This window comes from Eulemur rufifrons, chromosome 26 (assembly GCF_041146395.1).
Source record: "Eulemur rufifrons isolate Redbay chromosome 26, OSU_ERuf_1, whole genome shotgun sequence".
In the NCBI taxonomy this organism is placed as follows: domain Eukaryota; kingdom Metazoa; phylum Chordata; class Mammalia; order Primates; family Lemuridae; genus Eulemur; species Eulemur rufifrons.
The window spans coordinates 6,593,838-6,837,630 of NC_091008.1; the positions used below are offsets into that span (position 1 = coordinate 6,593,838).

Genomic DNA, 243,793 nt, shown 5'->3' on the forward strand with positions numbered 1-243,793 from the left:
CCTGTGAATGTGACCATTTTTAGTTTTAAGTTCTTAATAAAAAACTTTGTCTTTCTCCAGGGCTCTTGCCTGGAAGGGCCTCAGTTAAACCTCAGGCTTAACTTGTGTGCACATCACATTCAGAAGCAGATCATGGCACCAGAGGGTGCCACATGTCGACTCACGGCATGTACGGAAGGCTTGGTTTTCCTCCACCCCTGGGTCTTGGTCTTAGAATTCAGTACCTTATGGATATTTCAAAGGACAAATTTACCAAACAGATGGCAGAGGCTTCACAAACTTTTAACCAGGGACCACAAAAAAAAAAAAGGTTGAGTTTACATGAATCTGAAGAGAAAATACTTGCCACAATTTGAAAGGATGACCACATACACACACACACAAAAGCTGCCACTCGGAAACTGCCAAAAGTAACACACACAAAACTTGTAATATCACCATGATTTTGGAGGGAAATAGAACTAATACAGTATGTCCCATTTATATCCCCAAGCATCCGACCACCCCATCTCATCCCTACGGATGAAAGCTCACCTTTTTCAACCTACTTTACTTCCCATCCTAAGTGCCACCGGTGGCAGAGATTGGCGATGTGCTAACCCATTATTTATACTTTTCCTGTTCCTAGATAGAAAGCTAAATAAACTACATTTCCTAGATTTCGGCTGTTTTTGTCTTTTTTTTTTTTTTTTGTCACTTCTGTACAGAGGTGGTTAAGACAAGTGTGTCTTCTAGATGCCTTCTCTTCTCTTTAACTGCAAATGAATGAGACCAAGCAAAGTCCTGGCCACACAGCAGAGCCGTAGAGCCACAATAAAGGAGCAGCTTAGGTCCCCGAGTGACTGCATGGAGTCCAGTCTCTGTGCCTATGACCTGTATTGAATTTTAACAAAAGCAAAAAGTAGATTTTTATGGTGTTACGCTCCTTGGGTTTGGCGGTTGTTTGTTATAGCCTCTGTCCTATCCTGATTAATAAACTAGTCCTCCTCCCCCTTCTGCTCAATTTTCTCCTCTCTTCCCCACGCATCAAAATTCTAGCCAACACCAAACTGAAGTGCAGATAGGAAGTCGACTTTGAGTAAGATGCCAGGAAAATATTACCCAGGAAATGAAAAAAATAGACCCTCAGTAGTTTCATTTGTTACTTAAATACCTAAAGTATTTCACAGAACCTAAAGCAATATCTGTTGTTAAGTGAAATCATAGTCAAGTAATCTATCACCCTTTAGGTTCTAAAAAAAAAATATTTTATCATGTGAGAGGAGTCTACCATGGCCAAGCCAGTAGGGGCTTTACAACGCGTCTCAGCTGGAGTTATACGTTGTATCTTCCTTATTCATGACTCATCCAATGCCCATTCTAAAACCATTTGTTTCTTTGCTACTGTAACTCACTTATCATAGAGAAGTTCATACAGCAGGAGAATGATCTTGGAGTTCCACAGAGAGGCCAGCAGTATGAAACAGAGATGAGATCACCTTATGCTGAACTTACATAACTACGATTTCAGAATCCCGGAAGTGTTAAATCATGTCAAGCTACTAACTTTGGTCTTGCCTGAAATTTCTGTTGCTCTACAGGATAACAAACTATTCCGCAAACCAGAGATATGTGGGGAAAGAAGTAGCCAGATGAAATTAGCTTTATCTTATAGAAATCACAGAGTTTCCTACATTTAAGCTGGATGAATAGTGTGCTATAATTCTTTGAGGATGGAAAAACACAGGGAACACATTAGAAATTTAAACTCCACTGTTTGACACTCTGGAATCTTCAACTGTTGTTTTCAGCTGGAAAAATATAAAATAATAAACTTAGATGTTCTAAGTGTGGCCTTTGGAACTTTCTGTGTTGATGCTATCGTGAGCATGCATATTAAAAGTGAAATGGAAGATGAATAGTTTACAGGGTAAAGAAATATTTTTTCCATCTTCACAATCTATGGTTTCACCATCCCCCCAAGGCCTTAAAATGAAGTCTACTCGGTGGTCTTAACTTGAACCCCTGGAGAACGTATTCTGCGTCTCCAACACAGAACACCTGATTCTGCAGAATTTGACACTTCTCTGCAGCCTCTACACAGAAGAAACGGAGGACTTGACATACATGGAAATTAAATTATCTTCCAGCCCTGGAGACATGCTGTCCTCCCACATCAGGGTCACGTGAAGGTCAAACGAAGGATCTCACATTTCAACCAAGTCTGCCCTAGCTGTGAGTCGGCAGAAAGTACATCCTTTTGGGTTCTTGACATTCTGTTACGTTTCATGCGATCCATCAAAAGTAAAAAATAAACACACCAAGTAAATCAAATTAAAGAAAAAATAGTTTTGCGTTATCAAATTAGGTGATTACCTTAAAAGCCAGAAGTTGTCCTTAAAGTGCGATTTTCTCATGAATTCACAAATGCATCAATAAATTCTGAGACAGCCATGAGCATTCAGCCTGTGCCCACAAAAACCGACCCTTACTGTTCCACGTAACCCTCACAGAAACTTGGGGATCATTTACTTGGTTTTGGTGACTAGCAATTCGCTACCCCAAGTAATGTCTAAATGGCAAAGGTGCAGTTGAAAACAGAAAGAGACTTAGGAGTCACCATGAAGATGTCAATGAAAATATAGACGCACTTTAAAATGAGATAAAAATTCTTTAAATCAAAATTAATCACTGGTATCCATGGATGCCCATTCAATGGATCATTCCATTAGATTTACTTAAATGTTACATATTTTCAAAGAAAACTCTCATCACTAAAAGTAGACCATCTTACCTGTTCCCTTCAGTTCAATTTCTTCTCAGCTCACCTGTTCAGCCATCTATTGGCCAAAACATGGTAAATCTCAGCCAAATCAGGAAAGTTAAAAACATATATAATCATTAGCATAACAGAACATTTTTAGCTCCTTCAGGACGTTTTACGTTTCCCATACTCAGGCAAAGTTTGAAGCGTTTAATGAGTTTGTGTAATTATGTCTGGAAATGAGGATGATTTGTTTCAAAGCCTTTGAAGACACTCACAACTCTTGTGCGGATGATGTGAAAATCTTCTGAATGCCTAGAGATTGCCTACTCTACTCATCTTCATTCTTTGGGCTGCTCATCCAGGTTCTAGTTTTCATGCACGAGAAACAAGCTTTGCTTCCTCCCTGGCATTTACAGCAATATTAATCCGCAGACACACAGCCTCCATTGAAGATCCCAAACTGACTTATTAAACTCTACTATCTCATGGACAGCAGCAGGTAAATAAGATTTGGCCTGTTCTTCAGAACTCGGATATCTTTTCCCTAATGTGTATGGAGGGTTAAAACAATATAATCTTCACCAAGTTCTTTGATCAACTACATTCACCTTTTTTTTTTTTTTTTTTTTTTTTTTTTTGAGACAGAGTCTCCCTCTGTTGCCCAAGCTAGAGTGCCATGGCATCTGCCTAGCTCACAGCAACCTCAAATTCCTGAGCTCAAGGGATCCTCCTGCCTCAGCCTCCCGAGTAGCTGGGACTACAGGCATGCGCCACCATGCCCGGCTAATTTTTTCTATATATTTTTAGCTGTCCATATCATTTCTTTCTATTTTTAGTAAAGATGGGGTCTCGCTCTTGCTCAGGCTGGTCTCGAACTCCTGACCTCGAGTGATCCTCCCCCCTCGGCCTCCCAGAGTGCTAGGATTACAGGAGTGAGCCACCGCGCCCAGCCTACACTCACTTTTTAAACATCAAACTTCTTGCCATAAGAATCCCCAGTAGGTACACATGGCTATGCATCTCTTTTCACTTTCAGGATCCAACAGGAAAAAAAGACTGCTAAGTAAAAGAAATACAAAGACATGACAAAATGCTCCACAAACAAAAGCAATGTAAAAACAATGCGTGATCCATCTAACCTATCACCTAAGACTGCCTAATTCCCATCGAATAATTTGTTTTTTCATTTGACTCAAACGAAAAGGAAATATTTTCAACCAGTATATATAAAATATGTAAGTTAATTAATATAACACGTATGCATATATATAATAAAATGATTAAAATTTAAAATCGTCAAATTACTTAAAGGAGTGAAGCTCAGGTTTCCATATCTGTGGCTCAACAGCACGTCAGCATTAGATAAAAGGTAACTTCTCCCACCTTGTTCCAAAAAGCATTTTCCTATGACATTTTCCAGAAAAGATCAGGAGCCTAATCTAGCTCACTTTAGGGTCTGAAAATTATTACCGGTATGATCTCTCAGACTTTAGAACCCTGTGTTTGCTCAAATGTGTCCAAGGATAAACCCACCCTTTCTGGTTAAAATTCCAAATCTTCCTCTCAGGCAACAAAAGCGTCCTGACCAGGCATAAGTGGCTACCTCAAAAGTGAACAGAGGAGCAGTAGACGCCTTGGTGGACTCAGCGTTCCTAGAGAGCCATGCTGCTCGGAGCACCCAAGCCCCTGGTCTCAGCCTGTGTCATGTGAGGACAAAGTTAGGCTGACGTTCTGCCCTCCAACTGACACCACTAATCTTGTCCCAGCACAAAACCACAGAAAGTTCCTGTTACCCAAAGATAAACATATATTCTGCAACCAAATAGTACATCTTCCTCACCCATTTATTTTAATTCAAAAGAAATAACCAGTGATATGTGCTGATTATAACAGATAATCAGAGGGAGAGAAATAGTCACCGTCCTCCAATATGGTAGCCCTCATCAGTAATCCTCCCAAACCGTTTTATACATTTGTAGATGTAATGTCTTAGTCTGTCTGGGCTGTTGTAGCTAAATACCACAGACTAATAGCTCACAAACAACAGAAATTTATTTCGCACGGTTCTAGAGGCTGGGAAGTCCTAGATCAAGATTCTAGCACGTTGAGTTCTGCTTAGGGCTCCTTTCCTGATTCATAGATCTTACCTTCTTGCTGTGTTCTCACGTGGTAAAAGGAAAAAGGCAGTTCTCTGGGGCCCCTTTTATAAAAGGGCACTAATAAAAAGGGTCCTAATAAAAAGGACACTATAATAAAGGGTATTAATCCCACTCCTGAGAGTGTCACCTTCATGACCTAAACACTTCCCCTAAGATCCCATCTCCTACTACCATTACCTTGAGGGTTAGGATTTCAACAAATGAATCGGGGCAGAGTCGGCGGGGAGACAAACATTCATACCATAGCAGATAAAAATAATGATCAAAATTTATGCAGCACCTACTGTGCGCCGGGATTTCTACCAAGTGCTTTTATAAATTCTAAATCATTTAATCCTTATAATAATGATCATTTGTTTTCCATGAAACTTGCTTTCTCACTGAACAACACATCTTGGAAATTTTTCTATGAGAATGCTAAGGGTGGCATACATTTCCGTGACCCTGTAAAATATAAAATATATTAGCTAAACGGTGACTTATGTTTTATATGTCGCTAAGTTTTCAGAGAACATTGGAAATGGGAGTACAGAGTAGAATTGTACAGTAGCGCTTTGATATTCTTCTCGTTCAAAATCTATTGCAAATGCTAAATAAGAGCGGTATGGACCACACAATTGTTCTCCAAAAAGATTACCGAGTATTAGGAAGAAATAACAGCTATCAATTTACCACACCCCCCCACCCCCGGTTCAACTTGCAGAAAAGCGAAGGGGATAGTTAATGAGAATTGGTGGAAATGGATGGAAAAATGAAAGAAACATTAAAACACTGCAACCTAATTTGCATATATATATTTAAAACTATATAAATAAGTTTACTGTGTATAATGGAGTAGAAATTGAAGAGTTTCACAGGGCCTGCTTTCTAGCTAAGAAGCCAGGTCTGAAAATAGTCAAATAACAGCCAGAAGACAAAAGACTTGGGAGATTTTAGAGGATATTTTAATCTTCATAGCTTCCTGGTGCCAAAAAAAAAAAAAAGGAAAAAACGTCTGAATAATAGCTTCAGCATAACACAACCATGACCCTCAGATATCGGACTTCATATTTTCATTTAATATTTTATACGCTTTTACAAGTTTCCAAAGGAGAGCAAGGACATTTTTTTTCCTCCAGATTAATTTTTTTGGCAAACTAGAATGTGCCCAGAGGAATTCGCAAACCATATTCATCCACACACGCGAAGAGAGAAAGCTGAGGTTATTGACTAACAAGTTGATAACTGTAACCCAGCCAGCAGCTGGTTTTTATGGAATTGTTTCGGTGTGTATTGAAATGACAGAAGCAATATGTCTGTGGTTTCTCTATATGGATTGCGTCTAGTAGAGTATAGGATAACAGAAAATAACGCTATCTTACTGCAAAGAAAAACTCTCTCATGCTTATTTTGTATGTTCAGTGAAATGCACTGGCTTAAGTAGGTGTCATCTGACGGTAGACACACCACCTGGATGTCCCTTGAAGCGATGACAGACCTTTTGGCTCATGGGTCAACTGCAGGACAGTTTTTGGAAAAGCATGATAGAAAACTAGAAGGCTTCTATTCCAAAACTCCTTCTTTTCAAGAGATTCTTGAGAGCCAGAGATTCTCAGCGTTACATTGCCAGGGCACACTCTAAAGGAGGGGGTTATTCAATGTGCACTCACCAAGTTGACATCAAGAGTGTAGCGGTCCCAGAGCTGGGCGTCCTTTACTAAGAGAGAGGCTATTTCTTTCACCCAAGATGTTGCTCCCCCTATTCTCTCTGTTTTTCTGTCAAATTCAGTCAACCATGGCATGTAAGAGAGAATAAATCTATTCCTTTGCTTATAAAGCAAGGGTTTATTTCTACAATGTAACACTCCATCAAACACCACCCAAGTGGTCTGTTGCATATCCCTCAATATTCATGAGGGATATTGGTCCGTAGTTCCCTATTTTTGTTGTGTCCTTTCTTAGTTTGATATCAAGGAGATTCAAAGATCTCATTGGAAGCTAGCTTTACAACTGAGGTGGTTATTTTCTTCTGAATTTCAAAACTGTTGCGTTAATTTTTTAATTTGGCTTGTGGTGGGAACAATGACATCGCTGGCAATATCTGAGAATGTACTGGAAAGAGCAAGGCACCATAATTAAGCTTCGAGGCCAGCTCTGATAAAAGTCCACCTTCTCCCCAAGCTTTCATCTATGTCACCACCAACACGTGGTCCCGAGTTTATCAGGTAAACGTACATAACTGCGATCCCTACAGAACCTCGTCAATGCCTCCATTCAGCTAGATCTGAGAACCCACCCTGGAGTTTGGATTTCCACTGTCTCTCATTTAATCCCAAAAATCACCTGAAAGAAGTTTATATTCTGAAATAGCCATTAAACAACTTTTGTTTAGTTTGGTCACTTCATTCCGAGGTCTTATGCTTGATTTCACTAAAAACTAGGTCTCAGCCTGAGGCTCAGGGCACTCAGCCATCTTAAGAGTCACTGGGTTATGGTAAGTATTATGTATAACTCCAAAAGCTGAAGTCCTTCTGACGCCCCATTTTCTGGCAACTTAGCCTTTTGGTGAGAGTCAAGTCTGCTTGATGGATGGTCTTGAATGGGATTTCTGTGATCTCTGGCCTTTGTGTGATAGAAATCATTTTTTTTTTGGGAAAAAAAAAAGTGTCTCGTATAATCCATCATGCAACAATCTTTCAATTTATCCGCTGTGCCTCCAGGCTCCCCGCACCAACATAAATGTGCTTCAGATCGTGTTAGGCCCAGTTCAGATGAAAATTCTGCATTTGGCAATCAATCCACCCACGGCTGCCTGGAACGAGGCCTCCTTGAGTTCATGCACATATTGAAAATCGAGGCCCAGAGATGGGGTGAACTGTTCGTTGAGCACAGATCATGTGTGTGGACACAGCAGATGTGGAAATGCGGCTACAGCCACGTCCACGGTGCAGGGAGGAAGGACTGCAGAGCCCTCACTATGGCCCAACCGCGCTGAGATCCACAGTCCAGCTGGTCACCTCCACCCCAGCCGATGAGTGCTACAAACACCATTCGTGGTGTCAAAGGAGGAGTTTTGTTGGTTTGTGGTTTTGTTTCAGGTGGCTACATCCCTCACCAGACATGTTCTCCCAATGTCTACGCAGGTGAGAGCCAGCGGGAGAAAGATCTCGGTAAGTTAGAGAAACAGAAAACCACCGATTGCCCCTTGGAACTGCTGTTTGTCACAGTGGAGTTTCATGTTTGTTTCCGCTGTGGTTTCGCAACCTTGAAGAAGCCAACTGCGGGTGTGTGAGTCGCTTGATTACTTAAAATGCAGGTTCTGAACTCACTGACTCCCTCTCCATTCCGAATGGCATAGAGTGAGCAATCTGTTTGCAATAATCATAGGCATAAAATTTCTCCGCCTCCCCCCCACCCCAGCTACGTGGATGCTGATACCAGAACTGCTGTGTTTACTTTGCACCTGAATTCCACTGTGCTGAGTATTTGCAAGATTCATATTCCAAGAGCGGATTCCAAATGGCATTCTGGCAGATGACAAAGAAAATAAACGTAGCTCATTTTTATATGAATTTATAAGCAGCCTTGTCCCAAGCCCCTTGGGCATCCTAGCAGAATTAGGAAAGGAGAAAAATAACTACAAAAACATCCAAGAGAAACACATCCCAATAAAACCAAGGTCGGGAGCTCAAAATGCATAGTGCTATAATTAATACTGCAAACTGCAACAGAAAAACAAAGCTTTAAATCACTCAGAGCCCTTGAGGCTGAAGATGTAATTAACCAATTAACAACTGTGAAGCATTTTAGAGCGATAAAGCTTCCTATCGATGGGAGGGTTACGAGTCTGGAATAAAGATTCCAGGAGATGCCCTTCCCAGCCAGCAGGAATAATTCCAGTTTTGCAAGCTGCTCCCAGTGACTGAGGCAGGACCCGGAGCAGAAGTCCTTTTGTTTGATTTATTTTGCACATGTTTCCAAATAAATTAACATAAATCAATATAGCTCTTCTACCAAGGAAGCTGAAAAATTTCATCCTAAATAGAAAGAAATTATTGATTTTAAATGGGGAAATTCAAGGCGTAGAAATCATGATATCAAATAAAGAGAAGGAATAAATTGCTTTAAAAATCTATTAAGGAGTTAATTAGTCAATTACCTATATAGTATTATTGATTTGCCTTAGAGTAGGGGGCAGGGAGAGCTTTTTCTTAGAAATAATGAAATGGGGCCGGGCGCGGTGGCTCACGCCTGTAATCCTAGCACTCTGGGAGGCCGAGGCGGGCGGATCGTTTGAGCTCAGGAGTTCGAGACCAGCCTGAGCAAGAGCGAGACCCCATCTCTACTAAAAATAGAAAGAAATTATATGGACAGCTAAAAATATATATAGAAAAAATTAGCCGGGCATGGTGGTGCATGCCTGTAGTCCCAGCTACTCGGGAGGCTGAGGCAGGAGGATCGCTTGAGCTCAGGAGTTTGAGGTTGCTGTGAGCTAGGCTGATGCCACGGCACTCACTCTAGCCTGGGCAACAGAGTGAGACTCTGTGTCAAAGAAAAAAAAAAAGAAATAATGAAATGGTATAAATCGTCTTCATCTCAGATTGTGTCTACATGTAGTCTTTGATTCAAACCCAATTGATGATGTTCATTGCTGGATTTAAATATTTAGCTCCTCTTTATATAAAGTGAAAGAAAACAAGGAAACTCCAGCAAATGAATTGCTTACTATTTTTGATGCGTGGTTACATAACACAAACAACCGACTCAGTCTGCTCAGGTTTTAGGGTCTTGCACATGACATGGACAGCAGCTTAGAAATCACCCTAGATTCAAAGTGGCCCCAAGAACTGCCCTCCGTACGGTACCTAAGGGACGTCCCTGAGACCAGCCTCAGAGCGATGCCAAGATGACATTACGGTCAAGTTGTTGGGATCTCAGTCCAGGCACCACTGACAACGCATCCCAGCCATGTGGAAGCCATACAGCCACAGTTTAACAAGCTTTAGCTTTCTTTCAAGGACTGAAATTTGAATGTGAAAGTGTGAGAGCCATAAAACTCAAAATATGGCATCAGCAAATTCATTCAAGATCGTGACCCACAAGATTGGGATCTCTGCCAACACGGAGAAATATTTTCAGGCTTTTTTTTTTTCATATATAAATTCAAACATAGCTGTTAGATAAGTGTAAAGAAATTACATAGTACGATATTAGTTCTCAAACGTATTTAAGCAGAAGAGCAATCAATGTGCACAGGTGTGTGCTTTTTAACGAAATCTTAGACAGAATGGAAACCTGACTGGTGAGTTTGTTATTAAATAGAGTAAATGTATCTTTCGTTAAATATAAGAACTTATTCATTGGAAATATAACGCCCTAGCTTATGGCACAACTTTTTTATAATTGTGGGAAATTGAAAATCAGCCATATGCAAAAATTTGGATGATAGTCAATTATGAAAATGATCGTACATCTACGTGATAGAAATACCTTTGGAGTGATGGTTCTCAAGGCCACTTAGAGATGCTTAAAATAGTTAAGTTTTTTTTTTTTTAGCAAAATGGACATGCACGCTAATGTGTGATAATACAATCATCCTATGACTTTGTCTCTACAATTTTTCTGATTCATGTATTACTGATAGAATGAGAAGCACAGTCTCTTTTTCTGGTGAGATATATTTACTGGTAGATGAAAATGAATTATATTCGGACAATCTATAAACTCAATAGTTCAAGGTATTTTAAATTCTGACTTACAGGAACACATTTCTTCTTAGTAGGGATTAAATACCACTTGCTTATTTTTCCAGAGCGTATAAAAGGAAAGGAAACCAATGTTTTTGAAGACTCTAAATGTGACAAGTATTTTGTTTATTTTGTTTTTACAGCATGTGTTTATACTTGACTCCTTTTTCTTGTTCTTTGGGATACGACAAGAGGACGATGTGCAAAGCCACCTCCCCAAGGTGCCGCTGAAGGATGACCCACTGAGCCTTTCAAATCCAGCCCTAGCCACTGGCAAAAGCACCCCGCCCCCATCTGTTGTTTATGGGCGACTCAGAGTGGCTCAGAAATCACACCTGCTACACTTCGGAATTGGATTCACACATGGAAGTGAGAAGGATGCCTAGTTCCTTTGCAGACGGAAAACTGAAACCCACAATGATCTTGACAAATTGAAATAACCACAAATACTGGGCAGGAAGAGTCAAGAAAGAAAAACAAACACCTAACACAAAATCAGGACGGGGAAGAGGGGGTTTGCCGCAGAGGCTGAAAGGTGCCGTTTGTGAATCGTGGACCGAACGTGAGTCAGCAGCAAACCCACTGCTATTATTTTAAAAACCGGCTGCTATTATTATTTTAAAAACCACACTGCTATTATTTTAAAGACAGAATAATGCGCCGACAAGAGCACAGCATGCAAAGAACGTGAAGCAGCTGTCCCACCGGGCATCGGTCAAGCACTTATTAGAGTACTTTACTCAGTTGAGGTCCAGCAACTAAAGAAGAATCCGAAAAAAAAAAACTTGGAAAGGGTGAAAGAAAAGCAACAGGAAAAAAAAAAAAAAAAAACGAAAAGTTCAAATCAAAGGGTCTATAAAGAATTGGAAATCACACAGGAGGGCCTGCAAAAGAGGGACTTTCCTGACTGTTCAGATAATTACACATTTTTTCCCATAAACTTTGCACTTACGGAGGAGATTTTGCAATCTCCTCTTGGGCCCCTTGCAATCTTTTAACGACAATGCATGAAAACGCTCTTCGGGTTGGCAGCGATAGGAAGAAAAAGAAATATTAGACGCTGACTCCGTTTCAGTTTCTTAATTTAAAAAACCTTGTATAACCATCTGCAGGACGTGTATTACTAGTACCTCACATTGAAAATAAATTTCGACTGTCAAAATCTTTTTTTTCCTCAGATCTCCTTATTTTACTTAGTGGAGGTGGCTCTTGGTCAATCTTGGGTGACTGGATGTATCTTTGACTTCTCCGTCTCTCTTACCGGCCACACCCAATTAATCATGAAGCTCCGTTGATTCTACCTACCAGGATATGCAGTTGGGACTCCACGGAGAGATTCTGAGTACACTTGCTCCTCTCCATCCCTCCTCTTGTCATCTTCCTGCAAGATCTCATCATCTCTTCCTTCCAGTCCTGTGGATTCCTAACTGCACATCCTAACGTGAGCCTTTCTCTGCTCAAGCTCATTCTCCCTACACATATTCCATTCGATCCCTCCTTTGCTGGAAGACTTCAGCTGGCTCTATGCTTCCTCAGGAAAAAAATCAAAGCTTTGTAACGTGACGCGCAATACCCTTCACATCCCCACACTAGCTGCTGGCCTGGAGCACTAATGGACTCCAAACACACCAGCTAAAAAACATAACGATTTCACCTGCTGGCCATTGCCAAGGGGAGCCCAGACATGCTAAGTTTCTACTAAAATGACAAGAAATCAATATTCTCTGAAGAACATAGCAGTATCTCCAATATGCATGATGCATTATTCATAATTATCCATTCAGGTTCATTTTGGAGCATTGCAATGCTACAGTTAGTGAATCCGGATCACGCTGTCCACCTTTGCTTTGCTGTTCAGATCGGAGTATAATACTTGCGGCAGAGCCCTGGACTTGTGGGCAGGAAGGAGCAACCTGTGCCCCCAGCGCCTTGGGCAGGAGGTAGTAAGTGCTCCATCTGCCAAGTCCACTCAACTCTGCTGACACCCAGGTTTCGCCTGGAAGACGACAGAGAAACAGGTCGAGGCAGGGACTCTGAAGGGGACAAGAAATAAGACAACGGAAGAAACTGTTGGCTTTTATTCTCTTAACTTCCCGACCAGGCTGAGAGGCAGGTTTTGGAGCCTGGAGAAGAATTTCAAACCAAGAAGCTGAAGGAATTGTGTCAATCAACAGTGAAACCCTGGGGACACGCGGTCGGGCCGGAGGGGCCAGGAAACATCTGCCGCACAGAGTGAGGGACAGGCCACCGTCTGCCTCCCGGACACTTGATCCCATGGATGCCCACGCTCGGGTGCCACGGACAGAGCCTGGCTGTGGGAGGACCTTACAGGGAACAGGCAGAGGTGGCGGGGACGAGAATGACACTGGGTCCTTAACGAGGACGCTGAAACTGCAAATGTCTCCCTAAATGCCTAGAGCAGGCTTTAGGAGGGGCCTGAGTTTCTACAGGAGCAGAGCTGGCATCAGAACAGAGGAATTGTGTCCATGAAGGCTAAAGTAACCTCATCTATACTCCAAAGTTGGGGACACCCAGGGCTTTCAGGTGCCACTTAGAAGGAGCTATAAACTTAGAAAAGTGCATCATGTAAGCACAAGTGGTTAAATACCTCTATCGGATGCACACGCCTCTCTTTTCTTCCTGCAAACACCTTCACTGTCGGTGACTGCGGTCAAACAGCCAGTCTGTGACATGACCCTTAGCTCACCTTTCATTTTTCACAGCTCAGCAGAATCACCTTCCCTCGGGGGACCCCACACATCCGAGTGTCCCTTCAGGGCTCTCCCCTTACACGACCTGTCCAGTCACCTAAGAAAACGACGTTTGCCCTTCCTCCTCCACGCTTTGCTTTACTTTGAAGTGACAACGAGAAAAGAAGTTATTGAAATGAACATTTATTGAGTGCAGAGGCTGTATCATGCCTTACAGCTTGTGTGATATAAATTATCCTCTGCCTGCACGGAGGTTAAAATCTTGTAAGAGAAACAGGATATTACACAAGTAACTAGCAAATAAGATACAATGTGACAAGCAGGTTGAAGAGATACTTAGTGTAAGAGCATTTTCAGAAAGACAAAATGAGTAACCACAGGAACGTTCAGCACTTAAGGGGCACTTAATTAATGTCAAATGCTATTGTTCGTGCTTTGTTTGTCACCTCATTTAATCCTCGCAATAATCCACTGAGATAGTTACGATTATTTCCTTTTTTTTTTTTTTTTTTTAGATGAACACACAGAGATTAACTAACACGTCCAAGGTCACCAACTAGGAATTGTCAGGAGACCAGAACAAAAAGAACTCGCTGCACCAAAGAAAACCCATAAACTTTGAAGTCAAATTAGACCCCATAGAGGCTCGATGCGATTCATCTCTAAAAACATAATAACTGAGAATTTTTAAAAGTCTGCTTTGATTTTCACTTTTCACAGAAATAAACATAAAATTTCTCAAATGCAAACTGAGATTGAATACAGCGTCTTATGCAATTTTATTTTTCCACGCTTTCATCATGCCTTCTGCCAGCGCTATTGTTTTGACTTCCTTTCTTTATAATCAGAAGTATTTCAGACAATGGGTAAAGCAGACTTTCATGGGCCAGCCTGGAAATCTAATAATCAGATTTCTGAAATCCAACTTGCCAATGAGCATTTGAAACACCATCTCTTGTAAACCGAGAGCACGTACGCAGATACGGTGTGTTCGTTAGTATGTGCCGGGTACTGGAGGCTTACGCAGAGACTGCCTGCTAGGAGCTTCTGATATCATTTCTAGTACAGATCCTGCCCTCTAAGAGTTTCTAGTACAGGAGGGGAAATAAGTCAAGTTAATATGTAATTATAGTTTAAAATAAATAAATGCCATTCAAGACAAACAGAAAACTTGCGATACCAATTGAAAGACATTCTGTGTTGGATGTCAGGTTGCATTGTAGACCTTTGGCAGCAAATTAATGACACATGTCTACGCATATCGGGCATCACTGTTCAAATATCCCGCTGTTAAGTAATTGACATTGATTGTATTTAAGCAACGAGAAAGAGGAAGTAGTCCTCGATAAAACAAAAACAAAAAACAGCAGCAAAGTGATGAGACCACACGCACAGAAGAAATTATGGCACGAGGCTTCAGCTGAAGGAAGGGTTCTTGCCAACTTCAGAAAAAGCAGTTGTAGAATAAGGATCCGGTTCCTCCTTACCTCCGATTCCCTCCCCTGTATATATGCACACACACGCGCGCACACACACACACACACACACCGCTTACACAGACTTAATGCTGCCTTACCGTAAGGAATTCCCACAGCCACCCGACCCGATCGGTCATCAGCCTTTTCACAAGGAGGCCACACCCTCCACCAACAACGAGACAACTCACTCAAGGCTCAGATCATCATTAGCATTTTTCAGCAATAAAGCGTTTTTTAATTAAGGTAGGTACGTCGTTTTTGTAGATATGCCATTTCACACTTAATCTACAGGACAGTGTAAACATAACTTTTGTATGCACCGGGAAGCCAAAAAATTCGTGCGGCTTGCTGTATTGCAAAATTTGCTCTGTCGAGGTGGTCCGGAACTGAACCCTCAGTAGCTCTGAGGTATGCTCACGCACTCGGTTTCTCTTCAGAAAAATAAAAATTGAGGGGGAGGAGAAGACCGAAATCAAACCCCACCCTCCTCCTAAGCCTCTCCCTGTCATGTTAGTCCTTGATGGGATGTCCCTGCCCCTTACTGGACTTTTGCATTATCATTCAGCTTCATCTGCAGAAAAACTGTAAGCTCATGCAAGGCCAGGACACTATGGTGCCTCGCTGTGGCCCACTCCTGGAAGATGTCATCACTGTTAGTCTGTTACATCTCAAAGCAATGTCTTCATTTTTTTTTTTTTTTTTTTTGAGACAGAGTCTCACTCTGTTGCCCGGGCTAGAGTGCCGTGGCGTCAGCCTCGCTCACAGCAACCTCAAAGTCCTGGGCTCAAGCGATCCTCCTGCCTCAGCCTCCCGAGTAGCTAGGACTACAGGCATGTGCCACCATGCCCGGCTAATTTTTTCTATATATAGTTTTAGTTGTCCAGCTAATTTCTTTCTATTTTTAGTAGAGACGGGGTCTCACTCTTGCTCAGGCTGGTCTCAAACTCCTGACCTCGAGCGATCCTCCCGCCTCAGCCTCCCAGAGTGCTAGGATTACAGGCGTGAGCCACCGCGCCCGGCCTAGCAATGTCTTCTTTATCTATCTAGTATTTCCATGTTGTCCTGGCTGCTGGCCTGGGTCTAGCATGGCTCACCCCCCTCAGATTTTCTAACTGGGTTTTATAGTCTTGTCTCACCTTCCCTGGCCTGTCTTTACACATCTTCTAAGTGAATGTTAGAATAGTTGGATTTAGAAAGAAGAGATTGCGGTAGAAGAAAATGCAGCTTTGAGTAGAGGATTGAGTATTTCAAACGCTAAGTGGATAAATACATTTAAAACCTTTGTGTAAACTTGTTTTCCATTGTATTTATTTACTATTACAAATCCTTTGCTGGAGGAATCTTAAACGCAAACATATTTGAAACAACGGGCTTTTTGAACATGTGTGCAGACATTATCCAAAGCTATGCAATAAGCTGTAGCCCCAGAATCGGCCAATTTCTCTAAGTTTGGCAGGTTTCAAAACTGATTTTTATGAACAGGCCCGGTGGAATCGCAAATTCTGTTGTATTGGACAGGTTTATCACTCAAGTCCCACGCAAATCAACCTCCCCTGACACAAGGGTGGAAAGAAACCCATTTTGACGACCACAGGAAAGTCAAATGAAATTTAGGCAGAACAGTTCCTCTCTACAGTCCTATCTGCATCCGGAAGCACCGCCTGCCATATGCCAGACTGAATGTTGGCCGTGGTTTCCATTAGCCACATTCTACTAGGCTGTGGCCAAATCAAGAGTTATTACTTTTTAACTTGCTGGGTCCTTAATGTACCACAGTTTATAGCAGGGACATATTCAGCTGACCACTATTCCAGCAATGGAGGCACCAAACATAACATTGTAAGTGTCGGAGAGGGATAGTGTGAAATCTCAGCATTGTTTTAATTCTAATTACGCTTATGAGTTATGGGCAGTTTCGAAATCAGTAAGAGCTTTATTTGCAGCATGTAGAGCTTGCTTAGGACAAAAGCAATATCTGATGAAAACTGAATTTGTAAAGCGCAACCTCATAAGCTGATGCTATGGTAAACCACAGACCAAAGAAATTCTGTGAAATTAAGTCTCCTTATGTCTTTCAGGGCTGAGCATAAGGGATTCTCAGCTGGGACATCGTGAGGGAGGGACAGGCTGGCTGGTGATACCATCCCATGGTGTCCGTTGTTAAGGGGGCCATTGCTTCCTCAATTAGGGTTAGTCAAAGATCTGATCAATGGATCAGAGTGATTATAAACTGCACTGATCATAAAAGACAAATAAAGATTATTTCTAAAAAGATGAGGAACTTTCTTTAGACCCTTAACAAACCAGTAGAATTAAGCTGTTGGAAGCCCTGTGTCCCTGTTAAACTCTACCATTGCTTCCAACATAAACTCGGGTTTTCCCGACACCCCTGGTGGAAGTGGACCTACCATCTCTTCCCATTAGGGCCACACTCACCGTAGTCTGCGGAGTGAAGTCTGTTTCCGCTCAAGTCTGTTTCTGCTCAAGTCCCAGCTCCCTAAGGACAAAGAACGAGACCTGTTACCTTTCAACGCCCCAGCACAGTGCCTGGCAATTCCCAGGAGATGCTGGAACTGGGCTGACGCGTCCCCTGTGGGTCTCTCCTGGTGACAGCCCGCCAGGTGGCAGCAGTGCAGCCCTCAGCAGGGGCAGAGGGTTCTAGCATCATTGATAAAGTCACCGCTGCCTCCCCCTTTCCCCTTCCTCCTCGCCTGAGCCACCAACCCCCACATCAACTCGCACAGCGCGCATGCTGACAATGTGTGAGTCTCTCCGATCTGCAGCTCTCTGCGTACTTTTCTGAAAAATGGAAGTGGGGATTTGGAAATTTAATAATCCCCATCCCCCCTTCCCACTAACACACGCATTCTGAAACCCATGGCATCATTGCTATTAACATCCTAGACCACACACGTGATGGGGGAGGCATGTTCTCGGGTGGGGGAGGATTGGGGAGGAGCCCCCCTTCCTCCCCATCTGGGGAGGCTTCAGCTGGAAAGAAACCCTCAGCCTTTCTTGTTACTGAGAGAAGGATCAATGGGTCTGATTGGAGGATGCCACTGAGCACGTTCACCTCGGCCTGTTCCTCTTTCTCTCTCCTTCTGGAGCTCACAACCCCAGGGTCCTGCCCCGTGCCACGTGGCAAACACCTGACCCTTGAGGCTAGTGTGCAGTTATTACATGGTGGCCTGAGCCAGATGAGCGAGTGTACCTAACGGTGGTGACGCGTTAAGAAAGTGATCGCGGTTGCAACTCTAAGTGGCCTTCTCCAGACCAGATTTTGCTTCATAATAAAGGTGGCATTTTGATCTCCTTCTATCTGATTTCTTATAATCTATCCTTATAAAGGAGAAGAGGATGTTTTATTCGAAGTCCCGCAAAACCCCAACAAATGGCATTCAAAACAGCCTCACATTTTAAAACTCAATGAAAAAAGTAAATTTACTTCCGTTTTTTTTTTTCTGCCTAAGTATTTTCTGCAGTTTTACTGCCAACGTTTTAATACTCACTTAAGAAAATAAATTTACTTTCGGTTTTTTTTTGTGCCTAAGTATTTTCTGCAGTTTTACTGCCAACGTTTTAATACTCACTTAAGAAAATAAATTTACTTTCGATTTTTTTTTGTGCCTTAGTATTTTCTGCAGTTTTACCGCCAACATTTAAACTAATAGCCTTTAAGATTTCTTACTTCCAATCTATAACCGCTTCATCAAATGCTGACATTAAATAATATTAAAAAATAAGTCCCCACAGATTATTCTTTTCCACTGCAAATAATTGGCATCAAAATCCATGGACATAGCAACTCCAGTCGTCACAACAAAATAACCGTGTGGGCCTGACGTCCCACCAGCCCCCCAGGGAAATTTTCACCCTTTCCAAAAGTGGTCTTTACAGTCACCATCGTGTTAACCGCTGGAAACCAAGCACAGTCATTCACCCCACTGAATAAAATGCTCTAAAGCATTTCTTTCTATTTTTAGTAGAGACGGGGTCTCGCTCTTTCTCAGGCTGGTCTCGAACTCCTGAGCTCAAACGATCCACCAGTGTTCTTTCTTTTCACTTTAGTTCTCTTTGTTTTTATTTTTTATTTACATTTGGGATATCGTGTGCATAGAATTGGATTAACCACAATCTATTATTCGTGACATATTCTCATCATAGGTGTATTCATGGCTCGCCTTTATCTAGTTAGCTGTTTTATTAATACTTGTAATTTTAGTAAGGGAATAGTTATCCACAATCTCCCGACTCACAACTAACAAAGATGCCCATCCTCAAGAATATAGTCGAGGCCGGGCGCGGTGGCTCACGCCTGTAATCCTAGCACTCTGGGAGGCCGAGGTGGGCGGATCGTTTGAGCTCAGGAGTTCGAGACCAGCCTGAGCAAGAGCGAGACCCCATCTCTACTAAAAATAGAAAGAAATTATATGGACAGCTAAAAAATATATGTAGAAAAAATTAGCCGGGCATGGTGGTGCATGCCTGTAGTCCCAGCTACTCGGGAGGCTGAGACAGGAGGATCGCTTGAGCTCAGGAGTTTGAGGTTGCTGTGAGCTAGGCTGATGCCATGGCACTCACTCTAGCCTGGGCAACAGAGTGAGACTCTGTCTCAAAAAAAAAAAAAAAAAAAAAGAATATAGTCGAGGATTATATTCTGGTGGGAGTAGAGAAATTAAACAATAAACGTGTTTTTAAGTAAATATAGTACGATGCTATGACAGGAAGTGCCAAAGCTGGGGAGACAGGCTGCAGTATTAAAGAAGGTCGTTGGATTGGGCTTCGTCTAGAAAGTGTGATTTAGGCAAAGACGTGAAGGAGACGAAAGCATTATCCACGCAGATGTTTAGGAGAAGAATATTCCAGTTAAAGCAATACTTGAAGCAAAGATCTCAAAGTGAGAGAGTCCCTGGCATCTGTGAGGGACAGCAAGGAGCACACTGTGACTACAGGAGACTGAAGGGCGAACAGTAGGGCCACGGAGCCAGAGAGGTCCTGGCCTTGTGTCCCTTGTACTGACTCCAGCTTTTGCCGTGAGTAGGGTGGGGAGCTGTCTCAAGATCTCAGGCAGAAGAGCACCATGACAGGACTCGGGTTTTAGGAGGCTCACTCTGGCTGATTTGTTGACAATAGAGTCTAAGAGAACAGGAATAGGAGGAGACCTGAGCAGAGATTCTAGTAACTCGGCACAGGCGGTCAGAAATGGGAAGATCCTGGGTATATGTTTAAATCAGAGCTCACAGGATTTTCTGAAAGATTGGTTAGGGGACGCAAAAGAACAAAAGTCACTAAAGAGGTTTTTCCAGGTGTCGTGCGTGACTGGAAGGATGGAGTCGCCTGAACTGAGGTCAGTGCAACAGAACTGGGGACAGGTTAGGAAGATCCGGAGTTTAGTGTTGGACATGCCGAGTCTGAGAGGTAGTCAACATCCACATGGGGATATTTCCGGAGATTTGAATGTGAAGTCTTCACAGCACGTGGTCCCAGAGGTGTGAGGAATGAACCTGTAGGTGTTATGGCTGTGAGCGTAGGCAAAGGATAGAAAAAAAGAAGAAAGAACGTACCATTCTAAAATTAAGAAATCAGGAAGAAGAGGATCCAGCCAAGAAGACTGAGAAGAAGCAACCAGCAAAATAGAAGGAAACCAAAGAATATGGTACCCTGGAAACCCAGCGAAGGAAGTTTATTAAGGAATAAAGAGCGATCAGATGTATCAGACGATACTCACAGGTCAAGTAAGATGAGGATGGAGAACTGACCATCGGATTTAAGATCACGGAGGTCATCGGCGACCTTAAGAAGAGCACTTTTTATTGGACTCATGAGGGGAAAAGCTTGATCGGACTGGATTAAAGGAGAAAGGAAGAATAAGTACAGATGAGAACTGAAGATAAAGGTTTCTGATCCAAAGAGGAGCCAGGAAATGGGGTGATAGGGGATATTTTTTTAAGATACAAGAAAAAATTATAGATGTATATGTTCATAAGACTAACTCAACAGAGAGGGAAAACCTGATGATAAGGAAGGGAGAAGGGAATATGGCTAGAAAAATGTCCTTGCCAAGGCCGGAGGGAAAGGAGCTGAAGGGTGAAGAATACAGGCTGTTGATGGGTCTGGGGTCTCACGAAGGCAGAAGGGAGGAAGGTCCATGAGTTGAGGACTTGGGGCACAAGGCATAGAATGGTAATATGCACAGCCTGTGTGAGTTCCTCTCAATTTTCCAGCTCTACTCATATAAGTATAAATACTCCATTCCAAATTTAGTGTTTAGCAATTGATTGCTCAAGGCAGAGATTATGCAAGATTTTCCATTCTACTCTTTACTCTAATTACCCAAAGCGACATTAGCTCTCAGGAAAAGAGTAAAACTCAAAATCCATATCAGTTTAGACATCTTCAGAAGACTGTCGCATTGAAGTCGGATAATGATAAGGGGCTATTTACAAAATACATTTAAGAATTTTCTGAGCGTTTTCCTTCCCTCTCTTATTTACATTTTCCATCGCCGTGACATTTGCAAATTTCACATCTGAGCATAGTTCTATGAATGTGCAACTCAAAATTACAGTTTTAAAAAAGAACAAACTAATTAGGTAGAAATTCGAGATCTTTGGCATAGCTAAAAGAGAAGCAAGTTCCACTTATTAATTATAAAAAACAAATGTGTTCATAACGACAGAGTTTACAGCAGGGAAGCACATTTCTGCTCAGGAAAATAAGAGAAGTGTTTGCAAACACAAATTTAAACACCTTCAGTGCCCATGAAATAGAGGATTAGCTGGAGACTTGCTGATCCAATGAAATATTATGTGGTCTTAAAAGAAGGATATCTGTATTCTTTCACTTGAAAAGATTTCCAGTATTTCCTTGGTGAAAAAAAGCATGTTACCGTAACATGTATATTATATTAGTATCAATATGAAATCAGAGAAAAAGATGACACTCTTAGAAGAATATTCAACAAAATATAAATAGTCTCCTCATAGTAGCGGGAATTATAGTGATTATCTTATGTCCTGCATTTTTCTATATTGTTTAAATTATCTCCAATATCATCTTTATAATCACGAAAAATATAATAAAGCCATTATTTGGAATGATGAAAGAGGCAACAATCAAGAACATCACAAATCTATCACACAGTTATGTAACATAATGAATACTTCCAACTCTTCTCACAGCACACAGACTTAGAATGATAAATGCCAATCTAACTCTATCACTGTCTTGCTTCTGTGCCTTCAAGCAAATACGAGAGTAATTTGTATGACTGTTTTCTCATTGCAAAAAAAGATAATAAAGAATGATTACACTAGGGTGTGGTGGACTAATTAATCAGCGTACGAAAACAACTTTGGAAAAGTGATGTCGGTAATTTTGAAGATTGTGTTTCAATTTACAGATAAAAGTCTGTTCTTTTCCAAGAAAAAAAAATTCAGAACTCCAGAGACTGGCAGCTCCAAAAGCCAGATTCTACCCTCAGCTGTGTGTAGGCAATTAGTTGCGTGTGCATAATTGAGGGCAGAATTTGGCCCATAAAATTGGGGATAATCTGGAAATTCTTAAAATCTGGAAAAACTTAAAATCTGTTTGATAAAATAAATGATGAAGTGACCCAATTCAAACGGGCTTTGATGTGTAAGAAAATAGTGTTTTCACTTACATGAGAAAGTCTTAAAAAAAAAAAAAAAATGTTTAGCCCAATCCAGAACAGACGATTCTTAAAGATAAGAGAGAAGAGAGTTTCAGCGTTGATCTTTCCCCGGGGTCAGAAAGACCACGTCTGTAAGAAGTGAGTTTGTGTTTCTTTACTATTAATGAAACACACACACACACACACAGAACAGAGAGAGAGAAAGAGGGGAGAGAAAAGGTCTGTATGTTAATACACTTAAGCTTTCCAGAGAATTCATACCTGAGTCTTTCACAGGCATCTGCTACATTTTCAGTATCTAAAAATCCCTCTATCCCACCCACCCAACTCACTAGGTAGAGTGAGCTCTCTGCAAATAGATCCTTGCCAAAGTGACCTACCTATTGTAAAATCAGCCCAGACAAAGTGAATTCTCTTTTCAGCTTTTGTTTCTACTTCAATTTTCTTTGCACATGTCGTCTAAAGAGGACCACCAAAGTTTTGCTTCCAATAATTTCTGCAACCACTTTCAATTTTTCATTTTAAAAAGGAAATTGGAAAAAAAAGTTAATTCAGATCCATACCTAGATCTTTATCATATTCTGAACGTTTTCTTTCGATGTCGCGCTTTAAATCTTGACATTATCCTTTTTGTCCTTGCCATGTCACTGGGCAAGGGGTCTTAGCAAAGAAATAACAAAAACCACACAACTCCTTTCCCCCATTTCTGCCTCAAAAAAAAAAAAAAAAAAAAACCTAGCTGTGCAATGTGCATAAGCTTCATTCTTCTGGCTGCGTGTGCTGAACTATTTATCAACCCACGAAGTATGATCTGTTTCTCCTTTATGGTCCTTTCAACACACAAAAAAAATATTGGCATTGCGTCTCTCTGCCCCTCAAGAGACTCATCTGGGTTCTGACCACACGACCCACGGGATTAAACCACTTGTACAGAAGTGGAGTCCTTTGCATTTGGATCTCGACACTTCGAAAACAACCTTAAGCTATCCTCCTGAAAACATTAAAAGGAGCATTTTTGTGTGCTGCTCGGGCATCTTTACAAGTGCTTGTGAAAGAATAAAAGTGGCCGGTTTGCATTTTATATGTTCATTATTTCTAAATAGCCTTGCCTATCGCCCTAGATATGGCCATAAAATCAGAAGAGAAAAGCTAAGTTTTTCTTTTTTTTTTTTCTTTCTTTTTTTTTTTTTTTTTTTTTTTGAGACAGAGCCTCACTCTGTTGCCCGGGCTAGAGTGAGTGCCCTGGCGTCAGCCTAGCTCACAGCAACCTCAAACTCCTGGGCTCAAGCGATCCTCCTGCCTCAGCCTCCCGAGTAGCTGGGACTACAGGCATGCGCCACTATGCCCGGCTGTCCATATATTTTCTTTCTATTTTTAGTAGAGCTGGGGTCTCACTCTTGCTCAGGCTGGTCTCGAACTCTTGACCTTGAGCCATCCTCCCGCCTCGGCCTCCCAGAGTGCTAGGATTACAGGCGTGAGCCACTGCGTCTGGCCGAAGCTAAGTTTTTTCTGCATGGCCTTTCCTTCTTGGGTCTGTGCACCAAAGGCAAGGTATCTCACCATTAAATATTAATATGATCTCCTTGTTTAAATAATCAAAATCAATGTAATCGATCCGATTAGGCAGCTCGGGGCTGCCCGTCTCCCCTCACCCAGTAAAGCATAAAACCTGCACTTCAACTTGTATTTTTCAACAGCCAGGTCCAAACACTATTTGTTTCAAACTTCTCGATTTAGAAGTCCCTCCTAATCCCCCTCGGACCTCTTTGAAGTCAGCTCCTAGTTCCACAGCGTACTAGTGTGCTGGGGTTGCCGTAACAAAACACCACAGGCTTAAACAGCACATTTATGTTCTCAGAGTTCTAGCAGCTACAAGGCCAAGGCCAAGGTGCTGGCAAGGAGGTTTCTCCCGAGTCCTCCCCCCCTGAGCTGGTCTTTTGCTGCCTCTGCACACGGTTGTCTCCTCTGCACAAGTCCCTGAGAGAGGGGTCGCTCCTTATTCGTGGGGGGTTGTGTTCCAAGGCCCCCGGGGGATGCTTGGAACCGTGGACAGTCCCCAATCCTACAGGTACTACGTGTTTTCCTACACACACGTACCAATAATAAAGTTTGATTTGTAAATTAGGCACAGTACTCTTGCACTTTGGGGCCATTATCAGATAAAACAAAGGTTACCTTGACACAAGCACTGCCATGCGGTGACAGTGGCCCTGAAAGCCAGGATGGCTCTCTCCTAAGCATCACAACCAACAGGTGCAGAGCGGAGCATGTACAGGGGGATACAGGGGACACAGGGACGATTCACATCCGCACAGGACGGAGGTGGGTGGCTCGAGACTTCATCACATTAGTCAGGGGAGCACCCAATCCAAAACTTATAAGTTGTTTATTTCTGAGATTTCCCATTTAACATTTTTGGGCTGCAGTTGACCAAGCAACCAAAACCACAGACAAGGAAACTGTGGACAAGGAAAGGCTACTGTATCTCTCTTTTCGTAGGAGGAAATCCGCCATATTGCATTAGGGCCCCACCCCAATGGGCTCGTTTTAAATTAATCATCTTCTTAAGACCTCATCTCCAAAAACAGTTACATTCTAAGATCCTGGGGGTTGAGACTTCAACATGTGGATTTGGGAGGGAACAAAATTCAGCCCATAATACAGAGTCTAACTTCCTTCCATTCATGTCACACATTCTCCACCCCGGGAGTTACGGCCAGGCGAACTTCCAGGTAGGTAGGCACATCTTGGGGACTTTTACGTTTTAAAAGCATGCAAGAGCTTGTATGTTATGAATTAATAGTATTTTTGAAATATTATTTTTCCATCGACATATAGATTTCTTGTCTTTAAAAGAACAGAAATCAGTAGTTGATGAATTAAAGAATCGTGGACTAACTCATGAAATAATGAGTCGAGTTAATGAATTTGTCCCTGGCGTAGTGACTTTCAAATTGCAACAGCCCACCGTGCGGTGGTTGTGCTGTGATTTTGTAAGTAGATGTGCTTCACACACTTTTATAAATGTAAACGCTTATTTACTATGAATACATAGCTAATAATTTCTAACCCCATGTAAATTTTGTCTGGGGTCAAAAAAAAATTTTTAATTCTTTACAATATTAGATGTGACGGATTCAGTGATTCGTGGATTAAACCATGAGAAGTTCCCTGAGGAATTCTGAGAGTTCCAGCCGGCCCTCAGATGGAGGTAGTAACTCCCTGAGGTTCTGTTGTCACCTCTCCTCTCGGTCACTTGGCACACATCCTCCTGATGACTCACCCATTCCCACAGTTTTACTCTCACCTTTCCACAGATGACCCCCAAATCCGTATGTCTTCCCAGCACCCAAACCTACATTTCCAGCTTCCTGCTAGATTTCTCTGCAGTTTTGTAGGCACCTCACATGGAAACCATCTTCTCCTAAAAATCAGATCACCGTGTGACGGAGTGACTGGGGTTCCGAGCCACACTAGCCCACGCTTGCTGGGCAGAGACTGCACAAGTTACTCTGGCTCTCGGAGTCTTCCATCGGTCACTCGATCAATTAAAACCCGCCTCCCTCCTGGGATCACCATGCAGATTAAATGAGGAGATAAATTAAAAGTCACCTGCTCAATAGACTAGTGTGCTACAAAACTAAGAAAATGATGGAAGGAAAGACAGAGGGGAAAAAACAGGCAAGAGGAAAAGGGAAAGAAAAGAAAGGACAGAAAAATGAATGATTAAAAAGGAAGAACAGAAAAGACGGAAAGTAAAAATATTAGATAGCGACATAAACCTATAGATCTATTCTTTAACGTGATGAAGTTAACCTGTTTTATCTTTTTAATATCCATTATAACTATGAGGACGGAAACTCTTCCACCATTCTTTCTTGCGTAGACTATCAACAGGCTAAGATTTATTCCCACCCTATTTGATCTACTTTTTCCATTAAAGCTCCTAAGGGCATCCTAATCTCCAGCCACGAAAGACGTATCGTTCTCAAACCCACTCTGCAGCAGAAGAAGTGGGCATCACCCCCCATCTGTGGCTCCTCCTTCCTTCCTTCCACCTGCCCAGATTCTACCTGCTGTTCTGATCAGAGAATGAGCCTTCATCCCAGCTCAGCTGAACTGACCGAGAAGAGACACAGTGATCGGTCAGATACACATTTAGTCAAACCACGTGTAGACGTTATCGGTCAGCAAGATGGGGCTGGAGAAGGCAGCTTGATACCACCAGAATTGGGCTTTTTTATTTTTTTTTTTTTACTCTCTTCCTCCCCATCCACAGATCCGGACTGTTCCTCCAAAGGATAGTTCATTCTGCAGAGCAGAAACACTTAGCCAGAATCCCTCCACGCTCCTCAGCCTCCTGGAGCTGGGACCCCAGAGATGTGGACCTTCCGATGTGGCCCTGGAAGGCAGGTCCTGGGTCTCCAGCCCGGAACCACGGTCATTGACTCTATGCAGAAACCTAGACAAAAACATGCACTTCCTCAAGTCCAGCGGACCCCAAAGAGCAAAGGAGGGAGGTGAACTTAGACCAAGCAAATGCCAAGACCATCTTCCCAACTTCACCAATCCATCAAGTCAGTCTTCTTGAGGGCATGGACAGAGATAAGCAAGCAGAAGAAAGGGTGAGAGCTTCACTTTTCAACACTTATGGAAGGATCGAAATTTCTATGTCTTGAGTTCAGGCAGGAACATTAGAAGAGGAGCAATGTGGTCCTGACTGTGTTCTACTTCCCAGTGACTAACTTCAAATCATTAAAACAGGGTTGAAAGCCAAATTGTTCTTTTGTGGAAATGCTGATTAAGCTAAATGTAAAAAAAAAAAAAAAAGTATAAAAAATACGAATACTGAAAGGAAAGAATAGGATAATGGAAGAAAAAAAATTTTAAATTGACTTAAATTTTTAAGGTGGAAGTAGGAAAGGAAAAAAGTATGGAAAATTTGTTTTTTTTTTTTAATTATTAAGGCTCATGTGGCCAAAAAAAACTAAATATAAGAGTTTGTATAACATATGTTTAAACATATATGCATTCCTTTTTCTCTTTGGTGGGTAACATCAGAAGGCAAATTCATATATTTTCATTGCATTGTTTGAATTTCCTGAAAAGAAAAGAGAAACTGCTGGACATGAACTCAAAGAATTTGGCCTTTTCCCAACGTACGGTGAGCGTGGGATTATAAAATGCAGTTTGCTTTCATTGCTGACAGTGCTACAGTGTGGTGGTATAATTGTGGCTGAGAAATAACTGGAACAAGTATCTGAAAACAGGTACCGTACTTGAGTTTTTCCTGTAAGAGAAAAAAGATATATATGTGTATACACACACAATAGTCCCTCAGCATCCACGGGAGATTGGTCCCCTTGGTGCCAAAATCTGTGGATGCTCAGGTCCCTTATATAAAATGTCACAGTATTTGCATATAACCTGTGCACAGCCTCCTGTATACTTTATTTATTTATTTATTTATTTTTGAGACAGAGTCTTGCTCTGTCACCTGGGCTAGAGTGCCGTGGCGTCAGCCTCGCTCACAGCAACCTCAAACTCCTGGGCTCAAGCGATCCTCCTGCCTCAGCCTCCCGAGTAGCTGGGACTACAGGCATGTGCCACCATGCCCGGCTAATTTTTTCTATATATATATTTTTTAGCTGTCCATATAATTTCTTTCTATTTTTAATAGAGATGGGGTCTCGCTCCTGCTCAGGCTGGTCTCAAACTCCTGACCTTGAGCGATCCACCTGCCTCGGCCTCCCAGAGTGCTGGGATTACAGGCGTGAGCCACCGTGCCCGGCCCTCCTGTATACTTTAAATCATCTCTTACATTGTATTAGGTATGTATAATACAATGTAAATAGTTATTATACTAGATTAGATTTTATTTGTATTATTTACTGTATTTTTAATTTTTATCATTTTTGAATATTTTTGATCCACAGTTGGTTAAATCTGTAGATGCAGAACCTGTGGATTCAGATGGCTGACTATATTCTCAGGGCTGACGTTTCTCATGCTCATTCTTCAGTCTAAAGATAAGGTTTTTTTTCTTAGAAAGTATAAAAACATTCCACTGAGTCATTTTTGACTTATCTGAATGCTTTTTAAAAAAAAAATGTTTTGTACGTTAGAAATAGATTTGATGTGTATTTTTTTATGTGAATGAGTCCAAACTCTGCTTTTGAAAGAAAAAGTTTGAATTTGACATGCATTAAAAGCTCCTGTGATATAGTAGAGAAAAAATACACCTAAAATTATAAATAGCCAAGTTGAAAAAGCTTCAAACTTATGTTCAAATTACCTCAAATACTGAATTTTCCTCTAAAACTACAGTAAAACTCGAGGGAAACAGAATACTCCAAATTCTGAAAGTAATGAACAAGCAAGAGACCTCACATTAAATCAGGAGAGAATATGAATAAGTTGAGATTCATTTATCCATTATTCAAAAAATATTTATTTGCTGTCTACCATGTGTCAGGCGTAGTTTTAAGTATTTTTCATAGTAATCAACAATAAAAGATTAAAATTCTAGCTCTGACGGAGCTTTCCATTTTAGGGGGGAGACAGATCATAAACAAGATAAGTAAACTACATCGTGTATTAATGATGTGCTAAGAATAAAATAAAAGGCAAAGAAGGGAATACAAAATATTGCAGGGAACGAGCATGAGACAGATTGAAAAGTCGGAAGCAAACTGGTTCTTTCCTACAGTTATTTTGAGAAGCACTGCACTAAAATACTGATTTCTTAACTCAGAGTCGTTCCACAAACAACCACATATCACCACGAGCACCTACTATGTGCCAGGAGCACCTACTATGGTTAGGTGCCATCCACAAATAGTTTATCTCCTCCTGGGCTTGCAATAGAGTAAGACAATAAATAGGCAAACAAGCTCTGGGTGTGAGAAAGCCCATTGTTTTCCATTAAAATTCACTGGCTCTCGGTTGTGGGGACTGAAACAAAATCTATTAATTAAAAGAAAAAAAAGGAAAAAAAATCTTAGATCCTGTGGCCATTTACTACTGCTAGCATAGACTCCCTTGTGGGAATAGCAGCTGGGAACCTGTGTTACCCCTAGCGACTATATTTCTTTCGAATAGAGACCCAAGTCTGTCTGTCTGTAGGAGCAAAGATCTGGATGGGTAAGATCAGAGCATTTTTTCTCACGTGCTGCCTTCAAAACAATTTTGCCCTATTGGGTATATCTAAAGTGTGGTGAAGGAGACATTCGATCTGTTAAGCCCAAATCGTGAATCTTACCCTTTCATTTTAGACTGCAGAAAAAAATTATTCATAAATTTTCATCAACTTTGTGACTTGTAAGTTTTCAATTTTTTTTTAAATTTTCGTTTTGAGTTTAGAATCCTTAGATGAAGCATCACAGCCAATGATCAGAGTAAACAAGGTCTTTGAGAGGTATACTTTTTTAAAACAAACAGTTTGGGAGTCTATAAGTACTTTAGCCTTGACTTTACCTAAGGTCTATGAAAACGGTTAGCCTGGGATGGTGGTATTTATTTTGATTTATTATCATTATTAATATTTTTAAATCAGTGGTTTGTACACATGGAAATGATAAAAGGTTGAAATAAAAGACGTAGGAAGCGATTGTGAGATGTTTTGAGAGATTTTGAAATGTCTGTCCAGGGATCTCTGTTTGGTGGATGAGACTAAATTTATCTAGCAAGAAAAATCAATGCTAATTCGGACCATCTAGAAAATACCAGACTTGTTTAAAGAGGGCTTTAAGTTGAAATGTGCTAGGAAGGGGAAAACAAAAAAGTACAACTGGTTAAACTGAATGGGTTGGGCAGAAGATAGAAAAGGGTCTCCCGATATTCCTCAGGGTAAAGTAGCAAGAAGAACCATTGCGAATAATACTTTGGGCTCAGCCATCTCTATCACTGGGAGTAGAGGATAAAACCAACGCATGTGACATGTTAATAAGCAACTCTCAAGATGATACTGATGAGGTCTAGTCATCTGAGGGATGTTTCATTCCTTTAGAAGAAGAACGTCTGATCAACTTGCAACTTGAATTGAAATTTTCATCTCTAGAAAAGTCGATGGAGCAATAAGAACAAACTCCTACCCACGGGGCCCGGTTGTTTGCAAAGGGAAATCACAGCTATAAACATGTCACTCCCAGCTCCAAAATGCTCAAAGACCAAAAGCAGTTGGCCGAATAATGACTAGTAACAAAGACCCTCTGCAGTTTGGCTCAATTTCCCCTTCCAGGCTTAGCTCCCGCTATTTACTTACAAAAAAAATGGAATGGGGGAAGGTAAAGTTTAGCATTTCTCCAAGGCCGTCCCATGGGCCCAGTGCTGTATCATGTTTTTGCAGTTATCCTCCCAACGCTTGCATCATGGGATGTTTGCAAGAGTTGACTCAGGTAGCAAATATCGAGTGCTTTGCCCAAGTATTTAAATTCACAGAATTAATGCACTTAGAAGAGTGCCTAACACATGTAAGTCCTCCATAAATATAAGCAATTATTATTATTGGTTTAGGAGAACACAGGGAAAGTGAAAAATGAACATCTCTCTTTTAGGATGAGGAAACCGACGATCATGAATATCAAATTGTTCTCCCTGACCCTAGAGAAAAACTCACACTTGCTGTTTTTAAGAGACTAAAGTGGTGTTTGGCACAAATGATGCTCCACAAACATGAATTCCTTCCCCCTGGTGCTCACTCCATTGTCTCCCATCCTTCTCTGGAATAAACTCAAAATCGCTCAGCAGCACCCCACAATCTGAGCTGAAACTTCTTATATGCACTTAGGTCTTTGTACCAAGATTGTAAGTAAAATAAAGTTGCCTTCAACGTGTAGTTTGGGAGAAACCATTTTCTCTCCCTCAGTCTTTCCCTCCAGGACCATAAAATAGAGCTTCTGCTCCTGCTTAAGTGTTGGTTAGAAACATCTATCTTTCTATCTGGGTCTCATTTGTTTCTTTCCGCAGGAGGACCAGTGACTTATCTGTCCGCCATGTTGAAACATCTGATAGTCACTGGTCCATATTTCTCCCATGGCTAACACGGGAAGTCCCTGCACACAGGTGGCTTCCTCCCTCCTGTGCCTTCAGTCTTGGGCTTTTGGGCTCCATGCTGTGACAATCTGCTGGTTGGAAGCCTTGGCATAGCTGTTCTAGAAGCCTCACTGCTTGAGTGGATCCAGATATAACTCTGGAGGGAAAAACGTTAGGAAATCCAAACAGACCACATTCAAGTTGCATTTCCCAACCTGACTTTCCTTTCAACAGAGCTGACATTGCAACTTTCCGACTCCGGTGCCTAGTTCTCCATCAGCTCCCACTCTGAGGGCAAAGAACGGGATCGGTTCCCTCCAGCTCAATGCATGGAGGCTGTTTGTCTCTTTGCAACAGGGCGGGGACTATCTTTAGGCAGACCAGTTTTTTTTTGCAGTCTTTGTTCCTTCCACGTGTGGAAGACTCTTCCTAAGACTAACCACCCGGCAACATGACATTATTGTCCTGTCACTGAACACAAGTTTATCCAGTCCCTCTTAGGTTTCTCCAAAAGAATTTGTTAGCTTGCTTTCTCTGAAGCAACAAATTGCAGTCTGAGGCTGCCTCGCACACCACATCAATCGCGAGTGCTGGCCTCGCCATTGCTCAGTGGTTGACCCAGTTGGGTAGTTGTAGCTGTCCAGGCATTTGGGTTTGGGGTGTTAAAACAACTGAAGTGGTCTGACTACTTTGACTTAAAATGCCTGCCTTAAACCATAATGAAGACGAAAACATCCAATTTAACTGGGAAACAAACAGAGTTATGGAATCTTTTAGATGTGTCCACATGTGTGCTCAACAAGCACAGTGTCTCCCAGGTTCTTGTTTTCTCTTCTCCTTCTCACCCCATCTCTCCCTCTCTTTCTCTTCTTCTCTCCCCATCTCTCCCTCTGTCTCCCTCGCCCTCTCTCTCCTGTGTTTCTCTACCTCACTGTTTGACTCTTCCTTTTTGTTTTTACCTCCCCCCTTGTCTCTGTCTCCCTCTTAGAGCTATCAAATATTCACAGTGGTGAAATATGCATTTTTTATTAGCAGCACGTTTTTTTTTTTTTTTCCTCATTGCACCCATTTAGAAATACTAAGAAGAAATGGATATACGTGTTTCCTCCAGGATTGAGATGTCAGTGAACTAGTTCCTACTGCAAAGGAAGAAAGAATGTGATCTTGGCTGAAGGAGTTGAGATACAAGAAACACCCCCGAGAACACAGCAGTTCCCAGTGTGTTACTAACAGAGGGCAGGCCCCCCTGAGTCCCTTCCCGCCATCTAAATCTTTAGAATGACAACTTGGAAGTTGTCCCGTTTATTTACAACCCAATTCTATCTTCTTGGCGGCCATCCTTATCTGTCACCTCTGTTCACCTCGGAGTGCTCTTGGCTTGGGGTTTGGGCCAAGTCCCTCCGAGAGTGGTAAATCACTCACTGTGTGAAAATCCAAGCCCCAAGAATGGTCACTGAAGTAAGATAAAAGCTGAACAATTAGGAAGTAGCAGGAGACACACAGAGGAAGTTTACCACCTTCTGGGCTGTACATTAGTCTCCAATATCATGGCGCCATGCTTGAAGACCGAAAAATTAAAGTTTCAAGTGCCCTTTTATCCCCCCCTTAAATCTGCTCATGTCAATGGCCCATCAGGGAGGAAGACACAGCCTTGTCAATGACACAGCAACAAGTGTTAGATAAACACCAAGCACACAGCACCAAAGCTGAGCTTGTTGGCCATTATTCAAGATCCCAAAATCCTCATTTTGGGGACAACTCTCAGGGACTCAGCCTTTGAGATTTTGGCTCATCAAAGCCTGTTTCTCTCAGTTCTACTGAAAATAACCATACTCGAGACACAACAGAGCCCTGTTTGAAAAAGAATGAGGAGACATAAAATTCTCTTACATGTGTATAAAGGAAAAGACAAAAAAGTCTTAATTAAAACACTGTGATATTTGGGAAACACTTTCTATTACACAATAGATTGCTCAGGACATCAAATGTTTTTTATGAAACATGGAACAATTTAATCATAAGATCATTAATGCATTGCAAATTGATTTTGTTTCAGTTCCTTTTGAATTCTGTTAAAATAAACTGACTATTGTCCTGCTGTCAAGACTCACTCCGGGACGCCATATGGTTTGAATATTTTATTCTGGATTTTACTTAGACCTGAAAAACTAAATAGAGCATGAGAGATGGGAAAATTTTGTGTAATTTATTCGATTTGGACATTTCATTTTAATGCTCATTGATATTGACCTATCAAATACAGCAATCCACGTACAATGTCGAGAGACTATCATAGTATGGAAAATTGAACATCTTAAAGTACTCTGTTTAAGTGCTCAAGAAGGATAGTTGGCCCCCAAATTTATTCCCAATCTGTAAGGATTTGATATCTGTGAATATTAAAATAATTTTGGTTCATGTTTTCATCCCTAATAACTTTATTAGAAACAGTTTTGCTGATTATAATGAGGTCATATAATTATCATCACAGTTTAACCCTGCATAAAAATATTCTTTTTGTTTAGCACTTACATATGAAATATCATATGGCGATGATATGTTAAGTAAAAAACTACCCTGGGACCTACACTCCTTATGCTTTCTGCTGGACCGACCACTGGAAGTAATTTTCTTCCTGAGAAATATATCGGGGAAGGAAAACACATTGGCTGCCTAGAAATTATATTTCATTGTTATTTTAACTTACATTTTCTTCATCGCTGAATTTTCCAAAGTCGACTAGTCATTTGACTTTCCTCTTTTCTGAATTGTGTCTTCATAATCCTTTGCCCGTGGTTACAGGGCTGAGAAGGAGTTTATGTGATCAGTTACCATGAATAAATTAAACATCCTAGATGTATCTGTTAAATTTTAATATGCATATTCTTAAGCTAAATGTGATCAAATGTCTCTTATAACTTTGTGTAGCATCACCTGTGCTCTGTACACCCGAGGAGATAACAAAGATTGTTGTTCTGTCCAAAAAAAGGGCACTCACATTCCCTTTTGTCCTTCAAAGACCACAGTTGGCTTTTCTGAGTCCTCTGAAAACATAGATTTGTGAACTCACAAGACTAGAGTTAAAAAAAAAAAAAAAAAGGCTACTTTAGATATGCAATATTCCTTCCGCATCTTCTAATTATAGCTTCTGTACTCATATTCCGAAAGCAAGAGAAACCATTTGTTTGTTTAGTATAATATGTAAGTTTCATCATTTGCATTTAATACAACAAAGTAAGCAAGTAACCAACCACAGTACCCATTTTTTACTAAGTTATCTTTTTCCTTTGTAGGATTTCAATATATATTCTGGACAATAATGCATTGTTCTCTGCCATAAACATTTCTCATTTTTGTTTATTACCTCTTTTGCTGTATAGAAATTTTTTATTTACAGTTGAATGTGTCAACTTGCTCTTTTATGATTTATTTTGTTTTTTATGTGCCTTGTTTAAGATAACTCCTTTACCCCAATGCAATGAAAATATTGTTTATTTTCTTAAGAAAGTCATAAGGTCTTTAATAAAATGTAACTAAGGGCATATTATAGTATATTATAATACATATGATATTATATATTATATAAATGTAGTCACAAAATTGTTCATAATGTTCTTTTGGACTTGAGGGATGAAAAAGATGATTATCTGTAGTTTGACCCCATTTTCCTCATAATATTTGTTTTTGCCTTCCCTTTCACTTGATCAGTTTTCCAGATGTTTATCTAACTTATCAGTGCTTTCTTTTCTTTGAACCAATTGTTAGTCTTGTTAATCTTCATAACCGCTTCCTATTTCTCTAATATCTACTCTTATCTTTTATTATTTCCTTCTTTCTACTTTTATCAGGTTCAGACTGGGATTTTTTTTGTTTTGTTTTACTAGGTTCTATAGAAAAAAAAAACTTGGCTTATTACTTTCAATCTTCTCATTTTATTTTATATACATAAATTCACTTAAATACTACTAAACTATACTGCTTTATGAACTTCCCTAAGAAATGCTTTAAGTACTTCACAAGTATCAATTTGTAGTGCTTTTCTTTTTTTTTTTTTTTTGGTAATTTCCTTGATTTCTTCTTTAATCATTGATTATTTAGAAGTTTGTTTTTATTTTCTAAGCGTATTGAAATTTTTGGTCTTGTTTTCGTATTTGTTTCAATGTATTGCATTGCACTCAGCCAATCAACTTTTTTTTTTTTTTTTTTTTTGTTGAGACAGAGTCTCACTTTGTTGCCCAGGCTAGAGTGAGTGCCGTGGCGTCAGCTTAGCTCACAGCAACCTCAAACTCCTCGGCTCAAGCGATCCTCCTGCCTCAGCCTCCCGAGTAGCTGGGACTACAGGCATGCGCCACTATGCCCGGCTAATTTTTTCTATATAGATTTTTAGTTGTCCATATATAATGTCTTTCTATTTTTAGTAGAGACGGGGTCTCGCTCAGGCTGGTCTCGAACTCCTGACCTTGAGCAATCCACCCGCCTCGGCCTCCCAGAGTGCTAGGATTACAGGCGTGAGCCACCGCGCCCGGCCTAATCAACTTTTTAAAATGGGTCATGTGTGCCTGAAAAGAGTAGATTTACTATTTGTTGTCTTATTATATGTGTGTGTAGTCCGTGTGTGTGTGTGTGTGTGTGTGTGTATATCCTGGAGTTACATAACCACATACCTACGGCATATATATATATCATCAAGCTTGTTATTTGGGCTCCTACATGACATTTACAACTGTTCAGTTTTATGAAATGCAATTTTCAAAAATCAATAGTTAAAACTCAGATTTTTTTTTTTTTTTTTTTTTTTTTTTTTGAGACAGAGTCTCACTCTGTTGCCCAGGCTAGAGTGAGTGCCGTGGCGTCAGCCTAGCTCAGCCTAACCTTGAGCAATCCGCCCACCTCAGCCTCCCAGAGTGCTAGGATTACAGGCGTGAGCCACCTCGCCCGGCCAACTCAGATTTTTTAAATACCAAAATTGTTTGGTTTGTAAGAAAAATATAATGAGCCCACAATTGGTAAAAGTATGGTCTTCAGTGCTAGGGAGAATATAGGAAATTTCACACAAGTCCCTGCCCTGGCCAAACTTATAAAAACAGTTGTCTTCTCAGCCTCTCGTCACAACCTCAGGAAAGCGAATACCAGCAATAATAATGGCTAGATTTTACTGAGCTCTTATTATGTGCCCAGTTCTGTCCTTAGCATTTTACTGTTTTAACTCATTTAACGCTCAAAATAAACTGAAGAGGTAAATACTATTTTATAAGTGAGAAAGCTGAGCAGTTTGCACTGGAAAGTGCTGGAAAGTGGCAGCTCCCTAAACTCAAAATGCAGAAATACCAGCCTTTTGTTCTCCACTACAGATCCTTAACCAAAATTCTGAGACCACAGGGCATCTCCCTGTCCCATGATTACCACCCTAGTATGCGTTTTGATTTATAATGATCTCACCGTAGCTGTGGTCTTTACTATCTACCTCATTCCACTAAAAACACAGACTTTCTTTGGCCCTAAATCTGCACCATGTTCACAGGCTCCTCGTAGAAATTAAAAACAGCCACAATCGGATTCACTTTTAAGCCTTTTAAAAATTTGATATGCCAGTCGATTCCAACGCATTTGAAATAATCCCTTTCTCGAAACACGCAAGAACTCATAACTTTTAAATGAAGGGCATATACGATCTTCTAGGATTCTATTAGGAAACCAAAGTCCCAGGAGGCTGGAAAGGTTCCACGGTTCACAAAGTCTCGTGGAAGAGTCCGAGGGGGGTTCTATTTCCACCAGTTTTCTAGTTAATCTCCTTGTTTGATCTTCCATAAAGAGCAGATGGAGATCTGACCCCCCAGTGATATTAAAAGTTAGCTTAAATAATGTTTATCAAGTACTATAGGAATATTAATTCTTGAAAAACAGGTTAAAATAAATAACAAGGGTTTGTTTTTTTTTTTGGTTTTTTTTCATGGACGTAATTCGATTCCTTCTTCGGCCACACGGAGTTTCAGTTTGGGGATATGTAGAAATTCAGTGAAACAGAGTTGTACATAAAGTCATTTATGATCAAATTGTATCTCATTAAATTTGATGATATTCTTAGTTTAAATTTGATGGCTCCCACACGCTTCCTTGAGTTTGATTTTGAAACAATGACTTTCAAACTGTGCTATGGGGACCCTTAGACACGCCATGCGGGGACCCTGGGGGTCCCCTGAGCACACAGCTCAGGGTCCCAGATGCGGGAGCTGCAGCCCCGCCCCTTCCTCTCTGCATCCAGGGCAGCTTACATGCATCCGTGATCCACGCTGGGCTGAGGGATAAGACTGCACTAAAGAAACGGTTCTAAATCCTGTTTTAGACCATCCCATCAGCTAGACTGTCTGCTTATCTGCGTGCACACCTTTTATCATAAGCCTATATATAGCACAAGCAATAGTCTGCAATCTGTTGTCAAACGTAAAAGCCTTGCTTCTCCGCAAGAAAACCATTTCTCAGACAATGCAGAATAAAGATCATACAGTGCTCCATTTATTTATTTGATGACCTACATAGAGTTCATTGCCTCGAGAGCTGGACTGGAAACATCCTCTACGAATACCCCAGAGTGCCCTAAAGAATTGGTGTAATTCATCCCGAGCTTTTAGTTATTTTTTCTGACATCTTCAATTTACTTGGCTTCAGTCCTGACACTTAATACTTCGTTCTATTTCTGGCTGAGATAAATAATGTATAAACACTCATCGACACACACAAGTTGTTTTAAATCCACGTTTGAGCTGTGAAGCAGTTCAACGAAAGTAGGATTTCGTGGCACCCTGCCTTTAAATGCTTTTTTTTTGTGCCATGTATTAAATCACGAAGCATTCAGCATTAATCTAAGATACGTGTTCAGGATCCAATCTGCTTCTAGCAACGATGCCAAGGTCAGAATTGCACAAGAGCTACGCGCATGAGCTCTGGAGTTTGAACTTTTGCTCCTTCACCTACTAGCTGTGAGACCCGGGGTAAACCACTTAACTTCTCTGTGCCTTGGAGACAACAGTGATACCTACTTCACAGGGCTTTGTGAGGCTCAAATGCAAAAATATGTGTAAAAACATGGAAAAGCATACGTCATCCCTGCCAACAGTAAGGACTCAATCAGCGTCAAGCTATGGTACATGACTGATGTCATGAACTGTTTCATATCAGACTTCTAATTGCCATAGCTTCTGTTTGCTGAAAATGAGCCACGATTTGACCTGAAAGAGAACCGAATCTGTGCTACCATGAGCTGTAACTTATAGACACAAATGGACTAGAATATCCAATCAACATCATACTTTTTAATTTAAAAAATGTCAATCAATGAGCATTACAGCTTTGATTTTTTCCAACTCCTATTTTTCTTAATCTTCGGTTTTCGAAATCTCATCGAGTTATTTTTTCTCTGTGTTCTGGGACTCGGCCTCCTCGTTTAGCAGACACTCATCTTTAAATATTAGCAACATTGCAACCTCTCCTGCGCCATCGGTTTTGCTTTGTTTCCTTCTATAGATCATCTCTTATATTCAGGAATAAAAGATTTAAAAAGAAGGAAACCTAGAAGACGTTATTGGTTCTGCTGAGTCAGACTTTGTTTCGCAGAGCGTGGGCATGTTTGGATCAGGCGCCTTGAAGGCATTTGTCAACGCTTCCTCCAGCCCTGGGACTGCCAATTCCCTGCTGTGTCATTACCATCCATCATCCCCGTTTCTAAAAGTGAACACATTTCGAGGAATTATGCCACCTAAGAAACGTTACTCTTTCCTCCGGGGAGCGCCAATAAAGGACCCATGAGCTAGACAGGACAGCTGACAAGAAAGAAGAGTCTAATATTTCCTGTTAAGTAATACTCAGAACGAAGAACATATAAATGCCATCTGGGGTTGAACTACTCCGGAAGGAAACAGTATTTACACAGAGTGACAAGTGAGATCATTTGGGTTGACATAGGCCACTTGCTGTTTTTAAAATAATTTTAGGGACAGTGTAGCCACCCACATAAAAGGCAGCAAGGCCAGAACACTTGGCAAGTTGTCTGAGCTGCTGTCTACCTGCATTGCTGTCGTTAGTGGCTTTGATGACCGGCCAGCCCATATTGCATCTCATTTAACTTCACCTTCAAATAAGGTTTTCTGGGCCCCGCCCTTAGCGATTTGGAATATGTACATACTTAAAAGTGTCAAGAATCACTCCTGTCCTCAGTAAGCATCGCCTGCCTGGTCTCTGGCAAAGATTCACAGTTCGGTGTGCTCCTGTGACCCAACTCAATTCGCTTTTCCCAAGTCCTGTCACACAGAGGTATATTCACTGTTTTTCTCCTATAGCCTTTCATTTTGTTAGCAGGGACGTTGATATCGATGCGTCTGCCATCGTACGAGACCTCGCTTCTTGAAAATCTCCTAAGTTTTCTTTCAAGTAGCATTTTAAAATAGTAATGCTGAACACTTACAGTTATACGTACCGTTCTAGCATAATTATTAATAATGTCCCTTCTTATCTTCGAATGCATCAGAGTTTGAGTGATCAATTAATTAGATGGTCACAATATTTATGCAGCTTTTACTAGATGTGCTATGCAACGTACGTATATTAGTAATGTACATTTAATCTTCACAAGTATCTCAATAAGGTAGGTGTTACTGTTATCTCATTTTACAGATGAAGAAATCAAGGCACAGGGTGGTTAAGTAAATTGCCTGAGACAAAATGAAAAATAAGCAGAGAGGTTGGAAGTTGAACCCAAGCAGTCTGGTTTCATATAACTACAGTCTCTTTTTTTTTTTTTTTTGTTTGAGACAGAGTCTTACTCTGTTGCTCGGGCTAGAGTGCCATGGCGTCAGCCTCACTCACAGCAACCTCAAACTCCTGGGCTCAAGCGATCCTCCTGTCTCAGCCTCCCGAGTAGCTGGGACTACAGACATGTGCCACCATGCCCGGCTAATTTTTTCTATATATATTTTTAGTTGGCCAGATAGTTTCTTTCTATTTTTAGTAGAGACGGGGTCTCGCTCTTGCTCAGGCTGGTCTCAAACTCCTGACCTCGAGCGATCCTCCCGCCTCGGCCTCCCAGAGTGCTGGGATTACAGGCGTGAGCCACCGCACTCGGCCTCATATAACTACAGTCTTAATCTCTATACTGTTTTGTACTCCCTAAAGTCTGATATTTGTTTTCCTTTTCTCCTTTTGTTATATATTTTTAAAAGACCCTGTGGGTATGAAGACAATCTTTGGGCATTCCCTTATACCCCAACTTAGGCTCCCCAAATGCCCTGATGCCCAGGGATGTTCTGACCCAAACCTTCCAGGATTGCCCATCTGAGTAAAGACTTTGGTGGATGAGGCCAGGCGCGGTGGCTCACGCCTGTAATCCTAGCACTCTGGGAGGCCGAGGTGGGCGGATTGTTTGAGCTCAGGAGTTCGAGACCAGCCTGAGCAAGAGCGAGACCCCATCTCTACTAAAAATAGAAAGAAATTATATGGACAGCTAAAAATATATATAAAAAAAAATTAGCCGGGCATGGTGGCGCATGCCTGTAGTCCCAGCTACTCGGGAGGCTGAGACAGGAGGATCGCTTGAGCTCAGGAGTTTGAGGTTGCTGTGAGCGAGGCTGACGCCACGGCACTCACTCTAGCCTGGGCAACAGAGTGAGACTCTGTCTCAAAAAAAAAAAAAAAGACTTTGGTGGATGAAACAAAGGGAGAAGGAAGACGGCAGCCCCAAACACTATCGTTAGACACCATCGCAGGAAACCAAGGGTATATTCTCCCTGAGACCACGCTGCAGAAAGTGGGTGGTCGAAATGAGAGATTGAGCTGCTATTTGCAATTTGGAGATAACTGAATTGCAAAGAGAAAGATAGATTTTCATGCTCGGGTAAAGATTATGATGTTAGAGCTAGGAGAGAATTCACTGCAAGACGACACTTTATAAATGGGACTTTCAAAAACAAAAGGAGAGCACGCTAGCTCGGCTCCCAGTCCCAGCCCTGGAAGCCAAGGCCGTATTTCTCAGCCCGGGCCAAGAAACACCCAAACGTGTCACAGTCTGAGGTCTTTAGTCACTTAAACCTGTGCGGAAAGACAGATTCACACCCAGGGACTTGTGTTAAGACGACTCTTTCGTTTCTTTAAACTCGGTCCAGCCAAGGATGAACGCTATTCTGTTTCACTGAAATTCTTATCTCAGCTGCTCCGGCTCCTATCTCCAAACTGCTCTGGAGGCTTTTGTGTGGATATTCGAAAGTCAAAAGAAGGCATGATGTCCTCTGTTTTTCACCAGGTCCTATCTTCCCGAATCCTAACAATACTGTTAAGCTTCAAAGTGTTCCCAGCTGCTATCAGGAAACTATTTTAGACATTATTTATTCAAGTGTATTACAGCTTTTCAGTTGCATCTTAAAACAATTTCATTTTGTGCATCTTTGAATAAATTTTTTGTCTGACTTTTTTTCTTCCTTGCCAGATTCACTACAATTATTACTAATACTGTCCAAGTATCTGGCACTGTGTTTGGAATTCAAACTTGGTCCTAAGCTTCAGACTGCAAATAACCAACCCTTTCGATATAGTGATGAGGTGTGTCGAGGGGTCCTTAGGACCAGCCGCAGGAATGGTGGTTTGCTAGAAGGGCCCATAGAACTTGGCATAGAAGTCCTAGTCGTGGCTATGATTTATTGCAGTAAAAAGATACAAAGCACAGTTAGAAAAGGTAAAGGGAATATGGAGAAAAGTCCAGAGGAAACCCGGAGGGAGCTCCCAGCATCCTCTGATGTCCTCTTCCAGCGGAATCACACACACCATGTTTAATTCCCCCAGCAAGAGTTGTGCCAAGTGTGAAATGTCTACCAAAGAAGCCTGCCTGAGACTCAGCACCAAGGTTTTTATTTGGGGCTAGTCACATAGGCACCCTCTGCCTGGCACATACACGAATTCTAGACTCCCAGAGAAAAAGCAGGAGTTCAGCATAAGCCGTACTGTTCGTGCAAGCATTTTTGGCACAATGAGCCACTCTTACGAGGAAATGAGGGGAATTCTCCCAAAATTCAAGCCTCCGTATGCCCGTCCAGGGATCATGCCTTATAAGGAGATCTTTCTAAGGACAGAAGTCAGGATTGCTATGTTAACTCTTTGCTGCACATGTCGCCTAGTTTGATCTTCTGTAGACAAAAATAACTTAAAGAAGTCCAATTCTTCTCTATTCTAATAAAAATGAGTTACGGTCGAGACAAACCTTGGTTATCTTGTCCAATATTCTTCCCAGTAAATTACACAGCAGTCCAGAAAAGCATCTCATATCTGAGTGACTAACACTGATTTAAATAAAACGAAGTGATCATAAAATAATCAAGGGTGCAATTCTAGCTTTTGGTCCTCTATAAACTGGACATAATAATAATACCCTCTAACTTAGCGCCTTTCATTCTAACTTTCAGCAATGATGGAAAAGTCTCAGGATCTGTGCTGTCCAATACAGTAGCCGCCGGTAACATGTGACCGTTGAGCACTTGAAGTGTGGCTAGAGTGACGAAGAACCAACTACTTAATTTTGTTTAGTTTTAATTAATTTTAATTGCCATAGCCACATGTGGCTAGTAGCTATGTGTTAGAACACAGCCCCAGATAATTTAAGACTTAATTCATTAAAGCAAAGTGTATTGAGATGCGTAGGCCCGTGGAACACAAGGGCTACTTTCTGACTTGCTGAGAACCAAACTAACACCACAATACGGTCCCACAAATGTCCTCACTTCTTGCAGTCTCAATCCAAACTTACAACTTTCACCCAGAATAAAGAATACTCCATCACCACCAAGTAGATCGGTTTTGGCTTTTTTGTTTCTTTTTGTCTTTTTAGGAGTCATTTTTTAAAATGGGCCAGGCGCGGTGGCTCACGCCTGTAACCCCAGCACTCTGGGAGGCCGAGGCGGGAGGATCGCTCAAGGTCAGGAGTTCGAGACCAGCCTGAGCAAGAGCGAGACCCCGTCTCTACTAAAAATAGAAAGAAATTATATGGACAACTAAAACTATATATAGAAAAAATTAGCCGGGCATGGTGGTGCATGCCTGTAGTCCCAGCTACTTGGGAGGCTGAGGCAGGAGGATCACTTGAGCCCAGGAGTTTGAGGTTGCTGTGAGCTGGGCTGACGCCACGGCACTCACTCTAGCCTGGGCAACTGAGTGAGACTCTGTCTCAAAAAATAAAATAAAAATGACCTAGCATTTGGAGGTTGGCAGTGGTTCATCCGGACAAATGGTACCGATAGACAGCCATTGGGAAAAGGGACAGCCTCCCGTGTTGAAGACCAGGCAAAGACTGGCACAAAAATCAGTGACTCTTAATATGTAAATGTTAGCTCACATATCTTTAGGGTTACTGGCAATTACGCTCGAAAAGAGAGAAGGGAGAAAAAGCAAGAGCAATAATTTTGACCCAAAAAAAGTATCTGAAGAAGCAGATAATAAATTTCAACTTGCTCCCCGCCCCTCCTTCACCTTCCACCTTGATCAGAAGCTTCCTGAAACCCTCACCAGAGGCAGGCGCTGGCACCTTGCTTCTTGTACAGCCTGCAGAACCATGAGCCAAACAAACCTCTTTTGTTTACAAATTACTCAGCCTCAGATATGCCTTTTACAGCAATGCCAAATGCACTAAAACAACTTTACAATATTATATCCCAAAATCCAGTAGAGAATACTTTTGTTTCTATGCAAAACATAATAAAAAAATGATAGCATATCACAGAATTTTCTCCATCTTTAGTTTTCCTCCCCTGCCTGGGGTGACATCAGTGGGGGTCGTGTGGGACCACAAATGGGATTTGTGGTCGCTTTTAGTGGAGGTGGCCGTGGTAGTGGTGCTCTTCCTGTGTGCTATTTCAGAGACTCAGCACGAGACTGAGAAGTGTGACTTTTGAGCAAGACTCTGACAACTCTTCTTCATGAATATCCAAGAGAAACTTAATCATCAATGAACACGAAGAAAAAGTCTTTCATTCATACTTAGGTTATATGGGGCCAAAAACTATGCTTCAGGTCCTCGAGAATCATTTCTTCCTGGATGCCACGTGGCATCCGCCCCTCTCCCCAAACCCTCAGACTGTGCATGTCACACTCTCCTGTACCCCTTGTGTGACTTATATTTAAAACAAACCAATTACCATGTCATTTGAGAGATCTCCCCTGGCACCTCTCCTACCATAGTTCACCAAGCGTTTCTCACAGTTATTAACTATTTACTTATCTGTCTCTCTAGTAATTACAAAAGACCCTTGAAGACGGCTAAAAACCATGCGTCTTCGTTTTGTATTCCTACCTACCATAGCGTGTGAATCAACGTTCTTTGGATACCTTCATGGGAGAAAGAATGAATCTCCTTACAGGACGATGGGCTTCTCTGAGCAGGAAAAAAATCCTGTCTATTTCATTTTTGTGGTTTTCTCTCTGTCCATTTCCAATGTTTTCTACATAGTGGGGGCTCACTGACAGTCAAGGGCAAAAAAATTCAAAAGTGGCTTTAACACTCATTTGATCCACGAAACAATACAGAAATGGACATATTAATAATAGACGTATTAATACCCTAGAGTCCCTTCCATTTCTGAGATTCAATGGTGACGTGGTACCGCTGAGGTGTAATTTACAGGGGAAAAGGAATCCTGAGACCCAAAGATATCTTGCTTTGCTCACATCATTTCAGGAGCAGAGACTAGGCTGAGCCTGGGTCTTGTCACTCCCTTTCTAGTGCTCTCTTCACAGACCATAATAGCTTGTATCTTACTTCTTTCTCTTCTTACAGTCTTTTCTATGCAGTCTTAAGTCCTTAATAGAACAAGTCTCCTCCATAGACTTAACAGTGGTGAAACTATTTCTGTTTTCTGTTTTTAGGACTCAGCTCTTCTCCAATTAAAGCACAGGCAGTCACCTCGGAAAATAACACCTACAAACATATAGGAAGAAATGATTTGGTCCAGATGGTAACATCTGGCAGTTGCCAACAGATTCACGTGGCCAAAGCTTTGGGCCAAATCAGTTCCATCACACCTTTGCTTGGAGATGGGCTGAAAACAAAAAGACGGTCCACTCCCAAGACCGTCATAGTTTCTTTGATGCAGATTCTCGCCCGCTAGGGACATGGTAGTGGGACCAGAGATCAAGAGAACTGGTCTTTATTACTCTCTGATCGCTCCCTCTGACACCACTTGCTGAAAGAAAAGGAGGCGAATGATTTCCAACTTGGGTTCAGTTCTCCCGAGAAGCTTGCGGTTTCGTGAATCTGAAAACGGTACAGTCATTCCCAAGACGACCCGGTCCAACGGCGTCCATGGGCTCCCCCGCTCCCAAAGCAACGCTCCGAAAGCCATTCCTTCCAGCAGAGCTAGCTCAACCAGCAGCCAAGAGTCAACCTTGATAAATACCATTTTAATAAGTGCTAGAAAATCAGGAAATTGCAGGCTCTTGGCTTTATTGTACCGAGCTCCCTACAGAGAGTTGAAGAAGAGCCAGTCATGTGTCACCCTCTCCATCACCGTCCCACAGAAAGTCAGTGTTGACTCCAGTGATTTCCCCGTCAGATACTACTGTATAGCACATGCGTCCACCTCTTGGAGAACAAGATGAAATTAATTTAAAAACAAAGAGCAGAGTCTGTAGCAACACTGGCGGAGGACAAGGTTTCTAAGCTGACCCAAGAGGACTCCAAATCTACCATGAGGGAAACATCTGACAGAGAGGAATGTGAGCTGGCAATTTGTTTGATTGTAATTTCAATGAGCAATTGGAACCATACTTCCATGGGATTAGGCTTCCCTCATTCACCAGGAGGAGGTTCCTGCTAACAAATACGGACCATGTTAGCATCTCCTGCACTTCTACTTTCGGGCTGCTCTCCCGTAAGGACAGTGCTGGCTGCCGTGAGATGGAAGAAACCTCCTCAATGTGCTAGAGGAGGTGGAGTTGTTTTTTAATGCATTTCAGGACCAACACGGCTGCAATGGTGGCAGCGATCAGACATATGCCTTGCAGATGCAATATTAATTAGAGGGATAAGTCAGTCCAAAGGGTTTCCTCTCCTGAGAGATAATAAGACTCTCTTGATGGAAAACAAAAGAAGGCCCATCATTTGCCCATTATAGTGTAAGAGCACCGGGTGGAGAGAAGATACTTGATTTTCCCCAAGAGCTACGTACATTTATTTTGTCATGCGCAGAACGGTATCAGGAAAATGGTCATGTTCGCTAAGGAAAAGCAATGCGCTTCGACCCAACGGGTCCTCCACCGTGTGCGTCTCCAAAGAACACCAGAACCATGTGCACCCAAGTATCCCCAAGGCGACAATCCAAACAGTGATAATTAATGTGTTTGAAGATTATTGAGCCCACGACCGGTATATGGAGAATGCAGCTGACAATTTAGCACATCTAAGGGCTGGAAGAAGGAATTATTTTGTCTATGTTTTGCTCACTCATGTTTATCAGGACTGAGCAAAGTCTACACTGCAGGCTGCCTTGGCCTCTTTCCTGGTGCTCCAACCATCCGCAGAAAGACCCGAATATTAACTCCCCCGACTCGGCACTTCATAGAAAAACCAGTCCTCGAGACAGAGAAAGGATTCTCTGCTCCGATGAAGTTATTTCACTGTAGAAATAAGTGAATTCTTTGGGAGGGTTTGCGAGACAAACACACAGCCGGTGGGGGCAAGAGAGCGCATCTGAGGGATAATCCCTTACAAAAGCCAAAGACTGTTCTAGAGAGTGGGATGAAATACTCCTTCCCTGGGTAGCTCCAAGTTCTGTAGGGAAACACCTCATGCTGCCCTGCCTCGCCCACCTTTTGTGTAAGTTCCCAGAGGGCAGGAGCCCTGCCCTTTAGGCCAGAGTCTCTTATCTTGCATAGGACTGATGCTATGAACAGAGTCAAACAAAACACTCTTCATATAAACTCTGCATTAATACGATTAAAAGAAAGCATGTAAATTCAGAATCCGGGAGTCTTTTCAATGCAATAGTCAATGACTTGCTACTACCAAAGAAAACGCAGCTGGGTTTTTAGATATTACATTAGGACCAACTCCAGACCCACCAAGCCCGGTTTGCCTGCGTGTGTATTTCTTCTGTTGCCTCAATGCTTAGCCTGATGGCTTGAAATTATCACTTTATTTCCAAAGAGGCTAAATTGGCTTGAGTGTGGACACTGAAAAGATTCCCTTTAATGATTCCAAGAGCTGTCTTCCTGCATAACATGTTGTCTGGCCATAGTAGAAACAACAAATAATTTATCACGTATCTCTACGTGTACAGAGGGAAAAGTCACGCAGGGCACCAAAAATCCTATCTATTTCTGGCTCTCTGAACTTATTTTGTTTAGAAACTCTTCTCCAGATAGGAATGAGCTGTTCTTCCATGTCCTTCCTTGATTCCAGAAGGCAGAGCGTCAGCCTTGGTAAGAGGCAGCTCATATCATTAATATAAATGGCTTAAGGGAGAATTTCTTTCCTGCATGAACAGCCATTGCAGCTCTACGAGGCCAACACATTGGATGAATGAAAACGTGTTTAGCCTGGACAATTGAAACCGGGAGAGAAGAGTTGTCTTACAAAATGCCTGTCTTTTCAACGTACCAAAAGTCTAACTGAAGAAATGGAAATCACCAGAAACAGGCAGAATATGTGATTTCGAAGTACAGGCCGTGGGATCTGTGGCATCCAACTATCATCAGGAAACCAGGTCGAAACGCAACTTTTGGGGCCTCCCCTAGACCTATTGAATTAGAAACTCTAGGGCTGGAACAAAGCAACTACGCTTTCCAAAGCCCTCTGGGTGATTCTGAAACTTGCTATGCAGTTTGAGAACTACTGCTGTAAGACCAAGGATAATGCAGAGAACAAGTGACCGGCGAAGAAAGACGCCTGCCAGAGGAAGATTTCAGAAAATGGCAATAGCAACAAAATAGAACAGCGTGGTTGAGGTAGTGGACTAACCAATAAAGTAGTATTTTTAAATTGTGATCCTTAAATACATACCCAACTTGATTTATGATATATAAAACAATCCTCTTATCGCATTCAGCACTTTTTTAACTACTTTGATATCGAATAAGGTCTACAGTTTTAGAATTAAGAGGAAACGTGACATTTTACTTATTTGGGGACCGTATCTAATTAAATTTCAAGTGTTCCCAACAAAATAACGATCAAGAATCTAAAGGACGGCTTTGGGGAAATTCAACAAAGATTTTTTTTCTTCACAAGAGTCTAGGATTTAGTCATCAAAATCCTTCTCCACAAGTGAATAGTTCTAAATTAGAAGAAAGGATTTCAGTTGGGTAAGTAGAGTTGTTCAGCAATCTGCTGGTCAACACAAATAAGATGCATGATCTTTTCTAGAGATTTTTAAATCAATCGTTATATTCTGGGATGGTTTTTAAACAATCCAATGAAACAGCAAAGATACACATTACTTTCAAGTGTACCTTCTGATCTCATGCTATGGGTTCATAAATACGATGTTTACGTGTATTTCCCAGCGCTATATACTTTGATAAATAGATCCTGTCCTTCTGAAGTGAATCCAAAAAAGCACAAGGGGTTTGCTGAGGGATTAATCATTTAAGAGAAAATATGCTAGAAATATATATATTTCTAAATAATTTCAATGTCTTGAGCACTTGAATTATATTTAACTCCTACTCCTTTTCTTCCTAGCTGTGTATCTTGAGACGAGTCCCCTGATCTTTTTTGAGACCATTCTTACTTTTAATCTACACGTAATCATATCTTTCTTGGAAGGTTCTGAGCAGAGATGAGATAATGCATGGAAAAGTCTTGGTAAAATTTAGTTTGTGTACTATACGCTTAAAAGGTATGGCTTTAAAAAAACCTACACCATTCATATGATTTGAGGGGTGTTCTTTTAGAACTATTTAACATAAGTATCTTTGAACTATACATTACCAAAATATTATAACATTCCCTGAGAAATCTTTAACTTTTTATCAGTAAATTAAAATATTCACCTTCTGTTTAACACAGTAGCTAACTTAGTTTCTTCTGAACTATCTTAATAAACATTTTTGACAGTAAAAATTTTATGGCATCAAAATTGTCATTCATTAAGCATAGCCCCAAATGACTCTGGTGAGCATGATTTTGGCTTGCATGAACACAGGGAGCAATTGCAAAGCGAAATCCTTGGCCTTCTATGCTCACTTAGCAATTTATAGCCCAGAATAGAGATGCTCAAAGAGCTGTTTCGCAACATCTCTGCCCTTCCAGTATGTCAAAGGGCCAGGATGATGTAGCCGCTGGGAAAAGCAGACATTTGGAGAGCTGTAAACAGAACAGCAGCCTAAATGCTCAGATGACCTGGAACTATAGACGTATCATGACGTGCAGTTTTGCCAAACAAGAGCAAAGGTCTTAGGACACCAATACAGCTGAGCAATGAGCTGATCTGATGAACTTTTGCATGCTTCCTGGTCAGAATGCAGTGAAATACAAGAAGACCTGAGAGATTCATTGAGGTCCTATTAAACCTTTAACCACTCTTTAGCCCCCAGAGAATCTAGTTATCTGAAAAATGTGACAGATAATGGGGTTCATTCAATGTTTTAATGCTAATCCAACTTCCAAGAGGAACACTCTCTCCTGCCCCATCTTGCTGGTGACCATATTTGATGAAATGTCTTATTTAAGGGTGATGTGCTAAAGGAGGGTCGTTCTCCTCAAATAACCTAATATTTCTATGAAATCCTGGCTTTGTATTCCGTGCTGTTGAATTTTACAGGGAAGAATAATTCTTACTTTGGGAGAAAATCCAAAATAAAGAGACCAGGGAAATAGGACTTGCTTCATCCTGCAGGGACAAGAAAGCAGCTTCCCGTGTGCTGAGAGTGGACTTTCTTAAGTAGTTACACATGGTTTGCATCTGTGACTCTCTGGAGCACCCTATATCTTCAGCATTGCATTGCATTGCTTAGTGAATTATCCCTTAGTTTTAATTATTTAAGAAAAACAGCCCTCCAAAATGGCACCTTTTTTTTTTCCACTTTAACTTTGTATTTTAAAATAACTTTAGACTCACATAGAAACTGCAAAACAGTATAGCGTTTCTGTGCAAATTTCACCCAACTTTCAATGTTAACATCTCAGAAAACTTTAGCGCAATCACCAAAACTATGAAATTGACCACAGTGCAATATTATGAACGAAACGGGCTTTGTTAAAATTTTACCAACTTTTGCATGCATTTATTTTTTGGTGTGTAGTTCTAGGAGTTCTGTTACCTGCATAGATTTGTGTAGCTGCCACCATAGTCAGAATCTAGCTCCACGGTACCTTCTCCCACATGTTCGGACTAATAAATAAACGGAATCATACGGTATGTGATCTCTGATATGGGCTTTTCTTCACTCAGCATTAAGCCCTTAAGGTTCACCCAAGTTGCTGCGTATCAACAGCTTGGTCTTTTTTAGGGCTGAGTAGTAAGTAGTCCATGGTATGGATAGACCAGTGTCTACTTAAGCATTCACATTTGCATTGGCACCTTTTGAGTCATGAGCCCTGCACCCTTCACCAAGGTAAGTCACTGCGTAGCTATTTCATATAACAGGGACCTCCTGAAAAGAACCCTAATAAATTCACCCCATTCCTTCCATTCAACAAACATTCATTGTGCATATCTTAGGCTAGATGCTGGATTCTTCTTAGTTCTCCCACTAATTCTGTTTATTAAATGTTCCCTCTATGCACTGGCATTTCTTAGACTATTAATTGGAAATTTTCAAAGACATTCAATTATTATGCATCAATAAAAAAATGATAAACCAAAAAAAATAAAATAAAATAAAATACTATTTACTTATACATAAGTGCCTTAAGTGGAAATAACCCAGGATGAAGAGTAGGAAGTCTGAGTTCTAGTCACAGTTCTGCCACCAAATTGTTGGGGGTGATCTTACACAAGTCCCTTAACCTGTGTGGTCCCGAGGAAAGTAAACAGTTGAATTAGAAAACCACAATGATATTACAGCTTCCCATAAAGCAGGGCACTGCGCGATGTATTCTGAGATTCTGTCTCCAGTGACAATCATGCTCCTGACAATCCCTACGCGAGATTTTGATCTCAGCATTTGCTGACCGAGAGGGGGGATGGAGCACTTGGGGAGGACCCCATTGTGATACACTCAGAAATATTTTCATCGTCAACTATGACCACCACTTCCTCTGTGTTCAGTGTCAACTCAGCGTCTCCCCTTGAAGGTGAGCTGTTCTGTGGTCTAACTGTCAGCTAGCTGCTCACGATCTGGTTGAACCTCCGATGGCTGGATCCAGCTGTTGGCCGCGAAGCCAGTTGGAAAACATCTGGATCCTGGACACAGACTTTGGGGCCTTCTGCTCCGGAGGGAGGTGTCGAATGTTATGTGGCTCAAGCACTAAAGTCCTTTTCCAGCATGGCCAGGTTTCTGCTGTAACTGTGATGCTATAAACCGGATCGTAGCTGCCTTGGTGCCGTGCACCCCCGTGTAAAAGTCTGGAAGGGTCAGCGTGGTCAGGGGGGAGCAAACCTTGAGGCCCCCCCCTCCCCAAATGTGGGGCTCCCTCTGCCCGCCCCAGGCTGCACACGGCTGCTTGCAGCCTGCCCGACCTGCCCCGAACCGGTTCTGACATATACCTAAGTCAGCTGCTCTTGGATTTGTGGGTCCAGAGGGAAGTGGAGAAGGGGACAAAAGACGAGAGAGAGGAAGATGGAGGTTTTCATGTCCTGTGTCCTCAGGGGTTGTCGTCGTCTGGATCAGTGCGAGAGCTCTTTCAGGACACGGTACAGGCTCCCCGTGTTTGGGGGGGATGAGAGAAATGGTCCTCAGGGTGCCCAACTGAAATGCCAGCGGCGTTACTGGAATAAGGTCTGTCACTTGGCCGAGTCCCTAAAGAGCAGAATCAGCCAGTCCCCTCCCCTCTTCATTCACAATCCCCCCCAGGCCCTAATCCCCGGGGCCCTGAAGCCCTCAGCCTCCCCTTCACCAGCCCCCTCCCCTGCCCCCATCTCCTTGTCACTCACGGGGGTCTGTGTGTCTGTCTCGCCCTGTGTCCTATGTACTTCTGCCTCTGGCTCTATGTGTGTGTCAGACACACGGTCTCTTTCTGTCTCTCTGTCTCTGTCTGACTTTTCTTCCAACGTCTCTTGCTCTGTGACTCTGTGTGTTTCTCCTTCTGTGACTCTATTCCTCCCTCCCTGCCACTTCCCTAACCCGTGCCTGATCAAGTCAAAAATAAAACCGATAAACTGTTTCTAAAAACACATTGATCATGGATGTTATTACCAATTCTGCTCTCAGAAGCTACAGCATCAGCACAGACGTGTATTGAAAAGGCAGATTCGACGGAGTCACTTTCTCTTAGGTGTCACCCATGAAAGAAGGGACCAGGACAGACCTGGGAATTCTCTTCTCGGGCTTCAGGATTTGCAGCTGGAGGGGCTCAGCTGACAGCTGCCCGCGACCTCCCATTAGGGCCTTGGGCCCCTGGGACCCCTGAGGTGACACTCAGCCCTGGGAAGGATGTCGCGAGGCAGGGTTGTGGCCCACTCACCTCCCAGAGCCCTCAGTGGCCCCGGGGGCTGGGGCTTATCTCTGTTCTGGAAGCCTTCCTAAGAGAGCCAAACAGTTTTCACGTGAATGGCACAAACTTTGTGATCAGAACACCTAGACTGGTGATCATCGCGTTGCCTCTGCGTGGGACCGAGGTGGTCGCGTAACTTGTCCTGTTGCTTCTCTTTACGTCTGAAATGCAAATGGCGCCCACTTGCCTCGTGAGATTTTCCAGGTTGTTGGTACAGTGAAATGAGATCATGTGTAGCACAAGGGTTTCTGTTTCTTGTTTCTGTTTGCTTTGCTTTGGCTTCTCTGTTTACTAATTCTGAGGTGCAGCGGTTCCCAACCGGGACAACTTCTTCTCCCAAGGGGAGGCTTGGTGATGTCTGGAGACAATTTGGGTTGTCACAACCGGAGGGCTGTTACTGGAACCCACTGGGTAGAGTCGAAGGCTGTTGCTAAACATCCTACAACGCGCGGGACAGCCCACCACAACAAAGCACCGCTCAGGCCGGAATAATGTCAATAGCGCAGAGGTTGGGAAACCCCGGGTTAGCACAATCGACCTTGTAGACGCGTCTTATTTATCTTAACATTGTATCGTCACTTTATTCTCATTACTTTATTGTTCTTAACATACCCCTCTCTATAAATGTATTTTTTTTTAATTTGGATTACTTCATTGCAGTGTTTTTGTTTTTTTTTTTTTACAAATTGTAAAATATTGGAAAAAAATTTAAATGTCTATAACGATGACATAGTTCAGTGGGATCCAGTTCTTTAATAATTAGAATATCATGTAGTTTCCAGAATGATCTTATATAAGTATGAATGTTATTTAAGGATGTGCATGTCCTATAATACATAAACATTACTAAACATAAAAAGAAAATCTTTAGGCTGGGCACGGTGGCTCACGCCTGTAATCCTAGCACTCTGAGAGACCAAGGCGGGTGGATTGTTTGAGCTCAGGAGTTTGAGACCTGAGCCTGAGCAAGAGCGAGACCCCGGCTCTACTAAAAATAGAAAGAAATTATATGGACAACTAAAAATATATAGAAAAAATTACCCAGGCATGGTGGCACATGCCTGTAGTCCCAGCTACTCGGGAGGCTGAGGCAGGAGGATCACTTGAGCCCAGAAGTTTGAGGTTGCTGTGAGCGAGGCTGATGCCACGGCACTCTAGCCCGGACAACAGAGTGAGACTCTGCCTCAAAAAAAAAAAAAAAAAAAAAAAAAAATCTTTAGTCTATGTGTAAGAATGCTGAAAAATGTATAATTTCTTGAGATATGAACAACAACTTTTATAGTTTGGAAAGGAAAATTAATATTAGTATATTTTTGTTTGGTTTAAATAAACTCATCATTGGAGTTGTGATAAATTTTACTTCTAGACTACATGAAAATTTTTAATCATGAGAACATTACTCTTGCTCTTAGAAAATAATAAATGTATTTTATATATTTTATTTCCTTGGCATATCCAGGAGGATCCTTGGCCACCAGGCCCCAATAGCCATTCCTTTGACAACCCCCTAGACAATAAATATAACATACTACATCATGCTATACAAAGGTTTGCAAGCCCAAATCCCTCTTCATGAGCAAAAATTACAGGTCCAGTTGACAATGTAACTAAGTTTGCTCGTTTGACTGTGAAAAATGATTATCTAATATGGACAACACACTGTGCCAAGCTCTGGGGAGTCAGGTTTAGAATAGATCCAGGCATGATCTCTGCAACTAGGGATTTACAGTCAAACAGGGAAGACAGAGACAAACAAATAAATGTATAATTAGATATTATAGTAAGTGCAATGAATGAAAAGAAATAGATTCTGAGAGTGAAAATAGCGGAAAGGACCCTATTTAACAGGCAAGAAAGAGGTGACAGATGTCACAGAAGCCTTCTCCGATTGACAGCTGAGTCGTGACCTGGGAGAGGGCTAGGGATCTTTCCAGAAGAAACAGCAGCATGTGGCAAGGTCCTGAGGTTGGAACAAGCTTGAGCCACTTCAATAGTTGAGATCTTGGAATATCTTTGTCTCCTTGTCTTGAATTATCCAAATTCTTTGGCTATGGCTACGCTTCTCATTCTTTATAGACAGTCTCACCAATCGACATGGTTTTGTTCATCGTTTTTTTTTTTTTTCCTCTTTTTGGGAGAAATAGCTAATCAAGGCAAGTATACTAATGAATGTGATACAATCACGAATAAAAAACTAAAGTAAGGGAAGTTAGAGGCTATAAAATCGTCTACCTAGAAGAGATACCCAACTCCCTAACTTTACACTTAAGAAACAAAGAAATTAAGTGACTCGCGTGGGCATCGATTTGTAGAGATAATCGAGTGAAGACGAGATCATGTTCAGTTAGGGTCCACCTTATGACCGATGGCCTCATAAGAAGAGACAGAGCGAGAGACACAGGGAAAACACCCGTGATGACGGAGCCAGAGGATGGAGTGACATGACCATCAGCCAAAGCAACACCGGGAAGCTCAGAGAACGGGATGGAACAGATTCTCTTGGAAGGCTTAGATCTTCCGACACCTTCATTTGGTACTTCCAGCCTCCAGAACTGGGAGAGAATAAATTTGTGTTATTTTAAACATCGAGCTCGAGTTAATTTGCTACAGTAGCCCTGGGAAACTAACACAGACTCCTTTCCTTTCTTCCCGCCTTTTTCAAGTCTCATCCATTCTTTTAACCCTTTTCTTCCCATGCTCCACCCAACTCCCATCCTACGTCCTCAGCCTCTGCTTTGCGTGGCCATTTGGTGGGACTTGCCTGTAGCATCGTGGTGCTCAACCCAGGGTGATTTTACCCCCCAAACGGGACATTTACCAGTGTGTGGTTGGGTGACATGCTCTAGCACACACTTCCATGATGCCTATGGAATGCGGGAAGTGTGTTTGACTGGGCAAGGATGAGAAATGATTCCCTAAGTAGCATGGAAATAGTTGTTCCATTTTGTTCTATTTCAGAGTGATGAAGTTCTTTAAGAATCACTCTAGTGTAGAAAATATAAAATTATGTTTCCCTTTACGCCAGTGGTATACGGTCCCTTCTCATGCAAAATTCCATTTTCATGTCAACACGCATTTAGACTCTTTAATCTGGAACTAAGTTTGCAAATTTCTGGCACAAAGCAGTTTCCTTTTTAGTGCCCTGCCGTCTCCGTGATACCTGCTTGATTTTATTACACTCACGGTTCAGACATGTGTTTCTGTTCTTGTTTCCTGTCTCTACTCGCTCTACCCCTTCCCATTACTAGTTCTACTAAATTTGGCAAACTCGATCTGCCAAAATTCTAAAACGTTTTAAGGAAACCATAACTAACAGAAAACACGTAGGTGACTTTTTTTCCCCCCTCCAAGTATTCCATAGGCTGAAACTGAGTCTAAACAAATCTACTTTTACTTGAGTATTTGGATAAATACCTTCTCATTCCAATGAGTCCCCTAACCTACCTTAACACCTTGTCATTGTCATCTTTCAAGTCAGAAGCACTTGCTATGCAGAACGTATTTCGCCAAAGTTTCTGGGTCAATTGGAATCTTTGTCTCTTTGTAGCAATTTTTGTTTGACCTGACTGAGAAAGTTTAAAGCTAAGAGTGGGCATTACAGGTGGTCACGTGAGTCCTGCCTTAGATGGAAGACGACATTGGTTAGCAAGTGTGACTGGTGAACTGGGAGAAAGTAAAAATGATGGTGACGTATGTTCTGTTTTGTCACTGGTGTATTGCGTACATTTGGGGAATCCGATTCATCCCTCAGTGGAATGATCATCGTCTCATGCTTAAAATTGAGAAGATACAAATGCCAACAGGTCCGTAGCCCACCGTTTATTATACCTGGACCTCATCGTACCTCCTGTGCAGGTGGGATGGTTCACCTTCAGCTCAGCTCTTAAAGCTGAAGCACAGAAGGGTTAGTTTGGGACAAAGATCTCTCCGCACCTGGAGTAAAACACACCCAGACTCAGCAGTCACAATGGAATACGGTTGGAATTTGGAAGAACGGGAATATCCTACCTCACCTGACCGTAAAGTTGAAAACACTGGTTTCCAAGCTGTCCAATTGTCCCTTCCAATGTCAAGTCGTCACATCGTCAAATGCCAAAGTGAGTTTTCTAGGAACAAGGGGAGATCTGTTTCATTTTGGAGACAAGAATTAAATAGTCTGGGTGGGGACTTCAGAGCAACTTTTTTTTTTGTTTTGAATGAATATGACATAGTTTGAAGCCAAAATGCCACCCTCAAGACTAGTAACACTATCGCAGTCATCACTGTAGTGGTTTCCCTGCCGCAGGGAGACACCAGGACTCCAAATCCGTGCAGGTGGACTCAGTGTCGAAACAATACATAGCAAAGAAAGGAAACTGCAGCTCAGGCATGTGAGAGCGACAAAACATACACAGCCCAGGAAATTCTGCTCACTCTGTGAATTTAAGCAACAGGTTGTCAATCCTCCAAATACGTATTGATGACCATATGTCATCAAATCAAAGACACTGACAACTGTGACAAATCATTTTTTTAAATGTAACTAAGGAAAAAAAGAAAAACACTCTCAATCAAATATAAGATCATTTAAGTAAAAAAAAAAAAAAAGAAAAGAAAAATTGGTGCTGACTGAATTACAGCAGAATGTTTTCTGGCTACATTGTGTGTGAGGCATTTCAATTTCAGTTGTGTTAAAATGTGAAATATGGGCATTTTAAAATGCAAGAAATCTAGTAGGTCTATCTTTTTCTTTTGAGTTTTATTGCATAAAAATGTGCTAAGAAACTTTTTTATTTCTCCTCTACCCAGCCCTTCTTGTGAGGCTTGGAATACTCTGAACCTTGAAAAACGAAAGGGAGAATTAAGTGATGTTGTTCATCAAGGTGGAAGAGACAGAAACTCTCTTGGCATCATTCTGAATGGAGTTTGTTTTGAAATTCAGGTTGGTCTCAATGAGCTATTTGCTCCTGGTATTAAATCAATGATCAGACCATTTTGAAAGATTATGTTTGCTAGAGTGGAGCCTATTGCTTGGTATGGTACGATCTGGCCAACTATTTAACATTTTAACTTCTAAGATTTACCATGTAAACTAGTCAAGAGGAAGAGAAAGTATGAGAAAACTAGTAGGTGGATTTGCTCTAGCTGACAGGTGATCAGATCACTCACAGAGATAGATTATTACGAACAATCATAAAAATAAGGCATTCATAACGGCCAATTGTAAGCTGCCAGAGAAATCCGTGGGTGTAAGAACTGACTCCACAGATGCCTTTGGATGCTCCACCCATCCTTCTCCGATATGATTTCACAATCCCCACTCCCACCACGATGCCGATGTCGAGACTATCGTGTTCTTTAAGGCATATTATGCTGCTATAACAAACAGATTCCACATTCCAGTGGTTTAACAACATAGAAGTCTGTTTCCTGCTCATGAAGCAGTCTACAGCACATGTCCCTGGCTGCAGTCTCCCCTGGACCTCTCTCCGCCAGGAACTCATGGTCCCAGGCCACATGTACAGGTCCTCGGAGCCTCGTCCACTAATCTGGAAGCTGGGGAAGTGGGATGGAGAATCATATGCAAGAGCTCTGTTGGACCAAACTTAGTTACATGGCCATATCTAACTGCAAAGAGAGCTGGGAAAGGAAGTGTAATTGTGTGCCTGGGAGGAAAAAATTAGATAAAGTTGTTTCTGCCACAATGATTGGTGCTCCCACTAATAATTGTCAACTTGGACCCTGTGCCAACAGCACTTCCCACAGTAGAATGACCATATTCCCTTTTAAGGAAGGTCTTAGGGGATGACTACTATCTACACTTCCTTTGAGGTTATTGGATTCTTTCTAATGGAGATGGGATCTCTCTTTCGTGAGTGGATTCAGGTACGAAACTTGACTGAAGGCAAGAAACAAGCAGGAGATCGTGACTTTTTACTGGGTGGCTGTCCTCAGCCTACTCCATCTCTTTACTTTGGAAAGGATATTGGCATGCACCTGACCATCGGACCCCTAAATCTTCACTGAAGTGGCAGGTTCCTGTAACTTAAATCCACCCTTTGAAATACAGGTGTCTTCTTAAAGCCTCTGACATACTATCTACCTCTTGCTCATCCTGTGAAATTAGCATCATATCCTCAATGTAATAAAGCAATGTGCTATCCAGAACTCTGTGGAATATTTTATGATAGTTCTTTGCAGGAAAAACTGTAAATGAATATGTTAATTTCACATAAATGCAAATTATTGGGATCCTGTTTATCCAATCAAAATAGCAAAGAAGGCATGTGCCAAACCAGTGGCCATACACCATATTTTTTTTTTTTTTTTTTTTTGAGACAGAGTCTCACTCTGTTGCCCAGGCTAGAGTGAGTGCCGTGGCGTCAGCCTAGCTCACAGCAACCTCAAACTCCTGAGCTCAAGCGATCCTCCTGTCTCAGCCTCCCGAGTAGCTGGGACTACAGGCATGCACCACCAGGCCCGGCTAATTTTTTCTATATATATATTTTTTTAGCTGTCCATATAATTTCTTTCTATTTTTAGTAGAGATGGGGTCTCGCTCTTGTTCAGGCTGGTCTCGAACTCCTGAGCTCAAACGATCCGCCCACCTCGGCCTCCCAGAGTGCTAGGATTATAGGCGTGAGCCACCGCGCCCAGCCCATACACCATGTTCTTGATGCCTCGTTAATCTTCTCTAGAAACGTGTTATTCCACATTGGGTGAAGCAGCTCCAATCTGGGCTACAACTTGGATGAGTCTACAAGGTCTATAGGGAGAAACAGGAAATGACATTTTTACGCTAATGGAAAAAGGGAGAAATTAAAGATACAGAATGAAGACGGTCAAGTGGTCAAGTGAGATTCATTCATTCATCCAGGACATGGCGATAAGTGCGGTGGAGAAAAATAAAGAAGGTGAGTATCACAGAGATGGTCGAGGGAGTGGACTGCTATTTTATCTAAGCTTGTCTATAAAGAAACTCACAACTAAGAGGACATTCGAGCAGAAACCTGAAGGACATGGGAATAAATCTGTGGGTATTGTAGAGAGAGTGTAGATGACGGCACAACTGAGGCTTAGCATATTTCAGGAAGGAGGCCAGCGTGATTAGAGCGGATGGAGTTGGGAACATGGGAGGAGATGGGGTAAAGGGAGAGGAGGGAACCTGGGGACAGAGGGAGGGAAACAAGGGCAGGGACTTGAAAGCCACTGGAAGGTCTAAGGATATTTTCCTGGATGCGGAGAAAGCCTTTTAAAGATTGCTATCGGAGAAATATTGTGATCTGACTTACATTTTAACAGGATGCCTGGGCCGGGCGCGGTGGCTCACGCCTGTAATCCCAGCACTCTGGGAGGCCGAGGTGGGAGGATCGCTCGAGGTCAGGAGTTCGAGACCAGCCTGAGCAAGAGCGAGACCCCATCTCTACTAAAAATAGAAAAATTATATGGACAACTAAAAATATCTAGAAAAAATTAGCTGGGCTTAGTGGCACATGCCTGTAGTCCCAGCTACTCGGGAGGCTGAAGCAGGAGGATCGCTTGAGCTCAGGAGTCTGAGGTTGCTGTGAGCCAGGCTGATGTCACGGCACTCTAGCCTGGGCAACAGAGTGAGACTCTGTCTCAACAACAACAAAAAAAAAAAAAAAAAAAGAAAAAGAAAGAAAGAAAGAAAAAGAAAACAGGATCCCTGCTGTGTTAAAAAATACATCAATCCATGAGTGGATTAATAAAATGTGGTCCATGTACACCATGGAGTTCTACTCAGCCATAAGAAACAATGGTGATCTAGAACCTCTTGTATTTTCCTGGATAGAGCTGGAACCCATTCTACTAAGTGAAGTATCCCAAGAATGGAAAAGTAAGCACCACAGGTACTCACCATCAAATTGGTTTCATTGATCAACACCTAAGTGCACATATAGGAATAACACTTATCAGGTGTCTGGCAGATGGGGGGGGAGGGCATGGGTGCATACATACATGATGAGTGCGATGCGCACCGTCTGGGGGATGGACACGCTTGAAGCTCTGACTCGGCGGGGGGGTAGGGGGGCCAAGGGCAATATACGTAACTTAAACATTTGTACCCCCATAATATGCTGAAATAAAAAAAAAAAATACACCATGGGAGAGCTGCAGTGAAGGCAGGGAGACTAAAGAGGAGGCCGTGGCAAAAACACAAAGGAACGTGGTCTAAACCTCCACTTGTAGAAAGAGGGTCTCATGTTGTACTGATTGGGGAGGCAGGGAGGAAGCTCAGCAAACGGACACAGCCATGTGCCAAGGGAAAGATATGAAGAAAATCTCACCTGATAGTCTCTCTTGTATCAGGCCCTGAAAATTTTATAACCTACCATATTTTCTTTTTGTCTTGACTACCAAGAAGTGTAGAGCCAAATTTAATACTTAGTGAAATCGTGCATAAGCGTATTCATTAGTTCACTTACTCAATGACCAACTATTTAAATGATTAAATTCAATGACCAACTATTTCATGGCCAATATATGCTAAACACTGTGCAGTAAGAATAGTCTCAGTCTTGAAGATCTCAATCAAGACAAGTGTAAAAAAGAAATCTTTGACCTTTTCTTGCAGCATATATGATCTATAAGAGTTCTTTCCTTCATTATTGAAACTCTATCACCAATGGACATTGAATGATAAATTAAAATTTGGGAAGAATGCTATGTATTATTTTGACACAAAGAAACATTAACCAACACAGAGTTTTTTGGAGTCAAAATTACTCTATTTCAGAAATGACTAATTACTAAATTGTGCTTCTTTTTTTTTGGATCCATGAATTGTGACTTGGGTTTTCTTTTGAATTATATTTGTGTGGTGAAGATAACTAATGTAGGCATTCTCAAAGTATAGACAATCATTGTTTTAATAGAAAAAGCGAGTATAATTTGTAGCAACGTTGCTTAGATAAAAACCATCTTGCTTACATAGTCTAACAAATTATACCATGAAACTAAACTGCAATGAGAGCTGAAATATTTGAAGTCTCTACTTTGACCTCACCACTACCTTCAGTTTAGCTAATTCAGGAACTTTAATGGTTATCTATAAACACTCTTCTTATTTATGATACGGTAAAATAATCAATGTTGTACCAATAAAACAGACAACTCAACCAAGTATAATTAGATTAAGAAGGAAAATAAACAGAGTCATGTTCATTTTTTAAGATCTTTTAAAAATCTGGAAATTGTTGTGGAAAGTCCAGTTCTTGGAATTTTAAAGGCCAAATGGTATCAGGAAACTAGTCATTCAGTAAGAATGATAACTTCAGGTCTCAACTGTTACCAGGCAGTGACTACCCAGAGGGAGGGGGGGAAAAAAAGGGTGAAATTTCCCCATTTGGGAACTTGATAAGTCTAGCAAAAACATAAGAAACAAAATTAAATTGGCTGGATGTCAGCACTGAAAATATCTAATTATTAAATATCTTTGTATCTTACTTAGAGCCATTCTCCCAGCATTTGGGAATGTGTCGGTAGTTATCATATTTATTTTCAACCTTTACAGAAAGAAATTTGAGGATATGTGAAGAGCAGTCCTAAAACTGTAATCATTAGTAGTTCAGGACCACAACCAGAAAATATATAATTTGGCCTTTTAAAACACTTTAGAATCATTTGGCTATTTGCATTATATGTTTTTCAGTTATACTTGACTACAGAATTATCATCTTAATTTTTTTTTTTTTTTTTTCCTGAGACAGAGTCTCGCTCTGTTGCCCAGGCTGGAGTGCCGTGGCGTCAGCCTAGCTCACAGCAACCTCAAACTCCTGGGCTCAAGCAATCCTCCTGCCTCAGCCTCCCGAGTAGCTGGGACTACAGGCATGCGCCACTATGCACGGCTAATTTTTTCTATATATGTATTTTTAGCTGTCCATATAATTTCTTTCTATTTTTAATAGAGATGGGGTCTCGCTCTTGCTCAGGCTGGTCTCGAACTCCTGATCTCGAGCGATCCTCCCGCCTCGGCCTCCCAGAGTGCTAGGATTACAGGCATGAGCCACCGCTCCCGGCCTCCCTCTGATTTCTTAATGTTGGGCTGGCTTTGGGCTACTATTTGATCCCCTTCTCTTCTCTGGCTACACCTCTCCTTTGGTGATCTGATCCAGTTTCGTAACTACAAAAGCCATCTCTACACCAGTGACTCCTACATGTAAATTTCTAATCCCAATTTTGCTCTGAAAATCCAGATTCATACATATAACCTAGTACTTGACATTTGGCTATCCAAAAGACATTCTCACAATTAACTTTGTTCATTATTAAACTTCAGCTATTCCCTCACAATGCCTGCTAATCCATTTCACACCCAACAGTCCCTCAGAAAATCCTGTTATTTCTGCCTTCAAAATACATTCAGAATCTGACCAGTGTTTATCACTCTATTGCCACAACCCTAGCCCGGGTCTCCATCACCCAGCTGCTAGACTCGTCGATAACCTCTCAAATAATTTCCCTGTTTCTAACCTTGACCTCTGACACATCTTTTCTAGACACAGTGATCCTCTTCAAATGTAGGTCAGATCTCGTCACTTCTCAGCATCATTCAACGATTCTACATTTCACTAACCCATAAAAGCCAATACCTTACAATGGCGCAGATATGACTTAAGGCTATTTTATTCTCCGTGAATGGTGTGACGCAGACGCCCTACGGACACTGCACAATCTAGCCCCGTTTCTCTATTAGTCTTCAGACCTTCCATCCTTCCAGTCTCCCTCTTCCTCCGTTCTACTGGCCTCCTTGCTATTTCTCCAGCACTATTGGCAAGCTCCTGACTTAGGGCCTTCGCATGGCTTGATTTCTCTGCCTGGAAAGCAGTTCTTATAGATAACCACATTGATTAAGTCTTTGCTCAAATGTCAGCTTCTCAATGAGTATCACTCTAATAACCTGATCTAAAATTGCAACCTACCCTCCACTAATTTGCACTACTGATTACCCTTCACATTCTCCTCTTTACATATTTCCATACTGTGAGTCTCGTTTATTGACCTGAACTCCGGACTCATGCATCTCCCGCTGATACGCCAGCTCCACCAGGGTGGAAAGGTTTGGCAATTCTGTTCGCTGTTATAGTCTAAAAGACTCAGCACAGTGTATGACATATGATAAATAAATGCCATATGTTCATATTTTAATAATTTAAAATAAGCTATTTGAAAGCGTATCTTTTATGAAGTTATGAAACCTAAGTTACCACCGTGTTTCAGAAAATCAACGCAAACTCCTCTCAAATAAACTTAACCTATATTAGGTATCTAAGTTTGATGCCATTTTTTCAGGGAAGAGTTTACTATTACAACTCTAAAAACTAAAAGGCACCCAGACTGATTATATGCACCCAAAGCAACGGGGAGCAGAATGAATGCTGACGTTGCTCCCAAGATCAGAAAGCGATGAATGAGGAGAGATCGTACCTACATTGCTCTCCTGCTCATCACTATAGGAATGCGAGAGTCATAAATGGAAAAATGGAATAAGATCGTGGAAACTGACCTACTTACTTATAGCTTAAATAGTTGCGTACTTCAATCCACCCTGGCCCTTTTAGAGTATTACTTAGTAAACTTATCTGTCCATAATTCCTTGATTTTACTCAGGGCATAATAATTTATTCCATATACATAATCACTGTGATGTATTCCAACTCATTGTCTTTGACATTTACTTCTAGACTGGAACATGCTCTCATCTCATGAGCTTTTGGGCAATCTAGGGCAAATCATAGACCACCTTCCAAGTCAGATTATATTTCTACACAGAATATGCTAAATATGATGATGAGGGTTCATTCTCCATTTGTTGTGGATTCATTCACTTGAGTGCTTACAACCTTCAAAGTGTTATCCCAGGAGGCAATCAATTGTTAACTCAAATTATTTTATGGATACTAAATAATACAGTAAATGCAAAAAATAATGGTGTTATTATATAATACCAGTACCCGAATCTCAGAAAACACTGTTCAAAACATTAAAATCAATCATGTGTGTGTGCGTGTGTGTGTGTGTGTGTGTGTATACATGGTGGGGGAGAGAGTATTAGTTCAATTCTTGGTGTTCCTCAAAATAATTAAATGGTTCACACAAAAAAATCACTAAACAAACACTTTAGGTACATTTTCTAAATCTACATATCAGTTATATTAATGCTCATCTTTTCCAGTAATAAAAGAAATACATACTCATTATGGAAAAACTACAGATTTTTGAGATGGATATCCAAATTTCATATAGTACACCAAAGTCACATGTCCGCAGTACGTTAAAAGAAATTTTTAAAGAAAAGGAAGGAAGGAAGAAAAAGAGAAGACTCTGAACTTGAAATCAAGAAAATGCTGGTATCAATCCACTTTCAGGATCTGGTCAGTGAGTTGTCTAAATAATGTTCCACTAGTCCACATACCATTTATTGTATTTGCAATTAAGCTCAGAACTATATATAATGAGAAAGGCTGTGTTAAACATAAAAGCAATGTAACTTCCTTCAGTTTATCAAAACAATCTTCAAGTCTTAAGGTTTGAAATAGAATTCTCAATACTGAATTCTTTTTGTAATCTACTATGAAGAAAAAAAGAAATTTATAATAAGCCACTGTGAAATAATTAGAAATACACACACTGGTCTCTACCCTCAGCTCTTTATCATTTCTTGAGTGACAACGGTGCTTGGCGAATCTTCTAATCCAGTGTTTGGTCTCTGACCCCAGTTTCTTTTTTTTTTTTTTTTTTTTTTTGAGACAGAGTCTCACTTTGTTGCCCAGGCTAGAGTGAGTGCCGTGGCGTCAGCCTCGCTCACAGCAACCTCAAACTCCTGGGCTCAAGCGATCCTACTGCCTCAGCCTCCCAAGTAGCTGGGACTACAGGCATGCGCCACTATGCCCGGCTAATTTTTTTTTTTTTATATAGATTTTTAGTTGTCCATATAATGTCTTTCTATTTTTAGTAGAGACGGGGTCTCGCTCAGGCTGGTCTCGAACTCCTGACCTTGAGCGATCCACCCGCCTCGGCCTCCCAGAGTTGACCCCAGTTTCTGACACAGAGATTCCACGTCCCTTGGAATTTCCTGGGTGACAGGAGCCTTTCTTTGCTCCAATGAGGTGACTCTTGGTGGCCCGCTGGATGGCGGGTGGTCACCAGAGAAAGGCCAAGCCAGGATTATGAGCTTGGAGCTTTCAGCCCTACCCACTCCCCCTTTCTCTAGAGAGGGGAGAGGAGCAGCAAATGGAATTAATAATCAATCATGTCTACATGATGAAGCCCCCGTAATAAAATTCCTGAACTACAGAGTGTGAGGAGCTCCTGGGTGGGTGAGCACATCTGTGAGCCAGGAGGGAGGACTCACCCCAATTCCACGGGGACCCTTCCCTCTAGACACCTCTTCACCTGGCTGTTTATCTCCACCATTGAATATCAATATATCCTTCATTAATAAACCAGTGAATAAAGTGTTTTCCCGAGTCGCGAAAGTTCTATCCATCACACCCGAGGAGGGGGCGTGGGAACCCCAATATAGAGCCAGGTGGTCGGAAGCACACGTGGTAACCAGTGCTTGCGCCTGGCATCTCAAGTGGGGAGCGGTTTTGGGGAACTGAGCCCTCAACCTGTGTGGGATCGAATGCTAACTCCAGTACGACAGTGTCCAAACGGAATCAGAGGACACCCAGCTGTTGTCTGTTGGAAATTCTGCCAGAGAATTGCTTGATGAGTGGGTAAAAAAAAAAAAAAAAAACCCACACATCTGGTGTCAGAGTGTAGAGTGGCCATGTGAGCGTACAGAGGAGAAAAACCAGTTTAATTGTTCCGATATCCTTATACCCCATGGCTGAAAAACCAATCTGTGTCCTTTTTGTATTAAGGAAAGGGGAGAAAAGACCACAAGTGAGTTTTAGGATTTTATATGCTATTTTGGTCTGGTTGCAGAACACTTACAAAACCGGGTTTAATTTTATTTCTTTAATAAATTCTTTCTCTCAAAACACACAATTAAAATTAATAAGAAAGGCAATATAACCTTAAATGAGAGCTTATATACCACATTCCTTACAACAGCTGCTTTTATTTCATTTTAAATTAGCCGAGCTTTATGTAGAGTCTTTGTAGCTGACCTTATAGAACTGCAATCCTAGGAGCCCCAAAGCACATGTTTCTGATTTTGTGTATCTGAAATAACATTTCTTATAATATTCAAAAAAAAATGAGGCTGCATTGTGCCTGAGAGGAAAAAAAATCCATGCATCCTTTAAAATATCATTGAAATAAATATGAATGTTATTCATTGAGGGCACAGAAAACTATGGACTTTATCTTACTCTTGCCTAATCTACCATTCTACTTTCTAGAGAGCCCTAGTCAGAAAAATAAAAATAGAGCCCACAACTTTGACATCTAAAATGGACAATGTAAGCATGGTTTAAAAAAAAAAAAAAAAGCCACCCTCTTAAATTATATTCCCAGTGAAATTTTATGTTTATGAGTAATAACTTTCTTCTATGGAGCTCACAACATCTTACATACACTAATTGTTGAATCTTTTCAACATCCTTAAGAAATAGCATATAAAATAGCATATAAAATCCTAAAACTCCAGCTGGTCAAGACATAGATGAAAACAAAGTCATACTCCATTATTTAGCATGAAAAAGGAAATCTAATGAATTGTTGCACGAAAATTGTTAATCAGCTATTCTTTTTTAAATTAAAGATGTTTTTTAATTTATTTTTTAATTTCAGAATATTATGGGGGTACAAATGCTTTCGTTACATATATTGCCTCTGCCTGAGTCATAGTACAAGCGTGTTCATCCCCCAGACAGTTCACACCACACCCATTAGGTGTGAATTTACCCATCCCCTCCTCCCTCTCCCACCTGCCCAACTTAATTAACTATTCTGTTGAGAATCAAACAAGAGGAAATTGGTTTAAAAAAAAACACTTGAAAGATAAAAAAAAAATAGAGGAAATTGGTTTAAAATGTTCTTAAATTACAATAGAGGAACTACAAGATAGCAATAGGAAAGACGTTCACACGGTCAGAGTCAAAACGAGGCAGGATTAGGCTGCTAGCCTGCAGCCTGCATGACAACAGTCTAACATAAGATGACCAGCAAGGTTTGGGGTCGTGGAGGGGCACAAAACACCATATGACCTTCTGTATCACCTCTTCCCACTTAAGGACATTCAGGCACTTTTATATCTGAATTATTCTTCCAGCACAATCTCAAATCTCAGAGCAGCATTTTCCCTGCGAAAATGTGTTTATTCTGGGCAGGAACCAGAGCTCTATGATAGGGTACAATAGCATCTTGTGGATCATTATTCTTCTTTCGGAAGAGAATAAAGATAAATTTCAGGTGTCACTTTTACACGGTTTAAACCAGGAGGAAAGTAATAACGTCCCTTTCAATCTCTTCCAAACTCAATGAATTCCATTGAGCGAAAATTCCATTGAGTGAAAATTCCATCCAGTGAAAATTCCATAAAGGCAGTTTCTGGATCAATATAAGAAAAAGAGGACTATCATGAACAGTCTTCTCAAAAGGACGCTGTCTAAGTGATTACTGGCCAAATAGGTGATCCAACTAAGTTGGCCCTATGGTGTTTTAGGAACCTACAAATTTAAATTTTAACATATTTATTGTCTCTCCTACACACTAAGTGAGCAACTATGGCTCGGAATGCTGGAGGATTTACTCATCTTTTTCATTACTCTCTCTATGGTTTCCCAAAATAGGGTGTGATTTGCAAAAATGGTTTAGGGTACTACGCATTGACATTCATTGATTTAATACCGTTTAGTTATATAATTTTTCACAGCTGCAAATTGAAATTTTTTATTTATTTTAGAGACATTGGTGGAACGAATGGGATTTACAGCCTGGAGGAAAAAGTGTTGTGATCTAATACCAATCTGCCTCTCAACATTCCAAAACGTATCAAAGCGGCGGTCTGTGGACATTTTCAAAGTTTCTGAGTTTCAAGCCTAATAATCTCACATTTGGTGGAGACCATTAATGACAAACATACTGTGATTTATGGAGAATGTAATCTTAATATTGAACACTGAGAATGTGGTCTTTATTTGATTATATTCGAACTCATTCAATTTCTCGCCTTGCCCAAGACCTCCCTTCTGAAAAGGAATACAAGATAATAGGAAAGTTAAGATAAATAGACCAGAAATGAAATCAACATGTTTGAGTTTATGTATTTAAAAATATTTCTGATCAAAGATAATATCAGGTGACTCAATAACCTATGAGGGATGATAACATAGAATCACTCTATCTCTTATTTCGCTCTGGTTATCTTTCCAGGACCAAAGCATCCAAGTTTAACTGCTGAACAGTTTCCAGAGATCAAGACAAAGCCAAACTCTTTGCCACGGTCTATAGACACATCACGTTCTGGCTTCCACCTACCCCCCAGCCCTTCACCTCCCACTGTTTCCACTCTCCTCTAACAAACGCAACCTGAGTTTCAGCCTCCCAGTGGTTCCCTAAACCTGTTGTTCCTTAATCCTGATCCTCCACACCTGTGTCCTTAATGAAGCTTTGCTTCAGCCTGGAAAGTTCTCTGAAATTTCCTTCTCACCGAGTGAATTCTTACTTATTCAAAATATGTCTCCTCCACAAACAAGAGTGGATTAATACAATATGGTATATGTCTACCATGGAGTATTATGCACCCATAAAAAAAAATGTGAACAACAACCTTTTGTAACAGCCTGGATGGAACTGGAGACCATCCTCCTAAGTGAAGTATCACAAGAATGGAAAAACGAATACCATATGTACTCACTATTAAATTAGAACTAAATGATAAACTCTCATGTGTATGCATAGTAAGAAAATTCAACGGAAATCAAGCAGGTGGCAGGGGAGGGGATGGGTAAAGTCACACATAACGGGTACAATGCATATTATCAGGGTGATGGACACACTTATAACTTTGACTCCAACTGTACAAAAGTAATTCATGTAACCAAAACATTTGTATTCCTGTAATATTCTGAAATAAAAATAAATCAATCAATACTGTCAACCATTCTATATCTAGCAAAACTGTCCTTCAAAAGTGGAATAGAAAAAAAAAAAAGTGGGATAGAAATTAAGGCATTCCCAGATGAATAAAAGCTGAGACAGTTTATTAGTACTAGAGCTGCCTGGCAAGAAATTTTAAAGGGGGTCCTGCAGTTTAAATAAAAGGGCACTAGAAAATAAATACAACAAAAACAAAAATAAGTAAATTAGACTTAATTAAACTAAAAATGTTTCTGCACAGCAAAAGAAATAATCAATATACAATCTACAAAATAGGAGAAAATATTCACAAACTGTACATCTGACAAAGGACTAATATCCAGAATCTACAAGGAACTCAAACAACTCAGCAAGAAAAAAAACAACCAAATAACCCCATTAAAAAGTGAGCAAAAGACAGGAATAGACATTTTTCAAAATAAGATATACAAATGGCCAGCAAACATATGAAAAAATGCTCAACATCACTCATCTTCAGGGAATCGCAAATTAAAACCACAATGAGATACCACCTTATGCTTGTGAGAATCACCATATTAAAAAGTCAAAAAAAAAAACAATAGATGCTGGTGTGGAGGCAGTGAAAAGGTAACGCTTATACACTGTTGGTGGCAATGTGTGTTTGTACGACCTCTATGGAAAACGGTGTGGAGATTCCTCGAAGAACTCAAAGTAGACCTACCGTTTGATCCAGCAATCACTGCTGGGTATGTACCCAAAGGAAAAGGAGTCATTATATCCAAAAGACACATGTACTTGTATGTTTGTAACAGTACAATTCATAACTGCAAAGATATGCAATCAACCTAAGTTCCCATCCACTGATAAGTGAATAAAGAAAATGTGATATATACACACATATATATTTACACATACACACACACACAATATATACATACACACACACCATCGAATACTACTCAGCCATAAAGAAGAATAAAATAATGTCTTTTGCAGCAACTTGGATGGAACTGGAAGCCTTTATCCTAGGTGAAGTATCTCGGGAATGGAAAAACAAATTCCGCATGTACTCACTAATAAGTGGGAGCTGAATGATGGGTAAACATGGTCATACAGAGTGGTGTAACGGACTTGGGAGACTCAGAAGGGAGGAGGGTTGGAGGGGAGCGAGGAAATAAAAACTATCCGTCAGGTACACTGTACGCTATTGTGATGGGTGATGGGTTTACTAAAAGCCCTGACTTCACCACTATACAATTCATCCATGTAACAAAAAAACTACTCGTAACCCCTCAATCTATTGAAATAAAAAATAAATAAAAATTCCAAAAGGACACTAGATAGTAATCAGAAGCAGGATGAAGAAATAAAAATCTCCGTAGAATACATGGGAAATTATTTTTCAAAGAGTTAGTATTATGCAACGACAGAGTAGAACTGTACTTTTTTTGTTTTCTACATGATTTAAGAGATTAATACATCATAAAATTATTAGTCTAAAAGCTAGCATTATTATAGCTTTGGTTTATAACGCCACATTTTGTTTTCTACATAATTTAGGAGACTAACGTATTAAAAAATTATTAGTTTATGTTTCTGGGCACATAATGTACTAAGATGTAATTCTGTGACATCAAGAACCACAGGGATAGGGGATAGAGCTTCAAATGAGCAGTGCTGGTGTAAATTCAAGTTACAGTGTTACAGCTTTAGGATGTCAAATGTAATTGCCATGGTAACCACAAAGAAAACAGTCACAAAAGGCTGTATATGCAAAAGGAAATGGGAAGGAATTAAAACATTCCGCTACAAAAAAAATCAACTGAACACAAAAGGAGACAGTAAAATGGGGTCTCAAAGAGAAATTTATACACCCCTGTTCCTAGTAAATTAGTCACGATAGCTAAAACGTGGAAGCAACCCAAGTGTCCATCAAGCGATGAATGGCTAAACAAAATGTGGTACAGAGATACAATGAAACATTATTTACCCTTAAAAAGGAAGGAAATTCTGACACATGCTACAACATGTATGATCCTGGAGGACATTGTGCTAAGTGAAATAAGCCAGTCACAAAAAGACAAATGCTGCCTGGTTCTAGTCACACAAGGTACCTAAACTAGTCGAAATCGTAGAGGGAAAATAGAACGATAGTTGCCAAGGTCTGGGAGAAGGGGAATGAGGAGTTATTGCTTAATGAGTGTAGAATTTTAGTTTTGCAAGATGAACAGAGTTTTAGAGATGGACGGTGGGGAGGGGTGTACAACAATACGAACATATTTACTATTGCTGAACTGCACCCTTAAAAATGGTTACGATGGTAAATCCTGTGTGTATTTTACCACAATAAAAAACTGAAGGAAAAAAAGACTTTCCCTCAAGGATTTTTGAACATCAACAATTCTTTTAAGAGGCATTCTATGATTAATTAGCCTCTGAATTTAAGCAGAAATAAAACTCAAACCACAACAAAGCACGTAGCATGTTAGTTTTCATATGACGATACAGTAAAAGAAACTCTAAAGAGGGATTTAAAATCATTTCACATTACATTACATTGGAGGTTAAAAGTCATATTTTTATAGTATGCAAAATATAAATTAGCAATCTCATTACGTTTATTCCCTGTAGACAAAACAGGGGCAGGGGAAAATAAAAACGCAAGCACATGTAAATGATTTTTTGTTTATGGTGTTTGGGAAAGTTCAGTTTGTTTCAAATCTGAGCCCAATCAAGAAAAATATTTAAATAAGAATACTCTATGAACCACAGCAAAGACTCCAACTTTATACGTCTATTTTTTCTCTCAATTTCCCCTGTTTTCATATGCCCACTTTACAAAAGAGAGAAACTAAAAGTGAGGACACAGACAGAAAATTGTTTTTATATTTCTTCAGCATACGTTTCGCCATTAAATATTCCCATCGTTCAACCGAGCAATTTCTAACACAGACTCAAACTAAGCTCATTTGTAAAACAAAACACGTGTGGACAATGATTAAAATACAGAAGGGAAGGGGAGTTTCTCAGGCCTGCTTTGTTTTTCTTATGTATATTTTCCGTCCCATTTCCACTCAAATCATTTGACAGAAAATGACCCCCACTCAGAGCAAACAATTTTCTCTGGAGTGAGAAAAATTAACGAGTAAACACTACCATACTATCTCTGAGAAATGTTATCCATTGGGGTTATCTTCTTCCTGTAAACTGTGTAAGTTTATCAGAACAGCATACAGTGACTCAGTGCATGCTCTCTGGGGAAAACAAGGAATGATTTTTCCCAACGAAGACAAGAGTGATCATGAAAATCAAATGTGAAGTCGCCAAACCCATGGCAGTGCCTTTTCTAGGGAAACATTTTGTTATTTAAGCTAAAACATTATCTAATGAATTGGCAGGGCCATCCTTTAGCACGTAACAGAATTTAGTCCTGGATATAACTGTGGATAATAAAATATGTGAGTTGCAAATGAGTTCCACCCCCTACCGTAGACCTAGCAGTGTTAGTCATGCACCCAAATCCCATACACTGAGTGCCTACCATATCGCTTCTTCTGCCGTTAAGGAGTTCAGGATCGAGAGAGCCGGACAGGAAATCCAACAGAAGCAGCACAAACCAGAACGTCCTTTGAAAGTTCTAGACCCCGGGTTCGACTGGGAGCTCGTGGGAGGGGCACTTAACCAGGCTTGGAATAGGGCAAGCAGGTGCAAGAAAGCTATTCCCAGCTGAGGCTGCTTGAAGGCTACGTGGAATTTTAGAAGAAAGAGGCAAGAAAGCTTTCAGTCTAAGAGAACAAGCATGGGCACATTTGAGAGCTATTAGATGGTAAAATAAGACTTATGGATCAGGCGTTGGGGCTGAGGCAGAGAAAAGCTGGATAAAGGGAAATAAATCCATCTCCTTTTCCACGTCTGTGTAACTTTGTTGGCACTTACCACGTGCCCTGCCAAATATTAGGTAGCCCCCTAAAAGGAGAATACAGATAGGAAAAAACTATATGGTCACTCTCCTTAAAAATGTTCCAGTTTAGTTAGAGTGGGGGCTTGGGGGAGGGTGTGCAGATAGACTTTCTAAAACCAAGTGCGGTGACATGTGACATGGCAGAAGTCTTGTAGCAAATAGTTGGACCACAAGGGAACATGGGACCAGTTCCATCTGGGGAGAAAGTTAAGAGCTGATACAGTTGTTGGCTCCAGGTGCCAACTTCCTTCTCTCCCACAGCATTTAGACATCACGGCGTTCTTCCCTGCTGAGCCCAGATTTCCTTCTCGAACGATGGTCCAGGCACACACAGCTGATCAGAGTTGGTACGTGAGATCAATCCTGGGTACTAGGCACCCTGGAAAGCTTAGTCTTTGAAGGAACAGGAAGATAGAGTGGAGTGGAGTTAGAGATCAGAAAGCCAATGGGGGGATCCCTGAGGTTGGCTGACACTGGTTCTCTCCCTCCTAACTGGAGGTGGGGGGAAGGGCAGGGAGAGCTGCAGGTGGGAGGGCTAATTTCACTGGCTTGTGCCAGCCCCTGCACAATCTGTCCCCTACAAGACAGCTGGTGACGGCTCCCTGACCCACACGCGTGAGCATCTTTGCTCCTACAGTGAAGACCAGAACTAGGGAGAGGGACCGGGAGAGGGAGAGGGAGGAGAGGGGGATATTTGATTCCACAAACCAGAAAAGAGGCCCCAGGAAAAGCTCCTAAGTAGGGCTGAAGGAGAAAGCAAGTTACGGAGTTCTCGTTAGGAATGGCAACTCCGGGGGCCGGTGGGACCCTACTACGGGGAAGGAAGCCAGGCTTTGCTTGCTCCTCAGTGCAAAACAGCCTCGGCATTGCACTGGAAAGGGAATGGAATGTTCATCAATTATATTAAAAGTAGATGGACTTATTAAAAATGCAGCGGTGTTTGCCAGAAGCAGATGGAAAACAGAAATTCAAAACAAGGTGAGGTCATTTGCAAAACCCCAGCCCTGAGGCGAACTCCCAGCAGCTCACAGCTCTCCTGTGCCGAGTGGTGCTGATGAGAGGCGGCTGGGAAGGACGAGGGGGCAGAAAACCCCAAGACGTGGTTATACATCCCCTTCCTTCTGTCATTCTCCAGCATAGAGAAAGACGTCTCTTTCCCTTCCCATTTAATAGCCATTGGTATCAATTTAGAGTCTGTGAATTGCTGGTTTCATCCCTGTGGAAATCAGATTTCCCTCCTATACCTGTTGTATAGACGTGCTCACTCATCTTAAACACTGCAATTGATTGCAGCTAAAAACCAGCCAAACTCTAGTAATTTCTGAGCCTGAACTTGGATGACCACTTTTTTCTATAATATCCGAATGTTAATTCTAAAGCTTCAGATAACCTTAGAAATATCTAGTCCACCACTCTCAATGTCCCAGTTGGGGAAAGTCCAAATCCAGAAAAATCGGGTTATTTGCCTTAGTTTACATAGCAGTTTTGTAGCTAGAAGCCAGAACTCCTGGCGTCTGTTACAGTATAAGATTGAAGAAAATGAACACTTTGCCTTTGAATAATTGTTTCAAGAATAAGGCTTAGGCTGCTGGCTAATGGGTATTCTAACAGTACTTAGTTATACTGCTTTAATAAGATCTATTAAGTGGTGATGTAACAAAAATAACAGGGATGATAAAGCATACCCAGATATTAATCATGATTCACACGATTTTGCAAAGCTTTAAAAAATTCTCTTAGAACCGTTGCCATAAGGAAAATTTACGTATTATAAAGCAAACAGTGGAGGGGGGAGGAGGGGGGAGCAAAGGCTTTTTCCCACCTATTTCTGGGGAAATCAGAAAAAGCTGGTGTGATTGGGAAACCGTGCAAAGGAAAGATTGAATTAAAAGCAAATCAGCCCTTGTTACTTTAATCATCGATACGATGGAAATTTTTTTGACAATCCCTGTCAATTTACACATTAAGTCACTGTTCAATTATCCAAATTTGAAACAGAAAGTACTGTTTTCTTCTACAGCGGGATTAAAAATTAAGACATTACTAATTACGGGAATGTTGACTGTAATCAGTTATTCTTCTAGCTTCTTTTCTTCTTTTCTTTTTAATGAGGTCTTCAAATTAGGGCACACAGCATGGTTTCCAGAAAGACAGATGTGGGTGTCTCTAGAAGCAGATAGAGAGATGCTTTCCCCCACGAGAAAGAAGTACTGTGCTTTTGAAAGTTAGAAAAAATAACTAAATGTTTTTAGATTTTTTTTTTTTTTTTTTTTTTTTTTTTTTTTTTTTGAGACAGAGTCTCACTCTGTTGCCCGGGCTAGAGTGAGTGCCGTGGCGTCAGCCTAGCTCACAGCAACCTCAAACTCCTGGGCTCAAGCGATCCTCCTGTCTCAGCCTCCCGAGTAGCTGGGACTACAGGCATGTGCCACCATGCCCAGCTAATTTTTTGTATACATATATTTTAGTTGTCCATATAATTTCTTTCTATTTTTAGTAGAGATGGGGTCTCACTCTTGCTCAGGCTGGTCTCGAACTCCTGACCTCGAGCGATCCACCCGCCTCGGCCTCCCAGAGTGCTAGGATTACAGGCGTGAGCCACCGCGCCCGGCCTGTTTTTAGATTTTTAGATTCGAGAATCCTCGCTGGTTTTATAGACAAAGTGGGTTTATGAAGATACATAAACTTGATGGATGTATATAGGATTGCTAGAGGCAATGCATTAGAAATTTAATACGGGGGTTCTAGACAATCGAGCATTAGAGATTGTTTTAAGAAGTTCGGTTCTTCTAGTGACATTGTGACTTCTGTTCTTCAGGGCCAATCTCAGCATTGCTCAGTATCTCAGCTCATCCTGTTAGAAGATGGAAATTTCCTATGCACCTCTCAGATTTTTTGGAGAGTAATGATCGAACAGTTTGAAAAACAACTTTTGTGAAAAATGTATGAAATGCTTCACTTTACTTTCTAACTCCCAGTTTCCATAGTTTTCAGAGCCTTGAGGTCAAGGTTATTGAAGTGAATAGTTTAGTGGACGGGGCAGGAAAAAATAGAGAGAGGGAACATTGAGCGCGTCTGAATGTAACACGGCCCTCTCTCCTCTTCTTCTTTTTTATGCTCTCACAGAGAGAACTCACCTTGGAATATCAATACAACATGTGGTGCAGAATGTAGGCTTTTGGGTCAGACAGTATAGAATTGAAACTCTAGCTCTTTCTTTCAATGACTATTCATGGGAATGGATGAGTTGCTTTCCATCTTTGAGCCTCAGTTTTGTTTATGAAACATGTCACAAAATGTTGAGTACAATTTTTTCTGTTATCTTTGAGTTGCTGAGGCCCGAGGCTGATAATAAAAGGCCATTTTGTCCCCACTTCCAAAAAAAGAGTACCAATAAACCAACAGGTATTGAGGTCAGAGACCTTCCCAAAGGTGGGGGGACAGGCCGGAATACCCCTAAGTATCACCCCAACTTCCCCATCAGAAAGTTATGGAACCTGCTCGACTGTCATTAGTGAACATAACGGGTAGAAATAGAAGATTCAACATAACACAGTTGAGAACAACTTCAGATCTGCCAAAACTCTGATTACATATGGAAAATAATACCTACCTGACATAGTCCTCGAATGTAAGTCATAAATTGTATCTCATTATACTCCTGCTTAAAACTCTAAAGTCGGCCTCACGCCTGTAATCCCAGCACTCTGGGAGGCAGAGGCGGGAGGATCGCTCGAGGTCAGGAGTTCGAGACCAGCCTGAGCAAGAGTGAGACCCCGTCTCTACTAAAAAACAGAAAGAAATTAGCTGGACAACTAAAAATATATATAAAAAATTAGCCCCGGGCATGGTGGCGCATGCCTGTAGTCCCAGCTACTCGGGAGGCTGAGGTAGGAGGATCGCTTGAGCCCAGGAGTTTGAGGTTGTTGTGAGCGAGGCTGACGCCATGCATGGCACTCTAGCTGTGGTGACAGAGCGAGACTCTACCAAAAAAAAAAAAAAGAAACGAACCCTAAAGTGGAGTTTTCTGTTGGACTCAGAATCTAAATCCAGCCTCCCTATCCCCTGCTCACTGCCTAGTTTTCCAGACTCATCCCGTCCCATCTATTTCCTCGCAAAGTCTGCTACACGCACCACGACTTTTTTTTTTTTTTATGATTCTTTCAAACACCATAAGCTTATTTCTTTTCCGGGGCCTCTACACATTCCTGGGGCACATCTTTCTCCATTGCAGGATAAATTACTTTCCTCTTTCTGGATTTCCCAGATTAAATGTCACCACTTGGAAAGGCTTTCTCTGACCATCAAATCTAGAACACGTCCTGCATGTATTCTCAGACGTTTGTTCATTTCTTCTGTAACATTAACTGTAATCTGCAGTTATTTTATGTGTTTTTATTTTTACCTTTTTTTGTGTGTCTTTCCATGAGAGAAGAAGCCACGTCTATGTTGTTTAACATTACATTCCAAGTATCTAGACTGTGCTAGACATTAAAGATGTGCTCAAGAAATGTCATTATTTTCTTGGCTTCATTTTTATGAATATGACTTCCAAATCATATTTCTGAATCTCCTTTTCTCTGATATACACCATAGCTCCATGTCTTCAACCATTTACTTAATAGTTATCCCTGGATATCCCATATTCAGTTAAAAATAAGTTGAAACAAAACCACACTGATGTCCAGTGTTGCCCCCCTTACGGAGCATAAGCACTTCCAGAAGAGCTGTTGTAAAAAAGCTTTATTTTTTTTCTGTGTGTTAAACGTTGTTCTGTGTACAGAGGAAGTGTATTAATTAGTTATCTATTGTCACAATAAGGTAACATAACAAAAACCACAAAACCTCAGCCACATACGATATTAAATATTTATTGCTCATACATTTAGGGATAGTAAGCTAGAAAGGTCTTCTGATCTTTTGTTTGTTTGTTTGTTTGTTTTTGAGACAGAGTCTCACTCCGTAGCCTGGGCTAGCGTGCCGTGGCGTCAGCCTCGCTCACAGCAACCTCAGACTCCTGGGCTCAAGCGATCCTCCTGCCTCAGCCTCCCGAGTAGCTGGGACTACAGGCATGTGCCACCATGCCCGGCTAATTTTTTCTATATATTTTTAGGTGTCCAGATAATTTCTTCCTATTTTTAGTAGAGATGGGATCTTGCTCTTGCTCAGGCTGGTCTGGAACTCCTGACCTCAAGCGATCCTCCCGCCTCGGCCTCCCAGAGTTCTGGGATGACAGGCGTGAGGCATCGTGCCCGGCCAGCTCTTCTGATCTTGACGAGGTTTGCTCAGGCATCTGCAGATGGGCTGTCACCCGATCCAGGCTGTCCTGGTTGTGGCTACTGCAGACACTCCACTTCGTCATGTTCTTGTCATGGCAATGACAGAAGAGGGCAGCCCCAGGGCAATAGCCTTTGCTCGCATCCAGCATACGTGTTGGCCAAAACGACTCCTTGAACCCAGAGGCAAGGAGTCTGGCAGGAGGCAAAAGACCCTGCAAAATTGTGTTTGGATGCAGGCAGGGGTGAAGAATTGGGAGGACTAATGTTTCAAAGTACTAGAGGAGGAAAGAAAAAAAGACTCCAGGCCGGGCGCAGTGGCTCTCACCTGTAATCCCAGCACTCTGGGAGGCCGAGGTGGATGGATCGCTCGAGGTCATGAGTTCGAGACCAGCCTGAGCAAGAGCGAGACCTCGTCTTTACTAAAAATAGAAAGAAATTAGCTGGACAACTACAAATCTGTATAGAAAAAATTAGCCGGGCATGGTGGCGCATGCCTGTAGTCCCAGCTACTCGGGAGGCTGAGGCAGGAGGATCGCTTGAGCCCAGGAGTCTGAGGTTGCTGTGAGCTAGGCTGATGCCACGACACTCTAGCCTGGGTAACACACAGCGAGACTCTGTCTCAAAAAAAAAAAAACGACTCCAATTTTACCCTTTAGAAAGTCATGTTCTAACTGAGAGACAGACACAAAGATAAAGTTTTCCCCAAGTGGTAAATAATGGAGATGAGTGTGGAGAACTCTGGGATCAGGGAAAGGGTGACTGGCTGAGGGACAGAGAAAGTCTCAGAGCAGAGACAACCACATGTGACTATTGAAGGATCAACAGGGACTTATCAGACCTGACAAGTGGTGGAACAAAGGCATAGGAGTAGTGTGGAGGTAAGGAAAAGCGTGGAGTGTTCCGAGAACAGTCACTGGTGTAATCATATCGAGACATAAAAAGTGATGAAATGCATTAAAAAGGCAGGAGAGATTGGAGCCACAACTGGACATGTAGATTAGACTTGCAGGATAGGATGGTCATCTCAATTTTTAAAGCAAAAGTGTTACCAGATTCCAAGCTAAATCTGCAGACAGCATTCACTAAGCGCTCTCCCCGCTACCGTCTCCCGGTTAGTGGTACCCTGGTGTGATTCAGGCAGCCATGTGCCCAGCTCCCGGGGGATGATGCGTGGTTGAGCTTAGCCAATCACAAAGCTCCGATTCACATGCTTGGCTTTCCCAGATCCCCTTGCAGTAGGGGTGCACATGTGACCCGGGTCTGACCAATAAGATGTAAGGATACGTCTTTCTGAGGATTCTGGTGAGGATTTCGCTTCATGCACAAGAGGGCAAAGCTTCTCAAGGGGAAAAATCATTGCCTTTTTATGCCCAACTCCCTCTAGACACATCTGTGTGACCTGGGGCCATTGTGGACACGTTGTAAACTGGCAGTGATAAGCCCAAGTAGAAGGACCAGCACAGTGGGGGCTGCAGAGAAGACACTGGAGAAGAGAGACGACCTCCTTGGTGATGTCACTGGGCTGCGGTGTCATCCCCCGACTGCTGACGTTTAGAACTCTTCAAATGTAAGAGAATCAAGTGTCTTCAATGCTTGAGCCACTACTGGGTGAGGTTTTTATGTTACTTGCATATACATATCTATCTGTATTTTTTTTTTTTTGCAATGAATCAAAAGAGGCTTTGTGGATCTGTTATTTACCTGATGAAAGTTCACTACTTATGAATAATGGGACATTGTGCTCTCCACTTTGTTCCCCCATATCTTCTGTCCCTTCTACTCCATCCTTCTCTGTTTGTCACAAGGCTGACCTTCGTGGACCCCCTCGGTGGGTTGTCCTGACCTCAGGCCTGCAGTTCATTTCAGCCAATGGACGTCGCCAGCAAGAGGGCAGAGAGCGGGAAAAGAGTGAGGTGGGTATTTATTCCTGCCTCTCCCTTCCTTGTGCGTCATCGTCATCGTAGTTAGAATTTTCTTCATCCTTCTGTTGAAAGTTCCTATCAGGTAGCCCCAGCTCTCTCGGAGTTCTACGACAGCTTCTTCCTTAACCCCTCCAGGGAGACAGCTCCCCACTCTTGCTGGCCCCAGGGTACCGGCGTTTGTAGGTTTCTCTTAGGTCTGCCCACAGCTTTGGAAATAGCTCCTTTATTATTAACTCTCCTCGGGTATCCCAATTGTGCATCTGTACATAGGGTATAGGTTGTTTTTTTTTTGGTTTTTTTTTTTTTGGTTTTTTTTTTTTGAGACAGAATCTCGCTCTGTTGCCTGGGCTAGAGTGAGTGCCGTGGTGTCAGCCTAGCTCACAGCAACCTCAAACTCCTGGGCTCAAGCAATCCTCCTGTCTCAGCCTCCCGAGTAGCTAGGACTACAGGCATGCACCACCATGCCCGGCTAATTTTTTCCATATATATTTTTAGTTGGCCAGATCATTTCTTTCTATTTTTAGTAGAGATGAGGTCTCACTCTTGCTCAGGCTGGTCTCGAACTCCTGACCTCAAGCGATCCACCCGCCTTGGCCTCCCAGAGTGCTAGGATTACAGGCGTGAGCCACCGCGCCCGGCCTGTTTTTTTTTTTTTTTTTTTGAGACAGAGTCTCACTCTGTTGCCCTGGCTAGAGTGGCTACACCACCAACAATGTCTAAAAACTCCAATTCTTCCTCATCCCTAATGACACTTGTTACTATCTGTATATTTTTTTTAATTTTAGCCATCTTGGTGGGCGTGAAGTTATATTTCATTTTGAATTTGATTTGCATTTCCCTAATGATCAATGAGGTCAAGCATCTCTTCCTGTATTTATTGGCCATTGGTATATGATCTTTGGAGAAATCCTTTGCTCACTGTGTAAGAACCGGTTTCCCTCAGCCCCAGGAACAGATAGGCAGAGTCACCAAGGCTGCAACAGACAAAGGAGTTTATTCTCTAGCCTGGGCTAGGGTCCAAGGCTCAGAGCACCAAAGCAGTGGTCTCTCCAGGAGCCAGGACCCCGCCCTGGGTGGGCACTAAGCTTTTATACTCATCAGTAGGTTACATGTACCGGGCACACCATCCTCCACCCCCCTTTTAGTTCATTTGCTCTTTCAAAAGTGGCTGATAGTGTTGGCTCCTGATTGGCTGGTTTCCACGCCGGGGCTTTGGCTCATGATTGGCCAGTTTCTGAGGCTTTGGCTCCTGATTGGCCGGTTTCCAAGCCGGGGCTTTCAGTTGTTAGCAGCGCCGTTCCGGGGAGGGGGAGGGTCTGCGTCGGGGAAACCGAAACTTAGGCCTATCCTAGGAGGTCCAGTCTGTCATGGAGTCACTCCTGTTTTCCTTCCTGCTCTACAACTGCTCAACTGAGTTGTCTTTTTATCATTGAGTTGTAAGAGTTTTTTTATACACAGTCATGCATTGCTTAATGACAGCGATACAGTCTGAGAAACGCATCACTAGGCAATTTTGTCACTGTGTGAACATCATAGAGTTACTTACACAAGCCTAGATGATGAAGCCTACTGCGCGCCTAGCCTATATATTATAGCCTCTTATTCCTAGGCTACAGACCCGTACAGCATTTCACTGTAATGGATACTGTAGCCAATTGTACCACAAGAGTAAGTATTTGTGTATGTAAACAGATCTATACATAGAAAAGGTACAGTAAAAATATGGTGTTTCAATCTTATAAGACCACTGTCGTATCTGTGGTCCCTCGTTGACCAAAATGTTACGTGGCACGTGACCTCATTCTAAAGTTTCTTATTATTAACAGATAGATGAGTTGCAAATGTTTTTCTCCCGTTCTGTGAGTTGTCTTTTCACTTTTTTAATGGTTTTCTTTGAAGCACAAAGTTTTTAATTTTTATGATGTACATTTAATTTTTCCTTGTCTCTTATGCTTTTAGTGTCACGTCTAAAAAAGCCATTGCCTGAGCCAACATGATAAAGATTGAATCCTATTATTTCCTTCTAAGAGTTGTATACTTTTAGCTCTTTCATTTGCATCTATAACGCACTTCCAGTTCATTTTTGTATATCCCGTGAGGCAGGGGGCCAATTTCAGTTTCTGTATGTGGATATTCGTATACATACACATATATAGTTGTCCCAGCATTATTTGTTGGAAAGACTATTCTTCCTCCCATTTAATTGTGTTGGCACCCTTGTAGAAAATTATTGTACCCTACATACGAGGGTTTATTTCTAGACTTTCAATTCTATCTCCTATTTTTGTATGTCCATCCTTATATCATAAATATTTTTCGAGTCTTGAAAATGAGTGGCTATTGGGCCAGCCAGACCAGGGTTCAGGGAGATGGCAGTGCGGACAGGGGACATGCCAGACAGAGGTAACAGCATGAGAGAGGCGTGGAGCATCAGGGTGACCACGTCGGAGAAGAACAGGACCAGCTGGGGAGCCCAGTGGGTGGTGAAGAGAGAGGGAATGTCTAGAACGAAGGAGTCTGACCTTTACCCTCCAGAAATGGGGAGCTTGTGGGGACTCTTACACGTGATCAGATTCAGCTCCGGAAAGGTCTCTCCAGCAGGAGTGTGAGGAATGAACCGGAAGACCATAAGGAAGGCAGAGAGACTGGCCCAGAAATGTCCTTTTGTCCCAGCAGGTAGTTGAAGAACCTGAAGTTAAGGCAGCAGCAATGGGGCCAGAGAAGAGGGAGGGACGCACTTGAAAGATATTTAAAAGGGAAAATCGGTAATGTTTCTTCGCCAGTTGGATGAGCTAGACTGAGAGGAAGGGGAAAATGACACGTGACTCCCAGGTTTCTGCTGAAGAGTGATTGCTACTCACCAGGCTGGAGAACACCGGAGGCAGACTGGGTTTGCATGAAACATAATCATTTCCGTTTGGGACACTCTGACTAGTCCTAAGGACTTTCTATGTGTAAAGCACTACATGAGATGATTCACATATAGTATTTCATTTCCTTTACAGGCATCATACCACTGGCCCTATAAGGTTTTATTGAATCTATTTTACAGAATAGAAAACTAAGTCTGGGGGAAGATACAAAATTTGTCTATTGCATACAAGTATAATAGTTTAAATAGAGCAGAAATTGACACCCAGATCTACAGCTTTTAAAGATCTATACCTATGTAGGGTAACGTTCATGACTGTATTTCATGCTAGAAGCTTATTGTGGATGAAATAAACCATGTGTAAACTCAAAACAAGACATCTAACCCATTCTTTACATTCCTCTCAGTTGTAATTACTTTTAATTTTCATCCGAGTCACATTTGTAAAGATCCACAGAAATGCATAGGTTGGAATAAGGCGAAGATTGGAAGAGAGTTGTATTTAAAATCTGCCTTGATGTAAAGACAAATTTGAATTCAACTGATATTTACTAAACGTCTACCATAGTGAGACACTTTAGAGAACACATTTAAATAGATTTCCTGCCTTAACCACTACCACAACCCTCTCAAGTATATCATTTCTTGCTTTGCAAAGAAGTAACCTACCTTTGGAAACTTTCTTGATTTTTAACTCATTTCTTTCTATTTGATTTGGTTTCTAAATATCATGCCTTTGCATAGAGGTATCCATTCCACAATCATTTATTTGAGTGACCACAACTCTTTCTATGGGTGATAATAAAGGAAAGAAACAAGGCAATTGAGACTTCTGATTTTATAACAATTATCTTGAGGCTTCATGTGTCCAAATTCTGAAAAGATTTCACTTTTAAGTTTTTCGGTACTTCTTGCATTATGAAACAGATGTGAGATTTAAAGAAATACATCAGTAAGTCTGGTATAATTTAAATTGCCTTACAATTATTTTATCAAACCTCTGATTTCAGGAACAGAAAGAATGTACTCAAAAACATGATGCCATCGTCACTCAATAATATATTCTGAATTTGCTAATTAAAATAATTATGTTTGGGCTTCACTTGGATAAGTTTCAGATCTTCTTTAATATCCACAATGCTGGTATAAATTCTAATAAACACATTGCCATGATGTTTAACTTTCTGAAATGCAGTTCTTTAAAAAATAATCTTTACAGGCCGGGTGCGGTGGCTCACGCCTGTAATCCCAGCACTCTGGGAGGCCGAGGCGGGAGGATCGCTCAAGGTCAGGAGTTCGAGAACAGCCTGAGCAAGAGCGAGACCCCCATCTCTACTAAAAATAGAAAGAAATTATATGGACAACTAAAAATATATGTAGAAAAAATTAGCTGGGCATGGTGGCGCATGCCTGTAGTCCCAGCTACTCAGGAGGCTGAGGCAGGAGGATCGCTTGAGCCCAGGAGTTGGAGGTTGCTGTGCGCGAGGCTGACACCACGGCACTCTAGCCTGGGCAACAGAGCGAGACTCTGTCTCAAAAAAAAAAAAAAAAAGTAATCTTTACCTTTAATATTGACATTTATTTCATTTATCTTTAATGCACATAAGAAACAAGCATGGGGGAAATATATGCTTTTATACTACGTGTTATAAATATGTATCGTGTAAACACATTATACCTAATTGCCATACAAGGAATGATGCCCTGTGTGTATTTATTTAACATAACATCTCTGAACGTTATCCTTTACCCTATGATTATAATGTAAATCTGTGCACACTGCAGAATTTGGAAATTGATAGTTGGATTAGCACTTAAAGTAGAAAAATAAAATCAGTGTCGTACAAAGGACCACCTTGGGTGATAAGGCTTTTTTGCTGCTTATATATACAATCTGTTTCTTGCCATTTCTCTTGCCAAATCATGCTTTCTATTGGGCTATGTCAACATGATCTTTATTCCATGTTGTAATATCCTATATACGTTCCCAAATCGGCCAGAAGACCACACCACACTCTTCCGCCGCATCTGAGCTCACATCAATATGTTTCAGATGATTGTCTCTGAGTACTGCGGGCCTACAGTCTGCTTTTCAGCCCAGCAATTTTATAGCAATATTGTAAAACCGTGATTTTCAATCTCATAGAATCATGCTTGGCGCAGAGAGTGGCTCTTACGCGGACCTATTTCATTTCACCTTTTAGGAATGATGTAACTATCGTGTGTCTCTTTCTCGAAATGTACCACTGCCGAGTCGTATTTCCGACCTCATCTTTCACAGACCACACAACGTGGAGACCTTGCCATTTGTCTTTTTTGCGCTTAGCTCACGTGGTGAGCACCTGAAACCCATTCTTAAAACTTACCGCCCACTCTCCCGCCTGCTCTGACTCTGACTTTTAAATCAGGCTTGTTAATTTCTGGGGAGATTGGGCTGACAAGCGAGATGGGAGGTGCCGTGCAGGGCCGTGATCACAGAGGTGCCACGCCAGGTCAGCGCGGGGTTTTCACGATGCCGTTATTTAATCATCTCTGGGTATGATCAGAATTAAGTGGAACATAAGCAGAAGATTTTTGCAAAGCCTGTAACATTTTGGTCTTGTGCATTTCTCCATTTTACAGTATCATGAATAAGCATATGGTCTCTGGATTGAGGTAGGTCTAGGTTAGAGTCCCATTCTGCTACTTCTAAGCTCTGCAACTTGGGGAGCTTACACATAATGCTTATAATATTTTTTTTTTTTTGAGACAGAATCTCACTCTGTTGCCCAGGCTAGAGTGCCATGGCATCAGCCTCGCTCACAGCAACCTCAAACTCCTGCCTCAGCCTCCCGAGTAGCTGGGACTACAGGCATGCGCCACCATACCCGGCTAATTTTTTCTACATATATTTTTAGCTGCCCATATAATTTCTTTCTATTTTTAGTAGAGACGGGGTCTCGCTCTTGCTCAGCTGGTCTTGAACGTCTGACCTCGAGCGATCCTCCCGCCTCGGCCTCCCAGAGTGCTAGGACGACAGGCATGAGCCACTGCGCCCGGCCTGTTTTATCTTTTAAAATTAAGGGCTGCTTTGCCACCCAATACTTTATCCCCCAAACCGTCAAGATGATACCAACTGTGTACCTGAGACTCTTTGATAAGAGCCTGATAAAGTTGTCATATTGTCATGATTGATGTCTTTCCCATGGCTTCATTAATGGTTGCAATTCATCACTGTGCAAGCAACATGCACACACACACACACACACACACGCACACACACACCACACACACACCACACACACACACATCCCTACCTAACCTCAATATTGGATAGGAAGACAGCAAGGGAATTAAAAGGGTTTTCTGACCTTTCCACAGTGCGTTGACAATCTCCTTTATTGGTCCTAATGTCTCAGACATTTTGGTACCAAAAATTCCAGTGACGGTATCTGGGATATTAGCTCTATCCCACAGCTTCTGCTAGGGAAAAAAAAAAAAAAAAAAGTTTATTTTTCCTTGGGAAAGAAAGACTAAGTATTCTAGGAAGGTTATAGATGTATTAGGTAAGTTACAGTTATTTTTGTAAGGGTCTACTCCTCTTGACTTGAAAATGTTAATTCCTTTATAAAAAAATTATTTATCATAACAGAAAAGAATTTGGGGGCGTCGAGTTTAGAAGGAATCGAGTGTGACATCTGATATTTGTTGTCATTACTCTATTTCTAACTACTGTGTCTATGGCATTTATAGGGCTCTATATTGTGATAAGGGAAGTATTTATTCCTTCCAGGATATGACTAGGAAAATTTACAATGTATAAGTGTTTGAAATTGAATCATGTATGCAAGATAACTAGAGTCCCTAAGAAATTGAAGCCAGCCTAGTAGTGTCCGGGTTCAGGGACTGAGGGCTTAAAAGTTTTATTAAAAAGTATGAGACCCTCTGCCTCTGCACATTTGGCTAATAAAATAGATTTATCCATATGGGTTGAATATATGTTATTTTCTAGGTTAGAAAAGTTAAATGTCTAAAATCTTTGACATATGAAATTATTTTTACGAATATATTTTAATGACATTCTATATTATGTTATCTTATTTCTCTAAATAAGAAAAGTCTTTTATCAAAGATGATATAAATCAGGGTAATGGAATTTAGCAGAAGTGTTTCAAAAATAAGATTTGGAAGCTTTGAGATCAAAATTTTTTTTTTTTTTTTTGAGACAGGGTCTTGCTCTGTTGTCCAGGCTGGAGTGCAGTGGTACAATCATAGCTCACCACAACTTCAAACTCCTGGACTCAAGGGATCCTCCTGTCTCAGCCTCCCAAGTAGCTAGAGCTACAGGTTCATGTCACTATGTCTGGCTAATTTTTTTATTTTTTTGTAGAGATGGGGTCTCACTTTGTTGTCCAGGCTGGTTTTGAACTCCTGACCTCAAGTGATCCTCCTGCCCCAGCCTCCCAGAGTGCTGGGATTATAGGCATGAGCCACCATGCCTGGTAAGATCTCAAATTTTGAGAATCTAAATTAAACACATTTATTTTACAGAGATATTTTTCACAACATCCTATTTTCCTTCAGTAAGTATAGTATTAGAAATCTGATTTTTCTCTCTTCTAAGGTTATAGTCATTCTTCAATGACATATTTATATAATGACTCACTATATTATAATTGTAAATGATAATGTGCATATACCTGATTCTCAGTTTCCAACCGAATTGTCTCAGAGTTGGTGGCCGAAAGTTTAGTTATTATAAGTCAAACCTTGATATCCTCAAAACACTGGATCATAAATTTAGCTCTTGCTCATAGAAATCCATTTCAAACTACAAAAGTACAAAAGTTAGTTGTGCACACATACACATACCAAGAAAACATTTGTAATTAAGTATACAAAGCCAAACCTAATATATTAACCACCTCAGAATAAAAAAAAAAAAAAAGATCTAGTGCCAGAAATGAAAGTGGTTACATTTTTAAAAATTGAAGATATGGGCAAAATAGATGATATGTATTTATTATACTGTAAATTACCAAAATTGACACAGGAAGAGTCAAATTACTATGGCAGAAATTTTTAAAGTTGTTTGAGAATCATTTCCAGGAAGTTGCTCAGCGTAACTGTCTTCATGGAAGTTTTGCTCACCAGACTCCCGTTATTAGTACCTGTCCTTGAGATTGTGTAATGCTTTCAGTAGCAATTGTTAAAGACAAGGAGTAAATAAGAGGCAATCTACTTACTACGTCAGTCCCCAACAGGAGCCACTGTCCCATGGTCCCAGGAAATAATAGATTTAAAAGTGATTCCATTTTACTCTCTGTTCTCTTTTGTCTTTTACTCTCTGTTCTCTTGTGTCTTTGAAAAACACGCATTGCGTTTATAATCTGGAAAATAATATGTGCAGAAATACTCAGCGTAAAACCGAGCAAGCAAGCAAACAACAACAAAACCAAACAAAAACGTCACAAGTGTCCTGCGTGGGGTGTGACTGGTAGAGTCTTTAATATATGAAACCAACCAAGTTTGTACTGAAGACTTCTACTCCCATAAATATTTCCTTCCAGACATGGACATTCTTAAATTTTCCAAGAACCTTCCAACTGCGTTCAAATTGAGACCATCTGTTCACCAAATTTAAACTGCTGACCAGTGTACCAAAATTTCCAATGGTGAGATCTCATGCCTTAGCCTGAAACCAGCTCGGGCTGAGTTAATCAGCTCACCACTAACCTCGACCAGCTTGTCGGTGTTCTCTCAGCTGGGTGCAGCCTTCGCCAAGGTCAAAGCCATTTAGTCATCGCAAATGCAAAATCCGGTCGATATGCTAAAAATCTTCTTTATTATGAAAAGAAATGTCATCAGAGCAAGATGTTCATCATTCAGGCCAGTGGGAATAGGAATTTTCTAAAACTGTGAGAGTCCCTTCTAATGAAATTGCTCTAAGTCAAAAAAAAAATTGCTGTAAGTCAACATCTACTCATAATAAAACTTGTTTGACCATAGAGACACAAATTTTCTGAATATGGACACAAACTATAAATTGTATATACATATATACACATATATGCACACAAACACACAAAGAAATATATATGTGAATATATGTATGTATACACATCTCTCTCTATATATGTGTGGGTGTGTATAAAATTTGAAATACAATAGTTACTTGTCAGCTAGAGTCACTCTTACTCCAAAATATCTCATTTCACGGATTATGGAAAGTAGAAAAGTCCTCCCAAAGATTCCTGCAAGTTCTTAGAGACTAGTGTCCTTCCAGCTTGAACCCTCCTGCCTCTTCTGAATTATTTCAACTCAGATATCATCCCATAATCTCCTACTTGTGTGGTCCCCGTCCTATACTAACTTAGGGGGAGGCCTCAGACCTTTTCATTAATTTCCATCAAAATAAAATTTAAAAAATAAGATGCAAAACCACCACCAGAAACAAAACAAAACTAAAAAGCCACCTTCACGTAAGACGGCTGTGCGCGTGGCTGACTGTACATCTCAGAACTGCAAAGAACTTGAAACAGAACATGAGCTGTTTCTGCATTTTAGCAGAATCTGCTATTTTAAGCAGAATTTCCAACACTGAGATCTAGTTTCCTGCCCCACTATAGTGTGATGGTTCTTATTCTCTTTTTCCTCCTTCCCTCACTCTGTCCCTTGCTCCTTTGATATCCTGACATTCCCTCCTCTTTTCTTGCTTCTCCCCCATAATCAGAAGACTGGACACTACATGTGAGTTTAGCTCCTATTCTCAGGATCCCTTTTCTAGCTCAAGCAGCTAATCAAACTCTGCTCTCAAAGGCAATTTCCTTCCTAAGAGGAATTCTGGGGCCAGCTGTCTGAGTATCCTTGAACATTTCTTACATTTAATACATTTTTATCCCTGCTACATTATATTTAGCCAAGTCAGTGAAAAGGTAATTTTTTGAATTGTTCTTTCATTTCAGAAAAGAGTTTGCAATCAACCTTTCAACATCATCTACTGTTAATAAATGACTCCTTTATAAGACCTCTAAGTTGACTCAAATCTAAAACCACTAGACATACGAAAAATTATCTAAAAATTTTGCAATCTCACGGAAACTCATAATTATGCTCGTGAAATTTAAACCTTATTCTTTAAACACGCAACTGTTGTATTCAGCAAATGATTTACACTCTTGATTTTGGAGTGGAGCATCTGAATAACGAACTTACACTCGCTATGTTCCGTAAGGAACGTAGGAAGGAAAGTTTGGCTTTGCCCTTCTTCAAAAAAAAATCCCTCACGCGATTAATACGTGTTAATGCAGATGGTTGAAGAATGTCGGTTTATAGTTTGAAGAAGAAAATGAAAATAAATTCCAGTTGAAAAAATCACTTCTTGGGAAGCAGGCTACTACTGCCCCCTGGAGGAAGTTCCTTTTGCTTCCTCCAAGAAAGCCAGTGTGCTTGTCACATGAATGAAGCCAGGTGATGCGCTCCTTATCAGAGCCATACAAGAGGAAGACTTTTCAACTCTCTGCACGTGAGCCCATAAGCTATTCCAGATGTCTCCAGGTTCCCTTCCCCCAGAAATACATACTTCATAGACTTTCTTGAGAGATACAAGAGAAGATGCACCAAGATATAACCATGCTAATGTTTCTACGTGTACATTCAAAAAAGTATTTTGGAAAGTGTGGGTTATATACTAAGATATGGAAAGAATAAAATGTGAGCTTTTAACGAGAAAATAAATCCCAAGTTTTTAAGAAAAAAAAAATGTATTTGACTTCAAGTTATAGTTCATTTTGCTCCTTTCCTTAAATATACTCTCACAGATTAATATGAAAGCTGTATGTGCTGATATAATCACGCTAATTATTTCATCATTGAATATAAGATAATAAATTTTAATTATATGGAAATAGCCAAAATAGTTTTCTTAGAAAGTCTGGGACAGTGTTGATGAACCTAAATACTGTAGTGAAGTCAATATCTAATTACTGCGCATACATTACGTATCTATTTATTGAAACTTTTTATGGAGTAGTAATATGATGTTCACCAATTAAAATGAAAAAAAAATAACCATTGCCATAGAATGTCTAGTTTCTGTTTAATACTTACCAATCTGGCATTTCTTTATGCTATAGATAAATTGTTACCCATTAAATGAAAGAATTTAATCCTAAAAATAGAAGGTTCAGGAAGTATCTGTTAAAATTACAAACCTGTCTGCTCATCTGGCCCAGGTAATATTACAAGTCCGCCAGGTGATATAGGAGAGTTAGTGTCAATTAGAGGAAGATGACTAATCATTTATAAATAAGATGTCTTATTTATAATATTTATAATAACAGATTATTTATAATAACAGATTATTTATTTATTATAACAGATTAACTAAATAAAATACACTCGCTCTGTCACCCTGGCTAGAGTGCCATGGCGTCAGCCTCGCTCACAGCAACCTCCAACTCCTGGGCTCAAGCGATCCTCCTGCCTCAGCCTCCCGAGTAGCTGGGACTACAGGCATGCGCCACCATGCCCGGCTAATTTTTCTATATATATTTTTAGCTGTCCAGATCATTTCTTTCTATTTTTAGTAGAGACGGGGGTCTCGCTCTTGCTCAGGCTGGTCTCGAACTCCTGACCTCGAGCGATCCTCCCGCCTCGGCCTCCCAGAGTGCTGGGATGACAGGTGTGAGCCACCGCGCTCGGCCCTTCCTCCTTTTCTTATCTGGGTTTGACTTCTCTCTCCCCCCCACTGTAAACCCCTCCTGTTATTAATATTTCAACACTTCCTCTGTCTCCTCTTTCGTGCTCCTCCATGCTTTAGGTGCCATGACTGAGGGGAAAGCAGATCTAACTCAGTCCTTGGAATGTTCCAGACCAGGTAAGAAGACTTACATTGAGGGAGCGTGGAAGCCGCACTGCTTATGCTGTGCCTTTGTTTACCCACAGCCGTGGCGGCCCCCTGCCAAGATGACTATGAACTTGGCCGTCTTCGGCAGGACTCAGAGCGGGAAGAGTTCTGCTGGGAAGCGCTGACTTCCTCTCACAGCAGCTTCGCTGCAGGTTCTGGGACCGAAGGCTGTAGCCTGGGCCGCAGCTGTCACCCCCAGGGCTTCATGAACCGAAGGGACCAGGAGGTCACCCTGCAGGTGCAGGTGTTGGACCCTCCAGCTCATCCGCACGGCAGACTGAGCGAGCAGAGTGGGAAAGGGGAGGTTAGGGACGCCCCGGTGCGTCACTTTGGGCAGGAGGGTCTCCACCTGGTGCTGCTGGGGCAGAGGGTGGCCGTGCCCTTCTGTGGCCAGGAGGCCACTGACCCAGGGCGGACGATCCATGTAACGCACACATGGAGTCACACTGACGTCATCATTCCCATGTCTCAGCACAGCATCCTACTAGTCAAGAATCATGCAAACCTGGTTAAAAGAGCACTTTAAACCACAAAGTGTCGGTCACATACGAATAGTTAGTAAAAATCACTTGATTTTTTTTCCCCAAGAGTCATTTTTGACAGTTTCCTTTACAGGAATTCAATCAGTCATTTCGCAACTGGGTGAAACAGGAAAATCGAGATACGAAACTTCAGAGGTGCACGAAGCCTCAAACTCCTGAGAGCTGAAAACCTGAAGAAGTTTGTAGAATGTGCTCCTGGGCTCCCTGCATCAGAGTCACCTGGGCTGTTTGTTTATGACGCACATTCACCCAAGACCTCCTGCAACAGCATCTCGAGAGTGGAGCCTGAGTATCTGCATTTCCAGAACTTTCCATGTATTTCTTCAACACAGGTTGCAGAATCACTGAACTCAAATACCGACCCGCATCCGCTCAACGTCACAGGGACGAGCTTGCAGCTCACGGATTCGGTCATTGAACACTCTCTTGAGCATCTGCAGAGTGTCTAGTGATTGATAAAGAGACATAAACCTGCCTTCAGAAAGCTTACGGTCTAGAAGAGACGAATAACCCAGAATGAGACCAGGCCCTCAGTGACAAAGTGGTACAGTGTGTGACGACGGGGGCTTTGTAAGACTCACAGCCTGGTAAACATTCAAGGGAGGGCTACGCGTTATTTGCAGGGAAAAAAGGCAGGGATTTGAGATGCTTTGCTTGTCTCATCCTCTGCGGCTTAAGTGACTGCTCCGTTCCCGCCATGACAGGACCGCAGGGACCTCAGGTTGAACATAAATAACAAATGCCACCTTTCCCTGATGGTCTGTCCCTAATTTGTTCATTCATTGGAAGTCACTAAGTCGTGGGCTTATTCGGCCAGTCTGGAGAGGAGCAGGTGAAGGGGACAGGGCCCGGATGGGGCCACGGCCGGGAGCTGGAGGGGGTAGTGTGCGTATCTGGGGATGGGGTGGCGGGTGTATGCACCACCCCACATGGACCATTACTAACAATTCCTGCAAAGTGCTCAATGAGCTGCCCCATTCTATTCAATGTCTTGATTCTCTGGTCTTGAGTCCACCCAAATTTAACTGCTGGACTCTACTAGTATCACTAGCTACTGAGCTCACAGAAGCCCTGTCTACTAGAGGCTTCGCAGGTAAAGTATAGGAAGAATAGAGAACAGACATTTTCCATTCAAGAAGAATTTGTAATAAATGCTACTTCTTTTTTGGTCCAGTCTCAGACCGTGCTGATGCAAGCCCTGTAGCATTCAGAAAGATAGTAGTCGACTTTGCTTTAATGAAGGATTTTTTTTTTTCCCCTTTAACTGGTAAGGACATAATAAGATTGTTCTGAATGACAGACACACGTTTTGTTTTTCAGTAATTGTGCACGTTTCTGAGAATGGAAAAAACAAAAAAAAAACCATATGTGTAATCACAAGAAACTAGTGGAAAAAATTAGGGTGACAAGAACATAAAAAATAATACTCATCATCCAACTCCTGGAAAACCAAGGGCATGCCGCACAAAAGTAGAGAAGAGGAGATGTTTGCAATTAATAAACCATACGGGCCGGGCGCGGTAGCTCACGCCTGTAATCCCAGCACTCTGGGAGGCCGAGGCGGAAGGATCGCTCGAGGTCAGGGGTTCGAGACCAGCCTGAGCAAGAGTGAGACCCCCCCATCTCTACTAAAAATAGAAAGAAATGATCTGGCCAACTAAAAATATATATAGGAAAAAAAAAATTAGCCGGGCATGATGGAGCATGCCTGTAGTCCCAGCTACTCGGGAGGCTGAGGCAGGAGGATGGCTTGAGCCCAGGAGTTGGAGGTTGCTGTGAGCTAGGCTGACGCCACGGCACTCACTCTAGCCCGGGCAACAGAGCAAGACTCTGTCTCAAAAAAATAAATAAATAAATAAATAAACCATACGGAATCTAAGAAAAGCCGTAAACCTCTCCCAGACAATTAAAGCCTGCATTTCAAACAAGGTTTCTGGTAGAAATCAAGGAGTGGGAAACCTGTGTCCATGATGTCAGTATAATTTTTAGATAGTTTTTTAAAAAAATTATTTAAAGCTGTTATGAAATAAACGTTTAGCTTAAGCTAGAGACGGATGCAATCAGTAAGTTCAGCAAGCGCAGAAACAACTATTTCTCGAAAGCTGCTCTGACTCCCTCCAAATGTCCAGTGTTGTTCTCTGTGATAGACCCAGGCTGAGCCGAGAAAGATATTTTAAATGACATACATTTTGCAAATAGACTTTTCTAGTTTTAGGATTAGAGCAATGTTATAATCGCCCCCCCCCTTTTTTCCCCAAATACAAGTGAATTCGATTCATACGTGTTTCTGGTCTTCCCAGTGTCTGGCATACAGCTTCTCCTCTTAACAGCTGCTGTCCCTAAATCCGTGTCCAATTCAGGAGCCGAAGGCAGAGAGGAGATGGGCTAGGGAAAAGCTCAGATCTAGAATTTTTTTTTTTCCAGAATAAATAACTTCTGTCTCCCAAGAAAACTCAACAGCCAAGATTGAGTCATCCTCGGGGTGGCCCGGGACCCCCGGGAGGCACCGCAGACCTAACTCTGGGGTCCTTGGTGGATGGTCACCCAAGCGCAGGCTTAGCTGTTTACGACCTTCTTCCTGGAGGTGCCTGGGACGCTGGTGGCCGCCATCTGTCTGTGCTCGCAGATTGGGAGCAGCTGCAGAAGGTATGAATATTCAACAGGACGAGCAGCTGTTAGGAAGAAACAAGAAGCTGTTGGGATCCTGGTTTCAGGCACACCCTGGATTTCTTCTCTTTCCTCGAGGATGCAAAATGGAGAATGGAGTGTCTGCCTTCTCTCTTTTTCTTTCCCCCCTTTTCAGAGGCACTGATGGAAGGAGTCTATAAGGCAAGTCCCACAGAAATGGCCTCTTCTTTCCTGGGCCTCCCCGTTGCCTCTTTAAATCTCTCTTCCAGTTTGTGCTCCAGTATTTTTTGCAGAGGGGTTGCAGGCCGCCAGCTGTGACGATTGAAACATTTCCCCCAAACGATCCCTTTTTCTTTGTGTTAGACCTTTAGTAATTAACAGCAAAATGATAGGCTATCCATGAGTCAGCTCCCCAAAGCTGAGAAATAAAAGGACAAATTCATCGAAATGTTAGCTAGAATGTCATTCTTTTTTTTTTTTTTTTTTGAGACAGAGTCTCACTCTCTTGCCCGGGCTAGAGTGCCGTGGAGTCAGTCTAGCTCACAGCAACCTCAGACTCCTGGGCTCAAGCGATCCTCCTGCCTCAGCCTCCCGAGTAGCTGGGACTACAGGCATGTGCCACCATGCCCGGCTAATTTTTTTGTATATATATATTTTAGTTGGCCAGATAATTTCTTTCTATTTTTAGTAGAGACGGGGTCTCACTCTTGCTCAGGCTGGTCTCGAACTCCTGACCTCGAGCGATCCTCCCGCCTCGGCCTCCCAGAGTGCTGGGATTACAGGCATGAGCCACCGCACCCGGTCTTAGAATGTCATTTGAATGTTAAAAAAAAAAAATCCACAAATAATGGATCAGACAAGATATAATAAAGTCACCGCCAGGAAAGAGCTGGCACGCAGCCAAGATGCACTAGGAATTGAACCCAGGAAGCGACTAAAGTCCGTATTCTGTGCAGTACTGCGGTGCTACACGTTGTTACCGTGTGTAAGCAGGTTTCACGCGTGTATTTCTGTTTCATGATCAGCAACTCGACTTTTGATGTTGATGACGAGTGTGTGTCTACAAAAGCCTCAGAAAGACCGATGCAGGGCCTGAAAATAGGAAACAAAAATCCTGGGCTCAGTTGTTAGAACTTAATTTAAAAACAAGCCTAACTGCTTTCTAGGTAAATGACTATTAACGGTACTAAGACTTTCTTGGTTTCAGCTCCTGACTTGTAAAATGGGGACAATGTCACGTCTGTTAAAGAGTTCTGAGCTTTAGCACCGATGAATGCGACACGGCTGGCCATGTGCCTTCTCGCCGTAGGGTCGCAGAAAACGATAACGTGTTACTATTATTGTTGCCGTTGCTATTATTGTTAAAATCACCGCCCGGCTTGGGACGAGGGCTCATTCGAATGAGCCCTGAGATGGGGGTGGCACGTGATGGAGGTTAAGAGCGTGGGTTCTGCCGTATTCAAATTCCTACTTAGTATTCAAATTCCTACTTAGTATTCAAATTACTACCTGGTATTCAAATTCCTACCTAGTATTCAAATCACTACCTAGTATTCAAATTACTACCTAGTATTCAAATTCCTACTTAGTATTCAAATTCCTACCTAGTATTCAAATTCCTACTTAGTATTCAAATTCCTATCTAGTATTCAAATTCCTACCTGGTATTCAAATTCCTACCTAGTATTCAAATTCCTACTTAGTATTCAAATTACTATCTGGTATTCAAATTCCTACTTAGTATTCAAATTCCTACTTAGTATTCAAATTCCTACCTAGTATTCAAATTCCTACTTAGTATTCAAATTCCTACCTAGTATTCAAATTCCTACTTAGTATTCAAATTCCTACCTAGTATTCAAATCCCTACTTAGTATTCAAATTCCTACCTAGTATTCAAATCCCTACTTAGTATTCAAATTACTACCTAGTATTCAAATTCCTACCTAGTATTCAAATTCCCACCTAGCTGCTTACTTGCTTGGTGGTCGTGTGCGAGTCACTTCGCCAGGTTCCACTGGTAAATCGGGAATGACACCAGCGTGCGCTTCTCTGAGTCCCTTTGCGGATTTGTGCTGCGTTACCAGGCAACGGTTTAACCCCGACACTGGCACGTGGCGAGCGCACAATCCATGTTAGCTCTGGCCATTGTTATTTTTCCGTTAGTATTTGTCTTATCCAAAAATTAGGACACATTATTTGCAGAAATAACCTTCTTTAGGTTTATCTCGATAGGCTTCAGGAGACAATGAGACTGCCATCAAATTTGCATGGCCCTTGTTTCTAACCATAAGAAGTAACTTCTTTATCAATTTAGGAAAAAAAAGATCTGTTAAAAAAAAAACTCTCTAGGTTAGTAAGGTTAAACGGAGAAGGCTCAGGTCAGTGGAAGGAAGATGGTCCAGGGAGGCCCAGGCCTGCCAGTGATCAGCGACGTCCGTGGCTTTGGCCAAGGCCTTGGACATCACAAGGCCTCAATACCCTCCTCCGTAAAACAAGGCAGTTTGGACAGACGATCTCTAAGGCCGAATATTCTCTGACTCTGATCTAACGAGGTCTTATCACTCCACTTTGGCTCTCTGAGAAGGAAACTGTGGAGTTTTGAAGTGGGATGAGAGTCAGGGAATAGCATAAAATATAAAAAATAGCTCTTCTTGTCCTCCTGTTCCACGATAATTTTTTTCTCAGTTGATGTAATCGTTGGCTTTTTTTTTTTTTTAAGCTTTCCCCTAAAAGGTCCAGATGCTATGATTTCATCAACCACAAACAAATGGGGCAGGGCTGGGGAGGTCCTGGGAAAATGCACATAATTCCTGGAAAACAAAGTTTATATCCCTAACTAGTTGTCCCCAAAGGGCTACACGGACTCAGACCGATTAGCACTCTGAAACCAAACGAGTCATGATGGATTGAAAAATGTCCATCTCGATTAGTGCTATATTCAAATTATTAACGCCAGATAACTTACATTAACTTATCTTGCGCTTGGATTTTTATGTGAAGTATCAATCAACCGTGATTAGTCTTTCTCTGTGTCCCCAGAGAACATGTTTGGCCACTAACATGGTGACTATACACCCAGTGATACTAAGTTCAAATAGTCAACTAGTTTCTGGCCAAAAATCACTCTAAAGATTATAACTAAATCAACTGCTCTCTTCTGTTTTTGGGCAGCCATTCAAAAGTGCAATTTCTCTCACAGTTTAGGATGTGTGCATCCCTTTATAAATAATTATAAACATGTAAAAACTTCCCGGTGGCTGAACACATGGGCTTGGAAGTGGGGTGGAACTTACGAATCGATGGTCCTCGCGTGCTTTGACTCACTTTCTCCGAATGGGAGTAGGATTTAAAGTACAGGAAATGTCTGGTGGGAACAAAAAGGGGATGTGTTAATGTTACAATACAGAAAACCAAGAACAAAAGCAACATTGTGAAAGTTAGATTGTTTACTTCAATCAGCACTAACCTAGCAAGAGAAGAATTCTATGTTATGATGTCTAACACAAGAAAGGACTGTTGGCCGGGCGCGGTGGCTCACGCTTGTCATCCTAGCACTCTGGGAGGCCGAGGTGGGTGGATCGTTTGAGCTCAGGAGTTCGAGACCAGCCTGAGCAAGAGCGAGACCCCGTCTCTACTAAAAATAGAAAGAAATGATCTGGACAGCTAAAAATATATATAGAAAAAATTAGCCAGGCGTGGTGGTTGCATGCCTGTAGTCCCAGCTACTCGGGAGGCTGAGGCAGAAGGATTGCTTGAGCCCAGGAGTTTGAGGTTGCTGTGAGCGAGGCTGACGCCACAGCACTCTAGCCCAGGCAAGAGAGTGAGACTCTGTCTCAAAAAAAAAAAAAAAAAAAGGATTGTTTATGCCGAATAGTTTATTTAGCATGCACATTTGTAACAGTACAGTGATACTATATTCCCAAAATATTTAATAACAAATACAGTGCAGGCTTCAGCCAATAAATATGGGGGGATAGGTTGGAGATGGCATTTGAAGGGTTAAGGGCAGAGCTATTTACTAACTTGTACATGAACACTTCAATATCTGACAGTCAGCATGAGCACACAACGGTGCACCGGGTGAATATCACGTCTGGCTCTAAATCTGATAAACTTCCCAAGATGAGAGTGATCAAGGATCAATGGCTTATGTGTATAGAAATAAAACCCCAATGCTATGCACTTCCCAATCATGCTTGCGTATGTTAATTCCCTTGTTCATTACTACGTGTTTTTCAAGAGTCAGCCCAAGGCATCTTCACATACAGGAAGGGGGTCCCTCCCCTTGACCCCCACTTTCCACCCCCACCTCCCAAAGGGCTAAATGTTCACCTCTGTAGCACCAACATGATTTCTATGGTAACGCTTATAACAAATTGGAAGTATTTTTTTCCCTCTCTGTCCCCCTTCTTCAGCTCTGAGTTTAGTCAATACGCAAGAATCTCCACTAGCTATAAACAGAAAACATTATCTGTCTTGTTCTACACTTTGTTCCTACCATGTAGAACATGCCAAGAACAAAGTAGATGTTCAATAAATATTTGCAGAAGGTATAAATAATCTGGACTGCTTTTTAAAAAAAAAAAATTTTTTTTTTTGTAAAGACAGAGTCTCCCTTGTTGCCCAGTCTGGTCTCAAACTCCTGGCCACAAGCAATGCTCCTCCCGCAACCTCTCAAAGTGCTGAGATTACAGGCGTTAAGTGCTTCTTACAATTCAGATTCCCAGGCTCCAGCCCTAAAGGTTCGGATGCATTTTTAGCAAGTTTTCCAGGTGATTCTGATGCCAATGATCCAGGAAACTTTTTATTCTCAGAGCCTGGATCTAATGTATCTAAGACTTTATTAATTTTTTCAGTTAGTTTGCTCTGGCTGCCATGACAAAGTGCCACAAATTGGGTGGTTTAGACAACAGATACTTACTGTCTCAGTTCTGGAGGCTAGATGTCTGAAATTGAGGTGTTGGCAGGGTTGGTTCCTTCTGAGGGCTACAAGGGAAGGATCTTTTCCAGGTCTCTTTCCTTGGCTTGTAGATGACCATCTTCATACTCACATGGCGTTCTCCCTGTATTCGTGTCTTTGTGCAAGTTTTCCTGTTTTATTAATATAAGGATACCAATCATATTGGATTAGGGACTCACTCTAATGACCTCATCTTAACTAATTATATCTGCAACAACTCTATTTCCAAATAAGATCACATTCTGATGAACTGGGGATTAGGTCTTCAACATATGAATTTGGGGGAGGTCTACTAATTTTACTATGTCACCATTAACTAAAATGGGAGGTTGACATCGCATGAATAATTAGATTTAGGCAAGAGTTATGTTCTTGAAAAGTTGGGTTAATTAAAATTTTGCAAACAAATCTGTGTTTTAAAGGCACATAAAATATACTCATTAAAGTGCTCCTTTGAAAATTCTTTTGTAAAGTTTAGAATCTTTCTGTTAAAATAATTATCCCCCTAACGTACTGATCTTGAAAGTTTAATGCAGATTTTCATGAAACAAGGTATTAATATATAGAAGCAGAAATATGCAATTATTGTATGGTGTAGACAGGCAAATTTTGAACAGATATGAGGAGAAATTTTGGGTCTATTCCTGGAGAGAGTCCCCCTGAATACAAAACAGAACATGCAGACTTCAGGCACAACCAACCGAAGAGCAAAAGAGAAGCTTCACGGGAAATTACAATACTGTGTCACAGAGATTAATTAAACTTCAAAACTAAACCCTCAAAACAAATGATAAAACTCTAAGCCTTGTATCTGAGACGGTGATAAATTTTAAAGTAATTCGACTGCTATTTATTGAGAGTTTACAATGTGCTAGAAGCTTTGATTGATAAGGAAAGGCACGGAGCTTGCCTTCAAAGAGCCCTCCGTCAAGCTGTAAAGACAGATCCGTAAATAACTGACTCCGATGGAAGCCAGACCGTATCAGGAGTTGTCACTGTAACCATGATCGTGACATGTTTCTGAGTTTAAATATTGTGTCCCACAGTTCTCATGAATACTTTCATGTTGGATTTACATATCCTGATTCTTTCCTTGTTTCCTTCCTTCCTTTTTCCCTTTCTTCCCTCCTTCTCTCTCTTTCTTCCTCATTTCCTTCTTTCTTTTCAATCATTCAGTATTACAAATACTAATCCTGTATTTGTTAAACGCATTGAAAACAGTTTCCCAGACTGTCTTTCAAATTTCTCAAGATTTCTTTAAAGCCAGAGTTTACACTAACGCGTGGGCAATTCAGCCTCTCTCTACAGGTCAATTTCCCCACGTTATAATGGAGACAATAGTAGCATCGTTATAATGGAGACAATAGTAGCATCTCCACAAAGCATCGTGTTACTTCGAAAAAGAGAAAGAGTTGTGGGGGTATAGCTCAGGGGGAGAGCATTTGACTGCAAAAGAGAGAAAGACTGTAAAGCAATTAGCGTAATGTCTGGGGATGAATGATAGTTCTTTCTTCTGATTATTAGAAGTCCTGGATGTTTCTTGTTATATTTATTTCTAGGCATTTTTATAGTTTTCTTGCTACGATAAAGGGGTAGCAGCTTTGGAACTATTTCAGTAATGGGAGTGTTTGGAATGGAGGGAATGTAATTTCACTGTCGCGTCACGATTTCCTATAACTTTGAAAATCTTAAAAGAGTGAAATGGTTATTTCTAGATGCCTTTTGCGTTGCGTGAACAGTCCGCCACATGCTGTTGCTTCTGCTTTGGATCAGCTTATTTTCACTAATCAAACAAGAATTTATTGCATAACCAACTTCCACATATTACTAAACAAGGGGACGTTTATCCACCACACGAGAGGAAGTCATCTGATAAATTGCGTTTGATTCTAGGCATGTAAAGTGAGGAAGAGGAGAACCACAGTAACATCTTGTAGTTGTTCCAAATCGCCAAATGTATCTTGATCTTAGCTTTTTTTCCATGGCATGTCATCTGATTAATCAATAGATTGTAACCAGATTATGTAATTTTAAATCCTTAGTAGATGCTTTTAGCGGTGATGATAACACAACATTCCTACGAATAAAAGATGGGACAATTCCCTTGGCCCACCAGGGTCCTCTGACTTAAAGAAATTCAAGGGTTCTAAGAGAGTCAGATTGTTTCCATTAAAGAGACAAGAATAAATCATTAGTGAATGTCGTAAGTATATCATATGGAGCATTGATAATATGCAGTTTTGAGGTCATGTATACATCATCAATTATCATAGTAAAATAAAGTAGAGAAACTAAGACGTTTCTTGGAAATCCCACCTTCTCCCTCCATTTGCTTACGATACTTGGTCCCATCGTCACTTCCTATTCTGTATATCAGCTTTCAGAAACACAATGCCACCAGGATCTGTTGGCTGTCTCTATTGAACCATAATAAGTCCTTTGCTCTTTTTTGTGGAGCAGAGTTCAAGGCCAATAGCCATTTAACTTCTTGTCTCTTTCAGGAACTTCTGGGACATGCTTGGAAGAATCACACCGCCATTGTTTTTACCCACGCAGAGAAAATAGAAGAGGCCGGATTCAATGAAGATAAATATGTACGTGAGGCCCCGGATACACCGTTAACCCTCTTAAATTCTATTCAGCACAAATATGTTTTCCAGTATAAAAAAGGAAAATCACTTCATGAACAAAGAAGGAAAATCTCAGAAAGAATCGTGGAATTTATAAAAGAGGATTGTTACCAAGTTCTTACCTTCAAATCAAATTTAGGTAAAAGGAAAAGAGCATTTGATAGGGGAGGCAGAAACCTGGTTTCAAAAGGTGCCTTTGTGAGCACGGACGTGTACAGTAAGAATTCTCAAATGCCACTGGTGAGCGTGTGCGTTGGTATAACCACTTCGGAAAACTGGAAGACAAAAAGAACAGCAAGGACTCAAGATTTCTAATAGAAATCGCGTAACATAGCCATTGCACTCCTGGGAGAGTATGTCCAACATAAATGTGTACATTTGTGCACTGAGGCATGTATGTGCAAGAATGTTCATAGTGGTACTATTCAAAATAGCTAAAAACTGGACACTGTCCAAACGTCCATTAATAGTAGAAAGCTCTGGTATGTTCACAAAGTAGGACAGTATATAATGATGAGAATGAGCAGACTCAACTACATTTAACAGCACCAATGAATCACCTAAACATAATGCTAAAAAATAAGCCAGACATAAAAGATTACATGCTCTGTGATCCCATATGTATAAAGTCCAAAACCAGCCAAACTAATATAATATAACCTAAACTACTCAGATTGATGATAGAAGTGCAGTAAGTCAGGAAAGTGGTGACCCATGAGGAGGCCACAGTGACTCAAAAGGACTCACTTGGAGTCTTGGCTTCTGAGATTCTGTTTTTCAGTGTCTTGATTTTGAGGCTGGGTTCACAGGGTGTGTTCATTTTGTGATACATCCAACAACAAACGCTTGTGATTTATGAACTCCTTAGTATATACGTTATATTTACATAAAAGTTTAAAATGAATAATATCATCCAGTTTTTAAGCACCAAAGGAGGCAAGAAAATCTTCATCTTTCTCTGCTGCACCCCTTTCCGTAAAAGGATTTGTTCTCTCAAATTTGGATTCAGTCAAAAGGCTGCACTTGAGGACCGAGAAGGCCACGGGGTCCCCACCCCTGTTCCAGTCTTTTTGAAAGCTCTGTTTTTCTATCTATACTGTGCATTTTTTCCCTAGAATTTGCTTAGATTTTCTTTTGTATTAATTTTAAGACATTATCACAATTCTTTGACATAATGCTGATGCTTTTAAGTGGCAAATCTGTTTCCCAGATTCTCATTTAAACTTTGTTAAAAATAAGTTCTCTTTTCGCGAACATCTGAAGTATGTGTTTTCAACGTATTGCTGTTGCAGAAGACAATGGTGTCCTTCTCCATGAAAACCGAAGGTTACAGAAAAAAAGATTTCTTTAAAAAAGTCATTCTCTTTTGTTAAATGTATTGAATGTGACTTTGAGTTTGCATTTTTCATTAATCTTTTCCAGAGATAGATCCAGTTGTGGTGTTGATTTTGGATGAGTTCGGCACTGGTCTTTCCAAATGCCCCAGGTGTGAAAATTTGAATGGGTTTTAAATGAACACGTATCAGCCAACTATGCATTCATAGGGCTGAAAACTCAAGTGCGTGTGTCTATCGAGAGGCTTTCTCTACTGGGATGTATAATATTCTAATGAGGCAATTTACAAAAACAAATGTCAAACTTTGTCAGGACAGCCTTGGTATAAAAGCTCATCACATGAATGCCATTGAGGAAATGAACAGATACCAACAACTGCTATTTCAACAATTCTGTAGGCATTACGCAGCCATGGGAAAGACAAGAATAGATAACCCTTCATTAAAAAGGATTATTCTTTCTTCTTGCAATTACCGAGTCCCAGGCTTATTTCTGCTCTTGTTGCTAAGGACAATAGCCTGCCAGATAGGAAATGATGTTGATGAAGACATAAAATAGCACTTACACATATTTTTTTACTTAAAAATCTAGAGAACTGGGAATACTGTGTGTTAGGAGGTGGGGTGGAAGTTAGAAAGGGAAAAAAAAACAAGTAAGGGAATACATAAGGGCGAAAAAATACAATATACAATAATTAATCCACACTCTGAAATTCCAGCTGGCTCACTCTCAAAACCAATAATTATTTCATTGTTCTGGGTCCTTCCTCCAAATATTTTTTTGGGGTTATGCTCCTATGAATTATCTCTGCCAAGATTTATGCAGAGGAAAAACCATAACTATAAAAAGTACAATAAACAAGAATGTGTAAGTCACTCTTTCTTACTCCAACAAGTTGTACCTGAAGTTTCAGTTTTGTGCAGAGATGTATTAGCCAAGAGCAACTATCCTACTTTTCATCATTGTTCAAGTTTTGGGGTTATCATCCAAATAGTACCACAATGGGGTATAACTATAAAGAGTTGTTTTTGTTTTCAATTATCTACCTATCTATCTGTCTGGAATTTAGTGACTGCTCTCATATGCTGGCTTTTGGGATGGACTGTCATTATAGGTTCAGGGCCCCCAACAAGAGTGCACTACTCAAAGAATCAAGGCATTGTGACTCTTTAAAAAGGCCACCAGCAGCAGAGTAGGAGCCTGGTTTTGCCAAGTGAGTTCTTCCTATGAACTCCCACAGCAAACAAATAAAAATAAAATAAAATTTTTAAAAAATGGATAAATTGATAAATCCTCTTCATAACCACTACAAAGGAGTGTTTAATAACCACCTCTCTCCCCTTAGAATCTCTTAAATATTCTACTAAAGGAGCCTCCCTAATCTTAGATGAACACTAGAGTTTAGGGTTTTTTTGTTTTTTTTTTTTTTGCAGTTGTCACTATCTTTCCCTACAGTTTAAATAAAAGTTAAACTTTTCATTCATACAAAAGAAACCATATGACCATTTAACTAATGTGGAAGAAAATATCTAATGAAGAGCACTGGATTAGTAAAAGCTGAAAGAAGGTCTAGGTTTCAGCTTAGTGCAAGCATTTATTTAACTTTTCTGTTGATTCTTTGGGGTAAAATGATTGATGTTCTTAAGTAGTTAAGAAGTAAATATAACATGTGAAAACTTTGTAAGTTATAAAGCATTAGCTATCTTAATAATTCTGTAATAAAATCAATGACAGTAGACAGATGTTATTATATTCCCCTTACTTTGGTTAAAGAAAGCATGGTTATTCCTTAACTAAAATTTTGGAGGGTAAAACTTTCTCCACAAGATAACAGCTTGCAGTATTATTGTCAGTTGTGTTACACTAACTTGCCTCCCCTAGTTCTTTTTCTTTTTCTTTTTTGAGACATGATCTGGCTCTGTCACCCTGGCTAGAGTGCAGTGGCATCATCATAGCTCACAGCAACCTCAAACTCCTGGGCTCAAGCGATCCTCCTGCCTCAGCCTCCCGAGTAGCTGGGACTATAGACGCACAAACCCTGCCCAGCTAAATTTTTTATTTTTTGTAGAGACAGGGTCTTGCTCTTGCTCAGGCTGGTCTTAAACTCCTGGCCTCAAGCGATCCTCCTTCCCTGGCCTCTCAAAGTGTTAGGATTACAAACGTGAGCCAATGTGCCCGGTCCCCTAGCTCTTTTATCTTGCATCTTGGTGATACGGTTGTAATTTTTGCATTGCACTTAGAACCAGAACTTGTGTCTCCATTTATGTAGCTAAAGCACACGGATAATGTATACTTGTGACACTTTTATATTTTAAAAGGTACAACGTAGCATTTCCCTGAAAAGCATAGGAGGTGTATTCATGTCCCTTCAACGCACCAGTTATAAGCAACAGTGAGCTGCTCCCTCACCCACTAAGAATTTGAAAATATGATTGCTTGTATTAAGCCAAGCAAATCAACATACAACAGTTAGAAACGCATTGTGTTCCTAGTCTAAGAGAATTACAAAACTATTTGAAACATTATGAATATCGAACTAGTGACAAGAGCAGCAAATGAACGGGGTGGGCAGCATCTAAAAGTCTAAAAAACGGATTTCAGTGGGAGCGGAGGGAGGGGAAGGACAGTTTGAGTAATGAACATCGCCAGTGAGGGAAACAGTGCTGAGAGACCGAGTCCTCATTTGATGTACAAGTAATCTTCTGAACAGGAATTCAACTTCTAAAGAAATGTGGTATCACAAATGGGGCCAGAAACACTGGTTTCCGGAAACATCCTCTATCATAAACTGGTATGAACATAGTGTACATCTGGGCTAGACTATTTCAATATTTAGTTGGGGAAAATGACTGTGACTATTTCAAAAGACTTTGTCACCAAGTCTTTATTCCCAAAAGAATAACGTATTTTGAGGACAAGGTAACTTTTGAAAGTGACACTGGGTTATCCACACGTTAATGTTCTGTTCATATTCAGTTTTTCAGAATGAAGATATAACATCTATAATCAGGTTCTAGATCCTGGCCCACCAGAGCTCTGTGGATTTAAATAAATGAACTTTAATTACACCTTTTATAACATGCAATATTGTTTTACAGTTGTTGTTAGGGCTTACGGGAGGCTGGAGACGGATGCATTGCTAGTATGTTCTGTTACGCACGCGTGTTTTCAGCGTCTACACTCCTGCTTCCGCGGATCCCTTCCCCTTTTGGTCGTCCAGATCCTTCGTAACCATCTCAAAGTTGTGACCCTGTGGTTCGTAATTTCTAAGTTAATTCTCACTGTTCCTATAATACTTGTAAAATGAGGGAGAAGAGATGTCTGACATGTTAATATATGTGTTAAGTTTGGGGCTATAATTTAACATAGTAACAGTATGATGGTACACGAAAAAGCAAGATGTATCAATTTTAAATGCTCCCTAAAGATAATAACCTATAAATTATCTTTCATGATGTACGCAAAGGATCTTTATAAAATAGCTGGAAGGAAAAAAATAGAATGCTGTTTGCATGATCAATTTATTGGAAACTACAGTGACACCACTTTACAGCGTGTTTATTAAATTCAAGACACAGTTGGAAATTTCACTTTTTTTAAAAAGTCACTTTAAGCATGATTAGTCAGGGTTACTTTGGTAGCAAAGCAAAAATGTTCAAATGTTGTATGACCTAGCTTTTATGTCCGGCTCTTAGAATTAGTAGTTGATCATTTTCAATATTATTACAATATGGCTAGTTAATAGCTCTGACAAAAATCGCCACTTGTCATGTCTGAAGAGAGTACATTTATAATTGAGGTTCACAATGTATTAATCCAAGTGCTTGAAATTTCATGCATCATGTGCCCACAGATAAGATACTAAACACTAATCGAGTTCAATTACCTAAATGTATAAAGAAAAAACCTGCTAACCAATATCCCTGCTAAGAAACGAATTATCACAACACATAAGCAACTTCCTCTCTCCATTATAAATGCTCATAAACCACGGGTAAAAATGCAGTGTTTCCCCAGTCAATTGAAAACAGGATATAGCAGGTAAAAGACCAGGTAACTCTAGAAGAGAAATAACACAAAAACGAGCCAGTCATATTTCAGGTACAGGTGACAAATATAATCCTTTTTATTGTTATTAAAGTCTTCTCCACTGTACGTCCGTAACAAAAGCGTTTTGTTTTACTTGATCCCGCTGTTGGCCATGGTCTGAGCCCGACACACGCCCTTCCCTTTGACCTCGAAGGGGGCTCCTTTGTACGTGGCCACACGCTCCTCGTTCGTGTACAGGTCCGGCTGGATCTGCTCCCAGACCTTCTTCTTGGGGTTCAGCTCCTTGTCAGGCTCTCCTGCGGAGGGGGGGAAGAAAAACACAAGAAAAACACACAGCTAACACACAAAGACGTTAACGAAATTATCCACAGGGATTTCTAGTGAATTGTCTTGGCAGCATTTTCCGACCTTTAGACATAGTCAAAATTTTAATGTTTATTTTTATGTCAGTAGTTTATGTTCTTGACTGGCAAAATAAAATAACGATTGCTGTTTCCTGATGAATGTTAAAGACATTATTTTTACTTTTATAATAAATATTTTTTACAGATAATACAGCTCTACAAATTTGTTCCCTGAATTAAAAGAAAAATACAAGACACACATTTTATCGTTACATTTGAAGAGAAAGGGTGAAGACGTGAAAACGCATTTTGGTGTATTCTATACACTTTCACACCCGGCCGGGGCCGAGTATGGTTTACTGTGTTTCAACGTACAGTAGGAAGGACTGGACTTCAGATTTCTCGTCACTACTGGAGAGCGGCTCACATGCTGGGATTCTCTAGCTAACTACAGCCACTCTGCCACTTGGTGAGAGGAAGAGAGACAGAACGAAGCAGTGAGGTGGTAAGAACAAGCATTTTCTAAGCACAGGGAGATATGTTACTGCCTAAAATTCACACAACACTGACTCTAACTTCTTTTCTTAGTTTTTTTTTAATTTTTTGAGACGGAGTCTCACTCTGTTGCCCAGGCTAGAGTGCAGTGGCGTCATCACAGCTCATAGCAACCTCAAGCGATCCTCCTGCCCTCAGCCTCCCGAGTAGCTGGGACTACAGGCAGGCCGACTTGCTGGGCTAATTTTTTTCATTTTTTGTAGAGACAGGGTCTTGCTCTTGCTCAGGCTGGTCTTGAACTCCTGGCCTTCAGCAATCTTCCTACCTTGGCCTCAGAAAGTACCAGGATTACGGGTGTGAGCCACTGCGCCCAGCTCTGACTCTCATTTCATAAAGATCTAAAAGTTTCAAACTTCACGCATAAGACTAAAATAATTTCCAAGGAACAAAGATGTGAACAGAAACTAAACTAGAAACTAATGAGAGCAATTGCCAAAGCTTGACTCTTACCTTTAACACAACAGACTCGATACCTGGGCACCGTAACTGTAGTTGTGAGACTTTATCCAATCATTAAATTGGACAGTAATTATGAAAGGGCTTAGCAAACTAAGACGTGTTAGGCAAATACCTGTTATTAACGTTAATGCCAGAAAGCTAGTACTTTCTCTGCTGTAAGTAAATTTTAGGCAGTAGATGATAGCCCACATTCTGTGAGTTTCAGTCTTACCTGTGTTACAGAACCTGTCACACTATGAGCACGGAACATAAATCAGCACCGAGAAAGTCTGAGATGTGGTATCAACCTTTGGTTTACTCAAAATGCTTCTCCTACAATATACTGCTTGGCAGGGTATAAAGCTACTTTGAAATGATAGTTTAAATCACCTCCCACAAAAAATATACCTAATGTTTTAAAGAATTTTTTTTTTTCCTTAATAAACAGTATTTTCCAGGGAGTCTTTTGTCATTCCTTGTTCCAAATCTTCTTTCCCTAACTTTTTTTTTTGGGGGTGGGGGGGCCCAATGGGTATCGAAGGTAAGTGAGATATCAATGTAAGTTCTTACACCTAAAAATTACAGAGGCTCTAAAATTGCTAAACACATGCTAATAATCACCATTTGGAAACGCTTACGCATATTGTAAGAGAACTAATTATTCAGAGATTATTTTAGGCCAGCTCATTCTAAACAGAACACGTAGGGAAAAGAAACTAGAGGAGAAAGTTCAGAAAAGCTTGTACAGATGTAAGAAGCTGTGACCACCTTCTTGGCATTTAAAACCTGTAAAAAGCAATAAATACAAATTCCAGAGTTCTAGGCGTTCACAAGTCTGGAGTAAAAACAACATATTTCGTTTTAATTAGGCCATTCTTTTGCACAGAATCCTCATCGATCATCAACTTCACTGATAGCTGGTGTGGCCATAATAAATCTAGCACTAACTTCATTATTTTATGTTTGATTAACTGAGTTCATAGAATTGTGGTTGTAACTATTACCAATTGTGGCACAAAAAAGGTTCTTAGAGCACAGATCCTCAGGACGGCTCATCTACGGAGGTTCAAGACATGTACATGAATTCAAAGTCATGGATGCTTATAAAAAATAATTACCTGTGTTTTCAGATTAGTCTACTTTTCATTAGGAGGCTAGAGCTGTGTTTCAGAGAAATCAATCCATGCTTTTATCCATGCTTTCTATCTTACTAGACTAATGTTAACACTTTCATTAAACACAGTTAATACAGAATTAAAAAAACACGCCTATATCATCACATCAGCCTTGCCATTCCATTAAAACTCAGCTACTTCTACAAATATGTCTCCAAATTAATTCTGACTTTTGAACCTAATTCTACTTGTTTACCTTGATTTATTTCTGCTTTCTGTATTGGTCTAGTCAAATGAACATCCTTTAAATGCAGCCTTTTAATTTCTGTTTTTCCTCTTATAAGGTCCTCCCCCTTAAAGGAAAGAAATATCTATCCTACATCTGCCAAGCATCCTTTCTCCTCTACTTCAAAGACCTATTTGAAGAAGGTTTTTCACGCATTATGAAGCTTCATCTGTCTCCGGAGCAATTTTGCTAGAGAAAACGGGCAGTATGAAATGAAACTTCCTTTCAGATTATTAAAATAATTGAATTTCAACTTAGGGATTTTTCTCTATATCCTAAAGTCAAGTAAAAGCACATGCAAGTATTATCCGATGGACTTTGCGAATCACAAGCCTTCCCCACCTGAACTTTTTATCTCTTGGTCTTTCTGTGCTGCAGGCGGAGATGATTTTGCAGCACGTTGATTTGTTCTTTATCCACGTCACGTTCTTCTGCCATGCCAGTATTAACGTTAATATTAGTACTTTACCTAAGGCAAGTTCTCTTTCTGGTGCTTTGTATCATATACGCATTCATGGGGAGAAGGATGGTTATCTGTGCTCAATGTAGTGCCAATCTCAAAAAACTCAAAAATATTCAATGATGACCATTTAATGTAAGTCTCGTGATTGACGCACAGGACGGATTTTCATCTTTGAACAACACAAACATCACTTTGCGAACTGATCCCCAAACTGTGTAAGTAACTACTGATAAATACTTACCAGGGAAAGCATCAAAAGTAACTCTGTCTCCAGGAACAGACCCATCAGGGGGAGCCAGTATCTCGATTTTCTCTGGTGAACTGGCACACATCAGCATTGCTTGCGAGAGGACTCCCCGCATCCTTGCAGGTTTCAGGTTGCAAAGTAAAACCACCATCCTGTTTTGCATCTGCGGGAAACACAGATCATTGACTACATACACACTGAGATTTAGAATAATCCTATCTAGAATACCTTAAGGTATACATAATACGTTAAATATCAAATGTTCTACTTTTGTGGATGTATCTTTGTCTCTGTGTGTCCAAAATCTTTTGCATAGTTACACATGTGCATTTTTTCCCTTACACATTTGGTCATTTTTCAAGGCTAAGCATAATTTATTTCCTAATTTAAAAAATTTTTAAAAAATCAAACATTTAAGAATTCAAGCATTATGTACGCTGCCATTAACACGTTTATTATAGAAGTGGATAGAAATTTATTTAGTTTTCGAAAGTTGAAACGTCTTTTTTTTCCCCCAGCTAGCAAAAATAAGAAATACAGTATCTTAAATTCTTCCAACAGCTTCAAAATAAAATGTAAGAAAAAAGGGCCTGAGACTCAAATTCCAAATTCAAAATGACCCTTTCTAGAGAGTCTTCATGAATAAATACTTCTCTTCAAACACTTCAGATAAATAACTTGGAAATGTCATACATGAGACCTCTAAAAAGTTACAGCAAAGATGTATAAGAACAGCAAAAGGGTTAGCCAGGAGCAATTCTTCAAGGATCTGATAATAAGTGTGGCCCCTTTCCTTGGAAAAATATACAACCTACAAAACTTGGCATGCAATTTTAAGTGCTAAGGGTCCCTGCCTTATAGAATTATAGAATGCTTACTAGCACTGTCTTAATGAGTTACATACAGATGTTTATTATATAAACAGTCTTGCTTATGGCTATGAATGGCAGCTTGTGGAAGAGAAGAAATAGTCTCACGGTCTCCAACTTATGAGTACAGAAAAGATGAAGCCCAAATGAAGAGTTTTTCCAATCTGAGCTCAAGATCAGTGGTTTCTTTTCTCTGTGTTCCTTACGAGCCTAACTTCATAAGGAATTACGAATGAGTCCTGGTCCTAGATGAGTATTAAAAAGAAAAAAAGCACACACAAGTGCCAAGTCTATCTCTTTTTCCACAGATAAGAGAAATTTCTTCAGTGGTCTCCTTAATTCCTTCTTCCTCCTATCAATGGAGCAGTCAGAATGATCCTATTAAAATGTGCGGCAGACAATGCTACTACTTTGCTCAAAAATCTTTCAATGGCTTTCATCTTACTCGGAATAAACACCAAACTCTTTGCAACGATCTCTAAGGCCCTATGGCACTTGGCACCCTTATCTCTGATTTCATCTCCTATAACTTTCCCCCTTGTTTATCCTGCTCTAGTCATTCTAGACTCCTGCTGTTCTTTGAACATCTCAGGCACACATCTGTCCCAGGGCTGCCTGACACATCTATCCCAATGCTCTTCAGCCAGACAGACACACGACTTGGCTTCTTCGTTTTCTTAGATCTTTCTTTACTCAAATGTTACTTTCTTTATGAGGGCTTCTGTGGGCACTTTATATAAAACAGCAACATGATCCTGGCCTCAATACTTCCTGGCTTCTTTCTCTATTTTTCTCTTGGTACTTATCACTATTTAATATACTACATATTTACATGTATCTTGGTGATTTTCTGACTACTTCATAGGAATGAGAGCTTCATAAAGGCAGGGCTATTTTTTAACTTCTCTGTCATATATCTACGTATCTATTTTAATTTGTTGCGCTATCCTTTGTCTAAGTTAGCGCTTGGTACAGTGCAGGTACCCAATGAGTATTTGCATCTATGAATGCAAAGGACTGAGTGCAGGGTTTAGTCCAAGTTCACAGAGCCAGGCAGCAGCGGAGAGGCAATGAACAGAGGCAGAGCTATGCTAATGTTGAGACCCATGTTTTTTTGCAGAATCTCGGAAGCCGCATGGGGCACAGGAAGTAGGTAGAGGATTCAAATGACTGCAGAAGACATCTAGAAAGCATGAATTAAAAACTAGTATTAACACGATCTTTGATTCTTCCCACTGTCATTAAATATATTTCTATTAAAAAATTTAATTCTTCAAGAAAATAAATATGGTACTCAAAAGTAAAGGAAGAGAAAGTAAAAAAGGAAGTAAATGTGTTAAGGAGGGGCTTGAAAACTTTTAAGGGAAAAATAGCAAGTTAGGAAAACGCTGCTTTGATGGATATCACTCTGGAGTATTAATTTGCTTTTAAAATAGTTACCAGGCAACGTTACACTCCATGAAACACACCGTCACTGCTTTTCACATACCCCAAACACCCAGCTCCACTTCCACTACAGAAATAACTAAACTTTGAACAAGGAATAATATAAACTTTAGCCATGGTCTGCTTCCTAAAATATTGTTACATAAAAGCACAGTCTGGTGACAAACGCACCAGAAGAGAGGAGGAGAGATTTTAAAATCTGACCTCCTCCTCCTCACTATCCATTTCTTTTAAGAAATATTTAAAACCCAAACTTGACTCATTCAGATAATTAAGTATTGAAGACCTAGAAGAAATGAGTTTAAATAGGAAGTGGAAAAATTACATCCTTGCACTTTTGATGACAGGCCAATATTGCTCCATTACCTGTACTACATTCTGGCTATGCTGAAACTAGAGAATATAACAATGGCCCAGACCAGTGATCAAAACCCAAATTGTCCACCAGGTAGGTAAAAGAAATGAGTTAGGCAACCTAGATAGAAATAACAAATAGCCCTCTTCTTGTCTTCTGAGACATGGTGGGCATCGGCCTAGGCATAGAATTTATGAAGACCCCACAGCAATCACAGCAACAACAAAAATAAATCAGTGGGACCTGATCAAATTAAAAAGCTTCTGCACAGCGAAGGAAAACATCATGAGAGCAAACAGACAACCTGCAGAATGGGAGGAAATGTTCGCAGGCCACACAGCCGTAAAGGGCTGATAACTAGAATCTATACAGGACTTAGGAAAATCAACAAGAAAAAAATCAAACAGCCCCATTGAAAAGTGGGTAAAGGACATGAACAGAAACTTTTCAAAAGAAGACAAATAGCCAACAAACATATGAAAAATTGCTCAGCGTCTCTAATCATCAGGGAAATGCAAATCAAAACCATAATGAGATATCACTTAACTCCAGTGAGAATGGCTTTTATCAAAAAGTCCCAAAACAACAAATGCTGGTGTGCATGCAGACAGATAGGAACACTCCCACACTGCTGGTGGGACTGTAAACTAGCACAGTCTCTATGGAAAGTAGTATGGAGATACCTCAAAGAACTAAAAGTAGAACTACCATTTGATCCAGCAATCCCACTACTGGGTATTTACCCAAAGGAAAAACAGACACTTTATAAAAAAGACATCCGCAGTCAAATGTTTATAGCAGCATGACTCACATTGCAAAGATGTGGAAACAACCCAAGTGCCCATCAATCCATGAGTGGATCAATAAAATGTGGTATATGTACACCATGGAGTTCTACTCAACCACAAAAAACAGCGATGATCTAGCACCTCTTGTATTGTCCTGGATGGAGCTGGAGCCCATTCTACTAAGTGAAGTATCACAAGAATAGAGAAACAAGCACCACATGTACTCACCACTAAATTGGTACTAACTGATCACACTTACGTGCACATATAGAAGTAACATTCATTGGAAGTTGAGCAGGTGGGAGGGGGAGGAGGGGACGGGTAAATTCACACCTGACGGGTGTGGTGCACACTGGCTGGGGGATGGGCACGCTTGTAGCTCTGGCTCCGGCAGCGCAAAGGCAACACATGTAACCAAAGTGTTTGTACCCCCATAATTTCGGAAATTAAAAAAATAAATTAAAATGGAAAAAAGAAATAGTTTACTCTCCTCTTAACCTTCCATAACACAGCAGAAGAATAACACTTATATATTAAGCACTTTAAAAACAACAGCGATCATAATCATTATTTTTATTATTATTCCATCATGGAATCTTATCATTCCTTGATTTTAAAAAAAAAAATCATTGTTATATGAACTCAGAAAGCAATCTAAAAGCATGAGAACAAGTTTTACTTCTCTAAAATCCAAGAAATATTTTCACACTTGAGGACAAAATGAGAGGGATCATATAGATTGAACCTTACAATTTTTAATAGTATTCCCTTATTTGTTAAAAATTAGATGTTTTGCATTTTGTTGTTACTTAGATATTTAAAATACATATATATTGTTTTTTATAGAAAGCAAAAAACTAAAAATGTTTAAAACATAGAAAAAAATAATACATCTTTTCTTCTTCCTATGCTCATGAAGTCTATCTTATTTTACAGATCTTTTGCAGGTTTTTGGTGGAATCCACCACATTCAAACTAATCAGCTAAACTAATCAACACTGGCTCATGTCCTGTGGCCATCTGATAGGAAGTCGCAATGGAAAGACATCGAGAAAGAGGGAACAAAGGTGACATGTGTATGCAACAGTCATTTTAGTTGTAGACTTACCTCTTCCAGGGGAACATGGTTCACCAGGCCACTGACAACTGTTCTTGGGGCTATTTCTCCAACATCCACTTCTTCCACATACAAAGAATCTGCATCCGGGTGTTTCTTGGCAGACAGAACGCAACCAATCCGAAGGTCCAGGCGGGAAACATCTACCGGCTTGGAGTCGGCACTTCCTGCTCCTGACGGCTGTTTTTTCTCCTTTTTCTCTCCTAAAAAAGTAATTATGAATGGGTAAACATCAGAAGGAAAACAAAATGACACAATGAGAAACCCATGGTATCAATACTGACGAGTTTAAAACAAAAAAAAATAATATTTATCTCCTACCTTCATTTCAATAACAACAAAGAAAAGAACTATTCAAGTCATAATGTCTTGAACCCTATTTTAGCTACTTGCTTGTTATATTTCTTATTAGAATAAACGGTGCAGAGGTCGGCAACCATAGCTCTCAGGCCAAATCCAGCCTGAGGCCTGTTTTTGTAAGTTTTACTGGCACACAACCGTACCCATTCATTTACATATTCTCTATGGATTCTTTTGCACCAGGGTAGAGTTTAATAGTTGTGACAGAGACATTATGGTTCAAAAGCCTAACATATTTACTACATGGCATGTTACAGAAGAAGTTTGCCTTTCCCTGAAACAGAGCCACAGGAAATCCTCTAAAAACTTTGACTCTTTGGAGGGTGAAAGATCCTTTATTTAGAAAGAACACTGCAACCAGTAGCCTAATGACAGAATGAACTACAGTGAAACAAAATTTCAGTGATAGAATGTTTCTCTCAGCATCTATACACACAAATAAATATAAAATGAATTTCTCCAATTCTTAGATTTCCCTGGAGATTTATGAGGACTTTAGGTTTAACCATAGCAACTATTTTTTTTTTCCCTAAGAGAAGGGGTCTTGCTATGCTGCCCAAGCTGGACCTGAACTCTTGGGCACAAACAATCCTCCCATCTCAACTTCCTACAGGAGTGCAGGTCCCAGCAAATCCTGCTTTTGATTAAGTTTTCTTAATAATAATTCTATTTTTATGTATATGCTGATCACGTGACTCTTACTAACAAACGATTGCTTCAGCTACTGAGCCAAATGCAATCTGCAAAGAGGCTTTAACATTAATTTAGATGAAAGATCATGAAAACTTGAATTGAGGTAGCTCCTAATGAAACGAAAGAACAGAACTGGGTTCTAGATGTTTTGGTGAGAGGAATTATAGGGCTTGTTGGTTAAACAACATGAAAATTGAGGAGGAGAAACAGGTTAAGATTGACTACTCAAGATTTCTTTTTTTTTTTTTTTTTTTTGAGACAGAGTCTCACTCTGTTGCCCAGGCTAGAGTGAGTGCCGTGGCGTCAGCCTAGCTCACAGCAACCTCAAACTCCTGAGCTCAAGCGATCCTCCTGCCTCAGCCTCCCGAGTAGCTGGGACTACAGGCATGCGCCACCATGCCCGGCTAATTTTTTCTATATATATATTTTAGCTGTCCATATAATTTCTTTCTATTTTTAGTAGAGGTGGGGTCTCGCTCATTGCTCAGGCTGGTCTCGAACTCCTGAGCTCAAACGATCCGCCCACCTCGGCCTCCCAGAGTGCTAGGATTACAGGCGTGAGCCACCGCGCCCGGCCGACTACTCAAGATTTCAAATACGGTTGCCTGAGTGAATGGTGACTCTACTTTCTACTTCACTTGGTTTTTTTGTTTGTTTGTTTTTTTAAGAGAGGTTCTTGCTCTGTCGAGGTGCAGTTGTGTGATCCCTGCTCGCTGCAACCTGGAACTCCTGAGCCCAGGCAATCCTCCTGCCTCAGCCTCCCGAGTAGCTGGGACTACAGGTGAATCCACCATGCCTGGGTTATTTTTTATGTTTTGTAGAAACAGAGTCTCACTATGTTGCTTAGGCTGGTCTTGAACTCCTGGCCTCAAGCGATCCTCCTTGCCTTGGCCTCTCAAAGAGCTGGGATTACAGGCGTGAGCCACTGAGCCTGGCATCTACTTTAGTTCTCACACGTTCCTGAAATCTCAACACCCCTGTGCTTCAGTTCAGACATTTTGCTTTGACTAGAATGTCCTCTTATCTTCACAACTGGTCCTAAGCTAACTTCCTACCCGTGACTGCTTTGCAACTGTGGCCCGGATACATACTAAAAGTCAGTCACCCCAAACTACATACGGGATCCTACACTTAATCTCCAGTTTCTATAGTTTTACTTAGGCTGGTACCTCTGCCTAAAACGCCATACTTTTACCTTGTTGACCTGGTCAACAATCACACATCATTTAGGACCCCGCTTGTATGGTCCAATATCATACTGCTCCTAATTCTAGTCTAGCTCTTAAAAGTTTGAACTTTCTTTTTGATACCATTATCATTATCATCACCAAACATGTTGACATTATCTGATAAACCAGTTAAGAGCCAAATAAGCTTTAAGGTCAAAAATACCTTTCTTTTCAATTTTCTCTTTTGCCTTCTTTTCTTCCCCTGCTCCTCCTTTTATCTGTTCTTTGGCACCAGAGGATGTGGTTGTTGTTGGTGGAGACTGAATCATATTCTCAGAAACCACAGAACTGGCTTGCAGCGGAGAACCAGATGGAAATGGTATTTGCTTCACTGATACAGAAGATGAAACAGATAATGTCATGTATATTAAAATCAACAAGCAAGATGAAAAATGTGGGAATTGTGAATCATAACTATGAACTCTTTTTAAAAGTTCACTGTACGTGACTATTAAGTATCTCCTGTCCGAGGCTGTAGAAAGGCCGCCAAGAAAAAGTATATTTGAACCATGACTGAGGTCAAAGAATAAAGGCATGATTCCCATTTAATTCCTAAACTGAGAAAATTACAGACAGCAAAAATAACAGCTAACATGTATTATGGTCTATGTCCCAAACACTTTTTAAAATGCATTATATGAATTAACTCATGCAATTCTCACATATACCCTAAGAAGAATGTTCTATGCATGACCCCATTTTACAAATGATAAATCTGAGCCATCCAGGAGTTTAGAAATCGGCCCATCACACAGACAGTGAGAAGAGGAATGAGAATTTATATGCTGTTTCCAGAGACTACACTCGCATGGTCTGGCATGATGACAAGGTTTCACTCGGGTTTTCTTTCATATTGAACAACCAGCTAGGAAAGGGATTTAATATTAGTCATTTCTATTCTAGAATTAATGGAGAGACAGCATTACTTCCCCATAACTGTATATCAAAAAACAACTTTTTAAAGAAGCAAAGGAAAGGCTATAAGCAATATTTTAAGATGTTAAAGAACAATTCACATATCCCAATGAACACAGAAAAATATAATCTCATGAGGGATTTTGATGCGGCTCAGATTCTGGCCAATATTCCAGGCCACTTTTCCGAGGTATTTTTTAAGTTCCCTAGAAGGTATTGCTTCTTTTAATAATGTGAATTTGTATTTTATGTTTTACCACCAGACAGAATTCACCACTTTAATTCAAACCACTGATCTGGTTTAACTTTTCATTAATAAAATTAGAGTTTAAAAGTTTACTGTTTATAGGGGTAGTCTTCAAGCATTGGGAGAAGTGAATAGCAGTTTTAAGCAGCTAATATTTTAATGCTTATTTAATTCCATACCTGTATTCCAAATCTACTAATCTTAGAAAGCATAAACTAGTCTCAAATCTTCCACTGACAAATAATATTCTCTCTAGTTGACAGCTCTACTACATCCTTGGTTTTTCCCTTATTTTTATTTATCTAACTAAACGTAGAATTCATACTACAACTTTCAAAATAATTCACTGACAGAATGGTCAGAAGGAAACAATAAAAGAAACTTTTACTATACTAGGGCCTCCTTAATTGACCCACAATTTTCTACAATACAATCAAATGCCTTTCTGTATGGTACTCTGAAATTTTAACTATTATTATTATTCTCATTGTTTTATGATAATATAAATTTACCTAGAAACTTTCAAAACAATTCAATAAAATTTTAAATTTTATTTACAATATAATAGTTGAAATGACACTTATTTGCTGACTTGGGTAGCTTAAAAATTATGTGATTTCTGGAAATTATTTTAAAGCTCTAAGCTTCAATTGCCTCATGTACAAAACAAAGATACTTGTGCATATGCGTTTTTAAGGATGAAATAATGTATGTGAAGGAAGCACTTGGTACACAGTGTTCCACATATAGTAAATCTCAATAAATGTAAATTAAATAGCATCATGGATAATTTTCAACAAGTAGTAAACAGGAACAGGGATGGTCAAATTGCAGCGTAGTACAAAAATTAAAATAACAGGCTTTTGAACCCTAGCTTTCTACTTTTGTGCGACCTCAGGCAAGATCATTTGCCTTTTCAAAGTCTCCATTTTCTCTTCTGCAAAGCAGGAGGCATGCTGTGAGGATAAGATGAGAAATCAAGCATAACACTTAAACAATAAATGACATATTATCATAAATCAAAATAATCTATCATTTCTGTATCTAATTACCCCCATTTTGAATTTCTGCCTGAATTAGCTCTTGTTTCAGTTCTTCAATTTCCTTCTTCAGTTTAGCGTTTTCAACTCGAAGTTTCTTCTCTTCTCTCAAAGTTGCCTGCAAAACTAGGACCAAGAAACTCCAGTTAAAATATGTGTTTTTTCAAAGGTTTTGTATGAATACTATTTGAAAAGAGGATAGCCAATATAAATGGAGTGAGAACACTAGTAACCAAATTTTTGGCTAGTTCCTTATGCCAGTTTAATATTTATTAAAACAACATGATGAGAGAGAGAGAAAGAAGGAGAGGGAGAGAGAGTGAGCAAGAGAAAAAATCTGTGAAATAATACTGGAACAGAAAAAATTTTGTTCAAGAATCATTTTCCTAGCTTCTATAAAGATGCTTACTAAAATCAAATTATCACCTTTTCAGCACTGTAGCTATAATAAAGGGCAATGAAAAATAAGAAACTGGCATGAAAGTGTCAATAACAGATAAACTGTAAGAAAGAGAGATAAGTATTAGATATATTAAATTATATATTTAAAAAGTATGAGACCTAATGATGATAGCACACAAGGAAAAACTATTCTCATCTCTTTTTAGTCATTGCTATGTAAAAGAAGCTGAATAATATTTTATTCCTAAAGTCTCAAAGTTGAGCTGGTCAAACATGCAATGAGTGAAATAACTTCTAAGATTTGTTCAAAATATGAGGTATGTGTTAAAAAACAATGTGTGTGGTAAAGGTGAGCAACAGAGCACACGAAATACAACAGAAAGACAACAGTTCTCAGTGGGGTTGGTATTGCTCCCTGGGTCAAACTTTGAAACTCTGTGGGATTAGTTTTGGTTGTCACAAATAATGGGGGTCACTACTGCCCTTTACTGGGCAGGCCTCAGGGATGCCGGACGTCCTGCAATATGCTGGCTATTCTTGCAGAATGAAGAAATGTCTCACATTCTGCAGAACTTTCCAGTGACCCATTGTATATTTGTATAGGTGAAAATCCTGTTAATAATGATCTGAGTCTAGATTCTAACTATTCTTTATACATAAACACAAAGTATTTTTCAGCATTTTTATTATATATTAAATTTTCCAGGAATCAAATACCATGTAAATCAAGAGTAGCCTGTACCTTGTTTTATTCAGAATTCTACCTAAGAAATCACTCAACATTTTGAGTAAATCAGATTCATCACTGAAAACTTGCTTCTAAGGCCGGGCGTGGTGGCTCACGCCTGTCATCCTAGCACTCTGGGAGGCCGAGGCGGGAGAATCGCTCGAGGTCAGGAGTTCGAGACCAGCCTGAGCAAGAGCGAGACCCCCGTCTCTACTAAAAATAGAAAGAAATGATCTGGACAACTAAAACTATATATAGAAAAAATTAGCCGGGCATGGTGGTGCATGCCTGTAGTCCCAGCTACTCAGGAGGCTGAGGCAGGAGGATCGCTTGAGCCCAGGAGTTTGAGGTTGCTGTGAGCTAGGCTGACGCCACGGCACTCACTCTAGCCCGGGCAACAGAGCAAGACTCTGTCTCAAAAAAAAAAAAAAAAAAACTGCTTCTGGCATCTGAGCTGCCTACACAAAGGCAGACTAAATATGTATCTTTATTTTTATAGTTGGCATTGTGCCTGCTGCATTCTTGGAGAGTCCACGTATGTGAATCATGTAGCATGTGACCCTCGCACGCTACCTCTGGTAGTAATAGTTCCACTCAAAGTATTACTTTTTTTTTTTGGCTAGAGTGTGGGGCCTCATCATAGCTCACAGCAACCTCAAACTCCTGAGCTCAAGTGATCTTTCTGAGTAGCTGGGACTACAGGCACGTGCAACAATAATTCTTAAAATATACATTATTATTACTGCTATTTATAAATCACTTTCTATTTCTCTTCTATACTACATATAATGCTAATTCTATGTTTTGAAATTATGTACATAGGTAGGTTATCTTATCTAAAAAACATTTTCTTTACAGGACATTAACACAGATTTTACAAAATATTTCTTGTAAATGAGAACCACCAGGATAGGCTACCAAAGAAAATAATATAAAGGTGAAGAATAAATAGTTCCCTTTTAAAAAAAAAATCAGCAAAACTGAAATGCTAGTCGAGATGCTAGGAAATGGCCATTCAAGAGAAAAAATTACGTTTATAACATACAATATAACACATAAGTAATGATCATCTCCAATCTCTTCATTTTATTAATAGAAATATTAAGAATTTAAGAAAAATAATAAGAGAAATCCTGGGAAACATTATAAAAAAGAAGTAATTAAACTGGTATTTTAAAATTGGGGAAAAAATTATAAAGGGAAATTTTTTTGGAGAGTAAATGTAGGCCTCTGTAAGCCATCTGCAGTTTTATGCAGAAGAGAAAGCATTTATTTCTATTAGTGAGAGCAAAAGATTTTGAAATTTCTATTACGACATTAACATTGGCTATTGAGAACTAAAATATATTTAAAGAAACCCCAAACCAAACTAAGTCCTGAAGGTAGAAATTCAGGTTTGATATTTTTATACATATAACAGCAAATTCTACATAAAACTTAAATATTTCCATGTAAAAATCATTTTAGAAAATGCCTTAGTAGAGAGTAACATGAAACTACACATTCTTCTCCATATAAGGTTAGAGGAAATATTTGACTTCATGTTTGATTTCACCCACTTTTCTTCATTTCTAACTTCTAATGCTATACCAACTTATTTTAAACATTATAATCTTCCTTTAGCAGTCCTGAAGTAATACACTGTTTTCTCTACATATCATATACTCAACATATATCAATTCTAATTTATTTAATCCTAGAATATTTTTACACTCAAAATTTAGAAGAATCTGAAAGCTATCATCAAGATGATTAACAATTTATGTGGTAAGTACATTTTATTTGCTCTGTCAATATATGAATTCATTTTAAGTATCTCCTTAGAAAATTTCAAATTTTCTTACTTGCTTTCTCCTTAAGAAGAGCAACTTGCTGCTTAAGATACTCAATGATTTGATCTGCCTCTGCACCCTTCTGCTCCAGTCTCTTCAAAACAGCATCATTATTTGCCATTTTTGCCAAGAAACGCCAGAAAATCCTAAATGAAAAAATAAACGTGGTGAATTACACTGTGAAAGGAATAAATTATTGTACAGGACACTGTGGAAAAAGCAGTTTTTGGCACCAGAAGTTCTGGAAACAGGTTTTCTAGTACTTGTTGATTAACTGTCATTTACATATTTCAAAAATACAGGATGGACACGTGAGTTTATATTAATGTTGTCTAGTAACATCACCATTCAGCTCAGGGATGCCTTTTTGTTCCAGGGGAAACAGTGTATGAAAAACAACTTAAGGTGAATACCTTTGAGCAAAGCATATCCAGACTTCACCACTCCTAGTTGGCTGTCATTTATGTTACCTGCCAGGTCTACAAACGTAATTTAAGTTCATGACACCAACTTTTCTTGTAGTCCCTGATTTTGTCCCATGTGCTGGGATTATAGTAAAGAACAAAAATTCACATGTTCTTTGCACTGATTTAAGCCTTCAGATAAATGGAGGGAACACAGTAAATTGCAGAAATTTTTTAGAAGAAGGTTATGTTTAGGCCAACAGTGGTAGCAACATTGCTTCAAGCTCAGGCAAATCTTTTTCCATTCAACTCAGTGCTCATTGCATTATTGTATGCTAATCACTCCACTGTGATTTTTCAATTTTACATTGAGTAAAAGCTAAATTCCAAGATTTTAAGTCCCCTTAGTCTCCTCAGAGCTTCTAGGATGCTAACATGCACAGGGTTTCTCACAGATGATAATATTAACATATTTGTAGAGCACTGACTACGACTGTCTAAACGCTTTACATAGATCACCTATGAATACTGTAATTATCTCCATTATACAGAGAAGAAAACTTGAATTAAAATTAATTTGCCCAGGCCATCCAGCTACTTAGTAAATGAGGATTAAAACTCAGGTCTCTTGGATACTGCAGCTAGATCTTTCAATGCCTGAGCTATAATTTCTCTAAAGTATAATACATAATTATGAAGCATTTTCAATGTATTGAATGATGGAATCCTAACCAAGAAACATCTATCAACATTTAATGAAACTAGTATTCTCTAAAACAGTTTGGGAAATGCTGGTTTAGTCTCTGCGCTAAAAAAAATAAAATGAAATTGTGAGATTAAAATAAATACAACAATTACAAGTACAGTAACTGCAAATATAAAACATGTATGGAGAGAAAAAAGGCAAAGAAAACAGTATACCAAGTGTGTTGTGTCTGAATGGTGAAAGTCAAGACCTTTTCTTTTTCCTTTTCTATCTTAAAATAGTAATAGTAAAGAACATATTTTTTATGACAAAATCTTTTGAAAAGTATTATCTAAATTATTCTGTCTCTTCACATTAATTTTGTTCTCGTCAATGTTCAAACCATATTTCATCAAACTTAAAAAGCCATTAATTATACAATGCCTCTAACACATGATACCAAATACTGTATATAAATTAATCATTAAAATACACAAACAAAAGACTACTTTTGAGATTACCTTTCTTAACATTTTTCTTTACCTCAGCTATTTCCCCAGGAGGCTGTTACAACTGTCAGCAGGTCAAAAACAACGTCAACAATTTTAAAGTACACCCTTATTTCAGAGATGTAAACACGAAAAACTTGTATATCAGAATCGATGAGCTAAATATAGTAATTTTAATCACTTTTTAAAATCACTTTTTAATCACTTTTAATCACCTTTCTTCTCCTCCCTTCATCCCTATTCTTATCGTCCAACTTCTTTCCCTCATTTGCTTCACAACCAAATTACCAAGTTACCCCACACTTAAAGAACATCTTTATTATAGCAGCAAGCAATGTGGTACCTTTTAGAACTAGGTTAAAATTCCTGCTAGGATTTAAAACATGTATGTCAAAAGTCGTCAGAATTTAGAGGAAAGTAAATCATAAAATTACATATGCTGAAAACAATGCAGCTCAGAGACACTGAAAATATTTAACGGCAGAAACCAGCAGTAATTCCAGGGGTCTTTTATCAATCTTTGCCCAAACCTATAGAAGGAAGATCTAAAACTGCTTTTTTTGTGTGAAAATTCTTATTTATTCTTGATTGTTTCCCTTACCAGAGAGCCTTCTTTCCCTTTACTGATGAGGACACTGGGGGTCCTAGGGTTTGAAGGATGGCTGTGGGGGGATGGCTTTAGAGTAGGTAGCTATTAGAGGACAGTCCATGTATTTCCAGATACTATAATCATTAACACAAAAACTTCTCTCCTCGGTAAAGTGTGCATAACATCTAAAAAGGAGTATGTCTAGCCCTCCCATGATCTTACCTCACAACAGGGCAGTCTTTCAGCGGGTTCAGATTTTCAGTCATTATTTAACAATCCCTTTCCACCCACTGATACGCTCACCACTATCTTTCTCCCAATCCTTATCCAAGATCACGGCTAATAATACCAGCTACTACTTTAATGGAGTAGGCCCATTACATGCCTTGCCATTTAATCTTTGCAACCCTGTAAGACACTATTCCCATTTTATAGACTCACAAAAATTATATGACTTGTCTAAATCCATACAGGTATCAAGTGGCAAAGCCATTAGTTTAATTCACACGAAAATTCATCTTTAAAGTGCCTAATTAAAGAAAATTAACCTGTCATCCGTAATTCTCTTACATATCTAAATCAAGTGCATCACGAATATGACTGGTCATTTCTTAACGCCCACAGTCAAGCCACCATTATGTTTTCTCTGTATTACTGCAAAAGCCTCCTAACTGGTCTCCTTTCTTCCACCCTGTCCTCAGTCTATTCTTTACAGCAGCCAGAATGATCCTATTAAAAGGAAGTCAGATTACATCACTCTGCTGCTCAAAACCCTCTAATGGCTTCCTATTTTATCTAGACTAGAGTCAGAAGCCCTCAAGATCCTTTGCGACCTGTTCCTGCTCGCCCTAATTTCGCCTTCAGTGAAGGGTTAAACCTTCCTCTCAACTCCCACCCACGGGCTTACGTGCTGTTCCGGCAAAGCTTCTGCCTTTGCGACGGTTGGTCCCTCCACCTGACTGCACCTCCCCCAGACACCTGCATGGTTAACCCTCTCGCTCCCGTCAGCTCTTTACTCAGACGTCATCTTTTCAGTGAAGCCCTTCCCCGGGGCCACACAAAAACTTCAACCTACTACACCGTTCTCCCGTGCTTTCCAACTTTTCTCTCCAGCACTCATCGCGACCCAAAATACGGTACGTTTTTATTTCCTTTGCTTAGTATGTGTCTTCCTCTAGGACACGTGAGCCACCAGAAGACCGGGATTCCTGTCTGTTTTGTACACAGCTCTTCACCCTGACGCCTAAAACCACGCCTGGAATATAGCGGGCGTTTAAAAACCATTTGCTGAATGAGTGGATTCCTGTCTTGCCCCTTCTTCGCCCCCCACACTCAAGTCCTTTGACACACATTCACATTAAGAGTAAACATGCTTAGGAGTCTATTTTTTCCAGTGGCATCCTTCCCCGTGGCCCTGCACTCCACGTCTCAGACTTATTTTTGCTCAGGCCAAGGTCGGTGCCGGGGCAAGCCGGCTTCCCGGTGGCGCCCGCAGGCCAAGTCCTCTCTCTAGACGGCAAGGAAGGGAAGGGAGACTCCCACGATCGCAACCCACTCACTCTGGACCCTCCGCGAGGCCACTCACATGAAACAGGCGACAACCGTTCCGAGGCGGACTCCGCCGGCACCAGGTCAGGACACCTTCCCCGCACCACGGCGGCGAAAAAGGACCCCATGGGGTGTCCGCGCCGAACGCCTGAATGTTCCCCAGATCCGACCGCACATTGCCTGCCCCTTCCCGTGCGCGGACCTATTAACCAGCCGCACCGCGCTCCCCCGCTTCCATCCCCTCGCCCAATGTCGCCAACTCCCCCCCGCATCTCTTCCTCTGTCGCTACGTTTGTTTTCGCCAATTTGGGCAAGCGGCAGGACGCCGGCAGTCGGGGTCTTTTCTTCGCGCTGCGTCGCGGAGGCAGTGACGTCAGCGGAAATGGCCCGGCTGAGACGCGCGTGGTGCATAAAAAGCTGGGACTTGTGGGTGGGTGGGTGAGTGAGTGAGTGGGGAGGGTCAGAGTCGCGCTCCTGGTTGTCGTCGCGAATGCTGTCGCAGCTGGCTTAGCTGGCGGGCAAAGGGCGAGCTCCGAGCTCCCAGCAGGCGCGGCCTTTTCTGTAGAAGCACCTGAAATGCAGGGGCTGGCGTGCTAAGTCGCGGCGGCAACGCCAGCCACAGCGACAGCGCTGGGGTCCTCTACAGAAACTCCGCCCCGCTTGTCCTTGTGCCCGCCTGCGTCCCCAGACTCGGAGGCAGGTATTCGGACGTCCCCGTTTTCTGTGTCGTGGTGGGGGGTTGTGGGAGGTAGAGGAGTGTCCGCAGCTGCGGGTGGTTCCCGCACGTCTGCGGGGAGAAATAGAGCCCAGCTGTGGGGCTGCGTCCTGCTGGGTCCTGTCACCACCGCGAGCCGCAGCCGCCTCCCCCTGCATCACACGGTCCCCCGAGTCCTTTGGGAATTGTGGGCTACTCTTGAAAGTAACCGCTTCGAAGGAAGGCCTAAGAGGTTCGAAAAATCTGGAAGCTGCCCTTCCATTACTCATCATAGATGCGGACTTTTGCTTTGGTTTGTTTCGGGTTTTCAAGGTTTTGTCAGTTGTCAAAGTGTAAAAGTCCCTTCAGCAGTGGGAGAAAGCGACGCAGTAGAAGGAAGTAACGTTAAAATTGTCAGTGGCTGCTTCTCAAGGCCCCCTGTGCCTGTTTTCTATTTGGGACAGAAAGATAACTTTTTGAGAGAAGGTATATGTAAAACGAATGAATTAGTATCATTTGCCCGTTGGAAAAATGTGAAAACTGTTTTAATTATGATAAAATCGGCATCTTTTGCCCACTTTTTGACTTCCCCTCTCATTTGAGTTATTCGACTCCAAGTTCTTTGAGGGCAAAGATTGTGTCTTGTTCACTGTTGGTCGTTGTGGGCGCAGTAGCCCGGAAACCATCTGACTTAGAATAGGGGCTTCAAAATATTTGTTGAATGAATTAATTTTCAAACCCAATTGCTTACCTTGTTTTTCTCATCTAATCTCTCACTTCAGTGGGTTTTTTTCAATAGCTTTCTTCCATTCACCAAGTCTAAGCAAACGTGTGTGTGTATGTATGTGTGTGAGGCTTTTTTTGTGTGCAACCGTCTAAGAGGTAGTTGAAGCAGAACCCTAATGAAATGTTTTATACTACTTAGTGTTATATCTTTTTGAATCATTGCATTTTATTGGTTATTTGATTTTTAGTTGTCTAAATGATAAAGGCGTCTAACTGAAAATCAAACACTATAGTGCAATAGAATTGAGTAATAAAATGCAACGGTTCACTGTCTCACCTTTCCTACTCTCAGTGCTGTTCTCCGGAGGTAATCACTTTTAACCTTTTCTAATTTTAGGTCTAAATGTTGATTAATAAGCTAAACTGCTAATTCTTTTTCTATTGACTTCTTAAGGTAGCCCACACTATCCACAAGCTCTCTTCTCCAAATTTTGAAATAGTTATAATCACAATTTTCAACTTTTGTATTAGTTACTTTATAATTCTAAATAATATATGTAAACTACTTTTTTCATATCAACTTTTGAAAATACATTTGACTATTTGATAAAATGAGAGAAGTAGTCACTACCTTTTCGTTTATCACTGTAGAAACCATAACCACGCCCACTGGCACGTTTTCCAGGTTTAAAATATTTGTATTTCTTATCTAGAATATTTTTGCTTTGTTAATGTGCTAAAATCCAATAAAATGTGTACTGTATTATGATTTTATAGTTATTCTTTAGTGCAGGTTCAAGCAGTATGCTGTGATACGTTTTTTTCCGGGTATTTTAACTTCATGATCTGGTGCCTTACTAAGGACGATGTTTGTGATATCAAGGTCAAGTTGGTTCTTCTTTCTTCCCCTCCAATAGCAAAAAATCCTGCTATATTTGAGTGTGCTTTATTTTTTGAACCATATACTTACATAGTTTTTGGCCCGCGCCACTTTCATGATTGCCTTCCTGCTTGCTTTTGGGAAGAGGTGCATGTGCTTTCTTTACCAAGTTCTCTTCATTCTTTGTATCATGTACATAGAAGTTTCTGTTGCATTCCTCTGCTTGCGTACACTCCCCTTGGAGCCCAGTGGGTTTCTGTTTAATTTGAACAGATTGCCTTCTAGTCCTTTTGTATTGCTTCTATTTTGAGTTTACATTCATTGAACTCGTGTGTAAATTACATTGTTTCTTAACCCCACATCTTCTATTATTTGGTTTCCCTCTCCGTTTTACTAGAATACATTCTAAAGAAACTTTCTCACAAAGATGTGTGGATGGTAATTTTATTTTTTAATGTTTGCATGGCTATAAATTGTCATTTGCTATTATGGTTGGTAGTTTGGCTGCATATAGAATCAAAATTACGTTTCTTCAACTCTTCCAAGGTTTCATTGTCTTCTCACTTTTCATTGTTGCTGACGAGATGAGAATGCCAGTCTGACCTTAATTTGTTGATAGCTGAACTGTTTTTTTTCTCTCGGAAATGATTACAATTTTCTATTTATGCTTGATAATTTGAAAATTCATGGTGATATGTCTAGGTGTGAGTTTATTCTTGAATGAATTTGTACAGTGGAGTAAAGTGGGTCTTTTTCCACTTCTTGAAATTATAAGTCTTTTTTATTTGAAGGTATTTATTTCCCTTCAAATGTGGGAAATTTTCTTCCATTCTATCTTTCATAATTCCTTCTACTTTATTTTTCTGCATTCTCTCTTTTTTTTTTTTTTGAAACTCCTATAAAGTGATTATTGGACTCTTGGCTTGATCCACTATGTTATTTTTTCTTATGTTTTTATCTGTTTGCCTTTTGCTCCATGTTCTAAGCAATTGTCCGAACTTTGTTTTCTAACACTTGTACTTGATTTAGCAATCAAGATTTTTAAAGCTTCTTGTAGATTCTTCCCTAATTTCGCCCGTGCTTTGCAGCCAGTGGGTGACACTATCCTGAGGATTTTTTTTCCCCATTTCCTTACTTATTGAATATATTCTTAACCATATATGTAAGTATTCCAGAATTATTTATTTGATTTTTCTTCTTTTTGGGGTTTTATGAAAATTGGTATAACTTTTGTGTGACTTTTTCTTTTATTCAGCGTTATATTTCTAAGATGCATTGATGCTGCTAAATTTTCCTCTCATTTGCTTGTTTGCCATCCTGTATACTCTTCCATCAGATCAATGTACCACAGTTTACTTAACCATTCGTCCGCCATTGGACACTTAGGTTATCTCTGGTTTGGAGACAGTTGAAGCAATACTGCCCTGATCTTTCTTGGACTAATCCCACTGTGTATGTGTAGAGTTGTATGCAGGAATGTGATAGCAAGATAGTGTCAAACTATTTCCTGCAGTGACTGTACCAATTTACACTCCCTCTTACAGTAAATGAGAGGTCCTAGTTGTCCACATCCTCCTAATAGTTATGCGTTACCAGGTTTCTTAATTTTTACTATCTGGTAGATGTAAGTTGTCATGTGATTTTAATAATTTCTTGATTATTAATGAGGTTGTTTATCTTCTCATATTTATTGGCCATTTGCCATCGCTCTTTTGTGTAATATGTTTTTCTGTAACCTGTTATACAGTGGATGCAATATCTTCTCAAATCTCCCTAGATGTATTGGACTTGGCTTTTGTTTTGTTTTTTCATGAGTTTTTTCAGTTGCCTCCAAAGCTAGATTTTTGGGGGTTCATTTTATTCTTTGCTCTTTGTACTATAGTCTTTCCTAAACTGTCTGATGACTCCCAGACAATTCTTTATTTAAGAGTTGAGGAAGGCTGTCTGGGTGCTCTGTGTATACGGACAGGCTTGTTGACTGGTACATTTTGTTTTAGTATGGCTGGGTGGACAGCCAGATCTTAACTGTGGTCCTGCACAGAACAGAATTAAGAGGAGTTTGCTTTTCTCACCAGTGCCCATAGCAGCTACTGTAATTTGCAGTTTGTTCGGTTTCTTTAGGAGGGAACCTTGTCTTCTTTTGCATGGGGGGTAAATAACTACCCATGCTGTGGGGCTGGTGGCAGAGTTGACTCTTCCAATTCTTCAACACTTCAGGTCACCCTTTTGGTTTCAAACCCTCTTTGACTGCTCTTCACCACTGTTCCTGCCTCCTCTAAGTCTGAAGCTTCCCAATCTGAAGAAGCCAAGCTAAACCTCTTGACTATTACTACAGGTCGTAGCTTCAGTCTTTCTGTTTCTTGTGACAATGCTCTTCCATGTGCATTTTGCTTTGTAAGAGTTTCTTGGAATCTTTCATTATCTCATGGCCCTTTTCTCTTCCTTTTTAAATATTTATAACATTTGAAAACATATTTTTTTTTTATTCTAATGAGGTTTCTGGACAGACATAAGTGGTCTGTTGAGTTGGAATTCCAGCATATTTATTAAGAAAGCTGAGAAGGGAAAAATGCAGTGCTGGACTAATAGAATGTCTTTTTAAAGTGAGATACATGGGTAAGAGATTTTGTGTCAACAGACATTTTTGGTTATGATGGCCTTAATGTAATTCAGCTTGATTTGGAGCAAGTGTCTTAATCTCCAGGGTGCTCTTTTACACAACTCTGGGGGCACCATTTATTTTGGAGTCAATGCAAGCAGGACCTCTCCTGCTGTACACATGGAACAAGCATTTCTAAACTGGAGGCAACACTGTCTGTCAGGATTGTGGAAGGGATTAAAGCAGATCATGCTATAAAACACCTCACGTGAAAATGAAAATTGATTGGTTATTTAATTAACACGATAGACACTTCTGTTATCTAGTTTAATTTTTACTGTTAAGAGGGTCCCTGATCAGAGTTTCATTACTTCCCCCATTGAGGAGGAAAGATTCTTGATAGTGTGTGGGTCATTCAATCTTTAGGTACAGTGAAGAGCCTTATTGATACAAAGATTCGGTAACAAACTTCTTTGCTCTTCCCCCCCCAGATACTATGGTGACTTAATCCTCCACTCTTAAAACTGTCAGGCATCACTGAAGGTAGCATGTTCTGTCTTCTCCTTCTTATGACATCGAAAAATCTTTGAATTTGGTTTAGAATCACAGTATAAATTTATATTTGGGTGTTTTTCAGTTGATATTGTCTTAGAATATATATATTTTTTCTGTAGAGACAGGGTCTTGCTATGTTGCCCAGGCTGCTACTCAAACTCCTGGCCTCAAATGACCCTCCCACCTCAGCTTCCCAGAGCGCTAGGATTACAGACATGAGCTACCGTGCCTGGTCAGAATTTTTTTTTTTTTTAACTCTGATATTTTTACTATGAAACATTCATATTGGCATTTTCCTCCAAGTTGTATATTGTCAGTCATGTTTAATGTGAGAAAATACCGGCTTAATGTTTTGTCAGTCTCATAAAAATTCTCTCTTTTTCCAGGTCATCTTGGAAAAACGAGGACGCCAAAAATGTTTCCCTTGAGGGATGCTGAAATGGGCGCCTCCACCTTCTTTGCCTCGGCTCTGCCGCATGATGTTTGTGGGAGCAATGGGCTTCCTCTCACACCAAATTCCATCAAAATTTTAGGGCGCTTTCAAATCCTCAAGACCATCACCCATCCCAGACTGTGCCAGTATGTGGATATTTCTAGGGGAAAGCATGGTGAGTTGTTTTCTCGGGAGGTGTTTTTCTTTTGTTTGTTTGTTTGTTTGTTTTCCTATTTTGCGCTCTCTACATTGTTACCCTGATTAAGTTGTAAATGCAGCATATAGTAAATGTATAAAGAAATCATGTGTGTGCATGTTCCCCTCCCCCTCACCCACTCCCTCTTTTTCTCCCCCCCATCTCTTTCTCTTGTACACTTGCCCATTTATTTGCAAATCTGCCAGGTAAAATTCAAGCTCCTTACCAGGTTGTTACACGCAAGATCCTTTGTGATCTAGTTCCTGCCGTCCCCTTTAGATGGATTGCGTGTTGTTTTGACCGCTTTAACCCTCCACTCCAGCTACACTGAGTTGCTGGAGTTTTTCTGATTATGTCATGGCCCGTCCACACACGTGCTATACTATTTTCTACTATTTTTGTACTTTCCTGTTTTCTCCCCTGGATGATGCTGTGCCTCATTCCCTGCAATCTGACTAAATCCCTTTCCTAGATTCTTTCATAGCTGACAACCCAAAATAAGCAACTGAGGCAAAGATCTCAACCAATGGAGGTTTATGAAGCCAAAGTTTGAAGACAAACCGGGAGAAGCACAGACTCCAGAAGCATCTGTGAACTGTATTCTCCAAAGAGTGATTTGGGAATTCATTATTTAAAAGGAGAGGGCGTACAGGAAGAAAAAGGAGGAGGCAGTGGGAAGTGAGGCAAATGGTTACATTCTTGCAGATTTTAGTTAGTGTCCAGGAAATCTACATTTTACATAAGGTGAATGTTTGAAGAGAAAAAGGGAGTAAAGGAAGAATCAATTATGTTGATGTCCCGGGTAGGTGGAAGAATGCTTGATCGTGTATGGTCTGTGTTCTGCCCCTGGGAAGATAACTTGTCATCAGTATTGTTCATGTGGAATGAAGCCAACTTTAGCTTGAGGAGCTGGACTTAGCCTGCAGAGCTAATGTTACGATTTGCATGTTCTTATTTATGGGAGGCCAGCAAAGAATTTTGTTCGAATGATCTGTGGGATCAGTCCTTATAGATGCCTGAAGCCTTTCACTTTTGCTTGGGATCTAGCTGATGCATGGTGGTGATGCTTAACAGCTGTTCATTTGAAAGTGGGTGTTTCGTGACTCAGCCTCAGGCTCGACCTTCCCTTTTGCATGAGAAATTAGGGGTGGTCCTGAGATTTTTATTTTCCTTTGCATAGCTTTGATCATATTTCATTATTTTCTGTTTTCTCCTCTGAGGTCCCTAACCACCTCATCGTTCAAGGGTCAGCAGTAATTCTAAGTCAATTTTCTATTCTTTTCCATAGTTATGATTCAGAACATTTCTACTTTTCTCAAGTTTCTGAACACAATTTCAAAGATCTCGTGTTTGAACCAGACCGTCAAATCCATCTGTACTTAGCTCCCCAATTTCCCCTTCCCTTCAAAATTTCTTCTATCTTCATTTAGTGTTTTACTTCCAATCTGTGTCCGAAGAAGAATCACTTCTTCTTTCCCAAGATCAACCTTTCCATCTGTTGCACGTGAGAGAGCAACTGTAGAGGAAAAAAAAAAAACATAAGATGAAAAAGAATTGTTATTTAATATGTTGTTTTGTTAGATGTTTACCCTAGTATTCTATATGCTTGGTTATGATGTAGTTTATAGAGTGTGAAAAGCTTTTTTAAAATATTTTTATTAGTGCTCTGTTAGTATCTTCACGGGGTTATGTTACTATTGAAATGTTTTGTTACTGTAAAGTGGGTTTGCTTTGTTTCCCTCAGAAAGGCTGGTGGTGGTGGCTGAGCACTGCGAGCGGAGCCTGGAAGATTTGCTTCGAGAAAGGAAACCCGTGAGGTACTGTGTGATGTCAGGACAGTCAAATGAAAAGCAGACACTGGCAAACAAAGAGGCATTTTAACTAGAAACTGGAGGGTTTGGGGTTCTTCTGTTGCTTGATGAATGATAAAATCCAGGTGCAAATTTTCACTTTAGGAAACTTACCTCACAGGCTACATAGAAATTCTGTGTTAATAAACTCCAGTGAGTGTTGAGCTTTTTGAGGTAGGCATTCTTCAAAGTTCCTTGACAAAAAATTCTTCAAAAGACTGTATGGGAAAATTTGCAGTCTTCTTAGTGCTAAGCATTTCAGTAGCTGAAATTAAGATGGTTTTCCTGAAGGTAATACATGGTACCTTTGAATAGGGTACTGGTATTCCTAGGGCCCGTTAACTATGTCAGGTGAAGCCCATGTTGAAGATTAGGGAGAGGTAATGATCATGGCTTGAGTAGAATTTAATGATACAGTTTAGATTCCGTTATTTCAATGACTTAATAAATTTACTTCCTGTCTCTTGGCAAAGAGGGTATGTTGTCTAAACTTTTATTATAAATAGACCATTAAATGAAAGGCTTTACAGATCTTCTAAAGTTGTTTTAAAATCATCAGAGTCTTTCTCTAGTATATAAATAAAGTTGTATTAAAATGATAACAAATGCTTGCTGGGAGTCTTTATAGGATTGTAACTATCCTAGTTTAAAAAATATCCTTACTTCCACTGGTTAATACTTTTCCATCACCACAATATTCCAAATGAAAAATATTTTTTAAGGGAATGAAAATGCGTATCCTACTAAATGGTAGTAATTTGATAGAAGCAAAACAAATAAATGAAAGTACTGTTATTGCTACTTTAAATGACTTGATGTCGGGTGGCCTCTGGAACGAAAAATACAGATGCCACGTATATGGTATCCTAACTCACTTTATTAGAAAAGTCTAATCTGACCATAGGTCCTGAAAGTGACTTTTCGATATATTTAGAAATAATTTAACCTTATTTAGTAAATTTTTTTTTTTTTTTTTTTTTAACATTTGCCAGAGTTTGTTGGAAAATCTCATCATTTCACATCCAAAGCCAAGGCACGTTCCCAGCTCTCACTTCCTTTTGTGTCATGAAGGAAAATTGAAAGCACCCTATAAACTGTGACCCGCATTTTATTACAGATCCTTTCGCATGGCATTTATCCACTGATTGAAACTACAATGACCTCTCATATGAATATGTATATATACACACACAGACACGCACACACATATGCATACACACATATACATATACGATATACCTATATAAAATCTTTATTGTGTACATTTTTATGTTAATGTTTAATTTCCTTTGCAAATACTCTAAGAATGTCCTTATAATTTTGAGAGTACCTGTCCTCCTGTTTGCAGTTTCATTGACTTGCTCATAGAAGATTGATCCCCAACATGATTTCTTTTTTTTTTAATTTCAGAATATTATGGGGGTACAAACATTTTGGTTACAGATAATGCCTTTGCCTCACCCAAGCCAGAGCTACAAGCGTGCCCTTCCCCCACACAGTGCGCTCCACACACATTAGTTGTGAGTTTACCCACCCCCACCATCCCCCTCCCGCTGACCACCCCATAAATATTCCTTCCATGTGAGCACCTTAGTGTTGGTCAGTTAGTGCCAATGTGATGACGAGTACACGTGGTGCTTGTTTTTTGCGTTCTTATGACACTTCACTTCGAAGACGGGCTCCAGCTCTATCCAGGATAATACAAGAGGTGCTCGTTCACCGTTGCTTTCTGTAGCTGAGTAGTGTTCCATGGTATACATACACTACATTTTATTAATCCACTCATGTATTGAAGGGCACTTGGGTTGTTTCCACATCTTTGCAATTGTGAATTGTGCTGCCGTAAACATTCAAGTGCAGATGTCTTTATTATAGAATGTCTTTTTTTCCTTGAGCAGATAGATGCCTAGTAGTGGAATTGCTGGATCAAATGGTATTTCTATTTTTAATTTTTTGAGATATCTCCAAATTACTTTCCATACGGGTTGTACTAATTTGCAGTCCCACCAATAGTGTACAAGTATTCCTATTTCTCCACGTCCATGCCAGCATTTGTTGATTTGGGACTTTTTGATAAAGGCCATTCTCACTGGAGTTAGGTGGTATCTCATTGTGGTTTTGATTTGCATTTCCCTGATGATTAGAGACGTTGAGCACTTTTTTATATGTTTGCTGCCCATTACTTTTCTTTTGAAAAGTTTTGGTTCATGTCCTTTGCCCATTTATTGATGGGGTTGTTGGATTTTTTTCTTGTTAATTTTCTTAAGTTCTATAGATTCTTATCAGCCCTTTATTGGATGTGTGATGTGCACATATTTTCTCCCATTCTGTAGGTTGTTTATTCGCTCTAATGTTAGTGTCCTTGGCTGTGCAGAAGCTTTTTAATTTGATCAGATCCCATTTATTTATTTTTGTTGTTGCTGTGATTGCCTTTGGGGTCTTCTTCATAAATTCTTTGCCTAGGCCAATGTCTATAAGAGTTTTCCCAGCATTTTCTTCTAGAATTCTTAAGGTTTCACGTCTTAGGTTTAAGTCTGTTGTCCATCGTGAGTTGTTTTTTGTGAGAGGTGAGAGGTAGGAATCCAGTTTCAGTCTTCTACGTGTGGTTATCCAGTTTTCCCAGCACCATTTATTGAATAGAGATTCTTTTTCCCAGTGTATTTTTTTGTCTGCTTTGTCAAAGATTAGATTACAATATGAGAAGGGTTTTATATCTGGGTTCTCAGTCCTGTTCCAAAGGTCTATATCTCTGTTCTTTTGCCATGCTGTTTTGGTAGCCTCGTAGTGAAGTTTGAAGTCTGGTAGACTGTCTCCCAGTTTGTTCTTTTTGCTTAAGATAGCTTTGGCTATACAAGGTCTTCTCTGGTCCCATACAAAGCATAGAATTATTTTTTCTAGATCTGTAAAGAATGATGATGGTATTTTAATAGAGATTGCATTAATTCAGTAGATCACTTTAGATAATGTGGACATTTTAAGGATATTGATTTTGCCCATCCATGAGCATGGTAGGGTTTTCCATCTGTTTACATCTTCTGTGATTTCTTTTCTCAGTGTTTCTTAGTTCTCCCTATATAGATCTCTCACCTCCTTCATTAAATATATTCCTAAATGTTTAATTTTCTTTGATGGTATTGTGAAAGGTATTTCATCTTTGATTTGATTTTCGGCTTGACAGTTATTTGCATATATGAATGCCATTGATTTTGTATCCTGAAACTTTACTGAATTCATTTATCAATTCCAGGAGTCTCTTGGTTGAATCCTTGGGATTTTCTAGAAATAATATAATATTGTCAGCAAAGAGTGAGAGTTTGACCTCTTCTGCTCCCATTTGGAAACCCTTAATTTCCCTCTCTTCTCAGATTTACTCTGGCAAGAACTCCAGCACTATGTCGAATAGAAGTGGAGATAGGTGGCAAACTTTAAGAGTTTTTATCATAAAAGTGTGCAGGATTTTGTCAGATGCATTTTCTGCATCTATTGAGAGAATCGTGTGGTCTTTGTTCTTGCTTTTATTTTCTTTGTTCTTGCTTTTATTTATGTGGTGAGTTGCATTTATAGATTTGCTTATATTGAACCATCCATGCATCTCTGGAATAAAGCCCACCTGGTCATGATTAATTATTATTTTTTCATGTGCTGTTTAATTCGGTATGCTAAGATTTTGTTGAGGATTTTTGCATCTATATTCATGAGGGATATTGTTCTATAGTTTTCTTTTTTCATTGTGTCCTTTCTTGGCTTTGGTATCAAGGTGATAATTGGCTTCATAAAATGAATTGGGGAGGATACCATCCTTCTCAGTGTTGTGAAATAATTTCTACAGTATAGGTATGAGTTCTTCTTTATAAGTTTGGTGAAATTCACGTGTGAACCCATCTGGTCCAGGACTTTTTTTTGTTGGAAGATTTTTAATTGCTGCTTCAATTTCTGTGCTTGATATTGGTCTGTTCAGGAATTTTATTTCTTCCTGATTGGGCCTAGGGAGGTTGTGTGTTTCTAAGAATTTGTCCATTTCCCGCACGTTTTATAGTTTTTGAGTATATAGATTTTTATAGTATTCAAAGATGTTTTGTATTTCTGTGACGTCTATTGTGACGTCTCCTTTTTAATTTCTAATTGAGCTTATTAGAGTCCTTTCCTTTCTAGTTCTTGTCAGTCTAGCAAGAGGGCTGTCAATTTTGTTTATCCTTTCGAAAAATCAACTTCTGGCTTTATTTGTCTTCTGTATAGTTATTTTGTTCTCAGTTGCATTTAGTTCTGCTATGATTATCATTATTTCTTTTCTTCTGCTAGGTTTAGGATTGATTTGCTCTTCCTTTTCAAGTTGCTTGAAACGGTTTATTGGTTCGTTGATTTGTGAGCTTTCTGTGTTCTGGATGTGAGCATGTAATGCTATTAGTTTTTCTCTCAGGAATGCTTTTGCTGTATCCCACAGATTTTGATAACTTGTGTTCTCGTCATCATTTAGTTCACAGAATCTTTTGATTTACATCTGGATCATCTCCTTGACGCAATAGTAATTCAGCAATAGATTACATGACTTTGTGAAGACAAATTTGCAATTTTATCATTTTACCTCAGTTCCATCCTTTTTATCTTTTTATCTTTTTAAACTTTTAATTATATAAGGTTACAGCCAATATTGCTTTGTCAGTAAGATTAAATTCATTAGCTTATGAAAAGTTTTACTTTTCTGTGCTTTTTCTTATTTTAGAGATGATGAATCTCATAGCAGTGAACATGTGTAGTTTCAACAGTGTATAGAAGCCAGTTTTCTTCAGTGCCTTTGAGGATAAAAAAAAATAGATGGAAGCATATATTTTGAAAATGTATATGAACATGAATAAGATTAAATGCAAAATTTATATTGTCTTTCATGTCATTTACTTTTCATAATTGTCTCTTTCATTCATTTTAAATAGAACATATAGTTGTAGCCTTTTGTAGTCTTTGTAATTTCTTCAGGTGATATATTTAAACATCTGTGCAAATAAAGTACTTTTTAAAAAAATCATTCTGGTAATAGACTAACATTCAATATTTTCCATGTACATTTTGGACTATAGGATTTAGTACTTACTGCCTTTGAGTAGAAATGATTTCTGTCAGATTCAGTTCCAAGTTGTTATCTGATCCATCCATCTAAATTAGTTTTACCAAGAACGATTTGACTTTTCCACATGTTTGGGTTGCATTAGTCTCCAATAACAGAGCAGGTGTCAGGCAGAGGGGATGTACTGCAATTTTAACTAATTCCGTAACCTGCTTATGGAAAGTGAGAAGATGTTCTTAAGGCTTATAAATCAGTTCTTTCCTCTCCTGCCAACACTGAGCATCCTGCACCTGTAGGAAAGGCTGATGCAGAATAAACAGGAAATCTTCTGTTTAGATGACGTTGCATTTTGAGACACAAGATTTTTACTTGTCCATCTGTCTGTACTGTGGCAAAACTGTAAGCTGCCAGTCGTCTGGTAGTTACTTGTGGTTGATTTTTTAAATATAGGCACCATTCAAGGCACATGTCTTACTTGATTTATATTTTGAAGAAAATTTTAAGTCTTTGGTAAAATTGGTGGTACATGAAGTAGGGGGATGACTAAGAACTTAGAGAAGAGTGTTGTGTCAGTTTACTAGCTGAGGTTTTTGTGACTGGTTTAATATTGAACTAAGAAATACTGTGCTAAAATGTCATAGTAGTAATTTTCATTACTAATATATTATTAATAAAACTTAAGACTATCTTTTTTTTTTTTTTTTTTTTTTTTGAGACAAAGTCTCACTTTGTTGCCCAGGCTAGAGTGAGTGCCGTGGCATCAGCTTAGCTCACAGCAACCTCAGACTCCTCGGCTTAAGTGATGCTACTGCCTCAGCCTCCTGAGTAGCTGGGACTACAGGCATGCGCCACTATGCCCGGCTAATTTTTTCTATATAGACTTTTAGTTGTCCATATAATGTCTTTCTATTTTTAGTAGAGACGGAGTCTCACTCTTGCTCAGGCTGGTCTCGAACTCCTGACCTCAAGCGATCCACCCGCCTTGGCCTCCCAGAGTGCTAGGATTACAGGTGTGAGCCACCGCGCCCGGCCAAGACTATCTTGAAGTTTAAGATCCCACTAGAAAATGAAGCATTCTCTCTCTTTGTAGTTATAATGGCCATAAAACCCTTTTGAGAATTCTTGTCATCCAAGAAGAAAATAATAAGTTTGTACTATGACCTGGAGGTATTATCGAGTTAGTCTTTACATAGAGCGTTGTTGTTTGTGCAGTAGTTTGCTAACCTGGTTTAAAGGAGGAAAGTACTCAACATTTTCCTTAGAGTCCATTCAGGCTTGAATACAAGGGATTAATCTGGGGAGAGAGCTGCTCCCTTTCCAGTGGCTTTTATATGCTACCTGGCCAGAGTTCAGTCTTGCTGATGTTTCTCTTCAGTTTCAGTTATGTGATCAAAATTATTTTTTGGAAACTTAGAGGCATGAAATTAAATTCCCATGGATAGTAGGTTTTAATAAAAAAAAAAGTACAGCATTTGGAAGACTTGTTTGCAGTCATCTCTTATTTGGTGCCTGTGAATGTACCTGACTGGTACCTTAAAATCAGATTCAAGAGTCAGAAAAGTAGAGAAATTTAGATCTCAACTCCTCTCTGCAATATTTTTCAGAGAAGATGAGGTGTACCTTCATCACTCCGATTAAAGTAAGTATGAAGAAATGGTTTCTCTTTAAGTATAGGTGCTCTATGGAAAGTATTTAATATTTCCCTTTTGTGTTAGTATTCTTCAGAGCATGTACTTTTGCTTAATCTATGAAAGTACCGACAAACGTAGCTCATGGACAGATGTACAGCAGAGTTTTGGCACTTACAGTGGAGTCTCTACACTGTACTTAAATTTGCAAGTGAAGGCGGAGTGGGCAGGACACGCATATTTCTTTAATAAAATGTAGTTTGTCACATGTTTTTAGGGTTATAGTTCTACAAGTTCACCAGAATCCTATCAGTATTGCAGAGGTTGTCCATGGAGACTTTGACGGGAACCAGAGTGTGTCTGCAGCTATTTACTAACTTGATGAAAAACATGATCTGACTTATCCCTGGATGAGCAAATTTTATTTACCCTATGAAAACATTGCCTACTCACTGAGTGAGATGCTCCAAAGAATTTGGACACATTGTGGAATGTGGTCCAGAGTTGGGATAATGAGCCACAGGTTATTGTATCAGAAATAAATATTAGATATTCTTATTTTAGAATATAAGCTGATGGTGGAAGTTGAGGCTCTCACATTTTCTTGCCTCTAAGGGCTCCAGTTTCAAAATGCATTTGAAATTATGACCATATAGTCATGTAAGTTGGAGATTTAGATAACTGATCTGTGTTTTTCTTCCTGTTTTACTTGTTTTGTTTAAAGAAGGAAAATAATACGAAAAGGTGCTTGCTCTTCACTCAAGCTTGTAATCTTGCAGTAGTCTTTTGCTTTCTTATTCTGTTGTACCCTATATATCCTATTAATTGTCAAGCATTGTTAATTTCTCACATATCTGAGGTCCGTTACATTCTTTAGTTTAGGTCTTCACTAACAAACAGTTTTGACTATTGCATTGCAACATCCTCCTAACTAGTCTTCTTGCCTTTACTCTTTCCATACTCCACTCACCTCCTACTGTATGTGCTGTATTAATATTCTTGAAGATCACTTTAGTCCCTGCTCAAAAACATTTGGTGGCTCTCCGTTTTTTTTTTCCCGGAGGAAAAATCATTTTGTAAGCATAGCCTCGGACTTTAATCTAACTCCCTAATTACTACTACTGTTACTACTAGTACTGCTCTAATTATTACTCTCTTATAATTCTCAACCAATGTCTAAATCATGCAAGTAGTTTTTATTGTTACCTGTGTATAGTTGAGGAGATTAAATGCCAGAGAGTTGAAATACACCATGAAGACTGAGCTGTGTGTTTTTGCCCAACACCTTTAGCACAATGTATTTGTACACTTCCTCTCAACCAAAGTAAAAATTGTATTTTCCTCCTCCAAATTCCTATATTACATTGTATCTCTCTGGGGATGAGGTACCTTTCCCCCTGCTAGCTTATAATTGTTTCCCTGCAATTATAGAAATTAAGGAGGGAATTGTTTATCTTCCCTAATTAACCTTTTTGACACCCATTCTATAATTTATTCATTTTTTTCTGTCTCTTAAAGTTGTTAGCATAAAAATTTGCATATGGTGAATGTGTTAGTAAATGAACTATTGAATGAGTTAATTACATTTTGAGTTTAGTCATGCAGTTTGAATTATATTTCCCTGACTATTCTCTTCCTTTTAATTATGTACCATGATTTTAATTCCCAGACCAATTAGTTTTGGTACAAGTATGATGCAAATATAATCTTGGTAATTTGTTTATAATTTTCTTAGAAATGGTTTTTAAAAATAACATGATATCTGTGTTAGAGGAAACAAGTTGTCAATTTCCTTTCTTGTGGCTCTTGGGGAGAATCTACCTCTATCTAAGCTCATTCAGATCGTTGGCAGAACTCAATTCCTTGCAGTTAGAGCACTGAGGTCCCTGTTTTCCCAGAGTTCACTAAGCACCAGTCAGGAAAACATGCACTTCTGGGAATGTGCAGTGTTTCAGGATTGAAGAGGTTCCTTTTTGAGGAGATAGTAAGGTAGGTTTCATAGCTGCTTCCAGCAATTCATGAAGTATGTTATGACTTTTTAAACGAAGGGCTCTTGTTTTAGATTTTATAATATGTTGGTTGTATGATCCAATTTAATGTTTGCCTGTTGTGTTCAGGTTTTTGCCATGTGGTGATGTATTTGTTCCACCTCTACTTGTTTAAAAGACTTTCCCTTTCCCTTTGTGTTGCTTTCGTGCTTTCGTTAACAATTAAATGGCCATGTCACTGTAGATCTGTTTCTGGGGTTTCTGTTTTGTTTCATTAATATATTTTTCCATTCTTATGCCAGCAACATACCATCTTAATTACTATAGCTTTATAGCAATCTTGAAGTTTTCCAATTTTGTTCTTCTGTTTCAAGATTGCTTTAGCTGTTGTTGGTTCTTTGCATTTTCACATAAATTTCTCAATAAGCCCTTCAGTTTCTAAAAATGTCCATTGGTATTCTGACTGGGCTTGCATTGCATCTATGGATCAGTCTGAAAAGAACTGATATCCTAACAATATTGAGTCTTCCAATAGATTAACATGTTGTTTTGCTCCAAATTTTTAAGCCTTCTTTAAGTTCTCTCAACAATATTTTTATAGTTTATAATGTAGAGTTCTTCTCTTTTGTTAAATTTATTCCTAAGTATCTTATGTTTTGATATGATTGTAAATAAAATTTAATTTTGTTTTCCAATTGTTTTCTGCAATTATATAAAAATATGTGAATTTTTTATATTGGCCTTGTGTGACCTTGCTAAATTAAATTTACTTTTTAGTTCAAACAGTTCTTTTATAAAAGTTCTTTAGCAGTTTCTATGTAAACAACTGTATCATCTTTGAATAGAAATATGTTTACAACTTCTCTTTTTTAATCTTTATGGCTTATATTTCTTTTTTCTTGACATAGATTTACTAGATTTCACTAGATAGGACCTCCACTGCGATGCTGAATACAAATATCAGTACTTCATTTCTTTCTGTTGCTGACTAATATTCTATTACAGGTATATAGCACAGTTTGTTTATCCATTCATCTGTTGATGGACGTTTGTTGGATTGATTGGCTTTATATCTGAACAACAAACCACTAGACTGTGTTTTCCATATGTATTTTGATCTTATCAAATTAATTTTTTGCTGAGAAGAAAAGTTACTTAATATTCAAGTTAGGAAACTAATTTTCCATTTTATTGTATTCCATTGAGAATTAGTTATTATATATTCCAGATTCACAGCATTCAACTTTGATTGTTTTGGAGTAAAAGCTGAACTGTAAAATATTCCCAGTCTCACAACCTAGAGACAGATGGACTAATTTTTTTTCTTTAGACTTACTAGAAAATAGTCTTTAGGTAGCAGTTAATCATTGCAACCTCCATTTCTAAACATCTGAGTCTGAGGCAAATGAATCTTAAATTTAGCATGGGTAGGTGTCCTTTCAGGCTAATACACATGCGCCCAGTATTAAAATGAGTTATTTCCATTTTCAATTCCAGAAACTGTTGGGTTTTTTCCTTTAAAAAATTATTCTGTTAAATATTGTATATTTTTAACAAAACATCAAAATTTAGCAAGTGATAAGTGTCAGAAGCCTAAAAGGCATCAACTCATCATTGAAAACACCCCCCCTCCCCAAATTCTGGAATTATCAGCCAGTGAATCTTTAAAAGTTACAAACTCATTGAGCTCTTTTGTCTTGAGGTTATAGAGGGAGAGTTTCTTTAAAAGATAACACATGATTAAACACTTGTAATGCTATCTGAACATTAATCATTAGTATTTTATTTTTCCTCTCCATTTCTGAAATTACACAGTAGGTAGCTATATTTCATCTGTGTTTCCTCTCCCTTAACGTTTTACCTTGGGCTAACACCAAGTAAGGAAAGTTTTAGACTAAAAGGAAAATTTTTGTGGGAGTGAGCAGGTTTTATAAGGTGGAAGAACATCTTGAACTCATAGAATGTCGAAGTGTGTTTCCTCCCTTGGTTTGCTGACAGCGTGGGTGTTTTGGCTTGGGGAATGGCCTTAGAAATATCGCGGATCATGGATCTGAGGAAATAGCATGTGTGGTTTTAGTTACCACGTATGCATGAATGACTTCCAAATCTATCTTAGCGACCCTGACCTCTCATTCTCTTTCCTGGCCTCTATTTTTTGCGTTCTGAATCACATCTTTCCTTGGCAACATCGCATATACCTAAAAGAACTGATGGTTTGAGGCAAATAGGAATCTCTCTGAACAACTTAGTCTAATTTACAGTTTTAGCCAGATATTAACAAGATTATTGTATTACCACTATACCCTGATTTATCCGGCGTCTTTCAGTAAATAAAAGACTAGGAGAGGTGTATTTTCAGCAAATGAGTACTTTTTGTGGATAGCCATTGTGTGAACTTGAGCAGTTTATGTTTTCTTGACTAGCTGAAGAATTATATGTACTCTCGAGATGTTTCATTAGTGGTGAAGAATTTAATCTAGTTGTCTGCAGCCTCTTGTACCATTGTGTGATATCATTTTATACATTTATTTAACACCTATTGTTTGATGTGTATTTATTGAACACCTAGATTGCAGGCACTGTGCTAGGCATAGTGAGTCAGGATAAGCTAGTACGTGCTCAGCTCAAGGTACAGTGAGAGAGACAAACCCATACAGAAATAATTACCATAAAATTAATAAACCCTGGAGCTGTGTACTATCAGAATGCAGGGAAGAGAGTACAGTTCTATCAGCGGGTAGAGCCACTGAATGAGAAGCCATTAAGCATCTTGGCCAAAATATGGTTGAAATGACAATAGATCTAGAATAAAAAAAGGATGTCAAGAAGGGGTTGACGGAGGTAACAGAGGAGCCTTAGAGGACAGGGACCCCAAAGCCTTGATGAGATTGAAGAGCAGGCCCTCAGGAATGAGGAACAGAGAGGCGCGGGAGACTGTAGTTGAAAATCTGGATGTTTTCAGTAAATACAGGTCGAGCAGTGTCTCACTGTGACACACTATCAGTATCTGGGAATACTGTCGTGAGTTAGGTGAAAACCTGTGGCTACGAACATGCGAAGTCAGCCAACCCGTGTATGTACTGAATCCGTGATGTCGGCCTCGGTATGTTTTAACCAACAGCTACAGATGGTTTATGGGTGATTTAATCAGAAACATGCAGTAAATTTCCTTTGAAATACATCTGGAAAGGGCTAACCAAAATATATTTGGGATTTTACTATCCTAATAGATTTGAAAATTTGCTAAGCCATATTCAAAATCCAAATATAACGATGAACCCATGTCTAGAAACTAGCAACATTTGTTCCGGGTGATGGTAGTGGCAGTGATGGTGTTTTTTAATTTTTAATCTTACTTTCCCAAGATTAGAATTTTTAGGTCTTTTTTTGTCTTACCAATGTAATTAATAAATTTTCATGTTTTGTTTTCCTCTGAAGACAAAGGGAAAGGATGACTAATTCTCATCTACTAGCCTAATTGCTTGTATTCAAATTACTGGTTTATCAATCTGTCTTTCTAACTATGCTATTGGCTTCTTTTTTTTTTTTTTTTTTTTTTGAGACAGAGTCTCACTCTGTTGCCCAGGCTAGAGTGAGTGCCGTGGCATCTGCCTAGCTCACAGCAACCTCAAACTCCTGGGCTCAAAGGATCCTCCTGTCTCAGCCTCCCGAGTAGCTGGGACTACAGGCATGCACCACCATGCCCGGCTAATTTTTCCTATATATATATTTTTAGCTGTCCATATAATTTCTTTCTATTTTTAGTAGAGATGGGGTCTCGCTCTTGCTCAGGCTGGTCTCGAACTCCTGAGCTCAAACGATCCGCCCACCTCGGCCTCCCAGAGTGCTAGGATTACAGGCGTGAGCCACCGCGCCCGGCCTATTGGCTTCTTGATTATGAACATTGATTCTTTTTCTTGGTTTCCATGGGGCTCAAAAATGCAAGTACCAAGCAGTAAATAGCCACTCAGTTGATGCGTTTGAGTATAAATGAAAATAGCTTAAAATGTGTTCTTGCTCTATTATAAAATATAAATCATATTCTTCTGAAAGCTACTTCTTGGTCATAGGTATTTATATATTTGTAATAACTAGAGATTCTTATGTTCATTTGTCAGGGACAGGGGTGACAAAGTAAGTGCTAGCTGCCTGGTCCCTAAAGAAACAACAGGGACTGAAAATTTCAAAAGAAGTAAAATATTTTCTGACATGAAGCATAATTTACATTTTCCACGTTAGAGATGGCTTTCCCTTTTTAAATAAGATTCTGACTTGGGAATTGTGTAGAATAAAGTCATGTTGTCGCCGCCAGTTTTTTTTTTAATTGTGTGAATCCCATTCTCCTAATCCTAAAATCCCCTTTTTAGCATCCATATTCAATTAAACTGTAACATGTTAGCTATTACTGGACCTATGATATTTTTGCCTTGTTGTTGAGTTGTAATTGCATTAACTACTTTAAAAAGATTTCATGATCAAAGTTTTTGGCAATATTGCATATAGTTTTGAAAAGAAGTAAGTATACAAAATTCTGCAAATACTGATTCTTTCTCCTCTTCATTATATAAAAATACCATAATTTTTCTTCTTTATACCTTAAAATTAAATCATAAAAGTAGAAAAAGGCAGAAAAGCAAATCTGATTTACTGTCTGATTTCAACTGAAGAGTACTGAGTCCATTAACTATCATGGACATTTAGTCTCAAGTAGTACCTAGAAAGGGCATGTCATGAGCTTTAACTTCTTTTATACGTTTGAATTTTTAAAAATTATTTTGGTACATATATTCATTAGCTCATTTTTAACATGAATGTGCTTTTTGACATGGAGGACTAGTATCTGTCTAGTATCTTATAATCAATTAGTAAAAGCCCAGTATAGAAAGTAGCTCATGCAGTCTTCTGTGTTCAGCAGTTTCAGAACTGGTTTAATAAAAAAATCACCTTAAAGGTTTGGTTTTAATTTCCTAAGAAAGTCATGTGTACTCAAGTACTATACAGCTGAGGTCCTCTAGTGTCACAGATGAATATGGCATCAGTTTTTAAGATTCTGCGAATTGTGTGCATATATGAGAGACAGAGACACAGAGAGTAAGAACAAGAGAAGAGAGGTTACTTTAACATTGACTTGTAGAGCCAAATAAGCTCAGAAAGCTCGGTTTGTATTTTTTTAATCCCAAGGAAAGTTTTTCTTTATTTTTAAGGGGGAAGGGTTTGCTTTCTTCTTATATTCATATTTCAATGTAATTTTGCTTTTACTTAAAATCCTTACCTCTTTGACTACTGATAGGTTACACAAATAAAATTTGTTTTAAAGTTTGGGATTTTGCCATTTATACAGTTGGTTTATTTTTGAAGATGCTTATGAAAACTCTGTTTATCCCACATTGTGCTTGTTTTACACATTCCCTGTTTGCTTAAGACTGACTAAAAAGGCATTTTAGTATGGGAGAAACTATTGATATTAGATAAAGAGCAATAGCTTACAGGTCAGTTTAAATAGCATTCTTTATAAATAGTAACCATCACTCCTTCCTTTTTACATACATCATGGGGAATGTCAGTTTATTGCTTTACTTAAAATATGACTGACAACCAGGGATTGGATTATCAGATATTTGAGGAGGAAAAAAGTTTGAGAAAAACAGTCTGGGATGAGGGCAGAGAGAGGAACTCATCCATCACAGAAGAAATGAAGATAATACTCTTTGTTGTTTCCGGAATTAAAAGAATTATAACTATCCTCAGAGAGACTCAAAACAATGATGTATCTATAACCAAAGAACAGTATTATTGAAAAGGAACAACTAGTGTACAGGAGAGAGATCCTGGAAATTAATAGTCTCGATTAATACTCTCTCCTCTCTCTCTCCTTCTCTCCCTCTTTCTCTTTCTCTCTTTCCATATATATATGTGTGTGTGTGTGTGTGTGTGTATAACGATACTATATATAGTATATAACTATACTGTATATGCTATATATAGTATATATATAACTATGCTATATATATACTATGCTATATATACTATACTACATATATACACACTAGTTATATGTATATATCTCCCTCACCTTCTTTCTCACACATACACTTCACAGAAGAGAGATCCAACTTACTTAAAGATAGAGAAAATAATCAAAGACATAACAAGTCAGTTTTCCTTGTTAATGTTTCTGAATCATGTGAGTCTCCAGATTACAGGAGCATGCCTTACGCTGACTAGCACAAATGTGCCCACATCTTAGATATATTTGGCTGAAATTTTATAACTCTAAGTATAAAGTAAAAAAGAATCCCCAAAGCTTTCAGGAAGGAATAACAGGCTATCTACAACAAAATTGGAATCAGACTATCTTGCTAACACAGGACTTCTCACCAATGATAAAGAATGCCATAAGACAATGGAGGAATTCTTTCCAAGTTTAAAGGCAAGAATTAGTAAGACATTTTCAGATATGCCATGCTTTAAAATGTCCTACTCTTGCTCCCTGTAAGAAACAACTTCTCAAGAATGTATTCTAACTGAACAAAAAAGAAATAAAATACAGGTAGAAAAAATTATGGTAACTGATAGTCATCTTCATGGATAGTTATCTTTATAAAGTTATAGTATCCATTAAATCCTGATGACTGAGACATTTTCTCTCGAGAGCTAGGGTTTAAGTGGCCTAGTTTTATGTCTCTTCCTCTGCTTAGTTCCACACTGAGTATTTATTAATCATAGTGTGGCAATGTGCCAATCACTTCCCATCTTTCTTAGAGTAAGAGCCAAAGGCCTTACAATGGCCTAAAATGCCTTGCATAACCTGACTCCTCGGTATCTGTCTGAGCTTACCTCCTACCGCTTTATCCTTTGCTCCTTCTCCCACATGCACTGTGGCCTCGTTGCACTTCTTGAGCTGCTGAGCATTCAGGCTTTGGTTGCTGTGCCCTCTGCCTGAATCGTACATTTTCCAGAGAGCTACATGTCTCTCTCACTTTCTTTAGATTTCTACATCAGTGTCGTCTTCTCGGTGAGGCCTTCCACAACCGCACTGTGTCTTCCCTACTAAATTTTTTTCATTGGCACTTAATCACTATATGTCATATTATCTATTTGCTTGTTTATTTGTTTAGCCTTCAGGAAAGGAGTGTAGGTTTCTTTTATCCAACTTACAAACTTTTGATATGTAAAAATATTATAACTAATAAAATAAGGAGTTTGGGAAGGAAAATGGAAAAGTTGTAAAAATACGTTAACTATATCATCTTGCATGGCGAAGAGTTAATTATAGGATTAATAAAATGAAAGTCTAACCACCAGAAGAATTGAAAACAAAAACTGCTAAGGATAATTACCTCAGGTAAGTCAGACTGCCATGAGAAGGAATAGGGAGATTTTAGCTTTTATTTATGGTTGTTTCTAATGGCTTCAATTTAGCGGAGGGAGTCAGATTGCAACAATTATTTTTTTTTAAATTATATTCAACTCATTATTTTTTAAAGTCAAGTTTATTGAGGTATCATTTACATATCTTAAAAAATGTTTCCTTTTTAGTATATAGTTTAATATTAGAGTTTGATAAAGAAAGTCATGTAACCATCATCAAAATCAAGAATAAAAGTTTCATCACCCCATAACCTTTTCTCACACTATTGTAGTCCACCCATCCCCTACCCAAGTGCATGGCAGTCTGTTGTTATTATTAATATTATTGCATCCTTTTACTTTTAACCTGCTTTTTATTTAACGTGAGAGTCTCATAGACTGAGTGTAGTTGTTTTAATTTTTATCAAATCTGAAAATCTTCATTAATTTTAATTGATGAGTTTAGACCATTTGCATTTAATAAAATTATTGATATATCTGGGTTAAAAATCCATTAGTTGTTTTCTATTTGTTCTTTTTTCATTTTACTCTCCCTGCTTACGGATTACTTTTTTATGATTCCATTTTATCCCTACTATTTGGTTTGTTGTTTATAGCTCTTTTAAAAATTACTTTTAGTGGTTACCTGAATTTACTGCTTAATGCAATTTTTAAACATAAAATAGAAAATAAATCTATACCAAAATATTAATATTGGTGGTTTAAAGGGTTTGGGTTTGAATTAGTTTCTCCTACTTTTCTGTATGTTATTTCTAACTTCCTACAAGAATAGTTTTGATTTAAAAAAAAATAAGATGGTGAGAGAGAGAGAAGCGAAAAAGAGACAGAATCAGATGTGTGGAGGATGGCTTAGAGAGGATAGGGGAAGAGCTAAAGAGAAATGTTTAAATAAATTGCCAGAGGTTGCTTTATGATTGATATGGAAAATAAGCTAATGTCTACATACCATAAAATATATCATAGCTATTTTTCAGGGGCTTCTGTATTTTGTCTTGAGCAGAATAGATGCTTTTCATTGAGTTAGTTTTCCTGTATGTCTGAAACTTGCCTGATAATTTGGCAAAACCAAATCTGCCGTGGGTCAGTTGCACTTCACTATATTGATAAATAAGACACACCACCAAAATTAAAGTCCTTTCTTGGAAAGAACAAATATAGCTATTAGAGTAGCCTTTAGAAAACTGTACAATCTTTGTCAGATCGATTCTGTTATAATCAGAAAATCTAAAATATGTATAAGTGGATATTTTAGAAAATATACAGATTTCTGTTTTCTCTGAATGAAGAACAATAAATATATCTCTTTGAATGTTTTGAATGTTTTACTCTTTAAAACAGGTTCTATATCTGCTTTGTGATTGATCTTTGACGTTTTGTTTTCTTTGTAGCCATTCAAAAGTTTTGTGCATAGCATTTGAGGTACTTCAAGGCTTGCAGTATATGAACAAACATGGTATAGTACACCGGGCGCTGTCTCTTCATAATATCTTGTTGGACCGAAAGGTAATTGTCAAATAATGTAATAATGTCCTACTCAGTCAGAAGAAACATAAAATAAGAATATGTTTTCAGGATATTCTTAATGAAAAGACTATATGAAAGTGATATAATTATGTTTGTTGATAATCCAACAATCTTAACATTATTGGAATCTATATATCTTTCACATGGATTATTTTTTCCCCAAGACTTATTTTCTAAGTTCATGTGGTGTTTTTTTCCTTCATTCTTTTTTTCTAAGGATCTAAAGGATTTGCACTGTGGCGTTCCAGCCTATCCCTGCTCTGAATTTTCTTGCGTTTTAAGACAGCTGCTCTATTTAAATAGATTGGTATTCTCATAAGTGCAACTACACTATGTTTTCTCCTCTTTATTTTTCTTCTTTCCTTGTCCATTTATCTTCTTATTTACCATCTGTTCATCCCTAGCTCCCTTTTCTATTAGAGTGTCTCTTCTCTGTTTGGAAATCTTATGGGGATTGATAAGAAACTAGTAAGCCCTTCTAAGAGAATTATGGATAGCAAGGTAGTATATTTTCAGAAATAATCATAATTTCATTATTTTGCATAAGCATATAAAAACAGCTCTGGGGAGATTTCTTCATGAGCGTTATTTTCTATATTAGTAGGATTATCCTTGTTGTCTGATTCTTTTCCCAAAATTCAGTACAGTTACCCTATGATGTTAAAAAATCACAAAAGAGAAAATGGTGCTCATTATTTCAGACTTACGACAGTAAAGAATCATTGCCATGACCAATCTATTTTTTAAAGTTATAGGTAATATAAGAAAAGATATAACAGAACTTCTAGAAATGAAAGAGTAATTTAGGGAATCCCAAAATGTAGTGGAAGCTTTAACAAAAGACTAGACCAAGCAGAAGAAAGGATTTTAGAGCTTGAAGACCAGACTTTCTAGTTAACCCAGTCAGTCAAAAAATGTAGAAAAAGAATCAAGACTAATGAACAGTCTCTCCAAGAAATATGGCATTATGTAAAGTGAATGAATACAAGAATCATAGGTATCCCTCTTTTCATTTGGGTAGATACGCAGAAGTGGGATTGCTAAATGGTAGGTCTACTTTTAGTTCTTTGAGGAATCTCTATTCTGTTTTCCATGGAAGTTGTACTAGTTTACATTCCCACCAACACAAGTGCACAAGTGTTCCCTTTTCACTACATCCATGTGTGTGTCTGTGTATGTGTGTGTATATATGTGTGTGTGTGTGTGTATACACACCGCACACACAGCATGGAGCACTACTCAGTTATAAAAAGGAATGAAATATAATGTCTTTTGCAGCAAGTTGGGTGGAACTAGAGACCATTATCCTAAGTGAAGTATCTCAGGAATAGAGAACCAGATAACACATGTTCCCACTTATAAGTGGGTGCCAAATGAGGGATATATGTGGTCATAAAGTGGTGTAATGGACACTGAAAACTAAGAAGGGCAGAGGGTGGGAGGGGGTGAGGGATTAAAACTCACCTGTCAGGTACAGTGTACACTACTCTGGGGATGGCTACATTGAAAGCCCTGACTTCAGCATCACACAATTGGTAGATGTCTCAAAAAATACTTGTGTTCTCTAAATCTATTAAAATTAAAAAACGAGAACTTCATACTTATGATAATTGTTTTCAAACAATATAAAAATTATTGGAAGTCTAGAGGGTTCACCAAAGTCTTGATGATTTTGGACCCTTCTTTTTAAGAACTCTCTTGTCACAGTTAAATTATCACATTATGAATGGACTTGCAACTCCCTGAAAAAAAAATTCTTCTGTGAAATTACCACAAAGCGTTCTAACTATGGATTCAAGACAAATGAGAACCTTTTCCTTTTTCGCTTGGTCAAAAAGCCTAGTACATGGTAGAAACAGCAAAAATTTTTAAGAAAAATGTGATTTGACATTCTGAAATGTATATATATGCACACATATGTGTATACATATATGATAAGTATAAAGCAGACAGTATTGGTAGATAGTTATGAGTAAATTTAATGGTATTTTATAAAATTTTAATAGTGCTTATTAATTTCAAAAATATTTCAATAAAATAGTGTTATATAGTGGTTGTCTTCCTTATAAACTGTATAATGATGATTTTTCATCCCAGTTATACTAAAATATTTCATAGTGATTTTTCTTCTTTACTATTACAGGGACATATTAAATTGGCTAAATTTGGACTTTATCACATGACGGCTCATGGTGATGATGTTGATTTCCCTATAGGGTAAGGATATGTTTTCTTCTGTTTTCAGTTCTGTATTAAATGTTATAATCTTTGATAATATGTATATTTTGTTAGTAATAACTTTGATCATGCTTTTTGACATGAAAACAGGTTTTTTTATTAATACATCTTCATTTTCCATATACTTTTTTAGAGTGGACAGTTTTTCTCTAGCATCCTAAAGATCCCTGCTGTTGATCATTCATTGAATTGACAAAGAGGCTAACAGATTATTTACCTTCTTTACCTTATAATACTTCCTGATTAGTTGGATTTCATTCAGAATTAAATAAGTTTAAGGCAAGAAGGCTGACCAGATTCTCAATTAATGATAATGTGTGTGCATCACAAGACTGAAAAATATTACTCTTAAACATTATTTTCAGTTTAATGTTTTATGTTTCTCTTTTCTCTAAGATCTGATGGTATATTAAGATTCAAGTTGAGTCATTGTGGATATTAGAGGTAATGAGATAAATTCCATACTTGGAAATCTATGTTTAAGTTCAAAGAGGTTTATTTAATCACGTCTGATATGGAATTCCAGATGTATGTTGCCCTCCAAGAAAGAAATGGAAGTTTATTTCTTGCCATACTCAAGTAGATATTTTGATATCGATTTTTGCATTATAGTTATTGTGTGATTGTTTTTAAACATTTTCATAATATAGTTCTTTTCTTTTTTGATTATCTAAATTGACATTGTTTTAGATACTCTCTTAATTACAAAAATAGTACAAATAATTTATTTTTATTTTTATTTTTTTTTTATTATTTCAACGTATGGTGGGGGTACAAAAGTTTAGGTTACATATATTGCCCTTGCCTCCCCCAAAGTCAGAGCTTCAAATGTGTCCATCCCCTAGACAGTGCATATCGCACTTATTATATATGTATACACCCATCCCCTCCCCCCCGCCCCCCACATCTGCCCGACACCCGATCAGTGTTATTCCTAAATGTGCTCTTAGGTGATGATCAGTGAAACCAATTTGATGGTGAGTACATGTGGTCCTTATTTTTCCATTCTTAGGATACTTAGTAGAATGGGTTCCAGCTCTATCCAGGAAAATACAAGAGGTACTAGATCACCATTGTTTTTTGTGGCTGAGTAGAACTCCATGGTATACATATACCACATTTTATTAATCCACTCATGTATTGATGGGCACTTGGGTTGTTTCTACATTTTTGCAATTGTGACTTGTGCTGCTGTAAACATTCGGGTGCAGATGTCTTGCAAAGAATTTCTGTATGTTCCTCATCAGATTCTCCAGATGTTAGTATTTCTCTACATTTGCTTTCTCTCTTTTTTCTCTGACATGTATGTGTGGATTTGTATAATAATTATTTTTGGAATCGTTTAAGAGTAATTAGTGAACAATAATGGTCCTTTACCCCTAAATACTTCAGTTTGTATTCTCTAATATAATTTTCTTAGACTTTTCTTAGATAATCTCAGAACAATTTTTGAAACAAGGCAACTGCACTTGATACAGTATTACTATCTAACCTAGAGACCTTAATCATATTTTGTAAATTGTACTGTGGTGGGTTTTGATAATAGCCATTTGTGTTTTGCTCTTTGGGCTTCCTAAAATCAGTTCTATCACACTATTACTGACAATTGTGATACGGGGTCATGGAGTGTGTTTTTGAATCATAATATTGCTTAAATATGTAATTAGATGTTTGAAGAAAAGCCTCACATGTAAATGGCCCTTTTATCTTTATAACATAGATTATAGGTTTCTCACCTAAAATTTTTGTTAGTTAAGACAGCTAATAGTACTAGACTTTATTCAGCAAGGAAACATTTAGAGAACTTTCTCTTCTTCCTGTTGAATATACAAAAATAGGATAGGTTCCTGTCCTCAAGAAGCTCATTGTTCAATGGGAGAATTTTCTGTTTCGATGGCCAGCTTATTGAGGTACATAAATTCATAATCTTATAGTTTTCCATATTATAAGCTACCATCTTTTTCATAAGCATGGAAATGATATTTTGTAAAGATAGTTTATAATTTCTTATTTGTTCATAAAACCTCTTTTGAATAAAGTAAGTTTTTAGTCAGCCTCTAGCTGCTTTGTCACATGTAATAATTGCCTATAAAGTGACGTTTAAGTAACTGTAGTAAATGTGACTTCTGTTGCTGCTTCCTTTTTTGTAAATCAATTTGTGTAAGAGAGAACTCCAAAACATAATACAAACCAAAATTAAAATTTTTGACTTTTATTTAAAGGTGCTTTAAATATTATAATACAAGAAAAGAGGTGATTTTTCTTAAAGCATATCAAGCATTTTGAAGAACTACACTTGAATTTTTAAAAGCTTGGATAGAGGTGGTCTAGTGTTACCATTTGGTCTGGCTGGCTTTGAAGTCTTAGACCCAGAGGGGCTTACCAGAACATATCAAAGAGCAAAATGTGAAACATTAGCCAGGAAAAATAAAGCGATCAAACAGCTAAGGCATGAAAGAAAATATTTACACCAGAAGAAGCTTATGGTTGATACAAAAGACAAATATTAAGGAACAACAAAGTAAAATGTTACCATCTGTTTCCAAATATTGTAAAGAGTTCGAAATTGGGCATTTATTTCAGTTGGCCAGTAGCTTAATACCTTGTTAAAACATCAAACAGACGATGAAAGCTACTTATATTTACCTCATCAGCCATACTCACAGCAAGTCCTGGTAATTGTCTTTGAGTGTTAAAATGCTACGCCAAGGAAGCGAAGGTTATTGAAAGATGACCTTTACATTAAAGAACGATTCTTTTATTAATTTCTGTCTTTGATTAAAGGGAAACTAAAATTTTTGGAGTAAAGGTTACCTCTGTTCTTCTTTCAGAAGTTTCTAACATAACAATATACCTATAGTTTTGCTTGACTTTTCATTATGATTTTGAGGTTAGATGTGCTGGAAATCGGGAATAAAAATAAAGTTTGCCTTCTAGATAAACTGTGGAGGTGATAAAAGTACAGCATTGCACTTGTGTACATTTTTCAGTTTTATAAAACATCGTGATGTATTCACTAATATTTATAACAGTTTTGTGAGTTAGGCATTATTATTGCTATTTTGCAGATGAAGAAACCCAAATCACACGTAGCATATTTGGTGGGACCGAAATTAGAACACAAGTATTATAACATCAAGTCCAGTGGTGGTTTCACTGGACTTCAGATGTCTCTAGAGATTTCACACTGAGAAGAGCAGTGTGATCATCTGAGGGCAAAATAATATAAGGTAAACTTTTGTCTGAGACAGATACATGAACAAATTAAAAGAAAATATCGATCTCACTGCCATCATTCTATTTAAATGAAAAGACAGTTAAAAACCAAATTTACTCATTAGAAGCTGTTATATTTCCTAACTAAATTGACTTGTGTTTTACATGTAAATAAGAAGTCCTGGCAGTGATAGTGCAAGGAGGTGGCCGTAGGAAAAGATAGGAAGAGAAATAGAAGTGACATTTGAGTGCCTACTTTACATGTATTACACAGACATTGCACACGCTTAAATACATTTCAATTACAGTCATTATTGCAGGATGGTATAATTTAATCTAATTGAATTTAAAAATTCAGGTTATGGTGCCCTTGACTAAATCTGACAATAAATGCAGAAAGGGCATGCACATGTATAATAAGTAAGGCAGAATTCCCCTCATTTTTCATTTATCTTCTGAAACCGTTTTTATTTCTTTTATCATAAGGCAGTAAGATTCAAATTTAGCAATTGCCAGTATGTCTAATTCTTGTTTACAGTGTAACTTATAAATTCTTGTTTATAAGGTAGTCCTAACTGGCATTTTGATAGGAAATGTTTTTTTTTTTTTTTCCTCAGCAAAACTAGATCCTATATTTAAATTTTGTTGGTAGTTGCAGAGGGTTTCTAAAAATGAATAAGATACACTAGTACCCTCAGAGAGTTTTTTTTATTTAGATGAGCAGTTAAATTTTTGTCTGTGAAATATTATATAGTATATGAAACATAAAAACATATAGCTTCATATGTCATGTATAGTCTATCACATAAGATATAGAACAGGCAAAATGAGTATCTTATAGAATCTAATCATGTATGTTCATTTCCCTTGTACAGAAAAATATTAATATAAATCTTTTTTGAGAGACATAGAATACCTAAATAAATGTGGAGATACACCACGTTTATAGATTGTTAGGGTCAGTATCGGAAAGGGCTGGTTCTCCCCAGCCTGGTCTGTTTTCACTAAAAATTCCAACTGTGTGTGTGAAAGAGAGCTTGTCAAGATAGTTCTAAAATGTGTACAAGGAAGAACAAACATCTTAAAAGAGCTTCGACACTCCTGAAGAGAAATTAAAAGGTATGTGTGTGTTTCGAGGGCTTGTCCTAGCCGTTATCAGTATTTATTTACATAAAATATATTTAATAGAATATTGTTTAAAATAGCGTAATGGTACAGCATTAGGCAAATTGACCAGTGGAACGAAAGAGGGAGCCAAGAAACAAACCCACATGAATGTGGGACTTTGATTCGTGGTAGAGCTGGCCCTGCAAAGTAGCTGGGGGGAAAAGGTGTTTCAATAAGGGGAACAGGACTCAGTTAATCATCCATGTCGGAAAAAAGAGAAAGTTGTACCTTTATCTCACATCATATGAAACATCGATTCTAGATGGATCAAAAAACTTAAAAGACTAAACTATCGAACTTCAAGAAAATAACATCATTTTGACAAAATCACTAAGTATAAGGGGAAAAAAATCATTTGGAAGATGACAAACTTCTCACTTGGAAGATTACGCACTTCTCATTCGTGAACAGATACCATAAAGAGAAGGAAAAGTTTACAGAACCACAAAGTGGTAGAAAGTATTTCAAGACACAATTACTGAAAAAGGAATTAGTGCCTGGAATTATAAACTCTCTAAAAACGATAAGAAAAAGAAAAACTGTGCAGTAAAAGGTTGCCATAGAAGACCTGAGGCTGCTGTCCTGGGAGACTGAGTCCTGCTTTTGCAAGGTCTGCGCCTGGCCAGCACCGGGGAACTTGGATTTCAGGAATGTTCCCACGGATCCCTAACTGTAGGGGCTGGTCTGCCGTGCCTGGTCGCATAAACAGCGTGGTTTATGCCGAACATTTGCTTTTCTTCTTGAGGTCTTGAATCTCTGTACATGCCAGGCAGAGTGCCTAGGTGACCAGTCCCCAGTAAAAACCTTGGGCAGTGCGTTCTTAAGGGACCTCCCTGGCCAGAAACATCACACGTATGTTGCTGCATTTTTGTTGCTGGGGGCGGCGTGTGTTCTGTGTGATCCTGCTAGGAGGGAGAGAGCAGACAGACACCTGTGTATAGGTTCCTCAGTGCTCCCTGTGTGTCTGTTTCCCTCGTGATCCAGCTGTGTATCCTTGCTACGTCACTGTGATAAATCTTAGCTGTGCGGGCACCTACGCTAAGTCCCGTGAGTCCATCTAGTGAATCTCTAAACGTGGGGTTGGTCTTGGGAACCCCAGCACAACTAGAGAAATGAGCAAAAGCAGGCACCTCGCACAACGGCAAACCCAAGTGACTAACAGACGTATGAATATCTACCTCCATGGCGTTAATTTTCAAGGAAATGCAGAGTAAAACCACAATGACATATAGATTTCACCCACCAGATTATCCGGTTAAAAGGTCTGTCAAATATCAAGTGTTGGCGAAGCAGTAAGCACTGGGAACTGTCATCCACTGGCTGATGGGCACATGGGTTGGTATCACTCCCTTTGGAAAACATTTGGCAGAATGCTGTAAAGTTGAAAGTGCACGTATTCTGTGGCCTACACATCCAGTCCTAGGTTGTCACCCTTGGGAAGCTTTCACACGCATAATATTCTGTTCAACGTTATTGATCATCATAAAAAAACAGGAAACAACTTAAATGCCACTGACATCTGAATGGATAAATAAATTATGACATGTTCATAAAATAGAAGTAAAAATTAATGGCATACAGCTCCATGCAACAAGATAGATGACATTTTCAAATAAATAATGTTGATTGAAAAAGCAAAATAGAGTCAGCCTTATTCCTGTATTTTATGAAGTTCAGGAATATGCTTGACTAAACAATACATTTTTTAGAGATATAAGCATATGGTAAAACTGTAAAGAAATGCAAGGACATGATAAACACAGAAATTCCAGATGTCTTTTCCTTTTGTGGGATAGGAATGGAAATAGAATCAGGGAGAAGCAGAAAGGGACTTTTAGTCATAATCTGATGTCTTTTGCTTAAACTGCTTCTTGGTACATGAGTGTTCACTGAAGCTTTATTGTTTATACCTTACTGATATTTAATAGGCTGTCTTTTGTATTTTTCAATATTTGCTAAAACAAGTTTTCAAAACACACTGGTGAGGGTGTGAGGAAATAAGCACCTTCACATGTTGCTTGTGAGAATATAAATTGGTGCAGCCTCTCCAGCAGGCCAGTGATGTGATACATCAAATTTTCAAATGCACATGTCGTACGACCTTACGGCGCCATGTCTAAGAGTTTATCTGTCATCTATACGTTTATTTGTGGGAAATGGAATCTTTATAATGTATTCATTTCATTATTATTTGTAATAGCAAGAGAATAGAACTTCCAAACTGTCCTTTATCAGAGTCTGGCTAAATAAATTAAGTGTATCAATACAATGAAATTATTGGCAGTTTCGAAAAAGGATGCAGAAACTCTATATTTAGTTTTTTAAAGAATGATCTCTAAAATATACTTTAAATGGGAAAAAAAGGTATATAGCAAGGTATATAATAGTATTCTACCGTGTGGGGCAGAGGTAATGGGTGGACAGGTTTATATATACGTAAATATGTGCGGGTGACAGGCGCAGAGATAGGGGAGAGTCTTTTCAGTCTGTATTTTTATAACTTTGACATTCCTACTCAAAATAATAAATACTGTTTTTAAAGATAAAATGTACTTTAAATGATGATTTAGTATTAAGAGAAGATAGGCAATGAGGAGCAAGGAAACATACCCGGAAACCTAGAGGACTGCAAGAAAGACAACATGTCAGAAACAGGAAAGCAGAGAAAAGAACGAACTGCAGACAGACATGACGGTTTTATTTTATTTTATTTTATTTTATTTTTGAGACACAGTCTCACTCTGTTGCCCGGGCTAGAGTGCCGTGGTGTCAGCCTAGCTCACAGCAACCTCAAACTTCTGGGCTCAAGTGATCCTCCTGCCTCAGCCTCCCGAGTAGCTGGGACTACAGGCATGCGCCACCATGCCAGGCTCATTTTTTCTATATATTTTTAGCTGTCCAGATCATTTCTTTCTATTTTTAATAGAAACGGGGTCTTGCTCTTGCTCAGGCTGGTCTCGAACTCCTGACCTCAAACGATCCTCCCACCTCAGCCTCCCAGAGTGCTAGGATCACAGGTGTGAGCCACCGCGCCTGGCCAGACATGACGGTTTTAAAACTATTAGAGACTCGTGTGTATTTACTCTTGATTCCTGGAGGCCTCTCTGTTGCGATGATTAGTTTACAATTCTTCCTAGCAACGGTTGTAATTTACTTGCATGGGACTTTTACATAGATCTTCCCACACCGATAGTAAAAGTGTACTGTTGCAATTATTCATTATTTTAATACATCATTTGTAGGTACCCGTCATACTTGGCACCTGAGGTAATTGCACAAGGAATTTCCAAAGCCACGGATCATGTGCCCAGTGAAAAGCCATTGCCTTCTGGCCCAAAATCGGATGTGTGGTCTCTTGGAATTATTTTATTTGAGCTCTGTGTGGTATGTATAAAGAAATACTAAAGTAATAGAAATTGTGTGTTCATTGGAATAATCCTTTTGAGAGGAAAGTTATTTAGTAATACTAGGTTTTGCTGTGCAAATTGATCAGATATGAGAAGAAAAGGCTTAATTCTCAATTTGACTTTTTAGAAACTCCCGTTTGATAATTAATTTGCATATTTTTTGGTAAATTTAAGTTTTACTAAATGTATATTATTTTGGTATCTCTAGAAACGTTTACATTTACACTTTTACTGCTTATCCTTTTTTATATGTTCTTGGCCTCTTTCCCTTCTGGTGTTCATTTTTCCTTAAATACCGTCTTTTCTCCTATTATGTTCCCTGTAAGGCTCAATTTGTATGTTGGCTTCCGATGAGACCTTCCCCAGATATCCCCTGTCTTTGTTTGGAGGGTAAAAGACTAAGCTGCTTTTAAAAACAAAAAGTGTTAAGAATCCAGTAACTTACAGAGCATAGGTGTTTTTCTTCTCCTTCACATAGCAGCCCAGAGCAGGCGGGGTGAGCTCTGCTCTCCAACGTCCTGCAGAAACCGCGGCGGTCACGGATGGGTCCACCGTCTCAACACCGGCCTCCAAAGTTGCTCTCTTCATCACTTTTTCTTGCTAGAAGGGGAGGGGTGAGTTCAGGATAACTGTCTTTAAGAAGATGATCTCAGAGGCTGGGCGCGGTGGCTCACGCCTGTGATCCTAGCACTCTGGGAGGCTGAGGCGGGTGGATCGCTCAAGGTCAGGAGTTCGAGACCAGCCTGAGCAAGAGTGAGACCCTGTCTCTACTAAAAATAGAAAGAAATGATCTGGACAGCTAAAACATATATAGGAAAAAATTAGCCGGGCATGGTGGCACATGCCTGTAGTCCCAGCTACTCAGGAGGCTGAGGCAGGAGGATCGCTTGAGCCCAGGAGTTTGAGGTTGCTGTGAGCTAGGCTGACGCCACGGCACTCTAGCCCAGGCAACAGAGTGAGACTCTGTCTCAAAAAAAAAAAAAAAAAAAAAAAAAAAGAAGATGATCTCTGCCCTCTTCACTAGTTGACAGTTTTACTCTAGGTACAAGGGAGAATAGGAAATACAATCTTTAGCTGGATATCTAAATATTGAGAAAAAAGAGGAACATGGGTTTGGAGGGAAAACTAACAATCTATTGATCTTCCAAATACCTACCAGTATTGGATGCTCTCTCTCCTCTCCTTGTTTTGCTATGGCATTTATCACATTTGTCTACTTTACTTGGACTATGAGATTTTTGAGGCAGAAATTTTGATTATTCATCTATTTTTTTCTGTCTTCCAAGGCATTTTCAAAACGTGAAAATATGAACTCATTTATCTTTAACATCTCTAAGAATTATGTTTACATTTTCTTCATTTTGCATATTTAAGAACTAATTCAATAGCAAAGGTATTGAACATAATAGTTAAGAGATAAGCTTCTATAGTCAGAGAGAACTGAGTTTGAATTCTGATGCTGCAAAATATAGCTGTGTGACTTTGGGTGATCAACCTAACTTCCCAAGACTTGGATTCCACTTCTGTAAATAATAATGGTATCTCGTAATATATTATGAAGTTGGGAAAACTAAATGAAATAATGTATATAAAGTACTTAATACAAAGTATTACATAGCAAATAGTCTATTAGTGTTAGCTTTTATTATTCATAATAAAATAATCATAACGTGGTAGCTTATATATTGACATTGATTTATTTCTAAGGGAAAATACCAGATTCTGATTCTTTACTTTCCTACTTTTTGGTGGTATGAAACAATAGTAAATTTCATTTTTCTCTAAAATCACAGATTAAATGAAAAATTTTATTGGAATGTTAAGTATATATAAATGTAAATGTGACATAAATGGTTTTTCTTTTTTATTACCATCACATGTATCTAAACTCTTTAGGAATGATCTGGGTACATCTTACGAGTAATTCAGTTCTGCAAATACTGATGAGTATTTACTGTGTGTATGACATCAAGACAAATGTAACAAGGAATGAAGTTTGAAAAAGACACGCTATCAGCCAGGCTTGGTGGCTCATGCCTGTAATCCCAGCACTCTGGGAGGCCAAGGCAGGAGGATCGCTTGAGGTCAGGAGTTTGAGACCAGCCTGAGCAAGAATGAGACCCCGTCTCTACTAAAAATAGAAAAAATTAGCTGGGTGTGGTGGCACATGCCTGTAGTCCCAGCGACTTAGGAGGCTGAGGCAGGAGGATCGCTTGAGCCCAGGAGTTTGAGGTTGCTGTGAGCTAGGCTGACGCCACGGCACTCTAGCCCGGGCAACAGAGTGAGACTCTGTCTCAAAAATTTGAGTAGTTTGCCCAGTTATGTGACTGTTTGGTTATAGAAGAGTCAGCTTGGCACATAATCATTGTCCAAATCATAATTGTTGAAAGTGTAAGTGTTTGACTCCAGACTCCATACCGGGGAGCCTCCCGAGGCTGACTATCAAGGAAACAATTATAATGTGTGTGTCTTTAAAACATATGCCAGATGCTATCGGAGCACAAAGGATGGCTGCGTGAACTTACTGTGGGAGGAGAGAGGAGTGTCATGGAGAACATTCTAAACTGCCACCTAAATTACAACATATAAATAAGAATTAGTTGGGTCAATGAAAAGGTACTATGAATCTTCCCAGGAGGTGTGTTGGTCTCTTCATAAATAATACTCCTGGTGGCCTGGAATACCTCTAGACATCCGGGTATGTGTGAGCCTCAAAAGTGAACAGCGCTTGAGATCAAACTAAAACATAACGATCCTTAGGTATATGAAATATTTAAATGTTAAATATTATGTAACACTTTTTAAAATGTTCATTCACCAGTAATATTTTTTAGTGGAGCTCACTTTAAAAATCCAATAAAACCTCTGGAGGGTAAATGGAGATGCTGGGTAAAATCAGTTTGAGCTATGAGGGCGAAAAAGACCTCCTTGGAAAAAAGATGAAAATATTAATGAGAATTTCTTTTTTCATTTTATTTAGGGAAGGAAATTATTCCAGAGCTTGGATATTTCTGAAAGACTAAAATTTGTGCTTACTTTGGGTAAGTGTCATGCAACTGATTATCTGCCAACTATAAACGTAATCTTTAGTAACTATTAGTAATATGCACATTGAATATGTGTTCTGAAATAGTGAATACGCTTTAAGTTTCTAAATTTAAGAAAAAGTGTGTACAACAACTTATAAAGAAGGTTTATTTTTCGTTATAACAGGCTCATATTTTTTTCATGTATATAGATGCAAACATTTGTAATTCAAATTAATAAAAATTTGTATAATCTACTTTAAAGTGGCATAAGTCTAAGCATTTGTGGTAATAAAGGAGAGAAAAAGGTGATAGAGCACTTCATGTGAAAGATTAGTATCCAGGCTAAGAGGGTTTACAAATAAGAATATGTGCATGAAAGTATTAATAAATATGAGATAATGAATTATAAGTAAAACTGCGTAAAATTTTATGAGATTTACCACACTTAATTACAAAGATTGATAATGCAGCTATTAATGAGTCTTGGAGATTCCGAAGTGTGGTCTGTAGACTAAACTTATACCTTAAATTCCCGTAGAAAGGTGTGTACATTCTCCAAACTGTATATAATTAAAATAAATTAATCTTGCAATTGTGAAAAGACAATAAAGCCTTCTTTAAAGTTTATACACACACACACTGTATGCACAGTCAGCCCTCGGTATGCACAGGGCGTTGTTCCAGGACACCCCTCCAGCCCCCACACGTTCCCAAATCCCCACATACTCACGTCCCACAGTCGGCCACGTGCAGCCACGTATACAAAAAGTAGGCCTGCTGTATACACAGGTTTCACATTGTGAATACTGTTTGGTTAAAAAAAAAATCCTCATATAAGTGGACCCACATAGTGCAAACCCATGGTGTTCAAAGGTCAACTCTGTGTGTGTGTGTGTGTGTGTGTGTGTGTGTGTGTAGATACCTACTGATAGGTATATCTATAAATAGATGGCTCTATCTATATATGGAAAGAATATCTTTACCTCTTTGAACAACTGCTTTATCTCATTTAAGTAGCTCTTTCAGTATCTGTAATTCCCTTAATATTCAGTGTTTGAGGTCTTTATTTTTATTAAACCATGTAAGGAAATTTAACAAAATCACGAGGTTTTTAGTATTTCCAGTTCCAAAACTGCATTACTCTTTTTAACAAATGTGGGTCAGAATTTGTTTCCCAGTTCGTCTGCTAGATGAGAAAAGCAGCGTTTATCACACAGTTTTTCTGTTTTATAGACTGCGTAGACGACACTGTAACTGTTCTGGCTGAAGAGCACGGTTGTCTAGACACCATAAAGGTTTGTCATTAACCTGTGTCTGTGTTTGTTTGTGCTGCCCTAACAAAATACCTAAGACTGGGTAATTTATAAGACGCAAAAATGTGTTTTCTCATAGTCCTGGAGCCCAGGACATCCGAGATCGAGGTGCCAGCGGGTTGGTTGTCTGGTGAGGGCTGCGTCCCCCTGAGGGCGGGGAACACTGTGTCTTCACCGGGCGAGCCGGGCGACTGCCGGTTCCTTCCTGAATTCTCTTCCCCATTCGGAAGGGAAGGGCCCACGTGACCGAATCACCTCCTGCACGTCCACCTCTTGGCACCGTCACATTGGCCCCTAAGTTTCAACACCTGCATTTGGGGGGAGACACGTTGAAGCTGAAACAGTCTGTTCATGAAAATGTGCTTATTTCGCACGCTTGGGATCCAATAGCAAGTATTTTAAAACCATGCTTATTTCTCTTTAGGTCTTTGCTTTTTCATAGAGTGACTGATATAAATTTGCATAAAATACAAATAAAAACTTAAAAAAAAATCAACTCTTCTAGAATAGCAAACATTTGAGTAAAATACGTTGCTAAAATGGGTCATTTTAGGCCATTATTTTCTCTCTTTATTTACCAGGAGCTTCCTGAAAACGTGATAGATCTTTTGAGGAAGTGCCTCACCTTTCATCCTTCTAAGAGGTTGGTACTATTAGTGGTTTGGGGAGTACATTGAAATCCTTTGTATATAAGCAGTTATTTTTTTTCTTATTTGTTATAACACTAATAGATTAAATATATTTGTATCTATAGTAGTACATGATTGACATAAGTATCGTAACTGTGAGTGATTTAAGGCTTTAATTTTTTGTTAAAAGAAAAAGTAGGCCGGGCACGGTGGCTCATGCCTGTAATCCCAGCACTCTGGGAGGCCGAGGCAGGAGGATCGCTTGAACCCAGGAGTTTGAGGTTGCTGTGAGCTAGGCTGACGCCACGGCACTCTAGCCCAGACAACAAAGTGAGACTCTGTCTAAAAAAAAAAAAAAAAAAGGAAAGAAAAAGAAAAAGTAATTAAAGTTGAACTATGGTTAGAAAGTTGGCATATACCAAAAGAAGTTACTAGTTCATTTCCTAGCTCCCAAGCAGAAAATCAGCTACACGTGTGGAAAGTAGATATTCCTAGATGCAATGATAATGTCAGAGAAATGAGAACAAAAGTTTGTTGGTGATACATATTATAGCAATGAGCTTAGATAAATGTTGAGGTAAATTAACAATTGCTGATGATAGAAAAGGATTTCTTAGAAGTTGTATCAGTTTACTTTCTTTTGTTGTTGTCGCTGTCTGTCATACAATTACTCCCAAACCCTTAAGTGTATAATGTTTGAAAATCATGTATTCTAATTTGTCTTTAGAAAAACAACTTTATCAAGACATGTTAGGAAGAGAGGAATAGTAGTTTTGGGTGAATATTTTACATTAAAGTAAAAGGATAAGAAGAAAGCCTAAAAGGTATTATTAGTTTACATATTTATTTTTTAATTGAGATATTCAGTAAAGCAGGTGCATGCTTGTCAGGGAAAAAGTATTATAAAAAATGCAAAAGCTCTTAAGGAACGATTTTTCGATAGATCATGAGGTATAGAAAGTACAAAAAAAGTTAAAAAAAAAAAAAATTTCAGTGTTTACCCACAGTCATTTGATTGTTATATAAAGGTATACATTTAGACACTGCAAAGGAGAGCGTTATTATTTTCTGTGCTAACGAGGTAGTTAAGACTTTCAACTATCCCTTGAATGTGTGCCAGTATTCTAGGAAAGTTTTTATGACGTTCATTCAGGCTCTGTGTTTTAAATGTGTCTCTCTAGGCCGACCCCGGATGAATTGCTGAAGGACAAAGTGTTCAGTGAAGTGTCACCTTCATACGCCCCCTTCACCAAACCCGCCGGCCTGTTCTCGTCTTCTCTGAGATGTGCAGATTTGACTCTGCCCGAGGACATCAGCCAGCTGTGCAAAGGTAACCGTGAACGAAACGTAGGCGACAACGTGAGCCTTGTTTTTCAAAAATGTTTCCTTATCCTAGTTTCAGTTGTGAGTTTATCAACAATATGTATCGCATAAGTGAGATTGTATGGATGATTAATTGAGCATTAAGAGATGATTCAGGAATTGATTAAAATATAGCTGACCTAATGTTTTAATCCTTTAATTTGCTGATATAGTCCATATAATTTGCAAATGATCTCTAAAAATCCTATCATTGATAGGAAGGCCACACCATTATATTCTGCATGTTGAAGAGCATAACTATCAGCTTTTAGGTGTTCATTCTTGTGTGAAGATTACGGCTCTCAGAATATGTGGTTTAGTGACACGAGTGAGATATCGTGACGTACGTCATGGCAGAAAATGTTCACTGGACATGCTTCTTCAGTTGAGTATTTATTGAGTTCCTACTACGTGCCACACACTGCATCCTCCAAGTCCTGCCAGATGGGAAGGCAGACAAAGATTTAGTTACCTAATCCCTGTGACAAAGGAAGGTCAAGGTGAACACAGCAGAAGGAGTGCTTAATCCTGTCTGGGACGTCAAGAAAGACTTTTCAGAAGAGGTAGGAGACAGGAGAGACGGGACAGTGTGTGTTGGTGGCCCAATCAAGTGCATTTTTCTGCCCTTACTCCTTTCCCAATATAGAGGGTAAAAGTTCCAATTCTATATTTCTACTATAAAGGGTAAAAATTTCAGATTTTCCTTTTTCTGGCTTCCCTCGCTAGAGGAAGTAAGCTTGTGAACTAGAGAGTTGGCCAGTGGGGTCCGAATGAAAGTTTGAGCATGAGGATGTCTTCTAGGAAAAAAATTTCTTTCATGACAAGATAGGCGCTACCACAGCGGCTCACCATCTTCTTCTCTTCTGAATGCAGGAAATGGTCAGAGGGAGCCAAGTTCGGGTCCCCTAGCAGTCCTGTACCTGTGATTTAATTAAGACAGATGAATAAATGTCTTGATTGTACAAGCCACTCTAAGTAGGGTATTATTTTCAGCCGGGAGCATTCAAACCATCACAAAAATTAGAATCTGCCAGTCACGACATACCTGCCTGTAGAAGAAGGGAAGTGTCTAACTCCAGCCCATCCTGTTCCACACTCAGCGCAAGGAAGCACCTGTGAGCATCTCAGTCTAGAAGGACATGTTCACTCACACACTGAGACCTCGTCACAGGACTGACTGTAGAATGCTTCCTCTCCCCACACTCGACCACCACGTAGAAGGCTAGAGCTGGCTGGGCCTGGGCATTTCCCTTCCCCCAGCTCAGGTAGGCTGTGATTTTACCCCAGCAAATTAGCCTCTAGCTAACTAGTTTCTCCTGAAGGCAGGCTTTGCCCAAAACCCTGCTAGTCATATTTTAAAATGGTTCCTTTTCTCCTCCCACTGCTAGAAGCACACGGGCATTTTTTCTCTAGTATTTGCTGGGAGAATCTGGTCAAACTCCTGGAGGGAAAACTAAGAACAGTGTGAGGGTGCTGCCTAGGACTAGATTCTCTCTGGGCACCCAGCAATTTTTCAGTCATAGTTCAAGTTTTCCTGTCCGGCACTGGTTCCTGAGGCTTTTTCCGCTCATGAGTCTGGGCTTCGGTGAACCGGGACTCCCCGTATGTTCCTTTCTGTCTCTGCAGTCTTAGGGGCAGGGGTCTGCCCTGTATCCTCACCGCTCTTACGGATCCCAGAATTGTTGATTTTTCAGTCTGTTCAGTTTTTTATTTGTGAGGATGGAGTAGTAACTTCAAGCTCCTTACAGTCAGCACCAGAAACCATAAGTCTGTTCTTTAGTTTTTTACTTTTTTCAGAATGTCAGCAGTTATTACCTATTGAATTTTAATAAAAACAGAAAATGTAATCACTATTATTCATTTTAATTTGCCATTAATAGATATAGACAGTGATTACCTGGCAGAAAGATCCATTGAAGAAGTTTATTACCTTTGGTGTTTGGCTGGAGGTGACTTGGAGAAAGAGCTTGTCAACAAGGAAATCATCCGATCTAAACCACCCATCTGCACACTCCCCAAGTAAGGAAAGAAAACTTCTCTTGGAAATGAAAAAACATGTCTGGTAATAACATTAGAAAAAAATGTTGGTTGGGTGTTTTTTTTGTTTGGTGTTTTTTTTTTGTTTTTTTTTTTTTTTTTTTTTTTTTGGTGGCTAGCCCAACTAAGTGATTATGGAAGCAACTGGAAGTTAACACTTCATTTGATTGGCTAGAGATTCTGATTGCAAGAGTTCTCATCAACATTTTTTAATGTTTTTAATAATATCTTTTAATAAATTGCTTCATCATCTATTTGAAGTAAAGTTAGCATTATGGAATATCTAGTAATAATCGATGTTAATGAAAAGTATACAAATCAGAACAGTAATATTTAAGGGAGTCAACTTAAAAAACTAGGTTAGTATGTCTGTTAGGAAGAACTATGTTCTTTTTCCAAATACATTTATAAATGAAAATGAACTGTGTGGCCTCACTGCATGTCCTAGAGATCATCACTGTGCTTAGTGTGTTGAAAAAAATCTGCAAATCTGCATGAGAAGATAACCATGCTATAAATCAAATTGGAAGTTACCTAGGCCAAAGTTGTCATTACTGTAACATTGCTATTCATATATATTCATAAAAATAGGAACCTGATTTTCCTGAGCTTCTACCAATGCTTTAGTATTTTAATTTTAGATTTTAGGACTTAAATTTGATCTTTGTAGGTAACTGTAGAAATCATCTGCTCATCATTTTTTTGCACTTGTTAAGCTTATAGATTATTTTGATAGATCATTAGTTTTCAGCTTTTTTTCTCTCTTAAACTGATTTTTTTTAAATACTAACTTCAATGATACCACTCATACGCTGAATTAAATAGACAATCAGAGATAGCATGATGGAAATTGCAGGAAGAAATGGTTTGAAGGATATGTAGATTCTTAAAAGTAATTCTCTGAAATTCTGAACAAATTTCATCCATTCATTATTCAATATTCTTTCCCCTATAAGGTTGCCCTAGAATGTGCTTTTTCTTTCTTCTTCCCTTTATCATTTTTCACCTATGTAAACTTTCTCAGTGTCAGCAGAGTAATTTTAGCATGGAGCCTGTATGAACCAAGAGTTATAAATGAGACCCTTTTACTGCTGAAGGGCTTTATACTTAAATACCGAATTCCTACCAACTCAAGAGATAGCTAAAAATGAGACTTTGAAGAAATCTCAACCAGCAATTACATTTGTTTTTTTATTAAACATCCAGTCAAAAATTTACTTCTTTGTTGATAAAGGGATTGGTAATTTGGAATAAATTTTATTTTCTAGGAACAATAAGTTAGATTTTGTGTTCTTATTATAATTATTTTTTTAAAATCTCTTTTCAGTTTTCTCTTTGAAGATGGTGAAAGCTTTGGGCAAGGTCGAGATAGAAGCTCACTTTTAGATGATACCACTGTGACATTGTCATTGTGTCAGCTAAGAAATGTAAGAATGATATTTTGCCAAATTTGCTTCAGATCTTTTTTCAAAAAAATTAAGCCTTACAGATACACACGAAGCCTTGTATTTCTCCCTGATTTCATAAAATATAGGAGAGCTTCTGTAAGATATAAGCCCCAGAGTAGAATTGCTAGAAAATGGCATCTGTACAACTTCAACCTTAATACCTATTGTCTGGTTGTTGACAAAAATGATTTTTATCAGTTTATCTTTACACCATCATCGGATAAGTTTTCTCATTTCTCCGCTTATTTGGTAACATTTTGTCTTAAAATAATATGGAAACTAAATAATAGTTTTTACTTTAAATGTTTTCTACACAAGTACTTTCACCCCTTTTTTATCTTTAATGTACTAAATTTTTAATTAGAAAAGACAAGCAGAAAAGATATTTTTAATATCCATAACATTGAGGATACTAAAACCAAACTTTAAAAAGATGAATTAATGATTCAGTAAAACTTAAGAAAGTTTTCTTTACTTAAAATTTTGACCTGTGAAAGAAATAACCTGAAGTTTTACCAAAATAGAGTAGGTACACAGCACATCAGTTTTTAGAGAAGAGCCAGGCATAGACCCAGTGTTTGCCAAATTCTCAGTGTTGGGTCAAAGATTTTTCTTTGACTTTAGAAATTCTGGGAGTAACTCACGTGGATGCACAGTGACTCTAAGCAAGAGACATCAGTGCAGGCTACGCACAGAGCTTGAACTTCTATATCAATCCTTAGGGGAGCAGAAACTCTCTGCCTTCAAGCTGGAAGTTGAAGAGCAGAGGGGCAGGCAGGATGGCATTGACTTTAATCACCCCTCCCAGGATGAGGGGTGGCTGAGACTTTCATTTTACTGCTGCCTGCTTGCTTATGTTTTTGACAGATACCTTAATCATGGCAATGTTATTTGGAGCCACATTTATTGTAATGACTTTTTGAAAAAAAATAATTAGTTGAATTCTGTCAGTTGATTTATCAGCTATTTGAGTCATACATGTTCAAAGTATGATGTGAGAAATTCTTTTGAATCCTTCTCCTAGCACCTTTTCTTTTGACTTAGTTTGTATTACGCCAAGGCAAGAATAAATCTGACTTGGGCTTTTAATTAATAGATACATGAAAAGGTACCTCTTGTTAACCATCTTTCTTCATATAACTTAAAAATATTTTATCTATTAAGTTTTATACTGATGTTAGGGTATTTCTGAGTTGTGTTTGGGAAAACACCATGATGGGTATCTAACATTTATGAGTGATACCTAGAGGCAAAAGCAACCAAAAAATGAAAAGCTATTTACAGCTAAACCTTAATCAGTAGAGGCATGGCATGTTCGCATGTTTATGATGACTTGGGGGGAAAGGCGGTACATGGGCAACGTATGTAACCTGCAGTTCTATATCCCCCATAACAATAAGATGAAATAAAAAAAAAAAAAAAGAACTAATTTTTAGATTCTGTTTTTTATTTTTCTTGGTACCTTTATAAATACATAATGTTTACATTTCCTCTTAAATACAGATCAATGCTGCTGCCAAAGATGTTTATACATAAATATTTTGTCTTTAAATTTATAGAGATTAAAAGATGTTGGTGGAGAAGCATTTTACCCATTACTTGAAGATGAGTAAGTATAGTCCCATTTTTACATTTATTGTTCTTTTCTATTAATATTAGATTTCTAAAGTTTGTACATTTTCTTTAAAAAAACATTTCATAAATGGAACATAAAAATATGGTGGTTTGGTTTATTAAAATTTTGTACTTATTGGTCAGTTTTTTTTTTTTTTTTTGCTTTTGTTATTCTTGTACAGCCAGTCTAATTTACCTCACTCAAACAGCAATAATGAACTGTCTGCAGCTGCCACTCTGCCTTTGATCATCAGAGAGAGGGACACAGAGTACCAGCTAAACAGAATTATTCTCTTTGACAGGCTGCTGAAGGTAGGGATTCTAAAGTGTAAAATGGTAGCCCATACGTAATTCTCTCATGCATGCGCTTAATTTCATTGGTAATCCTCAGGGAATCGTGAGGTCAAGAGAAGGCTAATCCTTACGAACTATCTTTCCCAATTAATTTTCTTTAGTTATAAAAATTGTACACGTTCATAGTAAGTAAAATTAAAAAGTAAGAATATGCTATGGGAATGTATGGAAAATCATGTTAGATGAAGGAATACTATACTTGTTTTTTAAAGAAGACTTAAAGAGCAATAGGAAAAAGAACCAATATTGAAACAGAGAAATGGATAAAGTAAGTAATATAAATACAGTTAGTAAATCTGTTCAAATTGTTCATTCTCACTAGGAGTGAAAAAACAAAATAGGGTGTTTTTTTTGTTTTTTTTTTTGTATACTGATTAGCAAAGTGAACAATGATACATTGAAATTGGAACGCTCATTCTTTGAGAATAAATGTGAATAGACTGAAATATTTTGTAAAGCAGTTGGAATATATATCAAGAACCTTAACATCTGTATCCTTTGTCCTAATAATTCTCTTCTAGAAATTGCTCCTAAAATACAAATTTATAAAAGGACAAATTTATATGTGAGATATAGAAACAGCCATAATAATAGCTTATAGTCATTGAACACTTTCTCTATTACCATGTTTTTACAAAGTGCTTTACAAACATTATCTTTTTTAACCCATATGAGGCTGGTACTATCATCCTCCATCTGACTCATTCAAAATCCTTCCAGAGCACAAAATAGAAGGGATTAAAAAACATGGAGAATCAGCTCCTGTTTTTGATTATATTGTACAAGTTTTGCAGGTTGCTTAGGAGTCCAATCCACTGCTTATATATATATGTATTAATAATACCAAACACAGTAACTACAGATACTTTGAAATTTATTGTAGATCATTTCGTCTTTATCGCTGGTATATTCTGACTGTCTAGACTAAAATATAGTACTTGGTAATTTGAGACATTTTTCATTTCTTTTTTCATATCGTAGGCTTATCCGTATAAAAAAAATCAAATCTGGAAAGAAGCACGAGTTGACATTCCTCCCCTTATGAGAGGTTTGACCTGGGCTGCTCTGCTGGGAGTTGAGGTGAGAAAGAAAAGAGAGGGTTAGAAGTCGATTAATGATGCTAAGAAAGGATGCAGAAGGATAGGGCTTTCCGAATATATATTTTTCAAGTTATTAGAAAATTATATAGTAAAATGTGAGCATTAGAATATTTGGCAATTTTATTTGAAAGGAATGCAGGAAAAGAACAGAATAAAAAATATAATTGAAGGTTTGTTAGATTTAATGCTGTTTAATATTTGATTTAATGGTGCTTACAGAAAATATCTTGATTAATTTTAAAATCAGAATATTCTAAGAATATATATCAGTTACAGATAGTCCTATTTATAAAGTACGCTCATTATGGAATATAATTGCCTATTTATAAGTGGTTCTAAGTTTGAAAACAATCTTTCAGTCCAATTTGTGTCTTGTCAAAATCACTAACGTGATCTAGTGGGTTTTGGCACACCTGTTCCACTTGGACTGTGCTGCCAAGAGAAATAGCTACTTTCTGTCATTCTTTTTTTTTTTTAATTCCTTCAACTATTTTTAATCCTTTTCAACTCTCCATTGGAAGAATTTCCTTTCTTCATTCCTGATTCCCTGGATGAGAATCTATAAATACCCTAGAGTTGGGTTGGTTAATTTACAAGAATGCCTGTTGTTCCGTACCGTACGTTAGAATCATTAGATTGTAGAACCACATGACGCTGAAGTCCAAGAGGACTTTGGTATCCATTGTCCGACTCCCATTAGGTGGATGTCCCAGAGAAGCTGATATAGTAAATAACGTCAGAACTTGAACCCAAATTTCTGGCTCTTTCTCTACCATAATGATAAGCCAGAATTCATGCCGGGTCCTTATAGAACAGGATCAAAATTTGAAGTAGTTAATTCGGTTATTCCTTCTGTAATAGTAAAAATGTCAGTGACCCTGTTAACCCCTAATGAGTCTATAATTACACGATATCCGCTCTTTAGTTTATCCTGAACTTCCGTTTCGTGGTGCTGGACTACCACTCCTCTGAACAGTCTTATTTTATTTTTGCTTTCATTGCCAACTTGAACAGGGAAATTTCTTGTAGAACCACCTCCCTCCCAAAAATTTATCTCTTCATGAAAGTCGTCACTTGTGAGAGAGCAGTGACTAGAGAACAAGGTTGTGTTGTGGTGGTGGTTGGCCAAGCATCCTCAGTAGCCAAGGGACTCACGCAAGACCTTCAAGGTCTGCCCCAGCAAAAGGGCAAATTGTCTCTTATCACAGACCTTCATCCCTGATCGTTAAAGATGTAGAGAGTTTCTCTCAAGTCGAGGTGTGCCTTGGGTTTGAATGTGCCTACGCGTAGTTGGGTAGGTTTTCAAAGATAGATATTTATAAAAATAGATTTTTCTAGATTGCCAGTTGTATTAAGGCCATGGTGAATTAACGCATCTTCTCTTGCTGTTTGCAGGGGGCTATTCATGCCAAGTACGAAGCAATTGATAAAGACACTCCGATTCCTACAGATAGACAAGTATGACTCAGATTTTCTTTTTAAAGCAACCTAATGATAATTCTGCCAAATCTTTAAATTCTAGGAAGACATGAGGAGATTTTCTTTCGTTCATTATGAGTGCTTAGCCTCTGCCGTGTACAGATAGTGTTAGAGTGAGCACAATTCTTGTAATTTAGTGAGTTAGAACAGCACTTTAAAGAAATTTCTGTCCGGTGACCTTTTTTTTTAATAATTGTATTTCTTTATCTGAAAAGTTTGCTCTTTTTTAAAGACAAGGTTGTAAAAGAAGATATTTTTGAAATACACTCCTTTTCAAAAGAAATAGTCTTTTTCCCCTGATTCAGTACACATACAACTTCTCTGGTGTCTCCAGAAAATCAATAAAAAATGGGAAAACATTAGACACTAGGTTGATGGAGGTCGTCTATTCTGAAATTCGTATTAGTCTCTCTTCTTATTTAGTCAAGGAGTAAGAGTTAAGGGTTTATTGGGGATCACTCTGTTACAGCTTCGCCTCACTGCTTTGTTATTTTAACAGATTGAAGTGGACATTCCTCGCTGTCATCAATACGACGAACTGCTGTCGTCACCAGAAGGTCATGCAAAGTTTAGACGCGTATTAAAAGCCTGGGTGGTGTCTCATCCTGATCTTGTGTATTGGCAAGGTAACTTTTTTGGTTATTAAGACTCTTCTTGGAGCATGAGGAGCTTATCGCATGACTGACAATTTTAAAAATTAAAACAAAATGTCATAACATCCTTGGCTTTGGGAAAAGTCAATACTAAAGCTCTGATTCATTTTTCGAGAGGTTTATATGAGAATTTCTTTTTAAACTTAACTGCCTAGTAGAAGATATTATTTAAATCCTTGATATTTAAAATGAAGGAATTTGCCATCATATTCATTAGGAAAGCAGAAAAAAATATTTGCTGCTATTGTAATCTTTGTGGATACATTTTTTTAATGCTTTTGCAAATAGTTAAATAATTTTGGGCTAGTTGAGACTCTTACAGTTAATGATTCCCAATTTATTCTTAGCATGGTTAGGAATTAAATAATAAGATGTCACCCTAAACCTTTCGTTTTATTTATTGTCTTTTTTTTTTTTTGTATCTTTCATGGTCCAGATCTTTGATTTTTAGATTTTGCCATTATTATTTTTGTGGTCATTGGTAAAGTCGTGAATGTGAAACTCATTCCACCCAGCCCTGTGTTAGAATGTGTTGTTATAAGCAGCTGCTTTTATAATTTAATTCTCTATTTCTTACTGGCCATCCTTAAAGATATTATTTTCCTTAGTTCTGTTCTGTTCATCTTAGAGGTGTTTGATATTCTCCTAACAATTATATTAATAGGTAGATTTATGTGCATTCTTTCAGCATGATACCGTATGAACATTATCAATAAAAGAAATATGTCATATATTTGTATTTCACTTCACAGTTTTTGAAGGATTTTTTTTCATGTTCCCAAGGCTAAAGAACATATCAGGCAAATCTCTCTATCTCTTAGATGAGAAAACATGTCTGAAAAATATAAATAATTATGAAGATCACATACGGTAGCATCAGAGATGGGACCACATCCAAAGCCTCCTAACATCCTTATATTTTTCTATTAGTGTATTTCTTTCTTCAGCTCATAATAATGTTGATAATAATAACTGATTTGTATTGGACCCTTACCACATGCCAGATACTGTCATTCACTTCTCACAGTAACTTGTGAAGTAACGCGTTTCCGCATGGGTTATACTAATACTTACAACATTTAATCCATTTGGAGGAAATGCAAAGAACTAAATACGGTATATATCTACAGTTCTGTTACATTATATTCATTTGATTTCTGTCTCCCAATCCCTCCACTTTAGGTCTTGACTCACTTTGTGCTCCATTTCTGTATCTAAATTTCAACAATGAAGGTAAGCCTCTTTATACTTTAAATTATCATTGTGCATATGATTCTAAAATATTTGATTCAAACATGAAATGGTTTTGTTTTCGTTTTAAGGTTCTTGCTCTCTCCCTAGGAGATTTCTGTGAAATAATCTGATAGACTCATTTTAGAGGATGTGAAGGATTAATTTATTACTGGATAGTTTCATTTATGACCCAGTTGTAATTAGAGATTTGGTGGGGATTTGACTGATTATTCTAAATGCATTCACCTACGTTGGTGACTAGTTTTATGAAAGTGGAGAAACCTCTGACTTCTTCTGAGATTAGTTTTAGGCTAAGTATACTTTCTAAAGAATTTGTAAAGAAGTCAATATTTGCTACATTTTCACCTAATCTTATATCTCTGAAGCCTGTCATCATTTCAGACACCACCTCCTTAATGAAGACTTTTCTTATTCTCTTTCCTAGGCCCATACAGCACTTTATATTTTAGAAAATTTGTGTCTATCTTGCGTTCTAGTTCCTTATATACTAATGTTGTAATCCTTTTTTTGACAGTTTTTTTTAATGACTAGTTTTCTGTTTTCTACCCTTCTGCTGTAATAACTTTTTTATAGTAGGTTTTTCAGTAAATACTTGATAAATTCAAATGACTCAAATTCCCATTCCTTGATATCACATATAGAACATGTTACCATACATCACTTGAATGTATAGATGCCTAATCTCAGAATCTCCATCTTTTCAAATTCTATTTCATGTCAGAATATGCATAGATTTCTGGAATTGAGTAGATCTAGTGTAATCCCAGAGAACTGAAATTTCACTATTTGAATGGTTTTTAAAATCCACCGTTTTCTGATACCCTCACTCATTAGCCTAGAGTTTTTGCTGGGTTTAGTTAGGTATAGCCAATTATCATCACTCATACTGGCCCAAGAATAGTAAAGGGTCTGTGTTTGCAAATACAGGTTATAACAAATGTTCCTTTTTTTTTTTAAATTTCAGAATATTACGGGTGTACAAACATTTTGGTTACATGAATTACTTTTGTATAGTTTGAGTCAAAGTGATATGTGTGTCTGTCACCCAGATAGAACAAGTATTCCGAAATTCAAAGTTCACAGACTCTTGTTTGCATCAGCAGTAATCAAGGGTCGCGAGATTTGTATAGCTTGTAAATAATGATTGTGTTTAGAAATTTATAAAAACATAAAGTTCAGGTGACAAAGGTTTTTATTGCTGTGGGATAATGATTGCCACAGTAGTTTGAAATTGAAGGTATAGGATGATTATCTTTTGTCGTCCAAAATATTTTCTGTTTTAAAGTTCAGAGGCTTTTTTCCCCTTAATTTGTGTTTCCAGCACTTGTTACCCTAACTGTTAATTAATAGCAAACTCAAGGAATGTGTGCTAAGTGAGTGAATTATTACTGGTTGTTTACCGTATTAACTAATTTTTTATATGCCTTTGCTTCATTCTTTCTTAGCCCTGGCTTACGCATGTATGTCAGCTTTTATTCCCAAATACCTGTATAACTTCTTCTTAAAAGACAACTCACATGTAATACAAGGTAAGAAAATGTCTTTCCTTTTTTTTTTTTTCCAGGGAAAGTGCTTATATCAAAAGTAACCAGTACCCAGTTAAATTTATGATTTTGACCCAGTAAAACATGGTGATGGCCCATCACTGAAACCTACTACTATTTGTGTCCCTGACAATTAGAGTTACAAAATGCTTCACCATGGAGCATGCTTGCCCTGAATTAGTAAAAAGCTTAGACATTGTTTAATTGTGTAAGTAGATTATTAAAAACACTTCTCAGCCAGGCGCGGTGGCTCACGCCTGTAATCCTAGCACTCTGGGGAGGCCAAGGCGGGAGGATCTGTCAAGGTCAGGAGTTTGAGACCAGCCTGAGCAAGAGTGAGACCCCGTCTCTACTAAAAATAGAAAAAATGCACTGTGCGTGGTGGTGCACGTCTATAGGCCCAGCTAATTGGGAGGCTGAGGCAGGAGGATCGCTTGAGCCCAGGAGTTTGAGGTTGCTGTGAGCGAGGCTGACGCCACAGCACTCTAGCCTGGGCAACAGAGCGAGACTCTGTCTCAAAAAAAAAAAAAACCACATATCATATAAATCCAGCCATCAGTGTTTGGCATTGGCAGAACAGAAGGAAAATGTTTTCATGATGAATTAGGTTTCTTCAGTAGGTTTATTCCTTAATTAGCCATGTAATTTCATATAGTAATTATTTTTATCAGGCTCAAATAAGAATATTTAATAAACTGGAGCTTAGTTATGGAGAATTGCCTGAGGCATGAATTTCTGGAGAGGAGGAGTTGTTTAGAAATTAAGAACTGTATGCTTTCATCAATATACAGTTGAATGCTTATGATTGTTAATGTTATGTGTCGCTGGCTTCTGAGTAAATTAGGACTATAAAAACACAGTCACTAACTGGAAGGAGAAATAAAAAAGCTGAAGAGAAGTTAAACCCGGAAGTTTCCTGGGTCCTTCAGTTATGTTCTAGGTCTCCACTGTGATCTGTCACTCTTGAAGCCGATGTAAATTGTATCTCTTTGTTCAGAGAGGAAGAGGTGAGACAATAGAGAAAATGAATTCTGTTGCAATAGAATAAATACCAGGTCAAGAAAAAGTATCACTTGGATACCCATTATTTATCCAGCATGGGTAAAATTCACGTTAGATCAGTAATTCGGCTTTATCAGGAAATACAGCACCTCCTCCTCTTTTCTTTTTGACCTGAAGTTCTTTTATGTAAAATATGTGATGTTGCTTATAGGTAAATATCTATAAAATACATGTGAACATTAGAAGCAAAGTTTTGTTTGAGAAAAATAAGGAAAGACTTCTTGTACCGATGGAATGTCAAGGAATTACTACTATTTCTTTTTGTTTGTTTGTTTCCAGACAGAGTCTCACTCTGTTGCCCAGGCTAGAGTGAGTGCCGTGGCGTCAGCCTAGCTCACAGCAACCTCAAACTCCTGGGCTCAAGCGATCCTCCTGCCTCAGCCTCCCGAGTAGCTGGGACTACAGGCATGCACCACCATGCCCGGCTAATTTTTTCTACATATTTTTCGTTGTCCAGATAATTTCTATTTTTCAGTAGAGACAGGGGTCTCGCTCTTGCTCAGGCTGGTCTCGAACTCCTAACCTTGAGCTATCCTCCCGCCTCGGCTTCCCAGAGTTACTATTTCTTGAAATATTAAACATAAGAAATTTTAAAACTGAAAAAGCAAAACAAACATTATTTTTAGAGGTTATTTTCACCAAATAATTGGATTGAAAAATAGATATTATTTTATTGAAGGAGAGAGTTGAGGTAATTAATTAAAGGAAAACTTTCATGGAGGTATCATCATTTCACTTTAAAAAAAGAAAAGGAAATTGAGCTCATTGACATGTATTAATTTTGGTTTTTTAGTGAATAAAAATATGATGGTTACTTGCCCTTGCGTAGATTGTTACCACAATCTTGTTTAGATCAATTTACATAGTAAATTAGCAAGAATAGTAACTTAGAAAGAATGGAAAAAATGAAAACAAACACTCCTCACATTTCAACTGAACCCTACGAATAGGATTAGAATCAAAGTTATTTTTTTTTTTTTTTTTTGTTGAGACAGAGTCTCACTTTGTTGCCCAGGCTAGAGTGAGTGCCGTGGCGTCAGCTTAGCTCACAGCAACCTCAAACTCCTGGGCTTAAGCGATCCTCCTGTCTCAGCCTCCCGAGTAGCTGGGACTACAGGCATGTGCCACTATGCCCGGCTAATTTTTTCTATATAGATTTTTAGGTGTCCATATAATGTCTTTCTATTTTTAGTAGACGGGGTCTTGCTCAGGCTGGTCTCGAACTCCTGACCTTGAGCAATCCACCCGCCTCGGCCTCCCAGAGTGCTAGGATTACAGGCGTGAGCCACCGCGCCCGGCCTCAAAGTTATTTTTAATTGCCTGCTGTGTGCCTACTTTGTGATTAGCATGATGTTAATTCTTACTTCTAAATATGCCAAATGCACAGTTTTAGATGGAAATAAATTAGAAATGTAACAGATGCCTACATCTGTATATATAAACAAATTTGGGGCATAACTATTCTATTAGTGCCTCTTATTAATGTTGTTCCTTATTCCTTATCTAGGGATCTGTTACACTTTCTGAATATTCAATAAATGTGAAACAGATTTAGTATTACTAGAGAACATGTGTTTGTAGAGTTTAGTAGGAAAACATCGTATATCATGTGTTTAATTTGTGACTCAGGAAATAAACTGATAGCTCTGAAGGCAGAGAATAAGTTGTGGCATAGTTTTTTGGTACGTTTGTTTAATAATTAGCAGTAAGTAATTAGAGTAATAAAAAAACGAAAATGATCTATTAAAGTATCTGTTTTTGATGGAGAAATTAAATCTCATTCAGTATGTAAATAAAACTATATTTGAATTTAATGTGTTTGAGGTACTTTGTAAAAATGATAGTTATCTTTGTTGTTATTCAGAGTATCTGACGGTGTTCTCTCAGATGATTGCGTTCCATGATCCAGAGCTGAGCAATCATCTCAACGATATTGGCTTTATTCCAGATGTAAGTACTTGGTGTACAATAGAACATGAGGTGAAAAATAAAGGAGGAATTCGCAGCACAAAAGAATGTATTTTTAAAACTTTTATTGGCATAAAAGTCCACTTCTGAACAAGTTACTGCTACTAATTACAGCCCTCTGTTAAGAAATTTTTTGTGGTTACCTTCCATATTCCTACTTTAAGGAAAAAGATCTTATTTTTCTTAACATACTTGATACTATCGAATTGTTTCAAAAAAGCCATTAGTGAGAATGTTGCATTCAGCTGTGCTGTGAAGGGTTTTCACTTGGATTTTATGATACTGAGGCCTGATTTTGAAGAAATAGGAAATTGATGCTTAAGTGTAATGTTAAGTAGCTGCTTTTGTATTTTGCTTGACATAGTACCTTGGAAGCTGTGACGGATTTTGCTCGTTACTTCATTAGCTTGCTAAAATTCAGAGTGGACACTCAAAAGTTAGCCAGGGCGTGGCTTAGCCTGTAGCCCATTCGTGGTTTGTGGCCTGGAGTCAAGCCCGTTTTAACAGGCTGTTGGATAAACATTTATCAAACATTAGATTGTACCCCATAAATATATACAATTGTTATTTGTCAGTTAAAAATAAAAAAATAAATGAAAGTGAAAAAAATTAATAACAGAGGTTACCTGTTTGGGGAGGGAGTTGAAACCGGTTGCAGAGGTGCACGGGAAACCGTTCAGTTGTCACACTTTACATTTAAAATTTTTTTAACACTGTGACTCATTCAGAAGTTATTGAAGACACCTGCCCTCAAGCAATTATACTTTTTCAGGGAGATGCTTTATTGAAAAGTTACTGGTAAGAGGACAAAAATGTTCATGTTCCATATTGTTAAAGTAGCAAATACAATTTATAAAATATTATGGTGTCTCGTTTTCATACAATGAAATTTAGTATATATAAGCATATACACAGAAAAGTTGAAAAGCTACACTCTAGAACATTAATTACGATTATATTGGGTTGGAGGAGTTATGAGTGATTTGGGGGGAAGTGTAAGTGTAGTTTTCAATTTTTTTTTCATTGAACATGTTATTTTTGTAATGTGAAATATTTTCTAAAACTATATTATATAATGTTTAGTAGAACACTATAAAGCAGTGTTTTTAAAACTGTTTATTCCTACAGTACATAGGAAGAAATTGTATTTTATATTGAGACCCGGGACACAAAAAATTGGGGGTGGTGCTGTGTGTGTGTATGTAACTGAAACAAATTTTATAAAACGTTTTATGCTTCTGACATGTGATGCATTTTATGATTTTTTTAAATATCTACACCCAGTAAGTTGATTTTGTGAACCTCAATTTAAAAATTACTTACATAAAGGATTTTTTAAAAATCAATTAAAACTTATCTTTAAAATTAAAAAGGGAAAAATAAAAGGCTGTTGGAATTATATTATCATAGATTTTTATAAACCTCAAAAAAATGCTTTTTGAGATAAAGATTTCCTTAGTCCATCTTAAACTTCTTTGTTTCCTGATTGTGCCTTTCCTGTAAAAAAAGGCTTACATCCAGAAACTAGTATATTGACAATCAAGATGAGGGCGAAAAATGTTTATTAATATATGAAGACTCAGTGCATTTAAAGTGTTGACAATAATGCTGATAGTATAAGTATTTGCAAAGTGCTTTGAAGTTTAAAAATAACTTTCATAGACATTATTTTCATTGGATTCTCAAAAACAAATTTGTAAGGTATATGAAGCAAAGGTTTTCAGCATTTAATTGATAAGGAATTTAGTCTTCATGAAGGTAACAAAACTAGTCAAAGAACTAAAACTTTAACTCACATCATTTGGCATCAGCCTTCTGCCTCCAGTCTGATATATTTTCCATTGGGAGAACAAACGCTAAAACATAGGTTTACTTACGTCTAGTTCATTGCTTTTTGTGTTATGCTCTAACTCTGTGATATAATCATCAGGCCTCCTTAATAACCTTACGGAGAGATGCCTTTCATTTAAGGACAGCAATTTTCTCTCCTCACAAGAAACGCAGAGTTTAAGAGTGCATGCTAAAAGTTTAATTTAAGGTAATCACTAAAAGAATAGAAAGAGAATATGTAACTTCTAAACCAATGGAGGAGGGCGGGGTAGCACAAAGAAAAGTCAGTTAATGCTGTAAGAATGGAAAGAACATAGGAAGAATGTGAGCTAATTAAATCACCTCGTGAAGATTTTTCAGATGTATGTTTAAATCCATCTCCATGCTATTTATAGATAAATATAAAAATTTAAAAATAATGGTCAAAGAGATAAAAAGCGTATGTCAGGCAAATATTCACCAAAAGAAAACTAATGCAGTGACACTAATACAAACTAGTAACACAAAAGAGAGAACACAAAGTGGACTCACCCATATGTGGAATTTGATCTACGCTAGCGATGGCTTTACAAATCAATCAAAAAAGGAAGCATTATTGAATAAATGGCCCTGACACAGTTGGGTAGCTACATGGAAGGGGGTGTGAATGAAAGTTTAAATTAATTCCACGCGTGAAAGTCAATTCTCTAGATCTACTAAAAGACCTAAATGCGGAATGTCATATTTATATTTTCTATCTAAGAAGAAATTCTTACTAAGGTTATAGAAAGTATAAAATGTAAACTTAAAAAGAGAGCTTTGGGATTGAGGAGCGATATAAAAGAGGCTTCCATTGTATTGGTAATATATTATTTTGGTTTAAAAAAATTTTGGGCCGGGCGCGGTGGCTCACGCCTGTAAATCCTAGTACTCTGGGAGGCCGAGGCGGGTGGATCGCTCAAGGTCAGGAGTTCGAGACCAGCCTGAGCAAGAGCAAGACCCCGGCTCTACTAAAAATAGAAAGAAATGATCTGGCCAACTAAAATATATATAGAAAAAAATTAGCCGGGCATGGTGGCACATGTCTGTAGTCCCAGCTACTCAGGAGGCTGAGGCAGGAGGATCACTTGAGCCCAGGAGTTTGAGGTTGCTGTGAGCGAGGCTGATGCCACGGCACTCTAGCCTGGGCAACAGAGTGAGACTCTGTCTCAACAAAAAAAAAAAAAAAAAAAAAATTTTGACGCAAAGGTGGCAGATGTTAATGCTTGTTAAAGCTGAATGGAGGGTACGTACGTTGGTGTTCTTTAAATGTGCCGTCACGCAGGGTGAGTGAATTACTCAATAATTCAGTAATTTTCCTGTAAGTTATTTACTCTGTTAATGCTTCCTTGTCCATAATGACCCACTCCAAAAATTACAGGGGCATTTTTGTGTGACTTCTTATAAAAACTCTTCAATAGTAGTAGTATTGTGAAAGTAATACTGATGTATATGTGGAGTGTGAGGAGTCATGTGATACATTTGTACATCATGTGGGGTGGGGTTTTTGTGTCTCGCACATGGCAAATGCTGGGCCCCCCTGACCCCCAGCCACTGGTTGCCAGTAGCGATCCTCTGATTATTGTCACAATGAAATGCCCCTACACACAGTTCTGGAAAATTGCTTGTATTTCCAAATACCCGCTAGGTAACAGTTCTGTCACCACTGAGAATACCTCGAGTAAACACAAAGAAGCGAGAGAAAACAGAATATATCTTAACCTGAAGAAAATTCCTCTGCCTACAACTATTTTCTTGTCACCGGGTGGGTAAATCAAAGTTATTTAACAGAGAAAGCTAAAATATTTTAGCTTTTAGATTGTCTTTTTGAAATGCTTTTATCTTTTTTTATTTGTTTTGTTTTGTTGTTCCTCAAGTCTGTGGATAATATAAGAAGGTCAGCAGGCCATTTTTACATTCAATTTTGTATACAGATTTGGTTGTGTTTAATGCAGAGAATGTTGACAATGAGTAGTGGTGGGAGGGGTGTGATGAAATGGAGAATTTTTCTAACTGTTAATAATCACATATTTCTATTTGCATTTCATTAGTTTGTGTACGCAGCGTTCTTTTTTTCCCCCCTGAATTACTGCCTTTAATGTTTTATCTTTGCAATAATTTTGAGGTAACTTTCTATGCCTCTAACAGCAATGTAGGCTGGGATTCATGAGGGGGAAGAGTGGATATTTTGATAATGAGATCCCAGACCGAGTTTCCCACTCGAGATTTAATCCTATCAAAGAAAGCCCTCATTAATCTTCCATCACTGAAATGCAGGCTTCCACTGCAGGAGAGATTGTGGTTTCTGGCTTTTTCCCATTTGCTGTGGGTCACAGGACTCTGAATATTGCACACTCCTAGAGCTTGAATAGTTAGGAATCTTGTGCACTGATGTGATGCTTAGATTATCTGTGTCATGGTAGTTATGTGATTTACATATAAATAGAATGAGTAGTGTGTGTGTTGGGTAAGGATTGGGGCCAGGGTGATTTTTATCATTCTTGTCTTGATATGTATTTCTGCTTTTGAAAATATACTAGACCTCATTTAAAATGAGAACAGGGGCGGGCGTGGGAGTGGAAAAAAAAATAATAAAATAAAATAAAATGAGAACAGGGAAGTGTGCTTCCTCATTCTGAAGGGAACTATTTTCCTGAAATGCTGTCAATAGTATTCAGCTTGCAAATTATGAAACGTTGTCAGGTGGCCGTTACGAGAAACGATAAAGCCTGTATCTGGGTACCATAGGTGCCTTTTGAACCTACAGTCACAGCTAAAGATAAAGCTAACGAATACCAGGATATGCCATTGTCATTTAAGGACAACCTGAAGGATGCCTATACTGCTACTAATTTTCTCCTTCCTTCAAAGCTTATCACTGTCATTTTCAAAATTTATATCCAGCCAAATTTGTACTAACAGAAAACATGAAAGAACCACTTAGAAATACTTGTTTGTTCCTTCTTTTGTTCCTCACCTTCATATTGTTAATAAACAATTTTTAGATTTAATCTAAAGAAGAGAATCCTGACAATGAGCTTTTCAGTTATTATGAAGATAGAGTTACAGGGAGAACTGGGAAAGTCCAACTCACTTAGACCATCCCATTATGAGAGTCCTGCTAACCTGTTGCAGTCCATCTGCGGAGTCCTGGAATGTGTCCTTCTGTCTGGTAGCTGCTGTGGTGGCCCTGACATGAGTGCTAACCGCATTCTGTTGACCTTGGATCCACTGATTGCCTTTCAGAAAGGGCCCAGATCTTCGAAACCAAAGGGCCTATTAATCCCACCGGGAATCATAAAATAATATCTTGGTAACTTCTTCCTTAAAAAGCACACGCACAAGGTAAATGTTTAGCAAGTTTTCCAACTTAGTCAAGCTTCATTTGAGTCACCCCTCCCCCAGCATCAGGTTCTAATCTAACGTATCCTGGTATGGTTGAGAAACCGGTGAACGGAAGTATAGCATAATGCAGCAGTTCCCAAACTTTTTGCTCTTAGGACCCCTTTATAGTCTTAAAAATTATTGAGGACTTCAAAGAGTTTTTGTTTATGTGGAGAGACCTCATGAAATGCGTAATATTACTGTTCTTGCTTGATCATGCTAGGGGGCAGTATTTACCTAGCTGAATCGAATTTCTGAAGACTAGCACTCCACCAAATCAAGTGTGTATAATTTCATGATCTGGAGGAAATTCTTAGAGCATATATGATTTCTTTGCATTGGATTTCAGTTTCACACTTTAAATCATGAAATAACTAATAATACCTCTAACTTAATGAGACTAATTATGTGTATTTTTCTTTTATTTTTATGTTTCATTATTTACTTTTTAAAAATTAAAACCTGCCTGGTGTTCAAAATTGTCTTATTTTGCTGTCTCTTTTGTGTGTACATCAGGCTATATTATAAAGCTTTCTCAATATCCTGAGAAATTTAAGATGAGAATATCAATTAAGATTTTAAAAAGGAGAAAGAAAAATAACAGTCATTACAATCTCACAGACTACGTTAACTATTTATTTACCTGATCTTAATTTAATTGGAAAGAAGTGGGTGGTGCTGGTGAGCACCTAGGAGCTGTTATGTGTTATACTAAAGATATTTATTCAACTTGAATTAATTATCACTTTTCAAATATCATTAGAATAAGCTTCACTTATTTTTAATTTTTTTCATAATTGTCAATGTATAGATATATAACGAACTCTCAAGTTTAATTTTTTTAATACTTCCTAGTATTTAACATAAAAGATTTTTTTTCCCCCAATACATTAGCCAAGGAAGATTAACTTATTTTCTCAGTATTTCATACTTGTTGAAAACTTCTTAAAGTGTATAATCTTATGACTATTTTAATTTATGCCTTTTGGGTATCTTCATCGTATATTTAATTCATTCTTTCAACAAATATTTGTGTGCCTCTTATGTGCCAGACATTTTCCTGTGTCCTGGGTATACCAGCAGAGAAAACAGACAAAATCTCCGCACTCATATTCTACTGGGAATATACAACAAGGAAGATAAATAAATATACTATATGATAGCGTTAAGTTCTAATGAAAAAAAAACAAAGCTGAGACGTAGATGTGAAGGGCTCAGGTGATGGGGGAATTGAATTTTTAAATAAGGTCTCCAGGAAAGCCTCACAGAAAAGGTAACTTTTGAATAAATGCCTTAAGGAAATAATGGAAAGAGCAACCCAAGCAGAAGCAACACCAGGCGCTGCAGCTGGAGGCACATCAGAGAGTGGAAGGAGCATCCAGGAGACCATGTCCCAAGAGCACAGGGAACACGGAGATGACATCACATAGGTAACAGAGGGCCGCAAAAAAAGTTACACAGAGGCTTACTGGTCAGAGTTAGGACTCTGTCTTTCATTACCTGGGGTGAAAAGCACTCACACTTTTGAACAGAGGAGTGACATCTGACCTAAACATTTTTAAAAAGAGCAATTCTAGCTGCTACGCTGAGAGAGAGCCAAGGACGGACAAGAATGGTACTTAGGAAACTAGTCATGAGCTGTTGCAACCATCTAGGCAAGAGGTGATGGTGGCTGGAGTCAGGATATGAGCAGTGGGAGTGGTGAGAAGTTGTCACATTCTGCATATATCTTGAAGATGGAGCCAGCAGGACTACCGGGGACAAATACACGGTGCGTGAGGACAGGAGGAGTAAACAACGATCCCAGAATTTTTTGCTTGAGCACTTGGAAGGACAGAGCTGCTCTTAACTGAGATTTGGATACTGCACTTGGAGGTGCGGATTTTGGAGGAAGTCTCAGGAGCCCCGTGTAAGGCGTGTTATGTGTATCTGTCGGACACACACGTGGAGATGTCAAGTAGGCGTTTGGACATACAATTCTGGAATTCAAGGGCGAGGCCTGGGCATGAAGCTATAAATATGGGAGTCCTCAAACCGTGCGATTATTATTTGGAGAAAAATAGAAAAGAGAACAGGTCCAGCAGCTGAACCCAGGGCATCCATTCTAGTATTTATTCTAGTATTTAAAAGTCAGGAAGATGAAGAGGAACCAACAAAGGACATGGGTAAAGAGCAGTCAAAAAGGTAAGAAGAAAACTAGACGAGTGTGGTGTCTTGGAAGCCAAGTGGAGAGAAAAAGGTGTTTTGAGGAAGTGGGGGTAGTCGACCATGTCAAATCCTGCTGATTTGTTAAAAAAAAAATAAGTTGGAATTGAGAATTGGCCATTAGATTTAGCGACATGGAAATCGTGTAAGCTGCTTATAGCCTGGAACTGTGCTTTGCTCCCTGCTGTGTCCTGTCACCTAACACAGACCTGGCGTGTATTAGGCACTTTGTAACTGTTTGTTGAATTAATGAGTAAAATAGTCTTTCCCTGCCAGAGTTCCGTCTTCCTGCAGAGGGTATGATAGAAGAGGCCATACGCTCCCATGACTTTGTTGCCCTTGCCCTGGGCCAGAACCTCTGCCGTAGCACTTAGCTGCGAAGCATTTTAAGTGTCTGTTCACGTGTCTGACTCCTCTCCTGTAGGGGGAGACCTGGCACGTGGCACAGTGCATTTCATGTTAAATGCATGCGTGAATGCAAGCGTGTATAAATGACAGAGTGAACCAACATGCCCAGAATTAATTATAGTCCAAAGTATGACATGGTAGGTAATTATGATATGATACATAATTACTATAATTGCATATCATACAATTATATATAATACGAAGTATAGTGGGGTAGGTATCATAAGAAATGTACAAAAAGTTTTCATAGGCTGAGCGCGGTGGCTCATACCTATAATCCTAGCACTTTGGGAGGCCAAGGCAGGAAGATCACTTGAAGCCAGGAGTTTGAAACCAGCCTAACCAATAGCGAGACTTTGTCTCTACAAAAAATAAAAAAATTTTAAAAATCAACCTGGCATGGTGTGGTGGTGTGCACCTGTAGTCCCAGCTACGAGGGAGGCTGAAGCTGGTGGATCACTTGAGCCCAGGAGTTTGAGGCTGCAGCGAGCTATGATGATGATGATGATGCATTCCAGCCTGGGCAACAGAGCAAGACCCTGTCTTCAAAAAAAAAAAAAAAAAGTTCTCATAGAACAAATGGTATTTGAGGCAGACTTTGAAAAAACATAACGCTTTGATTGATGGAAATGATAAGGAAGGAACATTCAGAGAAGAAAAGAAAAGGCACAGTGATAGGAAAGTAGTCTGTGTTCAGATCACAGTAAATCTTGTGTCTTGGTGGGAAGTAGAACGTGTACAGGGAAATAGTGAAACACAGAGAAGCTTGGCCCAATGCCCTGTGCCCTGTTAATAATAATTACTACTTTAAACTTGCAGAATTTGTTACTGTTTACAAAGCATTTTCACATATATTATTTCATCTTACACCATCTCTTTGACATAGTTAAGATGATAATTTTCATATTTGAAAAACAAAGAATTTGGGATTCACGGAGGTTAACTGCCTTGTCCAAGGCACACGATATCTGCAATTGTCAGAGTTGAAACTCAAGTGTATATTTTCGAACTCCAAGTCCTTGGCTTATTTTGCTAATTCACAATGACCTTAAATGCATAAGTAATAAGTTTATACTTAATTTAGTATACAATGGAAAAGTACTGACATGATAGACTAGGGGAATGATGTGATCACAGTTGCATTTTTAGAAAAGTCAATTTGGCCGAAGGAAATACTGGATCAGATAGAAACCGAAAACAGGGAGAACAACCATAAAACATTTGTAGTACTCTGTAGAGAAAGGAATGAGAATCAAAACAAGATTGGTTCAGTATTAATGGATAGAAACAAAAGACTAAAGAGACAAGAGACCTTGTAAAAATAGCATCTGTCAGACTTAGCAGGAAATGGAAATGTTTTAAAATTATAAGATGTTTGAACCTCAGTGACTGTAAAAATGGCACTGGTAGAGAAAAAGAAGCAATTTGGAGGTGACCATGATTGTGGTGTCTTGGATGTAGTTAAGTTACACTGAAGCAGTTTAATTTTTTCAGGGCTTACTTTTAAGGTTTATTAAATGAGCCCAGAGCAGCATAATTTGGGAGCATTATTTTGCCCCATTACTAAGATAATACCTTTCCGAGAACTCTACCTAATGTCTTATTTACTACAGGTGTTTTTGTGTTGGGTTTTCTTGTTTGTTTGTTTTTTGGGTTTGTTTTTTTTTTTTTTTTTTTCCATTCTGGCTGGTGGAAAAAAATGAACTATTCTTAGCATTCCATGGGCCTGGCAATTTTTCCTTCTGATTATTCCAAGTGATTCCTTCTCTGCTTATTGGAGCTTTCTCACATACATGCCGCCTTTAGTACTGAGCAAAGACTTGAGGGGCACTCTCTGCAGATTTCTGGAGCTTTCTCTCTGCAGCTCTCTCCTGTCTAGTATTATACTATTATAGATCCTGAAGATCCTAGCCATGTTGACCCGTCCAGATTCCCAGCTCTGTCTGATCAGCTAATGACAGCCACCAAGCTTTGTCTGGGTTCTTCTTCTCTATCAGTGGCCTGGAACTTCTTTGTACACAGTAAGCCGGGTGATCAATTGCAGGGTTCATTTGTTTCCTCTGTCTTAGCCATTGCTCTTTGTGCTACTTGATATCCAAGATCTGCAAATTGTCATTTCATATAGTCCGTCTGATTTTGAGGCATTTCAGGTGGGAGGGTAAATCTGATTCCTGTTATTTCTCCATGGAAGGAAAATTCCCCCACAAATCATAGTGAAGCTAATTACAGAGAACAGAATGGGGGGGGGAATGTACTTTCAGCTAGTTGTTAAAATATTTTGAGAAAGATTTTTAACAAAAAACAATTGGCTTTGATCAAAAGGGTAGCAGGTAATGTAACTGATGTCATGTCCTTAAAAAGAAAGATATGTGGAATAATAGTGATGAAACTAATCTCTGCTTACTTTTTATTTTTAAATTTGAATAAGAATGAAGAGTTTATATTTTGTTATATTTCATTTGCTACAACCCATACTTGTTACAGTGAAGTCATATACCTTTGGACCCTCCCCTTTTCCCATCTGTCATGTCCCCCGAAAGAACTGTCTGAGGTCACCTGTATAACTGATGCTGTTGTGGAAATCAGTGGGCTCTATCTCACATACAGTACTTAGATTTTTAATGTGCTGTGTAATTATATAGTTCCTGACTGGCGCCTTAATAGTATAAATGCTCAGTTGTGCAATGCAAACACAATATGCACCCCTACTTGTAAATTTATAAATGATAGGTGCTGAAAGAATATTTATTTATACTCTGTAAGTAGTACAAAGTCTTCATTTACTAGTAGCCTGGGCAGGGCACTGGGGCTCACGCCTGTAATCCTAGCACTTTGGGAAGCTGAGGTGGGAGGGTGGCTTAAGGCCATGAGTTGGAGACCAGCCTAAGCAATGTGGTGAGACTCCATCTCTGCCAAAAAAAAATTAAAAAATGTAGCCAGGCATAGTGGCATGTGCCTGTAGTCCTAGCTACTCTGGAGGCTGAGGCAGGAGGATCGCTAGAGCCCAGGAGCTGGAGGTTATAGTGAGCTATGATGATGCCACAGCACTTTAGCCTGGGCAAAAAGAATGAGACCCTGTCTCAAAAAAAAAAAAAAGAAGAAGAAGAAGTAGCCTGTATTGATTCAACAAGTAAAATAAGATTAGTGCTTTTTCAGATTTTTCTATAAATTATTGTTGATTTTTGATACTTACTAATGACAAGGGAGATTTTACTCTACTTTTATAAATTAGGAGCAATTTGTCACTTCTAAAATCTCACAAAATTAATTGGAAGTATGTATACACATACATATATACCGTATATGTATTTTTTCATTCCTCGGCAGTAAATTCAGGAAAATAAATTTGTCACTCAGCCAAAGAACCAAATCATCACTAATAATGGTAATATTAGATTTTGTTACCATGGGTCTATTATGATGCTTCCTATTAATTGATAAAATAAATGGTAACAAAAAGCACACGCTTCATAGTACCTTTTAATGAGACACTTTGAACATTTTTAAAATATCTTACTGATTTTTAAAAATAGCTACAAGTACCTCAACACTTATAAGTACTGTATGTGAGTTCTTTAAAGAAACAGAACCAATGGGAGATCTATAGATACAGATAAAGGAGATGTATTATGGGAATCGGCTCACACAGTTGTGGAGGCTGAGGAGTCTCACAGTCTACAAGCCAGAGACCCAGAAAAGCCAGTGTTATACTTCAGACTCCAGTGGCCTTTGTAATCCCTGGTCCAGAGGCCTGAGAACCAGGGAACTTGTGGGTAAATCCCCGTCAAGCGCGGGGGAGGATGAGACGAGATGTTGCAGCCCCAGCAGTGAGGCAGAGAGGTGCAAACTCCTTTCTCCTGCACGTTTGCTCTGGTCAGGCCCTCAGGGGAGCGGGTGATGCCCACCCACCCTGGGGGGACCATCTCCTGCTAACCTCAACTGGAAATAGACACACCCCAAAACAGTGTTTAACCAGACTTCTGGGTATCCCCCCGATCCAGGCAATTTAACACACAAGGTTAACTGTCACAAGGACCTTTAACATCTTAGCAATATTTTTGTGCAACCTGAAAAGCATACCCTTGAAATCAGCCTACCGGTATTGCATTCGGGTGAGCCTTGGTCTCGAGGGTTTGCTTTGATGAAGTGAAGACATTCTGTGAATAGGCCTTGGCAAAAGGGTCATCCACGTTTGTGATGCAGGTAGATACCATTATGTAGTAGAGTGTTTATGATAACTATAACTGCCTACATTCTCTTTGATTTTAATCAACAGAGTAGACCAAAACCTAGAACTTGTTTTTCCCATTCATTTTATTGGTAGTCACAGTAATTATCTCTTGTGTTTTCTCTTTTCCCAAACCCTGTGCCCCTTTCTCCATTCGCAGCTCTACGCCATCCCTTGGTTTCTCACCATGTTCACTCGTAAGTATCATTTCCCTTTTTGTTTGATACTACCAAAAAGACAGCTTCATTCTTCCTTCTATTTTATATTTACAATACTATTGAGCAGATTTAATAAGTATCCTTATGTAATTCTAACATAATAGAGTTGGGTAGAAAAGAATTTCAATTGTTCTGACAAAATGAGAATTGTATAGGATGAAAACCTATTTTATATGTCATGACATTCGTACAAGCTCCAGTCTCTTTAGGAAAAGACATGAACATCAACTGTAGCATTTACGTAAAGTTTATGAGGGCAACTTTTACCATCAATATAGGCTTAATTTTTAGAGATACTCTAACATGTTTATTTCCTAAACTAGGATTCCTCTAGAAATTAAGCAGATTATGTGAATATGTAACACGTTAATTAGTTACAAATATTAATAGAATGGACGTCCTTACTTAAATAATGGTCACATGGTAAATGGAATAATATTTGAAGTAGATCTGTATGCATTGGCCTGGAAAAATACCCACGGTATTGCTAAATGGGAAATAGAAAATTACTAATAGGATTTTAGGTGAGAATTTAATAAAACACTTATTTAGAGTATATAATAGAAATGTAAGTTTAGTATACCTAAAACAATACTAAAGTTCATCTAGGTAAATAAACCCGTGAGAATAATATAACTGGAAAACTCTGGGAAGAAATATTATGAATGGGACCACTACATCAAGATTGATAACGGAGGTTAGAAGGTGTTATCTGTTTGACCAATCTGATTATCAGTTTTGCAAGATGCATTAGGAAGCTATAAATTTGCAAAGCCTCATAAACATTTTATAAAAACAGTTTGGCAGTATTAGCTCTTAATACTTTTGATCATAGAGTAATAGTTATATATCCAGTAAAGCAGGTTGTTATGATTTTAGTTTTTGTTATTTTGGTTTTATACTTTAGCTTATTTATTCGTATTTTTGTCATTTTTCAGATGTATTTCCACTGCACAAAATTTTCCACCTCTGGGACACGTTACTGCTTGGGAACTCCTCCTTCCCTTTCTGTATTGGAGTCGCGATTCTCCAGCAGCTGCGGGACCGGCTGTTGGCCAACGGCTTCAATGAGTGCATTCTTCTCTTCTCCGATTTACCAGGTAGAGGTCCAGATAAATGGAGTCACTGAATGAAATCTGACTGTAAAATAATGGGACGTTTTTAAGCCATTTGCAAAAATAATCCTCCAGGCCTGCCTGGGCCTCAGCATCCTCTCTTGGTTCTCTCCGCCATATGCTGCTTTCTCTGCCAGCCCAGCGTTGGGGACACAAAGCCACTCACACCAGTGGAGGGTGACTTACTTCCGTCTTGGTAATGCCACCAGACGGGTGGAAGGCCCAGTGGGGAGGAGGTGGTGGCAGTGACGTGTCTGCCCTTTTGCTTAGGACAGGGCTGTTTATCTTCAGCGGATGGAGAGTGAAAAGGGCCACTGGGGAAGGTATTTGAGACTCTGTGTTTATACAAAGATGTAATTCACAGGAACCTTTGCTCCCTCTGTGCCACAGCTTCTTGCTCACAGCCTGACAGTCTGAGGAAAGGAAACACTGTCCTCTCGGATGGACAAATCCAACTCCAGGGAAATTCTATGTCGTGTAATACAGGATAGTGAGTTAAGCTGTATAGAGATGCACAAGTAAGGAGTTTGTAAACCTAGGAGTTGAATACTTAAATATGGAAATATGGAGGCAACTACAGTCTAAGCTTTGATTCTACCATTAGAAAGGTGAATTCCGTGTGGTTACATAGCACGTAACTAAATCTGTAGAAGGAAAATAAGCTAAACGACATTTTGGCAGAAACTGAAATTGTAATAAGGTTTACAGACAGTGAAATGTATAGGCCTTAACTATATGATTCAATACATTTCGGCAGTTATAAACAGCCACGTGACCAACACTTCAATCAAGACGTAGAATATTTTCCCAGCCCCCAGAAATTCCTTTTTGCCAGCTGCTGATCCATCCCCACACCCCCATTAGCAGCCACTATCTGATTCCATCAATGCAGAAGAGTTTTGCCTGTTCTTGGCTTGTCTTTTTATTTTGTAAACTGTGTCTTTCGATGAGTAGATTTTTACAATTTTAATGTAGTTTAATTTATCAGTGTTTTTCTTTTATGAATGTGAGCTGAGCTCGAGCGAGCCAAGCAGCCGGATGTTAGACTAGCTGATCCAGACAAACCAAAGTGAAAGTCACAGTCAAGCCCTGATCCCTCGCTGCAGTCGTGTGAGCAGGAGGCTGGACTGGAGAAGGCACCCCTCACCCTGTGCCGTTTTCCACGTGGAACAGCACCAGCGGGTCACGCGGATCAGCATGGACGAGGAGGTCATTGCACTGCCAAGGGGGCCCCTGAACAGAAGGCTCCTGAAGTTTTATGGACCTAGAGACTAGAGAAAGAGAGAGGAGAAAGTCCTGGGAATGGAAAAGTACTTAGTGTGGCTCAGAGTGGAGGAAAATATCTTCAGGATCCCCATGAGGGAGGTCTCGGATGGGGTGTCTGAGGAAGACCTCGCCAAAGGCCCAGGGTGAAGAGGCCTTTTGATTGGAGGGGCCTACGTTAGGGATGTGCCTATGTGTAAGAGGATGGCCGGCCAGAAGGACTGAGCCCCTGACAGTGATGCCCTGCGGAGGCTGCAGTGCGTTGGCCAGGCACCAGGTCTGCGCGGGGAGGGCCGCCCTCCCCGTGGGGCTGGCCAGGTAGAGCCTTGGGAGTAATTGCCTGGAAGATCATATGTAGATTTTTGGTCAACAGCTGGACTTCTCAGATATTGCACCCTCTCTAAGAAATTATCGTCTGCTCCAAGATCATGACGATATTCTTCTGTGTTCTTCTAGACTGAATTATTGCTTGAATTTTTATATTTCGGTCCATGATCCAGTTGAATTCATTGTGTGGTATGAGTTCAAGTTTGAGATTCGTTTATTGTCCTGTATATTTATCCAGTTATCGCAGTTCCTTTTGTTGTCACTGAATAACTGGTCTTTCCATGCCTCCTGGCCATATTCCAAATCTAAATGAGTAGGGAAGTAACAAAAGATGCCTTAGAAACGTTTATTAACCGCAGACATTCCACCCACAATATCACACTAGATAGAAATTACTTAGCTTCCTTAGGTCTTAGTTTCTTCATCTTCAACAGAAATGGACGGTGGGAGGGAGAATTAGAATACCTGTCGTCAGGAATCACTGCAGGAATTAAATGGGCTAAGGGGGAGTATTCAGCACCTGTCTCATGACAGATGCTCATGAAGTGTCATTTTCCCTTCCCTTCCCCAAAGTTTTTCCCCCTTACAAGAGCAGACAACTCTAAGTGATGGCTCGTGTACCATCCGCAGAATCTACGTATTGCCTATTTCCTTTCATCCTTGTAAGCCCTTTATTTCAATACGAGAAATAGGGAGCTTATCCCCTTGTAATTTAAAACACGTACAATAATATATTTTTCTCCGTTGTTTATCTGAGCTGACACTTGGACTTTTGCAGAGGAAATGAGAATGTCTGCCATTTGCACTTTTAGGCGTAGAGAAAGCCTAGCTAGCGCTAAACTACCTCATCCCAGTCGACTTCCTAAACTGCCGCTGCCTGTGGGTGATTTCTCCGTTTTCCCCATAGAGGAAGGGCCAGCTCCTCATCGGGAAGGTCGGCCTCCTGAAGAGCTGCAGTCCCATGAAACACACACAATAATTAGGAGTCGTAACAGCCTTCCGATTTATTATGCCTCCGCACGGGAGATGCCTAAATTTCAAATATGATAAAGAAAAACAAATGCTATGGAAGTGTTTATTATTTTGATCAAGGGCATTTAATCTATCTCCATATGAAACCTTATTTAAACGTTTCTGCACTTAAGAAATTATTAAAGGCGGGTGCGGTGGGCACCGTCAGGAGGATGGACACGTTTGAAGCTCTGACTCGGGTGGGGCAGAGGCAGTGTACGTCACCTAAACATTTGTACCCCCATAATATGCTGAAATTAAAAAAATAAATAAATATATAAACATCAGTGGGGGGAGGGGCAGACAATAAACAAGTGAAAAAATTAAAAAAAATTTTTAAAGCTGAAATACTGAATTGAGATTTTGATACATTTTGCCCTGATTTGTTTATATCCTGTTTAATGGCAGTGAAACTTTCATTACACTTTGCTAGGAGTTGTGGTGAATCAACATCTGAATGTTCTGTCTATTCATTCCCAAGTTCTAGCCTACCCCGACACCAACCTCTATTTTACTTTGGAAAAGTGAAAAAATTATCGGAGTAAATGGGCCAGATTTTTAAATAAGGAGCTATGTTATATTCCATGATGTTTAAATAATGATACACTGAAACATACAAACATATATATGTGTATATATGTAGATAATACCAAATAAAGCACATAAAACATAAGTATATATATATAAGCATATACTGCTAAATATCCCCTACTCATAAATATTATGTGTTGATTAATATCTGCATTGTAGTTTTACTGACATCTTTTCTCATTATCATCTTATCATTTAGATATATGCATTTAGGAAAGATTGTGGTTTTTTTTTTTTTTTTTACCTTAAAGCAATCTAAATTCTATACATTTGCTTTTTAAAAATTTTTTCCGTCTAGAAATTGACATTGAACGCTGTGTGCGAGAGTCGATCAACCTGTTTTGCTGGACTCCTAAAAGTGCTACCTACAGACAGCACGCTCAGCCGCCAAAGCCGGCCCCCGACTGCAGTGGGGTCAGGAGTTCGCCGTATTTCTCTTCCGAGTGTCCAGATCCTCCAAAGACGGATCTGGTGCGTAGATGTTAAGATTAGTATACCCTGGTGTCATTCTTGTCCTTAATTATATTGTCCTTTTATGTCCTTTGTAGCTATTTTCAAACATGATTGTATTCATACACATACTTCAGAAAACCTTTATGTCTGTTTGGGTATATAGGTAGAAAGATTGTTCTGTCATATTCCTCCAGGTAGCAAGTTTTATTATTTTTTTTTTTTCTGTGCCATCATAGTGTCTGTTTATATATCAGCTTTATGTAGGGAGAGATCACAGAAGCAAAGGAAGAATTTGAAAAATAGAGAAAGCCTAGCTGGGCACGGTCGCTCACGCCTGTAATCCTAGCAAGACAGAAATCTGGAAATCATTATAAACTTGTCATTCTCCCTTATTCCCCTTTCCCCTCTCACCTTGCAAATGCTATGAGTTAAAAACAATAATCTGGCTGGGTGCGGTGGCTCCTGCCTGTAACCCAGCACTTTGGGAGGCCAAGGCTGGAGGATCACTTGGGGCCAGGAGTTCAAGACCTGCCTGGACAACATGGTGAGAGTCATCTCTACAAAAAATAAAAATTAGCCGGGCGTGGTGGCGCATGCCTGTAGTCCCAGCTACTCGGGAGGCTGAGGCAGGAGGATCGCTTGAGCCCAGGAGTTGGAGGTTGCTGTGAGCTACGACAGCACCACTGCTCTCTAGCCTGGGTGACAGAGTTTGACCTCTTAAAAAAAAAAAAAAAAAACCAAAATCTGATTTAGTTCCAGGTGGACAGAGTTGTTCTGCAGTTATCCTAAATTTATTGTCCGTAAACAAAGGGCTATGAATTTGAAACTTCAGTCACAGGAGGAAAATGCCAATGTCTATGTTACTAAATAAGACAAAAGTTATGCAGAAAAGGTTTTATTTTTATGCGCCTAAGTGGAAATTTTACAATGAATACTAAAATCACTTATAAAACTAATAAAAGAAAAACTAGATTCTGTGTTTTTAATATTATTTTCTTCATAAAGCACAGTAGTATAATTTGTTCTAAATTTAATTTACTAATCTAAAATTAATTTGCAGAGGAACTCGCATACATCATATTAAAGTTCTTTACACATCCACATTCACAGAAGTTTGGAAAGTCATGAAATTGTCAGCAATTCCTCTCCTTCTGTTCTTACCATTTCATACAGCAATACTCTTTCCTTTGAAAAACACCTCCCAAATGATGCATTTGATTGGAACCAATGCCAAGGTCAAATCTTTCTTTATATCAGTCATTTCTTCATAGAGAACAGTTTGGTCAAATCCTCTTTTTCATCAGCCAGGGCTCTCTTTTCACTCACATGAAACCACAGTTCGAAATGCCACATTCATCACAAAATGACTAAAATTGGAACCAGGTTAATCAGAAGTTCTTTATTTTATCTTTATAAATGTATGATTTCATGCGAAGGCTGGGAAAAATACCTGTAGAGATTGCAATCGAATGAAAAAGGAGACAGAAGCACTGATTGTAGGGCTTGCTGATTTTAAAGCCTTTTAATCATTCTGAGCACTTTTAATTTCAGAATGTTTAAGTAGCTTTAATTCCTAATATTTAAAAAAGTTAAAATTCCTGATGCCTATTTTTTATTAAAAGCCATAAACCCATAAAGCTTAGCAATTTCTGTTTCTATTTAAAAGTTAATGAAGTGGGAGAACAAGCACTTTACCACTAAAGAATTCAGGGCACAGTCAGGGAAACCCAAGGGATGAGAGCTAACATCAAACTCCAGTTGCAAACAATTCTTTTCAAAATAAGTCTGTCTAGTAAGTGATTCACATGGTTCATTTTCTCCTGCCTAAAAATTCTAAATGAGATATTCCAAGTGTGGAATCCCACAGTGGAATTGAGAAAAGAGAGGAAATTAGTAAACAGATAATAACTAGACTCTATTTTAGTAATTTAATAGGCATATAAATAAATTTTCTTTTGAATACCCGTATTTTCAATCAAGTGAATTTTGAAAGTTCTAAAATTCTCAAGTTACGTCACATAAGTTTTCAAGAGTGACTTGTAGTACTGAATAAATTTATGTCCAATTGAGCTAAATTGTCTTGCATTGCCTATTAGGAGGGGGAAATCCTTCTCCCTGCGAAATAACATAGAGACTAATTGTAAATAGCCTTTAATCTGAATCAGTCTCATGCCATGTAACAGAAACATAGACCGATGTACTGGTTTGATAGTCTGGAGTCTGATGTTACCTCCTTCCTAATTAAGACATGTTGTCAATTTGGTTTACTAAGAAAGCATTAGGTTGCTTTTTATTCATCTCTAAGAATCTAATTTCCTTTCAACCATTTATACGTAACATAAATTATTTTATAAAAGTCCAGTGTATGTATTAGAACCAGTTTCTTTAATTACTACGTATATTGAATTACAATGTAATTTCTCATAACATCTGAGTTGTAATTAATGCAATTCACAACAACAGTAATTATACTTAAAGTTAAATGTGCTCAGAGGGTTTTTTGTTGTTTTTTTTTTTAATATACATCATACTCTCATAAGGAAAAATCTACTCATCTGTTTGTATGTGTTTGAGCCAGGAACTTGCAGAAGGAAAAAAATGCTTTCCTAAAGAGGTGACTAATGAGGAAATAAACTTCAATAGTAAAGGACACAGTTACACACTAGACTGCTAAAAGGAGCTACAGTGTCCTCTTCTCCCGTGTGCTATACTGAGTGATACCAAGAGCCTCTAGATATTCTACTGGCGATAGGTTGTCTCTCTACAAATTCTTAGTATTTGTATTATCTGTGCGTTTTTTTCCAGTCCAGAGAATCCATCCCATTAAATGACCTAAAGTCGGAAGTGTCACCCCGGATTTCTGCCGAGGACCTGATCGACTTGTGTGAGCTCACTGTGACAGGCCACTTCAAAACGCCCACTAAGAAAACCAAGTCCAGCAAACCAAAGCTTCTGGTGGTTGACATTCGGAATAGTGAAGAGTATCCTTCACGTACGCAGTTAGAAAGGGTGGTAGAGCCTTGTGTGTGTCGCTTCCTCTACATTTACGGAGAGTGTGGTAGAAACAGTGAACATCTCTAGGATTCCTCTGAATTCAGATAGCTGAATTACTCCCCAACTGGGCACCAGGTTGGTCTTGCATGAGATTTCATAAGGTAACGTTTCATACCAGAGACCTTAAAATGTTTTCCAAACAGTACCAGCATATTGGCATATTTTCTTGGGTTTTGGATTCTAAGTACAAAGTATTTTTTTTACTAAGATTTTACTATTGAACATACCATGACTTCCAGTGATTTTGTTTGGCATCAAAATATGAACGTTTACAAAATAGCAACAAGGCAACCGTTCTTGTTATGTTTTCATCCTCTGTCCAGTTCTCTCTCATGAAGCATTTTCTTGCCTTGATTCTCTATTCTCTGGAATCTAGGTAAATGGTTTTCACACTTTTTTTTAACAGAGCAACTCCTTTTTAAAATAAAATATTTCTTAGATATTCAATATATAAAATATAAATGAAGAATTTTATAATAATTTTCTTCATAAGTTTGGATCTATAGCATTTACTAGTTACAAATGCTATAAATGAGGGTTAGCAGGTTGGTGGTTTCTTAGGTGCCAAAACTGAGTATAAAGGCCGGGCATGGTGGCTCAGGCCTGTAATCCTAGCACTCTGGGAGGCCGAGGTGGGAGGATCGCTTGAAGTCAGGAGTTTGAGACCAGCCTGAGCAAGAGCGAGACCCCGTCTCTACTAAAAATAGAAAAAAATGTAATGGACAGTGTTGGAATTCCACTATCAAGATGTATATTTGAATGGGGTGAATTACCCTATAAGTACTTTGGCTTCTGTTTCCTTAATAGTCTCTAAACTGAGTATTTTGTAGCTTTTAAAGTTCGTAGTTTATAAAATAACATAGTGTCTAGCTGTTGGGCAATACAATCATTAGATTCATAGAACCTCTTTAAATGTGCGTATTGTTTACCTCATATCTGTCTTTATGCTGACAAGCGATGGCTTTTAAAAATGCAAAAGGTAAATGCAGAGAATTCAGTTTTTGGCTAGAATTTAAAAAAAGCAATGAAGTGACAGTCACAACCCTCCAATATGTAGTGTTGCACGTTCCTCTCCCACACTGCCTTGGTGTGAAGAACCTCTACATACGTGTCTTCCACTGCAGTCGGTGAAATAAAACCACAGTTATCAGAGCATGAAAAATGTGCTTATCTCAACATACTCTCTCTCATTTGGCTCTTTGCTCGATTTAGGCTAGGACTGATCATAGTTGACTATGGTTATTTTGAGTCACCATATGTCAAAAATTGTCTTCTATTTCGATCTTTACTCCTTCTAACACAAATATACCAAAATCTATTCTTTGATCATTTTTTAAGTAGCTACTAACTTATTCTGATGATGAAGGAAGCAACAAGTGGAAAAAGTATTCAGCTACCTACTTGTACATATAATCTGACCACCTCTCACATGTCTAAAACGTGCCTAAAGAAGTTCTCTTAATACTTTATCTTGTGTTTGTGTCACGTGAGAATTTGTATCGTAGGAGGTGAAAACTTAAATAATTACCAAGGAAAAAAGATTCTTAAATATCCAAAATTGTCTTCATTGTCCAACTTCTTTAAGCAAAAGAAACTGTTCGTTGTAAATGTACTCATATATAAGTAGGCCAGTCTCATTCTCCTCTGCTGTTTGCCAATAATGCAGTTAAGGATGGAGGATTTAGAGGTTTGACCACCCTGTCCGATAAGCATTTGTGCTTACCCAGGCGTTTTTGTGCTAGAAGTTTCACGACAGGAGTGTTTTTGGATGAGTGTTTGTAGATGTTTTCCAAGGCTTTCTGGTTGAACGAGGCTAAGGATAAGGAAAATGTGGTTTAAGACTCTGTTTCTTTTGTGTATTACTTTCCAAAGGGTAGCCGAAAAAAGATCTGGAATAGTTATGCATTTTGCATTATAACTTTCTCTTCCAAATAAGACTCTTAACTGCCATGGTATTTTGTCAAGTATTTTAATATTTAATCTAAATTTTTTAACAACAAATCATAAAGCACAACCAACAGAAAATTCTAGGATGGTAAGTTTATGACATACTTACAGTGACTCAAAGGCAGTTTAGGTTAAGATCTTCTTTAAAAACACATAATAAATATGTTTAAAGCACAATAAAAAAATAAATTTTATGATACCGAACTCTCAGAATCATCCCAATGCTCATCTACGATTGTAAATGAAGTTATTGGATATTTAGATGTAGATGGGTACTTTTTTTAAAACAAATATAGTATTCACAGAATTTATCTTCTGAAATATCAATTTTTCTTCTAGAGTCAGGGACTTCTAATTTCCTAATATGTGGCTGAACAAATTTTATAGAAGAGGCGCTTGAATGTGACTTTCCATTGTAGGCCTAACACAGTCTGAGCATTGTCTTTTTTTTTTTTTTTTTTTTTGTTGAGACAGAGTCTCACTTTGTTGCCCAGGCTAGAGTGAGTGCCGTGGCGTCAGCTTAGCTCACAGCAACCTCAGACTCCTCGGCTTAAGCGATCCTCCTGCCTCAGCCTCCCGAGTAGCTGGGACTACAGGCATGCGCCACTATGCCCGGCTAAGTTTTTCTATATAGATTTTTAGTTGTCCGTATAATGTCTTTCTATTTTTAGTAGAGACGGGGGTCTCACTCTTGCTCAGGCTGGTCTCGAACTCCTGACCTCGAGCGATCCACCCGCCTCGGCCTCCCAGAGTGCTAGGATTACAGGCGTGAGCCACCGCGCCCGGCCGAGCATCGTCTTTTATGTCTTTTGTTTCTGATTTTCAAGGGAGAGAATCTCAGCGACTCAGCCTGTGTCAGATATCCCCCTCCCCTGCTCTGTCTGTCAGCCGTGGTGTGGGGCGTCTGACACAAACAGGACAGCCCAGGCTCTTCTTTCCTCAAAGGCAGTGGCTGGGGCCCTTCCAGACAAGGTAGCAGGCAGGTAGGCAACCCAAACTCGTCTGCCACGGCATTTGACCAGGGTAGATTTGGATTGTTTTTGCTATGATAAAAGCACTAGAAAGAAAAGATACTCACAGTTGATAAGGGCTGTTTGATAAACACAGAAACTCTGGCAGCTGATTCGAACCTGATAGACATATAAAATCTCTTTGCCCAGATTTTATGACTTGCCAGGTTCTTAGTTTGTGTTATCAAAAATTTTAATTTAAAGTATATCTTTACTTGAAAGTAAAAGGGCACTATCAGAGAAGAAAAGGACTGTCAGAGTAATTATGTTCTGAGGGAGAAGTCATTACTGTTGATGAAAACTGCAGTTAAAAATATTGAATAATTATAAACATTGGAGAAACTAATGTTGATGAAGTTATGAAGTTCAAGGGTAGTCTCCCCGTGATGATAAATTTCTCTGCTCATTCTAGAAAACTCTAAACAATGTCCACTGGCATGCTAATGTTGATTCTATCTCTTTTCATTTTTCAGAACTTATTTGTGGTTCTGTCTCATTATTAATGTCAAACGCATTTCTTTAAAGAAAAAAAATGATGAAGCAGCTGCTGACCTGAAAATTTTAAATGTAAGATACGTGGTCAGTGTCTGTCATCATTCTTGAGAGTTGGAGCCTCAGATTTCTCTTCTTTCAAATATGAGAAAGAGAAAGAGAGGGAGGGAGGAAGGGAAAAGAAAAAGAGGAGGAGGGGAGAAAGGAAGGAAGGAGAGATAGAAAGAGAAAGAAAAAATTCTAAAAGATGAGCCTACAAACTCTCAGGCAGTTAAGAAACTGACATGTCAATAAATAGAATTAAACCCTTGTGCAGTGATGATTGATGAGTTTTGGAGGGGAATATTGCTTGCTGTTGCCTTTTAAAACTCTGACTTTTCTGTTTTTTGAATAATATAGTGGAAGTTTAGGAGAAAGTGGAAGTTTAGGAGAAAATGCCCCTATTAGACAATAAACATCCTGGTAGTCATCGGTGATTGTTAAGAAAGGGAAGGGTATTGTCTAAACTTACAAACTGGTCCTCACAGTCACTACCCTTCTAGCCTTTTTCCACATTGTTGCCAAAACACTTACCTGATATGTTGCTTTTGTATTTAAAACAGTTTCCGACTTTGATTGCTCTTGGGATAAAGACCAGGATCATCGCCGGTAGGGAAGGCCCTGCGTGGTCGGCGTCTGCAGGCATTTCCAGACTCACCTTGTGGGTCTTTGTGTTCTCTGAACTCCACTCTGACCTTCCCGCATTTCTCCTTATTGGCCATGTGCCAGCCCACTGTAGGCCTAACTTTCTGCCTGGAATGTTTATCCTCCCCACCACTCTGTCCCACCCTCCATCTGTCTCTTTGCCTGATTAACTTTTATTAATTCTTCAGATTCTAACTCACCCGTCACCTTCTCAGTGAAAACCTTCCCTTCCTCCCAGATTGATAGTGTATCTGTTAAAGCACCATACACATCTCTTTTAGAGAGATTTCCACCATTGTTATCTTATGTTTCTTTGAAGAGTCGATTAATGAATAATATTTTTTAATTTCTTTCTAGAATCTTTATAAAGAGTCGTCTTTTTTTGGTCTCATTGCCAAAGTTCCGCTCATATTTCTTTAATTGTACTTTTTAATTACTTTCTGGGGTATATATTTTAAGATCTTAGGATATTTCTAAATATTTTAAGCTTATGGATGCCTATAATTCCTAAATTAAAAGTAATAGTCAAACCATCAGAGTCCTTCTAAAGCACAAAAACAGTAAGACATCATGCCCTTCAGAGAGCATAAAATTAGAAATAATGGGAGTCTCAGCTGAGTTTACTGGAGAAATGAACCCGCGACAGAAGCGCTAACGTCCCCCAATTCCGAATCCCGGTCCCCAGTCACTTGCCCACAGTGGACAGGCTTTTGCAGGATCAAGTTAGACCCGGGAATATCCACTTGCCCGTATCACTTTCAGAACTTTAAAGTCGCCGTGGTAGTCGTAGTAATGACAAACTGGAAGTCATAACGTCGTACAGCCCACGTGCCGCCTCAGAGTCACTGTCACAGTTCTCCCTAAATGAGAAAGGGCTTCTCTGCGTCTCTGGCTGGTCGTCTTTCTTTCTCTTCTCTGCTTCGTTTTCCAGTTTTGTTTTCTGTGCTTTTCTTCTTAGAGCTGCCTCACTTCGTTTAGATAAAGCGCCCGCAGGAGCACGGGTGATGTTCGGTGCCGCCCTGGGGGACTGGTGGCCTCAGTCGAGTTCACACACACAAACGTTTTCCTGAAACTTCTCAGTTTCGTTCGGGGCCACATTTCAGGCAGCGTCAACATTCCCTTCAGCACGGCGTTCACCGCGGAGGGGGAGCTGGCCCAGGGCCCCTGCACCGCTCTGCTCCAGAACTTGCGAGGGAAGGTCATTGTCATCGTGGGGCACGTGGCGAAGCACACGGCCGAGGTGAGCGCACTCAGAACCGTCACCCGTATACGTGATGAGCGGTTTTCCTGCCCGCTCTGTGTAAGGTTGTCTAAAACTGTTTCTTCCAAAGTCGGTCCCAAATGCAATGAGCTCTGAAGAGTCATCTGTGTTCTTACGTACGAGAGGTTGCCTTTAATTCACGCCCTTTTCCCCTCAGTGTTCAGCGTCAAGACCAACAGTAAGTTTGGAAAAATCCAAGTCACAGCCCTAGGTGGTTGATTTTTTTTAAAAAACCTGCTTTCTGAAATTGCAGAGAAGTAGTTTGAATTCCCTCCAGTGGAGAAAAACAGTGGAGCTTCCGTGTAGGCGCTGAAAGCTGGTCGTGATGGGATTTGTTGGATTTGGGGGTTCTGTTTACTAGAGGCTCGAAGCTTTTTGATGATGGAGAATTCAGGAAGGATGTCAACAGTCAGGTGTGAGGACTACATGGAACTATTGAGTGGCTTTCCTCCTCCATGGCTATGTCCTAAGCAAGTTAAAAATAGAACAAAGAGTAACATATGGAGGCCAAAAATATGACCTTTATCATTTCTTTTTTTAAAAAGACAAGTCGGATACTATAGCTTAGCATGAGAGCCACATGGGCCGGCTACAAGCAGAAGGAAAACAGAAGCAGGCAGAGAACACACTAGGTTCAGGCTGCACTGAACCCACACAGGCGCTTGCTCTAAACAGAGGGAAGAATCTGGTTCTAGAAACACAGGCCTGTGCTCCCTGCAGGCAGCTTCTCCCAGAGGGAGAGAGACAGGACCGAGCCTTCCAGATTTGCCAAATAAATCCCTCCACCTCCCAGGACAAGAGTGTACAGAGGGACAAAAAGAACAGTCAGGAATAAGCTTAGGAAAATTTCCTCATCGAGGGAATCAGACATGGAGATAAAATACCCCCTCCAGTATGTACCTTCCTTTCTGTCTGTGTGAACTGAGAACACAGAAATGTGGTCACCGAGAGTGTAGTCAGATGAGATCTCGACGACTTCTGATCACAGGCCATTGTAAGTGTCCAACAGTCCTGTCTCAGAAGCACAGGCTAAAGGTAGCATTGACCTCTGACACTGACTGAAGGTCATCCTTGGTGATGAAGCTTCACCGACCGTACTAAGTACTAAGGAAGTATCTGAGTATCGGTTCTGAGTCATATAAATGACCTGTTTTTTGTATAACTGTATCTGGCACCTACCAGACAGCAATCCACACCTATTTCAGAGAAAGTCAGTATAGTAACTAACCACTTCAATGTGTAATGTCAAGTAAATGAGCATATTTTATAACTAAAGCCATGATATCTATATTATTTTGATGTTCGTTAATAATTATTATTTTACTACTACCACTATACTGCTGCTGCTACAGTAATTGGGATTGCCATATCATTTCAGTGAAAAATGTGAATTTTCAATTATATTGGAAAAATACTACTGAAAAAATCACACATTTTTAGGTTCCAAGTAATATATGGTCTCAAGGGGAAATTCCAACAATGATGATAATCGCGATTATGGACTGGTTTTTTATTATGCTAGACACTGTCATAAGTATGTTACAGATATTACCTCATTTTATTCTTTATAACAATTCTGTGCGGGAGCCGTTGTTGTAGACACGTCACACGTGAAAGAGACTCGGACTCCTGTGTCCAGCCAGGATGGAGACCCGGGTCTGTGCCACGCGACAGGTGATGCCCGTATCTCAGTGAGCTCCTAATGCTGTTGAGTCCGAATCCTGCCCCTTCCTGTTTCCTAAAATGTGCTTATTCTGACTTTGCGCAGACCACAGTAGTTCTCAGTGAAGGAAACAGAGACCCGAAGTAAACTTGTATGCTGTGAGTGCCAGCAAGCTCAGGGCTCTAGTTTCTGAAAGCATTCACCATTTGAAAGATGGTGTCTAATAAGTAGACCCCGTATGATTTAATCCTCTTAAGTTTGCCAAATGTTTCCAAACATCCTACTCATATTAATTTATGTGTTTTTAATTTTACCATAAAGGTAAGGACATATACATAAGTCAATAGGTAAGTCATTTCTTTCATTAAACAATCAGTTAAAAATCATTTATCTGTTACGTGCAAGACACTGTGTGGAAAGCTATAGTCTGTCAAAGTGCCAATAAGTTTAAAAGTATGAAGGAAATCTGGAAGCACGACTGACTATTCACATGAAGTAATAAAAATACATGATACCAATAGTAATAGAGAAAGGGACATCCCATTCACAATAAATTAATCAGATGCTGCCGTAAACAATCCCTTCTTCTTCACATGCTCCGTGCTCCTTCATACTTGTAAACAAAAATGACTGAACACATTGTAAAATGAGGATAAGAACAATACTGCCCCATAGCGTTCTTGTGAAGGTTCCAGATTGTCATATAGAGCTCACTGCAGAGCCCGACGCTAGTAAGCACTCAGTTACCATCAGCTATTAATTTTGTTTTCCAGTACTATTATTTACACATATGTGAATTTAATACGTACTGTTTTATGTATGATGGTAAAAAATTGTAGAGTTTGGGAGTATGTTAGCAAAATAACAGAGTAGCAGCCCTAATCTCCCATCCCTTCACAGAAACACCAGAAAACAGGCAGAAACTGTCCTGTGTTGAGTAGAAAGTGGCAAAAGCAGGCATCCTCTTCTCCTTCCAGAAGCTGAGGAAGTTTCCAGTCTTTCACCGCTGAGTATGTTGTTAGCTGTGCGTTTTCATAGACGGCTTGTATCATGCTGAGGAAGTTCTATTCCTAATTTGTTGAGTGTTTTTAGCATGAAAGGATGTTGAATCTTGTCAAGTGCCTTTTCCACATTAATTGAGAGGATTAAATGGGGTTTTTTGCTTCCTTCTATTAATGTGATATAATGATTGATTTTTCTATGTTTAACTTTGCATTCCTAGCATAAATTCTACTTGGTCATAGTATATAATCCTTTCAATAGAGTGCTGAAGGGCAGTTTCCCAGTATTTTCTTCAGGATTTTCACTTCAACATTCGTCAAGGCTGTTGGCCCATAGTTTTCTTTTCTCGTCTGTCTTGGTATCAGGCTAACGCTGACCTGACCGTGTACATTCGCAGGTGTTCCCTCTCCTTCAGCTTGTTGGGAGACTTCGAGAAGGTTGATGTTAATTCCAGGCAGAGCAATTAGGCAAGAAAAAGAAATGAAAGGCATTCAAGTTTCTCTCATAGTTCTGGAGTTTAGAAGTCTAAAATCAAAGTGTCAGCAGGATCATACTCCCTCTGAGACTCCGGGTGGAATTCTTCCTTGTTTTTTCCCAGCTTCTGCTGACGGCCAGAAATCCTTGTCGTTCCTGGGTCTGTCACTGCATCAAGCTCTGGCCCTGTCGTCACGTGGTGCTCTCCCTGTGTGTGTCTGTCTCTGTGTCTCTGCTCCTCGTTCCTGTAAGGATACCAGTCACATTAGATCAAAGGCCCATCTTACTCCAGTGTGACCTCTCCATAGCATCCTAGCCTGTCTCCAATTAAAGTCACATTCTGAGGTTCTGAAAAGGACATGAATTTTGTGAGACCAACCCCCAAATTATCCAACCCAGTATAGCAACGAAGAAGTACAGCTATCCCTGTATTTGCAGGTGACATAATTTTATATCTAGAAAACCCTGAGAAGCCACATCTTAAAAAAAAAAAAAAAAAAAAAAAAAACACTATTAGAGCCAATAAATGAATTCAGCAGAGTTGCAGGATACAAAATCAACACAAAAAATCAGTTGTATTTCTAATAATAATTTTAAAAGGAAAGTAAGAAAACAATTCCATTTACAATAGTATCAAAAAGATTAAAATGCTTAGGAATTAATTTAACCAAGGAGGAATGAGACATGTACACTGAAACTACAAATATTGCTGAAAGAAATTAAAGATATAAATATATGGAAAGACATCCCATGTTCATGGATTAGAACAATTACTGCTGTTTTGGTAACTGTACTACCCAAAGCAATGTACAAATTAAGTACAGTCCCTATCAAAATCCCAATGGCTTTTTTTTTGTTTGTTTGCAGAAATGGAAAAATACATCCTAAAATTCGTTTGAAATTCTAGTGACCCAGAATAACCAAAACAATCTGAAAAAGAATGAAGTCAGAGGACTCACACTTCCCAGTTTCAGAACTTACTACAAAACTACAGTAATCAAAACAGTGATATGGGCATAATGATAGACATATAGACCAATAGAAATAATAAACCTTTGCATCTGAGCACTATGATTTTTGGTCAGATAGTAGTGGACATTTCCTAAGAGCTATTCTGATGAGGTCTCACTTTTACCTGTAAGGGTGGTTCGGGGGGTTTTCTTTAAGTGATTTCCAAGCAAGTAGCAGCTTTTCTTCTAAGTTGAAATCAATGTACTGCAGGTGGCAGCGTCCCATTTTGTGAAAAGATGAAGAAAGCCACAGTTGAACGCTATGAAGAGAAAGCAGAGATGCCAATTCTAGTTAGTACAGTTACAAATCATCATTGCAAATGTTTATGATCTTTCCATCAAATCCATATTTGGACTTGGGAAATTTTTGTTTGCAAAACAGTGGGCACTGATTGTAATGTTTTAGCATCTTCCGTAACATCTTCTGTTAAGACCTGGTTAAAAAAAAAAACTAGTCTGAAAAATCCAACAAGTGAAAATATTAAATAGAGTATGTAGTTCAATAAAAGAAAAAGGCTTTCAATATCAAGGTCATAATAACAAGCAGCAAAATATCAAACCACTCCAAGAAAGAACAAATGAGCCTCTTGTCTAGTATATGATAGCATTAAAATCACCCAGTTGACATATAAATTAGGATTAGAGTAGAGTTTCTTTTGAAATACAGATATGAAGGAATTATCATACAATGACCAGATATATTGAATACGTTGTCTGAACTCACATAGGAGAAGATAGAACAGATCTGAGAAATACAGCTTATTCATGTGCCTGAATAACTAGAATAGGAAATATGAGATCATTTCAATTGTGTATTCATTAGCTATTTCCTATGATCACAATTGATTAGCACTTTGTTGCCATGAGATGGTTCCTTTACAATGACCACTTCTCATTTTGTACTGGGCATTTGCTTCCATTGAATACGTCAAAAAACCTGTAGCATCTGCCATTTTTTATCTAGATAAAACATTGCTTTTCCCCAAAATGGGGCAAAGAAGAAGGACACCAAAGATCTTAATTCAATTGGGATTCCACGCAGAGGCCTCTCTGGACCAGAACCAAATCCTGCTAAATCTCACTTGTCAGCTATTCGCTAAGTCACCTCATCCTGAAGGTTGAATAAAGCAGTGAGCTGCTGTGTAACCAGCACATCCAGATACGCTGTGAGCAGAGTCGGATCGTCTGAAGCGAGGGAAGCAGAGTCCTCGGTCTCCAAAACGTGTGCTGCTTCCAGAGTGGACCCAGCTTTGCGCTGACCCTGGCTGCTGTGTCCAAGCCAAACACACCCAGGCTGCAGCCACTGGGAGGGCTTATGGGAGTAGGTAGACCTATGCATCCAAACAAGCGGAAAGTCAGTTCAAGCCTTAATTTTGCCACATTTGAAATGAACAACAGTGCTCACTTCGGCAGCACGTATACTAAAAAATTGGGACGATACAGAGAAGATTAGCATGGCCCCTGGGCAAGGATGACATGCAATTTCATGAAGCGTTCCATACTTTTTTGGTCAACAGAACAAATTAATGAAGAAGACCCCCAAAGGCAATCACAGCAACAACAAAAATAAATAAATGGGACCTGATCGGATTTAAAAGCTTCTGCACAGCCAAGGAAACTATCACGAGAGCAAACAGACAACCTACAGAATGGGAGAAAATATTCACATACTACACATCCAGTAAAGGGCTGATAACTAGAATCTATACAGCACTCAGGAAAATCAGCAAGGAAAAAATCAAACAGTCCCACTAAAAAGTGGGCAAAGGACATGAACAGAAACTTTTCAAAGGAAGACAGACTAATGGCCAATAAACATGAAAAAATGCTCGATGTCTCTAATCATCAGGGAAATGCAAATCAAAACCACAATGAGATATCACCTAACTCCAGTGAGAATGGCTTTTATCAAAAAATCCCAAAACAATAAATGTTGGCGTGGATATGGAGAGATAGGAACACTCTTACACTGCTGGCGGGACTGCAAACTAGTATAACCTCTATGGAAAGTAATAGGGAGAGATCTCAAAAAACTAAAAGTAGAACTACATTTTGATCCAGCAGTCCCATTACTGGGCATCTACCCAGAAGAACAAAAGACATTCTATAAAAGACATCTGCACTCAAATGTTTATAGCAGCACAATTCACAATTGCAAAGATGTGGAAACAACCCAAGTGCCCATCGATACATGAGTGGATTAATAAAATGTGGTTTATGTGTACGATGGAGTTCTACTCAGCCACAAATAACAGTGGTGATCTAGCACCTTTTGTATTATCCTGGATAGAGCTGGAGCCCATTCTACTAAGTGAAGTATCACAAGAATGGAAAAACATATGTACTCACCATCAAATTGGTATTAACTGAACACTTATGTGCACATATAGTAGTAACATTCATCGGGTGATGGGCAGGTGGGAGGGGGAGGAGGGGAGGGGTATATTCACACCTAATGGGTGCAGTGCCAACCGTCTGGGGGATGAACTTGAAGCTTGAAGCTCTGACCCTGGTGGAGCAAAGGCAATATGTGTAACCTAAACATTAGTACCCCCGTAATATGCTGAAAGAAAATTTTTGAAAAATTATGTAAAATAAAATGAAAAACATGGCAAATTCTTACTCTTGTTGTAAAAATAATCATAACTCATGAGAAATTGCATCTTTGGTTGCTACTGGAATTAGATTCTCTGGGCACAGAGAGAAAACATGCATAATATACCTAGAAAACCCCACAAGAGCTAACCTCTTACAAAACAGAAACACACTAAATTAATCCCAGAGACCAAGCATATAAGTCTGGGAATTAAGGCAATAACTATTTAAATCAACAGGCAAAAGTAGTCTACCATCCATATCATGTGTTAAAATGAACAAAGATATATAAAGAGACATTTTTATATCCTTGAACTGATTGTTCAGACTTAAAGGAGAATTTTTGTTTTTAACATTAATCCTAAGTGTTATCTAATGGAAAATGTGGGCTTTGTTTCGATACCCACAGTGACCCTCACCAACACTGCCCTACTCTCAAAAACAGGTCAAAGTCTCACGTCTCAGCTTTTACAAACTTCATAACGAATCCCTCTCCTAGAAGTACATTGTGATGTTTAGCAAGAATGGTGACTTAGCAAGATAGCGTGCTTACTGCATTATTGTGTTATTTTTTCCTTTCCATGGGAAAATAATGCAGTGGTGGGTCTCAGACTGGAAAACCAGCCAACCTGGACCAGAACAAACTGAAAGCTCCAACTGGTGTTTTTCTGTCTTTGCAAAGTCTTCAAGAAAAAGTGTAAACATCACATTGCTCTGTGAGTCACTGAAACTCGGAAGGCTTTAAAAACAATTATTAACTTTGTCTGGATCATACCTTGTGGTTATGAACCACCAAGATTTCATACCTGACAGTACATCCTCTTCAAAGGTTAGCTAAGAAAGAATTTGAAGGATTCTTTACTTCTCACTTTTGTCTGGTCAGCCCGTTGGAAAATACTGGAAACAGCTCATCTGACACTTAAAATGTTACATTGTTGGCACAAAGTCAATGCTTTTGGTTATCAAAAGAAATAGTCATCAAAGCACGATGCCTAGTGTTTTGCAGTCATTTCCCCCAGAACAAAACAAAGCCAACCAAAAAATTAGAAAAGAGCAACACATGTATTTCTGAGTAACATTTGAGTCGGAAACCTGGACAAGAGACAATTTTTGTGAATATTCTATAACTAAACAGCGTGAGTAGCTGATGCTTTCTGCATCTAGCGTGTGACAATTAAATGTAAAACGTGGCGTCTGTTTTCAGACGAAGGTTATAGGTTCCTAATAAGCCAGACATGCCATTGCATGTATTTTTTAAACAGTGCAATTGTGTTCGTTTCCACTCCCCTGTAGGCCAAGGTTATCTGATCTTTGGCTGTCAGGCTGGAAGTTAACTTAGGCAGCGGTGAGATGAGGCTCTCCCCCCCTCCCCATGCCTTCACTTTCTGGGTCTCTTACCCGAGCTAAACCAAGGTTTATGACACTGGTGATCGCTGGTGGCCTTTACCTTTTGCCAGTCCCTTTGTCCTAGTTCACTTTGGCTGCTGTAACAAAATACCATAGACTGGGCGGCTCATCGCAATAGAAACGTATGTCTCACGGTTCCGGAATCTGGGAAGTCCTAGACTAAGGCTCTGGCAGGGTTGGTATCCGGCGAAGGCCTGTCTCATGCTTCCTATATGACCGTCTTCCTGCTGCGTCCCCACGTGGAAGGGACCGGGAGCTCTCTGGGGTCCCTTTTATAAGGGCACTGATCCCATTCATGAGGGCTCACATCTCATGACCTCCCAGAGCCTCCCGGTATCATCACCTTGGAGGACAGGATTATAATATGTGGATCTAGGGGGACACAGACATCCATCCCACGGCACCTTTCTCTCTGCAGCCCTGTCTCCTTCCCCTCTCGGCTCAGGCTCTGCCTCTAACCTTCAGTCTCGGGCATCTGAGATTATCCTACTACAAATCCATGTTCAGAAGAGAAAAACTGACTCTAAAAACACTGCACACCGATTCAGCACAGTGTTGTCTCTACAGTAAACTTCTCTAGCTCCAGAGAGTATCTACCTGGCCCTTCAGATTGATACGATACTTCGGAACCCGTCAGAGATCTTTTTATCTGTCAAAAAATGTATTATGTTAGACCTCTTCCTAATTGTACCATAAGCGTTTAGATAAAGAATGGAAAGTGAATCTCCCTTATCAGTTCCAAGTATGCAAGGAATTTTTTCTTGATCTTGTTACTCGTAGGAGCACTGGCTATGGTTAAACTTGGCTTTCTCCCTGTCTCCTTGCCTTGCTTGTCAGCAGATGTTTTAGTCTGTGGGTTTATATCACTGTATAAGGAAATATCTTAGATAACAATGCAACTTGAACTCACTCGTATGAAGGTTAAAAGTATGTATCCTCATCATGTAAAGGTTAAAAGTAACAGTGAAAAAACTCTTCTGTGTAGCTCAGCTTTGAGTAAATGGTGGATGATAACTCACTTGGAAAGATCCGTGAATTAAAAACCGTACCGTGGAAAGTTCTCGTAGCCTTGCACAAGTTCTGTGAGGTAGAAAGCAATGCAGGAGTTGGGTAAGGGGGACCCTAAAACACCTACCCCAGACTTTGGTTGTCTGTTTTTTACTATGTTTACTAGAAGTATTACGTGGCAAGGTAGAATCTGCTTATAAAAGGAAAGAGGGAGTTCTTTGCCAGTTTCCAGGAAAAACTGCAGAGTCATCACCGGAATCTTGTGCTCTCTGGGACTGAAATTCGTGACCCGACACGGCCTGGATGTTGTCTCGTCTGCGTGTCATTCTGCGCACACACCCCGGCTCCGCCGCCCCCCGTCTAGTTACCCTTCCCTCCCGCAGGAATGTGTGTGGCTCACTAAGGGACCAGCCCTCGCTGTCCCCTCCCGCGGGACCTGCGGAGGCTGTCACTTGGCTGTGCTCCGTCACAGCCCTGACTGCGTTTGGAATCTCAGTTTCTGTCGTGGACGTTCTTTTCGGAGCATGGGGATACTGCGTGTGAGGCGACCAGTGGCTTGGGCACAGCGTGGGGGCACCGCTCTCAGTTCCCTGGCGTAAACAGACGTCGATAGATGGTCGCTGCTGGAATCCAGTTCCCAAATACCACAGAGCAAAGAAGAATGTAGCACAAGACTTATTAGGCCTCCTGATACACACATTATGGTATTAGATGATACAATCTTATCACAAGAGGCCTATCCTCCAACATGAGGCCGCTATGCCTTTTTTAAGAATAAGAATTGCTACAATGAATGCACACCTTTTGTAGCAATCTGGATGGAACTGGAGACCCTTCTTCTAAGTGATGTATCGCAACAAGGGAAAAACAAACACCACATGTACTCACTGTTAAATTGGAACTAACGGAAATTAGCAGGGCATGGTGGCGCATGCCTGTAGTCCCAGCTACTCGGGAGGCTGAGGCAGGAGGATTGCTTGAGCCCGGGAGTCTGAGGTTGCTGTGAGCGAGGCTGACGCCACGGCACTCACTCTAGCCCCGGCAACAGAGTGAGACTCTGTCTCAACAACAAAAAAAAAAATTGGAGCTAACGGAACAGCGCTCATGTGCACAATAGGAAGTAAAACCCAACAGACATCAAACAGGTGAGGAGGGTTGGGTGAAATCCCACCTAATGGGTACGGTGTACACCATCCCGGCGATGGGCACACTTATAACCTTGTCTCAAACAGGAAGAAAGCAATCCGTGTAACCAAAACATTTGTACCGCCTTAATATTCTGATATTAAGAAAAAAAAAGCTGAAAGAAAAAGAAAATAAGAATTGTTTTCAAGCAAACTTTTCTATCGTAGTTACCTTTTAAAACAATGTCCACATAGCCTGGGAGGACTTGTGTAAGACGATAAACTATTGTTAAACACTAATCTATAAATCTGTAGAAGAAACCCAATCGCCATATTCACAAACACAAAGTTGCTATCGTAAATTTGAAAATTAAACAAATTAGTATAAAGGAAATTTTTTTTAACCTAGAATTTGTCATGCATTTCAGGAGGTCTTTGACCTCATTGCAATTATATGTATTCTATATGTGCGCTATTTTTTTTTTTTTTTTGAGAGAGAAGGCCCGTAGTTCCCGTCTGATTGCCAAAGGGGACGTGACCCCGTCAACATGCAGGGTCGCCGGTGTAAATCACTGCTGCATCGCAGACGGCTCGCAAGAAAGCCCTGCCTCGCAGTCCGTTTGTGGCCAAGTCTTACGTGCACATATGGAAATAACAACGTCCGTTTGAAATCAAGCAGGAGGGAGGAGGGAGGAGGGGAGGGGTAAATTCGCACCTAACGGGCACAGTGCACACTGTCTGGGGGACGGGCACACTGACAACTTTGACTCAAATGGTACAGAAGCAATTTATGTAACCAAAACGTCGGTACGCCCGTAATGTTCTGAAATTTAAAAAAAAAAAAAAACTTTGTGTTCTGAATGCCTGTTCTCCCGTCCCGCCGTATGTCTCCCTTACGTCGTGTGTGACCCTTTTTACACAGTGAGAAGCCACCCAGCCCGGTGACAGCCCTTTCTTTCCTCCCTCACCTGTCCCGCTGTGGCCACAGAGAACACCGATTCGTGTGGCAACTGTGGCCATCACACCTGGACTCCCATTGCCTCCCCGAGTCAGGAACAAAAGAAGAATAGAAAGAAAAGAGAAAAAAAAAAAAAGAAAGAAAAAGAAAAAATTCAGCTCCCCCAAACCCGGTTAAATTCAGAAACTCTGTGTATTACTCTGAGCTGCTCAATACCTTGGACTTCGGCTCTTGTGACACCCATACCGCTTCATACGAGCTGTTCATTACTCTCTGTCTCCTCCACCTCGCTCCAAACACGGGAACAGCGTCTGGTGCTCAGTAGTTGCTCAGTGAAACGTTTGCTCGATAAATGAATGGCCAAACAAACAAACAGGTGGAGAAAGAGAAGAATCAGTGGCAGGAGTGGAAAAGACACGGTCCTGGCTTCGCTGTTAGGGGCCAAAATTTCACGTGGGTGATTGGAAAGACGACAGAGCATCGGAGGAGCAGAACTCATCATCTCACGTGAAAACTCAACAGTTGTTCGTTTTTTTTTCTTTTTCTTTTTTTTTTTTTTTTAACTTAAACACAGTCCTGCTTCTTTTCAAGCCATCTAAACACTTGCCATCTCTACTTTGCTTCCTGGACCTCCCGCGTAGCAGCGACCTAACTGTTCCCAAGTCTCCGTCCTGCCTGCTTCGTCTTCACCGTTTCCCAGAGCAGCGGCGGGAACTCTGCCCAGCTCTGCAGCGGAGTTTAAGGGAGAGTAGCTGGACGCACGGCCCTCCCTTGCCCGTTTCCTGACTTCCGTGGTATTCTGGAAGCACTGAGAGCTAAGACTGCGTATCCACAAGGCCTTTTAAGTAATGCTATGTTTATCTTAGACTGCCAGCCCAAATGGTGATTGCAGGGCTGCACGTGGGAGAAACGCAGCCCAGATGCTTCCGGCATTGCCTGGTACCAGGGGCCGCGCTGCCTGCACTTGACTCGGGGCCGGTGAACCCGGTGCCTTCGTTCGTAAGGACGAGGGTCCAAAGAAAAGCAAGCGAGAACAGGTGGAAGACCGGCTCACTCTAGCTCTACTTGAAATCTTCTGAAATACAGGAGCACTATGTCTCCTCAACGTTAATTACTACCAAGGATTCCCATCTGGTAGCTCTAAAAGCGTGTAAGATTCGAGCTGTGAACGGCGTTTGAATCTCTGTCCAGGCACCGCAGAGGCTAACAGAGAAGATGCGAGAGGCCAGCAGTACTGACGCCCACCTACGTGACCGCGAAGATCCCAGCCCGGCTCCATCTATTCCCCCTACTGACTGATACCTTTATCCTTTTGTCTTACGACAGTATTTTAAAAATAATTTTCCATGGGCTACGTGCTTTAGAATCCTCTAGGGGTGTGTGTTTCAAAATGCCCATCCCTAAGCCCACAGAGGAATAACGCACAAGGGAGTGAAGACTTGAACTTGTCCCAACCACACCACTCAGCAGATTCTTCTGACCCCTCGAGTTTAGAGACTGTTTGCTCGAGACCTTACTCGCTACGAAGCTCCAAGTAGCCCCAAGCCTCGACAGCACTGGGAGCAGGTGTTAGTCACTGTCATTGAAGGGTCTGAGACCAGGTTTTGATATAAAGGAGTCGTTGAAAAGAACCCGAGGCCACAAATGCCCAGCGAGGAGGAGCAGGCACTGCCGAGAGGAGGGACAGGGACGGAACAACCAAAGAGCCAAAAACCCTGCTTCATACTTTGGCCCCGGTTCCGCGGTCACCTGTCATGGTTTATTTCCGTCCAACACACACACATCGAGCCCCCGCCATGTGCCAGGCAGTGGGAATAAAAAGAAAACAGGGTCACTGTCCTACAGGAGTTTACAGTTTGGGAAAGAAAACTCTTACATGGGTTATTTAAATACAGGGGGCGAGGCCAAAGGTTGAGATTCACACAAGAACCTTTGGGGTCTGAGAAGTGGGGCCCTAAAAGGCAGCTCAGCCCCTGGGGGAGGAAGATAAAGTAGCAGTGAAGCGGGTTTGGGGGTCAGTGGGGGCGACTACTGAGGAGGAACTGGGGGGGGCAGAAACGGAGGGAAGCGGAGCACGTTCGCAGCCGCGAGTGGCCTGCCCAGACGAAGGTGCTGAGCCCACAGCAGCGTGACGCGTGGTCATCGGACCACAGTTCGGGGCTGCTGTGTCACAGGACAAGGGATGGAGACAGGCAGGCAGTGGCCAGAGAGAGGCCGACGTGGGCCGAGTCGGGTGTGTGTGTCACCTCTGCAAAGTCCTGGGCCAGGCATCTCAAAGACATCCCGATCAGTGCTTACAATTCATTCCAGGTTTATGGGCTCAACATGCTAATTGTGGCTGCTCCCAAAGCCTGTTCCAGCCGGTTCTCGGGCCCCCTCTGGGGCACCGTGGACAGAACCGCAATGACCAGTAAGTCGACCGTGAAATGAAAACGGTTTTCGATGTAGATTTGAGCTTGTTTTGGCTATCACTGGCAAAATACACAAGAAAATAGCAACATCAATGAACTCTGGAGAGGGAGACTGGGAACAGGTGGAAAGAGAGGGTAAGAGTTTATACAGTGGGCTCCTATAGTCCCTTTTATACTGAATTTGAATTGTTTACCGTGTATTTATTGCCTATCTAAAAAAATCATAAAGGAAAACTAGAGAGACACATGCCCGGAGCATAAAGAAGTTGTTTGCCAATATATAAAAGACTGACTTAGGCCGGGTGCAGTGGCCCACACCTGTAATCCTAGCACTCTGGGAGGCCAAGGCAGGAGGATCACTCGAGGTCAGGAGTTCGAGGCCAGCCTGAGCAAGAGCGAGACCCCGTCTCTACTAAAAATAGAAAGAAATTATCTGGACAGCTAAAAATATACATAGAAAAAAATAAGCCCGGCGTGGTGGCGCATGCCTGTAGTCCCAGCTACTCGGGAGTCTGAGGCAGGAGGATCACTTGAGCTCAGGAGTCTGAGGTTGCTGTGAGCGAGGCTGATGCCACAGCACTCTAGCCCGGGCAACAGAGTGAGACTCTGCCTCAAAAAAAAAAAAAAAAAAAGAGTGACTTAATTTATATTAATAACCAAATTAATAATGTATTCATATAATGATTATAAAAGTAATACTAAAATTGTTTTGTCTTTCACAGCCCAAGAAAAACATTGGATTGGAGAAAGCTTTTGTATGTCCTCTATAAATTTGGCCTTTTTTTCTTTTCCAGTTTGCAGCCCATCTTGTGAAAATGAAATATCCAAGAATCTGTATTCTAGATGGCGGCATTAACAAGATCAAGCCAACAGGCCTCCTCACCGTCCCGTCCCCTCAGATATGAAGAGCCGAGTGTGGCTACCAGGGGCCAGGGTGGCACCGGCACCCACGGCACAGACCCTGCCAGCTGAGCCCTCCAAGACAGAACCAGGCGTCCAGACTGTTGCATTTCCCGAAACCTTTGTCTCGAGACATCCCTTTAAATCTCAGAACTCAAATGCTCAGCTATCCAGGCAAGAAACTTGACTGTACATGTACTGCCAAAAGAATTTTCCTAGCAGTGAAACCTGATCGTGCATTTCTACCACACTGCCACACAAAGCCACAAGAATGCAGCTGACAGAGCAAATTTAGCATCATCAGGAAATCCCAGTTGCCCTGAAAAAGCTGTCCCCTCCTGCGCTGGACAGTCCTCAACAGTGGCCTTATCTAGAAATAGAGACCGAATGTGGGCTGAAACCATCGTCTTTCCATGGTAAAAATTGAGAAGCTATGTACAATGCATTCCTTGTAAAGAAAAGCTACATCGGGTAACTCACTTTACCCAGACAAGTTGTGTGTGTGTGTGTGTGTGTGTGTGTGCGCGTGTGTGCGCTTAGGAGTAGAGTTTAGCCCACTGCAGAACATGGTAATAGTTTCCTCCCAGAAAAATGAATTTCAGAAACCGTTTATATATATATCACGAATAGTCAAATATTGATTCAGAGCTAGGAGGTTAGTTGGAGATACTTTCTCAAATGAGTCTGATAGAGGCTAATGGGTGTTAAAAAGTTTCCAGCCTCCTTTGGGCTCCTACGACTCGGTCACTGGACAGTCCTCCTAAGTGGTGGTTTATCCACATTTAATTTGTAACAAGATTTTTCTTTTCATATCAACATGCCGTAATGTCAGATAGTCATTTTGATTTATGCCACAATTGGGTGCCTAAAAAGAGGCAGGAGAGGACTGTTTTCCTGGTAACAAGGAAATTTCTAAAAACATCCCTCCCCTTTTTTTACGTTAAATTAATTAACATGAATCCTAAGCAGATTAAGTCTGATAGCAACCCAGGTAAGAGAGAAGGACTAGTTCATATTTCAAAGATAAATATACCTACAGATATTTATCACTATTTTTAAAGACAAAAAGCGATTGAAGCCTCTATCATGGCCTCTCGTTAACTAATATTTTATAAAACCCAATGGACGTGAAATGTGCTGATTAGATATCTAAGCCCATATCCCAAAATACACTTACTTGTAAATTGTATATATGTGTATATGTGTAAGTGAATGAAATCATAAAAAGATGATTTTAATAAATTAAATCTTAACCCCCTCATTTCAATATAAATTCTGGACTTGTTATTTTAATAGGAATCTCAGCAGCAGTATAACAACTATTTAAGATTTCTGTGGTGACTTGTATAACTTACATAAAGCAAGACATTACATATTTGTGAAGAAACCATCCCATAACATGAGAACAGCTCAGGCAGAGGCTGACTGTATTAAGTGCCCTATAAATAATTAATTGCATGACATTCTTAAAATTGCCTCTTTTGATGAAGTGAAGTTATATTAAAGTTCATTATTGTCAGCCAAATTCTGTTACATCAAAAAGAATAAATTAATGAGGAAATTAATCGTTGCAATTATTGAGCCCTTTTAATTAAGCTTGTCCTGCCCAGGAACATCCACCGAACCCCTTTTAAAAAGCTGCCAGGCATTTATTGCAAAGCCCGGTTGGAATTTTACGTGCGTGCATTACTGGGTGTGCACTTTATTACTCCGCTGAAACAAAATGCTGATCTTTGAAGATTCGAACAAAATGCTAAAGTAAATAAATATCCGGCACAAAGTAGTTATAGGAAAATAACCAAATGAAAACAGTAAATCGTGGCAACTCCAAATGTTGTCACCCCAAACACACACCTGCCACCAAACATGTCTGGCTCCAGGTCATGGTACTTCGTTGCTCCATGAGAGCTTCAGGTGTCTCAGGGACAGGCTCTCCCCTCAAATGACACGTGTGTTTTCTGTTTACCCGGATCTTAGAAGGCCGGAATGAGGAAGGATCATGGGCTGAGCTTTCAGGCCGGCTGGCGGCTGGCGTTTGCTTAGTGTTCGTGATTAGGGGAGGGGTAGAACTTTCTCAGGGATCTTTCATTTCACAACACTGAGTTCCTTTAAGCCCCCCAGAATTACGGTGAATCCCACTGGGTGCAGCTCTAGGAAGCTCAAACCTCCACTGTGCTCAAGATAATGACCATCTTCAGAGAGATTTCCAACGTCCGCATTTAACCTCCAGATACCTCGAGAACAAGAAATATGTTCCAAGATCCCAACACTATCACGTTAAGTAAATTAACAACGACCACCCTGACAAAAACACGTTTTAGGAAGAGGAGAGGAAGAGAGAGTTAGAGTTTTCTTCTCCCTTAAACTTCGAATTAAGGAGGCTCAGTATCAGAGAACCCAGATTCCCTGGGAAGCTCACAGAGGTTCGGTCCTCACATATATAATACAAAAAGGGGAAAATAACATTTATCCAGCCGGTCTCCTGGACTTATATTGAAGCTCATGGAAAAGTATTATTTGAATATAATATGTTTACAATGTTTAGAGAAATCATAACTCTCCTGTAAAACTATCAAGCTAAATTTTTGACCTATTGTCTAATTTTTAAAGAAGAAATATGGACACAACAAATAATACTTTTACAATCCATATATCTGGTCCTATTACGCAGCATAAAAGGAAAGATTCACGAGCAGCGTTAATATTATCTATTGCACACTTGCTACTGTTGGATTCAATTTAAAGCAACCATCTCTGCCGAGTGGATAAATTATACACAAGATTCTTTCAGACTTCTCTTTGTTTTACACACTACCCTTTCCCAACCCAGTTTTTACCAACGTAAAACATACCATTTTTTAAAATAATCCAAATTCTCTCGATAAAAATCTGGCAGTTTCATTTTGCCCATAACTATCTACACCTAGATGGCAGAGATTAACTTTGTTTCCAATCCATCCCCTTCCCTTGGTTTTATCTCCCTCTTCCCAGGCAGCTCACTCCTCCACTTCAAAGCAGTTTTGTGGTTTGTCTTGCAGAAAAATCAATGCCTGAGAGATGAAAAGCGGCTCTTATTTATCTCTGGCTGCTGAAGGTCATTGCGCTCAGCAGCGTCTGTGGTCTTTGCGGGGTCCACAGACATTGTTCCTTCCAGAAGGGAGAAGTAAACCAACATGCCCAGAAACCCTTAGAGAGAGACAGAGAGAGAGAGAGAGAGAGAGAGTGGGACTTATTTTAAAGGGACAGGATCACATCAAAAGAGAAATATGTTAATAAGAATCAGTATTGAGGCTGGGTGTGGTGGCTCACGCCTGTAATCCCAGCACTCTGGGAGGCCGAGGCGGGAGGCTCGCTCGAGGTCAGGAGTTCAAGACCAGCCTGAGCAAGAGTGAGACCCCGTCTCTACTAAAAATAGAAAAAAATTATCTTGCCAACTAAAATATATATATAGAAAAAATTAGCCGGGCATGGTGGCACATGCCTGTAGTCCCAGCTACTCAGGAGGCTGAGGCAGGAGGATCGCTTGAGCCCAGGAGTTGGAGGTTGCTGTGAGCGAGGCTGACACTACAGCACTCTAGCCCGGGCAACAGAGTGAGACTCTGTCTCAAAAAGAAAGGAATCAGTATTGAAGTATTGGTGTTTGGAGTGTAAATTTAGAGTGTTCTCAACTGTGACTCTGATTTTTGAGAAAGCTACGTCCGGACTTGTTACACGGCACAAAACTGCACAGTGTATCATGTCCTCTAACAGGCATCCGTGAAGTTATCTGGAGTTAGCAAGCTTTAAGGACCACACTAATAAGGACATTGATAAATGAGCGTAGTGGGCGTTGAACTCCACATAGGGAAGCAGACGCCTCATTTTGCCCCCATAGATGTGGCCGCACTTGGAGGCCTTGCTCAGCCAGCCTTCTGTTGGCCCTTTGCAGACATGGTGACAGGCTCTCACTCACCCTACTATGTGCATTCCTTGGCTCTTAATGTTCTTTATATTCCAAAGCCATTGTTTTCTTTCTTTTTTTTTTTTTTTTTTGAGACAGAGTCTCACTCTGTTGCCCGGGCTAGAGTGCCGTGGCGTCAGCCTCGCTCACAGCAACCTCAAACTCCTGGGCTCAAGCGATCCTCCTGCCTCAGCCTCCCGAGTAGCTGGGACTACAGGCATGCGCCACCATGCCTGGCTAATTTTTTCTATATATATTTTTAGCTGTCCAGCTCATTTCTTTCTATTTTTAGTAGAGACGGGGTCTCGCTCTTGCTCAGGCTGGTCTCAAACTCCTGACCTCGAGCGAGCCTCCCGCCTCGGCCTCCCAGAGTGCTGGGATCACAAGCGTGAGCCACCGCGCCCGGCCATGACCCCGTTTTGAGGGGAGAAGGCAGGAAGGACAGAGTGTGGGTGGGTTCCTCTTCCACAGTCTGCGACGCTTCCCTCCTCCTAGATTTCTTTGAGGACAGGATGGGTGGCATTTTCATCTTGCTATTTCTCATAGAAAGCAGTGCCCTGTCAGCACCAAAGTGGGCTCTAATGAGCATTCATGGAATGGAGAAAGGACGAGAACACAGTTCACAGCATAAAAGGCATCAATGCACAATGACTGATTAAGTGCCAGACCGTGAGCCTCCTTCACCCTGGGATGTCCAGGGGGTGATTAAAGCAAGAGCTCACTGTCCCTGCCACATGCACAGGACTTAGCAAAGAGAATGAAGCAGAGCCGCGCGGCACAGCCGGCAAATGAGCCGCGTGCTCTGCAAAAGCCAGACCTGGTGTTTCCCCGTGACCCAAAGCTGTCCCCAGCGGGGCCACTTCGCAAGATGGGGGTGGCCTCTGTGCTCGGGACTCAGACACTTTGCCGCTTTTCGTTTGACCTTGAACAGGCAAAACTGTTCTGTCTTCTTCAGTCTCAGGGCTTTTTTTAATCTGTTCAATGGGGTTGATTAAAGCCCATGTTGCAGGCTCGGCAGGAGCCGTAAAGAAGAAAATGGCTAATCAGGCAAACAGCACGTAACACACAGAGCACATGAGGATAGAGGTAGCTACTTTTACGCTTTTTATTATCAACCTACTAGCAGAGAGCTTGTCACCTTATTACGGATTCGCCCTTAAAAGGCCCGTAAATCTCGTGACTGCGCCGTGCTTGAGGTCTTTTTCCACCTATTATGCGGGAATGAAGCAGTCGGACCACAGAAAGTGCTACGGCTGCCTTAACGGGCACTGGGGAATTCGGTGCGTTCCTTGCTGGGCTTTGGGGAAATGACACCTGCTCCCTGGGGTGATTTGCCAGCCTTCCCGAGAGCCACCAGGCATTCGCCTGCTGGAAGACAGACCCCGCTGTAGCCGGCTGTGGCTGCCACCCCTCTGAACCTTTGCAAAAACAGTCTACACCCGCGAGTGTAGGCGAGTCCATCTTGATCAGCTGCCAGCCAGCCCTGACCTCTTCATTTCCAGACAGCCTATTTTGAGTCAGCTGCGTGGAGCTGCGCCTTGCAAGTCCCTTTTAGCCCCTGCCTGTCACCAGATGTTCTCCTGCTTTGTCCAAAAGCGACTTCATGCATCCGATTCCTAAAAGCACCGTGAGTTACTTCCGTGGCGGGTGGTGACGACCCGTCTTCCCGGGCCCCTCAGTGGGGAATTTTATCTTGACGCGAGGATTAGTACCTAATTCCGGCACCACCCAGCACCAAAGTACCATGATAAATCTTTCCTCTGCTGCTTAATCATTGGTGTTAGTGATATGTTTGTTATTCTAACTGTCTTAGAATTCATGGGCGCAGGGAAGAGGGAAGAGATTTTTGCTTCACGACGGCATAGCACTCTTTTGGTTTCCGTTCTAGAAGTAACCTAACTGCGTAATCTAAAGAATTTCTTGAACCAAGTTTCCTATTAGGACGCTTTTTTTTTTTTCATCCATTCAAAACATTTATTGAGCACCTACTGTATGCATCAAATGTTTTTGTTTTGTTTTTGAGATAGGGTCTTGCCATATCGTCCAAGCTGTTCTTTTTTTTTTTTTTTTTTTTTTTTTCAGCTTATTATGGGGTTACAAAAGTTCAGGTTATGTATATTCCCCATGCGCCCCCCCTATGGCCCCCCGAGTCAGAGCTTCAGGCGTGTCCATTCCCCAGACTGGGACTCTTAATCTTAAAAGCTATCTTTTAAATATGTCTCTTATTACAAATACTCACTCGAAATAAAATCGGAATTCAAATTTAGCAGGTTATTTATCTTTATATCTCCATAGTCCTTCCTTGAGGAAAAGCGCCGACAGCTTCTTGATCATATAGGAGCTTTGCTGCCCTAAGAATACTCTGTGGTATAATTTAAACCCATTTGTCACGGTTGGGAGAGGAGAGACCGCACGTCTTGCACCCATGAATTGCTCTAATGCCGCGTGCAGAGGAAGAGCGCGTGTGTGCTGTGGAGTCATTACATGGGGACTTTGGCTTTTCCCTTTCTGGCCGTATGACCCGGGACATTTAATTTACCCTTGCTGAGCCTCAGTTTCCACAGTTGCAAAGTGGGTTGAATAATTCTGTGCGCTTTTCAGGGCTATAGTGAAGATAAATGTGACGATATTTATAGAACATTCACCAAAGTGCCTCGCACAGAGAAAAGACGCAATCGACAGGGCAGCCAACGTTATCAATAACAACACGCCTAGCTCGAGTGCTGCTTCTAAGTTCTGCCACTGAAACGCAAGCCACGGTAAAACCGGCAAGCACGGTGCATTTCGTAGCTAGGAGAGGGAACATCCTTTATTCACAGTGTCTACCTGTAAAGGATGGGCTAGGAAATTCCAGGCGAATGATTGAGAGGATGCCAGCAGGGTTCTTGAGCAATTAGAGAATGGCCACAAAAGGTGAGTCAGAGCGCAGCAAGAATGCAGAAAGCACGCCGGGGTTTGCCAGGGTGGTTGGGAGAACCCTTTGCTGAAACCTAACAAGGAATAAGAATTTTACCCTGGTGGGTAGACGCGGAGGGCGTTGCAGGGAGGGAAAACAGAATGCACAGCAGCGAGGAGACAAGAGGAAATGAGGAAACTGAGGGAGGCAGAGTCGTGGGGGAGTCATGAGGCCGCAAACGGCCCGTCCCCAGCACTGCAGGGGCCCGTGCGAGCGCACAGGGGGACTCCTGAGGTTCTGGACACCCGAGCTGGGGGGGTGGAGGCACAAGCTTCAGTTGTGCACATCCCCCCGGCCCCAAGACAGGGCCAGAGCAGGACTAAAGCACAGAGCTGGACCCAGAGCTGAGGCCACTGGAGAATTCTGAGCAGCAGCATCGTCTGGTGAACTTGAATGTTGGACACGTCACTCTGACAGGAGAGAAGAGGATTGACGGAAGGAGGAAAGAGCTTGGAGGAGGGAGTCCAGCGAGGCTTCTATAACTGGGGGGTGGGGGGGGAGTATCCGAACAATGGCGACGTAGATGGAAGAATAGAGACAGGAAAGCCTAAGGATGCAGAATCAACAGGACTTAGCGATTTTGTAGATGTCTGTGTACTCGGTGTGCAGGTGCAGACAAGGAAGACAGAGAAGTCCAGGCGGGCTTCCCGGGAGGCTTGGTCACGAAGCGTCGCTGGCTGAGACGCGGAGAGGTGGAAAGAGCCAGAGAAATTGGATTCAGCCCTGGACTTGAACTTGAACTTCCTGCTGGAAACCCAAATGCAGTCGCCTGGAAGGAAGCGGAATGAACGAGCTGAGGGCGCGGGTAGCCGTCTGGGGTGGACACACGTCTGGGGGACGCTGGCACTTCTGTAGCAGTGAAAGTGACGGACGTGGATGAAATTGGGGAGGGTGTGAGTGAGACGAGAAGGCTGAGGGTGGAACCCTGAACAATCCCTGATGAAGGATGGGCAGAGAGAACAGGGAAGGAGGTGGGTGGGTTGGAGGTGTAGGAAGAGACCCAAGAGAGCAGCGTGGCAAGAACCTATAGCTCAGTGGAGGGAGGACACAATGGTTAGGAATGTCAGATGCTGCTGGAAAGTCAAGTAATATAAGCAATCAAGAAATGGTTATTTTGGCCGGGCGCGGTGGCTCACGTCTGTAATCCCAGCACTCTGGGAGGCCGAGGCAGGTGGATCGCTCAAGGTCAGGAGTTCGAGACCAGCCTGAGCAAGAGCGAGACCCCGTCTCTACTAAAAAGAGAAAGAGATTATCTGGACAACTAAAAATATATATATAAAAAAATTAGCCGGGCATGGTGGCGCATGCCTGTAGTCCCAGCTACTCGGGAGGCTGAGGCAGGAGGATCGCTTGAGCCCAGGAGTCCGAGGTTGCTGTGAGCGAGGCTGATGCCACGGCACTCTAGCCCGGGCAACAGAGCGAGACTCTGTCTCAAAAAAAAAAAAAAAAAAAAAAAAAAACCCAAAGATTTCGGATGACTCCAATGCAGGCTGAAGTTTGGGAACCACTGGTGTGGAGCGTCGGTCCCCCTACCCGGCCTCCTGAGTTGTTTATCTGCACGGCATGGAAAGAGGGGGCTGCAGGCAGGAGATAATGAACTTAGGCCTGACCTGGCAGCGTGATCTTCGCCACCCGGGAGGCAAAGGTGACAGAGTGCAGGACACAGGGCGGTGTCAGCGCGGTGGCAGCTCCAGAAAGTACAGCAGCTGCCCGGCACCTTGCAGGCTGCTGGTGTGGACCCCTGGGAAAAGGCAGCCCCTTGGCGTGGACATCTGGACTGTGAGGACGACCCCAGAGCCATGCAGAGCTGGCTTCTCCGTCCCTAGCTCGGAAACCCCGAGCAGAAGAGCATAAAACGGCAGTTCCTGAGGTCACGTGAGATGCCACGGAGGAGTCTCCAAAACCGGGTGAGACTTTGATGGGGTCGGGGCTTCAGGGATAAGCAGCTGGGGCTTGGGGGAAGCCTGTGACATTTCGGCTGTTCCCACTGACATGATCCTGTTGGACTGGTGCAGGCCGGGAGGCTGGAGTTGCAGGAATGGAAATTGATCCTTAGTGTCGGGTTTAGACACAGAAAACCCTGATGCCTTCGTCTCTCTCTCTGATGACTCTGTGCTGTACACACCAAGCAGAAAATACCGGCCTGGATTTAAAAGCAAAGAGAGACCATCCTTCCTCCCCTCTCTCTCTGACACACACACTTGCACACACATGCACAGGTCTACACGGCATGCTGCAGGTCTACACGGCACGCTACAGCGGGTGATTCCCAGCTGATGGGGAAATCCTGCCTCCCTGAGCATCCATCAAACCCACAGCCTCCCCGTGACAGTGACCCCATCAGCTCCAGCCGCCAGAAAATAAACGAACCATTCCAAGGGTTCTGGAAACTTCTCGGACACAGCGGTTTGGCACTCTGTGCTCTCACCAAAAGGATACTGAGTTTCCGGCCACTCTGCCCGCGGTCGGACTATTCCTCCTCCTTTGAAGACCATAATGTCCCTTTTCTTCCCTACCTGCTTATCCTCTTGTAACTTGAAGGCTCCGAAGCCCGAGTCTCGAAAATCGTTCCTTGCACCCTTGGGTTTTGTTGGACAAAAGAACCGCCGATGTCCCCGCGGGGTCACCAGGACACACCTCCTTCCCTGTCCTGTGTCCCTTTCCCCGGGGACATCAGGAGATCAGACCCTGCTGGACAAGGGTGTAAAATTCTTGCCAATGGCTCGACGCCGCTGTTTCTCGTCCCCTGTGGCTTCACGCCACGGGGTCCCGTGACACAAGCCCTGTCGCACCTGCTATCTTTCTCCGCTGAGTTTCCTACGACAGGCGGCAGGAAGTCAAAGGACACGGGGACTTTCCGACACCGGGATCTGTTTACAGACCTGTCCCCAACACCTGCCAGGGAACCCAAAGCAGGAAAGCTCCTTCCTGTCCTCCGCCTGTCTGTCATTTGGGGGCAGCGGGCAAAGTCACTCGGTGACGTGGAGCCCGGGGGACAGAGCGAGGGCACGGTGGCCTAGCAGCCCCACCGTGGATCCCGAACACACAGGTGTCGCAGGCAGCAAAGGCCCCGCAGAGCCCCCCTGCCTGGCCCCGGGCTGGCGGGACACGTGTCCCCTTGCAGGTCCTGCCACACCAGGACAGACTGGTTCCGTTCCGCCAGGGAAATAAATCTCCACCCGGGGATCAGGTTGTCTCCTGCCGAGACCACAGGGCAGAGCCAGTGACAATGGCTTCTTTGGTGTTCTGGAAAGGACAGGCTGTTGGCACGGCTCACCCGTCCCCCTCTGTGGGGGACGTCGCTCTATCTGCCCCGTGTCCCCTTCCTTCCTCCCCGGGCACCGCATGATACACCATCCGATGGCATCGTCCACTGCACCTTGAATGAGCTCTTGTCCCCGTATCCATGTCTCTGACATTCGATTCGGGGTGTTACGACAGGTGACAAACAAATGTCCCTTTCGCAGAGGACCTGAGAAGAAAGGGCAGTTGAGAGCAAGCAGGCTGGTCACTGCCAAGCCCTGCAGGTGTCCCCAGCAGGCGGCCTGTGCCCGGGACTCCATTCCGTCCCGTCCTCGCAAACGGCCTCGCCCGCCTGGCAGGGCACAGCGACAGAGGTGGGGGAGGAGGGGATTCACGCTGGAGAGATTTTATTTAAATCGGCTGACATGGTGCCCCTAGGTTGGAAGATTCTCTGGCCTGGTATCGATGATGGTGACGTTGAATGATGAGCTGGGTGCCCTGTCCGTGTTCCTCTTCATAGTCAGACCTATTCGTGTTTTGTTCACTCGTGACCTCCTGTAAGCTGGCGGTGACATCTCTGCTTCCCACCTGACAACGGCCCTAGTTTTCCAGCATTCGGGTACGCCCAGTGACAACTGCCCTGTCTGTACAATCCAGTCTGCGTGGCTTCCCGGGACGGAAAACTTGACCTCGTAAATGAAGACGTGAGCGCTGAGCCCAGAGGATGCTACGATTTCTACCCGTTAAACTGACTGGGAGGCCTTGCAGGGTCGCGGGAAGAAGCTGGGCTGCAGCGTCAGACAGACCTGGGTTCGAGTCCCGGCTCCGCAGCTCACGGACTGTGTGGGTTTGGGCAAGTCCTGTGACTTCCCTGAAACTCAGTCTCTCCATCCCCAGAATGAAGGCAGGAACACCCATCTTGTGAGGACCGACCTGTCTAATTCAGGTTAAATTCCACGTACTCTCCCCCAGCCATTGCACTTTCTAGACCTCATTCTGTTCTGGTCCGTACTCTCTGTTCCATATTTTTTTTTGAGACAGAGTCTCACTCTGTTGCCCTTGGTAGAGTGTAATAGCATCAGCCTAGCTCACAGCAACCTCAAACTCCTGGGCTCAAGCGATCCTCCTGCCTCAGCCTCCCGAGTAGCTGGGACTACAGGCATGCGCCACCATGCCCGGCTAATTTTTTGTAAATATATATTTTAGTTGTCCATATAATTTCTTTCTATTTTTAGTAGAGACGGGGTCTCACTCTTGCTCAGGCTGGTCTTGAACTCCTGACCTCGAGCGATCCACCCGCCTCGGCCTCCCAGAGTGCTAGGATTACAGGCGTGAGCCACCACGCCCGGCCGTGTGTTTGTTTTTTGAGACAGAGTCTTGCTCTGTTGCCCAGGCTAGAATGCCGTGGCATCAGCCTAGCTCACAGCAACCTCAAACTCCTGGGCTCAAGCGATCCTCCTGCCTCAGCCTCCCGAGTAGCTGGGACTACAGGCATGAGCCACCATGCCCGGCTAATTTTTTCTATATATATTTTTAGTTGTCCAGCTAATTTCTTTCTACTTTTTTAGTAGATATGGGGTCTTGCTCTTGCTCAGGCTGGTCTCAAACTCCTGACCTCAAGCGATCCTCCCGCCTCGGCCTCCCAGAGTGCTGGGATGACAGGCGTGAGCCACCACGCCCCGCCAGTAAACACCTTTTAAACAAATGAATCGGAGGCTGGAATCCTCAGCATGTCTTCCTGTCTCGGTCCACACACCTCTTGCTTGCACTTTTATTCTTCCCCATCAGACTTTTGCTTCTGGCCAAAATGCAATGACAGGGACCTCATTTTCCCTACATCTGATAACAGGTCGGATAGCGGTCACCCAGAGAGATCAAGTTATAATCCCCGAACTTGCAAATGAGACCTTATTTGGAAAAGGATCTTTGTAGGTGTAACGTAGGTGAGGATTTTAAGTTGAAGACATTGCCCTGGGTCATCTGGGTGGGCCCCGAATGCCATCATAAATGTCCTTCCGGGACAGAGGGGCAAAGGGAGGTGACACGGACACTCGGAGGAAAAGGCAATTGAAGACAGAGGCCGAGATTGAAGCGACGCAGTCCCGGAGCACCGAGAAAGCCACCGGAAGCTGGAAGAAGTAAGTTCTAGATTCTTCCTTAGCGGCTTCAGAGGGGGTCGTGGCTCTGCCAACATTTCCTTTCAGATTTCTGGCCTCCAGGATTGCGAGAACGTATATTTCTACTGTTCCAAGTTGCTCTAAGCCTCACAGTTTGGGGCAATTCGTTGCAGCTCTAGTAAACTAATGCACACCTCAAACAACGAAAACACAGACAAAATACGTGGGGGAAAAAATGATTTTCAGATATTGGTCAACAGACAAGACAATAATCACCGAGAGAAAGGAGGCAATTGCCCTAAGCAGAAGAAATCTCCACCCTTTAGGAAAATGTTCTAGTGCAACTCGGGGACGGGAGACAAACAGGGTCAGCGTCTCCCCGAGTTGTGTGGACAGATGGAGAGCTGAAGGCCAAAGGGGCTGGAATTCGCAAGGCAGCGGGGAGCCGAGGGGGCAGCTACGTGGGGAAAGAGCTCCGGAGACCCACGTAGGGTCCATCTGGAATCTTCCCCGGAGGACTTATCAGCTCATAATGGTAAGAAAACTACCAGGGACCAGGAAAGAGACCATCGGAAAGAAACGAGTGGAACAATTCCTAGAGCTCGTGGGGATTTGGGGTAGCTCATGTTCCCACCAGCCGTGGAAAATTCCAGAACTAATGAGGCATCAGGCAAAGTGCTCAGAAGGTTGTCACCTCAGTAGAGGAGCAAAACTATCCCTATTTGAAACACTTCTCTGCTGCACCTAGCAAGACTAAAAGCAAGCCTCAAACCTAAACTTTTATACCCCGATAATACGCTGAAATAAAAAAATAATAAAAAATTAAAAAAAAAAAGATCAGGCTCTTTTTAAGTAACTCTAAGTCCTAGAACAAAGTTCAAAGCCATATAAAGGAATATAAAAATATCCGGGACTCATAAAAAGGTAAAATTCACAATATTTGGCATCCAATCAAAAATTGCCTGGCATGCAAATAAAGCAGAATTAACGACCCATCAGGAGGAGAAAAATCAATGACTGGAAACTGACCCAGAAATTATACAGATGATAGATGAAGTACACAAGAAAATTAAAAGTTATTATTATGTTCTATGTGGTCAAGAGATACGGAAGATACAAAAGAGACCCAAATTCAACGTTAAAGATGACAAATGCAATGTCTAATATAAAACATATACCATATAAAAGGATATTAGAGGCCGGGCGCGGTGGCTCACGCCTGTAATCCTAGCACTCTGGGAGGCCGAGGCGGGTGGATCGCTCAAGGTCAGGAGTTCGAGACCAGCCTGAGCGAGACCCCGTCTCTACTAAAAATAGAAAGACATTATATGGACAACTAAAAATCTATATAGAAAAAATTAGCCGGGCATGGTGGCACATGCCTGTAGTCCCAGCTACTCGGGAGGCTGAGGCAGGAGGATCGCTTAAGCCGAGGAGTCTGAGGTTGCTGTGAGCTAAGCTGACGCCACGGCACTCACTCTAGCCTGGGCAACAAAGTGAGACTCTGTCTCAACAAAAAAAAAAAAAAAAAAAAAAAAAAAGGATATTAGACACTGTAGAATAAAAGATTAATTAACTTGAAGATAATACTAGAAACTGTCTAAAATGAAATACAGCAAGACCCCCCAAAAATGAACAATAACTCTAGGAGGCCTGATCAACAACAATAACTTACCGGGGAAGGGGGAAGCAGAAAAAAAAATACTTGTAGAAATAATAAACAAATTTTTTCAAATTTAATGATAACCATAAACTCACAGATCCAAGAGACTCAACAAACCCAAAGCACGAGAAACATGAAGAAACTACACCAAGGTACATCAGAATCAAATTGCTTAAAACTATTGGTAAAGAGAAAATCTTAAACGCAGCCAGAGAAAAAAGACACATCACATACAGACAGCAAAAGAAAAGACGGACAGTAGATTTCTCTTTGGACGTGATGGAAGAAAAAAGGACGTGTAACGTCTTTTTTAGAGTACTGAGAGGGAAAAGAACCACCTGTCAACCTAGTGACTTTAGCTTCCAAAAACAAAGACAAAATAAAGACTTTTAAAATATATGAAGCTGAAAAGAATTCATCACCAGCAGACCTGCTCTGGAAGAAATATTAAAGGAAGTCTTGCAGGCAAAGGGCAAACAAGGCCATATGGATATGTGTTATCTACACGACAGAATAAGAAATGCTGGACGATAAACGGGTAAAAAAATATAAAATACTTTTAAAAAATATCTTTTCAAAGCCGGTTGACTGTTCAAAGCAAAGATAATAGAATAACCATGCATTGAAGGGTATATAACATGTCAACATAAAACCTATGACAACAGAAATTCAAAGGCAGGGAGAGGGAAAGGGAAGTGTTCTCTTGTACTCTTACACGCGCGTGGATACGTGATTGAAGCTCGACTAGGACAAGTTAAAGGTGTAGACCAGAAACCCTAAAGCAACCACTCAAACAAACAACAAAAATCCACATGACAACAGAAACCAAAGAGGCCCAGCTAGGAGGCCACCCAGCTCACGTGAGTCCGTAGTTAATTCAGGGTTAACTCCTCAAGAGCTCAGTGGCTCATACACAGCTCCTGCTTCCCATCCAGACAGCTCTGAAAGTTCCAGACCTGGATCCAGGATTCGACTTGACCAGAAGGCTGAAGAGGAGCGTTAATGTCTCCAGACCTCATTAATGCTGCCGCGCTGAGTTCTCACCAATTGCTGAGATGTCTGTGAGTCCCTGGAGATTCATCCTTCTATTACTATTGATCCAGTTTTCTCCCTCCCCACCACCAAGAGCAGGTCCTGGGAAACATTGGACTGTTCTTCCTCCTGTGGCCCCCTTCCAAGACCCTGTGCTTGGGAAGTCCCCAAGAGCATCCCCTGCTTGAGATGCAAACCTGAGTTCCCAGCAAGACCCTGAGCTTTTCTACACGGGAGCAGCTAATCTGAGTCTCTGAGCCATGAGGTGTGTGAGCCGCAATCCATGTCCCTGTCCCAGGAACTCATGTCTTTTGAAATAAGTTTTCATCCAAAACAGTGGCAAGGGGAGAATTTCCAGACATGCAGACAAATCGGCGGGGGTGAAATTTTAGCACAGGTAAACTCTTAACTTAATCTGTAAAGCTTGTCTTTTTCTTTCTTGCTTTTTTGTTTGGTTTTGATTCTTCAGTTCTTATTTCAAAAGCAAAATCTCAAACCAGAAACATTTGAAGACCCAGGAAAACAAAAACAGGTAAGCGTAAAAACATGCACGGTTCCACATTATTAATAATAACTTCAGTGTGTGTGTAGATATCCACACACACACACACACACGCACACACACGAGTGTTTTCGCTATGCAAATACTTTTTATTTTCAAACAGAGAATCATACCCTATGTTAGGTTTGGTAACTGCTTTCCTAACTAAGCAATGTAGCCTCAATATCTCTTTAATGTTAATAGAGTTCCTCAAAATAGATTTCAATGGTCGCAGAACATTCCATTGTTGGAAGGTACCATGATGTATTTCCGGAAGCTCCAGCTGTGGGACAAGACGTTGTCATCACAAACAGCATCTTCGTACACACTTAGCCGGGTGCCACCCTGGGTTTGTCCTCAGATCTCATCGTGGAAGTGGCTACTTACACTTCCAACTGTGCGACTCTGAGTAATGAATTTCTTTCTGCGGACACTTGCTTTGCTCATCTTAAAATGGAAATGAGGTCTCTTCCCCAGGGTCGTAGAATCGATAAGAATGAAGGGATATAAAAAACTATAAAGCATTTTAGAAACGAAGTTGGTATCATTCCTCCTCGGTACTGTGATCTCAGAATGCAAACTAGTGATGAGTTCCCGGGGACCTCTCTGTTCTTTCGTGTCAACTTAGAAAGTGGTCGTGGGTGACGTTCCACTCTAACTGGGTGAGCGGCTTTGCTGTATTCCGAAGGCATCTCACGCGTTTGGTTTCTCCCAGGCTTTCTGTTGCTTCAGGTCCAAGATGTTTCATGTCAGGGGCCCGGGCTGTGACCACAGACCAGCCTCGTGGCCGACGCCCTTTTCCTCCAGAAATGCCAGCGTGTGGGCCGACGTGGGCACCCTTGGCTGATTTTTAACCTTGCAGTACAAGCCATATGTCACTGTCAGAGGCCGGATGGATTGATCTGGAATGTCAAGGTTTATTTATTGACCAGCTCCCTAACGCGCAGGGTCAAGCTGCCAGCGGTGACGGTGTCGTCTTGCCGTGCAGGGAATGTGCACAGCTTTGGGGCCCGGGCTTAGGTCAGGGCCGCAATATTCTGACCCAGTGAGCTGGGATTTTCCACAGCAGCAAAAAAGCTTTCAAAATACAGCAGCAAAAACTGACGCAGAGCAAGCCTTGAACGTTCGATTTTTCCTTCACTTCCTGTGTCCCCCTCCTCCCCAGCACACACGCACACCCATTCACTTCCCAAATCCTCCTTTTAAGGACCATCTTGAGTCCTTTTTCTTTTGTACATTTTTCCCCTCACCTCTTCCACACTCTCAGATGTCCCTGTCCTCCAAATTCTTTCTGTGTTTAACAGACATCGGCACTTATTTGGGAACTGTCACTTCTGTCACTGTTTCTCGTACCTGTCGTTTGTCTCTCCAGCCGTTTCACTGTTGCTCTCACCCTCTACGGGCCTCAGATGCTTCTAGAATTGATGTCAGTGATTCCATGGCATAGGTAGGGCCACGTGTTATCACTTGTCCGCTCTGTGGCTGGGAAATGCTTCTCTTTTTTTTTTTTTTTGAGGCAGAGTCCTGCTCTGTCACCCTGGCTAGAGTGCCGTGGCGTCAGCCTCGCTCACAGCAACCTCAAACTCCTGGGCTCAAGCGATCCTCCTGTCTCAGCCTCCCGTGTAGCTGGGACTACAGGCATTCACCACCATGCCCGGCTAATTTTTCTATATATACTTTTTTTAGTTGGCCAGATAATTTCTTTCTGTTTTTTTAGTAGAGACGGGGTCTCGCTCTTGCTCAGGCTGGTCTCGAACTCCTGACCTCGAGCGATCCACCCACCTCGGCCTCCCAGAGTGCTGGGATGACAGGTGTGAGCCACCGCGCCCGGCCCGGAAATGCTTCTCTATATCAATTCCTAGTGCTGTTCCAAGAGAGAATTCTGTCTTCAAGGACCTGGGTTCTGTCTTTCTCTCTGTTTTCCACAAGGTCAGTGTCATCCTCGGTCTTCAAAGCTCCCGTGGCAGCATCAGTTGCTCCCTTTATTCCGCCACCCTCGCCCCGCCCTGCCCAGGAAAGGGCAGTCTCTGTGCTCATTTTCTTAGCAGTAATTAAAAGGCTTTTCACTTGGTTTCCACCAGCTCGGGTGGAGGCCCACGTTTGGACTCATCGCTAGAGCAAGGGGACTCTTCTGTGGGGCTCGTGCCTCACTTAAAACAAATGGATCAGCTTAAGCCAACAGGGCAGGTCTAGGGTGGGGACAGCTCCAGCCAGAGCACCTGTCAGAGAGGGAGCATCGGGGAGCTTCACGTCGTGAGCCCCGAGCTTCTGCCTCCTCCCCTCCCCCACACAAATGCCCAAAAGTCACCCCAGGTGAGCTGGAAGTGAGGACACCCTGCCCGGGGGCTGTTTTTGGAGCCTTAGAGGACGTTTTGCTGGTGCAGACGGACAGCAACACCACGGGAGCCCCAGGGCAGGCATTCACCCCTGCGGAGGCTGCTGCAGCTTCCAGCTGGAGGACCCAGGCTGCAGGAAGGCCACCCACGGCGCGCAAAGATGCATTTCGCTCCAAGTGACAGGGCTAGAACTAAAAGGCAAGCTTGGAGTCAGAGGCATCCGAAGAGAATCAGATTCGGGGGCTTTTGCCGGGGCCAGAACCCGATCTCTGCCCTACAGCGCCTGCCTTGGCAGGGACGTCCTCGGCACACAATGTTGGCACGGGCACCATGTTGGCACCGAGGCACCCGGGGAAGGCGAGATAACGTCTCAGGGACGGAGGCACCGTGACACCTGGAAAGAGCTTTGGAACAGAAGCTGCGAGGCTCAGCTCCTGGCAGATTTATGTCGCCGATTCCCTAGAGACAATGTCACCGCGTGGGCTCCGGAGTCGGCTTCCCGATTCCTAACTGTGTGGCTTTGGGCAACTGACTCAACCTCGGCCCCGAGTGTCTCCTGCGTAAAGGATAATAATAATCCTTATTGCTGATGTGTTCTCTTGCTACGCTTGAGTTTGCTCCGACGTAATCAAACGATGCATGTTCCGGACAGCAAGCAGAGCAGCCGGGAACTGCCCGGGGGAGGTGACACAGGCCCTGCTGTACCTGTGGAGCGGAAACACCTGGATCGAACCCACACCTGCTAATTGCCGTGCGGATGACCCGGCCACCCTGCTGTTTCCGGGAGGATGGGCCACATCCCAAGCTGGACAGGGTCTAGGGCTGGCACGAGCCAGCCCTCCATTCCTCTCTGCAATCCTCTGACAGTTTCACGCTTCATTAGCAGCCCCTGTCCCTCCCCGGTGTGCAAGTCAGAAGCATCAGCCTGAGTAGGAAGCAAAACCTTTTCCTGGGAAAAGTCAAGTCGAGTAGGGAGGTGGACGCAGAAACCAAACCCTAACCGTGGTTCCTACGACACTGGCCACACCGCAGGACCATGTTCAGAGCGTGTCCTTATGTTCGTTAGGCGGGGACAAGAAACTCCGGCGAGAGAAATAGACCCAGGGCCCGGGGAGATTTCTTCTGC

At 40.2% G+C, this 243,793-nt stretch overlaps 2 protein-coding genes and 1 non-coding gene across 4 annotated transcripts; 2 read left to right on the forward strand and 1 right to left on the reverse strand.

Annotated features, from left to right (window-relative positions):
- Nucleotides 1–108,734: 108,734 nt before the first annotated feature.
- AIMP1 (aminoacyl tRNA synthetase complex interacting multifunctional protein 1) lies at nt 108,735–128,513 on the reverse strand. Its single transcript, XM_069459082.1, has 7 exons — nt 128,449–128,513; nt 124,689–124,822; nt 121,728–121,841; nt 119,677–119,844; nt 117,223–117,434; nt 112,651–112,819; nt 108,735–109,504 (listed from the first exon to the last, which is right to left on the reverse strand). Coding segments are annotated over exons 1-7 (966 nt in total). The 5' UTR covers nt 128,451–128,513; the 3' UTR covers nt 108,735–109,337.
- A 330-nt stretch (nt 128,514–128,843) lies between these two features.
- On the forward strand, nt 128,844–225,899 carry TBCK (TBC1 domain containing kinase). 2 transcript variants are annotated; one of them, XM_069459202.1, is made up of 26 exons: nt 128,844–129,111; nt 134,252–134,473; nt 136,239–136,311; nt 153,779–153,893; nt 156,058–156,131; nt 163,778–163,919; nt 166,923–166,983; nt 168,205–168,266; nt 168,866–168,927; nt 170,095–170,243; nt 172,156–172,294; nt 173,640–173,739; nt 175,320–175,369; nt 175,557–175,686; nt 176,710–176,808; nt 178,224–178,286; nt 178,807–178,933; nt 180,143–180,193; nt 181,660–181,743; nt 184,685–184,770; nt 197,022–197,058; nt 198,018–198,179; nt 201,685–201,857; nt 204,645–204,820; nt 210,107–210,266; nt 224,734–225,899. In XM_069459202.1, exons 2-26 carry the CDS (start codon nt 134,281–134,283, stop codon nt 224,842–224,844), a joined length of 2,679 nt encoding a protein of 892 aa, XP_069315303.1. In that variant the 5' UTR covers nt 128,844–129,111; nt 134,252–134,280; the 3' UTR covers nt 224,845–225,899. The 2 variants fall into 2 exon arrangements, with proteins under 2 accessions (XP_069315303.1, XP_069315304.1); XM_069459203.1 differs by lacking the exon at nt 128,844–129,111 and adding an exon at nt 129,309–129,358.
- Nucleotides 215,834–215,942, forward strand: LOC138375533 (U6 spliceosomal RNA). Its single transcript, XR_011231526.1, has one exon. It is a non-coding gene; the product is annotated as a U6 spliceosomal RNA (small nuclear RNA).
- Nucleotides 225,900–243,793: the final 17,894 nt, after the last annotated feature.

Bases quoted from the DNA above. Each gene is read 5' to 3' on its own strand.
- TBCK (XM_069459202.1), top strand. From the start codon at position 134,281: ATGTTTCCCTTGAGGGATGCTGAAATGGGCGCCTCCACCTTCTTTGCC. The intron at 168,267-168,865 runs GTTTGTCATTAA...TTTATTTACCAG, and splicing joins GTTGTCTAGACACCATAAAG to GAGCTTCCTGAAAACGTGAT. The intron at 204,821-210,106 runs GTATCCTTCACG...GAAACTTCTCAG, and splicing joins GACATTCGGAATAGTGAAGA to TTTCGTTCGGGGCCACATTT.
- AIMP1 (XM_069459082.1), bottom strand. The intron at 119,845-121,727 runs GTAATTAGATAC...CTTCTGTATCAG, and splicing joins GGCAGAAATTCAAAATGGGG to TGAAGCAAATACCATTTCCA. The intron at 109,505-112,650 runs GTAAGTATTTAT...CCCCCTCCGCAG, and splicing joins TACTTTTGATGCTTTCCCTG to GAGAGCCTGACAAGGAGCTG.